Source organism: Megascapheus bottae, chromosome 11 (assembly GCF_031878675.1).
Source record: "Megascapheus bottae isolate mThoBot1 chromosome 11, mThoBot2.hap1, whole genome shotgun sequence".
NCBI classification, from domain to species: Eukaryota; Metazoa; Chordata; class Mammalia; order Rodentia; family Geomyidae; genus Megascapheus; species Megascapheus bottae.
In genome coordinates this window covers 34233115-34521472 of record NC_143519.1, presented here as the reverse complement: position 1 = coordinate 34521472, position 288358 = coordinate 34233115, and positions in this window count along the sequence as shown.

Genomic DNA, 288358 nt, shown 5'->3' with positions numbered 1-288358 from the left:
GAGATGCTCAACTGGAAAATATCCCTGATGCGATTTAAAACAATATAAAAAACAATTATTAATATTTTAGTGTCTAAATATAGGTTTGTCTATAATTATACATCTTCCAAAGGAAAAGAGATATCAGAACACCTTAGTAAACTATAAGGATTTTTATTCATTGAAATTCTGAGAGAATAATGGTTTTCTAAAATGCTCATTTTTTTCAACTATGATAGTATTTTTTGGTGTTTCACCTATTATAAGGTCAATGAAGAATAACAATATTTAAAAGATACAGTCTTTGAAAATTTCTTCACACAAAAGCATTAAATAAAAAGACTTTAGCCAAACATACTGACAAGATTATAATAGATCTCATAATCTAACTTACATTTACTCTGCAATTACCCAGGGAAAGGTACAAAAGTATAATTCGTTGATGTCATAGAATAGAAAACAAAGAGATCGTAATGAAACAGTGAATTGGGAGGGAAAAATTAGTCACTGCTACTCTTGTTGTTTTTGATGCCATTGACACTAGGCAGAGCAAGAGCAAATAAATGTCAGCTTCATTTTCATATGCCTTTTCTAGGTGTACCTTCCCTTCTTCCTATTCTAGAAAGCCATTGTTCTTCTCTGACTACTAGGATAAAAAAATGCAGGTAAATTCAGTACAAACCATACACAGCCTTATCACACAAAAAAGTTAGAATCAAAGCATTGCTATTTCAATAACTTGTACAAGACTAAAATTAGCAAGTGGAAGAAAATGTAGAATTAATTACCTAGTGATCTTATACATCAGAATAATTAATGTGCAAATTCAAATAAGACAATCACCCATGAAGGTTCTTAGTTTCAAATGGCTATATTATCACATGTATCATATGTGAAAGATTTTATTTAATTAACTTACTCTGGAAAAACTTAAGATCATGGGATATCTTTAGATGGTTTTCATGTTTAAATGAACTAGTGTTCAAAATATTTTAATGAAAAATGAAATTTAGTTTTCAAATATTTACAGCATTCAGAAATTTCACACAGTACAATGATTATGATTTTTTGATCTTATCTATTGTGCAGCATCATAAGTAAGCAATAAGGCTAATTGAAGTGGTAAGGCACATTGTGTAAGGCATAGTAAAGAAATGCTTTTTATTCTGTTTTGCTATTTTTTTATTTTATTTTTTGTTGGTTGTGGGATTTAAACTTAGGGCCTGGGCACTGTCCCTGAGCTCTTTAACTCAAGGCTACCACCTTACCCATTGTGCTATAATGCCATTTTCATTTTTCTGGTGGTTAATTGGAGATAAGAGTCTCACCCTCGTTAGTGCCTGGGCTGGCTTTGAACTGCAATCCTCAGATCTCAGCCTCCTGAGTAGCTAGGACTACAGGCGTGAGCCACCAAGCCTGGCTTACTATTTTTATTTTTATATGAACCTCCTTGATGATTTTTCATAGTAGATATTATGAAAAACCCTAAAAATTAATATTTCTATTCCTTCTGTCCTGTGCATACCATTCTTGAGCACATATCCAAAGAATTATAAATCAATATCTCAAACAATACCCCCACACTCATGTTTTCTGTAGCTCTATTTACAATAGCCAAGCTGTGGGTTCAGTCTAGGTGTACAATAGCAAATGAATAGATTTAAAATTATTCTCTTGGTGCATCATGGATAATTATCTAATCATTATGTCTAGTTCTTATTGATGCAAGATTCAAGTAATTGCATTATTCTTATCCTACGGATTATCACAAAAATTAAAAATTATTATCCAAATCATATCTTGAAAAGGTATGCCACTAGAATGTCACTTTTTTTTTTTTGGTCAGTCCTGAGGCTTGCACTCAGGGCCTGAGCACTGTTTTGGGCTTTCTCAAGGCTACAGCTCTACTACTTGAGCCACAGAGCACCACTTCTGGCTTTTTTATGTATGTGATACTGAGGAATCCAACCTGGGTCTTTGTACATCCTAGGTAAGCACTGTGCCATTAGGTCAAATCCTGGCCCAAGCATAATGATTTTTGAAGAGACAAGGTCATCTGATTTGTATGATACAAGGAGAAAAAGTTCAGGATGACACCATCTGCAAGCACTTTCTTAGGTTTGTTTAATTATACTTTCCAAGTATTCTTTAATGAACAGAACTTAGAAGCTTATACAAGAACTTGTATATACATAGATCATGTACTTAGACTTTCACACAAACAAACACACACATATGCCTGAGTTCCTTAAAATTCAGTCCTCTACTTCTATTGGCAATAATTTTTAAAACAGACAACTAACTAGAAGTAATAAGCGGTAATCTTTTTTATGATGATAAAGTGGATGGGGAATGAAAAGAAGAGGGTATTATAATAAAATTTTGAAAAACTGAAGCCTAGATGGTGTAGTTTTGCCTTCACAAAGAAAGAACAGAGCCATGTTTAGTTAGATAGTTTATATAAAACAAAATAGGGTAACCCTGTGAATTGAAAAAGGGTTTATAAAATACCTATATGAAATATACATTATGTTAAACATGCAAGTTAAATAAACAAGTATATTCAACAATGTGTAAATTAATGTACAATTAGATTAAATATGTAAGCCAAACAAATGTTATTCAGTATTCTTTGCATCTCAAGAAATCAGACTGCATTTTGTTCTGAGAATAAGTCCAGAGAAAGGTTGGTTTCATAACAAAAAATTGAGGACAGAAAAGTTAAAAACCTATACATGATGAAAAACAAAAGTTGATATAATTTAATGTAGCATTACACATAAAGCAAAACAATAGCCTTTTAGTCTTCACAAGAATGCATTATACAGCTTCCATGAATATAGAAATAAATATCAAAAGAAATTTTAACACAATAAACATTTTCATTTCTTTACATTCTCCATTCAGTAAAATAATCACAATCCTAAATTTCCCATAATGTTTTTAATTCCTTAGTTCCCAATTCAATTATCACTAATAATTGCAGTGGAATCCAAGAAAATGATTATTGACTATTTATAAATAATTGCCTAGAATGAATGAGCATTGCCTGGCTATACATTCCAAGATCTGGACCTTAAAATGGAAGACATTATGCAAACATTGTTTGGCATTTTATTTCAAGCAGAAAAGGAGTGAAGGATTATGGAGCAGGGCATATACCAATTCTGAAAGAGCCAAACTTGGCTGGAATGCATTATGCAAGCAACCCTGCAGGGCCATTGATAGGTATAAATCTGTTACCACAACTTCCTACACAGCTGTGAAGCTCCAAATCAGGCTTCTAGAACCACTTTCTTGTGCTAGTTTGAGGACAGCAGCAAAGTGAGCAAGCTCCCTACAGTATTCTCTCTCTCTCTCTCTCTCTCTCTCTCTCTCTCTCTCTCTCTCTCTCTCTCTCTCTCTCTCTCTCTCTCTCTCTCTCTTTTTTGGCATTCCTAGGACATGAACTGAGGGCCTGAGCACGTCCTTGGGCTTTCTCAAGGCCTAGTGCTCTGCTAGTTGAGCCACAGCACCATTCCTGGCTTTTTTCTGTGTATGTGGTACCAAGGAATCAAACTCCAGTCATCATGCATGCTAGGTAAGCACTCTTACCACTAGGCCAAACTCCTGGCCTCATTCTACAGTACTCTTGACTGCTTTTTGGCCAAACTATCTCTAATTATTGCATCAAGATCCTAAGTTTTAGTTGCCACTGTCACTGGCATGGAGTGTTACCTTGTGTGAAGCATTATAGCATAGTATCTTGTATAAAGCATTTAAGTGATTAAATACAGGCCAACTCACAGAATACGATAAATACCTATTATAGACCAATGTATAGTATAGACCACTATCTATACTGTATCTCAAAAATACTGTCTTTCCTCAATATCACCTACCGTATCGAGGCCTCTTATACTAACTTTTAATTCTATGTTCCTATTCCCTCTTCAATCAACATTCAAATTAGTAAATAATCCTGCCTCATAGCTCCCAGGGGCGTAATTTTCCCATGCTGACTTTAAACCACATTCCTCTGCTGTGACATTTCCCAATTTCCTGTCTTGACGTTGATTACTAAGGGCCAGTATTATCCCTAGAGTTCCACTTGGCTCAGACAGAACTGCATCCTCTCTCTTTGTGTCACTTTGGCTACAATGAGGGCACTCCAAAAGCACACCTGAGTCTGTCCCTTTGTGTCTCCTGTGTCTGTCATCGCACACAAATTCTTATCATCTTGATGCTCTAGGTCTTACTACTCACCTCAAGATTACTCAATTGTTTTTTTCAGATTTTCTCCCATATCTCTCTGATAGACTCCTTGAACCTCATCACACTGGGCTGAAGTCAAATGCACAACAGTTCAGGGAGAGGAAACACTTCTGATACCAACCATAAAATCCAATGTTGGTGTACTATTTTCACTGCCACAGGGCAGATATGAGACAGAAAGAGCTCCATGCTTCTCTCCTGTTGTACCTAGGTTGGGACAGTCTCCATGAAATTTCTCCACAGCTTTTCCTCTATCAACTGATCGATATAGGCAACTGTAGACTCCACGAGTCATGATGCATCATTGTTTTAGAAAGCTGTCTGCTGACCCATTCTGTATTTAGTGCAAGAACTTTTTCTCCTCAGCTTACTTTTAGTACTTAAGGATACAATTTTTTCCCAAGTAGTTGTTGAATCATCACCATTGTTTTTAATAATTGAGAGAATAATCTACTAACAATTAATTTGAGTAAATGAAAGAGGACTCTTCCTGAATGAATGAAAGCCAATTGTCCATGGTTAGGGAAGACATGGTAAAGTACTTTAAGATTTAAGAATGGCAATCAACACAAGTGGAAATATTTTTATCAAAGTGTGACCAGAAATGATTAAGAGATTCTCTGCAGATTAGAAACACAAGAAAGAAGCAATCATCATTCCTGAGTAAATTAATGTATGCATATGTATTACCTGATTCATAAAAGAAAGAATCCATTCTAGTAAACCTATTGATTAGGAAACTAGATTAATAAATAATTCTGAGTAATTACTTTCTTTATTAAAAATTAAACACACAGCATCCCTTTCTCCAGTGCCAAAATATTTCAAGAGACACCAATTATTTTTGTGTTATCCTTATTGGAGACCACCATATAAATGATATAGTTTGAATATAGTCTGCATGGAGAATGATTTACTGATATGAAAAGGATATCAATGTATTCAGGAACTAAGTAATTTAGAACTGTTTTATTTAATTATCTTGAGAATTTTAAACTAAATGCTTGACTTTCTATACTAGGTGGTGTAAGTTTTATATAAAGAGAATAAAACAGTATTGCATAAAGCCAATAAATACAAAAGTCTGAAACTGTCTAGAAGTAAAAGAATTATAACTCTTATTTTTGATGAGTCATACTGTTCAAGAGGAGGGGTGTGTGAATATGAAATGAGATTGTTCTAATTTCTTGATATTATCCTGGAGGCCTTTTAATATATTACTTATATCTTTCATTCTACTTGAAGAAAGAAATGATCTGACCTCTAAGAGGCACATTTTCAATAAATTCCATAAAACAGCAGGAGAGAATGCAGATTGAAAATGCAGTTCCAGCATCTTGCACTTTAAAAAGCTTTTAAAGCCTGTCTCATGCATTTATCTTTTAACAAAGATGAATGCACAAGACACCTCGTATTCTATCTTGCTTGGTAAGGCAGTGATAACGTTAAATCAATGGTACAATGATCAAAAATGAGAATGGAATCAATATTCTGATCAATTGAATTGCTTTAGATATTAAAATGTAATTATTCCAGAACAAGTCTGCATTAGCCGAAAGAAGAAGGCATCTAACTTGTCTAATAACTTTCGCTTTAACTATTGACAAATTCAGTTCACAAATAAAATAACAAATTTTGAGGAATCATATTGAGCACAAAGTTATAAAATGTGTCTGGTATAGATAAAAATACAATTATATTCTTTCACACATGGCTCTCTAAAGGAAGGTTTCCTCCTGCAGAACAGAAGTGAGTCTAATTTATTATCATATTTTGTAATAAAATGCAGGCATTTGAGTAAAAATGAATAGAGCAGAGGTCCTGCCCTCAGCTCCAGACATAAATTAGGGCTGCTTGGCCATGGCCACAATTCATCGATTACTGGCTGCAGGTGAGTGGTACCATAGGCAGGATTAGAATTGGTCCCTGACCTTAAGGAACTTCCATTCTGGTTAGAAAACCAAACCTGAACATATAAAACAATGAGGGAAGCTAACAGAACAGAATATGTCATGAAAGCTAAATTTTATTGGAAACTTACAATAAGGCAGATACTGCTCTAAGCACTTTGTACATTGCAGTGAATTCTGTTGGTTGACTGCCCAGTTCTGTTTTGGCTTAGTGCACTCAGCACATAGAATGCTGTATGTGTTGGCTGTAAAGTCTTGAAGCTCTCCAACTCTCTGAATAAAGAATTGCCTTTTCTACAAAGCAAGAACACTACACTGAGAGTATATGCACCCCTACCATCTCCTGTAGAACCAGCTGCATCCAATCTATGGCTGACCCACAGGTGCATACGAAATCTTTTACTTCTTGCCAAAGGAATGATCAACCTTGGTAATTTAAGGTTCATGACTCTTTATGATAGACTCCTGCTTGAGACATTCTCTGCCCTATTTTTTCCCTTTTCCTTTGCTCTCCCACCTCTGAGACACTTCTCCAATAAATAACACAACAGTACTTCAGCTCTGCTTCTAGGAAGACAGACATAAGATACACATATGAATTCTTTCTATATTTGCAACAGTGTCATGAGGAATTTACAACTTTTATACCTATTTCACTACTGGGAAGAAAAACAGAGGCCCAAAGAGGTGATGTTTGACAAATAACTCAGTGTATACAGAAGTCTCGTCTTTGATCTCAGCCATTCAAACCTGGAGACAATTCCTTAACTTCTACCTTCTATGACAGTGTTTGTTGAGCAAACCCCTCACTCTGGGCTGTAGACAGAATCTTAGATCTGGACTACGGAGATGGATTTTAATGCAAATGTATTAACTGTCCAACCTTGTGCATAGGAATTTTTCACTTGATAGAACATATTTGTTAAGTAGGAACCATCATCTGAAGCTGTTGAATAATAAAATGAAATCAAATTTTTAGCTTACCAATGAAATTCAAGAATGGTAGTAAAATTTTGTTTGGAAATATCAAGATTCCTTGTAAAAGCATGTAGAACTTCACTACTTACAAAATGTTTTACTTAGTCATCTCTTTGAGTCTTAACAATGGTTTTGTGATTAAAATGTCATTGGATATATTTTATTGATTATAAAACAATGGAGCTCAGGAACTTTCAGAGTCAGACACAAGAGTCAAAGACATCTTACAGCTTATTCAGTACTTTCATCTCAGTGTCACAGCTATGCAAAAGAATAAAGAAGAATTTAAGGATATTTGACAGATTACTAGGTTATTTCTACTAGTATTATTACTTAGTATTATTACTAGGTTATTCTTCTCTTGCATTCTGAATTAAATACTATCTTTAAAGTGGTGTCATTATTTCAACAGGCAAAAAAAAAAGGTGAGAACCTATGGGAGCTTATTAAAGCAAGCTCAGGAGACATTTTATGAAGGATGGTCAATTTCCATTTCTGCAACAAAAACAATGCATTCTGATTGCCTTTTCCAATTTATATTATAATGTGAAGTTAGGTAAGGTCATCATGAACTTTAGATAGATAGATAGATAGATAGATAGATAGATAGATAGATAGATAGATGATAGATGTTTGGAGTAGTTATGTCTTTTGTTATGAAAATATATATTCATAGCAATTTTTCAAATACACACGGGCTACAATGATCTGTGGTAAATGATAGGAACCTAACTAGAATTTTTTATAATGCTTTACCAACCTACCCCTCATCCCTGACACCCCCAGTCACTATTCTGTCTGTTGAATAGCTTTTCTGTTTCAAGTCTCATGGGTAAAAATTTGGAAAGACAAAGACAAAGAAATAGCATAAATGGAAGCATAAAGTCAAAATTAAAGAGCATTGCTAACCCAGCCAAGGAAGTCCATGAGACACTAATTTCCAATTAACACCCCCAAATCCAGAATTAGACCTCTGACTCAAGTGGTAGAGCACTGTCTTTCAGAAACAGTGTCTAAGCCCTAAATTCAAGCTCTAGGATTGGCACACACACACACACACACACACACACTCACACACACACACACACACACATACAAAATAGGAATATCTGGAAGAGAGCTAGGGAACAGAGGCTAGAATGCTCATTTAAACAGATGTAGTATGTTTAAATGAGGGAAACTTTCTTGGTCAGCAAAACCCAAATTGGAAATAAAACTCAAATTTCTTGGAAGATGTCAAAGAAATTCTCAGTCGGATATTCAGCAATAACAAGGGAAGCTATTAAAAGAAAGAATATGTATTTGGATGAGACAATGAAAATAAAAAATAAGAACTTATAGTACATAGGATGATAAAAATTTTACACAAATTTCCCAAACAAATATAAGTATTTCTTGGTCACATTGCTATAATTTCTATTTGCCTCTTGCATGTCACAAACACTGTTAGCCTACAGTATGAATGTTCCTAATAAATTTGTCCGTTTCTCATTATAGTACAGGCTTCTTTAACCTCGGTACTGTGGACAGTTTTTGATAGTTCTCTTCTGTGGCAGGGGAGACTTTCCTGTTTAACAGGATATTTAAAAGCAAGCATCCGTGGTCTGCACTTGCTAGCAAATCCATCACTGAAGTTGTGGAACCCAAAATAAACTATCCAAGACATCAATAACCAAGTGGCTTCATGGATGATAAAAATGAATAGGCGCAACACTACCTTGAGAATAAACACATGATCAAGATAAAGCCAATGAAATGTACAGAAACTATAGACAGGTATTTTGAAAAGTAATGCCATGCAAAAAATTAAGCCAAATCTCCCCCAACATGGTGAGGTGCCCAGTGGGGTTGAGTTTGGCGATTGTGAGCACAGATTGTGAGTCACATTCTTCTCTTAGTGATCCAAACACCAGTGCTGTGAAGCTCTGGCTCAAGCCCATGTTTGCTTAAGGAAAGACATCTGGCCATGAACTACATCATTTAAAAATCCCTCTATTACTTGGCCCTTTTGTGCTACACACTTTCTTACTTGTACTTGAAGATATTCTGTGTAGCAATGAACCTTCAGTTGGAGGCAGAGCTGGAAAATAGCAGAAAGATGTGCTGGCACACAGTAGAAACTCAGTAAACGGTACCTCTTGTTGCTGGCACTGCATCATTGATGAATAGTTATACCCCTTCAGTTACCCTCATTCTCCCTTGAATAGTTTTTTTTCCAGAATAGAGATCTAGAACTATCTATACTGAGAAAATTCCTAAATTATTATTCTAACTACCTGTTTCTCATTCTCTCTCTCTCTCTCTCTCTCTCTCTCTCTCTCTCTCTCTCTCTCTCTCTCTCTCTCTCTCTGTCTCTCTCTCTCTCTCTGTCTTTCTCTCTCTCTGTCTCTCTCTCTCTCTCTCTCTTTCTCCCTTGCTAAGGCAATGACTCCCACACTAAACCACACTATGAATTAAAAAAATTCTATTTTGTGCTGAAAGACAAGCTCCAAAGTCTTTATGAAGATTCTGTAATAAGCATTCCTAGCAATTAGAATTCTCACATGGTTTAGCTCAGGACAATGGCCATTGCTTCCTTCACTCTCATCCATGTTTCAAGCAATTCAAATCATCTGATTCAAAAATGAGTTGATGATTGCAGCTGGGAATCTGGCCTATTGGTAGAGTGTTTGCCTAGAATGCATGAAGACCCAGGTTCAATTCCTTGGTACCACATACATAGAAGAAAGCTAAAGTGGTGCTGAGGCTCAAGTGGTAGAGTTGAGAAAGTCCAAGGACAGTGCTCAGGCCCTGAGCTCAAGCCCAGGACTGGCCAAAAAAAAAAAAAAGAAAGAAAGAAAGAAAATGTCAGAAGTGGTGCTGTGGCTCAAGTGGTAGAGCTCTAGCCTTGAAAAAAAACCCAAAGACAATGCTCAGACCCTGAGTTCAAGCCCCAGAACTGGCCAGAAAAAGGGAGAAAAGAAGTTGAGATGAAAAGAAAATTTACATGTTATGAATTCAAAACATGGGTCCTTGTTGAAAGATAGATATGTTTTATAGCGCAATAGTAAACTTATTTGAAATAATAACAAAAACACATGTTTGAAAATGTCTTCTTCAGTATTGAGAGAAGAAAGGAAGAAAGAAAGAGAAGGAGAGTGAAAGGAAGAAAGGAAGGAAGGAAGGAAGGAAGGAAGGAAGGAAGGAAGGAAGGAAGGAAGGAAGGAAAGAAAGAAGGAAGGAAGGAAGGGAAGGAATTTCTTTAATTAGTCTCAATTCTCAGTTAAAACAAAGAAAACAGACAGGCACCAGTGGCTCAGACCTGTAATCCTAACTAGTGAAAAGGCTGAGACCTGAAGATTGTGGTTCAAAGTCAGCCCAAGCAAGATGTTTATGAGACTCTTGTCTCAAGTCATCAAAATGCAAAACTGGAGCTGTAACTCAAGTGTTAGAGCCCTAACCCTGAGGAAAAGAAGCTCACAGACAGTGCCTAACTCCTGAATTCAAGCTTCAAGACACACACACACACACACACACACACACACACACACACACACACACACACAGAAATCAAGAGATCAAAAGGCGGGGAGAGAGAGAGGGGGGGGAAAGCAAAGAAAAAAGAAGCTAGGTCAGGTTTGGTGCAACCCTGTAATCCCAGCTACTCTGGAGGCTGGAATTTGAAGATGGCATTTCTCCAAAAAAAAGTTAAATTGTATTTTTTGTTGGGGTAATATATAGAGGAGTTACAGTTACATTTGTCAGGTAGTAGGTGCATTAATTCTTGAACATTGACACCCATTCCCATGTTTTTGTCCTCCTTTCCCTTCCCCTGCCTCCTCCCAATCATCTTGTTTCCCTCCTTCCCTTCCCTAGTTCAAATAAACAAACAAATGAATATACAATATACTGGGTAACAAAATCAGATAAAGTAACCACATGAGATTAACCATAAAGGGAAAAAAGAGGAAAGAAATAACTTCACATTGTATATTAAGAACAACAGAGTGGTGCGTACAGGGGTTACATTTACATTCGTAAGGTAATGAGTGGCAGTTTGAAGCCACCCTGGGCAGGAAAGTAGAGAGTCCCAGAGACTCTTATCTCCAATAAACTACTCAAAAATGAAAGTAAAAAAAAGAAAAAGAAAAAAGGCAAAATAAAAGAAAGAAAGGATTTTAAGGAAAAAGTCTTTCTCTTCCCCTAAAAGACCATATTTAAGCATCTCTGGAAAACTTAATATAAGACTGGGACTATAACTCAGTAGTAGAGAGCTTGTCTAGGAAAAAAAGAACACTCAACATAAAGAATTACAATGAGGGCATTTGATTCTATAAAACAAGAACAAATCTGATTTACATTGAACAATCCAAGAAAAAGTCAAACTTTCTCATCTAATACATACACTTTAGGCTTGTTTAAAATCCTCAGATAGACATCCAAACTGTTATATAAATAAGTCATTTTTAAATACAATTTTCCTCTGAGGAATTAATTATTCTATTTTTAGACAAATCTAGCTTGGGGAAAGTATATTTTTCTTCAGAAAGAACAATGGGAGGAAATTATCACAATTAAAGAATTGAAATTAAAATTAGGCCTGGGATAGGACAAATGAATAAAAAAGCAAATGAACAGTTGGGGAAAAAAATCTAATGTTTGGAGTACCTATGGATTATCTCTTATATTACAGCAAGTGGTACTGTGGTCTTACATGAATAAAAAGGCTACTCAAGAAAATATTTTTGTTAAGACAAATGAAGTTAGCTGGGTATGATGATTTAAGCCTGAAATCTTACCTACTTAGCAGACAGTGATTGGAGGAGGATTATGGTATGAGATCAGTCCAAACAAACAAACTATTCAGGAGACTGGTAGAGAGCATACTTAGCAAATATTGAGTCCCTGAATTCAAATCCTAGTCCTGTTTATTAGTAATCAACAAATGAACTTGAATTATGTGTATGCATGAAAGGAATGTATTTACAAATGCTTTGATACAATGAGTTAGTTTTCAAGGCTAGGTGACATCCAAAATCCTTCAGAGCCAGCCCAGTAGCATGTAATCCTATCTATTCAGGAGGCTGAGATCTGAAGATTGAGGTTCAAAGCCATCTAGGGTACTAAAGTCCATGAGACTCTTATCTCCAATTAATTACCAGAAAACCAGAAGTGGTGCTGTGACTCAAGGGGCAGGGAAGTAGCCTTGAGCTAAAGAGCTCAAGGACAATGCCCAGGACAAGTTCAAGCCCCATGACCAGAAAAAAAAAACCTTCAGGCTTTAATATGATTATCTAGCTTGTATCTTTATCTTTGCCACAAACTGCATTGCCTTAAACAATAGAACAGCCTGTTTCCTGAGCCATTTCCCTGAATCACATTTGTAAAAATCCCCACATCAGTGAAGGTCATCATCAAGTGTCAGAGATTCTAAATACACTTGTAGATTTTCCAACAGTGATATGGGAAGAATACTAACCATTGTAGCCCTTCAATAACAATTATCCTTATTAAATAAAATCCGTATCAGCTGAATTGTTAGCACAAAAATTATATCTGCTAAGGCAAATCTGTAGAGTAAATCCATGGAAGTATCTGATTTTTGCAAGAGAATATTAATCAAGGAAAGTTTTAACTTTGTCAACTGCACTAATGAAATGACATTCTCCGTTACATATCACAAAAAGCCTGATGGGATGAAGGAGTATGAGTGGGAAGCCTCGTATTTTTTCTCTAAATTCGCAATGCTTTTGATAGGTTTGATATCTTAAATCAAGGATCTTATACTACAAAGAAGATAGTTACAGTGAAATTAACTTTTCTCTAATTTGGCAGATGGTATTATTTTTCTTGTTTTAGCACCTTAACATGAAAGATGTACGATGCCAGGAGAAGTAGTGATTTTATACACAGGCCAGAATGGCTAATTTAGTGAGCAAATCAATGGTGCCATAAATCCTCCAGCTCTCCTTTAACCCCTCATCAGGGACTCCAGTCAAGCTAGTCTGCTCTGAAACTAGAATATTATTGAAATGACAATTCTCTCTTTTAATGCTAACCACCCCTCCATCAAGACAGCAGAACAGCTACATTGCTCTAATTCATTTACAGAACTAATAGAATTTTAAGATGATATATCATCTCCTCTTGCTCTACCAATGATTTCTCTTTCTCTTAGTGTCAGTAAGCATCATCCCTTCTTCTCTGAAATAGAAATCCTAAACCCCCACTTTCTAGATGTAGTGTGAATCTTAAATAAGACAGTAGGTACTACTCACTATGTAGTGCCATATATATATATATATATATGGTACACCATAAACATTCATGCTTATTTTATTGTTGTTATTTTCTTTTACACACAATCTTTCAGTGAAAAAAATTGCTACTTTCAATATTTCTCATCACTGTGATTGAAGCCTTCTTAATATGTTTTGAAAAATAAACAACCAAAATGAAATGCACTATATCTATGAATTCTACTGACATTCACTGAATTCAAAGAAAGTAAAGAAAAACTGGTTTAAAGAGGCACTGGTGCCTACATCTGTAATTCTCAATAGTCAGGAAGCTGAGATCACATTCAGCCTGGGTAGACAAAACTGTTAGAGTGAATACATGGTTCAGGTGGTAGAGCCTCAGACATGAGAGAATAAGGCTATGCAATAATGGCAGACCCTGAATGTAAGCGCTAGTACCTGCACAAATACAAAAAAAAGATTGGTGGTACCACTTCTCAGTGATAGAGTACTCTCTGATCATGCCAAAGTTCCTGGGTACAATCTAACAAATATCTCCAAAAAAAAAACAAACGCAAAAGGAGGGGTGTGGTAACACACCTAGACAGGAGACTGAGGCAGGAGAATCTCCTTGGTCCAGAAATTTGGGACCAGCATGAGCAACAAGAAAAGGGTCCCATCTCCCATACCAAAAGAAAAGATTTTTTTTAAGTGTCAGGGCACATCATGGACGGCTGAATAGGTACAATATTAAAAATTGTTTCTCTCTGCTATGGCAATTTTTTCTTACTGAATCCTTTTCTTCTTTGTCACTCACTACTATTGGTGAAGGGAAGATTTGACAGATGGCTGATAAATGGAAGTTCTGCCTTCTTCACAGGACCTACAGGAAGTCCGCTATGTGATATCAGATTGCTACAAAAAAGGAAATATATTGCAGAGTGTCTAAATGTCAGAAAAGGGAGTGAGTAAGCAGGAAACAGGACAGACTGCAGGATACAAGCTATCTATGTATTTTTTCAAACATGTATTATATAGTCAAGTAGAGATTGTCTTGCTAAGTAGAGAAGGAAAGGAAAAAATCTCCCAGTGAGAGGGGTTAGAATGCCTAGATGTGGACATGGTATATATAAACATGCCTGAAAGGCAAATGGTATTTGCATGCATTGAATGTAATATCAACACATCCAACTCCTTCTAGATACAATGGGATAAATGATTTTGCAAGGAAGTAGCAACATTGCATGCTTATTCTGCGAAGGAATTGAAAAGGTAAAACTTGAGACAGTGAACCAGAGAGAATATGACCATAAGGGTCTGAGAAGAAATCACACTTTCCTGAGATGGAGAAGGTACACTTTTGTGAGCAATATAGGACACAAATTTTAAAATGAGTTCAATGAGTTTTTAACTGACAATGATAACAAACCAGATTATGACAGATATGAAATATTTCCTTGACTTTGTGTGTGTGTGTGATTGTGAAGTTGCTTAAATGTGAGTATTGCTTTCTTCATTTATTTTCCCCTTTATTTTTCAGGTTTTCAGCAAGTCTAATGATATCCTTTGATGGAAATCTGATGTAGTCATTTCTAACAACATTCATCTTCTACATGTGCTAGATACCATATGAACGGTTATGTAACTATGAATGACTCAGCCATGGGATACACAGACATGTGGTTTAGTATTATTCTGTGTGCATATATCTTGGTCAGTGTTTTTGAAGAAGGTAACATTTGAATTGCAGAGTAAAGCAAATTGCCCCTCTGTATTGAAGGTGGTTCTCAACCACTCAAATACATCTGAGTAGAACCAGAAAGGTTGGTTAAGGGAGATCTGTTCCCTGACTGGTTGACTTGAGACACCAGTCTTCCCTGTCCTTAGACTGGAATTCACACTTGGGGCTTTTCTTAGTCTCCAACTGATTCACTACAGTTTTTGAAGCTTCTTATCCTTCCTTATCCTAAACCAATTCAGAGTAATAAATCTCTCAATTCTGTTTCTGAGAACTAAGAATTGTGACTATTTTAATTAATACCTTTAGTCCTTACAGAAATTTGCTAAGAAAAGATCTGTCCTCCTGATTTTAAGATGAATAAAGTGAAAAATAAAGGGACCGAGGAATGTATTTTAGGACACACAGGATGGAGCCAACATTAAAAGGCCTCACCTGGAGCAATAGACTCTGCTTTAAACTACTACATGGCTTCACAGACATCCAATTCAACAGCAGGGCCCAAGGAGGAAGTGTTAGCTATTAAACACATACATACCACCAGATGACTTGGAGGCATGAGACCCTACATGTTCTAGGGTTCCAAAACTGTTATTGAGGAAATCCTGTTTTTGCAAGATCTAAAGGATCCAGAGGACAACTGAAGACTGCGAAAGGAAAGGTCAGTGTGGCTGATGTTGGTTGAGACACAAGGCTGTAAAATATCTTGATAATTCAATGAGAGGTTGTTGAGAGGGTTACACAGGAAGACATTATTATAGGACTATGCTGGAGCCAGCTGGCAGCAAAGTGATTTAGGGGGTGAGGATGAAAAAGGAAAAGAAAAGGCAAGACAAATAATAGATGAGGTCCGGAGGGCTACAGCCCAAGACTACAGCCTAAGCTTATGACTGCAGCTCTCGTTTATTTCCCGATCCTGTCTTATATAGTCTCTACAAAAAAAGATTCTGTCAGGTGTTACATTGATAATCAAGTCTCAGCAGAGAATGATAAAGCAATAACACATTCATACCTAGTGATGATCAAGTTTCAGCAGAAAGTGATTCACAATACCGATGATATAGCTCAAAGTTCATAGGCATGGCATCATACATGACAGCCCATTTCTTTGTGTGGTTATCTTACTCAGTGATGCAGATTCATGGGCCAGCCTGACCCCACACTCGGCTCCCAATAGGACTATATGCATTTGAAAAAGCTGTGAGCTCTAGTGAGACCTAGTGGAAGTGGTAAGTACAGCTAGAAAAGGCCATATAAGGAGGCCTTGGTTGCAGCTTAAGTGAGAAGCAGGCAGATCTACAGCCTCCCTCCTCACACATACCACTAAAGAATGCCTAGGATTAGGGTATTAGGGTTTGGTTATCATATTCAACTATAAAATTTCTATACAAGTTTCTAAATGTGTAATTTGCATTTTAATATTTATCACACCAAAAACAATAATAACAACCAATTCGTACGTATTAGCCCAGTCATTTCTGAATAAGTAGACTAAGATGGTTGCAGTAGACATATCAGAAGGAGGTAGATTTGAGATGCATTTACAAAGTAGAATGGAAAATACTTGGTGGAAAATCATATTGTAGGAGGTATATTAAGATGGAAATAGGGACTGGAAATAATGGCATCTAGAGTTTTGCATGCATTAAGTCCCTTTCTTCCTTTCTTTCTTTCTTTTTCTTTCTTTTTTTCTTTCGTTCTGGCTGGTTCTGGGCCTTGAACTCTGGACCTGGGTGCTGTCCTTAAGCTTCTTCTTATCAAAGCTAGAGCTCTACCCCTTGAGCCACAGTGCCACTTCTGGCCTTTTTTTTTTTTTTTTGGAGTATTTTATGGGAGCTGAGAGGCTCACAAACTCTCCTGCACTGATGGCTTCAAACTATGATCCTCAGATCTAAGCCTCTTGAGTAGCTAAGATTGCAGGCAAGAGCCACTAGTGCCTGGCTTAATGGGGCTCTTAACTGAAGAGAAAAACAAAGGAAGGGAAGCACACTGGGGTTAGATATAGATGTAAAAGTAGGAACATGGAAAGGTTCCCAACTCTGAGAGACTGTTCAAGGCATATAAAGTCATCTGTTACATGATAGGAAATACATGTATACTTTTCATTGACTGCTCATGACCGATCTGTGTTGATAGTTTTGTATGACCCGTGGTGCTGTTATAAATATCTGAAATGGCTTTCCATCCCGGGTAGAGAAAAAAGAATGTATATAGGGCAGACATGTCAATTTTACAGTGATCCTGAAGTAGGGAATAAGTTGTATGGGTTTGAACCCTAAACACTGTTACTAACAAAAACAAATATGTCAACAGTAAAAATGAGAAATATTATTAATAACAAGAAATTAAATAACATGTCAAGAAAATAATTCTAAGATTTCTGACTTCAGAACAATTGTGAAGAATTTTGGACATTTAAGCATCACCACACTTATTGTTTGATAAGTATTTTGGTCTCACTTCATGGGTGACAGAACTACAATATAGACAATAAGAATCATATATTTCGGTCCCACTCCTGAAAACCAGAGACCAGGGAGAAACATATAAACCCAAAAAAACATCTAAAATGTCTGAGATATTTAAACAACTATCTCCTATCTCAGCTTTGTTAGCTTATAAGTAAATCACACAGTAACTTTTTTTGGTGCTGAGTTTGATTTTCCAACTTTAGGAATAACAATAAAAAAATCAGGAAGTACCTTGTCACTCTTTCTTTTCATGGGATAGATAGGTATAATCATCAAACACGAAATTTCAAAGAAAGTAAGTCAGAAAAAATACTTTTGTAATTTTTCATCTTTTTATGAATGAATCTGTAAATTATAATGCTGGTAACATTAAATATTATTATTAAACTCAGATTAATCTTATCACTGTCACTTTTGCATGAACTATGGGTGATCTTACTTAGTAAAAAAATTTATACCAGTTATCAATATTAGGGGTGCTAAAAGGTTGAGATTTGAGCTGTCAGAAATCAGTATTTAGGTAATAACAGATGAAATCAGCCAATAAAATTGCTGTCTATAGCCAGGCACTCATGACTTACATCTGTTCCTAGCTAGTCAGGATGCTGAGACCTAGAATATTACAGTTTAAATCCAGAACAAACCAAAAAGTACAAGAGATTCCACCTCCCATTAAATAACAAAATGCTGGACTGAAGGTTTGGTTTTAATGGTAGAAATCCAGCCACAAGCCATGGGCAAGAAAACCAAAAGAGGAATGAAACCCTGAGCTCAAGCCCTAAAGCTAGAACAACAGCAACAACAAAATGTAAATAGAAAGTGTTCAGTATAACTTGTTACTTTAATATGATGAAAATGATCATGATGAACTTGTTATTCAGTTAATAGATATAAATTTAATTTTCCTTCCATCTACTGCACTAGGAACTTTAAAAAACTTTTTAATAAAAATGAAACAACCATTATATACTTCTTTTCTCCAGTCATCTCCAAGGGAACTCTTGGACCAAGTTTAACCTTAGCAGAGTCTGTTAAAATTTTAGTGTAATAGAATTAACACTAAAGTGTGGTAGACCTGGTACTTCATGTGTACTGAAGCTTGTCTATAAATCTCTTCTACAGTTGTCTATAAATCCTCATTTTCACCTCAGTGCTATAACCTTTCCCTAAAACTTCCCTGTGAAGTAGTGAAACATTCTTTAGCTTCTACCTTACTTTCTGTTTGGCATACCAATGTCTTTACTTAATTCAGGATCCTACATATTATTTGACCAGAATTACCACAAACCAGTTCCTTACTTTGGCTGAAAAATAAGCTGGGCATATCAGAAGAATTTTCTTATATGGACTAAAGTGTGAGAATACCAAAGATATAAGAAAATAAGATATATGACAGATGCGAATAGAAGGAGTTCACAATGGAAACTGCAAGTTCAGTATCATGGTGACCCTCAGGCCAAGGCCATACACAAGAACCTTTGAAGGCAAAGAACTGGGATCTATCAAGACTGGCTCAGCCACCCATCTGGAGATCAAAAGTAAATCCTGAAAAGCAATGAGAAAGCTCAAATTCCATTGCTTCCAAAAATAATTAATGAAAATTTTAGCCAATTTGTATAAAGAGTCTGACACTTTTAAACTAATTGAGAGTAAAGGTAAGGTACATTAGTTCTGAATCTTCTGAGACAGCATGGAACTAAAGACTTATTTGCTTCTAGATTTCTATATAGAGACAATATAAAGGCAGAAAACTCTGGAAGTTCCTGACTATTACTGTGAAATATCAAAACTGTAAACGACTGTCAAATATGACTCTTAGTAAATGACTCACTTACATATTCACATATTCATAGATATGTAATAGCCAAAGAAAGTATTTGTCTCTCTTTTTTCTCTTTTTCACATATATACATGCATATGTACATATATTCATACATATATATATATAAATACATATTCTGGATGTTTATGATATTTCAGCTCAGATATATCATGTGATCCTGTACCTGTTTGCAATTTTCAGTCTCAAAGAGAAATCAAATTTCTTACTGTAAAGTATATAGGAATTATCTTTGCCAAGTTACTGGAATCTTGTTTGACAAATAGTATACTGCTTTTTAAAAATGCAGTCATTGGGGCTGGGAGTTTGGCCTAGTGGTAGAGTGCTTGCCAACAGGCATGAAGACCAGGGTTCTATTCCTCGGTACCACATACATAGTATAAAAGCTTCAAATGGTGCTGAGGCTCAAGAGGTAGAGTTCTAACCTTGAGAAAGTCCAAGAACAGTGCTCAGGCTTTGAGCTCAAGCCCAGGACTGGCGATAAATAAATAAATAAATAAATAAATAAATAAATATACAGTCATTGAAGACTCATGCACTGTGGAAATAAAGAAAATTTAATGTGATGAAAGTTCTGTGAAAGACATGAACAAATGAATTAGCAATGGGTTTAACAGCATACTCAGAATGATAATTAGGAGGAATATCAGACAGCTTTGGAATTGGCAAAACTAAAGTAAGTGTGGTGTCCTACTTATCATGTGATTCAGCAAGAAAAAAAATAAAAGATGGGTAAGTTCTCAGTGCAGAAATGTATTCTTTGTCAATGTATAGGCTAGGAAGTCCACGCTCAAGGTGAGAGCGAAAGACATCAGAGCTTCCCATTCAGATTCTCTTAGAAGACCACTGAACCCAGTTCAAAACTATCATTTGTGAAAGTCTATCTCGTCGGTAATTAGAAGTTAATATATACATTGGAGAAGAACATATACATTCCCATCATAGCACGTGGACCATCATGCTTTTTTTTTTTTTTTTTTTTTTTTTTTTTTTTTTGCCAGTCCTGGGCTTGAGCTCAGGGCCTGAGCAATGTCCTTGGACTTTCTTAAGGCTAGAGCTCTATCACTTGAGCCTCAGCACCACTTCCGACTTTTTTCTATGTATGTGGTACCGAGGAATCGAACCCGGGTCTTCATGCATGCTAGGCAAGCACTTTAACCACTATGCCAAACTCCCGGCCCATCATGCTTTTTAGCATTGTACATCAATATGTCGCTCCAATTCTCTAAGTTTACATGACTGCAGCCTCATAATAAGGATAAAAACAGCAACACTGAGAGCTCTAAATGTAAATGAAAAGTTTATTGAAAGTGCTTAGCAGATTTTTTTTTGAAAAAGAGCATTGCTTTCAAAACAAAGTATCTCCTCATGAAAAGGATTTTCTTTCCTATCACAGCAGAGTTCAGGAGTCTTTATCATAAACATGATATTTTAAATATCAAACAGGTGAATAGATAAAGTGATCCTAATATCACTTACAACTTCGCATTTCTATATCCAAATTATCAGACAGGATGGGATTGGGGGACCATGAACAGATGCTGAATCTACTGACAAGGGGAATGAAGAAGCTGGTAGATAAGAAAATCTTCCACTCAACAAAATCCATTTAAACTGGCTGGATTAATAGAAAAGCATAATTATCTCAATTATATGAGTTGGGAATTGATTTATTAGAATGTATTCACTTCTGAGATTTTCTCAAGAGTTTTCTTATTGTTTCTTCTGCGTAAATGGTTCCCTTCCTCACCCCAGGTGGGTTTTTTTATTGCTCCAAAGGAGATATCAAGGAGAACTGGGGACAAATGCTTTCTGGCTCACCTAAGTGCTTTCCATTAACTGTCCTTTTCTTCAGTGTAATTGGGCCATAGATAGAAGCTCACTTCCAGAAATGATCAGACCCCAGGGGATCTAGGCACTGACTGTCTTATACCAGTTCATCTAATCACCATTGGAGAAGTACACTATGATGACAGAGAGAGGTCATGTCCTAATTCAAACACAGGTTTTTAGAAAGGAATAAAATAATTAACGAATGTAAGCTAGGCAAAACTTTTTGGAGGAAATAGCTTCAGAAATAAGAAGTTCAGTAAAGTTAATCAATGTTACTCTAAAGTTGGATGGTCTGAAGCATAAGAAAAAGGCTAAAAGAAAAACTGTACAAGCTGAAATGCATTCAAGATACGAGAGCAAGTGGATATTGAAGAGGTTTCAATAATTTTACTCAATCTCAATGCTCTTTACATAAGAATGAAAAGATACAGAAAGTATAAAGAAACAGGAAAATTTGTAATGTGCGGTATTCCTTAGACTCAATATTTTTTCAGTGAATATTATATAAACTACAACAAGAAGACTATTTGGGGGTGGCCTTAGGATTTCAACTCAGGGCTTTCCATTGACTAGACAGACACACTATGCCTTGAATCATATCACCAGCTCTCACGTTTTAGTTATGTTTTAATAGGCTGTTGTAGTTCTCTTGACCTAATTAGAATGTGTCCTCCTATTTATTCTTCTTGATAACTAAGATGACAGGTATGATTGACCATACCCATGATATGTTTATTGATTAAAATGGGATCTTGCTAGCTTTATATTTTGGGTATACTCAAATTATAATTCTTTTGACCTCTGTTTTTCTAGTCACTAGGATTGTAGGTATGAGTGAATACAATCAAAGAGTAAAGCTCCCATAAATAGTAACTGTGAATGTATTAAATATCCTATACATTACTTTGCTCATATATAGTTTTGATTACATGGCTGAAAAAGAACAAATCACTTTATCCATCTGAGAATACTCATATGAAGAAAATGTCGCAAGCCTATCTCCTTTAAATTCTGCCTTTCCTATTAAGACTGATCATTAGAAGTTATTAAAAAACTAGAATATGAATGTGAATTTGAACAAATAGCTCCAGGTCATGGAAAATATAATTTAGTTTGTCAATTTGAAACCCAGATGAAAGGTTAGAGTAATCTGTGATAACTTAGGGTTCCAACACATAGGATACTAGAATGTTTTATAATGCCCCATTAAAATGAAAATTTTCAGTATTTTCTCAGGCTAAAAAAAAAACAACACAAATATCTGATCAAAATCCTTTGAATAGGTATGCATTTTCCTCAGTGGAAAAGGAACCAAGACATTTCAGTAAGACATAAATACTTGCTAAAGAGTAAGTCTCTGTTTCCATGATTTGGTCTTGGAGCTACTTAATCATTGTTGTTGTTGTTTTCAGTAGTAGTAGTATATTGAATAATTTATAGCAAAATTTCTTAAAAAGTAAAACACTATATAAACTCTGTGTACACACTACATACAGCCAACACAAATGGTCTCTGCAATGCGAATTCCCCACAGCCTCCCTTCTGACTGCTCTGGGGTTCTCTTGCCATTTCTTGCCAAATAATATTTGCTCTCTGTCAGTGTCCACTGGCAGTCTGACAAAGTGCTGAGTCTGCAGAAATCATGGTGTTCTGTGCAACAGCTCCCAAGGCAGATTTCCGACACATTTCCTTCCTCTGTAGTAACCAGATTTGTGCTACATTTTGTGCAGAAGGGCATAAATTAGTTAATATTTCTAAAGCATTTTGAAGATGAAAAGTGTCATAAACATAGTGAATTTTACCATTAATTTCTGTTGCTGTAAAGTTCAAAGTAAGCACAGAAATACATTAGGCAATACTCATAGAAGCATTAGCAAGTTGCTAAAAATTTGTCAGGTTGCCTGACAATGACAAAACATTGCATTTGCTTTCACTTTTGACAACATTAGATGAAACTGACAAATCAATGTTCTAAAAAAAAAAAAGAAAAGAAAAAAGAGAAAACCGAACAGGCCTTTATCACAGTCATGATTTATTTGAGTCACAGATAAAATGCTAACAGAGATTTTGTATGTGTTGATAAAATTATGGGTAGTCTGCTGAGAAATACACAGACCAGTTTTAATTCTCAACACATTTATGGGACTAGTCATGTGCTTTTCTATATGTTACTTCTGTATAATTCTGTTTCCACAGATTAGACTTCACCAAAGATCCTAACTGATAATGGACAGACTTAATACAGGAAGTCTTCAAGTTCAGTTCTTCTTGTCCACAAATCAAAGTGCAAATCAAAATGCTGATGCATGGATATTTCTCATGTGTTCTGGAACACCTCTCACAGCTCTCACAGCTTTTGCTGTTCGGTGCAATATTGCCCATTCCTATACTTTCAAAAAACAATGTCTTCTTCTTGAAGACCCATATTTCTTTTATATTTAAACAAGCAGTTCGATAGGAATACCTTCTATTATTTATGTTAAATGGGTTCAAATAGTATGAAATAATTTTTTCTTTAAAAATTTTCCTTTTTTCTTTTTCCTCTCTGATTGCTTCTAACTTAAAATTTTAAAACATTTCCCTTCTTTATAGTTATGTTCATTTCTCCACTCCATATTTGCTTGACACAAATGTTTGGTAGTGTCAAACTATTCACATCTTCCTACAACTGTTAGTACAAGAATGTCCTGTGATTACAATAGCTCTCAGTCTGTTCTGAGAGTGTACTAACATTTTGCTTTCAACTATTTTAAATTCAGACAAAAGATGTCACTTAGGCCTTTGAGGATATTCTGTTCAGTCGAATTTTGTCTTCTCTCCTGTCTACTTGTATTGTTTCATCTCATTTTTTCTTTAAAGTACTATCTGTCAATGTATCTCTGTTTTATTTATTTTCATCTGTCTTCTTGGTCTTTCCTCAACAAATGTGAAACACGAGGTGTGTGACATAAAGTGAACAGCTGGAAGATGTCCCATTCACAGGCGGGGTTCCTGTGGCTACAGGAATGTCATCTCATTTCAAGAACAATTCAGAGATACCATTCTGGAAGGAAAAGTGCACAAGATCTAGGATGTTGAATCTCTTTGTTCTCTGGATGGTGATTTTTGTGAAAGGAAGGTATGAATAGCCGCTCTACTTTATGGGATAATGACCAGATCAAATTAGGAATCTAAAGTGTACTGAAAACTGTCAAGTAATTGTTAAGACATCGAAGAAAAATGTGTACATTAAAAGGACATATTTTTGACATAAATAATCATTTGCAATTGATTGTTTTCTCCCACGTACCTCTGGTTATTAAAGAGACTTGTTAAAAAGGGGTAAAGAAACATATCACTGTAGTCACCCTGAGACAAATGGAGCAAAAGGAAGAACAGAAAGATAGAAGTGGATTGCATCATTTGAGCCACTGGATGGAACTTAGGTAGATATTAGCCAACCTTTGGGACTTTTCAATTAACTGATCCAGTTCTATTGTTTGTTTTTGTATTCGTTTTCAAGTACATTCACAAAACAGCAAGTTATATGGTAAAGTACCTCTGTTAGGACCTCTAGTATGTAGAATTGAAAAGAGATGATCAAAATTATTAGACTTGAGAAGAGGATTGTCTTCACTGACGGTGTCTGACACCTTAGAAAAGAAAGAATGAGGACCTCCATGAGAAGGAATATACTTTGCTATACCATAGAACTGGGTCCCTCAACAAAATATCCTTTAAGAGAGAAATAGGGTCTCAGACAAAACTGCCCTATTGTTGATTATCACTAAACAGATACCTTATTATTTTTTTACTTGCCTTTTGTAGAAAATTTGGACCATACTAGAAAAAAATATTTGAGAACAATTCAAGCCTTTGCCAGCAGTATTGGTCTAAAGTTGGCCTTTGATTCTATAGACAGGAATCACAGGCCAAGATATGTGATCTCAGCACAGATCTCAGGCTATGAAGTTTTCTTCAAAGTCTAAGGCATAATACCACTGTGAGAATCAGAGCAAGTAGGAATGAACTCTCCACATTAAATTCCAATCAAAATCCAAGGAAGTGGCTGTGTTTTAACTCTACTTCTATTTAATTTATTTCAAAACAATTTGATACAGAGTTTAAAGGATTGGAATGAATACTGTCTTGCACAGAATAGAAGGCTGGCGCCTACTTTTGTGCTGATGACAGGGATTTCTCGTTAAGTTCCAGGAGCTTCCTTAATAAGCTACTAAGACTGCTGGTTAAACATTATCAGTTTAATATCTATTGTACTAAAACTAAAATTATTTTAGATTGTTACATCAAAATGCAAGTCTAAAATATTTGTGAAATCCTTTCAAAACGCTTATTCATTTAAATATCCAAACTAGTACTAATGTGGTACAATTTGCAGTTGGCAATCTAAGAAACTCATAAAAATCTATTTATTGTACATACTTTTATCATTTAGGATGAATAATAGTGAATAAATACATATATATATAACTAGTTTATATGCATACATATATGAACTATATATCACAAATATTTGACTAATTTTACAATAGTAAATATGACACTGTCATATTTTACAATCATATGACTACTTAGTATTTATGTCCAGTCTCTAAAAGAAGATGAGATATACTAGCAACAAGAGTGTCTTAGCAGCTGATAGGATTCCATGTATAACTACAAACAAAAGAAACAAAAGAAAGTTGGAGGTGTTTCTATAACTTGTATAGCAATTTTACATAATTAAAGAGAGATTGAGAAAACATCCATTATCCAAATTAATAAGGTCTTAATTACAATGTTTTACTCCAATAATCCCTTCGATATTGTTTCTGACCAAAATCCACTTTGACAAAAAAAAAGAGATTCAGCAAATTATTATACATAAAATAACTCATGTTTTTGACTGCAGGTTTTGGTTTTGTTTAGTTTCTTCTAGGATTAGCTGCTAATAGGAAGATTCAAATTCCTCAATGCTTATTAATGAACATGACAATGATCATACTGTTGTTTTTCCATACTCAATCATACGTATGTTCAATGTATGGCGAACCCTATTCTTTTATCAATATCCTACACAATGTTTCTCTCCTATATATTTTGTTACATATGGACATGATTAATCTCAGATTTGTCATCATAAATTTCCTCATTTCTCTCCTGTGGTATTTGCAAGGCACTAATACAGGGTCCCCATCTAGAATAAAAGAATTTCTTTGATGGAATTTTGCTTTATTATGTCATCTTCAGAACCCAATCCAATGGTATTATGCTTGGAATTGTGTGTGTATATATAATGCAAAATTCAATTCTGAACCATATACTCTACAATATATTAAAGTCAGGATCTTATTTGGCTTATTCTCTTGGAATCATTAGTTTTCCTTCCTTGTCATTAATGCCTTTCTTGTGCTTGATATGTAAATTCTAATATCCAAATTACTAGAGCATAAATGTTTTCATATACTCTGCTATCAGTACATAAATGAAATCTACTGTTACTACTGTTTATTGGATAGTGTCACCTACTTTATTTACATATTTTTGTGCCAGTATTAGGGCTTTAACTTAGCCTGGGAACAGTCCCTGAGTTTCTTTTGCTCGAGATTTTCACTCTATCACTACAGCTATACTTCCACTTTCCATTGTATTGCAGTAGTTTGTTGGAGATAACGTTCATTCCTAGGCTGGATTTGAACTTTGATCCTCAGATTTCAGGGCCCTGAGTAGCCAGGATATAGGTGTGAGCCACCAGTGTTTGGCTATCCTAATTTCTATACAATGATGAATATATACACATACATATATATATATATACCATATATAAGTATAAATATATACAGTTCAACTCCTCATGTCTAGGTATAAAAGACATTTTTTTGTATCCTGAACATATACTAATAGATTTAAAATAAGTTCAATGGGAAAATAAAAATATCAGAGCTTTGTTTCATCAAGATTTCATAAATTCCACTGAAAGTGGATATTTTGATATGAAAAATTATCTATAAAATTATTCCATGCACATATATTATTTTCTCATTTTATATTACCTTCTAGACAGCAGGAACATAGTTCTATGCTTGAAATATAAATAGTAAGTGCTACATAAGGAGGCTTTCTGAATGGGACACAATCTGAATTAAGAGTATTTAATCAGGAGACTTCCAGAGAAGCAGAATAGCCCCCATATGAAATCCATACATGTAGTGTTGTTCAGGCAGTGATGCTGTTGTATGCTTATTGACCATTGAAATGAGGGTTATTCCACTTGCTATGTGTTACTATCTCAGCCACTGAAGATCACACTAAACATCATACCAGAAATGAAATATTATGTCTCCTGAGCAGATCTCGTGACTCTCACTTTCCTAGTACTTATAACACATGTCACAAATAGATTGCAAGTACAACTCACACTTCAGATATGCTTCATAATTTTGTTTATACATTCGAGCCATAAGGTGTTATAAAATAAGTTAAAGGGACTGTTTTTATGAAGATTATAGAGACAGCTCCTAGGCAAAGAAAATCTATGTGAGGAAACTTAATTTGTCACTGTTCCATCCTAAGTCTAATCTTGATGTCCAAGAATGAAGAGCTATTTGGGAAGATATCTATTTTAATATCTTGATATCTGTCTTTTATTTGTTATTTATTTTGCTACTTATTCTTTTAGTATGTTTCTCTGCCAAATTCTCAGAAGATGAACTTAAAGGTAGGAAAATTGATAGCAGGATGGGATGCTAAAGAAAGGGCCCAAAAGTTGAATGTTTTAGGTAGGCCAATGCTAGTCATTTATTGTAATGAATCCTCATTCAAATTTGATAAGGCATGTTGTTATGTCTAACCTACCAAAAAGGAAACTGAGACTTACAGAGGCTCACATACAGTTACTTGCTTCAAATCATGTAAACCTTGTATGAAGGTTTGAACCAGGGGTACTCACTTGTGTATTACAGGGCTATGATCTTTGCCCAGGGCTATGCCTGAGAATGATATAACAAGCACATACATCCTGCTGCTGAAATGGAAATAAATTTCCTTACTTATTTAATGTAGTTCCAATCATGTAGGATTGTTTGGTCCAAATTCATTGGCATAGAAATAGAGAGAAACAGTAAAAAGGAGACAGTAAAACTAAATCTCAGGACCATAACCATCTTGAAACAATACTTTATCTAGTTTTAAGGTCTTTGATAGCTTTAACCATGATCAAATGACTCTTCACAATCAAATTGGCAGTACTTTTTGTGGATCACCTTGTTATTGTGTTCTTGCAGGGCAACATGACCTATGTTGCTTCAAGTGTCCAAAAAGCATCCATTTTCTACCTTACTCTGATTATTGACAATTTTCTCTGCTAGGAGCCCTTGAAATGATGAGATGAAGCTCAGTGTGATTGGCCAGGATAATGCCAGTCAGTCTGTGTGCACCTCATTAGTATTACTCTCTCTCATAATTCATAAAACCACATCTAAGAAAGAATTGTCTCATAAAGAGGAAGCACTTTCTTGTTTATTCTCACCCACGCCAAGGCTAGTAAATTATTTGATGACACAATCTAAAAGATTCTCCTACAAAGACTTCTCTCTCTCTCCACTCCTCAATCCCTCACTAGCATCATTCTCTCTCTCTGCCCCCCCCACACTTGGAAGTGGTGTTTTTTATTTCATGAAACAACACAGTATAATTATTTAGTATTTAAATTTCACTTCACTGTAAATTATTTATTCATAGCAAAATGAACATCCATAAAGATATTGGAAAGAAAATTTCAAAAGCAAAGGCTCCAAATTTATTTTAGGGTGGAAATACTTGTTTATCAATTAAATGAAAAGCTATATTTATAATTCTCAATAGTTGGTAGGAAATACTGTCATTTGATAGTAGTAGAGAGTATTCATTTCATTATAAGTTTCCTGGATTTGGCAGGAACCCTTGATCTTAAAATAGTATTGAGCTTTGGAGAATGGCCAAGAATGTATTTTAAAACCATAGGAACAATAACATCTAAAAACAGATAATAAAGCTTAATGTAGACTAATGCTTGACTGTGTAGTCAAATGAGTAAACTGCATCTGAAATAAAATGTCATTATTCATTAAATGGCTGCATTAAAAAGGCTCATAGAAAAAGGCAGATAGATGGCACTATATAAATTCTTTAAAGCTTCTGAATTTTCTATTGACATTTCATGCCAAGCTTGTTCTATGTACAAAAAAAACATTTAAAGTTGACATATTCTTGGACATCATCAACTTCACCTATTATTTTGGAATGCAATAGCAAAGCAAATTTAATACTCACCAGAAATATCTGAATTCATTGCTGACTTGTACCTGCTTAGGTGATATCTAAAAGAATCACATGAATCTTGAATATTTGAAAACAAATGAAACATTGCAGCTAAGAGGTGTTTATGAGAACAATTCACTCTATACCCTTCAAATAATTTTCTGATTATGTTCTAGAATTTTCAGAGATTTTTTTCCCTCTCTTTCTATAGGAAGCCAATATATTAGATGGGATACTGAATGAGAAATTAAAATATCAGTGTTTTATGATGATTACTGTCTATAATATTTTATTAGGTTTTTTGTCATCATTCATTATGTTATATATACAGTGAAGTATTTATGAAAATCATTTTAGTATCCTAGCTTATTAGAATCAGAAATTCTATAAGCAAAGTTTCTAGTTTTATTTCACTGTATTTTTTGCCCTTTATCACGCCAACCTAACTTGTGGTGATAATTCTGTTGGGTTTGGACAACATAAATGCAACTTTTTAAATATTGTAAGCCACATTTAGGCCATGTCTTTCATTTATTTTATGTCTTTATTTTTGGTGCTGTGGATTGAATCCAGGGTCTTGTGCATGCTAAGCAAGCTCTCAACAGCCCAAGCCCTATCCCTATCCCTGTATTAAGTGTTTTGAAAGAGATATTTCAAAGAGAGTAAATTTAATTTTAGGAACATATTTTGCGAGGGTGTCTCAAGAAATAATACTTGAAAAATAAACATTAGTGTTTGCTAGCATTAACACATGGGTTTAAAGATGTTTGGAAAGTTATTCAAAAGTAATGACAAAGCAGGAACTGATGGCTCATGATTGGAATGCTTGCTTCCTGGGAGGCAGAGATTTGGAGGATTGTCATTGAAAACCAGTTCCTGGGACAACTTTTCAACCCACAACTGAGTACAGTGGCATGTAATGTGTCGTCTCAAGATACATGAGAGCTGAGATTCAGAGGCTCAGCAGTTACAGGAGAGCCTGTGTAGAAAAGTCCATGAGATTCCATCTCCGCTGAGGGACGCTGGACATGGTGGCATGTGGCTGTGATCCTAGAAATGAAGGAAAGTCTTTGGTTAATCTTATATTGTTACTGTATCTGACTTTGTGACCTGGTATATTGTATGTACATTTATTTGTTTATGTGACAAAGGAAAGGGAAGGGGGAAAACAAGATGATTGTGAGGGCTTAGGGGAGGGAAATGGGGACAAAAACTTGAGAAAAGGTATTAATGTGTGAGAAGTAATGCACCTACTGCCTGGTGAGTGTAACAGTAACGCCTCTCACACATTATCCAGACAATAAAAAATTAAAAATTAATTTACAAAAAGAAATGAAGGGAAACCTAAATTAGGTATATATCATAGCTCAAGTACAAACCAAAGACGGGAGCAAAAAACAAAGCTAGAGTTGTGACTCAGGGGCAGAGTACCAGCCCAACAAACAAGGCTCTGATTTCAGACCCCAGTACCAATATATACATGTGCAAGTAACAAGGATGATGGAGTTGATTGGAGAGTTTATATATGTGTCACTGGGAACTGGGGCTGATGTTAAATACAATTGGAATCTCTGAAGAACTTCATTGACAGTTAGAGAAGAAATAACCTGTTAATTAAATCCAAGTATCAATCTATTAAAAAAAAAGTGTCTGCTCAGAGTACTTTGTATACACACAGCTCCAAAATAAATTTAATACCAGATTGCTTGACAATTTGAATTCCAACCAAGGGTCATCAAATAACATTTTAATTTGTTTATTGCAGACACCATTTTCTAAAGGATCATGAAAATGGGACAAAAGTGACTTTGAGCTTAAATTGCTTCAATATTCTTGCATGGTTTTATTTGCAGTACAGATAACAATACATATTTTATAAAGTAAACAAGGCAATTGCAGGTAAATAATTAAATACATTGCAAGGCACCCCAAAATCATTTGTCCTGGATCATCAGCTTCTCCTTACAATTAAGCAGTTTGAACCCTCACTACTGCATCAGCTTTGCTTCCATCTCTAAAGAATAATCCTGGACTGGAAATACTCTGCGTAATATTCTGTAGCAATATCAACATCTCAGGTACAGCCCACTGCTCCTCTGAGGCTAGCCTTGAACTCATATGTACAACTGAGTTTCTGTGGTGTGTCTGAATGTAACTAGAGACCTTTTACACCATTATCTCCAATGCATGTTTTAGTCTTATTCTTCTTTTCTCTTTTTGCAGTTACCATGGATGAATGTACAATTTTTTATTATGATATATCCATAGAATCACATACTTTGGGGGTGGAATAAGGGGGAAAATGGACAGTACTGGGGCTGGACACTGTCTTTCAGCTTCTGTGCTCAAGGCTAGCTCTCTTCCGCTTTGAGCCACAATTCCATTCTGACTTTTGGTGGTTAATTGGAAGTAAGATTCTTTAACCATGATCCTCTGATTCCAGTCTCCTCAGTAGCTCGAATTATAGGCATGAGCCACCAGTGCCTGGCTTATAATACACTTTAAAGGAAACATTTTATTACTGTTAAGGTGACATACACTAGGGGTTACAGTTACATTTCTTTTTGAACAGTGTCACCCCCTTCCTTGTTTTCTCCCAGGAATTTTTCCTCCTGACCACCTTCCCCAAGAAATTGTAGCCTCTGGTATGACTGCAATATTAGTTTACCCTTTGTTCCCCCTTTTTCTGTGTTCTCCTTCCCCCTCCCAAACAGATAAACTTACACACAAGACAAAACGTACAGAAGTTAAAAAAAAAACCAGAGACAATGGGGTGAGGAAAATCACAAAATGTAAAATAATTTTTAAAAATCCCTGTGCTTGAGATTTACAATAGAACAAAACCTAGATACATAAGGCCATATAGAAGGATGGTAAATGAAAGAATGCCCAGGATATAGAAACAAAAGCCATGTAATGAATGATTGTTGTCCTTAATGTACTATGTTATCTCTCATCTCTTTTGCTGTCCCTTGACTATCTCATATTGTTACAGTATTTCACCTGGTTATCTGACATATTGTATATATGCGTGTTTGGTTATTTGAAGTTGGATATGGAAGGGGGGAAAACAAGATGAGGGGCAGGGGTGGGGGACGGAAATGGGGACCAAGACATGAGAAAGGGTATCAATGTATGTGAAGTAATGCACCTTCTATCTGGTGAATATAATGTAGCCCTTCTATTAATTACAATAAAAATAAATGAAGAAAAAAAAACCCTGTGCTTCCATTTCTTAGACTTCATTTTGGTAAATATCATTTCATATGATCATGTTCACATAGCTTCTCAGCTTTTGCAGTTCTCTCCTAAGTATAGTCTCTTTTGGTTTCACTGTGTGAATTTTTAGAGTCCTGTTCCATTTATTATATCCAAGTATAAATTTTTTGCCTTTTACCATCATTATGTTTACTTGTAGATTTGTAAATCTGGTTTAGCTACTACAAATTAGGGAAACCATGCTCATGCAACCTATGTTTCTTTGGGTCTGACTTACTTTGTTCTGTGGTATGTATATACACAGTGGAATTTTATGCATCCATCAGAAAGAATGCTGTTGCCTCATTCATAAAGAAATAGACTTGGAAAAAATTGTGTAATGTACTTTTTTTTGTCAGTTCTGGGCTTGAGCTCAGGGCTTGATCACTGTCCTTGGACTTTCTCAAGGCTAGAGCTCTACCACTTGAGCCTCAGTACCACTTAGCTTTTTTCTATATCTGTGGTACCGAGGAATCGAATCCCAGCCTTTGTTCATGCTAGGCAAGCACTCTACCACTAGGTCAAACTCCCCGCCCCTGTAATGTACTTTTAATGTGCCATTTCTCCAGTTTCTGTAGCTTGCACTTTACCTTCTTAATACTCTTTTATCTTCATCTGGATTTCTGGAATTTCTAGAAATTTCTGTCTCTGAACTGCTGTCTGTCTTACATATCAACAAATATCTCTTATAGCACGTGGCTGGATAGCTATCTGTTTCCCCAAAAACTAATATATTTAGCAACTACATTCTTTTTTTCTATGTACTATTTCTTCCAGTGTTGGAGAATCCTACTATCTACTTTTTCTAGTAGCAACAGTTTGCTACCACAGATGATGAATGGTATAATCATAGCTGTAATTAATAAACAAAATTAGAAAGAAATAAAATGCTTCCCTAATTTTAATACAAAGATAGCAAAGTTTATTTCACAATTATCTTTAATAGTACATATGAATTTTAAATAGAATATCTCACATTAATGAGAAACAATCTAAATGATGTAGCATATTTATTTGCTATTAGACCCATCTCATTTGCTAATTTCATTAATGGAGGAAATTTAGTGCTTTTTGTTGTTTTCATCAGAACCGAACCTCTAATATTCTAAATTTTTCTTTTTGAAGTAATTTCCCATTATATTCAGGTTGGTTTAAAAAATAGTAATTTCAGTTTTGTACTCAGTAAAATGCGGTGCATCCATGCTATATTTAAAGTGATGATTTCATAGTGATGTTTGTTGGAAAATTAGGCAGAGGAAATATCACGTTACTTGCGATTTTTATGCTGAATTTAATAATGCTTGGCCATCTGCCATGTTAGTTTCATACTTCAGTCATGTATAATTCTCTAAAGAGATTGTTTCTGATTCTTGGCATGATGTATTGAAGAAATCTTCAGTCCTCATGCAGTCCTACCAGTGGTACTTTTTGTTGCCCAAATACCTTATGAGGCTAGTTCTTACTTTTCAGACACACATCTTCATTCCTTGAAACTTCGGTCTCATGTCCAACACTCTGCGAAATTCAACTCTCTGGTTTCTGAATTATTGAACTTTGTATGCAGTGGTATGCTTGCAAATATTTAACAGCTTTGAAGGGAACAAACTTATATGTGTTTTTGTTTGTTTTACAGTTTTGAACTTAGGACCTCATGCATGCTAAATAATTATCATATTGCTGTCTCATCTCTTCACACTATTTTGCTATAGATATTTTTGAGGTAAGTTCTTGCTTTTGGATTGGGCCTTCTCACACCTTTTATACCACCTATTATAGTTAGAATACATCTGAAGAAGCCAGTGAATGTCCACCTACTTCCACTAAAATGGAGTCTTGGGAGTTTTTTTTTTCGGCCTAGGATTTCCTAGAACTGAATCATCCCAATCTCAGTCTCAACATGTTTGTGCTACCCGGTGAACAGCATTGTATCTAGCTATTAGTCGAGAAGAACTCTCTATGTCCATATAGTCCTCCTATCTTAGCCTTTCACATAGTTAAGATTACAAGTGTGAGCAAGCAGCCCCTGGCCCTATTAGCCAATATGTTTCTTGTGCTGCTACTGGGGCTCAAAATCAGAGACTCCTTCTCTTGCCCAGCTTCTTCATGCGAAGATGACATTCTATCCCAGGAGCCATAACACCACTTCCAGAGTTTTTGCTAGTTAATTGGAAATGAGTCTTAAGGACTCCTCTACCTTGGCTAGTTTTGAACCATTATCCTCAGATCTCAGCTGCATGGTAGGATTATAGTTATGAGCAACCAGAGTGTGATACTATTAACTGATTTTAATGGCTACCAATATCAAGCTACCAAAGTTACATCCCTAACTGGGAATTAGCAAATATAGTTATTTATTGATGCAAAACCTTTTGGCCCAGAACTTCATAGCCTAAAAGGATTATTATGTGTTATACTGCAATTTCTGTTGATCACATACACAGAGTCTATCACAATAAAGCAAACAAAAGGTTAGCCAAGGCTTTAGTCCCAAATGAAAGCTCAGTTGAGCTTGAATTCATTACTAAATTCACTTTCATGATTGTTGAAAGAATTCAGTTGTCTAAAAACCATCATTTACCTATTCATTTCTGACTGGATAAGGTCTCTTTTTTGGAACCATGTCACTCATGGAAGGTAAAACTGATAAAAATTGATCAGGCCAATGCTCTAGCACCTGACTGGACTTTCTAGCTCCCTCAGTATACCTAAGTCTCAGCAAGCTGGCAAAAGTCCAAACAGCCACAAAGAGAACAGCCACTCCTTCCCCAAGAGAACCCAAAACTACCCATCTGAAGTCACTAGCTTAAACAAAAAAAAATGCTTCTGATGTCCCAGTTTCAATTATTCTTATTTCATTCCTATAATAGAAATGGAAACACCCAATTCAACTTGACATAACTTTAACTTGGTTTTTGCTTGGTGATAAATTCATTGTGCTTCTTTTAAACATTGTTCGACCTCTTTTAACCCTACTCCCTGGATTTCTGTGATTCAACACCTTTTATAGTGCATGTTACATCCTCCTGTCATGCATTTTTCTCTCTCCTTCAGTTACTGTTCTCTTGGATGCTGCTTAGAAGCTCATTTTCTAACAATTGTTGACTCTTGACTCATCTAACTCCACACATATGTGCATGTAGCTATTTGTGTTTAATTGACCTAGATTTCTTCTCTGTGTTTGGATCTACACAGAAATCTTTATAGTATCTTTACTCAAGTGTGCCCTAAACTGGAAACAATACACATATCCCTCAAATAGTGAATGAGTAAGGATTTCTTTAATTGTACGATGGATCACCACTCAGGAACATATGGTAAATGAAAGCTGCCAGATTTAAAGAAAGAAAAAAAAGCTCTGTATTACAATTTCATTTATAAGACATTCTAGAAGACGAAAGTTGAGAGGCAGAAATTAGTTTAGTATTTTCCAGGTTCTGCTAGCAGACAAAGGGTTTTGCCAAGGAAAGGACATAGAGAACATAGAAAGTGACTGCTGTGTTCTCTATCTTGATTTTGGTAGTAGTTACAGGATTACTGATGTTTGCCCAGGCTCATAAAACTGAATCTGTAAAAAGAACAAAATGTATTTCATCACAAGCAAATCATATTTTAATAAACCTGATGTTTAAAAAATCAACATCTGAAGTACTGAATTAATTATATTTCTCTCCTTGAGATTTCCCATATCCATCTTCTAAATGTCAATTCAAACCAATCACCTCACTACATAGAGATGCATTTTTATTCTTCCTTCTTTCTAATATTCCATATCTAATTCATTGACACTTACTAATATAAACCTCTGAAACACAGCTTCAAAATCCTTTCCTTCATATAGCAATTGACCAAGTATAGACCCACAACTTTTCTGCTTAACTCAGTCAAAAACTAATTAAGGTAATTTCTGATACATTCTTATACTGCCACAACTTAACACAATTCCATTTCTTTCCCAGAAAAGAACCTACTCATTAACATTGTCCTAAATGAGCATACAAGTTCTCTGAAGCAAAACCAATGTGTAGTACATATAGGGCACGAGTATTGTAGATAAAGAAAAAAAATACACATACAAATAAGTCAGACATTAAGGTATTAATATAAAAGTATACTAATTTATATAAACATATGGACCAATTCCTCAATGGCGAAGTTTTCTTAGAAATGCAATGGAAAGAGTTCTGGGTTCTAAATCCTTGGATTAAAGTAAATTCTCCAGGAAAGACATAAGATCAAAATTGACAACACACCAGTAATACTAGAATCTCAAATTTTGTACACTTTAAACTATAAATACATGTGTCTGGGAAGGTTAATTTGTCTCACTATCAACTCAGGTATAATTCAACTTCCAGTTTTTCTTATTGTCTAAATCACAAAAGTTGGCACAATTTACTCAGGAGGCTAAGATCTCAGGATTTAGGTTCAAAGCCAGCCCAAGCAGACAAATTTACAAATCTCTTATCTCCAGTTAACCAGGAAAAAAAACTGGATACATAACTTAAGTAACAGAGCATCAGCCATGATAAAAATAACATCCAAGCCTTAACTCCAGCCTGAATATGTATGGAAGTCACTGACTTCCTACTTATCATCATAAATTTAGAAACCATTGGTTCTGAGCTTGTGGAGGAAGTCAGCAACACAACTATGTGAAGAATTTCAAGCACACTGCACATAGACCAAACCCATCTTGTTCCAACTCTCAGATAGATTAGGCTATTCCCTAGGGTGGACAGAGCATGTGTGAGTTGGAATTGGGAAAATCTCTTCTAATAATTCTGCATTGCTCTATGTAATATAAACTCAACCATGACAAATGCTAAGATATTAGAATAGGTAGGGAACATTTTAAATCATTTTACAAGAATTTAAGTTATTATTTACATGTATCTTGAACTAAGTTTTTCTTCTGTATTCATTCACTTCTTTTTTGCCAGTCCTGGGCTTGAACTCACTGCCTGAGCACTCTCCTTGGACTTTCTCCAAGGACAGGGCTAAAGCTGTACTACTTGAGCCTCAGCACCACTTCCTGGGGAAAATCAAATTTTAATTAATTAAAATTATGAATTAAATAATCACTGCTGATATGTAATTATCAATCTAGACAGATGAACTGAGAGAAGCTCAGTTCTGAGAAGAAAATGTATGTAATCTATACTGAAATCAAGAAAAACTTCCTGAAAAACAATTTGTCTATGACCTTAATAGTGAATGAGTTAACACACAGAAGAGGAAAGAAGTGATCACAACAAACACCTTGCCCAGAAACCCCTGGGGAGGGGGTATAACAAGGCAGATGTAAGTATGAGTAAAAGCAGAGATGAGATCACACTGGAGGCTACAGACTTTTCACAAGTAGGAATGGAGGAAAGTGTAAGGACTTGGCTGGCCATTTTAATAATTTGGCTTTTATTTCTCCTAAAGTTCAGAGTAGCTCATTGAAAATACACTATTTCAGAGACCTGTTATTAGGCAATTCTGCATTTTAAATAAAAGATCTGAGTAACTTATATCTGTAGAGTGGTAATGGTGACAAAATTAACTTATGAGATATTAACATATGGTTTAATATGAGATATTAAATATGGTTATTGAGGTAATGAAAGAGTGGAAGATTACCTTCAGTTTTCTTGATGTACAAATACAATATCATTTTTTTCCTTTACTGGAAAATAGTGTAATAAAAAGGGGCTAATTTAAAATCCGTTAAAATGTCAAATTCCTGAACATCATGATATAGAGTTGGTCAATTTGATCTTAACCTTAGAGAAGTGGAATGCAACAGAGATAGATGAATAGAGATACATGCATACATATATACATACATACACATACATGCTATGTGTGTGTGTGTGTGTGTATCATAACGTTAAAGGTGGTAACTAAAGTCATGGGTGGATGGATGAGGTTTCTCAGGAAAATAATAAATAAAAAATAAAATAAAACCATAAGAAACCCTAAAATAAATTGTAGTTAATATTAACATTTACTCCCCATGTAGAGATATATGAGCTAGACAAGAAGAAAGATATCAGGCAACCATTAGAGGAAAGTGGAAATCCAGAAAAATACGTTAAGCTACTCACATGTCAGGACTGAAACTAGCTCCCTAGATTCAAGATGGATCTATGTAAAACCTGAAACTCTAAAATGACTGCAGGAAAACAAAGAAAACACTGGAAAATACAGGAAAGGGTAACAATTTTCTGAGTCGGAATTCAATAGCTAAGTTCAGTAACAGTGGCTCATACCGGTTATCCTAGCTACCCAAGAGTCTGAGAGTAGAATGATTGTAGTTCAAAGTCATCCTGAGCAAAACATTCAAGAGACAAGGTTTCAGCAAATAGTTGGGTTTGGTGGAAAATCTCTGCCAATCCAGCTACTATGGCAAATTAAAATAGGAGAGTCTCAATCCATGCAAAAAAGGAAATAAGAAAAACAAAAGACAAGTCCCCAGCTCAAAAATATCCTTCAATTATGCCACAAAACTTGACATAGGATGTAGTGATAGATCACCTGCCTAGCAAATGCAAAGTCCTAAATTCAAACCCCACCAAGAATCAACTTACCCAAAACAAGCTAAGAAGCAATACAATTGGTATATAAGAAGCTGTTGATCTCAAGTATTATTCTCTTAACTTATATAATAAAAGAGAAATTTATCTTTTGCATTTTTTTCTTTTTAAAGTTTATAGATGATTTCAGGAAAGCATCTTTTCTGTCTGTAATTTTGGCACTACACTCTTACCAATTGCTTATTGATACTGATGAAAAATTGATTCCTGTCTTTAGAAGAATTTTATTTGAGTTTCAAGAAACAGAACATTACTTTGAAACTATCGAAATGTTATCAAGATATCCAAATACCTGAGCAGCTTTCTAAATAACTAAATTGCCTCCACTAGGTTTGTAAAAGATTGGAGGAGACACCCACTATCTCAATTGGAAAACCATAAAATCAATAAAGAGATCTAACAGCATTAACATTATTTTCTCATAGTCACAAATACATCATTTTCTGTACTTATCATGATGATTGAAAATCATTTCTAATAAAAATAGGAAAAGAGAAAATACTAGTAATCTGAGTTCCATAAATTTTTATGCACTATTCTCAAATGAAATGATAAAATTAAGCAGAGTGCTGGGGCTCACACATATAATCCTACCTACTCAGGAGGCTGAGATCTGAGGATTGCCTTTCAAAGCCAGCCCGGGCACTAAAGACAGTGCTACCCTCTGTCTCCAAATAACCTCTAGGAAACCAGAAGTGGCATTGAGGATCAAGGGGTAGAGCGAGCAGCCTTGAGCTGAAGAGCTCAGAAACAGTGCCCAGACCCAGAGTCCCAGCTCCACCACACACACACACACACACACACACACACACACACACACACACACACACATGATAAAATTATATATGTTCATTCAATAAAATTGTTATCAATCATTTAAAGAAAAACTGAGTTTGTAGGGTTTTGCAGAAATATTTTTAACAGTATGCCTTTGCTGAAGAAACTAAGGAAGAATGTGGAGATATGCATGAAAATATGCTGGAGATCAGGGTAAATTATGGCAAAAAAAACTATGATCTTTATTTTAAGAAATAAATTTTGACCATTATTTCCATGTTCATAGCTTAAAGGGTTTGTTGATCTTGTCAGCAGACCATTTCTAACATATTCAAGTACGTAATTTAAGAAAAGTAATTCTGTTAGTTTTATTCTCAAAATATTAAATTTAATATGGAAAACCAAACTGAAAAATAATAAAAATTGAGTCTGCTTCATTCTGAGATGAAGTAAAAGCATCATTTTAATGGAAAAATTATAAAACCTAACAATATATGGCCTCCCTTCCTATCTACTGCTAATCAAGCAACATATCATTCAAAAGATTGAAAATACACACCAAATTTGTTTGTATTTTACTTTGACACTGATGACTTTATATACAAATATTGTGACTTGACCTAATTTAATATGTGTACAATTAGGAATTATCTTAAGATAATCTTATTTTATAAGCATTTTGAACTCTAGATAATTGATGAATTTCCTCATGATACTCTCTATTATATAAAAATATTATCTATTCTCTAGGTTGCTTCACATACAATGATGGCTCTTTATTTTAGGAAGTCATGTGTGAAAACCCATCCTTAAACCCCAAAAGATATCTGAAATCAGGGCTAGGAGTTTGGTCAAGTGGTAGAATGCTTGCCTAGCATGCACAAAGACCCGGTTTTAATTACTCAGTACCACATACACAGAAAAAGCCCAAAGTGGTGCTGGCTCAAGAGGTAGAATACTAGCTTTGAGAAAGCCCAAGGACAGTGGTCAGGTCCTGAGTTCAAGCCCCAGGACTGGCCAAAAAAAAAAGATGTCTGAAATCATGAATAGTACCTATACAGTTTTTTTTTTGCTCTTTAATAGATAAACAAGAAAATTTTAATTAACAACTTTTACAGGATAAATTAGTACTAGTATTAACTTACAATAGATGTTTGTAGTTTCAGCACCTTTTTTTCCCTTCTAAAGTAAAATAATTCTACCTCTCAACTTAAACAGAATGTTATTGTTTCGCTTTGTGTTCCTGAGTTTCTAGCAATTCTGCTTTTGTTTTAGGCTACATGGATGAAGTAAAATGAGGATTTCTCAAACCCAAAGTCCTGTAATACTTAAACTGCTACCAAGCGACAGATGGCCAGGCAGCTGACCTACAATTGTCCTTCAATGACTGAGTACCTTCTAAAGTTCCCTCTCATCAATAAGATTTGGCAAAAAAAAGGTAAGAGAACATTATATGATATTATATGAGACTATCAAAGGAAATATGGAAAAGGCCACACAGCAGGAAACTCTAGCAGACTCTAGAGGCTGACAGTCTCAATCTCCTAGCTAAAAAGAAACTCAAGGCCAGGAGTTTGGCCTAATGGTAAAGTACTTGCCTAGAATGCACCAAGACCCAGTTTCAGTTCCTCAGTACCACATATAGAAGAAGCTGGAAATGGTGCTGTGTCTCAAGTGGTAGCGGGCTACCCTGAGAAAGCCCAAGGACAGCGCTCAGGCCATGAGTTTAAGCCTCAGGCAAAAAAGAAAAAAGAAAAAAAGAAATTCTGTTCTGACAACTATCACCATCTCCAGCTCCAGATACGATTACAGTCCTGCACACAACTTGTTTAGTTTTATTACAGGCTATAATGGTAACTGTGGCTGGTCTCTTGCTACATGGAAATCTTAAATAACTGAACTACTTATGAAAAAATGTGGATTTTAAAGAACTTAATTGCCTTGTTTGGGGCAACATGATGGACCCAGAGAACATTTTGTTCATTGAAAATCTATATGAATTTAGTTATATTTAGAATCTAAAACAATTGAACTCATGGAAGTAGTTACCATTCTGGTTACTTAGGGCTCCTGCTTGGCTTGAGTGGGTGAGGTGTTGGTTAAAGGATGGATGCCATTTAGAAAGGAAGAAAAGTTTTAGAAAGTACATTTTGCAATATGTTGACTATTATCACAACAAGAAAATCACTTAGAAGTGTTTTGAACATTAAAAAAATCTTAAGTATGTGGGAAGATATGTAAATTAGTTATATGGATTCAATGCATAATGTATCTGTATTTTACAATGTAGTATATCACAAATATGTGTAATTTTTATTTTTTAAAAAGCAAAGATTGGCCGGGCACATTGGCTCACATCTGTAATCCTAGCTAAATGGGAGGCTGAGATCTGAGGATCATGGTTTAAAGCCAGCCCAGGCACTAAAGAATATGAGAATCTTATCTCCAATTAACCACTTTTATCTCCAATTAACCAAGTGGCATTTGGCTCAAAAGATAGGACAGTAGCCTTGATCTAAAGAACTCAGGGACAGTGCCCAGGTCCAGAGTTCAAGCCCCTTGAATGATTTTAAGGAAAGAAAAAGAAAAAGAAAAAAAGAAAAAGCAAAGATGGGTAAAATGGATGATTATCTAGGAAAATAAAACATATTTACTCTGATTCAAAAAGGTTATTAAAAAAACATTAACTGAATTAACTGGCACCATGCCTCATGCCTGTAATCGTAGCTACTCAGGAGGCTGAGATTTGAGGATCAAAGTTCAAAGCCAGCCTGGGCACAAAAGCACCTGAGACTCATCTCCAATTAATCTCTAGAAAACGGGAAGTGAAGCTTGGTTCAAGGGTAGGATGGTAGCGTTGAGCTGAAGAGTTCATAGACAGCACTCAGGCCAAGTTCAAGCCCATGACCCACAAAAAAAATTTAGCTGAATTAATAACAAGAAGAAAAAAATATTGAAAGTTGTAAGAAAAGTGACCATTCAAAACAAAAACAAAGCAAAAAAGAAAGCATCTAACAAAGAAATCATGTAGATACCATTTGAAAAATAATAATTTAATGGCATTGAAAATATTCTGGACATTTAAAAAATCAGAATGTCTCCCAAAGTTTATAGGAAGCCAGATTAAAGATCTAAAATGAGAAGGATGAAGAAAGAAAATGAAGAATGGTAGGAAGTAGGGGGACAAGGATGTCTAAAAAAAAAGAGCCTTTCTCTTATAAAATCATTTAAAATGGTAAATAGTGCTCTACACCTGGGTACTTTCTGCTCAGGATGCAAAGGTAGGAGGATCAAAGAAGCAAAGTAGGCTTGAGATCTTATTTGAAAAACAAGCTAAAACCATAAGAGAATAGCATTAAAAATACAAGAACCTTTTAGGTGGATACATACAACTTGTTTACACACACTTGCAAACATGAATTAAAATAATACAGAATCTAAGATATAAAAATATATATGGGGTATGTTATCAGCTGCTGACAGGAGCATAGAATTCCATTGTGTACAAATACCACATCTTGTTGATCTATTCATCAACTGAGAGACATCTAGGTTGCTTCCATATCTTTGCTATAGTAAATAGTGCTGCAATGAACATCGTTGTGCTACTGGATTTAGTATGTTCTTGTTTCTGGATGATTGGTAAATGCCAAGTAGTGGAATTGCTGTCTCATAGAGGAGCTCTATATTTAGTCTTTTGAGGAACTGCCATATTGCTTTCATTAATGTTTGAACGAGTTTGCACTCCCACCAACAGTGTAGTAGTGATCCCTCCTGGCTACATCCCCTCCAGCATCTGTTATTAGTTTTCTTGATCCTGGCCATTCTAACTGGAGTGAAGTGGAATTTTAGCGTTGTTTTGATTTGCATTTCTTTTATGACCAGAGATGTCGAGCAATTCTTAATGTGTCTATAGGCCATATTAATTTCTTCTTCAGAGAAGACTCTCTTTAAGTCTTTGGCCCATCTTTTAATGGGATGGTTGTTACTTTGGAGATTAGTTTTGGAGTGATTCAATTTTTTGAGCTGTTGATATATTTTAGATATGAGGCCTTTGTCTGTTGTATGGTTGGTGAAGATCTTCTCCCACTCTGTAGGCTTCCTAATTCGATTACTAGCTATGTCCTTTGCCATACAAAAGCTCTGCAGTTTAATGCTTTCCCACTTATCCAGCCTTTCTATGATTTGTTGTGACTCTTAGTCCTTATTAAGAAATTTCGACTGAATTCCTAGCCAATATTAACATACCCACACTGAACAAAGAATAACTAACCCAACTAAACAGGCCTATTTCAATCACTGAAATAGAAATAGCAATAAGAGAACTTCCACCTAAGAAAAGCCCAGGGCCAGGTGGATTCACAGCTGAATTCTGTAAGGCCTTCAAAGCAGAGCTCACAACAATACTCCTCAAGCTCTTCAACGAAATTGAAAATGAAGGTTCTTTACCAAACTCATTCTATGAAGCCAGTATAACCCTCATCCCCAAACCAGACAGAGATTCATCAAAGAAAGAGAACTATAGATCTATTTCTTTGATGAACATCGATGCAAAACTTCTCAACAAAATACTGGCCAACCATCTATAACAATTCATCAAAAAAATTGTACACTATGATCAAACAGGTTTCATTACAGGGAGGCAAAGCTGGTTCAACATACGCAAGTCAATTAATATAATTCAGCACATCAACAGGAGCAGGGACAAAAATCACATGATTGTCTCAATAGATGCAGAAAAGGCATTTGACAAGATCCAACACGCCTCTATGTTAAAAGCTCTGGAGAAACTAGGAATCCATGGAACATTCCTCAATATAATAAAGGCTATGTATGACAAGCCCACAGCTAATATTATACTTAACGGCGAAATGCTAAAGCCATTCCCTCTAAAATCAGGAATGAGACAAGGATGCCCACTCTCTCCACTCCTCTTTAACATAGTATTAGAATTCCTACCCGTACAATAAGGCAAGAAGCAAGCATAAAGGGGATCCAAATAGGGAAAGAGGAAGTAAAACTTTCCCTCTTTGCAAATGACATGATTCTGTATTTAAAGAATCGTATAGACTCTACTACCAAGCTCCTTGAGCTGATTCAAAACTTTGGAAGGGTAGCAGGCTATAAAATTAACCCTCAAAAATCAACTGCCTTCCTCTACGCCAACAGTGAGAGGAATGAGGCAACATTCAGGAAAGCAACTCCTTTTGCAATAGCCTCAAAGAAAATAAAGTACCTAGGAATTACCTTAACTAAGAATGTAAAGGACCTTTTTGATGAAAACTTTCAAACCCTGAAAAAGTAAATTAAAGCAGAACTGAGGAAATGGAAAAACTTCCCATACTCCTGGATTGGAATAATCAATATCATGAAAATGACAATCTTGCCAAGGGCTATCTACAAATTCAACACAATAGCCCATCAACATCCCAATGTCATTCTTTAAAGAAATAGAAGAGGCAATCCAAAATTTCATATGGAATAATAAAAGACCACTTATAGCAAAAACACTTCTTAGCAGAAAGAACAGCACAGGAGGAATTTCAATACCAAACTTTAGACTCTATTACACAGCTATAATTATCAAAACAGCTTGGTACTGGCACAAGAACAGGCCTGAAGACCAATAGAATAGAACTGAGGACCCAGATATTAAACCACAGACCTATGGCCACCTAATCTTTGACAAGGGAGCCAAAAAAATAGGATGGAAGAAAGATAGCCTCTTCAACAAGTGCTGCTGGCAGAACAGGTTAAGCACATGCAGAAAACTAAAGTTGGATCCTTCTTTGTTTCCCTGTACTAGAATTAACTCCAACTGGATCAAAGACCTGGAGGTAAAAGCCGACACTCTGAAAACTTTACAAGAAGGAATAGGAGATACACTATGCCTCCTTGGCACAGGTCGAAACTTTCTTAGAATTATTTCATCGGAATACTAAAGACTTGATCATCTTTCTAGAAAAGTCAATCTATTGTCCATCTTGGCATAATTCCAGACTGCATTTGTTTGTGTCATTCACTGAAGTCCTATGGAGTGTGAGACTCTTTTGTAGCATTTCATGATAAGTCTTAATATTGTCTTAGTAGTACTGGTCACTATCATACAGAGACTATCTCTAACACAGTTTTCTAATTTCCCCTTATCCTAAACACTCTCATCCGAGATTGAGGATCTTAATATGCACTCTTTTTAAAGGACATTTTAAAGGATATTTTAATAGTAGGCTTATGATATTAATAGGTTGATTTAGTAGTGGATTTATTTACTTAATCTTATTAAGTGCTATAGTATCATGCTGGACATGGTGGCTCAAGCCTGTAATCCTAGCTGTTCACAAGTCTGAGATCTGAGGATCACAGTTCAAAGTCAGCTTCGGAACTAAAATCCATGAGATTCTTATCTGCAATTAACCACCAGAAAACTGAAAGTGGTATTTTCTCTCAAGGGATAGGGTGGTAGCTTTGAGCTGAAGGACTTAGGGACAGTGCCCAGGCACAGAGTTCAAGCACAACAACTGAAAAAAAAATAGAATTATTTATTTTATTCTCCCAATATACTTTTGGTTTACAATGCAACAGTGATGCTCACAAGACACTAGGTTGGAAATGAACGTTACAGTTTAGTAGGGAGAGTTGGCTAGGGGAGAGAAAGTGGGAGAAAATGAGGGATGGGTAACAATATTCAATAAGAAATGTACTTATTACCTTATTTATTTAACTGTAACCCCTCTGTACATCACCCTTAAAATAAAATATTTTAAGATATATTTGTTTTAGCACACTGGCATATAGAAATTTGAAATGTAATAAATATTTCCTTGAATAAATAGGCATTCATTTAGTGATGAAAGAGGAAACATAAAAGAATTCTGAGGTTTTTATATTTCAAACATCAATCACTAGATTTTCATTTTATACATGGATAACCTTAAATTTTACATATAATTCCATGATGCCAAATATCTAGACTCATGTATATTACTAGGTGTGTTTGAAGTGAATCTTTTTCAAATTGTGTGCCTAAAAGTTTTTTGAATTTTTTCAAATCTGTCTGGAAATGATCTCTAGCACAATAGCATTATTGTGTCACATGCACACTTGCTACTCTACTGAAAGAAATAGCATTTCACGCAGTTAAAGTTAAATGTCCTTTCAGACATGCCAGAGACTAAAAGGATCAGGTGTATGATCATTTCCATTTCACTATTGGAATAAAGGAATCTGATGGCCCACCCATCAAAGCAGACTATCCTTGGTTACAAACCAAGCAGATAATGTACCTTGTGTTTAAAAAAAAAAAAAAAAGACTTGCCTTCAGAGATAGCAAAGTTAGCTCTTTTGAATTTCAAAATGAGCTGCTGATTTCCTGATGTGGTGGGACTAGCTGACATGTCCCTGGGTTCCACAGCTATGCCTCGCTGCTGGAGTTTTGCTTCACTGTGTCCTTCTGCCCACAAACTTGAAGGCTGTGTCCTCCATTTGCCATCCAGCAGCTGCTTTCCAATCCAACTGTCATTCATCTTTCAAACGTGCTCCCCCACTCACCCAAAGGAGGCCCTTCTGCAGCACACCAAAAGTAAGAATGCGTTGAGTAACTGTCTACATTCAACCTGATAGAAAGTCAGAAGTTCAAGGGGAGATTCCATGATCCCACCAATGGTTTGATCTATCTCTATCACTGCAAATGGAAATCCAGAAAGTATACAGACAAGACCAGGAGGGTAGAACAATGACTAGTTATACATACTTAACGTATTCGTATCCAGAAAAAGGAGGTGACAATACAATACCCAAAGGTTGTGAGTGGAAGAATAAAAAGAAGAATGCTTAGCTAATAAATAAAGCCAGCATTTGGATAACTGTGCAGGGACACAGTCCCAGCACTCTGCAATAAAATACAGGAATAAAAATCGGAAATAATTCATCTTGTTATAAAAATAGACATATGAAAAAATACACTAGAGTTTCTGTTTCTGTGTAAATATCACATATCTTTAACTTGAAAGAAATCTGAGTGGGGGTGGGGGGAGGGAAATGGGGACCAAAACATGAGAAAGAGTATCAATGTGTGTGAAATAATGCACCTTCTATTGGTGAATATAATGTAACCCTTCTATTAATTACAATAAAAATATATGGAAAGAAAGAAATCTGATGATAGTTAAGCACTGTCTTCACATTCTATGGTAAGTCTTAATACCACTATCCATGCCAACACATCACAAAAATATTCTAATTTGTAGGGAGAGGAGCTCATTTGATAAACTATGTATTCCCTTGATAGTTACAGAAACTGGCAAAAGTGAATTTCTACAGAGAAGAGCAAAGAGAATAAAATTTTACAAAAACACAACTAAGTCTGTTAGTCAAATCGAATAAAAAATATATTCAAGTTGTTCAAGAAAAAGTGATTAAAAGCATGACAGTGAAAGATCCAAAGGGAATAAATGATTCAAACAAGACTAGGGTGTTAAATATACATCTAGGGGGATTTGACGCCTAAATATCAAAAGGGATGGAATGGTTTTCAGCAGACCTGAGGCTAAAAGAATTGTAATGAGAATATTGTAGAAGCAAAAACCATGGAGTAAAATAATAATCAGCTGTTAATAAACAGGAATTTGTATTTTATTTTCACAAATACACGTGTTATCCTAAAAGAAAGATGAGACTTAAACCAAAAGAGTAAAGGAAAATAATCATTTGAATCTACTAAATAGACATTTCCTATCAGTTTGCAAAGATTGGCATATAAATTCTCTTTACAACTTAGTGACATTCACCAAATACAGCTGTGAAATAACAAATCAAAGATGGGAATGTAGAAAACTCTTTCATAGAAACTGAGGAGACATGATTTGAAAATCACAAAGCACATGTGGATCAGAGACCATTTTTCCCACACAAAGGGGATGGTGAAGACACCTCCAGCGATATCAGAGAACAATATGAGAGCCTTCTTCAAACCATCTACTCAAGCTGACAAATCTGAAATACAGCCAGCAACATCTGGATTTTTTTCTATTTTGAAACCTCTTTTTTTATTTGTTTTATTTCTTTATTTTATCATCTTTAAGTAGTTGTACCTAGGAGTTGTCATTTAACAAAGCAGTTGATGAATATTATGCATCATGCTTACTATCCCTTTCAACATTCTCATCCATCCTACTAAACCTACACATTCCCTCACTTTTCTTAATTTTGTAGGATACACATTGACCTCCTTACTTCTTTCTCCCCTATATCTTTTCATTCATTTGCCCTCCCCTCTTCACCACCCTCCTCCACTCCTTGCAAATTCTCCTTTCCTGGTGCTTATTTTGTTGGGCTTTGACTTTGCGTTTCTAAGGAATTCGTTTTTAGATATCACTTGCACCTACCATATTTTAGCTAGTATATCTGTAAACACTTGCATACCACCCAACATATTTGCTTATACATTTATAGGCTAATTATAACTTCCATTTAGGAGAGAAAAGTATTAATCACTACTTATTCTCGAGGGAAAAAAAACCCTGGAGACAAAAGTAAATAAAATGTAAATCAAAAGTCCTTCAAGAATGATAAACAAGAGAGAACGTGTGTCTACTTGGGCATCTTCGAAAGACTGAGCAGCAGACAGCAGGGAAAGGATAACACAGATGAGAAAGCTGGACAGAGAAGAGTGCTGAGTACTTACCAATCTCACAAACCTTGTTGTGTCACTGACTTTCGACCTCTGTGTCCATACAGCAAGACGGCTCAACTAATCCCATCATATTTCATATTGTGTTAATAAAGACACCCCTACTTTTACACTTCTCTTGAGATCACATGAAAACTCCAACTTTTATTAATAGAAAACACAGATAAATCCTGATTTACTAACTTAATGAGCTCACTAATTAGTTCAGGAAATACTGTAGTGAGCTAATTTTCCTAAGTTCAGTGGATTCAGAGATCATATATACCTGTTTTACTTATGAATCTTTTTTCTCTAATAGATAAACCAATTTAATGTAATGATACCACCAGTGTTATAGTTAGAACATATCACTATATGGTATATGCACTAATAACTTAGTATCTAATAATATACAATGAATCAATGAATTAGTGTGGAACTTGGAGTTCTCTAATAAAAATATGTTTTTTTGATGTTCCTACTTGCCATGTTCTTTCTTTTTCTTTTGCCAGTCCTAGGTTTGAGCTCAGGCCCTGAGCACTGTTTTTGGGTTTTCTCAAGGCTAGAGCTCTACCACTTGATTCCTTGGTACCAAGGAATCAAACCCTGGCCTTTGTGCATGCTAGGAAAGCACTCTACCACTAGGCCAAACTCCTGTCCCTTGCCATGTTATTTCTAAAGATAATGTATGACATTATCAGACATTAATCATTTGATTTCAGTTTTTGCTGAAACATTGTTTTATTTTTTGCTTTTGTCTTGTTAACATATTCAATCAGTATGAGAAATAATGGGACAGATAATGCAATTAGAAAAACATGTTTCATTATTGAGGTTTATTCCTGTTATCTACAGGTTGCCAAAACTCTGAATTACAATGAATTTCTGAGATATACCTAAGATACTTGTAAAACCTATGGGCTAACTATAGAAATTGTTTTCTTGAGCTGCTTTACTCATTACTTCATGAAATAAACTGATACCCAGCAAGTGTGATAAGAAATACAGTCCTATTTTAACATGCTGGCTACAGAATGTCATCATACAAATAAAAAGAGTTTGACTCCTACCGAAGCCTAAACTACATCCAGTGTGATCAGAGTTCATGCATTTGAAATATAATCATGCATTCAATTTATAATAAATTTTTACAGGTAATTTACAGTATGTCATGCCATATTTTCATTTGAAACCAAAGTCATAATATAATGTTTTCTTTGGGGCTGGGTATTGTGGGTCAGGCTTATAATCCTAGGTAGTTTTGAGGCAGAGGATCAGATCTCAAGATAAGCCTAGGCATACAAATTCATGAGACTTTGTTTCCACCAATAGGGAAACACAAGTAGAAAGGCTATAGCCCAAACAGGCCCCAAATAAAGTAAGACTCTCCTCAAAAATAACCAAGGAATATACGGGATGGAGGAGTAGCTTACATGGTAGAACAACTGCCCAGCAAGCAGAAGACTCTGAGTTCAATCCTCAATACTGAAAAAAAAGTTCTATTTAAATAACTAAAAAATAATAAATTAGGCTAGGCGCGGTGGCTCAGGCCTGTAATCCTAGTTAGATCAGAGGGCTGAGATCTGAGGATCAAGGTTCAAAGCCAGCCTGGGCACAAAAGGACCTGAGACTCTTATCTTCAATTAACCTCTAGAAAATGGGGAGGTGGGGCTTGGCTAAAGGGTAGAGCAGTAGCCTTGAGCTGAAGAGCTCAAGAACAGCACCCAGGACAAGTTCAAGCCCCATGAACTCCCCTCCCCCCTAAAAAGTAATAGATTATACGTCTATCAGACTTACAAGGATAAAATACATTTAGACAGTGCATATTGGAGGTTCTTTGCTTATTTATTGCTGTTTATTTATCACATACAAAAAAAATGGAAACTGAGACAGGAGATGAGAGACTTGGTCTCCTGAAAAAAATCTCCTTGGCTACTCAGGGAGACTTTTGGTTTTGTGGAGTTTCTGTACAAATCCTTTGTGGAGCCTTCTCTCCCATGAGCCTTGCCCTTGATGCTTCTCAAAAATTTTCAGCACTGATCTGGGAGAATCTACTCAACCCATGAACCCTTGCATGTGTGAACCTGTGGGATTTTTGTTTTGCTTTGCTTTGTGTTTATAAGCAGCCTGGTTTCCCAACCTCCCCCATACCCCCTAGCAGGTCAGTCATAAACTACACCTTTATACTGAACCATAGGTACTAACAGAGCCTTCTTACATTAGTTTTATTTTTCCTAGTTGTTATTTTGTCTGGAATAGAGCAGGATGAGATGGTTGCATTAAATCTGGTAACACTGACACTGTAAGCAGCCAGCACCTGAGCCTGCTAATTTTAAGGACAGCTAAGAGCCAGAGAGCAGAGGAGAGTGACAGATGGTGCCAGGAGCAGTTAAAAGGCAAAAAGAAGAGTCTCCAGCACCAGCTTAGAGTTACCAGGGTTCAAGACTCATGGTAGCCCACTCTAACAAAATTATATTCTGCCTATTCATGATTTCCACCTTAATTGAGCCAAAAAACCATCAGTGGATAAATAACAGGACTTTAGATAGCCATGAAGTCTGTGTTTAATTTTCCAGAAATACCCAGGACTCCACTACAGAAAACGTGCTCAGCAATTACCTTTAACTTTTATTTCAAAACTGATCTCTCCCCCCAGTACTCTGTAGTAATTCAGGTTGTTGCCTAATGCAATATGGCTCAAGGTATCTTTGTGCTTTAGAAAAACCTGTTGTACAATGCAATTCTATGCTGCCATCAGAAATAATGACATCATCCCATTTGTAAGGAAATGGAAAGACTTGGAAAAAATCATATTAAATGAAGTAAGCCAGACCCAAAGGAATATAGGCTCAATAGTTTCCCACATTTGTAATAATTAGCACACATATAGGACTCTCCTAGGAGAGCATTACCATAACTAGAAACCAATGTACATATGGTCATATACAATGAGACTAAATGAAAGGAAGTCTAGGATATGAAAACAAGAGCTTTATCGTATGTTATTGTTGTTCTTAATGTATTATGTTATGTCTCTTCTCACTTTTTTGCCCTTATGGTTAATCTCATGTTGTTACTCTATCTGACTTTGTTACCTAATTTATCATGTATATATTTAATTGTTTGTTTGAAATAGGAATGTAAAGGGGGGGAGATGATTGGAAGGGGGGAGACAAAAACATGAGAAGGGGAACTAATATATGAGAAGTATTATATCTACTACCTGACAATTGCAATTGTAACCCCTCTATACATTATCCCAACAATAAAATTTTAAAAAAAAGAATGAAAAGAGAAAAACCTGTTGTATGGTTCAACCAAAGACAGAAGAAAGGAACAGAAAATCCCAGGATGCACAAAGTACAATGTATTAAGGACTTACAAAGAGAAGAATGCTTTGAGGATAGTAAGGGCATACCTTAAGGCAGAAAGAAGGGTTTAAATGCCAAACTAGCTAAAGAAAGGCCACAGCCAAAGAAAATACATACCTGGGCTTTCACCAAAACTGTAAATATGGCAAGCATCAATTAAGAGACAGTCCAAGTGTTAATGTCCTGCATGAAATGCTTATCTGAAATAAAAATTTGTAACTAGTTTTCACATCTTCTAATTGTTATACTATTATTATCCAAGTCCTCTGATAATCTTTGTGCTCTGTTAGCTGCTATGCCATTATTCATCATATATCAAGCATTCATTTCTTTTTAATTTATTTATTCAACAAAACACTATTAATTCCAGACTTTGTAGAGGCCTCAAAATCACCATCCATCCAGAGAGTAAAACCCAGGTATGAATTTACAAACTTCAGGGGCTACAGTTTCAATGATACATTATAACTTAAGAATTGTTCTTAAAGGATGCATTCACTTGCTTTTCATGTACACTGATAGTGTGGTATGGTGAAGAGACTGTTGAACATAAAATTAAACCATCCAGTTCCTTCCATTTCCTGACTACATAACTGCAGAATATCTCAGTTCAATGATCATTCTATGAGCATGAGTGCCTTTATCTCTGAAGTTGCTGAAAAATGTCCAACTCATATTGTCATATGAACCTCCCTTAAAATATTTTGTAGAAAAATCAGCATAGTGTCTCATTATTGGTAGATTCTCAATAAATATTACTTCAATGAATAAACTGTTATGAAAATAACCTATTAGATGCAAACCATGTGATAATTATTCTAAAATAACAAGATGGACAAAATTTGCAAAATAATAATTCAAATAATCATAGAGACTTAACTGATTCCTTAAATTTTATTTTTATATTATTTTAATATAAATAATATCTACATTTTTCTGAAAACTTGAAAGTATACTATTCAAATTCTACACTTTTGCATACTCACATATGCATTTTTGAAGAACAACCATTTTTTTCATGCAATCATCTTAGAATTATCAAAACCAGAGACAAAGTACTATATTGTAACATAATCAATAAGCCTTACTAAAATGTGAATGGTTATTCCACTAAGGTCCTCATTATTCATAGCAAAACAAACAAAATACAGACCTTTCTCAAATTCTAATCTGGAATCACACATTTTATGCACTGCTCATTGTTCCTTATTCTTCCACAATCTAGATGAATTTCTCTAGTGACGAGGTCATTGATAATCTTGACATTCAAAGAATACTGACTACTGAGTTCATAGACAATTGTGTTATTGCGATTTGTCTAGTATATTCTTAAGGTTGGATTGAGTTTATATGTGAGTTTATGCTATTTTGGTAAAAATAATGTGAGAGTGATATGTTCTCTTCAGAGCACAATTTCAGGAGGAAAATGCAAACATCAATATTGACATAAACTGCTCTTAAAATAAAATAATGTATACTCCTCCCTCCATTTGTTGTTGTTACAACAAATGATATGTCAACCTTTCTTCTGTATAGCTAGTTATTTTCCTTTAGTAAACAAGTATCTTGAGAAATAATCTTTCAAACTTTAGTGTCATATTGCTTATTAACTTTTCATGTATTAATTTACTGTGATGACTTTTACTTAACAAGTTATGGCCCACCCATCCTGGCTGGTTCAAATGGCCACTTGTTTATTCTCTATCATGTACTTAGGGAAATGTACAATAAATTTAACAAAATAAGAAGTATGCAAAAGAATGGGTCAGAAGATATAAAGTGCAAGATAAGGGTCATAGTTAGTAAAAATATATTACACGCAGAACATTTGCAACATGAGTAGATTATAATTTTCCTTTACACTAAGAAAAAAATAGATAATATAGAGATTTATCTTGAGTGAGTATACTATCTATTTTATTACATATGTGTCTTATAATATTATATATAAATATATATATATATACAACAAACTATTTTGGAAAAAGTTATTACTATAGGCCAGGTACAGGGGCTCATGCCTGTAATCCTAGCTGCTCAGGAGGCTGAGCCCGGGCACTAAAGTTCATGAGAATCTTACCATAGAAAACTGGAAGTGGAACTGAGGCTCAAGGGGTAGGATAGTAGCCTTGAGTTGTAGAACTCAGGGACAGGGCCCAGGCCCAGAGTTCATGTCCCACAATAAAAAAAAAGTTACTGTAGAAATACCCATAGTAAAGTATTAACTTTCTGATTTCTTCTACATTTATGAGATATAGGAATAAACTAATAATTATTGCTAACTGTAAGCTAATGAACAACCAATACATAGGAAAAGTACTCATTTAATGCAAATTAAAACAACTCTAAGATTCTACCTCACTCCAGTTAGAATGGCCATGATCAAGAAATCTAATAACAACAGATGTGGCCAGGAGAGAACACTACTACCCTGTTGGTGGGAGTGCAAACTCGTTCAACCACTATGGAAAGCAGTGTGGCAGTGCCTCAAAAGGCTAAACATAGAGCTCCCCTATGACCCAGAAATTCCACTACTTGGCATTTATCCAATCGTCCAGAAACAAGGACATACTAAATCCACTAGCCCAACGATGTTCATTGCAGCACTATGTACCATAGCAAAGATATGGAACCAACCAAGATGCCCCTCAGTTGATGAGTGGATCAACAAGATGTGGTATTTATACACAACAGAATTCTATCCTGCTGTCAGAAAGAACAACATATCCCCATTTGTAAGGAAATGGAAAGACTTAGAAAAAAATCATATTAAGTGAAGTAAGGCAGACTCAAAGAACATAGGCTCAATGGTTTCCCTCATTTGTCATAATCAGTAGAAACCTTGGGCTCTCCTAGCCGAGATTTACAATAGAACAAAACCTAGATACATAAGGCCATATAAAACGATGATAAATGAAAGGACCTCCAGGATACTGAGACAAAAGCCATATAATGAGTGATTGTTGTCCTTAATGTACTATGTTATCTCTCATCTCTTTTGCTGTCCTTGGTTATCTCATATTGTTACAGTATTTCACCTGGTTATCTGATATATTGTATATATGCGTATTTGGTTATTTGAAGTTGGATAGGGAAGGGAAGAAAACAAGATGAGGGGAGGGGGTGGGGAGAGGAAAATGGGGACCAAGATATGAGAAAGGGTATCAATGTATGTGAAGTAATGCACGTTCTATCTGGTGAATATAATGTAACCCTTTTATTAATTACAATAAAAAAATTATGAAAAAAACCGAAAAAGTACTCATTAAAGCACAGAGAAATGCTTGAATCTGAATATACTTCTTACAAAATCAAGATAGCATCTGCTAAAAATATATTTTTAGAACTACATTACCACTTTGTTACCAAAAAACAAAATAATAACTAATAAGAAAAGGATATTAGAGCCCACGAAGAATCAGAATAGTCTGAGTACCCCCATAGAAATATAAAAAATGTGTCTGGATATATTTATTTGCTAACAAATCTCATGCTTGCTTTTCTTTCTTTTTAAAGTCAATTTGCTTCTGGAGAAAGCCATGGGCTTATTTTCAGTGTAAAACTCAAAAAGAAATCGAAGAAATCACTTTATATTTTTACAAGTAGATTTATTATTGGCACATTGATAGATTACTGAGAAAAGAAACTCCTCATCACTAAAACATGTGTTCACAAATTTTTTAAATTGTTTTTTATATGCTTTCAAGTTCTACTTTTGCCCTAAATTGTAATTTACACTCTGTTCCTTCCTCAAGGCCTTTATATTTTTGGCTTTTATGATACAACTTTACTTCTAATACCCAGAACAATTTTTCTGAGCAGTACAATGAAATACCCTATGAGAAATAAGCAAATTTCAAATTTTTCCTTTTTTATGACATGGGAAGTTTTACTTTTTTGTTATATAGCAGCGTATTACCTTATTATAAAGTGAAAATTGGTAAGATGTCTTAATAACAATATTAACTCTTGGTAAGTTAAATTTTCACTTCACAATATTTTATAATAAACTGAGCTAATTGTTCCTGCTTAGATGCATTGATCTGTTCATTTATATTAGAAATAATCTGGATAATAGGACAACCATGCACAACTAATCCAATATGCAGGAGACTCAATGTCTACATTCAGCCTAATAATAATGAGCTATATGATCTTGAGTAATTTTTTAAGTTAGTTGCCTGAAAAAGGAAAATGATGAATAATGTGATTTCCTGAAATTTCTCTAACACTTAAAATTCTAGATTTCAAAATAAAAACTCTTCTGACTATAGTTCTAAAAATTCTGGAAATTCTTCTTAGTACATTATGAGCCTATGATATGTAACTTTAGTCCATCTCCTTTTTCAGATACCATTTATTCAGCATTAGACATGATCAGAAGTAAATTATCTTGATTCCAAAGATCAAAATCCAAGGCATGAGATTTAAAAACTTGTATTGTGTCATGGACTTTCTTTAAGTAAATATTTTCCTTGTTCAACTAATGTTTTCTCTTTTCCTTCTCAAACAACCCTCTGATTATAATTTGGCTTCTTGGTGGTCTATGTACTGTAAAAGGCTGGCATAGGAAGTCTGAAACTACCTCTGACAAAAATAGATGACACTCCACAGAACAACAACAACAAAAGGCAAAATGAACTGGGATTATACCTCAAGTAGTCAGGCAAGTGTGAGGCCCTGAGTTCAACCCCTACCACACACACACACACACACACACACACAAAATGCTTCCATCATCATTTCAATTCACATGACAATTTTCACAGCTATCAATAAAGCACCTTTTTGTGCATGCTGTACTGGGATGTCAATTAAATTTTTTATTGCATTCTGTTGTCAGGATAATGTAGAGATGGGTTACAGTCACATTTGTCAGGTAATGGGTACATTATTTCTTGAACCTTGATACCCCTTCTCATGTTTTTGTCCCACTTCCCCTTCCTTCATTCCTTCCCCATCATCTTATTTTCCTCCTTTACTTCCCTATTTCAAATAAACAAGTAAGTATATATACAGTATACCAAGTAACAAGGTCAGATGCAGTAGCCACATGAGATTAACCATATGTGGAAAAAAAGAGAAAAGAAATAACTTCACATAATACAATAAGAACAACAACCACAAAGATAAACCTCTTGTTTCCATAAGTTAGAGTTCATTTTGTTTAGTCTCATCCTATATGACCTATGTACAAAGGTTTTGAAGTTTTGTGATCTTCTGCTAGGAGAATCCTAGATGTGTACTAATTATTATAAATGAAGGATGCCATGGAACCTATGCTCTTTTGAGTCTGGCTTACTTCACTTAATATGAGTTTTTCCAAGTCTTTCCATTTCCTTACTAACTGAGGCACATATGGGTTGGTTCCATATCTTAGCAATGTTAAATAATGCTGCAATCAACATAATTGTGCTAGTAAATTTAGTATGTCCTTGTTTCTGGACATTTGGGTAAATCCCAAGGAGTGGAATTGCTAGGATATAGGAGATTTCTATATTTAGTTTCTTGAGGAATCACCATACTGCTTTCAATAGTGTTTGAATGACAACAATCCCACCAACAATGCAATAGTGATCTCTCCTGGCCACAACCCCACCAGCATCTGCTGTTAGATTTCTTCATAAAGGCTGGAGTGAGGTGAAATCTCAAAGTTGTTTTGATTTGCTTTTCTTTTATGGCCAGAGATGTCAGGCATTTCTTCATGTGTCTATTGGCAATTCTTATTTCCTCTTCAGAGAAGTCTCTGAAGTAAATTAATGGGATGGTTGTTTCTTTGAGAATTTGTTTTTGAGAGATTCAATTTTTTGAGCAAAAGGCATATTTTAGATATGAGGAGCTTGTCTGTTCTATGGCTAGTGAAGATCTTCTTCCATCCTTTGGATTTTCTATTTAACTTGCTAGCTATGCCCTTTGCCAAGCAGAAGCTCTGCAGTTTAATGCAGTCCCATTTATCCAAACTTTCTTTAATGGATTGTGTTTCTGGATCATTATTAAGAAAGTTTCAATGTGTGCCAATGAGTCCTAGTATATCTCCTATTACAGAACTATAGAAATCAAAACAGCTTGGTACTGGCACAAGAAATGGCCCAAGGACCAATGGAATAGAACTGAAGACCCAGAAATCAACCCAGAGACCTATGGCTACCTAATCTTCAAAACGGGGCCCCCAAAAAATTATAACATGGAAGAAAGTTAGTTTCAATTTTTATTTTCTTTCCCCTGGGCCGAAATGTGGTCTCTTTGTAGAGTGCTCACCTAGCATGCATGAAGCCCTGGATTCAACTCCTAGGTACAGAAAAAGCCAGAATTGGTGCTGTGGCTCAAGTAGCAGAGCTCTAGCCTTGAGAAAGCTCAAGAACAGAGCCTAGGTCCTGAGTTCCAGGCCAAGACTGGCAAAAAAATTCCTATCCTGAAGTCTCTAGTAAACTATCAAAAATTCAAGTTTCTATACCTCTCAAATCCAGTAAATTCATGAAAACACAGAGGTCCCATAATCAAAACTCAACAGACTTGTTCAATGATAAACCCAGGGCATCATTAGTTTTTCTTGCAGTATATCACTTCTGAGTTCCATTTAGGCATTTTTGCAAACTTCAATCCAGATATCAAAACTATTCATGTAGAAAGGGCTCTGGTAGCTTCAGACCTATTTCTTAGAGGTTTACCTGATAGAAAAACAGCATTAGATAAGAGCTGCCAATCAAAAATGACAACCTTTTTCCATTTAAATAGTAAGAAAATGTGAGAAAGATTCAATCATAAAAGGCAAACACTAAAAGTAATGATTTCAAGGTATTAAATTGAATGGCAGAATGACTCAAGCTAAAATAATTAATTTATGTCTAATATCTAAGTTTATCTAACTCTAGAATCAGGCCCCTCACCTTATATATACAGTATGAATAAAAATTATTTTATCTCAAGGACTGGATTATTTTTTATTTCAATCTAATTTTCAGTTCTCCCTTTCAAACTAAGGAGACCTTTTTTCTAGGCAAGAGTTTTCTTCTGTGCTACCTTTCTGTCTTACATGTAAGACTGCTTTGTACTCTACAGGATTATTCAGGAAATAAAAGTTGGGTGACACTAACTTGCTATTCATTACTAAAGATTTTAATGATGTGTTGATCATTACAAGAATGTCAAAGACATTTAACAATCTTTTAGATTATATATGTAATAATATAATTATCCTTCAGAACTGACTACATGTGTTCCTTTTGCTTCATAATTAACCTCTCAAATCTCCTTCGCTGTCCCATATAAAACCTATGAGTATGTCTTCAATCTCTAATATAGTTCTGCTGTACCTTTAGAAAATCATACTAGAACAACATCCATCTAGAAAGATAATTACTTTTTCTTTGTGTTTTGTCCTCTCTATAAATCCTTTGTATCTCCCAAATATGCTACGGGACTCTCTGCTATCACAACCTAAATCCCAGGGTTTCTTGTCCTTGACTTCCATGGTACAATTTTCAAAAAGGCTTATAGTTTTCTTACTACACTGGAAATTTCCCTGGTTGAAACTGAGCTACAAGTTTTCACAACTCCATTTTCTAATTTCACTATTAATATGAGATCTGGGGAAGATATTGAATGGCTAATAGATCCCAATCTTACCTTGAATAATATATCATGTAAATATTTTACAGCTGGATGAAGAATGGTAGATCTGCAATGCATCACAACTAATCAGTGGTAGATTTAAAGACACATGACTCAAATGCCTTTGCCCTTTCTACTTCCAAGAGATTTTTCTCATAATGAAAATACCATCTTCATGCTGTAAATCTATCAGTGGTCCTCCTACAAAACAGACAAGAGGCAGAAAATCCCATAAGATTTTACTTTATTAGTTTTGGGTTTATTTTCTTTTAATACTGTGTACATTATAGGCAAATAATAACTCTCTGTCTCTTTCTATGCAAGTGTAAACATTAAAGCCTGAATTTTTCGGATGTCAATTTAAATTATTATTGATTTAACTTTTGTGAGCCTTGTCATAGAGGAGATTTGACAGAGTGTAGCTGAATTTATCACATGCCAATCGAGTTAACCCACTGTGTGAGGAGCTCTGTGATTCAAGATGGCTCTGGGAATCTCCTTTTGATTTGGGGATTGCCATTTACCCAAGCCTGGGAAGAAAGAATGATGGCTGAGGTAGTTGTGTATAGACAATGACCTCATTAATCATCATGATGTAGATATGGATTGTTCCTTGCAGTGACTCATTACAGAGTGCATCACATAATAAACACAGACAGCTAGCTAGTAGTGAGTGAAGACTGACAGATGGTCAATAAATTCAGAACTGGCATATTTTTGTAAATTGATTGTATGTTTGAAGGCTTGCAGTGCTTTTCACTGCAACTTTAAATCACCAGAATTGTCTTTCAGATTAAGCAATTAAAATTTAAATACAGAGAATCCTAATCACTCAACAATGTGATATTTCCTACTCTTTCATGCCCTTCAAAGTTATCCAATTATTTTTCCTAGAAAAGAAACATTTCTTAAGATTTATGCAAAAATTTTGTAACAATTACAAACTCTTTCTATGACAGCTACAAGCCACTTATTATAGATGTACCTCTGCATGTGTGCGCATGTGTGCATTCGTAGAACTTTTGATCTGAGAAGATACTCTTTGACCCAATCTGAATAGGCAACATTTTAGAGAAAACAAATACAATAGTTGACTAATATATGATACATTATTAAATGTATCTAAATGTGTCTAGATGTTCTGTCCTGTAAGGTGTAATAACGATAGCGGATGTAGTTTCCTCCCTCATAACATTCAAAATTGCTTGAGTTTTATTTTAGTGGTTTGAGGAGATTTATAAAAAGCCTGACAATTCCAAAGCCTAGGGCAGTACATTCAATACAGGCAACAAACCTGTCTTCTCTGTCTATCGTGTTCAGACAGACTGTGCCAGTTTCTCTCTTTGATAGCTCTTGCTCTACAAAGCATGGATTATAAAAGAAATCTGTCCTCAAGGATGATAAGGAATTGCTCATTTAGTTCATGCTAGTACTTCCCAGTTTACATTGAGTATCAACCTCATAAGTAAGTACTTCAAACATACTTTTTTCTTCCCATGGGGTTATGTTTAATCTTTTCTATTTGGCTCCCATATGGACTCTTGTCTCCTGTCCCTTTTGGGTTTTATTGTGCTCCAAAAAATAAATGCTATGTTCAACTCTTAACCCTATCTCTTTCTTCACCCCAAGGCTTATGAATACGACTATTAGTAAATAGGATCTTTGTAGATGTAATCAAGTTTAAGATGAGATCATGTGGAACTAAAGCTTGCCCTTATTCCACATGGCAATTAGACTTAAACAAAATAAAATATGAGACAGAAGCACAGATTCATGAAGAGAGAGCATTCTGTGATGACAAGAGTGAAGGAATGAAGCGGCTGCAACACAAGACCATTAGGAACTGTTAGAAAATCACTAAGAAGAGCCTGATGGGAGGATGGGAGGCATTGCCGAGAACTTGATTTCTAATTCTTAACCTACAACACTGACATATAGTAAATTTCTCTTGTTGAAAGGCATTCACTTTGTTGTACCTTATTAAAACAGCTCTAAGAAATAGATGCTTCCTCTATCTTTTTTGTGCCCAGAACTTAGGCTCATATATGCTGCAATGCTGAGCTTTCTTTTCCTGAACTACTTCAGATAGAGTAAAAAATCTCTAGTGGGGAAGTCAAAAGCAGTAAGAGAGTAGGTACTCTCCCATATTTCTTTCCTGTGAGGTTGAGTTGCCTTGTTTGTTCCTCTCTTGGGGGATTCAGCTCTAGACATATATTCATCTCCAGACTCAGAACTGCCTGGTCCTCTTCATCCTTGAAACCTATAGTTAAAGTGCCACCCAACTCTTATCAACTATATTAAGTATCAGCTGTTATTCAATCTATTAGCATTAATATAACAGCTAAAGTAAACATGTATTTTTCCATATATTTTTTATTGTAATTAATAGATAGAAGGTGCATTACTTCACAAACATTGATACTCTTTCTCATGTCATGGTCCCCATTTCCCTCCCTCTCCCCACACCCATCTTGATTTCCCTCCTTCCCTATTCAATTTAAAATAACCAATTAAGCATATATAAAATATATCAGATAACAAGGTGAAATATTGTAACAATATGAGATAACCAAGGGACAGCAAAAGAGATGAGAGATAACATAATACATTAAGGACAACAATCACTCATTATATGGCTTTTGTTTCTATATCCTGGAGGTCCTTTCATTTAGCATCATTCTATATGGCCTTATGATACTTTCAGGATGATTGAGTAACTGCCAAGTAGTGGAGTTGCTGGGTCATAGGGGAGTTCTATGTTTAGTCTTTTGAGGAACTGCCATATTGCTTTCCATAGTGGTTGAACAAGCATGTACTCCCACCAACAGTGTAGTAGTGATCTCTCCTGGCCACATCCCCTCCAGCATCTGTTGTTATTAGATTTCTTGATCATGGTCATTCTAACTGGAGTGAGGTGGAATCTTTTTCTTCAGATATTTTTATTGTAATTAATAGAAGGATTACATTATATTCACCAGCTAGAAGGTGCATTAATTCATATACATTGATACCCTTTTCATGTCTTGATTCCCATTTCCTCCCCCCCACCCTTCATCTTGTTCTCCCCCCTTCCCTATGCAATTTCAAATAACCAAATACAAATATATCCAACATATCAGATAACAAGTGAGATACTGTAACTTCTTATATGACCAGAGATGTCGAGCATTTCTTCATGTGTCTAAGGCCATTTTTATGTCCTCTTCAGAGAAGACTCTCTTTGTGTCTTTGGCCCATCTTTTAATGGTATGGTTGTTTCTTTGAAGATTAGTTTTGGAGTGATTCAATTTTTTGAGCTGTTGGTTTATTTTAGATATGAGGCTTTTGTCCTTTGTATGGTTAGTGAAGAACTTCTCCCAATCTTAGGCTTTCTGGTTAATTTGCTAGCTATGCCCTTTGCCATACAAAAGCTCTGCAGTTTAATGCAATCCCACTTTTCCAACCTTTCTCTGATTTGTTGTGATTCTTGGTCCTTATTAAGAAAGTTTCGACCTGTGCCAAGGAGGCCTAGTGTATCTCCTATTCCTTCTTGTAAAGTTTTCAGTGTGTCAGCTTTTACCTCCAGGTCTTTGATCCATTTGGAGTTAATCCTAGTGCAGGGTGACAAAGAAGGGTCCAATTTTAGTTTTCTGCACGTACTTAATCAGTTCTGCCAGCACCATTTGTTGAAGAGGCTGTCTTTCTTCCATCCTATTTTTTTGGCTCCCTTATCAAAGATTAGGTGGCTACACATCTGTGGTTTCATATCTGGGACCTCAGTTCATAAACATGTATTTTTAATTCAATTTCTGCATACCAAGAATCAGGCATACTTAGCTGGATTTTCTGGCTTACGGTCCCTAAGGAGACACTGGCTGGGACTGAACCTGGCCTATCAAAAAACACAGCTCAGGAGTGATCTACTTCAAGTCCACTTGTATGATTACTGGCTATGTTTAGCTCCTTTTAGGCTGCTGGACAGAAGGTCTCTGTTTCTTTCTTGTTATCGAACGGGAGTCATTCTCATTTACTTACCATATGGCACTCTCTAACATGACAACTGGATTCATCAAAGCCACCAAAGCAAACTATCTGCTAAAAGAAAAAGAAAACTATCTTATTTTGTAATTTAATCATAGAAGCAGCATGGTTCTAAGTTGAAATTATACTTATACACAATATAATTGAGTATATTGCATAATGTATGCTATAGAGCAAGTCTCATTGGAAGTACGTGGAGATGTTGCTTACCATATAACTCCTGGTTAGAGTATGTAAACCATACTTTTCTTGGTAAGTGATAGGTCCCATCCTTATGCCATGTGCTTTCTGCCTCAAGATGATAATGGATTTGGTAATAAACTGAATCTATTCACTTGTTTTTTTCTATTCACAGTGAATCATTGTTTACTTTCAACAATGTTTGATCTCCAAAATTTACCACAAGTGAAAAAATAAAGTATAAACACCAAAAATTTCAACATATTTAATTATCCTAAACAATGCAGTCTATCAATGTAATAATTCACCTAAGTCATGAACCAAAACCTCTTCATAAAATATTTTATATTTATGTTTAATTAAATAAAGGAATTAGTTGAATATAAAATTTTATAGTACAGTAAAGGACTGCATAGTTTCAATAGCCACAGGACTTCAACAACTAAAAATGCACTCAAGATAAATACTAACTTAATATGGGGAAAAGACAGAAGTCAGAATAGGAGTGGCAACAAATGACAAGAGGCCAAACCCATAAGTCAGATTTTCAACAATTACAATGTCAAGAAAAGAGGAGACTAGAACACCCAGAGAGGGCTGAAAATAATGAAGGTTGGAAGCCTCAGTCTAAAGCTCTGAGTACCTCAGAGAAATGAGCCATTTGCTTTAGGATGAAGCTGAAACAACCAATCTACAGACTCTTACATATATACAAAGATCTACTCTGTGTGAGACAAATAGTGGGAATTTTCTTTATAACAAAATGAGCAAATACATTTAACTTCTTTTGTTTTATCAAATTATAAAATATTATAGACAGTTAACTTTAACAAAAAGACAGCAAGCTCTTCCTTGCTTCAACATGAATGTCACTAGATACAGAACATTCACTTCATACTGTTAAGTTTCCCATGCATATAACATCAGAAATTGTCATAAAGATCAAACAAGGCAATGATCCTGAGTACTTTGAAAATAAAGAAGCATCAGATAAACATTAGTAAATATATTTTTTCAAAGCTCAATCATGTGGTGTCTGTTTGTGACAGTTATAGGCTTCTGTAAAGCATATTTTAATAGCCATCCTTAAATGATTTGTCATTAAAATTGCAAAAGTCTGAGATTTTCTTCACTTTGCTTATTGGAACACTGGCATTTACTGAATTAAAACATATAATACATAAGCATATATTAACAATACACCAAATTTTTTTCTTTAAAAATCATTTATGTTAGTTAAGTATTAATATATATAGAGAGAGAGTGAAAGAAAGTAATATGGAGTTAGAAAGGATGTTGACAAGAAAACACTAGATAAATCAGAGGGAAGGTGATATGGGATGAAGTCCTTGTAAAGACTCAGTGCTCTGTTAGGAAGATATCACATAGAATTCCTCCTTGAATCATATGAAATGACCATCACAGAAAAATGCTGATTTAAAGAAAGGAAAATGTGGACCAGGAGTTTGGCCTAATGGTAGAGTGCTTGCCTAACATACGTGAAGAGTGAGTTCAATTCCTTAGTACCATATACATAGAAAAAGTCAGAAGTGGTGTTGTGGCTCAAGTGGTAGAGTTCTGGCCTTGAGAAAGCCCAAGGACAATGCTCAAGCCCTGAGTTCAAACCCCAGGAATGACAAAAAAAAGAAAGGAAAATGTGTCATCACTGCCATTAAAACTACATGGCTCCTCCATGAGATATTCCAGTAGAAATATTTCCAATCAAGATATTTAAAGAAACTAAGAAGTGAAAGCTACTCTGCCAACCATGGAAGACTGTGAGAAGATGGTGAAAAACTTCTATCAAGGACTTAGAGGAAAAGCCCAAACAAAGCAAATAGAGCATAGATCATAGTTGAGACTCAAGAACTTTCACAGAAACAAACCATGCTCAGGAGAAGCTTATTTGGCCCCCAAAGTACTCCGTATATCATCAGCTTCTCAGCTTTGCAGGAAGTGACTGTAGGATGTCCAAGGCACAAGAGACTAGAAAGGATTTAAGAAGGTCACACAGGGTCTCATGCTAAGATCTAAGCTTGTACTGAGAGCTTACAGCAACAACATCCTGAGAAAGGGCACAGCAGTGCTCCTCCTTGGGCTCACATGGGATCTTGGGAATTAAATGACAAAAGAAGAAACATCTCGAAACAGAGTGGAGCTCTGTAATGCTTCACTATTTATCCAAAAGAAGACTGAGTTTAAGCTGAAAGAGACTAAAATACATTTTCATTTTATCTCACATCCTGTGGACAGAGGTTATGAGAAAGTTCAAGTCAGTTACAAAGAATTCTTTTTGCACATCTGAGTGCAGTTTTTAAATGTTCAACCTTACCACATTTTCAAACATGCTTCACATATTCATCTTCTAAAAAAAATATCACATTTCAGACCTACAAAGAACTTAACCATTCAACAGGAGCAAACATAATTTGCATAAACTTCTGTCTTACTGTGTAATAACAGATTCTGAAATGAATGTATATGTATAAAGTAATATGGAACATTATATGTGACAAGTATTCAGGGCATAAGGCAGGTGTCCTCAAGCAATAATGCCTATTTCTTTCAGGTAGGATGCCATCCCTGAAAATCAAAGGGCAAAGAAATACAACCACTCTCACTTATTTTCCAGTATGTTAGACAGTACAATATGTTTCCAGTATGTTTCAGTACAATAAGGTATTTATATAGTTTTTAAAGTTAATTTTGTTATCAAGGTGATATACAGAGGGGTCACAGTTACATAAGTCAGGTACTAAGTACATTTCTTGTCTCACATTGTTACCCTCTCCTCGTGTATCTCCCACTTCCCCTCCTCCCCCACCTCCTCTCCCCAAGTTGTAAAGGTCATTTCCAACATATTATCTTGTAAGTATCGCTGTTGCATTGGTTCACCCTTATATATCATTTTAGAAAATTTTAAGTAGAATTCCAAGTCAGCCTTGACAAGTACACATTAGAAAAACAGTCATAGGGAATCATTAAGACTTAATTTCTCACTTCTCTTCCAACCCAGATTTATTCTTTGAGACATGTAAATGCCAAAAATATTTGGCACTGTCAGCCATTTTTTCACAAATCTGAATCAGAGGAGATTATTGGTTGAAAATGGGGGCAAATGTCCAACTCTGATATCATAAAAATCATATTTGTCTTGCTACTTAATTCCGCTATCATAAAATCTGGTATTATAAAATCATATCTGTTCTACTGTTTAAATATATAACAATTTAAACAATTTTGTCTTCAGAAGATAATGCAGAAAAAAGAATATAATATTAATTTTCATGTAAATTTTTATGTTTATAGTCTTAGAAAATATTCTTTTAGAAGTTAATCTGCATGCAGCATGTATTTCTATAGGCAATGCTGATAACAAATCAACCAAAAAAACTTTTAATTTCTTGGTTTATCATTAGCTAGTGAACAAAAAGTTCAAATAGTCACACTAGTTGATAAACTCTGTGTGTGCATGTGTATGTGTGTGTTACTGCATTTTTTAACTCAGAGCCTCCTGAAGTAAAGCTGGTACTCTATTGTTGAATCACACTTCTAGCCCTTTTTTTATACTGGTTATTTTTGAGATAATATCTCACCTCCTGCCTGGGTGACTAACTGCACACAGTTAAGATGACAGAATCGTGGTACTGTCCTCAGGTATTGGTTGGGAAGAAATCTTTGAACTTTTCTACCTAAGGTGGCCTTTAGCCATGATCCTCCTGATCTTAGCCTCCCAAATACTTTTCTGGGTGTAAGCCCCTGGTATGAGATTAGTAATATTTTTAAAGAACAGTTTGGAGCATAGTGTTATTGAAACTTTTCACACAATCTACCAATTTGGTCAGCTAAATGCAAGATTGCTCTATTCCTATAAATGCATCTTCCTTCCAATGAATTCATTCTTTCCCAAGGCCCTACCATAATTGCTACTTTACAGAAGCAGACTCGGTAATAAGTTTAGACCAGCAGACTAAATATCTCTATGGAAGGCTAGAATATTTGAATTATAAAATGCTCTATACAGTTTTTCTTCCTACAATAAAAGGTGCATTATTGATTTCACCCAGCCAACATGATTCCCCACTCCATGTCATCAACACTTAAAAAAGAGCAACTCCATTTTGTATCTGTGGATATAGTTTAATGGCAAAGCATCTGCTAAGAAAGTATAAGACTTTGAATTCAAAATAAAGTACTGCCAAAAAAGAAGTCAATATTTGAGTATTTCTCATGTATTGACTAACTCACTTGTGGGTCAATCTCTGAAATCAATGATGTATTTTGTTCCTTGATTAAATCAGATGGAATTTTTACTTGCTAGTTTTATATTTTGGCAGATTCTGTACATTAAATAAAGTTGCCAAATTTTTGACACAGATTTTAGAAGTCCTTTCTATTATTTGTTTTTTTAACATGTTCTTTATTAAAGAATGTATTAACATTGATTCTTACATCATATTTCACATGGTGTATTTAACAAACAGGTATTCAAGAAGGGAATCTCTATATAGAACACTGGCACTTAGATTTTAGAACATAATTAAAATCAGGCTGAGGGTTTGTATGTCATATTAATCTATGTAATAAAACAGGACACCTGCTCAGCTATGTTCATCTCTGTACTATCCACAATAGCCAGGTGATGGAAACAATCCAGATGCCTTACTGCAGATGAATGGATACAGAAAATGTGGTATATATAGATATATAGATATAGATATAGGAATTCTACATAGTTAACAGACAAGATAAAATAAAATAATGGCATTTGCAAGGAAGTGGACGAATCTAGAGCGAATTATGTTGAGTGAGACAAGTCAAGAACAAAGGAACAAAAGGCACATGGTATCCTAAATATGTGGCTATTAGATCCAAACAGTACAAGAGCGAGGACTCAATATTTGCATACCCAATGCTATGGACATGATACTGCAAATATTATTTGTTTTTTAATATGTCTAATACTCAAAGAGCAATTTGTCTTCAGAGGGAGTGACCACTTTGGGAATTTGCACTAGCCATAAATAGTTTCCTTAAAGTTAGTAGATCTGTTTACAAAGAAAATGTAGCTACATCGGGATGAAAATGTGAGTTAATAATAAGTGACCAAGCTTGCTTTATATATTTTCTTACTTTTGTAACTACTTGTATCTTATCTTATTCTTCTAGTCCTTTTGAAGTAAACAAAATGCATTGGAAATAAATTTTCTTTAGTTGTGGGGATACGCTGTGCCCTGGTTAGATACTTTAAATATTTGAATTTTTTCTGAGAATTCATGGCTGTAAGTCACATTCAGATCCCAAAATTTATAGTCCCCAAATAGTAGTAATTCCTCTGTCTGCCCTTACTTACAGCTTAGTGATTTTTTTTAATATCATGAAATTTAGCACTTCTGGTTCTAGCAGAAGGATAATGTTTTCAATTATTTCCACTTCTACTCTAGATTGATTAAGGGATTGGGATGCTTGTGGCTTATATCAAGTAGCAACAAAACTAAAACACTACAGAATATCAACAGTACGATAGTATAGAGCAGAACATAAGCCATAGTTTGTCATCCCCCTGAAAGGTATATTCCACAACATGGTATTATCAGATAAGTACAAACAAGTTATCTCTCAAATGTCATACCACTACATTTTGTTTAATCCAAAAAAAACTTTTCATTTTTGTCCTGAGAAACCATAATCCCCCATTCTGGTCATTTCCAATTTCTAGGATGGGTAAGCCCATAAAGCCTAAATTTGTTTAAGGAGTGGGAAAAAGAAGAGATCCAACAGTACAAGAGCCAGGACTCAATATTTGCATACACAATGCTATGGACATGGTATTGAAAATAAAAGCACAACTACATAGACATAAAAATCTATGACTCTATAAACATAATGGGTTTTTGTTGTTGTTGTTGTTTGTTTGCCAGTCCTGGGCTTGAGCTCAGGGCCTGAGCACTGCCCTTGGACTTTTTCAAGGCTAGAGCTCTACTGCTTGAGGCTCAGCACCATTTCTGGCTTTTTTCTATGTATGTGGTATGGAGGAATTGAACCCGGGTCTTCGTGCATGCTAGGCAAGCACTTTAACCACTAGGCCAAACTCCTGGCCCCTAAACATAATGTTTTAACACATATATTAATATGTATCTATGACATACAAACTTTCAGCCTAATTTTAATTATGATCTAAAATCTAAGTGCCAATGATTGTATATAGAGATTCCCTTCTACTTGTTTGTTAAACACGTCATTTGAAATATGATGTAAAAATTAATGTTGATAAATTATTTAATAAAAATAGTCTAGTTTTGCCTGAATATTATTGTGCTTATTCAATAATTCATATTTCTGTAGAATACTTACCTATATTTCAAAATTATTTCTTTTTAAATTCCAACTTAATCAGGTAAGCTTTTTTTTAATCAGGTGAGCTATATAAAAATTGGTAAAATCCTTGTGGGTCAGAAATTATAATTTTGTTTTGTTGTCTTACTTCTAAGATCATAATAGAAACAAACTGGGTAGAATTAGATATTTCTTTCTTGTAATAAATTTACCTTGAGTAAATTTAGATCCTTAACCTAAAAAAAAATTGTGTTCACTGTAAATATGAAGTGAGACTTTAAAAATAATTTAATAGTTTTATTGTAGGGATGATATGGAGGAATTACAGTTGGCATTCTTCAAATAGTGAGTACATTACTTCTTGGGCATTTCCCTCCTCCATCCCCTCCCAATCATCTTGTTTTTCTCTTTCCTTTCCCTATTGTTAATAAACAACCTTATATACAATATACCAGATACCAAAGTCAGATATGCAAACAACATGAGGTAAACCATAAGGACTTAAGAGAGAGAGGAAGAGAAGGAGGGAAAGAGAGAGAGAGAGAGAGAGAGAGAGAGAGAGAGAGAGAGAGAGAGAGAGAGAGAGAGAGAGAGAGAAATAATTTCACATAGTAGGTTAAGAACACACGTAGTAGGTTAAGAAAAACAATAACCAAGATAAATGTCTTTTTCCATGCCCAGGAGTTCATTTCATTATTATTTTTTTAATCTTAGTTCTTTGGGAAGATTCAGTATGAAAACCCATTTACAACTCCCAGGGTACAGCATTTCATCCTCTATTGTATTTCAATAACTTTAAAAATAGAGGTCTAAAGCAACTATTCTCAAATCTGAGTAGGCCTTGGATCCACAGGGGAAGCTTGTTCAGCCACAGACATCTGGGCCCCATCCTTAGCCACGAGACTGGACTTACATCTAAGAATTTTCATCTCTAACAAATTCCCAGGCCATACTGATGCTCCAGTAGACATCACACTTTAAAAACTACTGCATGAAAGAACAGCTTTGTTTTGTGAACACACATTAAAAACAGGAACCACAAAATACATAAAAGTGGCAATAGAATAAGATAAACAAATTTTTCTATCCCTCTCTTCAATTTTCCATGTCAGTTTTTGAAAACTTGGTTAAAAAGTGATTCGGATCATATCAAAAAGTCATAGAGCATTTGGGTTGTTTCAGTGAATTATGTGCACAGAAAGAGAGATCTCTGGCAAGAGAGGCACATTAGATCATTGTATCAGACATTGTATTTTTCTCCAGCACACAATGGCTAACAGTCCAGTTAACGCAATAAAAACAATGTTACATTACCAGAAAATCACATTCCCATTAACATCAGCCTCTGTGAACAGTATTCTCAAGTTGGAAGTCAGCCAGACTCCTTCAGACAATCTCAACTTACAACAAAATGTAATTTAGAAATGGCCATATGGCAATAAATATGGCTACAAAATATTGCCCAAGCCTTTGGATGGTCTCCTTGTGTAACAAAGGGAGCTGAGCATCTAGAGATCAACTCACTAGATATGTATATTCCACATGTACAAAATATATGTAAAGATTATGCATACTAGCATAGTCTTTGACCTATAGCCGCAGAAAAATAAACTGAATAAATAAACATTCTGATACTGAATAAACATTTTTATCATGTGTGCCACTTCTTTTTTCATATATTTTTATTGTAATTAATAGAAGACTTAGAAAAAATCATGTGTGCCACTTCTTATACACAAATTCTTTTTTTTTTTTTTTTCCAGTCCTGGGTCTTGAGCTCAGGGCCTGAGCATTGTCTTTGGACTTTCTCAAGGCTAGAATGCTACCACTTGCACTACTTCTGGCTTTTTCTATATATGCGGTACTGAGGAATTGAACCCAGGTCTTTTTTCATGCTAGGCAAGAGCTCTACCACTAGGCTAAACTCCCAACCCTATACACATATTCTTTCCTGAACACAGGAAGACATGATTCCAAAGAAAAGAGAGGAAGAGTGTTTCACATTTGTGACTAGTCCTATTTTGTCCCATAAAAGTGACTACTTGCATCATTTTCTTGTTTTTGGTGAAATGGAGAGACTGATGCTTACTACATTAAAGCAGAAATATTTAAAATTTGATAGCATCTGCCGTGAAATCCATTCACATTTTTTTCTTCCGTTATCTACATCAGTTAGGAGGCTGCACGGACATCTCATAATAAGAACTAGCTTTTTCTATTCTCTTGCCTTTTAACATTATCCTTCATGTACAGCGACCTGCTCAGACAATCAACATGACTTTCTATGACTTCTCAGTAAATGAAGTTCACTCCACTAACCCAAGGGTACTGTCAATCTAAAATACCAATATGAAAGCTTGAATTACAATTTTATGATCAGCCAACTGTACGTAGGCAGTAGCCATATTTAGAAGAGAGCCATTTTCTCATCTTTTAATATCATATTGGACTATGCCCTCTCACCATTATTAGAAACCCATCATTTTGCATATTAAATGCAACATTACTGAAAATGAAGCAAGATGGTGACTTTCCTTCTGCCCAAAGGAATTTCAAAGTTGTTATTTTGCTAAGACAGAAATCTCCAGAAGGCAGCACGATTATTTTAAAAGTATTTGCATCAAGATAGAGCTTAAGAATATAGAATCAGCAAGTTACATTTCAGGCCAATAGTCCTTTGCTAATTTTGGCAAATGTTTCTCTTTATTAGGACACTTAATTTCTCCAAATCTTTGTAGCAATGGTTATATTGCTTTTCAGTCTTTTTCTTTGGTCAGTCATAGGGCTTGAACTCTGAGCTTGTATGCTGTCCATGAGCTTTTCAGCTCCAGGCTAGCACTATACTATTTTGAGCCACAGTGACACTTTCAGTTTTCTGTGATTAATTGGAGATAGGAGTCTCAAGGACTTTCATGTTTGGGCTGGCTTTGAACAGTTATCCTCAGATCTCAGCCTCATGATTAGGTAGAATTACAGGTGTGAGCCACCAGCACCTGGCCCTTTTCAGTCTTCCATTAAATACTCATAAAATTTTACTGTACAGTCTGCCACTCACTAAGTATTCATCAACTTGAGAGATTGTCAGTCCCCCAAATAGAACATTCTCATTCAATAAGATAAAACATCATTAAGACATATTTAAATTTAAATTTATATTTTATATTTCCTTGAGTTATATGTTTAAATTTACCCTTTATTGTTGTAGAGGTGATATGTGGAGGAATTACAATTATATGAGTCAAGTAATGAGTACATTTCTTTTTGTACAGTGTTTTCTGTTCCCTCATTCTCTCCAAGTCCCTCCCTCCCATCTCTGCTCATAAGCTGTGTAGTTCACCTTCATCAATGTCCAGTGATTACCACTGCTAAAGTTTTTCACCTTTTCCCCTCAAGTTCTATATCCAACCTCCAAAACTTCCAAAGCTATACACTTGAACACACCATAAATAAGTTAAAGAAGAGAGAATCATCAAGTAAAATAAGTGCGAAAAAAGAAACCTCTTGTTCCATATCTTGGAGTTTTATTCAATATGTAATGTTTAAAATATTCATCCTACTACTATAAAAAGTAAGGCCTGAACAGAAAATAAACACTGACAAAGTAAACATAGTATAGCTACTACCATACTTTTTACCCATCTTAATTTTTATAAAATGGTTCTGTTCTGATCCCATTCATTGAAAAAACAAATTCAAACTTATTTCAAGTCATGCCCCCACCTCAACTGTAACTGGACTGCTGTGTCAATGCTGTTTGTTATGTACCTTAAGTTCAAGTAAAATGACAGGAATTTCTCAACAATGACATCAATATTATGAATGTATGAAATAGCAGCTAAAATTGGCTCTTTTGGTTACCAAGAACTTCTGAATAATGAAATGAATACCAGACTTGGACTTCCACAAAGCATTTGTTTAGGGTGAAGATCTATTTCTTATTCATTAGAGAAGGTTCACAATGTTTCTAATCATAAGTCCCTAGCATAAAGAAAAAGGTGAGACTAATAATAACACTATTATGGCCATCCAAAAGATAATGTATTTTAAAGTATGTTTCAACTATATTTATTGTATTTGCTGTTGCTTTTCCAAGCTAATTCCCATCTTTCTTTCACCTTCTTAGTGGCTAGAACTAATAGAGCTATCGATAAATATCCAGTATCCCCTTTACCTTGTCATCTATGTATAACTATGTTTCTACACTTGCTAATTCTGCCAAGATATTGCTTAGTTTCACATATTTAATTCAACATTTGTCACTGTGGAAACTCAAACCTTCTCTACTCTCCTGATTGAAATGAAAATGTCACTAACAGCTTTTAGCTCAGACTCATTCTACTTCTTCATGGGAATTTTTTTCTTTCTGAGGGTTCTTATAGGAGTCTTGGACTGTGACAGTACCAGCTTTTCCAGAAGTCCCTGCTAGACTGACCACTGACATGTGTGTTGTCATGCCAGGAAGGTTGCACTGTAAACATAACCTACCTACATCAGCACAAAGAATGTGGTAGGGCTGCTAATATCATTTTTCATTAAGGAGACTCGTTCTATCCTCTGCTTCTATACCCCAAAAAAGAAGATTTCTGCAAGAAAGAAAAGAGGAATTGAGAGAGGATGATGATGATGATGATGATGATGATGATGATGATGATGATGAGAGAAAAAACACACTTCAAGAAAAAGGGTGTGGTAGCTTTTCCCTGAGCCATCAATTGCCAAGGTTACTTTTGGCAGAGAAGAAAAGAAAAATAGCCAGACCATGTCTGTCTGAAGATTTTGTACTTCTGCCCAGACTGTGGGGAAAATGATGGGATTCAATTAAAATGCCAGTGATAACAAAAAAAGAAAAAGAAAAAGGAAATCTTCCCAATAATTGTTTCTTGCCTGAAGGACAAACTGCTTGAAACACTGACCTCTCTGTCTGTCTCCTTGAGATCAAGAAACTGACTGTCACTCCTACAATTATGATTAATGTTGCTCCTGCTGGTGACATATTTCTAACCACAGTCCCTGGAGTGCAGCAAGACTCAGTGGCCTTGTAGTGTGTTGAGTCATTGCTCTGGCAAAAGATCTATTTGCTAGAGCGTAGGCTTAGCTTTCAACAAGGCGTCCTCTAGAATCTCTGCTGAGACAGCCTATCATGAAAGAACAGAGCACCCAGTACAAAGAAAGACTGCTAAGAAGGATAAAACATTGAATTAATTTTAAAAAAGCTTTTGTACTGAATGGTGAAATGCAGCATAATGAATAATTAAACAATTAATAATGTAATCCTCTTAAAAGCACAGAACCACTATGCAAGAAGATTAAGTGTTTAACAGTTTCCAGTATAATGCAAATGCTAAGGATGAGCTTTTGTGCAATCCTCCCCACCCCTCCTTTTAGAGTAATAGAATTGAAAGCACATTTCCGGATTTTAATTAAATACTATTAAATTTTCAGTAATAAGCCAGGGACAACAGTGCTGCAATATAGAAGGATTATTAAATACAAAGGTAAGTACACAATAGCAAGTTACTAACGTTGCTTGGTTGTTTTTATAAAAAGAAAAAGGTTACTTGAAAGAGGACATTTTAAAACTCAGGTGTGGGTCAGCAAACATCAAGCTCAATGCTAATTCTGCCATAATGACAGTGAGATTGAGATTTAGGTTAGTATATTTCAATGGAAGTCCAAATGCATACAATGTCAATTAGTGGCAGATTTTTTTTTTAAGCATTTGATGTGTCATCCAGATGCTATCACATTCTCAAACCTACAATAATGCACTCCATGAGTCCGCTTTTCTACTAGGCTATTTTCACAATGTTTCTAAGGATTATAGTTATGGGTTATCTTACCTCAGTTTTCTTAGAAGCAAAACAGTGAGAGGGAAGGATTCAGATGCTCTTCAATAGGAAAACATGAGAGAGGATTAGGAAGTTCCTCAAAGAGAAAGAATGAGACAGTGAATTGAGGCAGCAACTAATGGTGAAAATTCTGATGAATCACAGTTTACCTGCTACTATAGAGAGCTTTGAGGATACATATGCCAAAAAGTTTGTCTGTCAACCAGTAGCCCAATGTAAAAACAAAAAGAGAAAGAAAGAAAAGAAAATGAAAGTGACTTTGTTAGCTAGTATGTCGCATATGCGTTTATTTGAAATCGTGAAGGGAAGGGAGGAAAACAAGTTGATTAGGAAAGGTGAGGGGAGGGAAATGAAGACAAAAACATGAGAAGAGGTATCAATATGTGAGGAGGAATGCACCTACTACCTGATGAACATAACTGTAACCCCTCTATGCACTACCCCAACAATAAAGAAGAAAGAAAGAGAGAGAGAGAGAGAGAGAGAGAGAGAGAGAGAGAGAGAGAGAAGGAAAGAAAGAAAGAAAGAAAGAAAGAAAGAAAGAAAGAAAGAAAGAAAGAAAGAAAGAAAGAACACATAACAGCAGAAGTGGCCTGAGATAGTACCTAGAGGAGCACAGACCCAGACAGACCACCATGCCTTTGGAGAGTGTAACATGTAAAATTCATAATTATTCATTAACCAGTTCATCTGCATAGTTATCTATATTTGTTGAACAGAAATTCAGTCAGTCATGAGACACAGAGAAGCCACATTTTGAGAGGCTGAATTGAGAGTTATTATTGGAGAGCCAGTGGCTTCAGGTTAAATCTTGTCACAAAGACCTGCAAGCTCCTCAAATACATTAAACACGGTTAGAAAACTGGGCCATGACAGTAGTAAAGAAGTTTGTTTGTTTGTTTTTTTCTAGACAGAAAAACAACACTGACAAAGCAGATCAACCCCAGTGGTGAGCTAAAGTGGGACGCCATGGTGACCGGAGGAAAGCCAGGAGACAGGAGACACATGGAGACAAAAGGCGTGGTCTAAGAGTACCTGAGCTGTCTGGGCTTACATAGGGTCAGCATCAGGGGGGCAAGATCACAGGACACTCAAGAGTCTCTCAAGTTCAAGGCACAGGACTGACAGATTCAGTAACATATCATCCAAGTCCTTTCCCCTGCTTCTAGGAATTCAGGCATACCTATTATCCAAGAGTTAAACTGCCCTGCCTCAACCATGAAGACAAGATGGCACTAGTTAAACTTGAAGACAAGATGGCACTAGTTCAACTTGATTCCCTGTTACCCACCACATAGCCATGATGGTGACAGTTCAATGCAGTATCCTTATTTCCTATTTTAAGTTAAAACAGTGGATCAGCATCAGTTGCTATAGTCTACCTGTTTCCCCTCCTCACAGCTGATTTCTACATCAAAATTTCTTACTAGAATAAGGCTGATCTTCAAGCAGAAAGGTCATTTGAAACTAACAACATTTTTTTCCTGACTTGGTAGTTTTCACTCAAGTAAATCTTATGTCCTATTCTCAACACCATTCATACCCTGATGATTTTATTCCCTCTAATTTGGATTCCAGGATCTTGCTTAAATCTTGCTTCTAAGAAGTAAGACCCTGCTTGACTCTTGTCATCCCTCCACTTAGTTATGACTTTCAACTCTAGACTTACAACTCCACTGCTTCCTATTGGATTATTTCCTATGAAATATTCTCCACATAATTAGTCATTATCTAAAATTATTACTGTCTTCTACTGCAATGGTGTCTATCAATTTCACATTCAATGATCCCTTTCTTCCTGTATCTACATATAACATTCTATATTGTTCTTTTGTGTATGTCAGATTATTCACTAGCATCCCAAGCTAATAGCAGTGATCTGGACATATATAGCTAATTCCTAAAAAATAATGCCAGTTATGTGTCAAAAGAAACATTTGTTCCATTTTTGAAAGAATAACTTGTTGGTGTAATTCAGCAGACTTACTGTGGGAACAGTGAAGGTTCAATACATATATAATATTGTACTATACATGGATACATTACAAATATGGAACAAAGTTTGCTCTATAAGCATTCACTCTAACAACTCAGCCCCACTTAGAAGAAACGCTGATCATAAAATGAAGGGCAATTTATTCTGATGTACATGTTTTAACTACAGTTCATTACAAGTAAACTTATTTAATCCTAAACACACAAACAAATCTGAGAATAAGATCAAAAGAAAGACTAGGTTAAAAACTCTAATCGTGGTTCATTTTCTTAAAAGTTTTTTTTTAAATCATGGCTTAATTAACATTAAATGTTTAATGGTGATAATTGAAGGGCACATAAATATTATAGTCTCAAGGTAAATACATTCTAATAAACAAGATACTATTTTTGAACTATGTAGAAATTCTTTATTTTGAATTTATTTGAAAAAGTTAATCTTAAAATAAGGTTGGTAGATCTTACATGCCCTATCCCCACCATGTGGTAGAGCAGGGATGGTACATATTACCAGTACAGTGGTAAATGTCTGAGATTCAGAAAATAGTGGGAAAGCTAGAAGAAAAGACCTAATCATGAAGCAAAAATGTATCAAAAGCACAAGCAGGACCAGATGCTGGGGAAGATCAATTTGATGAGAATTCATTGAATCTATGGGAATATACCAAAGGAGAAACCCAGAGGGAATTATGGAGGAGGCAGAAGTAGAGACAGGTGGTGTATAGCTGATTTAGCATCTCTACAGCTGGTGTTCTCTTTTGAGTCTATTCCCCTCTAGGATAGATCTACTGGTTTTGAAGTTATGGCTCTCTGTGGCCAATATCTGTGTCGTATAGTAGGAATTAATTCAACTTTGAAGCAGAAAGCTCTGCATCCTGTTTTTGGTTCTGAATTCATTAGCTTCATGAACTTATATCAAATATTTAGATTTTCTGAATTATAATAGGAAATCTAATAGTCCTCTCTTAGACCACAAAGACTTTTTTAAATAACATGCCAGCATAGTGGCATGGTAAACTCTCTCCCTCCCAACTTGCCTTTTTAAATGTAAATTTTATTTTAAAGGTGACATGCAAAGGGGTTAACAGTTACAAGTCAGGTTACTTAGTACATTTCTTTTGAACCTTGCTACTCCTCCCTCATTTTCTCCCACTTTTTTCTCTCCCAACCTCACTCCCCCACCACACTGTAAAGTTCATTTCCAACATAATGTCTGATGAATATCATTGTTCAATTGATTCACATTTTTACCACCATTTCTGTGATTCCTCTCCCCTTTCCCAAATCAGATATGCTTACATACAAGACAAAGTTTGCAGAAATTAAAAAATAGTGACAACATGTAATGAACCAAAGGAGAAAAAGTAAAAAGTAGTAACTGAAAACAGTACAATAAAAGAAGCTGCTGTTTCCATTTCTTGGTGCTCATTTTATTTTTGAAAAGCATCATTTTATATGGTCATATGTACATACATATTGAGCCATTGTGATCTTTACCTAAGAATATCATACTTTGTTCTCAGGGTGTGAATGCTTAGAGTGCTGTTTAATTAGTCATGTTCATATGAAATGGTTTGTCTTTTACTATCCACTGGATTAAGGTATTTTATACATTTTATAGGTTTATAAATTTATTCTAATTATTACAAATGATGGAAACTATGCAGTCTATGCTTTTTGGGCTCTGGTTATTTCACTTAATATAATTTTTCCCTAAGTCTTTCCATTTCTCTACAAATGGGACAATATCATTCTTTCTCATGGAAGCATCGAATTCCATTGTGTATATATACCACATTTTCTTAAACCATTCACCCAAGTGAAGGGCATCTAGGTTGATTCCATATCTTAGCTATCGTTAGTAATGCTGCAGTGAGCATACTTGTTTAGTAGCTTTATTGTGACCTTGTTGGTGATCATTTGGGTAAATGCTCAGAAGTGGGATTGCTGGATCATAGGGAATCTCTATATTTCATCTTTTAAAAACCTCCATACTGCTTTCCAGAGTGGTTGAGCAAGTTTACATTCCCACCAACAGAATGGATATGTTCCTTTTTGGCCACATCCCCCAAGCATCCGTTATTATTAATTTCCTTGATAGTGGCCATTCTAACAGGGGTGAGCTGGAATCTCAATGTTGTTTTGATTTGCATTTCTTTTATGGCTAGAAATGTTGACCATTTCTTCATGGGCCATTCATCTTAGATATGAGGCACTTGTCTGATGAAAAGCTAGTAAATTCCCATTCTGTGGGCTTTATTTATCTTACTAGCTATGTTCTTTGTCATGCAGAAACTCCTCAGTTCGATGCAATCACGTTTATCCCAACCTTTGATTTGTTGTTTGTGGATCTTTGCTTAGGAATTTTTAACCTTCACAAGGTGCACTAGGTTTCTGCTACTCCTTCCTGTAATTCGTAGAGTCTTATATTGATGTCTTCGATCTATTTGGAATTGATTCTAGTACAGGGTGATATATAAGGATCTAGCCTCAGTTTTCTACACATACATAGCCAATTCTGCCAGCACCATTTGTTGAAGAGGCTGTCTTTCTTCCATCTTATGTTTTTGATCCCCTTATCAAATATTAGTTAGCTATATCATTTCTGGGTCCTTGATTCTATTCAGACTTGTTTGTGTGCCACTATTAAGCTGTTTTTTTTCTAATTATGGCTTTGTAATAGAGTTTGAAGTTTGGTATTGATATTTCTCCAGCACTGTTATTCCTCCAAAGGATTATTTTTGTTATTTGAGCTCTTCTATTATTCCATATGAATTTTTGAAAGAATGTTTTCAGGGTTTTGATTTTTATTTATCTCTCATTTAGAGCCTTTTAGAGGAACAAGGATCTGTGTTTTATTTAATGATTATAGGAGAAATCAGACATAAAACAGGAGGCACCATTGCTACAGAGGATTGTGTGATGCCGAGTAAACATTCAAGCATGAAACTTCTTTTAACTCTGCAGGTATTACAATGAAATACTCACACATACAAGTATGGGGCATAAAGAGGTCAAATGTAAGGCGATATCTTCTAGGTCACGGAAATTAAATCTTATGTTATACAAAGTTGCTGTGCAAAAGAGTAGTAACGAGAACAGAAATGCATCTGAGTTAGACTAAACATACACACCAGGCTGGGCACATGCAACATGCTAGAAATGTTGAGTGTTTGTAACACAGAAAAGTAAGTATTTAGATGATCAAATTATAAATGAGCTTATTCAAATTCATGGTAGTCAAATATCTTGTCTGAATTACACATACAGTAAGTAATATTGCCAGATCCAATCTCGAGGTATAATCCATGATTAAACATGTGGATGGATTTAATATGATGTATAATTTTCATATGGTTCCTCCACCAAGAAGATTCCCCTACAATGAGGTCACAGTTTTATTCTCAAATTTTATCTGCTTAATTCCTCCTAATTTAAATGAAAGAATTATATACAATAAGCATAAGAATGAACCAGCTGAGTATAGAAAAAATATAGGAGAATTATTCTATGCACAAGTGACGATCATAAAAAAGATCACTGAAGATAAAGATTTATTTACCATTCTCTTATTACTAGAATGAGAAGAATACTTTTGTGTATTTAGAGAAAAACTTCCCAATGTCCTCACAGTTTCACCTCATAGCCATATCCAGCAAATAGCAATGAAATCTATTTTCGTTAAAAGTTTTCAATGCAATCTAAGTTTTTCTGGTAAGCATGTCAGTTTTCCTAAGGAAATGTAAATCCAATGTCCAATAAAAACCAGTGCAGAAATCTGATTTACTTTTAAGGACCTATTTTTCTAACCACCCTTCCTGGCTTTCATCTACACACTAATGAAACACGAAAGTTCAGTTCTCAACATTTAACTAGCCCATGTTGACATTTGAAACCACTTTAAAGGAAAAGGGTATCATATTTGGATGTGAAGAGAATTGGAACAAGTGTGAAAGGGCTCAGACCTTCCGGCCTCTTTCCTTAAGAAAATGAGCATTATTGATATTCGCTCTTTACAAAGTGAATGGTAGAAGATGAATTACGAAATGAAATATGTACATCTCATCACTTCCAGAGCTTTTTGAAGCCATCCTGGCTAAACCAAATATGAATGAGAAGAAAAGCAGGAAAAGCAAAATATCTGTTATTACATCTAGATTAAAATAGGCATTTTATTTCAACCAAAGCTAGAAAGTCAGGAAATATTACCACAGATGTGAATTTTTTCTCCAGGTAGAGCGGAGTAAGTTTTCCCTCGAGGAAGTATTGATGTTAAAAGAAGAAAAATCTTGAAACAAGTAGCATAAATGAAAAGTGTTTTCACAATAGCACCGTTGTGTGGAATGTGTTGTGGTTGCTCCAAGATGCCCACAGATATAGGGCCCAGGAAGATAGTCCATATGATGGGATAACATGCAGGCTGTGTTTAGGTGTCATTTTAGACTCCGTATATCCTACATAACGGGGAGAGTAGCTGGCAGATAGGGAGAAGCATGTTATTTCTCTTCATTCACCTGCATGCTGCTCACTTTCTATAACCAAACACAGAGCACACTAGCTCTTAAATTCTCTTTTAAATGACAATACAGGCACCCCTATCTCAGCTAAATCTCATTTTAGTCTCATTTCACTTTGCTACAGCATTTTTTTTCTTTCCATGCTGCATTTTTCTTGAACAGTCACCAAACTGGCAGTCTGACTAGCCTGTCAGAGAAGAAAAGGGAATTTGTGTTTCATAGGAAATTAATCTAATCAGCAGAACATTTATGAGAAAAAAAAGCCAGACTTGTTTACAGATGGACAATACCTGAAGGGAAGAAATTATAATCGCATTATATGACCTTCCAGATAATAGACACAATTGTTTAATTCCCCTTATTAACTCATTGTGTTTAAAGTTCACTGTGCCATATGGTTCTCAGTGAAAATAAGGAATTTTTTTTAAATCACCTCAGTCTAATAAAATAGAAAATGGGATATAAGCTAATAATGCCATTTAAGAATGAGATGAAAATAGCCTTCTATAAATAAAGGATAAACAACATTGCAGGATAATTTACCTCTGCCTAAAATGTAAACTAGAATGCAATGTGCAACAAAATATTATATCTTTACTGCCAGAATATTCTTAACTAATCACTTCATGTTGTTTCTGTAGTTACAGTAAGCCATTTACATGAAATTTGACTAAGATAAGCTTGGCAACAGAAGCTACTATGGGTTTCCCCTTTTCTCATTTCACAGAATCCTCTCTCATTAATGTTCTCACTCATTGCTAAGCTAGTCCCAAGTAGAATCAGCCCCTTCTCTTTACAGAATATCACCCAGCCTATACAGTTTTCTTCTAACAATTCTCTTCTTTGTCATACATAAACACATTCTTCAGGGACACCATAATTATCCAAAATGAGCTTTAGTACTGCAAATTACTTCAGCACTCCTTTGATTTATCTGTTGTAAACACAGTTTATAATATTTATGTCCCCATTAAAATGCCCACTAGTGATGAATCGACCATACGTAAACATTTACATGATTCTACATGGACAAATACCGGATGGGCCTATAACAGTTAGATTCCATGCTCTTCCTATCCTGTTGGGAAAAACCAAGCCTTGGCGCTTTGCCTTGTTTGTTAAAATGCATTTGGAAAGGCCTCAGCACATTGCAATTCACATTTGCAACTATTTCCTTTAAAAAGATGGCATTTGTCCGTCCTTATGAGGTCTGGGCTATTACGTTTTGAAATTATGCATCATTACTACAAATAGGTGTCTTATCAGCAGTTCCAGTTGCTGTGAAGAAGATTGGAATTAAGCACTAGCAGCTTTTTTATGTATTTTACATGCTTTATTCCTGTAAGATTTTCTGCATATACGCTTCTTTGTTGGCCTGAGAATTGGATATAGTGCCAAGGCATTGTAACATTTACCTGTTGGTTTCTTTCCTGTATTCTTTCTAAAATTGGACTGAAAACAAACTATAGGGGTTGTTGTTGTTGTTGTTCGTTTGTTTGTTTTAATTAAAACTCTGACACACAATAGACAATTTACCCTCTGAGAACCCGCATTTCTTATCTGTGGTGAGTTTGTAAAAAGCCTATTAGGAGAGATTCACTGTTTAACTGCAATAAGCCTTCCAGCAGTGTTATGCGTCAGCTAAAATCTGGGGTGTTCCTGACAATATTCATTTAAAGATAGCCATCACCAAAACTGACCTAACTATGGTCAACCAGGACGTGGACAAATCTGAGTGAAATGTATTTTTTCCTTTGAGCATGATGTCATCTGGAGCTTTACTCCTGCAGACTGTAACAGAGAAATCAAAAGAAGTTTCTTATTTTTTTCCAAGTAAATTTTAGGATAGATTTTTTAGTCCTGACTATTATGGCCTATCTTACAATCCCAAAGTTGTTGCGATTGTTTAACATTTAAAGTGTCTTAATGATTTGAATTGCTCAGGAAGCCAAGTAGCCCAATCATTTGAGCACATGCTTAAGAAATTCAAAGATCATAGCGAACTTCCATATGTGACTTAAATCTACATTGCTCATAAAATCCTGAAATCCATTTTTGCCTTTTTTAAAAGAAATTATCAAATTCTATTCTAACAGGAAAAAGTTCACTCTTCTTTTGAGGACTCTGATGCTTTTTTTTTCTTTTTTGCCAGTCTGGGGACTGAACTCAGAGCCTGAGCACTGTCCTTGGGATTTCCTCAAGGCTAGAACTCTACCACTTGAGCCACAGCACCATTTCAGCTTTTCTATGGATGTGCTACCTGAGGAATTGAACCTAGGTCTTCATGCATGCTAGGCAAGCACTCTACCACTAGGCCAAACTCCCAGCCTGATTTTTCTTTTTTTTACAAAGTATATCAATTATTTTTTTAATATTCTTACAAAGGAACTTGCTCCTTTATACAAGGAAAACAAAGTTTAAATGTATACATAATACTCAAAGTTAACTAACATCTGTCCATAACATTCTGTGACATTTCTATCTTCTATTTTGGTGCTCGAAAGTCATAGCCTGGGGATGAACGATTTTTCCCTTCAAAAACGTGTTAGTTTCATGGAATTATAAACATTTTCTGAAATATGTACTTAATGAGAATCGTAAGGAAGGAAGCACAGTCATTCTATCAACAGCCTACTTCTTTTTCTCTTTCTTCTTTTTTTTTTTTTTGCCAGTTCTAAGGCTCGAACTTAGAGCCTGAGCACTGCCTTTGGGCTTTCTCAGGGGTAGACCTCTACCACTTGAGCCACAGTACCACTTCTGGCTTTTTTCTATGTATGTGGTACTGAGGAATCGAACCTGGGTCTTTGTGTATTCTAGGCAAGCAATCTACTAGGCCAAATCCCCTGCCACAACCTAATTCTTCATAGGTATTACACATACAAAACAAAAGAACATTTTGAAATGCAGAATTTCAACTTCAGAGGACATGCTTCACTCATTCAATGGTAAAGTTCCCAGGCATTTATGAAGTCAAGACATGATGAGTCACATAACGCAAAATTTAACCCAATGAGACGCAACAGCACCCAGGAAAAGCACAGCATTCTAATTTGGAAACATCCAGCTTGATTTAATAGTAGTAATAGAATAGTTGAAGCTTAACTAGCATGTTCCTTGACAAAATGCAATATTATTCTTCTTCCTGAATCATTGCTAAGAATGTGTTTCCTAAAGGTATATGCTGATGCCCACCAAAACTATAATTTATATTTTTAATATTTGTAATTTGCAATTATGATGCCTTGATTTCTAGATACCATCATGAACCTCTCTCTCTCTCTTTCATCTTCCATTTAAATATTGAATTCTTTGTCACACATTCATAGCTATCTTTGCTCTTATCTATTTAATGTATTTATTTTGGTGGCAGTCCTGGGACTTGAACTCAGGGCATAGTCACAATCTCTCTTTAAGCTTGTTTTGCTCTATGCTTGTACTTACCACTGAGCCACCGATCCACTTGCAGCTTTTTATTTGTTTGTTTTTGTTTTTCTGTGTTTTTTGGTAGTTTGTTGAAGTCTAGCCCAGACTCTTTTTGCCCAGGTTGGCTTTGAAACTTGATCCTTAGATCTCAGCCTCCTGAGAAGTTAGAGTTTACAGGCATGAGTCACCAGAGCCTGGAACTTTTTATTCTCTTTCAATACTTTCCTTTGATGTAATCCTGTTAATTTTCAGAACTCTAATATTGTAACAGTAATGACACCTCAAATTTTAAGTTTAGCATAAGGCTTTACTGAGTTAGAACTCTCATCCTGTAAAAGCTCCCTTAATTCAGACATTTCAAGTTTAATTTACCCCAAATAGGAATATCAGATTTCTCCCCAAATTTCACATTTTCTATACATTTCCCCATTATGTTATCATTAACAAATAACACTATATTTCACTCATCTTAGTCTAGAAAAAAATAAGCTACCTTAATTATGTCCATTATAGCTCCAAAACACATTGAAAATTGTTCCCATTATCTTCAGTTTTACTATCATCTACGTATATTTTTACTGTCACTTAATTTGATCTCCAACTTTTGTTCTGCCTATCCCAGTTCATATTGTGTGTGGCAGCTAAAGTGACCTTTTAAAAACAAATGAGCTTTGTATCTATCTCATAATTAAATTTTCTAACAGTTTACACAAATACTCTCAAGCCTAAGGAGATAAACAATCTCCTAAGGCCTCACTTTTGCCCACCTAACCACACTTTCTTTGCTTACTGCAACACCATTACTGGATTTTCTCTCACAAGCCACTGAGAAAAACCACCTGAAGCTACGTTTTGCTCTCTATCTAAAATAAAGTAAGAAATCCTGCTTCTACTCATAACCAGCATAAAAGTTCTACCTATATCTGAGCATCTGAAGTAATGCTTCTAATCAGATCTAATATAGATCAAAATATTCTTGTCACTTTTTCCTTCTAGAAGTTCATTTTACCTTATAAAATGAGCAATTATAAAATGAACAATTATCACAAACATGTTACTTGTGTTTTTATAGTTTCATTTGTCATGTATTATTTAAGCTTTTCTTGATTCATTATTCAATTCCTTATTCTTACATTGACATTTAAACAATATAATATGTTTTTGAACATCCTTCACAGCTTTTGAAAGACATTGTCAACCACTGCCTGTTATTGAATAGTCCTATTGCTTCAAAGTATCCCAAACATAATTAAGAGTTGTTATTGTTCAAAACAAAACTGGCGTGAATACACACAAAAATGTTAAAAATATAGAATTAAATATCAAATAGAATAGCAAATTATAGCCATATCTAAATGAATATTAATGTCATAGGAAGAGAAACATTTTTTAAAGATTGGCATATATTACAAGTATATTGTTTATTCAATTAAATCCAGGGAAACACATAATGGTAGAAGAACCACCATGAAAATTTTATAATTTAAAATATATGTAGAATTACAGGAATCCAAATGGTCAAAATCATATTACAATAAGACTAAAAAGACTCAAATATATAACAAATGGGAGAGAGTATAAATAACTCAACACAGATACAGAGAAAAAAATGCCTTTATGAAAAACAACTACAAAAATTAAATCTTTCTAAATACTATTTTTAAATGTGTCTCATGTAAAAGAAAAAATAGAGTAAAAATGCATTTTAAAAAAGAATAGTTTAGAAGTTAATGATATAGGCATGCATATCAACAAATTAGAAAAAAGGATAAAATGAAGACACACTGTATTTATAAACTCACATGCTGAATTCACTCCTTTGTACAATCATTTGAAAGTAATAAAGAAAATAAAACATTGATTATTGATTTAAAAACATATTTGGGGGGCAGGAGTTTGGCTAGTGGTACAGTGCTTGCCTAGCATGCACAAAGACCTGGGTTCGATTCCTTGCTACCACATACATAGAAGAAAAGCCAGAAGTGGTGTTGTGGCTCAAGTGGTAGAGCTCTAGCCTTGAGAAAACCCAAGGACAAGTGCTCAGGCCCTGAGCTCAAGCCCAGGACTAGAAAATAAAAGAAAAGAAAAAAAGAAATGCATATATATGTATGTATATGAATATATGTGTATATGAATACATATGAATATATATGTATATGAATATATATGTGTATGAATAGTGTATATTTATATATATGAGGAAAATACAAAACAATGAAAAGGGAACAGCTGATACATATCAAAGATAAAATGAGTGTATAAATAAGTTTCTAAAGATATGAAAATAATAAATTCATGTTTTAACTATTCAATACTTTTGAAATTCAAAAAGAACTTTCTAAAAATATAACATACATTTCACAAAAGAAATATATGTATTTGCAAAAATCTTTTTAAAGTATTACTGAACAAAACTCATAAAGTGCTAAAAAAAAAGTTAATTCACCCTAAACACATTGGAATGTGCTATAAATGCAAGGTTAGCTTAAATTAGAAAAAAATTCAATATTAATAGCTGTCTCAAAAGAAAAACTATATCACTTCACTGATAAATAGAAAACATTCTGACTTTTGAAACCTATTTTTGGCTTTAAAAAAGAATAAAATCTCTGAAAACTAAGATTAGAAGTATGTCTTTTTTAATCTGACAAAATCTAGTCAAGAGGAGGAGAAGGAGTATGACTAAGGGAAATGGAAAAGAAGAAAAGAAAGGAAAAGATTAAAGAGAAAGAAAAGCACTTCAAGCATTCTATCAAATAATTAGATATTAATAACTTTCATTTGGAATCAAGAATATCAAGTATTATTAATTCTCTTCAACTTTATGTTGAAGGGCACAAAAAGTAAGAAACAGAAATGAACAGTATATTAATTAGAAAGAGAAACCTAAAATAGTCATTCTCAGTTGAAATAATTTCTTGTTCAGAAAATAAAAAAAACCTTTCGGTTGTTTATGGGTAATATCTTAGCAAGACTTGAAAAAAAAAAGTATGTTTTTATGCCAACATTAAAGAAGAAAACTCGTAACGTTATCATTTATAATGGTATCAGAAATATAATGTTTGTAAAATCCCTAATAAGAAATTATACAATTATACTATTTCTTTAGAGAAAACCTAAATAAATGGCAGGATACCCTTTATTCATGAACAAGAATACTCAATATTGAGTATTTCCCAAATATCATTATCAAAATCCTGCCTGTGTATATATGTGTGTGTACATTTATGTGTTTTCACTTTGCCACCTGGCAACCTAATTATAAAATTAGTCACCTAGCAAGATGACTATAGTTAATAATAATAATGTATTATATATTTCAAAAATGCTAAGAAAATAAATTTCTAATATTTCACCAAAATGAAATGTGATAATTGAGGTGCTAGGTATGCTAATTATCCTGATTTAATTATTACATAATTTAAATATTGATCAAAACATCAGCTCATATATAAATAGATTATCCATTGAAAATATTAATTAAAAGAAAATAAATGTAAAAAGAGCCAAAATATTTTGAAAAGGAAAAAAGCAGGTAGATTTTCTATGTATTAAGCATCATTAAATAGCTATAAATTTGTAGCCAGTTATAGTAATTAAGACTATATAATTAATACAGGATGAATATTTTGACCAACCTGTACAACAGAGTTCAAGAATACATCCATATTGAAACACAATTTCTAACATAATAGTTGGCAAAAATAAAATGGAGGATCAGGGTTTTCATGACTACAAAGAGGAACAGTTAATTTAAGAAATTGAGACATTTGAATATCTAGTAAAGATGGTGATTTACCTTATATGAATTAGAGGAAATTTTCTTTCTAGCTATATGCTGTGAGAGTATATATGCAAGACTTCCTGTAATGGCATTATCTCTTCTGGCTTCTTTGTTAACCAGACTGTTGTCAACTAGGGCAAATCCCAGAGAAAACATTGAAGAAGATTTGCTTTGGCTCCTGATTTTAGAGGTTTCAGTCAAGATCTAACTCTATTGAAAGGTAAACCATTATGGACGAGGGGTAAAGTAGAAGAAATGTGCTATAATCCAGGCATCCAGGAAGTAAAGAGTATTAACAGGAAGGAGCTAAGGCTAAGATATCACCTAGCACATCTCCAATGACCAGTTCCTCCAAACAAGCCCTTCCACAGGTCCCCAACAAGCTAATAGTTATTCAAATTATAAATTCGCGAATGAATGTCTGATGGTTCTCCATTGATCTATCCCCTTGGCTTATAGATGTGTCCTTCTTTCCCTATGGTCTCTCATAGCATTTTTATATACCCCTTCTTTTCACAAAAATGCTAGACATGTTGGATTAAGACCCTACCCTTAAAATATTCATTAACTCTAATATTTTCTTTAAAGGTCCTATTAAAAATACACATTAGGAATTAGAACTTCAGCATCTGAATTTGATGGAACCTATGTGTTACTCCATAAAACCAGTTCTTTCATTTTATCCGACCATTCTTCAGCATATAGAACACACAGGGTTAATTTCGAAGGTAATAACTATACTCCATTGCTCAGAAAATTACAAATCATTAAGGTCAAATATCTACTTTATTCCTCTTTTAATTGTAACATATTGTTTATATATTTAAATGGAGGTAGTACACAAAAGAACATATAAAACATTTTAGAAGCTCCTTTGGAGGTGGGAAATTCTCACCGTTCTAAAAGATGAAGACAAGTGATGAGCAAAAATAGTGTATGCTACAGCTTTCCTTAAATATGTCAGAGCAGCTTTTCCTGGCACCTGTCAGTCTGGGTTCTTCCTTTCTGCTGGATAATTTAGGTAAAGATATAGCCACTCAAAAGAGAATCCCATAAAAGTACAGAATGGACTCTATATCCCCATTCACAAAATAACTCCAGAGCCATGGCTTCAGTTCATGCCTATAGCCTTTTCCCTTTCAATTCAGTCAACTTAATCTGAATTATTGACTTAAAAAAGGCAGCTGCATTTCTCATCCCCTGCTTAAGATTTGAATGTACTATTCTTTCCTAGGGTCACATCTAAGGTGTAGTGATTGAGGTATAATCTTCATAATAAGACTCTACCTTACTTTTGCAACCTCATTCTTCATATCTTCTTTCTGTATCTCTGATCCACTGGTTTGGCTCCTGGATCTTCATTGTCTTTCATTGTATCAGTGACCAGGAGACTGTTCAGTGTAATGACATGCTTACCCTAAATGTGACACCTTTCTACTTAAGTGATTTGGTTTCACTTTATGCCACCACAGTAAGCCATTGCTACCACAGTTACAACACAGGTAAGGCTATTCTGTGACTGTTGATCGTTATGCAAGACTCAACATCTAAGCACAGGCAATTGAAATAATATATCTTGGGTACCTTTGCAACCTCAGCTCTTCATACATAGTAGCTCACTAAATATGGTTTTGATATATAAATTAATATATTCTTTTATTCTTCCCAGAAATATGCACATAAGTATTGAGCATCCACAAGATTGTCAGCAAGGCTTGCAAGACACAGCAATGAGTAAGCTAGATGTCTAATATCCCCTTATCAACTTTGTCCTAAATGGAAAGACAGAAATTGATTACTACATAAATATAACTTTACTAAATAATGCTTAACTGGCAACTAGTGAAGGGAGTCAGAGGAGAAAATATAGTATGTTATTAAAATACTTCATAGACAGGTTGACCTACTCTGAGGAAGCAATTATCAAGAAAAGTTTTCTTCAAAAAATGGTACCTGAGTTGAGAAAAAGAACTAAAGAAGAGGCCAACATATTCAAAATGGGAGATTAAAAAGATTCTATAATATTTAGTATTGCACTCAATTTTTCTTAATTATGAAAAAATAAGCTTTTTTATCAAAATGACATTATATTTCTTTTACTTTTTTTTTTTGGTCAGTCTTGAGGCTTAAACTCTGGGCCTGAGATCTGTCCCTGAGCTATTCTGTTATATTTATTTTTCTAATGTATTAATTTATTTCAAAAGTGATTTTAAGAAAGTTAGTATATCAAAGGACTATAACACTGACAATATACACAAGTGTGGCCCCAAAAGGTAAGATTATTATATATAAATGAGTGTTGGTGATTTCCAAGTAATATTAAGAAAGAGAATAAATAGAATCCCATGCAGATGGAGAAAATATATAAAGGTCTTAAGCAGGGAGTTTGCAATACAGAGAAAAGGAGACAAGCCCTATGTGAATAAATCTGAGGGAGAAAGGCCAAGTGTTAGAAGATAAGGTAGGGGACATCAAGAGGGAGTATAGGACAAATTGTAGAAGAATGTTTTGCAGAGTTATAATGTGGAAGAAGTGAGAAACACTTAGCAGGAATCTGAGAGGAATAAATGTGGGAGGGCAGAAGAGCAACCAACTTAATGTTATATCATCACATGTAGAGGAAAGAGTTTCAAGAAGAAAGGGTTTCTCACCTGCATCTAGCAGTGCTGCAAATATAAAACATGGACCCAGAGCATCAATTACATTTAAGAATTAGTATGTCATTCATAGAGAGATAAGTGGTCTTGTTTAAGCCACTAGTATATCTTTACCTAGATTCTTGGTGAATGAAAAAAAAAGAAGAAAGAAAAAGAAAAGAAAAAAACAAAAACAAAAATTGGGGAGTGGGAGTTTGGCCTAGTGGTAAAGAATGCTTGCCTAGCATGCACAAAGACCTGGGTTCGATTCCTCAGTACCACATACACAGAAAAAGCTACAAATGGTGCTGTGGCTCCAGTGGTAAGCTCTAGCCTACCACCTGAGAAAAACCAAGGACAGAGGACTGTATTCTTCCAGAAGTAATCAATGCTGAATAAAATGCCTAAATATTCAGAGAAGCAGTTTACTCCTCCAAAAAGCAGGTCCTTTAAAACTAACTCTATGAAGTGCATAAAACTCCATTTTCTGAGATTAACATTCAAGAGATGTGTGGCGTACCACAAACATTGTTTAGAATATTATAGTTATTTTAACTTATTCTTTTTTAGAATAAATCACATTTACAGAAGTACATTTATGAAAGGTTGGTGAAGACAATGCTGTGGGTAATAAATAGAATTGTTTTTGTTCTTGTCAGTGAACACTTATTAAACACCCACTAGGTACTAGAGCTAATAGAAATGAATATGAATTAACACATTTCTTCTTCAAAAAGACATTTTCAATGACAATTTTTTCTAAGGATTTGGTGTAGGCAAATAAAACTGACTATATCATATTAGAATTCAATCCATTATCCAATGTCATATTTTGCAACAGTAAATATTTTTAGATTATATGAGCACACACATACATATTCCTTTTGTCTGCCTGTCTGCCAATATTTCTCTCTCTCTCTCTCTCTCTCTCTCTCTCTCTCTCTCTCTCTCTCTCTCTCTCTCTCTCTCTCTCCTCTCCCTCCCTCTCTCTCCCTCCCTCTCTCTCTCCCTCTCTCCCTCCCTCCCTCTCCCTCCCTCCCTCTGTCTCTCTCCCTCTGTATGTCTATATCTGTCTTTCTATTTCCATCTCTTTCTCTCTCTCTCTCAAAGCAATGAAAAAGTCCTATTATTACAAATGTACTCTTTGAAACTTGGTATGCCAGCCTGAAACAAATTATTTTAGCCTAGCTATTAAGTCCTAAAAATGCAGAGGGATCATGCAAACACTTTAAAAAACTAGCAAAAGCACTATCCCAGTAACAATACAGCAACAAATCCAGTCTGTGTAGTTTACCATGTCATGGTAGGTAGGTATGGATGCCACCCCAGGTTTGTGGTGCTAACCTGGTTCAATTTTTTTCTCCTTTTATAGCAGGCTTAACATTTTTTTTTCTTTCTCTTAATAATGTCTTTTCTCTGCTCTGGAAAAATTCGCAGGTCAGATTGTTCCTTTCATGATGGACTAAAGAAAAAGGGTGCCAGCATTTGTTGAATCAGAACCTTTGAGTAAAAATTGCTAAAGTGATCTGAAATGAAATGTCAGAACTACGACCCTTGGCAATTTTGCAAAGCCCTTGTTGAGTGACTGTATATGGGAGTGCCATTTCCTAATGCACACCAGTAGGTTCTGACCATTTTCCAGAGAGTAACACTATTTCCCTTGAGCTTCTGCCAGAGCTATAATGCATCGCTATCTAAACTTAGTTGTAGGCAGCTTTTTGTTATATTCTCTTTAGATGGGTTAGTAGAAATGGTTTATATATCTATTAGACATGACTAAGAATTGGAGGACATCATTTTGTACAGTGCAATGTTATTGTAAAAAAAAAGACTTGTAAAACAAGTCTATATGATTCAACTTATAGATAGCAAACCACTGGAATTTATCTAAAATCACAAGAAATGAATAAAACAGAACTGCATCTCTTTTTTTTCCAGTCTTTGGGGCTTGAACTCAGGACCTGGGTACTGTCTTTGGACGTCCTTTAGGCTAGTGCTCTACCATTTGAGCCACAGCACCACTTCCTTCTTTCTCTGTGTTTTGGGGTACTGACGAATTGAACCCAGGGTTTCATGCATGCTAGGTAAGCACTCTACTATTAGACCACCTTCCCAGCCCCCTGCACTTTTATTCTAAACTGAGATGTAATTTTCAGACACAAGAGCATACAAAGCCTAAATGTGGTTAAACTCCCCTGTGCAATATGCACGTCTATTATTGTAGAGAATATTTTTATCTATGAGTGAGTTCCAACATATCCCTTATCAGCCATCTCCTTTCACCTTTTCCCCATCAATTATAAAGACTTATGACTTCCTTTGCAATAATAGTTCAGTTTTGTCTATTATAAAATTACCTTACAAAAGTGCAAATAAGTATTTTGGTGATTGATTTCTCTCGTTCAGCATGACAGGTTCCAGTATAATCCATGTGTGCACACATAGCATTTATTTCTACTTTTTCTACTGAGTCATCTTGTATTGTAAACATTCAAATTGTTTTTTCCATTCATTCGATGAATGTTAGTGCTATTTCCAGTTTGGGACTATTATTTAATGAATTTGGTAGGAACCAAAAATGTTTTTGTCAGTACTGTGGTTTGAATTCAGGGTCATCCACCCGCTCTCACCTTTTTTAATTCACAGCTGACACCCTAATCCTTGAGCCTTGTCTGTACTTTTGTCTTTTTTGCTGAAGATAAAAGAATCCAGGTTTTGGGGCCGGGAGTTTGGCCTAGTGGTTAAAGTGCTTGCCTAGCATGCATGAAGATCCAGGTTCGATTCCTTGGTACAACATACATAGAAAAAAGCCAGAAGTGGTGCGGAGGCTCAAGTGGTAGAGCTCTAGCCTTGAGAAAGTCCAAGGACATTGCTCAGGCCCTGAGCTCAAGCCCAGGACTAGCAAAAAAAAATCCAGGTTTTGTCTACCTTCAATTGTCAAATCTCTGCCTCCTGAGTAGCTGGAATTATAAGAAAGAATCACTGGTACCCAGTTGACATAAACATTCTTGAACTAATTTTTAAATCAAGTAACTTATAATTTTTTGCAGAATTTTTATCTTGTAATGATTAACACATACATTAGTTTTACAAGGGTAGTGACATTTCTATACATCTATACTATGTATCCTCATCAACTTTACCTTCTTCAAACAATGTCAATAGATTTCACTGTTCTATTTTCATACATGAACACAAATTATCTTGGCCATATTCATCTTCATTCATCTTATTTGCTAGTCCTTCCCACTCCAGCTAGTGCCCCTTCCTATTAAAGCTTGCTTCAATTATCTATTATTCATTATTTTAGTAGGTATTAATTACACCAATGGGTTTCATTGTGATATTTCAGATCTTCACATATTATGTTTTGGTCAGAATAACCCTCTCTATTGCTTTCTATTCCTCTACCTTTCTAATTCCCTCTTGATAAATACCTTTCATTGATATTCCTTATACTAATTGCTTCTTTAAATTCATAAATACCTTTATATTGCATTTGCAGATTCACAAGATTTCTAACTTCCCTGTGATCTCTGGTTCTGACATATTACTTTACTTTCCCAAGCTATCAGTTAATTTCTTGCTTCTATGTCTGAGAAGGTGTGATGTTAGGCAAAAAAAAAAAAAACTTGTATACTATGTTGTTGAGAGGCAATGAAGTTTTTGTCTAACTTTAAAGACGGTAGAGGCTTATTCTATCAGTAAATAAATTTAAGAGTATATCACCTTATTTCTTAAGGTAGGTGTCTATTATTCTGTATGGTATTTTATCTTAAGTCTATGGTAACATTTTTTTTAATTGTCAGTCCTGGGCTTGAACTCTGGGCCTGGGTACTGTCCCAGAGCTCCTCAGCTCAAGGAAACCACCCTACCACAGCACCACTTCTGGTTTTTTAGTCAATAATTGGAGATAAAAGTCTCACAGGCCTCGCCTTGAAATTGATTTTTTGGAATCTCTATAGTGTTTAGCAAGGTTCCAGGTTAGTCATAACTGCTCTCCTCTTCAGAAAAGTGTGACCTCTGGAACCTGTGTTTTCAACTGCCTATCTTCATTGAGTCTTTTTTCTTATGTAGTCTCAACTTAATATTAATCTACACATTCAATTCCTAAGACAATTTCCCTTTGTCCTTCTCTTCTCTGTGATTCCTGTCCTCACAAATGCCAACCTAGCCAACAGCTCTGATGTCCTTTCTCACTTAAGAAAGCCAGCATGGGCCTCTACCTCCTTCTTTGCAATCTGGAAACTGCACACACACACAAACACAGAAAGAGAGAGAGTGAGAGAGAGACAGAGACAGAGACAGAGATACAGAGACAGAGACAGAGAGACAGAGAGAAGGGGGAAAGAGGGAGGGAGGGAGGGAGAGAGAGAGAGGAGGGTGGGGTCTGTGGCTCACATTGTGTGTTTCCTTTCTTTTGGATCTAGCAGTCTGTGTTGCTTCTTGTTGAATGTTAAGACAGTTGTTGAATGTACTGTGCCCAGTTTTAGGTTATTCATAGAGAATGCGCTATTCCAGTGTCAGTTCCTCTGTCATGGCTACAGTTGAGGCCCCTAGCATATGCTGTTATGAAAGTTAGCATGCATCAGGAACACAAAATATGCACACTAGTCAGCAAAATGGCCAAAATACATGAAGAACTTCAGTGAGTTATTTCCTTTAATTTCAATTTCTTTGTTTTAAATGAAGAGCCCATTTAAGAAAAACATAATCTACCTCATAATAGTAAATTCTTTGGTTTCATCTATCCTAACATATAACATATAACATATACTGCCTGCATTATGCCCTTGACATATATTAGGTTTTCTAATACCATTGAAACCAATTTAAACTTAGTCATTAGGGCTGTAGAAGAAACAACTAGTTTAGAGAAATAAATCACTAGTTTAGAGAAATAAGAGATGTTTTATTTTAAAATTATATCTGACCCGCATTATGTACAACATTTGATTCTACATCTTTTTCCTGTAGATACACACAGTCTTTCATAGATGGACATTTATAAACATTAAAGTTAATATGTAAATTTACATTTTCAAAGTTGAACATACCCCATGTTTTCCATCACCATAATCAAGAGCTTTTACATCTCTGCATATTCATTGCTCACCTCCTAATCTTATGCATGCATTCACATGCACATGATTTCCCACCTTTGCTGAAGAAGAGCACTGAGCACAACCCCATAGAGTTCCTTCCACTTCCCTCCTCACACCCACTGTCTCTGTTTGAACCTGACTTAGTGTCAACTGTTTGTTTCTAACATGATACAAAATTTTAGGTAGCTGACAAATACAATTTTACTAATTTAAATTTAACCTCATCCAACTGTGTGGTGATCTCTGGACACAAGTATAAAAGCTACAGGCAAAGAACTGCTATGTTTTTCTCCTCTTCTGCTTGCTAACTTTGTTAATATTCCTGGGAGGGTGGGGGTAATAGAGTGAGCAGCAGTGATTCCAGACAGTATATAAAGCTTCCTGGACAGAGGACAAAATATAAGTGAGTCATGTTAGAGGAGAAAATAGCTAAAATTCAAAAACACTTTTTACTAAGAAATCTTCAAAGGAAGAAAAGAGAGTAAAAAAAAAAATAGCCAAAGCAAAAGAGCAATAGAGGCAGAGCACTTGAAAAAAAGATCAGGAACAAGGTAGCCCTTCATCCACTTTAAAGTCAAAATGACTCATGGTGTAGTAGACCTTTAAGAGTGAAGATATGAACTCATTAAATTTATTCCAGTAAATGAGGAAAAGGTGGAAGAAGGATGTTAGGAGTGGCTAGAAAACCTATCACACTCTTAGTATCATATGACTAATTATCCCATTTTAAAATACTGAATCAGACTCTTTACCGTTCCTTTCTTAGGCTGGAGTCTTTACTTCAAGTGATATATCAGATATCTGTCTTAGTCTTGGCTCCATAACCTGTTGTTACGCCATGTAGTTTCACAAAAACTAAACAAATAAAGAAAGGATTAAGAAGGTGATTGTGATCAAATTTAATTAAATACTCAAACTGTACTGAGAAAGAAAAGCAGAACTAACACAAAGATTGTGGCTCCAAATTATATCCCCATAGTCACTTTACTTTCCTCCCTCTCTCTCAGGTTCTAATATTTTGGAATGGGAATACAATCTATATGGGTAACTTACATTTCTGTAATTTGTTCTTTCTAGAACAAACTATGGCTTGTTTATAGAAAGTCTTTCCAAAGTGAAACATAAGCTTATGTTTATACAAACAGTACAAACTTTAGAATAAGTCATGAGACAATGTCACATTTGTTCTTCCTTAACAGCCTTTTGTCAAATATTGTCAAATAAAACTGAGGATGAAATCCCATCATGTTGATAAAGCATCTAATATTGTACCTAGTTACTCTTCAGTAAGTGTCCACAGTTGTATGAAACTTTCATGAAGTTATTTTTCATTGAAGCTGATTGCCTCAAAACTAATCCTGCTTGATAGTATGGAAAGTTAAGATCCCATTATCCCAAAAACTTTGAAAGAAAATGGAGATACGAAAGATGGAGAAATCCAGGAATATATTGTCACTGCAAAAGGCAAAATTGTATAAAGGTGCTGTGAACCTAGTTCCTTGTGCAATGGTTCAGGATATTATTGATCATAATGCTGACATAAGGTGAATTCTAGGCAGTGGTTAAACCAGATATATACCATTATGGCGGTACATATTTTTAAAAGTGTTGTGACTAGCTATTAGCACCAACAATAACTAGTACCATGAATTAATCATGGATTCCAGTACCATTGGTGCTTTAGTTTGAATCTGAAAGGTTCCCCAAAGGCCCAAGCACTAAAGGTTCAGTCACCACCCAGTGGTACCATTGCAAGGTAGCAGGGACTTTAGGACATGAATCCTACTGGAAGTTAGGCCATAGATAACATGTCTTTGAAAGGCCTGTTGTGATGCTAGGCCCTTGATCTTTCTTTCTGATTTCCCATAAATGACCAGTCGCTTTAGCCCTACCCTCTTGCCATGAGGTGTTATATTAACAGATACAGCTGAATGATGATGGACCCTCTGAAGCTGTGAACCAGAATTAAGTTGTTCTTTTTATAAGTTGATTCTCTTAGATATTGCATCATAACAAAAGAAAGCAGGCTAACATGGATGGTCTATCTTGAAAGCCTAATATATACAATTCTAGAGCATTTTCCTCTTAGATCAGTGCACTGACCTAAGTGTGTACTTCACAATCATTGAAAAAAATTGTAACAATGATTTTTAAATTAATTAGTGGTATTTTGTCTAAAATTATTTTTCATAAGAAAGAAGGTTATGCAGACAAACAAAAAAAGAATCTATTCTGTGAACTATCTCAGAAGATGCTTATAATCTGCCCAGGTAAGTCACTGGAGAATATTCTTGGGTATTGTCAAAGACGAGTAGCTTCAGTGCTCTTTGGATTTGTGGAACCTGGGTGGGAGGGATGTTTTTAATCAACTTTCTCTCAGTGGACAGTGACACTGGGAGCTATAATGAGTCAGGTGGAAGGGTATCTTACAATCCACCCAACCATATTTAGTGGTTAAAAGATATGCAATCGATACCTATCAAAACCAATTTCATACCAAACGGTTCTTTTGCCTTTCCATGTTTACCAAGTCCTCCCTACAAGTTTGCTCCCTTCACTCTAAATTTTCTCTCTCACTTGTCCTCAGTAGATAACTTGAAATCTGTCCATTTCTACCTGGCCTTGGGCCTTAGCTTTTCCCTTGGTTCACATGCAAGGTGCATTGCTATCTCAAGCTTATGGAGTAGGAGGAAGTAAGAGAAACCTGGAGGCCTAGTTTCATAATCTTAATATCCAATCATAACCACCTCCTACTTACTACTTATTCCTCCACTCCTTCTTCTCTCCAAACACCTGTCTGACATGTAAACATCATTGTCCTTTTGGTTTATTTTTGTTGTTCATTTACTCTGTGTGTGTGTGTGTGTGTGTGTGTGTGTGTGTGTGTTGTGTGTGTGTGTCTGTGTGTGTGTTGCATAATACCTAGAGTTTGAACTCATGGTCCCACACTTGCTGAGCTGGTGCCATATTCTGAGGCTTACATTCACCTTGGTTTTTCAAGGCATGAGCCTCAATCCATCCACTTTCATCTTCCCATCTTCATTGAGACATGTCTAGCTTCTCTCCATAGAGTCTTATTGTCTTTTCTGTCTGGGCTGGTTTAGCACCACCAAATCTTCCCAATCCCTGTCTCCACATAGGTTGTGATGACAGACATATGAACTCGCACACAACTATGGTTTGAGTGTGTTCTTGTTTTGCCCAGGTTTGCCTAGAACTTAGATCCTCCATTCTCAGCCTCTCAAGAAGCAAGGATTCTAGGTTTAGCCACTGAAATCCAGCCCAGCATTAGTTTTTGGCTGACTCACTCATGCAGGAGTGAGAATGGACCATACAGGCCAAGAGCCATGCAAAGAGTTAAAGCAAAGATAGGAAAGTTGAATGTGACCCAGCTGCTATTTGTCAGAGAGAAACTCTAGTCGACTAGAGACTAGACCTGTGAGTGGTGAAGTCCCTGAAGCAGGCTAATCCATGACTCTGACAAGACATAATTTAGCTTGGGACTATCCAAAGAAACACTGGTGTCACCAACTACTTATCCAAAGAGGACTTGTAACCATTGCATCCCTATCTAATATGCACTTGGTCAAGATCTACATCTTTAGCGACAAAACGGAGAAAGAGTCAGCTCCATCGGTGGAGGTAACTTTTCCCTGATTACTGAACACAATGAGAGAAGCATGCTTGTAATTTGTCAAAGACACATACATCCATCACCCAATGGCTATTTCCAGCCATTTTTCCCCTCAGTGTCAAAGCCCCAGTGCTCAGGGGTTGAAGATACTAGAATTTTAATAATCTCTACTTTTCCTGGAAACTTATATTGACTGTCTACTGGAAAGCACCCAGAAACATTTTTCTCCCTGATAAAAGAATATGTGCTAGGATAGTAACTCCATTAGTCCAGTCCACCTCAATTTACAAAGTTCTTCTCATTTTTGCCACTGTGTAGCATGAGTACTGATGCTTAGAGTTGCTGCAGCTTTCTTGTTACCAGGAAGGTAAAACAATGATGGCAATAGAGAAAAGCAAAGGAAGTCTGGAATGTAGAGAGCTATTAGGTGAGTACACCAGTAAACTATCTATATATATCTTACGATGTTTCACAATAAATCTCACTTATCTTCATTGCATATGTTCTGTTGTCTGTGACTTATTTATGAAGAAATCCAAACAAACTCTTGTTCCATGGAAAGTCCCCAATGATAGGTGGCAGGCCAAAGTTCCCTTTGTCCATTCATTCTCAGTCATTAGATTCTTCCATAGATCAACAATAGGAGATAGAATGACCAGACAAAGCAACTGTGGTTTTTTAAAGGATGGTAGAAATTCAAAAAAATTGAGGAACATGGACTTCATTTCGCCTGCCTTATCAAATTGTTCATGGAAAGTCACTGAAGATTGTCAACTCAATGGGCTTGTGAAGGAATTGAAGAGAAATAAGGTATACCTTGGATTATATCTGAGGGCATTTTCAGAACCATTAGCTAAGGAAAGGAGACCTGCCCTAAATATGACACTATTGTTCAGTCTCTGATCCTAAAAGTGACGCAAGGGAAAACAGTGAGAGCCACCAAAGTACAGGCATTCTTTGTCTCTCTTTTCTTGGTAACCATGATGTCAGTTTGCTCTGCTCTGCCAGTCCTTCCCTGATAGACTAAAAATAAATATTTCTTCTCTAAGTTGTCCTGCTGAGGTATTGTGCCACAGTGCCTCAAAAGTTTTACTAACACATGAAGTTTCTGTTCACACACACACACACACACACACACACAAAATTTATCACATGAGTAGTCAATCTATCTTTTCCCTTTTTTTATTCTATGTAGTATTTCTGCTAGAGCATAAGGTATCACATATTATCAGAGGAAAAGGAAATTCAGAAAATTTTATTACATCTTTATAAAAGGAAAGGTACTGGTCAATGATAAAACTGCTCAAGACTTTCAGAATATGTTATATTGAATTGTAGGGCACGGTCATTTCAGGGAAATGGAAACCTATGCTGTAGAAAAGGAGGCCTAACTCTTGGCCCAGTGCTCATTTCCTGGTTTTGGGACCTAACCTGCCTGTATCCTGGTTGGAAGGCATGGCTGTGGTTTGTGGTGTAAAGTAAGGCTACCTCTGGGATAGGACCATCTGCCCTCTCGGACAGCACCTGATTCCCCTTCTTTATCTACCTTCCCCCTCCCTGCCCACCTTTGTGCTGATAGGCTCCGGAATCCTATGTTAGCTGAATATACTTCCTCAGTAAATGAGTTCCTGCCTTGACGGGTCTCCCTGACATGTCTGATTGTTCTCTGGTGAGGGAGGGCTGTGTGGGGGCCGTCAGTTGGCCCTTTCCTTTCTTGGCTCGTCCTGGTCGGGGCGTGTTCTCTCTATCCCTCTTGCAGGTCGGGAGGGACAGAGGACTAAAACCCCGACATTGAGTAATTTTGTTTTCTTTGCATTCTAATAAATCACGCACAAGCTTCGATTGATTGAAAAGTATAAAACGTAAACTATTAAGACATAAAAGTCAATATTATGAGCAAATCGAACTTGCTACTTTCAAAATGTTAATAAGGGAGGTATTAATATTAGAAGATAAAATAAAAATATTTATAGTCAATTTAATAAACTCGCTTTGAAATAATCATAATATTTTCATAGTAGTGTACATCTATAGAACGCTATAAATTTAAGGAGGAAGCTGGAGCTGGTGGCTAATACAATAATTCTAGTTTCGCATGAAGCTAAGACCTTCAGGATTACAGTTTGATTCCAAACCAGTGAGAGAGTAAACACGATTTTTATCTACAATTTACCAGCAAAAATGCCAGACGAGGAGTTTTGCGCAAGTAGTAGAACAACCAGGAATGAACAAAAAAGAGTGTGAGATTCTGAGTTCAAGCCTTAGCATTAGTATATCAGAAATCTACAAGATAAACATTCTCCAAACTATATATTTTGAAAATATATACTGTATATAATATTATAATATCAAGTATAAAGATTTAGCTAGCTAAGTAACTTCAACATTTTGTTTTTTTTCTAGAACTTTGTGGACTTAAAGCAGGCATTCATGCATTCATTTTTCAAATGTCTTATTTTTTATGTTGACTGTTGAAGGAATCAAAAGCTCAAAATAAAGCTCACTGAATTTCTGTGATTATGAATTTTATTTTTATGTTTGTTCAAAAGCTATTAAAATGTAATCAGTGATTGATGCACTGATTTGGAGGTATGTGGTGCCTGTAATATTATATTGAAATCTTGTATTATTCTAAGATTTCAAACAAGCCTAACAAAACACAATAGAGCCATTCCAGTGTTATTCCATCAAGTGTTTGATTGCAAAGTCACATTTGTAGGTCATAGACATAAACCATATTGTATAAAAGAAGAAAAATAAGCCCAAGAATCTTATGCTATAATCATTGCTCTTACCAAAATTTCTATTCAGCTTGGAATCAAGCTGAATTCTACATACCAAGACAACCTGACATTTAATCTCCATCTTCAGAGACACGTAGATCCATCTTTTAACTCGAAGAGAGGGTTGAGCTGTCCCAAGCAACAAAATGATCTCCATTTTGCAAATTATCGGTTTTGACAAAGCAGTAGCCAAGACAAATTGTAATAAATTTTCTTTGGATACATATCGGTGGGAGGGAGATAAGATAATATATTCAGGGTCATACATCATTAATGAAGAAAAACTCCTGCAATGCATAATCCATGTAGACTAAAGTTTGGAATTCTACCCATGTCTAGTAAATGTCCCCAACCTGTCCCAATCCATCTGTTTATCAGTTTAGGACAACATTTCAAAGAAAACTTTTTATCCCCAGTATCTACCAATTGCAAACAATTGATTACCATGCTAAGATATAACATGCTTACTAACATTACAGGCCTTATGATCTCACAATCCACTCCAATAGAGACTTGCTGGTGTGTGACAAAGTGGGTTAAGTTAGCTTAAAATTTTTAGAAGTAACATCTGTGATCTTTCATTTTACCGTGGCATTTTTTATGCAATTCTCATTCTCAGCATTCTGTCACTATACCAAAGAAAATTAATGATCTCTAGGAAACACAGATAGAATTGAAGTATATGTTATGTATTCTTTGGTTGCTTTGTTGACCGTACTGTGAAAACAAAAAGGTTAATTTTGTGACTAAATATTACCCCAAACAACTTTGAAAAATGTCACCTTTGGGAACATCACTTTTCTCTGGTTGATATCCTTTATGCTCTAATCTGAAAGTCAAATGAGCATTTCTAAGCAAAAGAAATAAGAGCTAGGGTATGCCAGTGGGTTTGTTTTTAATTGGAAAAAAACAACCCCTCTTTCTTAAAAGTCAGGTAATGATTTCAATGTGTTTCTAGGCAAGACCTGAATAAAATATTAGACATTGAGGCTCAAAAGCTATTAGTGGTTTTCTAATCTAATACAAAGCAAGATAGCTTTAAAAGTAATTGAGGTTTTCTTCATTTGTACCTGGAGAACTTGTAGGAAAATAACCAAGTGGATGATTTTTTATTATTATTTTTAACAAGCAAAGATCTATATTTCAGGTTCTTTACAGGTGAGTAGGAAGAACCATCTCATATATTAACACATATAAGCATATATACATTTAAAAGCGCTATAGAAATGAATATATCATATTCAAAAAAATTAAGTCTAGTCCTGTAAAGGGGAGATATATTTTTAACTTTCATTATTCTTATATTCATAGTCTACTGCTTTGATAGCCAAGTTTGCCATCTATCTTCCCTTTATTCTCAGATTAAAAGATTTTATTGAAATAATCAGGTGAAACATCAAATTAAAATAAAGTGTATTTCTATACTTTTTAAATTATATACAAATGTCTTTACTGACCACGTGCTTTGTTTGTCCAAAACATATCACACATCTTTGCATAGAAAATTGTGACATACGAAGAAATGCAGAATTTTTATCTAGAGAAACTATTGTTTAGTTACTGGAACCAGAAGGCAAAAATAATTGGACAACGTGTAACAGAGAAAGCAGCAGCTGCAGGTTTTTTTTTTCCTCTGACCCCTTTGATATTAAATGTAAAATTTTTTGAATATGGTGAGTCTATGATGTCTGAGGCTCAGCAGTTCAGTTGATAACTTTTGACTTCCTGGTATTAAGTGTCAAGCTGAAGGAGAAAATATGACAAAATGTTAATGAGTGTGTGTGTGTGTGTGTGTGTGTGCACTTCTGACCATCTTACATATAGAAATAAATTTCCATCTAAAGTAAAACACTTTGAGGAACATAAATCCAACTGTTTTCTCAAACTGTAGATTTTACATAGAGGCTCAATTAAGGGATAGGGACTAGATTTATTTCCATTAACATAGTGAAGCTCCATTTAGGAAACATTTAAATGGTGACAAAAGAATTGCTTCCCCATTGAATCTTTTAAAAGGGCACTGGCACAATATTTCTTGTCCTGCTGATAACCATTTGTTTCTTCCTGCTGCTCATCAGAAGACTAAGTATCTTTTTTTAAAAGGAAGAAAATGTAAAATATTAAAATATATCCTAGTCACTTGATCTACAGATGAAGACTAATGACCATCATTTTAAATTTTGTAATCACAATCTAAAATATAAGAACTTGGTACATCTTTAGGATATGCAAATGCATTTTTCCAACACTCATAAGATATTCTCCTTAAGAGATTTCAAATTTATTACCAGTCAGTTATGTTTTCACTGTAGTATTAAAGGCACAGTTGACAGTGCTCTATGAATAAAAATGCAAGGTAAATTCCACGCTCAGAAATTCTCATGGCTGTGATTCCTCGTTCTATGCAACTTGCGATTACACATTGGACCAACTAATAACCTACTGCTTCAGCCTGGGTGAGTGACAGGCAGGAAAGAAGGAGGAAGTGTGGGGCAGGGGATGGAAGAAGTGGAAAGGGAGAAGGAGAGCGAGGGAGAGGGAAGGGAGAAGAGGAAATGTGTAATCTATTAAAAAATATATTAAGCTTCAGCTACTAAGACTTTTATTACCCAGATACAAAAGTCAATAGAAAGCCTTTGGGTTCTAAATGTAGAGATTCTTTTTAAAGCTATCTAGGAAACATTATTCCTCTTTTTTGTTCATGTACTGAGATAAAATTAAGGCAGGTGTTCTTTTCTTCTAGTGGAAGCTTTGGAAAAGAATCAAGTCTGGGCAAGGCCTTGCTGCTTTCCATCTTCACTAATTGCCATGTCAACCACTGAGTTGAAGGCAGGAAGATCAGGTCGGCACTTCAGAGCTGGAAGGGGTCTTGGAATGATCTGATTTTGTAGCTAAGGAAAGAAAATCAACATGGTTGCTCAACTCTTCAGTCATGTAGCTAGGGCCAAATCCTGATCTGATGATTACCCACTATCAAGGTGAGAGATTCTTTCCCTCTCCATCTTACTCTACAGTGAGTAGTATTGTTTGTGCAGGCAAAGTTAGTGGCGTTTAAACATTTTTGGAGATAGGGTGAGAAATATATTTCCCGTATGAATGTACACAAAAACTGTATTGAATAAAACAGTCTATATTTTTATCACATTCTCTATTACTTCTTGTTTTTAAGTAATTATATTACTGTATCTCCTTTCAACTCAGACCCAGAAAACCCTGTTCACTCAGGGTCCTTGACATCTATTTTGAAACAATAACTATACTGTAACTTACCCTTTCATTGTCCTCAAAGTGATATGAAGAACATCAAGGTATATAGTAAATATAGTAATTTATGCCAATATTCAAAGAGTCATAAGAAAGGGCAGCTGCCTGCAGACACAGAAAAGTCTTAAGCCATGCTGATTTTGCCCACCAGGTGCTGTTACTCAAACACTGCTCTGGTCCTTCCTGTCAGGAAGAGGATCATCTGGAGAAGAGGATGCATTTCCACCTCACTGCTTCTCCTTTCCAGTTACTTGTAATTACTTTTGTTTTTGTAAGCAAATGACTTTTCCCACATGCTGCTACATAATTCCATTTTCACAATCCATGATTATATACCCATGTCTCACTTTTTACTTCAGCATCAAGTTCCATACATCATGGGCAAACCAATTTTTACTCAACAGAAGATGAAGATGTCAGGGTATAATTACCAGGTCTTTGCCCATGCTATTGGTAGTTACATGGCACTCTGCTCTATGTGCCTCTTCCCAACACTCCCATATTATCCCTCTTTAGGCTTTGTCTCACAGGTAAATACATATTAGCAGGATTTATGGCTGAACCTAGAGGTAGGCTATGCAAATTCACTCCTTACCTGTTATATTTCTGTAGATACACATGTAGCCCCTCTTACATGCCAGCCCCTAATAGAAAGAATCATTGCACTTTAGTCCCTACTGGATGGTTTGGGGCTATTTTTCACTTGCTCCTCACCAGAATTTAAGCAAAAGTGTATAAATGGGAGTGTGAGTGGAGGAATCCTATGACATAAAGAGAATATTGGATGACTTCGCTTTGCTTGATTTTGCTATTCAATTTTCTCACCTCTGCCATTACTAGGCAGGCTCTTGTTTTTGGAACAGCTTAAAATTCTAAATGTTCTTAGACATTACTAGTAAAATACAATATTGTAATCATCTGAAATGGAAAGAAAACATGAAAATGAAGAGAACTAGTGGGAAATTAATCTCATAGTAGTGTTAGGTACTTCCTTAGTTACCAGATCAATGATAAATGTTCATTTAAGGAGTATTGCTGGCTACTTTGTTTGTCTTCGTTCTTATATCTGTTTGATTTGGGTAACAGGTGATGACTGGTTCTTCAGGAAGAATATTCTCTTAGGACAAATGTCACCCATAGTTAAGTCATTTCTACATCCCTGAAGCATTCAGACTCTTTAAGGACAAAACAAATTAAGTCTAAAATAGAAAAGCATACATTGGACCAAAGTGCCATAGGGCAAACAAGACATCCTTTTGTTCTTCACTAAAATTATTATTCAACTAGTAAAGGTGCAGACAGCTGTGAGACTGTCTCACTGCTCTGAGCAGCAGTTAGAGCAAAGGCAGGTAATGACATTCCAGACATCTGAATGGTCAGACAGGAAGTTCTGCTTCTTTTCATTTTGACCTGCAGATGCTACCTCAAGTGTAACTGTCCAATAAAACTTCTCTGCTACTGCTCATCACTCGGAAACGTCTTGTCTTTGTAGAGGAGCAGCACAGACATCTCAGCTGATTTGTATTTACAGTTACAGAAGCATGGTCCTTATACCTTCTATCCTATGGTAGAAAAACAACCCATTTTAACCTTCAGAATAAGTCTTAGCACTAAGTTACTTGAAAATAATCTGAAATTAATTTCCTTACTTTCCTGTTAATTAGTAAAGGAAGCAGAAGCTTGTGAGAAAAATCATTTGGAAAAATCTGCATGGTAGTGAAGTTTCAAGTTTCAAATGGAAGCTTGATTTTAAACTTGATTAGCCTCATACCATATCAATACATCAATGCATCAATATATTGAAATTTATTCTTCAGATGTCTATAGGTGAGAATGTTTGTCTAAATGAAAATCATCAGAAATAATAAATTATATTTTATTCCAAAAAAAGAATAAGTCTTAGGTTTACAATTGCATGAACACTATGTAAGCCCCAAACATGGGAAAAAAGAGTCTCGTATGCTTTAACATAAAGAATGAAGATGTTTGAAGCAATTTACAAGGTCATACCATCCACAAAATGGTTCTACTTGTTGAATGTGTCATAGGAGTTTATGCTGTGGGAGGTTTGGCAGATCCTCTTGGCCAATGTTCTCCAACGATTCTTTAAGAAGACCTCTACTTATTATCTATATTGTCCTTTCAGCCTCACCATTTATTTGAAGGTGATGAGACATGATTGTGACAAGTTAGATAAGGTTTCTGTCTGCATGTTCCTCAAGCTTCACTAAGGTTAACAAAAGCAAAAGCAGAAACAATAATGTCTGTCAATCTGAGGTGTTGCAAATAACTGATACAGGGGCAGCTGTGCCCAGGCAGCAGAGACTTCATTTAGAAGGAAAAGCACTTGAGAACAGCTGAACAGTTTCACAGCATGATAAATTGTTTCCTCTAGAATGATGCTGCAAAATAGTGTGAACTCTTATTAACCATGGCTACCCGGGACCCCTTATCTTGCAAAGTAAGTATTTTAGCTATGTCCTAGCCGCAAATAAGCATGAGCTACACACCTCTACAGGCTTTTTAAATATCAGAATCACTTCCACATGACCAGATACATTTTAAAGCCAAAGCTTTTATGCAAACACTTCAGAATGTGTGCATTTTAGTGTGGCAAGCATAATGCAATCACTTCATTTGAGAATAGCAATGTAAATCCCTCCCCTTTAAAATGTGTGCTTTATGCACAGATAGCTCTCATGAATGTTTGTGAAAGGCTTGGTTCCTGAGCAATAACTTATTGAAGAGCAGGCAATCGGTATCTTCTTGCTTTATGGCATTTGCAGCTAAATCAAAACTCCCAAGCTGAGCAATGGTTTTTCCACTCCTTATAGTGTAATAACACAGATGTAAAAGAGGATGATTACTAAGAAATCGTCTTCATTGTGGTCTCCAGGGGCAACATCCATCGACTGCTCATGAGAATCAGTACTGTGGTTGAAACTGGAGATTTTTAATTCCTTCCAGGTAGATAGATGGGTTTCCCTTATTTGGAGAAACTCAGTGACCCGGATAAGAGTTTGACTCAAATCAGCACCCTTGAAGATCTAAATGTGGAATTCTCACTTGCTTTGCTCAATACATGTGAGTAATAAGGAATTTAATGAATCATTTTTATAAAGTCCATCTTTAAATCAGTGGGATAAATGGTTTTCTAGGATTAGTTGTAAGGACATTATATCATTAGTTGGAAAAAATAAGTTAAGGGCCTGAAAGCACAGTTTAGTGGTAGAGTACATTTCAGCATCCAAAACAAAACAAAGTAAAACAACATTAATAGCCTACATACCAGGAAGCAATACTCAGATTGCAAAAGATGCAAAAGGCCAAGACCAAAATATAAGATACAACTGGATGGTGACAAAAGATAAGCCAATAGTAAGAGGAAAAAGATCAAGTTTAGGTAGCAGAGAAAGGAATAAATGAAACAAATTTTGCATAGTAATGAGAAACTACATTATTTTGAAATAAATATGACAAAAACTAATTTAAGGGGCTGGGAGTTTGGCCTAGTGGTGAAGTGCTTGCCTAGCATGCACAAAGGCCTGTGTTCGAGTCCTCGATACCAAATACATAGAAAAAAGCCGGAGTGGTGCTGAGGCTCAGGTGGTAGAGCTCTAGCCTTGAGAAAGTCCAAGGACAGTGCTCAGGCCCTGAGCTCAAGCCCCGGACTGGCAAAAAACAAAAAAAACCAAAAACAACAAAAAAACACCTATTTAGTTCAGTTTACTGACAGAAAACCATTAGGAACATTTTGAAACTATAGGAACAGTAGAAGCCATACTTGAAAACTTAGACTTTTATGTCTGGGTTGGCTTTGAATCAGGATCCACAAATCTTAGCCTTCTAAATAGCTAGGATTACAAATATAAACTCTTGATATTCAGCACAAATCTTATGTAATATCTCTGAAACATTACAAAGTGGTTTTCTTATAGGGTAAGTGATAGGAATCTGTTTTCAGTCTTCTAAATATCACTGTACAATTTTCTGTATATGGGTTATAGGTTAGATATCTGTAGCTTTTTATCATGAAGGAGGTATCAATATAAATTTTAAGATATAAACCATAATTCCCTATTTATTTCCTTAAAAGAAGGAAAACATAGTCAAATAGTTTAAAAGCACAGAAAAATGTGACAACCAGCTGGGCATGGTGGTTTGTGCCTGTAATCCTAGCTACTCAGGAGGAACTTGAGCCTCATCTCCATTTAATCACTGGAGAATGGGAAGTGGGGCTGTGACTCATGGTAGGGCAATAGCTTTAAGCTGAAGAGCACAGGGACATCATCCAAGCCAGAGTTCAAGCCCCATGATCCACATAAAAAAAAAAAAAGGAAACATGGGACAACTACTTTGGAAAGACTGACCCAATTAATTCCATGTGGAAGGGGCAAGAGTAGTCTTTACAGCAAAACTAATTACGTGTGCTAGACTTTGAAAGTGTTGTGGACTTAGTGAGGTAAAGACTTTGGGGAAGAATAATTAAGAACAAAGCTCAGTATGAGATGACCAAGGTCCAAAGTATTGGCATGCATGTCAGGAAAAAAAGAAAAGACATAAAACTTGGAATGTGGCTCTTTCTTTGTGCCTAGATAGTACAGTACTGGGAAGTGAGTGACATAAGCTAAAACAGTGAGCATTAGAAGGCCCTTTTTAAACTGTGAAGTCTGTCTAGTGCATTCTGGTGATGTATGGTGTTTGCAAAAGACAGCAGGTACCAATGTAGAGTAGAAAAGAGAGAGCTGACAATAGAAGAGGCGGAGAGACAAGTAGAAATCTATTATAATCGTCTAATGGAACTGTAATGAATGCATTAGCAATAAGAATAGAGAGAGAATCTTGAAGGTAAAGTAATTACAACTTAGTGACCAACTGGAATGTGAATGAGAATAGTGAAAGGAAAGAGGAATCAAAGGAATCAGAGATAACTAGCTCAGATGACAGAAAGTCTTTTACTGTGATAGGGTATCATTAAAAGGAAATACTTTTTAGAGAAGAATGCCACATTTTTCAGACTTTATAGCTTTTTAATAAGGAGCATATTTACACTATCACTACCTATATCAACCTATCAATATTTAGGAAAACCTTGCTTTTTTTAGCAGCTAAAGTACATGTCATTAGAAGAGCCCATCATGAGTTCAGAAAGTACTTTGGTGTGCCTGCTTAGAATCTGGGATGACAAACTAGGATTTGAAGACAGGTAATCCAGCTACATTCACAGGATTGCAAGAGGAAATAAAGACACTTTGGGGTTGCAAAGGATTTTAGGGGAGAAAGTTATGGTAACTAGCAACAGACACAAGACCTCTCATGGAGACACAGGTAAAAGTTATGTGGTGTGTAATTCTTCCTTAGGTTTTTTTCCTCACTGATGCCTTATGGAGTACATTATATGTGGGGAAAATGCAAAGATGTGGCAAGGATTATTTGATGTTTGATATGAGGGCCACACCAGGGTTTCTGAGCACTGTAAATGGTTCATAGTAAAAGTATAGTGTAATAGACAGATGTCTTGACCTTGGATAGGATGAATTTAATATTTAGCATGTCTTAAAATGGAGAATAATACAAGAAAGGGAACAAAGTTGAAGAGAAGGCACAAATACACAAAATGGCAAGCGATGTGGGCTAGTGGCTACAATAAATGTTGAAACAAGAATAGTGGCAAATAATTAAAATAATAGACTTGAACAAAAATTATCCATTTAAAAATGTACTATATGCTCTTTTTTTCAAATACTATTGAGAATGCAGTAATACAGCATCCTTGTTGTCTAGCCCTTTTAAATATTTTAATTTTTTTTTGCCAGTCCTAGGGACTGAACTTAGGGCCTAAGCACTGTCCTCGGGCTTTCTCAAGGCTAGTGCCTTACCATTTCAGCCACATCATCACTTCCGGCTTTTTTATGGTGTTCTAGGACTCAAACCCAGGTCTTCATGCATGCTAGGCAAGCACTCTACCACTGGCCAATCTCCCAGCCCAAATGTTTTAATTTTAATAGTGACAAAACCCTGAGATATAAAACAATGACCACATAAGAAGCAAACAGAATTTCAGCAAGTCTACATCACTCTATTGTTGAAATTTTAGATTTAAAAGGCTAGGCATTGGTGATAACACTTGTAATCATAGCCACTAAGGATGCTAATATCTGAGAATCATGCTTCAAAGACAGCCTGGGCAGGAAAGTCTGTGAGACTCTTCTTTCCAATTAATCATAAAATGCCAGAAGTAGAGCTGTGGCTGAATTTGTAAAGCACTAGTTTTGAGCAACTAAAGCTCAGAGACAGCAACCAGATCCTTAGTTCTAGCTTGAGTACCAGCACAAAAGAAAAGGCAAAAACAAAATAAAACAAAAAATAAAGATTGATCAGACGGTCTCTTAAACATAACACTAAGAGGAAGATATAAACAACTAAAATAAGAAACCAATATAGCCCTCCATATACTGGTGGGTTATATAACTAATTATCCCCTATAATATTTTCACACAAACAAAGAGTCATATCCTAAGGAAAATTCCTTGTTTAATCCCTAAGACAAAGGTTCTATCTCTTCTTGAATGGAAAAAAATTGAATTTGTAGTAAGATATTCAATGAAGGCTGGATTCCTCTCCCTTCTCCCAGAACTGTGGCTAGTGCTAGTAGATGCCTTATATGATTTTCTTCCCCAGGGTGAAGTACAGTCTCCTTTACTTCGCAGGGTAAAGAAGCAATTATGCATCACTAATTCTGCAAAATGCACAGAAATGATATGAAGAGTGCCCTCACTACATTCCCATTATTGTTTAATAATTGTGGGAACAAAGGACTACCTACTGTAGATGGCTCAATGAACCTTGTGTTTCCTTTCTCTGCATTTGTAATGAATTCAATAGGCATTGTATTTTCATAAATTAATTGCCTAGTCCCTAATATACATTATTGTTCACACAGAAAAGAAGCAGCATTTTACTCTTCTGGGGCAGGTGTGATGACACATTGAATGAGTGCAGGGATTTTATGCAAATTATTCATTGACACCAGTGAAACAGAAAGATCACTTAGTATCAAAGTTAAATTAGCCAAAGGATTCAATTTTTTTCCCCTCAATTTATTTTAAAGACTGAGTTTAGTAGTATTCCTAATACTCTTTATATATAGATATAGATACATCTATGTGTATAGATATTGCATTATTTTAAAGAAATACTCCACAATTCTTTCTCAGAAACAATCTTCTAACCCTTATTGCTTTCATTCAGAAAAATGTAATCCTTTTGTTTCTTCTTTTCTATAGCCTGCTACAGGATTTCTTAGCTTCCATGCAACATTTTGGCAATTGCAGAACACAGAATCCTGATACATCCCAAACTCTCAGTCAGTGTGAAAGGTGAGTGAGTAGGAGGTCATCACTCACATTTCCTCTTGACCTTCTATAACTCTCTAAGAGAAGCTCACTTTCCAAATCATTTTATTAACATTTCTTCACCATATTAAGGAAAATCATTTTCACACTGAATTGAGTCTAATCATAACAATCTTCTGGGGAATAATTCAAGGAGCCTGTAGTCCAGACCCATCTTGGTTTGTTAACTACCAGTAGTTTTGCATAAAACCAGAACAAATGCAGCCATCAGACTTACCAGATACTCTATTGAAAATCAACTATACAGCTTGTGGGAGGGGACTTGAGGGAAAATCTGGGAGAGAATGAAAGAAGGGGTGACATTGTTCAAAAAGAAAAGTAGTCTTTATCTGATTTATGTAACCGTAATGCCTCTGTACATCACTTTTATAACAATAAAAGACTACATGAAACACATTGAACACATTGAAAAACTAAACAACCCCTCCCTCAACTTATTAAGCTTGTCTCTATTATGAGACTGACTAGTTCAAATACCTCAGAAACAAATTTGGAAGCTTATTCATCCTATCAATTCTAAAGTTTTCCTCTCATTAAAACTAGATCACTCAGGAGGCTGAAATCAAGGGATCATGGTTCAAAGCCAGCCCAGGCACTAAAGAACATGAGACTTTTTTTTAATTGTAATGTATAGATGGGTTACAGTTATATTCACCAGATAGTCAGAGCATTACTTCTCACACATTGATACCCCTTCTCATATTTTTGTACCCATTGCCCTCCTCCAATCCCCTCCCAATCATTTTGTTTTCCGCACTTCCCTTTGCTATTTCAAATAAACAAATAAACAAATATACAATATGCCAGGTAACCAAGTCGGATACTGTAACAATATGAGATTAACCAAAGGGCAGCAAAAGTGAAGGGAAATAATATAGTACATTAAGAATAACAACCAAGAACATGAGACTCTTATCCCCAATTAATCACCAGAAAACAGGAAGTAGGGCTGTGGCTCAGGGGTAACAGGGTAGCCTGGAGCTGAAGAGATCAGGGAAAGTGCCCAGGCCCAAAGTTCAAGACCCAGGACCAAAAAAACAAAAAATACTAGACCCCTGGGAAGATCATACTAAAACTAAATACATACAACACACACATACACACACACACACACACATTGTATGTATGTATGCATGGATGTATGTATATACATACATACAAATAAAACCTTCAATTATATTTGGTGATTTCTGATATTATTTAGTTATTTGTTTATGTGTATGTGTACACATGCGTACATGTGTGCCAGTCCTGGGGCTTGAACTCAGGCCCTTAGCAGTGTCACTGTGCTTTTTGTGTTCATTGCTAGCACTCTACCATTTGAGGGATAACTCTACCTCTGGCTTTTTGGTGATTAATTGGAGACAAGAGTCCTGTGGTTTCTCCTGCCCAGGCTAGTTTTGAACTAGCTATGATCCTCAGAGTTAAGCTTCCTGAGTAGCCAGTATTATAGGTGTGACCCACCAGCACCTGGCTTGGTATTATTTATAAAATTATCTTTAATAACTTATTTCAATGCCTTGTCAATTTATTTTTAATGCTAATTCAGTATCTTTTAAATCTTAGCAATGAAAACAAGTTTTTCCAAGTGTAAAGCATATCTAATTCGAAATGGTTGTGACGTACTTTTGAAATGCAATGCTCACTGATTCACAGTGAGGTTATTAGTTAAGTAGTCAATCCAAGCAAAAACCAGAAGATATTTTGATACACAGCCCAGTTGTAATATGTCAATTCCCATTACAAATATAATAAAGTATATTAAAAAAACAGCAACTATTTAACAGCCTGACATCAGGATCAACAGCCCAGAGACAATCACTACTGGAGAAAAGAAAAAAATATAAGAAGCAAAATGTCTGTGTATTTACTGTCAATAGTCTTTTCCAAATTGTTGAGAATGAACTCTCAGCTGGGTGCTGGTATGTTTTTTTCACTTATGTGTAACAAAAGTAGAAGCATACCAAGTGTCAGTAGCTCCAGCCTGTAAGTCTTAGTTCTCAGGGGACAGAGGTCTGGAGGATCAGAGTTTGAAGCTAGCCAGTCCACTAGGTTTCCTTCCCAAACTAATCAGCAAAATGCTAGATTATACACATGATGAAATATCATTTTTGAGTGTATAAGCCAAGAAATAACACAAGGCTCCAGAGTTCAAGTTCCAGATTGAGGTTTTTTTGTTATTATTGTTGTTGTTTTAATGAAGAAATGTTGGCAGATACTGCCTTCATCATATCAAAAGCAAAACTGTGAATAAATAAATAAAAATACAACAGACAAATACAAAACAGGAAACTCTAAATAATAAAATATTTACTCACATCTTATTTTGGAACGATTATAATTGGGAAGAGAAATACATTCTAAGTATTATGAATATTTTGTTTTGGAAAAATTAAGGTTTGATTTTGGTACTTTCCATTGAGTTTTAAAGGTACTTAAAACCTATGCCTTTAACTCCTGCCTATATAATTAGCTCTCAGCATGTCACAGAACAATCACTCAACCTTTGTATTCCTTAGTAGTAAAAATTATTCTAATTTTCCTTACAGGAAGGTTAGGAGAAACCAGCTATGAAGCAAATTATTATATGAAAGTGCTATATAAAGATTAATAGAGAGAACTATGACTTATAAAAGTGATTATAATGAAATAAAGTGATTCTGGCTTCAACAGTAATGTATGCCAAAAACAAAGCAGTTACAGAAACCACTTCAAAATTATTGCAATTTTTATATATTCCAATGGCATTACACCAAGATCATAGTTTATACTTGAAGTTACTGAATACCCTTGTGAGATTACTTGCCTGATATTTATGCTGTTGTAACATTAAGTTTATCACTTAAGATGCAAAACTTATTCATTTTACAATACAAATACAACTTGGAAACAAGACCTTGATTTTGCAATATAAAACAAGTAATTATCTAAAGAGAGGTATTTTGGGAGAGCTTAAGAATGCAAAGATATGTATATGACTTACAAGAGTTCTTTTGTCTCAATATCTTTTTATAGCACTTTTGCATTGAAAATAATCAAATTTACATAAAAATAAGAAGCAGAACGATGAATACTACACATCTTTCACTTCCATTCATCAGTTATTAATATTTTTACCTCATGTGTTATTTTTTGTTGTTGTTTGTTTCGTTTTTGGGGGGTTTTTTGCTAGTCGCAGGGCTTAGACTCAAGTCCTTGGGCTTTTCTCAAGATTAGCACTCTGCCACTTGAGCCACTTCACCACTTCCAGCTTTTTCTATGTATGTGGTACAGAGGAATCGAACCCGGGCCTTCATGCATGCTAGGCAAGCACTCTACCACTAGCTCAAACTCTCGGCCCTATGTTATATGTTCACATATACCACCCACTTGTTTAGGCTGAGATATTCATCATTAATCAGCATGAAAACTGTTGACTTCTAACTGAAAAATAGAATTTACACTTCATAAGAAACAGGAAATAAGGCAATCATTCACCTACATAGACATAAGCCCATTATCAAACTCAAGGCATAATGGCTCTTATTTGTAATTCTAATTTGTAATTTGTAGTTGGAAAGCTAAGATCAGGAAGATCTTGGTTCAAGGCCAGCCTGACCCAATATTAAATGAGATTCCATCTCAACAATTTAAAACAAACAGGCCGAGTCCAGAGATGCCATTCTGTAATCTGCATTCTTTAATCTATAATCTATAAAAGTGATTCTCCCACCCCTCCATTCCCCTCCCCTCCCTTCTCCTCTCCTCTCCTGTCCTTTCTTTCTCCATACCTCCCTTCTGCTTCCCTCCCCTACCCCTCCTGACTCTTCTCTAACTCCTTCTCAAGTGGGGCTTGGCTCAAGGGTAGTGAAGGTGGTAACCTTGAGCTGAAGAGCTCAAGGATAGAGCCCAGGCTGAGTTCAAGCCCCATGACACCTCCTCACACACACACACACACACACACACACACACACACACACACAAGCACACACAAAACGATTTAAGAACTTTGGAACAGAATTTCACAATACACTACCCTGGGCCTTCTCTGGCAGGCAAATAATAATATTTCTGAGACTGACAATGTCAATGTGACATATGGAATATTGTGTGAATATCTTGTTCTGCAAAAACATTTTATCAAATGCTCTTAATATCTGTGCTACGGGCTTTCCCTAAAATTATATTTTAAGTGAAACTCATCACATCTAGGTCTGCCAGCCTTTTTTTAACCTTTTATTTATTTCATGGGTTTCTTTATAATAAATGATCATTCTTCTGTAACAAGAGCTTTCTTTCTTTCTTCTTCTACAACTTTATTTTAAAAGAAGCCCTTTGGTTAATCTCATATTGTTACTCTATCTGACTTTGTTACCTGATATATTGTATATATGTTTATTTGAAATAGGAAAGGAAAGGGGGGAAAACAAGATGATTGGGAGGGCTGGGGGAGGGAAATGGGGACAAAAACGTGAAAAGGGGAATCAATGTGTGAGAAGTAATGCACCTATATCAGGCAAATGTAACTGTAACCCTTCTATACATTACCCAGACAATAAAAAAATAAAATAAATAAATCTGAAAGAAAAAAAAAGAAATAACTGTGGATCCATGGATGACTTTCTGCTCTAACACCTATAATCCAATATCATAACATTGTGCAGTTCCAAGTGTTTAAAATATGCCAACCTAATCTGTATCAAAAAGAGTATAAATTTTGTTAGAAAACACTATTTGTGGACAATAATTGAATTTAAATTTCAAACACAAAAAATTTATCACTTATGCTGAAGCTATATACCTTTTAGGATCAACTCTGTTACAAATAAAGATTGCACATAATAAGTGAAGTAAGCCAGACCCAAAAGAACATAGACTCAATGGTTTATCTCATTTGTAATAATTAGTATACACCTAGGACTTTCCTAGCAGTGGATTGCAATAGCTCAAAACCTAGATACATAAAGTCATATAAGATGAGGCTAAATGAAAGGATCTCTAGGACATGGAAACAAGAGCTTTATCTTGAATGATTGTTGTTCTAAATATACTATGTTATTTCTCTTCTCCTTTGTTGCCCTTATGGTTAATCTCTCATATTATTACTGTATCTGACTTTGTTCCCTGGCATATTGTATATACATTTATTTGTTTATTTTAAATAGGAAAGGAAAGGGGGAAAGCAAGATGATTGTGAGGGGGTGGGAGAGGGAAATGAAGACAAAAACATGAGAAAGGGTATCAATGTGTGAGAAGTAATGCACCTAATATCTGGCAAATGTAACTGTAATCCCTCTATACAGTAACTGGATAATAAAAAATAAAATGAAAATAATAATAATAAAGTTTGAAAATACTGTTTAATTCTTCATAGGAATACTGTTTTTATGATTTTCAAATATCAGTTGGATGAAATGGATCTCTATATCTCCTTTACAATCCTGCTAATCATTGCTTCCTAATGTCCCCTAGTATATCATTGACTATGTCCCGTTCTTGAGAATTTTCTGACCACTACTCAACTAATCTCCATAGCAACTGACATAATGGAATTGAATTTGAATCCCAGATCCAACACTTGATTAAATTCATTTGTTTGAAAGACATTTCAGAGCACTGGCTTTCTCTGTAGAAATAGAGATATTGTCTCTTCCTAGAACAGCAAAATTTCATAGGGTAAACTCATTACTTGCCATCTTGGATCAGAAAAAAAGAAATCTGTTAAATATATTTAGAATTTTCCATTTCCAAATAAGATTCAATCAAGATCCAAAGTGGTTCAAATAAAGGAGAAAATATGTTTACATATCAAGGTATAGCCACAGAGATTTTTTTAAGTATTCACAATCCATTAAAAAAATCAAATTGGAAATGTATGTCATTATGTTTTATATATGATCATACAAAATGACGCTTATTGCAATGAACTTCAAAAAAATGGAAGCAAGAGTTGTTTTTATTGTAACATTTGTGGTCTCCTACCCACTTTGGTTTATACTCTTTTGTCACTGTATTTGATTTTTGTATTTTTGTCTTGTATATAAGTTTATCTAATTTGTGGGGGAGAAAGAGAAGCACAGAAATAATGGCACAAGGCTGAGCCAATTCAGCAGTGATGCTCACTAGATGCTACCTTAAAATTTAACTATACAACTTTGGGGGAGGAGGGTCAAGAGGGGAAATACTGTGAGAGAATATAATCATTGTGTGACTCACATAGCTGTAACCCCTCTGTTTATCACCTTTACAATAAAAATTTTAAAAATAATTAATTAATTTTAAAAATGTTGAAGTTCAAGAAATAGTTTCTGTAAATAACAACGGCAGAGTATTTAATCAGTTCAAAGAATACACTGACTAAAACTCCAGGGCACGCAATGAGATAAATTCTCAGCTGGCAGCAAATCTCCGTTGGTCAATATTTTCCTTCTTGTAGCAAAGATCTTCCAAAGCAGGTAAGTGGAACGCTGATGGCTCTGGCCTGTAACCTTAATTGACCCAGAGGACTGAGATTTGAAACTAGCCCACACAGAAAAGTCTGCAAAATTTCATTTCTAAATGATCAAGCAAAAAGCTAGACTAAAAGTATAGCTCAAGAGGCAAAGCACCAGCTAAACCAGCAAGCCAAGCAATCAAAGGGCCCTGGATTCAAGCCTAGATACCAGTACACAAAGGAAATAGGGAGAGGATTATGTTTAAAAGTAAGCAAGATGAAGGTATATAGCTAAACTCTAACAAGAACTGGAAAGTTGTCACTTCTATTCCAGTAACAAGATAATCCAAATAAAAACAAACTTTAGACCAATAGTTTGCATGTATTTTCTTCAAGTTGGTAGCTTGTCTTTTCATTGTCTTGACCACATTTTTCACAGAGCAAATGCATTTTTAAGTTGGGTAAAATCAAATTTGGGTATGTTTTTCTATATGTAGATTTGGGTTTTGGTTTTGTGTCTGCGAGCATGTTTCCTAAAATTAAGTCATAAAGATTTCCTGTTATATTCTCCACTAAAAGGCTTTGGCCTTATCTCTTGCTTTTAGGTCCTGAGATTCCATTTTGAATAAAGTGTTGTAAAATATGTGAGAATAACATCAAGGTTCATCTTTTGGGTTACTGATGCACAAATTGTTCCAGTACCGTTCATTAGAAAGAATGTCCTTTTAGCCACTGAATTACTTTCAACATTTATCAGGAAATTCTAACTTGCAGTTAGCCATGCAACCTTTATATTCGTTCACCTTAAAATCACAAGTGAAAGGTAATGTGGTATGTTAGAAGTTTTCTTTGTTTTACAGCACAGGAAACTGAATTGAGCCTCATGTTATACCAGGCAAGCACTCCACCACTGAACTATATCCACAGCCCAAGATTTATAATCTTTTAAGTACTTCAAATTGTCTTATGTTAGTCAAACATCTGAAATACTTTAAAAAGAAATCAATCATACCTAATGTGCAATGATTTTAAAATGTTGAAAAGTGATTAACTAGTATGCGAATGAGAATAACTATTTCCAACAGAACCATTAAAAAGATAGCTAAAGTTAAAAGATGTATGAGTACACTAAGTCACAAAAAGAGCAATTATAGACTTAAAGAGCCAGGGTAGGTCTTTTTTTTTTGAATATTCAAGCTTGATAAACTGAAAACTAATCAAAAAATGTATAAAAGATTTACCTATTAAAATAGCTACAAAAATATTGACAATACCAAATATCAGTGAGGACCCTCCCATAGCCCATTTCCCCCCAAAGAAAAAAAAACTGAATACCTCATCTGTTGTTTAGGAAATAGAAAAATGGTGCAACTACTTTGGAGGTGAAAAAAGAAAAAGAAAACATTGGTAATTTCTTATCCAGATGCCCGACTGCAGATGAATGGATACAGAAAATGTATATATATACAATGGAATTCTACATAGCCAACAGATAAGATAAAATAATGTCATTTTTGAGCCGGGAGTTTGGCCTAGTGGTAGAGTGCTTGCCTAGCATGCACAAAGACCCGGGTTCGATTCCTCGGTACCACATACATAGAAAAAAGCTGGAAGTGGTGCTGAGGCTCAAGTGGTAGAGCTCTAGCCTTGAGAAAGTCCAAGGACAGTGCTCAGGCCATGAGCTCAAGCCCAGGACTGCAGGGAAGTGGATGAATCTAGAGCAAATCATGTTGAGTGAGACAAGTCAAGACCAAAGGAACAAAAGCCCCATGGTATTCTTAATATATGGCTATTAGATCAAAACAGTACAAGAACGAGGACTGAATAGTTGCATACCCAGTTCTATAGACATGGTATGGGACATATAAACACAACTACACAGACATAAAAATTTATGACTCTATAGACATAATGTTTTAGTACATATATTAATATGTATCTATAACATAGATACATACCCTCAGCTTAATTTTAATTATGTTCTAAAATCTAAGTGCCAGTGATTGTATATAGATTCGCTTCTTCAATACTTGTTTGTTAAATACGTCATTTGAAATATGATGTAAAAATCAATGTTAATAAATTCTTTAATAAAAAACTAAACCTAACTTTATCACTTTTCCACATGACACATGAATTTCTCCTTTTGGACATTTATCTAAGAGTATAGAAACTAACATTCACATAAAAACTTCTCACGTATGTTCATAGCAGCTCCTCTTGTAAAACCCCCAAACAAAAAGCAACATCTCTCAACAGATGAACAGCTAAATGCGATGTGGTTTTATATCATGGGATGCTCCTAAGCATTAAGGAAGATAGAGAAATTATGGATCAATTCAACAACTTACATCAATCTCAAGGCAAACATGTAGATTGAAAAAATCATCTTAACAAGAGTATATATGTGTGGGCTGAGACAACAAAACTATAGAGCCAGAGATCATATCCATGGAAAAGGGAGTTAGGGATGTTGGTAAATCTATGGAACCCTCTACATGTCAGTCATGGTGGTGGTAGGGAAAGTCCACATGTGTAATAAAAGTGTATATACAAAAATAAGTAAGTACATGTCAAATTCACAGTTCAAATAAGATCAGCAGACTGTAGTCTTGTCAGGATCCTGGTTCTCTTACCATACTCTATACTTACACGAATGAAGAAAGCAGGTGAAATGTGCAAGCATCAATCTCAACTATCCCAATAAATGAATAAGGCTAAAATGTATTTTAAAATAGGCTTGTAAAAGTAAACCTCTGAAGAGTCTCTCTGAGCACAAAATGTAAAATAAAACCTATAAAATAGAATAAGAGCATCAAGAACTGTTATAACAGCATAAAGACATAGCATACATAAAATGTTTAAAATGAGTGAATACCTGGTAGGCATTAGATAAACTGTTCAACTGCTACTGCTATTGTTATTACTATTTTCTAAATACTAATTATTAAAGTTGATGTTCTTTTTTTGTTGCCAGTTTGGGGGCTTGAACTCAGTGCCTGGGCATTGTTCTTGGGCTTTCTCAAGACTAGTTCTCTACCATTTGAGCCAAAGCACCACTTCTTTTTTTGTGTATGCAGTACTGAAGAATCGAACCCAGGGCTTTGTGCAAGCTAGGCAAGCACTCTACCACTAGGCCACACTCCAGGCCAATATTTTGATTTTATGTCTGGTGTTCTTGCTTCAGATACCCTCATGAATAATTTTCTCATTTGGTTTGAGGATCCAAGAATCTTGGGGCAACAATAATCATTGCTCCTCACCAACTTAACTAATTCTATTTGTCTTTCCATTCTTCATTAGTTAGCACTCTGTCTCACTGCCAGCATTTATTTTTCTTCAGTATGTAAGATTAAATGAGCTATTGTATACTTATATATGTACTTTTTGTTCATGATAAACCTTTTAAAAGGTAAGATCTCTGCATATAAGCTTTATCTGAGTCTACTTTTATACTCCAAGTTCTTACAAAGTATTGATAATATAGAAATGATAATGTAGAGAATATAAACTTGTTTCCCATGTGTGTGTATACCAGTACTGTGGCTTGAACTCAGGTACTAGGTGCATTTTAACTCAAGGCTGGCCCTGTGCCACTTCAGTCACAGCTCTACTTCTGGTATTTTTGTGGTTAAATGAAGGCAGGAGTCTCTTAGTTTTGTCTCTCCAAGCTGGCTTCAATCTCAAATCGTCAGTTCTCCTTTCTTTTGAGTAGCTGGATTATAGGCATGAGCTACTGGCACCTGACTATGCTTCCTAATCTTTTAAGTGACAGCTTCTACTGTGTGAGACAATGGGAGATGATGTCATAGAAAATCCCTTTCACAAATGTTTCTTGATAAAACTATTTTTAAAACTCTTTTTAAAGAGACTTCTCTGCATTTCCATGGCAAAACGAATCAGGGGAAAAGATGAAGTAGTGAATGTTGACTGTGTTACAAGGGGCTGACAGCAGTCTCCTTCCTCATTATTCACGAGTTACCACTGAAAAGCCTGTTCCCTTTGTAACCTACTATATAAATGACACATCTCGGTTTCTACCGGCTCTTCCAGTTAACTGTTTCTTAGAGTCCTACTTCTCTAGGTGGAAGCTCAGTTGCCTCAGACCACATTTGAATTTTACCTTGAGGATCTATCTCAAGTCTTTTACTTGATGTTTCTTTCAGGTTCTGTGGGCAGGAACTTTCGAAATCATAAATCAAGTAAGAATAAGCTCTTGCCTTTTTCTTCGAAGACATCAAGTCTTTTGAGATGCCTGAGAAAGAAAAAAAACATTAAAAAATTATCTTCTGTGCACACAAAGAAATGGCTTTAAAGGGGACATATCAACATTTTTTCTACTTGTGTTTGGAAAGCATCCTTCGTGCTTAAGTCTGTGGTGACATAATTTACATCAAATCTCTCTGAAGAATCCATGGGGTTTATTAAAAGATGAGTTCATAGTGGGAAGTGCACAAAAGTTAGTGGGTAATATATGTATCTATGATTTATTCAGCATTGTTAACATTGTATACATTTGATTAGCAGATAAGCGAAGAGAAAGGGAAACAACTCTAACCCCAGACCAAGCATGGTACACAAAGGCACACCAGAGAACCAATGCCATGTCCACTCAAGGCCACCAGCTCACCAACATGTGTCCAAGAAGAATCCGTGAGATCACCTAGGAACACTAATAAACTATAAGCTGGCCCAAAGATAAATTTGCATTTCTATCATTCACAAAGAAGGCATGCAAAGGGAAGGGAAGGGAAAATAGAGGAAAACAGACGGCCAATTTATAAACAATGATCATTTGGTCATTTTCAAACAAAGGATCAGAATCACATTGTAGAAGAAGAGCAGAGCAGTGAAAGGACCTGATAGAAATAAAAACAGATATTTCACTGTGTTCACACCAACTTTCTAGTGAGAAATGTGTTTCCTGTTTCATTTTATTTTGATCATTCATTTCTCTATCTTTTCTTATTTATTCATCAATTTCTCTGTTTCCATATGTTCTTAGAAGCACTTGCTATTCAGGAACTCTACCATCTCTTAAGCCAAGCCTCCAGCCCTACTTTATTTGTAGTTATTTTTCAGAGGAGGAATTGCAGGCATGATCCTGTTGTTTTATTTTTTAAATGTTATGCTGCACCCTTCTAAACTGAAAAAACAGGCACTATTTCAAAATTAACCTACAAGCAAACTTTGAATTTTTTTCTCTAGTAAAAATAATATAGAAATTACTCTGGTAAAGATCAGAGAAGAGAATGTTACAAAATTCATTCAATTTAGCCTTCCTATTTGAAGACAGAATGGCAAACTATCAGCTTCAGTGCTCATATTTTTAAAAATGCTCAAATAGTTCTAAGAAAAACACATTAAAGATGGTAATCTGTCCATTGAAAAATGAAAGTCAATCAAATTTAAATTTTCATCATTGAGAAGCCATATAATTAAAGATCTAGGAAAAAATTAAGAAATCAGCAAGGAAAAAAATGTTCAGAAATCATGAGACATTAAAAGAGTAAGACTGATGGGGTAAATCTAAGGAGTTGATGTAGCTATGGTAACTACCAAATGATGTAAATGAAAAAATATACTTTGAAAAAAATGTTTCTTGTCTGAAATAACAGGGTTTGTAACCTTTGATTAAATTAATGAAAAGTGTATTGTATAGCGAGAATGAAAGTACTGTGCTTATTTTTTCCACAAAATGGAGTTTAAAATGTCTTTTTTGTTTTCATAAGAGTATCATGCATATAAATTTAAGATGCCTGTGAGGATTGTTCAATTTCTCACTAATAAAATTAAAATCAAATCCTCCAAATTCCAAATTACTGTGAAAGATAACATACATAGCATTATTTTGTGCAACAGAATACAAAACAGGAAAAGAAGAACCTCAGTAACTCAGACCTTTAAAATTAATTAGAATCAATTACAATAAAGTTAAATTCAAGTTAATTGCATGGCTCCAATGAAGATACCCCAAGCCTTAGAATGATAGTGAAGTATCTGAATGAATGTGGACACTAAAATTATAAATGAGTTAATGGAGAACAAAGAGATAAATCTTCATGGTCTTCCAGGTTTATTTCCTCTTCTCTTTCACAATTTAACAGACAGCTGGCTGGTGAGACTTGATTTCCATGAAGGAGAGTACAGACCAGCGTTACTACTGTATCCCAAGAGTCTTCTCTCTCTAAAAAGGCCTTTTCCACAATATGATCTTCTATTTTTGCATTACCAAATAGATACTTCCAAACTGAGTAAAACCATTCCCAAACTCTGAACCATCAGCCACTAGCAAATTTCCCACATCAAGTACGCTCTGCTTTGTTGATAATTAAATAACTAGTTTCCAAGTAAGTGAAAGATAACGTAGAAGAGAGGATTACAAAGATATTACTTCTTTGCCTGTTTGCTCTAAATTCAAGCCCAACATTTACTTTACCGTCTAACTTGTTTTTTCTCCCCTCCCTCTCCCTCCCTCCTCCTCCCCTCCCTCCCCCCTCCCTCCCCCCTCCTCCCCCCTCCCCTCCCCCTCCCTCCCCCCTCCCCCTCCCCCTCCCCCTCCCCCCCTCCCCCCCCTCCCCCCCCTCCCTCCCTCCCTCCCTCCCTCCCTCCCTCCCTCCCTCTCCCTCCCTCTCTCTCTCTCTCTCTCTCTCTCTCTCTCTCTCTCTCTCTCTCTCTCTCCTCTCTCTCTCTCTCTCTCTCTCTTTCTTTATGGGTCATGAGGCTTGATCTCGGCCTGGGCTCTGTCCCTGAGGTCTTCAGCTCAAGGCTACTTCTCTACCCTTGAGCCAAGCCCCACTTCCTGTTTTCTGGAGGTTAATTGGAGATAAGAGTCTCAGGTCCTTTTGTGCCCGCCCGGGCTGGCTTTGAACCTTGATCCTCACATCTCAGTCTCCTGAGTAGCTAGGATTATAGGTGTGAGCCACTGTACCTGGCTAACCTTTTAACTTCTATTAACCTTTTGTCACATGTAAAAGTTTTTCTGGATGTAAAAACAGGATTGTTTCCTCTTTTTTTTTTTTCCTGTGTGTTTGAGAAAACTAGTCATTGTCCAACAGGGATGTTGGAAGACCAGTCTTGAAGGACCCACTTCTGAAGGACCCACTACTAAGGCTAGAGATGAGAGACTTAGCAGAATTCCACCCATGAGAGATTGGGTGAGTCATATTGTCACTCTATCTACAGAGAACCGTCACAAGCCTCTTCCTCCTCCTGCTCCTCCTCCTCCTCCTGCTCCTCCTTCTTCTCTTCCTCCTCCTCAACTCTTCCTGTTCCATATCCTCTTCTTCCTCCTTCCTCTTCTTCCTCTTCCTCCACCCTCCTCCTCCTTTCTTCTTTTTCTGCCTCTTACTTCTCACTCATTCCCTACCTTCAGCCTCCCGTCCATTCCTTCCCCTCCTCCTCTGCCTATCTCTCTTCCCATTTCTCTTTTTCTCACATCTCATTTTTTAATTCTTTCACATTCTTGAAGTGATCAAGGAGTTAAAAATTATTGATAAGATTCTTGGCTACCATTTTGAAGATTCTTCCTAGTGTCTTGTCAGATGCTTTAATCCAAACAAGCTGTTACAAAGCAAAAGCACCACTGAGAAACCCAACATGTCCCAGATGCTCCCTGTTATTTTTATTTCATTTGCATGATTAAAAACTATGTTTATATAGAATGAAAGCAAAGTGATAATTCGCTCAGGAATCAGAATTTCTAGAGTTTTCTTAAGTCCTTAGTAGTTACATGACTTGGTAGGTTTCTTTAAGGTACCTGAGACTGTTTCCCCACCTGTAATAAAAATAAGAAATAATAGCTGCTCTTCTTGTTTAGACCAGCCACAGGTTGTTAAAATAAACAGTAATTCAACTGCAGTAAATATTACATCATCATATGATAATCTGATTATAACAATTGACTCTTTACAGCAGGAACATTCCTATGTATTTTGTGATTTTTCTCAGTGTGTGTGAATTGCTTTGGTCTTTGAAGTACTGAAAGTAATCAGTAATAAACACCAAAGCCAAAATTTATTGTTATGATGTATTCATTGAAGTTTATCAGAGTATATATGCTCAGCATTTAAGAAAAGAAAACTAAAACCTGATAACTTTTTAAAGAAAAAATCAGCAGCTTCTCAGAGATTTTCTTCTCATTCTATTATTGACTGAAGCTAGTAAAGAGATGTAAAGCTTTTCTTTTAATGAGCACAAAAAGACACAATGCCAGGGCTAAACTCTTAAAAATAAAACAAAATGAGTGTAACATTGAAAAAAGTTTTATGTTGAAGATTATTGCTTTTATTCAAATTTTTATTAACTTGTTTTATTACTTTTTATTATTTTTTATTATTTTATTATTTTTTATTAACTTGTTTATTAACTTTAATTAAATAATGCACTTCCTTCTCAGGAGTAAAGTTATTTTTACTGTGTAAAAGGTATTCTATTTAAAGTTATTTTATCAGTGGCAATTTGTATTTTATATTAGGAAAGAAAGATAATAGAGGCATTTTATTCTAGATTTTTTCCTTCAAGTTCGGAATCGAAGGAATGCCCAGCAAAGTGCTGAGAATCCCAGATCAGGAAGCACTTAGCAGCCTCACCTCTGCTTGCCATTGCTTCAGCCTTTCCCATAGTTTCTTCTGCCTTCTTCTCCCATTTTCCCCAAATATCTCCTAACAGAGCATCTCCAGGTATGTATATGAATAACTCTGTATGCCAAGTCTTTAGGAATATTCTCCATCCTAAAGGAACTGACAGTTCATTGAAGGGGAAATCTTTTTGAAAAGAGGGACCACTATACTCATTGACCTTTCAAATCTCACCCTGCTCTTTTTCTCTCCCCCTCACTGTGCAGAACAAGTCCCCCAAGATAAACAACAGGATTCCTCCTGGCTTAGCAACATTTAGTCAGACAGCATTACCTTTTCCTTTTTTCCTTCCTTCTTTCTTTCCTTCCTTCCTTCCTGCCTGCCTGCCTGCCTGTTGCCTGCCTTTCTGCCTGCTTGCCTGCCTTCCTTCTTCTCTCTCCACTCCTCCCTCCCTTCCTTCCTTCTACCCTTGCTTTCACAGCTGAAATCAGAGTAAAATTGTCATAACAAAACCAAACATCACATTTACCTAGGTAGATGAAAGCAAGGCAAATATTTAAAGCTGCTATTGGTAAACAAACCAAGAAAATATTATTTACAGACCTCATAAATGGAAATATATGTGTTTGTAATATAAATATACACTCTGATCTATCTTCAGAACAAGAGATCTAGAGAAATTTGACAGAGTTCCTATCCTGCCAAGATTCGTTCCCCATGTCATAAACTAATCATGTCCCTCCTGCTTTTCTCCCCGCAATCTCAGGAGGCTTTGCTCTGATTTTGTGCACAACCCCACAGGCTTAGGATACAGTACAAAGTGCTCTGGCTCATTTGAATTGACTTTTGTTGTTAGCAACTGCTCTTTTGTGTTCTTAATGTATATATTCCCATCGATTCACAAGCTGATTCTTAATTCTCAAAGTATTAGATAAATGGGATTAGTATCCTTATAAAAAGAGCCCTAGAGAGCTTTCTTTGCCCATTCTACCAAGGGAGAACACAAAAGAAGATGCCATACTTGCAGCAGAAAGCCCTCACTCAATACTGAATATGCTGCCATCTTGATCTTGGAGTATTTTTTACCTATTGATTATAAACCACCCAGTCTAAAGGATTTTGTTATAGCTTTCTGAATAGACTAAGACATATTATCCAAAGAAAGTATTCACTTTCTCCAGTAGAGGCATCACTGCCATGTCTGTAAATAGGAAACTTCTTTAGGTTTGAGAGCCAAGTATTCCCCGAACTCCATGAGAACCATTTTGGAGAACATCTCTCTCTCTGCTTCCTGTCCATATGAAACTATTCTATCTGGAAATTGGAAATCATTCAGCATTTCTGGCTGAGGACAGTCACTAAACATGTAAACATGAGTCCACAGAGCCCTTACTCTTCAGATGCTGAAAAGTCTATTTCCCCTCAGCAATCTGACTTTCTATCCTCATCTAACAGAGCAGAGAAACAATATAAAGCCAATTTATGAGAGTATAAATTCATCAACTCAGGACCCTATTGGTAGATGTTCCTGCTATATATACCCCCCCTTTCTCTTTTGCCACTCATCTCAAAATTGCCTCAGCCCAAAAACCTCTTAGCCCAAAAAATAGTCTAAAGGAAGAATACTGACAACCCCTTATGCCTAAAGTTTTCCTTTCAGAGATTTTGTCAGTATTTCTCAATTTATGTCAGGTATGTTTTGATTTCTCTCCTTATGCATCCAGAAATTCTGTGCAAATGTATGGACTTATCCATTGGGAAAACTAAAATGAATTAAGCACAATATTATAACTGCATTTACCTTATTGTAATGGAAAATGGAAGTAATCAAATCTTAGATGCCAGAATCTAACAGCTGGAACGCTACTCTAGTTCTGCAGTTTGCTAACTCTGTGACTTGGACAGGAAATTTTGCTTATCTCAAACTAGTTGCTCTTTCCATGTGTGCTAGAAGTATCCACACTGCATAGAATTGTTCTGCAAATATGATGGTGCAAACTTACCCACATGATACATGTCAGTGCTCCAAAAGTTTATGAAAATATATATACTACATTTATAAAAGATCCCAGAGCTTAGCCTTGTCATATAAAAGCCAAAACCTATAAGGAAACAACTTAAACTATCTTCTATGCATGAATGACTTAAAAATATAAACACAGACATGGTAGGGTCACACCATAGCATACTACTTTTCAATAAAAGAGAATGAATGTTTTGAACAAACTTGACTTTCAAGTCAATAATGCTAAGTTAAAGCTGCATAATGTGACATAATATATGATTCAATTTGTATAGTATTATCTAAATGAGAATATAATAAATGGAAACAGATTACTGCTTGCTAGGGGAAGAGAAAAGGGAATAAAATGCCTGCATACATATATATGCATATATTTTATATACTACATATATATGCCTATATATGTGACTCTTTGAAGCCAATGCTCTGAACATGGACAGTGAGATAAGTGACACAAATGTGCAGATGTAATTCACCTGCATATAAGTAGCATATATATATATATATACACAACTGAGTGCATGTAAAACCAATGAGAATAAAATATATTCCAAGGATTATATCAATACCGGATTCTTGGTTGTGATATGGTATTTCATCTCTAAGTGGGGTTTATAGCCTTTATGAGAAAAGAGTGTAAGATCTATTGAGTTATAGAATGTCATTATTATTTCCTTCAACTGCATGGGTACCTATAATAATCTAATGAGAAAAACTTTAAAAAAGATGTTCTCTGGGGAACTTGTAGAAAAATCATTTTACCTTTGAACATTTTTCTTATTGAAGATGGTCACCTGATTGGGGAAAAATGTCTCCAAAACAAAATGTATTTGTAGAAATGCATTTTTAAGGTACTATGTTATCTCTCATCTCTTTTGCTGTCCCTTGGTTATCTCATATTGGTACAGTATCTCACTTTGTTACTTGATATATCGGATATATTTGTATTTGGTTATTTGAAATTGGATAGGGAAGGGGGGAAAACAAGATGAAGGGTGGGGGTGGGGGGGAAGGAAGTGGGGACCAAGACATGTGAAAGGGTATCAATGTATGTGAATTAATGCACCTTCTATCTGGCAAATATCATGTAACCCTTCTATTAATTACAATAAAATTATATGAAAAAAGAAAAAAAACAAAAAAAGAAATGCATTTTAGAGTTAATCAACACAATCTTAAATAAAATGTAAAATAAATATTTGAAATTGATTACTTTATCCAGTGATATTGTTCCTTTGCAAAGGAAGGAGTAACAATAGAAAGAAATTACCTTCCAAACACTGAGAATGTTTAGTTATGCAGAATATTCCTCATTCCCAGCTAGCAATGACAGACGGAAGGAACTCCTAATGTCTCATGGCAGCTCTAGTTGAGGAGTCAATTGTGCTTGAATTTTTTATAGTATTTATTGATTAATTGATGGTCCCAGGGTTTAAACTCTGGGTCTGGGCTCTGTCCTTGAACTCCTTTTGCTTAGTTTTTGCTGTGATTAATTGGATTTGTGTCTCATGGTTTTTCCTGCCCGGGCTGGCTTCAAACTGTGTCCTCCAATCTCAGCCTCCTGAGTCACCAAGATTACATGTGTGAGCCACTGGTGCCCAACATACTAGGCAATTTTTGTAAACACACACACACACACACACACACACACACACACACACACACACACACACATGCACACACACATACACACACACAGAAAAGTAAACCAGAATTTAGGATGGAATGGAAGCAAGAAACAGAGATTGTGTTTGCAAATGGCTTTACTGATCTTCCCTCTTTGTTTACTTACAATGCCAGAAGTTTCTTCTTTGGTCCTCATTTCCCTCAACTTGTTTACCAGAGTTTAAGATGGGATTGTGTAAATCACCACACTGACTGCTGGTATTTACCTGAGCATCCTGAGGCAGACTGAGTCAACGTATCCACACTGCTGAAAACATTCTAGAAAGCCTGGCATTTGCCTCAGTGTTATTTGCTGGACAACTATTCCCTTGTTGCTGTAATGCTCCATATTAGTAAACCTGCACTGAGTTATTTACAAGTTTTCTATCTTGTGAAAGACCCTTGGAAAGACTCTATTTTCCTTGCCTCCCACAAGTGTCAAGCAGTAGCAAACAGACTTAACTACCGTAAATCCTCTAAGCCACAACATCCCTCTGACAAGAACACACTGTGTATGTGATAGTTGAAACATAGGAGTAAGTAGACAGTGAGTTTTTTTTTTAAATCACTCTGTTAAATATCAACTGGAAATGAATGGAATTGAAATTATCTACTGAAACAGGAATCTCCAAATAATTTAAGATGATAATCCAATTGCAGACCAATTCAGCAGTAAAATTTAATAAAACAAATCTTTAGAAGAAAAAAAGAAATCCATAAAGATATAAGAAAATGCCCCTCAATTTTATTATTAAATCAGCAGGCATAGAACTAGTGTATAAATTGCTGGAAATTTCTAAACACCACCAACTTTAGGCTATTAGGTTTCTGCATTGATTTGAGTACAAACAGTTCACTGGTCGTGGTAAGTGACTAATCCACTGAACTAGAAGACATGCAATCATATCATCTTTCCTCACCTTCATAATCTTCTTCAGACTAGACATTGGTACATGTCTGTGCTCTCCACACTAGAGGTTGAAGCAGGAGGCTTACAAGTTAAAGGCTAACCTGGGCTACAAAATAGCCATGTCTTCAAAAAATAATTTTTTTAAAAAGCAAGCATAATTCTCTCCTCTTCAGTATTTAACTCTACTTGATTTGTTTCCACTTAGTTTTCTGTTTTTGCCAGTATGGTAAATGTGTCTGTAAGCTGGATTCAAAGGTATCATTGCTAACATATGCCACTATTAGAAGAAGAGGAAACCTTGAAGAGCTGGGTCCAGTTACAGAAGGCTAAGTTATTGAGAATATGCCACTGAAGAAATATCAGAGTTTAGTCCCATCCAATCTCACTTTCTTTTCTGGCCACCATGAAATGAGCAGGTTTGGTTTACACTCTGCCCTATGCCATGGTATTTTTCACCTTGCCACAAATCCAACCTGACAGAAATCAATCATGAATAAAAGCCTCAAGAACTATGGGCTTAAATAGAAACAAAAAGCAGTTGCTAATGGCTCACACCCATGATTATAGTTTACTGAGATAAGAAATGTCACAATTCAATGCCAGCTTAGATTAAAAGAAAAAAAAATAGAAGGAAAGAATAAAACACTTCAAGACATGCATTCCCGATCCATAGCTGACCTTGACGGCATATGCCTGTCATCCTAGCTTCATGGGAAGCATAAATAAGTGAATGTAGGCCCAAGCTTATGTATGAATAGGAAGCTGGGCCCTATCCCAAAAATAAATAGATATAACCAAGTTGGAGATGTAGTTCAATGGAAAAGCACCTTGCTAGCAAGTAAGAAATCCTGAGTTCAAACCACGGTGCTGCTCTTGAGTTTCTCAGCAAGGACATCCAATGATAGAAGGCTGACTAACACAGACTAAGTCAGACTTAGGCAAAGATACCAAGTCTGTATTGTCTCCACATACAGTAAGTTATTAAATTTGAAAATATTATTTCTAAAAGCATTCTATTTTTACTAGGTATTGAATCATGCAGTGATATTAAATTTCCCTTTCCAAATACTGGGGATTAATTTTTCTCACTTTAAGACATGGCATGAGCCAAAAGTACTAATTTTGATGCTTCATTTTTATTTTCTCAGTGGTTAAAAGGACATGACAAGGGTGGGGATCAAAGTGTATCATATTGTAACAGCAGGAGCAAGTAGTAAATCCTGGTTTAAAAGAAAATCTGAGCGTTCACTATGGCACTTCCATTTGCCGTTGTGTTCTTTAAGATTATTGGCCCTATGAAAATCATTTTGATACGTAGTTACCGACATTTTCTAGCTGACCTCATTTTTACAGTTCTCGTTGCTATTTAATTATTTATGTACACATTCCTTTTTTCCCTCAAAGAGAACACACTCTTTTTGAAGTCAAGAACATTCCCTGTTGAATTTCTGTATCTTCCACAGTATCTAGAACAGAACATAAATCAGGATCCATAATCACAGAGTAAGAAAACAAGCTTCAGTTCTATCATCAGTTCAAACCTATAGATGCACTATTATAATGCTTTCTCACAGAACTGAGCTAATACTTCAAATTTAAAAAATATACTTTCAATGGGAAATAAAACTGAATACATAATTTTAATTCATTTTCAAGATTAAACATGCCTTTTCCACTGTCTTAGAAATCAATTTTTACTGTGTTAGCCAAATATACATTAGTGAGCGATTGTAGTTATTTGTTTCGTCCCTAAATTGGACCATAGAGGTTACTCAGCAAAGCATTCTGGAGGACCCTAAGGACAGGGTTGCGTTTCATCTGTAGTCAATAAGGACCCTTAGGCAATAAAAAGACAACCCCATCTGTTAGACTATCCTCAAGAAGCAACTGATGACCCAAGTTGGATGGTTTTCCAACACACACTGCCATCTTGGACTTGCTTTCAGTTGACAAGAATCCCTACAGCTGCTTTACAAGCATTTTACTTTTTATTTTGCCAAAGCCTCTTTAAACATTGCCTATGCACACTGAAGCTTTCTCAAACAAATCGGAGCTTTTTATATCTCTAAAGCAGCTGTGAGGACTTTGAGTTTTCACAGAGGGAATAAAAGATGGAGGCTGAAAAGAGTGGCTTATGGGAGTCTTTGTAGTTACAAATTAAATGTCTTAATAAGTTTATTCGTGTAAACAAAAATTATGAGCAATGATAAAAAACATGAAAAATAATTTACTATCTTTACCAGTATAATTAAACCAATGGATTCTGTCTATTCCTGTGGAGAAAGAAAATGAAAATAAAGAACACTAATGCTTTAAAATCTCATGTTAAAAATTATACTTGTATCCCCAATTGAGGTTGAGGGACAATTTTCAGGGATCAGATTGGTAAACAACTACTTAAGTTCAAAAAATTGTTCAAAGTATTCTAGGCCAACTTTACATTATCCAAGTACAGTATAGGTGAAAGAGAATAATTCATACATTTAATATACTTGGTCAGACTAGAAAATTCTTCATGACAAGACAGGATTTGAACTTATAAGAAAATATAAGAATTCTCTTATAAGTGATAGAGCTCATAGATCATAGAATTTAAAATTTCCTTGCCTTTCAATTCCAATGTACTCTAGTTCTTCAAGAGCAAAATATCCTACTATTATCATCAACATCATTATTATCATTATTATTGAATGAGGTTTCTTATGGCTAAATGGCACTTCACAGGGCTCTTTAAAACATTTGTTGAATGAATGAGTTAATTAATGAAAAGATAGATAGATAGCTGGATAAAAATATAAAGTACCTAACCAAACAAAGAATTAGTGAAAAGTTAGATTTGCTTTTATACTTCACCATATACAGCACAGTGATTTCCAAAACTCTAAGTCCTCAAGAAGAATTTGCTTCTACTGAGACACCTTGGTTAAGATTTCCTAGTCCTCCAAAAATACCATAGAACCTTTTCATTTGTTTGTTGTAAAGCAGTACAATTTCACAAAATTCTTCATTCTTTAAATTAAGCTTATGTTAGTAGTATAGGGGTAAGGATGTCATTGTTATGGCTCTACTCCTTTACATTGCATTCCAACCAATTTTCACTCCCTCCTTTGCCTCCCCTACTCTCCAAATCCCCAACAAGTTTCATCATTCCATTGTTATTATTTTCACTTTAAGACTTCCTGCTCCCCTAAGAGGATTCTGAATATTTTCTGTAGGTTTTTGGAAATACTACTTCCATCATGCAATAAGTTGATGTTACATACTATGGTTCAAATGACAATGTTTGATAAATCATGTGCAAATGAAACACAACCAAAAGGAAAATAAGATCTTCCCACACGGTTGAAGATAAGGTCTGATACTCACCTATATGAGTATCAGCCTCCACTCTCCACTCCTAAGGGCTGTTCCATTTGACAAGCAGCCTCTCTGTGCCTTACAGGTAAACAATGGCTAATGATATTTACCAATATGTTTATGAGTAGAATTAAAGAAGAACATTTACACACACACACACACACACACACACACACACAAACCTTAGCAAGAAATGTACAGTAAGTGTTATTTTATTCTAGAGGAACTACATTTTCCCTATGAATTAAAAACCATTTTAAATCTACCATGTGTTTTTTTCCCAGTATCACTTGTTTTAAAGTTAATTTATAATGTATTTTCCCTTTGTAAATTTAATGCACACTATAATTTTGTACTTAATTCGTATTCTAGCATGATTGTAGGTATATTTGTGGGTGCTGAGAACTAGAAAATATCTTTTCTTTTTTTTTTTTGTTTTTTTTTTCTTTGCCAAATAGGGGCCGTGCCCTCAGAGACATTTATTATTTGTTGCACAGTGAACACAATCAACAGCACAGAAATGCACACCTACCGCAGGTGGGGGGGGGAGGGGGGTGCGCCTGGTGGTAGAGTGCCTGCCTAGCATGCATGAAGACCCAGGTTCGATTCCTCGGTACCACATACACAGAAAAAAGCTAGAAGTGGTGTGGTGGCTCAGGATAGAACACTAGCCTTGAGGAAAGCCCAAGGACAGTGCTCAGGCCCTGAGCTCAAGCCCATGACTGGCAAAAAAAAGAAAAAAGAAAAAAAAGAAAAATCTTGAGAAAATATCTTTTCTTTAATAAAGGATCTTACCTTAAAAAAGAACAATCTTTTCCAAATGGCAAGAAGCTGACTTAGATATGCTTTCAATTTCCCTGTCCCTCCTCCTTCCCTACTCCCTCTATTTGGATATTTTCCTCTTATTGACTACTCATAATGGTATTTTAATATAAAACAATGTGAATGAAAACCAACTTTTATCAAAACATTAATGAGAATTCATATTTCCCAGGATGTTTGCATTTTAAGTGAGGTTTTCCTGTAATCACTGAATTTAATATCATGTGTATAAATCCAAGTGAAATTTCAGTCATAATATCCATTGAATAATGGAGACAGATGGTCTTGAGAAATATGGAGGCAAGTATACATTTCGCAAAAGTCAAGAGAAATGAACTATAAAAAAGAGGCCAATTTAGCCAAAAGATTACATGTTGGGACATAAGAAAGACATTTGCACACACATGTTCATTGATGCTATATCCACCACAGCCAATTTATAGATAACACACCAGAGGCCTTACAATGGATAAGTACATCAAGAAAACTGTGAGATATACAAATTTCATTCAGGATGATGGAGACACAAAACAGAAACAAAAAAACAAAACCTTTATGTTTAGTGAAATAAATAAGGCTAGAAAAAACAAAGGGGAAATATTTTCTCTCATATGTGCAGACACACCAACAAATTGAATAAAGTATGATATACACAAGAGAGGATTCCAGTGGTATAATTCCTCTGAACAATTAACTTAGCATTTAACCAAATGAATAATAAGGAGCTAAAGTATGTCTTGTCGGGTGGGCTGGGGGAGATCAAGGGAAAAGGGACAGTGGATAGAGAGAGGACAGCTGGACATATTCAGTCATAATATTCAAAGCACAGAAAGGAAAATGAAACCAAGCAAGTTGTGGCGATGAGTGAATTGCAGGAATTGGGAGTGGTACTGAGCACCATATGTTAGACTCAGAAACTGATTTGTTGAACTGAAACCCCTTTGTAAAGATAATATTTTTAAGATGAGCACTGGTGGTTCATGCCTGTAATCCCAACTACTCAAGAGGCTGAGATCTGAGGATTGTGGTTCAGCCTGGGTGAGAAAATCAGTGAGATTCTTCCATAAACTACTCAGAAAACGCCAAAGGTGGCACTGTGGCTTAAGTGATAGATATCTCATGACAGCACCCAGGCCCAAAGTTCAAGGCCCAGGATTGGGAAAAAAAAGATAATATCTTTTCAATGATGATCTAGTAGATCTTATATCAGGAATGAAATAATAAAACAGGCCCAATGCAATGAAATTTATCAAAACTTAGTGTAACCCTGAGCAAGGTTTTTATAAAGAATCGTATTCTGGTGGACACAATCAATAGATCTTTTCAGAGAGTGACAGAATTAGAGGATGTTGGACACCAGGTAAATGAGTCCTATTTGTACTATCGCTGTGCATTTAAAACAGTCCCGGGAAATTTTCAATTCTGATTCACCTATGAATGCTTTTTAAAAAGATCTGAAAAAAAGTAAAATGTCATACATAACAATAATGCAGGCCATTGTGGAATGCTAAAGTTAATAAAGCTCATTCACAGCATTTCCTAAAACCATGAAAGGAGAAGTGTATCAGCATTGTGTATGGCATGCTCCATGAATAGCACATCGCATAGAACACAATTAGGCAGATTTAAAAACACAATGGATAAATGAAAAGGATTCTAAGTGAGTTCCCTATAACAACTCTCTCTTGACTTTCAAATGATATGGTTCGAACTTAGGGAAAAAAACCTTGAGGACAAAGAATCAAGATATAATCATCCAACACTGTGGAGGCAAAGGGAATGTCAAACTTTAAGGTCACTCTAAGATCCACATAGAGATCCTGTTCTGGACTGGGAAGAAACAAGAAGGGGGGAAGAGAGGAGAGAGACAGAGAAGGGGAGGGAGAAAAGGAGGGAGGGAGGGAGGGAGGGAGGAAGGAAAGAAGGAAAGGAGGAAGGAAGGAAGGAAGGAAGGAAAGAAGGAAGGAAGGAAGGAAGGAAGGAAGGAAGGAAGGAAGGAAGGAAGGAAGGGAGGGAGGGAGGGAGGGAGGGAGGGAGGGAGGGAGGGAGGGAGGGAGGGAGGAAGGAAGGAAGGAAGCAAGCAAGCAAGCAAACAAACAAGCAAAGAACCTTTGGTACGCATCATCTCTAACTGCATTCTTTCTGTGTGGTTGTTGTTGCTGGGACTTGAACTCAGGTCCTGGGCACTGTCCCAAAGCTATTTTACTCAAAGCTAGCACTCTACCACTTTGAGACACAGCACCACTTCTGGTTTTCTGGTGTTTAATTAAAGCTAAGAGACTCATGGACTTTCCTGTCCAGGTTGACTTTGAACTGCGATCCTCAGCTCTTACCCTCCTGAGTAGCTAGTATTATAAGTGTGAATTATCAGCACCAGTCTCTAACTGTATTCTTTCATGATTTATTGAACTATCTGTCTTGGCCAAATCCTGACTTTAAGACTGATTACAATATAACAAAGACATGGTTGCGTTTATTGACTAACTGGGGTCTTAGAGCAGAAATTGAATGACAAATTAATATACATTTTCTCAATACAGTCACTCCTGTTCTTAGATGCAGCTTTGGTTCAGAGATATTTCTTTGACCTCTAGTCAGATGGAGAGAGAGAGAGAATAAGAGAGAGATAAATAGATAAATAATAACAGTGAACTGGAACTGAAATAATATAATTATATGTAGAAAGTCTAGAACAACTCACAGAAATAAAAGACTTCAAAGGGAACTGTAAACTTTCAAAGAAGTGATATTTAGACCAGATCTGGAAAACAATGTAACAAAAAAACTGGAATTTGGTTAGGAAAAAGAACAATAGACAAAATAGTTCTCACAAGTACACTGACAAATTAATCTCTGCAAAAGGCTACTTTAAAGAATCGATAGAATCACCCATATAACAGAATCATGTAACACATTTTCTGAAAGGTTATAATCCCATAATGGCATGCTTAAATTGCTTTGCAATAAAATTATTTATTAATTTTACAAATCTCTAGACATTCACATATAGTAAGACCAAAGAAAAATATTCTTAGGAGAGGAACACAAAGTACCAAACTTATGTGCATCTGATCATATCAAAACTTATGTGCATCTGATCATATAAAATAATATTTATCAAAATGATCTCCAGGACATGGAAGCTTTTTTTTTTCTTGCTTGATGCTTTCCTTTTTTTTCTTTTTGATCTCTGTTTATCTGTCTTTGGGAATGCAAAGGGGGTACAGAAATGGAGAGGCAAAGAGGGAACAAATGCAGCAGCGGTAAGCTGCTGAACTATACAACTTGTAGGTGTGGAGGGGAGGGAAAAAAACTGAGAGAGAGAAGGGAAGGACTGCCGTTGTTCAAAAGGAAATGTACTTTTTATCTCATTTATATAACTGTAACCTCTCTGGATATCACCTTGACAATCACAATAAAAATGCATCTAAAAATTGTTTCTTAAAGTGAAAGCTGGGTGAGGCTTTAAACCAATGGTCTAACTTTATGCATAACTCAACAGCATCACATTAATGAGCTTCTCCCACTCCTCCAAGCTACTGGGTCGTGAGTCAGGCATAGTGATGCTGCATGCAGAGGGAGTGAGAGCTTTGTTATGGGTATACTATTCCCAAACACAGGGTGACTCACTTGTGTGGGATATGAAGCCTCCTACAGATCACCATGGATTTCCAGGCAGCAGCTGCTGTTGTCCTCCTCTGCATCTCTGTTCCCAGGAAGAGAGGGACTGTGTTCCCATGATCTTCAAAGCTTGCAATCACCTTAGGCTCCTTTTCTCTGGGGTCTGATCAGACAGTAATTCATCATTCTTCCTGTTCTTGTCTTTTTCTGTCTTTTCATGCAAGCACTGACAAATCTACCTCTGAAACTGGATAAAAACCAAGGCTTCCTATCTAAGAGTCTTCCATTGAAACAACAAGCTCCCTCTCCTCTTGTTGATTCTCCAAACAAACTTGGCACTGAAAAAAAAAATAAGTAACTGCATTTGTCCCCTTATTTTCCTCTGATTCAAAAATTTCAAAGAACCTCCAGGTCTATATCAAGGTGGTTCAAATATCATGCATTTACAGATCATGTTTGATATTTGTCAACTCCAAATTTGTGGTTTCCAGGATGTTTCTTTATAGGATGTCTCTAAGACAGCTGGTGTAAGAGTCAGGGAAATCTTCATTTTTTTGCATATATAATTTTTTATTCTTATTGTCAACAATAGGATGTAGCCACTAACACATAAACTGCATTATAGAAGTTTCAATAACTTGCCCAAAGTCACATTGACAGTATAGGAAAATGCAAGATTTTAATCCAGATTTGAGCTCTAAAAACACAAGCCCCTAATACTTGCCTCACTAAAAAACAGACATATCTAATCAGTATTTGGAGTTGATGTGTGACTTTTTTTTTTGCTACTTGTGGGGCCTGAGCTTAGGGCCTGAGCACTGTCCTTGGGTTTTCTCAAGGCTAATGTTCTATCACTTGAGCCATAGCACCATTTCTAACTTTTTTCTATGTATGTGCTACTGAGAAATCGAACCCAGGACTTCATACTTGCTAGGCAGGCACTCTACCATTAGGCTAAACTCACGTCCTGTTATGTGACTTTTTGTATATTTTAAACCAGGAACAGTCTCAAAGAAATCAATTCTCCATGATGCATTAAAATATATTTATGATAGACCAGCTATCTTGACAACCAAAAATAAGATTTTCTTTAACCTATGATCCCTACTGACTCTGTTGTTATATTTTTTATTGTAATTAATAGAAGGGTTATAATATATATTCACCAGATAGAAGGTGAATTACTTCACAAACACTGATACCCTTTCTCAAGTCTTGGTCCCCATTTCCCTCCCTCCACCCCATCCCTATCTAATTGTTTTCCCCCCTTCCCTATCTAATTTCAAATAACCAAATAAGCATATATACTACATATCAGATAACAAGGTAAAATACTGTAACAATATGAGATAACCATGGGACAGCAAAAGAGATGAGAGATAACATAGTACATTAAGGACCAAAATCACTCATTACATGGCTTTTGTTTCTATATCCTGGAGGTCTTTTCATTTAGTGTCATACTATATGGCCTTATGTGTCTCAGTTTTGCTCTATTGTAAGTCTCCACTAGGGAGCCCAAGGTTTCTACTGATTATGACAAATGAGGGAAACCATTGAGCCTATGTTCCTTTGAGTCTGGCTTACTTCATTTAATATGATTTTTCCTAAGTCTTTCCATTTCCTTACAAATGGGGCAATATCGTTCTTTCTAACAGAAGCATAGACTTCCATTGTGTATAAATACCATATCTTGTTGATCCACTCATCAAGTGAGGGACATCTGGGTTGGTTCCATATCTTTGCTATGGTAAATAGTGCTGCCCTGAACATTGTTGTGTTAGTGGATTTAGTGTGTTCTTGTTTCTGGACAATTGGGTAAATGCCAAGTAGTGGAATTGCTGGGTCATAGGGGAGCTCTATGTTTAGTCTTTTGAGGAACTGCCATACTGTTTTCCATAGTGTTTGAATGAGTTTGCACTCCCACCAACAGTGTTGTAGTGACCCCCCTGGCCACATCCCCTCCAGCATCTGTTGTTATTCAATTTCTTGATCATGGCCATTCTAACTGGAGTGAGGCAGAATCTTAGAGTTATTTTGATTTCCATTTCTTTTATGGCCAGAGATTTCTTCCAGCATTTCTTCATGTGTCTATAGGATATTCTTATTTCTTATTCTTTAAGTCTTTGGCCCATCTTTTAATGGGATGGGTGTCTCTTTGGAGATTAGTTTTGGAGTGATTCAATTTTTTGAGCTGTTGATATATTTTAGATATGAGGCCTTTGTCCATTGTATGGTTAGTGAATATCTTCTCCCACTCTGTAGGCTTTCTAGTTAATTTACTAGCTATGTCCTTTGTTACAGAAGCTCTGCAGTTTAATGCAGTCCCACTTATCTAGACTTTCTCGGAATTGTTGTGTTTCTGGGTCCTTATTAAGAAAGTTTTATCCTGTGCCAAGGAGACCTAGTCTAGCTCCTATTCCTTGTTGTAAAGTTTTCAGAGTATCTGCTTTTACCTCGAGGACTTTGATCCATTTGGAGTTAATCCTGGTGCCTGGTGACAAAGCAGGATCCATCTTTAGTTTTCTGCAGGTGCTTAACCAGTTCTGCCAGGACCACTTGTTGAAGAGGCTGTCTTTCTTCCATTCTATTTTTTTGGCTCTCTTATGAAAGTTTAGGTGGCCGTAGGTCTGTGGGTTAATATCTGGGTCCTCAGTTCTATTCCATTGGTCTGTTCTTGTGCCAGTACCAAGCTGTTTTGGTCATTATAGCTCTGTAATTGGGTCTAAAATTTGGTATTGAAATGCCTTCTGTGCTGTTCTTTTTGCTAAGAAGTGTTTTTGCTCTGCGGGCTCTTTTATTATTCCATATGAAATTTTGGATTGCCTCTTCTATTTCTTTAAAGAATGGCATTGGGATATTGATGGGTATTGCATTGAATTTGTAGATAGCCCTTGGCAAGATTGCCATTTTCATGATGGTAAGTCTTCCAATCCAGGAGCATGGGAGGTTTTTCCTTTTCCTCAGTTCTGCTTTAATTTCCTTTTTCAGGGTTTTAAAGTTTACATCAAAAAGAGGAGAAAGATACTGAAACAAAGTCATGTTGCAAGGGAAGAGTACAATCTTTCAACTTAGAACATAAGAGTTCATGAATTAGACATGTATCATAAGGAGCCCACATTAGGGAGCTGGGATTCAAGCCAACTCTCTCTTCACCAGCTGGAGTTAGACTAGCCTGAATGCAGGAGGTTGTAGGGCATATATGTTTAAAGCAAAACAGTTGAGAGGCTGGTAGTTTCTGTTCCCAAAATCCTACTTAAATAACCCAAAATGTAATAGGTATTCCTTGTAACAGGTTGGTTTTTCAATTTAATAAAATTGTACTTTTTTGTTGTATGCAACATATTTTTCTGAAATACGTTTATTTTTGTAGAATGGCTCAGCTGAACGAATTAACATGCATATTATTTCACATAATTATTTTTTGTGGTGAGAACACTTAAGATTACTCTGTGGGAATTTTTTTGTTGTTCAAATACAATTCATTGTTTCCATGTATATTTGCTACATTCTATCATGAAACTTATTCTGTCTTGCTGGAATTTCTTTCTGAGCAAGAGCGTTACAAATCTCTATCCACTCCACTTGAAATCTTGATACTTACAATTTTAATCTCAATTGTGAAATCAGAATTTTTTTTTAAGATTTGATGTGGAATAAATGGAGATCAACAAGTATTTCTCTTTCTGTTCCTTTCTCCTTTACTTAATATTTTCTTTATCTGTTCATACATTGATGGAATTCTGGTTTTGTCCATACTTTTGCTCCATATACTGATCTCACTTCTTTGAGTATGAATTGGGAGGTCTTATGGTAACACTATTTTTTTTAATGTTTAAATTTTGAGGACTCTATACTGTTTGCCATAATTACAGTAGCAATTGATATTTGTACTAACATTATACAACTATTTGTTTTCTCCACACTCTTTCCAACATTCATTTGGTTTCATCCTGATAATACTTGAACAATTATGACATGACATCTTATACTTTTAATGATTATTCCCCAAAGAGTGATTGAGAATTTGTTTCACAAAATTCTAGACTATTTTGTTAGAGAACTGTTTATTCAAGTGCCAATTTTAAATCATATTGTTTTTTTCTATTTGAATTCCTCATTTTTATATATTTGCACCTTTTCAGATGTAAAGTTTGCAAATATTTTTATAATTCTATCAGTTTCCTTTGCTCGGTTGTTGTATCTTTTGCAATGAAAACATTTATTACTTTTGAATTAAGCTTCCACCAATCAAGTAAAGCTAACTAGACCTTTGATTATGTAGCATGGGGTCTCTAATCAGAACTTACTTACATAAGGCAAAATGTCTGATCACAACCAGTCAAACAGATTCTTCATTTGCTTCCATGTTAGCCTGAAAAATTCCATTGCTCATCCTGCTAGAATAAAGCTCTCTCAACCCTTTTCCACTTTGAAATGCTATCTCATCTTACTCACCATTCTTTGATCAAATAAATCATATTGTGTCCTTAATATGTAAAGACTTTCATCTCTGAGTACTCACTGGTGGAAACAATGAAGAGAATTTTTATTGTACCAAGAGCACCCCCCCAAAAAAAAACAATTGAGGAAGGTACCATAAAGATACCAAATGAACCCCGTGAACAAACATGCCAGAATTTGGAGGTCTTCCTCCCAGAAGCAACCAATTGTCACATTGGTCAGAAGCTTTATGGAAATTTTTAAAGTGTTATCCATCTTGAGATCCCTATCCAGGAGTTTTGCTTAACATCATCTCAAAACTGAAGTAGTCCCTTTTTCTCTTACCCACCCCCCAGATGTTACTTAGTCAATGTCTAACCAGACCACAAGAAACACCCTGTACTCCAGCCAACAAGAAACACCCTGCACTCCAGCCAACCACAGGCAACATCCTGTGCCCCAAGTGACTGAAGATACATTGTAAGTTTTCCCCATGGCAGCCTTGAACCTGTACAGATCCCTCCTCACTTCCAGGAAATCATGGGTAGCTAGCCCCCTCCTTCCTTCCTTCATGACCTGAATGCCTACTCTTATATATTTCTTCAGTCTTTAGTTTGGGGATTCCAGCTCTTTGCTGAAGGACCCCGAGGTTTCTCCCAGCCTGTTTTGGAGGCCTTTGGGGTTCTAATAACAATCACATGAATAGACTGTCTCCTATGACAGCTATTGGAAGTACCTGAGAATAAGAGTGGTCTATAAAGTTGTCAGAGTACATCCAATTTATATCTTTAAGTCTACTACTCAAAGTCCATGATTTTGAAAAGATATCATTAAATGCATGATAAATTTTAAGTTAGTTTAATTCCAAAGTACACTGGTGATTCTTATTTTTTTTAATTTCTCTTGGTTCAAAGAGAAACATTTGGGATTGAAACCAAAAGACTTGAACTCTAAGATCCACCAAAACCTTTTAAAACTGGGTCAATTGCATAACTGTAATATATTGTACTCACCAAAATGAGTTACTAAAATCAATAAAATATACTGACTTATTATCTTAGCATTAAAACATTACCCACTATTCAACTCTCAATTTTGGGTAGAGATAATATAAATTAAAACTGTACATTACATGAAAATTTTTATTCATTAAACCCTTTATTTCCAAGTTGATCTTTTATACAATATTTTATGGTAGTCATCTATCCAACAACTAAATCTAAAATTTCATATCCAAATGAAGTAGGGGGATTGTGTGTTTTCTCAGTTTTAAACTTGCTTATTCTTAGCCTACCTTTTTATTAGAACTGTTAACAAGTGTAACCATTATCTAAATTTTCTATCACAGCCAATACACAGTAAAATAATCAAATGGGAGGAGAAATACACAGAAGGAAAAAAATTAGAGGGAAATAAGAGAACTAAAAAATCAGCTAAAGAAGTAATCAAGATCAACTTTCTATTTATCTTATTAATGAAGTGGTCTATTATACATATTTTACATGCTGATTAGATCTTTCTCAAACCTTTGGAAAAGATTACGGTCTAAGCTACAATGCCTCTTGATAATGAAAGTGGAGGAGATGGTCACTCCTTGATTCAGATATTATGGGGTAGAATTATCAATCTGAGATAAAATAGTTGAAAGACTTCATGATACCTGCTATGAATTTGAGCTGTCTTGACAGGAATTTTTCCTGAGAGTTATTTTCTTGGCAACTTGTGCCATGGCATAAGGCATTTCTTATTTTTCAAGCAGGTCTGGCTGATTCACTGCTGGAAGAAATCATAACAACAAAGCCTCATGCTGCATTTGAGATCTTCCATTCCCCTGCAGATAGTACAGATCAAAGGAAAAGTATTAAGTTACAAACAAACTGGTATTGCAAGTGTTTTGACTCTTCCCACAAGCACAAGATTACCTATCCACACAACACCAAATATTAATGCTAAAGAATTTACAATAGGAGCATGGTAATGCAGAATTGCTAAGGTAATCAGGCAGAAAGTGAGGGGGCCACAGAGAATATCACACCACAAAACTGTTCAGTTCTCCCACTGAAGCTAAAGTAACTACGAATCATTTTAATTAATCTGCCATAAAATGTCACAGCCTAAATGAGTTCAAAGGATTTCAATTCAATCCATAGAGCATCACAATACCACCACAAACTCAAGCCAATCCCGCAGCTTTAAATCTTAGCGACATGCAGATAAGAAGACAGGTATATGCACAAAAGAATAAAGTACAGTAGAAACCAATTACAGCAAAGTCGTTTTTCTTCCATAAGGAAAACTTTTATTATAAAAAAGAAAAATTACTTGAACAAAGGGACTCTGATTTCTCTAATGATTGAAGTATCCACATACTTGTTTAATGAAATAAACCTCACCCAAGGTGAATTATAAATAGAGTCCAGCTTGCTATGAATATGATAGCTGTACTAAGAATCACACCACTGCACTGAAGGAGAAAAATTCACTGTTCATGCTCTATAAACAATAAGTTGTAATTAATGAGGAAGTTATAATTAATAAGATGTTTTCATATCTAAGATTAAATATGCAGATGGTGATAAAAGGCAAAGATTACATCTGGTCCCAAATATGAGGATGACAAAGACTCTCTTGGTTGATTTATTACTTAAATATTTGACAGTGTACAAAGACCTAATATATAATTTTGCAGGTGATCATCCCCACCCAGCTAATCTCACTGTGAATATCTTTATATTTCAGATCCATGGAACTCTTTGCATCCTCATCAGATTGTTGTCGGTGGCAGCTGAACATTTAAGTGCAGCAAAGATGTATTATTAGCAAAAATCTAGCTTATTATTTAATTATCAATGGCTGGTTGAACTCTCAAAGTAGAATAAGTATGGTTTTTGAAAAGTACGCAAAAGTTCTCAAAATGTTCTAAAATAGTAATATCACAAAACTAAGCTTTTCTGGATGTATTCCATATTTGTTAAGATAGAGGTGCCTTTCCTCATTCAACCCCATTATCTTATTTTGCTGAAATGGACATTTAATAGTTCACAGTTTCAAGGATTGTATTTATGACTCAAAAAACAGGAAAGAAAAAAGGGAGAAAGTCTAGGGGTATTTTTTGTTTAACATGTTTTTGACAATACATTTGTAATTCAATGACATAATGTATCATCATTATTGTAAATGCAATATTGTTTTCTATGACCTTGAGAAATTAAAGCCTCTGTCTTTCAGTTTCATTTTAAGTGGAAATGATATCTCATAATAGTTTGCAGTGATTGGATATGTCACATCTTTTGACACAAAATGAGATGTTCATTATGTTAGTGTTAATTCCATTTTGAGTAAACATTTTATTTTTTTCTTTGCTTTCCTAATTGCACACTACTTTTTTTTCTCTCTTTCTTTCCTGACATTGTTTTAGAAATACAAGGGGCAAAATAATTAACATAAATTGAGGCCTGTTCCATTTTCTCCTATGAGAGCACAGTCATAAAACCTTCATTTGTGAAAGTTATTATGTTGTATTTGTCCTTAACTTATCTTTCTACTTGACTACAAACTTGATAAGGCAAGAATAATTACTTTTGTCATTATGTCTTCTGACACAAAACCTTTAAAGATTTTAATAATCTCAAAATAAGTATGTATTGAGCAGATCAATACCATGAATATAACATGGTCACTGTTCTTCAGACATGTAAAGAGCATATAAATTTGAAGATTCTTGTTGGCATAACTCTGTACAACTCATACAGCAATTCTGAATAGGAGTATGGCAAAAGAAGTGAAAATCTCTGTGTTCAAAACCTTCCTATTACCACTTACCTGGACTGAGGCTATTTTGAAGAGGAAGCCCTATTCTCTTTGAACCTTATTCTCATTTTCATATAAGATTAAAAACTGCATTGTCTCCTTGACAAAGCTGTTGTGAAGCTCAGAATAGAGAATGTATGACGAGATGAATTGTGAAATGTAGAACCCTACATGTAGAAAGTACCTATAACTCCTGTTCTGAAAGAACAAATAGGTTTAAATAATGAGTTGTTACATATCATCTTCACTTGACAGTAAAAATCTAGTGACAAAGAGGATTTATTTTGTAGTGAGATTGGCAGCTTAAATTGACACTGGAAATAAGAGACAAGAGACCATCCAAGAACAGAGTATAGCTGAGCCTTGAAATCTCCTAGAACCTGGATATGAAGCAAGTGGAAAGAAGGATGAAACAGACAAGAACATTCTGAACAAAAGATTAAAATACAACATAGACAAGCTTTCTAGGAAGGAAGGAGGAAGTAATAAGTTCATCCTTATTTGAACAGATGGTTGGTGTTACAAATAACAGGAGATAAACTTGGACACATAAAGACATTAGAGCATGGAAGACTTCTAATAACAGAGTTAAGTTTCAGCTTCTTCATATAGAAATTTTCGTAAAGGAAAAAGCACCGTGTTGCATGCAATCAGTGATCTATTACAAACCAAATAGAATTTTAGGAAAATAACCATAGAAGACTATACCAGTCCATCATACTTTTGAGCTTTTGAGGGATGGGCATTAGTGCATGTGGGTATGGCATTATAGAAGAGGGAATATATTGGGAATATAACTGAAAACTTAGTATTTTATTTATGCTTAAATGGTTTTAACACCACACTATTGTAACTAATATGAGACTTTTGTCCATCACTTTTAGCCAAACATTGAGAGCAATTATAAGGGCTCCAGGTGAACACTCGTACCAGCATGGGATACCAATGTTTGCCCCATAAGCTTTCCAGCCATTTCTAAATAATGTCTGTTCCCTTGCCTAAAAGGGAAATGTGAAGCCCAAAGAAATTACTCCCAAAAGCTTTGGAGAAAGCTGATTGATGAGAATGGATAATTTCTCAGAAGTCCGACACTCAAACCAGAAATTAACACACAGATAATATAGTTTTACCTAGCTAGGTAAAGCACAATGCCCAGATATTTTCCAAACACTATTCACACTGCTTCTCTGAGGGTGCTGCTAGTAGGTTTGAAGCAAAATACCACACTATGAGCCTCATGCAATCTGTCAAAGAATCAACTAGAACCAAAGAATGAACACACAGACACAAGAGAGACTTGTGCCAAAAGGTGGCCTTTGGCCTCAGACAACAAAATTGTTCCTCCTTGGGCTGACAACATGCTATCTCACCCTGACCACTACTTTTACAACTGCCATTCTCCATAAATTCATGAGCTAATTCCTTAAAGTGAATCTTTCTCATGTGTGTATGTGTGTGTGTTTGTGTGTTTGTGTGTGTGTGTGTGTGTGTGTGTGTTTATAAGCTATTGATTGTTTCTCTGGAGAGCTCTAACACAATGATCAAAATATATGTAAATGCAAAATAGAACCAATATAGAATATGTAGTAAGAAAGACTCAATATGCTATAGCTAAGTCTGTCCATAAAATTGAAAAATTCTAGGTTGAAATTGATTCTAAGGTTTAAAATACATTATTTACATAAATAACACAAACAGAAAGTAAAAAATCTTGTTATTTTTGCAGCTTGTACTCAGTCATGGAATACCATCAGAGGAATAAGTGAAAGATGTTTTAAATATTTAGGCACTCTCTCTTTTTAAAATAATGGCATATATGGAAAATGACTATTTGAAAATGGAATTGATAGAACACTTCATTTTCATAGAAATGCAGCTTGGAAAACACTCGGTGTTATGTATTTTTATTCGCAAATATACACGCATGTGTTTGTAAATGTTTTTTTATAAACTGCAAAACACAGATGCAAATAAAAATGATTATAGCTATTTATAGTCATTTTATTGAATCATTTTAACTTGTTTAGATAGGTTCTTGAAATATTCCTACTTTTCTGCAATCCCTGTCAAATCTTTTCACCTCATTAAGAATATGGTACATAGACTTCATAGACACAGTTAAATTTGTCCCTGTGGGACCCCCCCAAAAAAAATAAAACTATGGGACTTGAAGGTGGGAGTAACAATGACCTTGCTTTTGTGTCTTCTGAAGTACTTTCTGTCATTAGGCTCTTCCAGGTTGGAGAGAGCAAAAGGGCAAGTGTGTCTTCGCTGGATATACTCCTTTGCTGGCTTGGGCTGTCTTCCACTAAGCCTGACCTATCCTATATGATCTTGGTGTGGAGGCATCCCCTGTGGACCCATACGCATTTCTTTTCTGCCTATTTCTCTTAAGTAGTTGGTGATGCCACAAGATAACCTCCTAAATCTTTACCAATACCTTAAACTTAGAAACTTGAGTCAATCTGGGTCATTGTCACTTCTGTAACGTTAGACAAAAGAAAAAGTGGCAAAGATATTCTAAACTCAATGTCAGGAAACATAATTTTTAACAACACAAGCAGCACTCTTGAACTTTAAACAGCAAAGAAGAAAAAAATACATACAGAAACTTAAGGTAACTTTTGTGACCAAATTGCCACAAAGGCCATGTGGTCCCAAGTAATCAAATCCATTCCATATAAACATTACAGCCACCTTCCTAGATATCTTAAGTTCTCACTCAATTACAACATGGTGATCTTGTTTTATTTATTTATTTATTTATTTATTTTTATTTTTTAAATTTTTTTATTTTTATTTTTGCCAGTCCTGGCTGGGGCTTGTACTCAGAGTCTGAGCACTGTCTTTGGAGTTTCTCAAGGTTAGAGCTCTACCACTTAAACCACAGCACCACTTTCTGCTTTTTCTATGTATGTGGTATTGCGGAATCTGGGTCTTCGTGCATGCTAGGAAAGCCCTCTACCACTAGGCCACGATGATCTTGTTTGATATCAGGCCTTCTCATTGCTCTCCATGATCAAGAAGTTTTCCATAATTCAAATACAACAATGAACCTGGGACAAAATATCCATCCTCACTTTAAAATAGCATTTTCATTCCAACATACAGGACATAAAAGGCAGGGTATTAATCTCAAATTCTGCTGAGCAAAAAACGACACTTCTTCCTCACTTGGATTTGGGTAATGCTCCTTTATCAGCTGCTGGTTAAACTAGCAGAGGGTGAACCTCCTGGCGAGTTTTCTCCTCAGATATTACTATCATCTTCCTATCACCTGGAATGTCCTTTTCCTACTGCCTCATTGAAGAGAGGTCTTACATGTTTCCTTGAGTACCTTTCTCTGCATGATTTCCATTCAAGTAAATTCTAAGACACAGTTACTTTGGCAATTTGAACAATGTTATTGCCTTGAATACAGCATGGCAGCCATTTTCTCAAAACAACACAATTTAAAATGTTGCAAATATTCTGTGTACCTGATTATTATCTATTTCATAACCCAAACATCACACACAGACCGGTTTGAGTTTCACTTTCAAATGTAATCATGGTTACTTTGGGATCACACCTCTGTGACACCACACTTAAATGTGATTCATATAAAAGATTTACCTCCGGATGACAAGCTCTACTGAACATGACTTTAATTATTTTCCAAAGTCTTCTGGATAAGAAAATGTGAATGTGTATACCATCCACTGCTCTCATTCATCTGTTAAGAACAAATTCATGTCATGTATGGAAAAATGGACAGATCTAGAGATAATAGCATGTCCCTAAAACACAAAAGTGATAGCACTCCCCATGAGTCTAAAGAGAGCACTCTGATCACATAACGGCTGGGTGGGATATGGAAATGAATGTTCATGAGGCACTGTACTAGTGCACTGAGAAGTGTATATATGGATACAAAACTGTGACTCCAGTTTGGAGGATATTTTTTGACAATGTGCTTTATTAGTATCTAAGGGGCTCTGTATAAGATATAAACACAAATTCTTAATTATTAGGTATATAATATCCCTGATCCTTGTTAGTAAAGTAATTTATATCATTTAGTCTGGCTGTGTAAATAGACCTGTAATTATCTTATTTATCAGGTAGGCCTTTGGTGAAATTTAGTACAAGAAGTAAAGGTCACATGGTTGGAAAGGGATAGAGTTTAAAGCTGAAAGTCTGATTTCATATCAGTGGTTCCATAATTCATACACAAGATGGACAGACTCATTGGGAGAGTAAACCATCAGGCTTTTCTGAAAGCTTCACTTGAATAATATTTAATAGAAAAATGGTAGAAACTTCACTTGCTTACCTTAGGAAAATGTGCAAAGGGCTAATGGAAATTATGTAAGAGACAGCCAGTGTTCACAAACCCATGCTTTGTTAGTCCCTTTGCTCCAAGTCTGGCATTCTTTCCAGAAAGTAGCCTTGCCCCATAAGTGGGTAGTAGTATGATCTCTACAAACAAATATTGTTCAGCCCTTAACCCAACTCAACCACAGTATGTTCTACAGACTTGAAAACACCGGAGAATGTGATTTTATTTGCAAGTTCAGTCTTCACTGATGGAATCTAGTTAAGATCAAACTAGGTATGCACAAACCCGAGGATTGTTATCCTTATCAGATCTGCAGAACTGGGACTTCATGTCACCAAAAGGAATTTCACGTAAGTGTGGGGGCAGAGATCAGTATGATATATCTGCCAGCCTAGAAACACCTAAGTTTCCCAACTATCAGTAACAGCTGGACAAAGTGAGAAAGATTCTGCCTCTCTCTAGAGCCCTCAGCTTAGCCATGGCCCTGTTGATAGATTTGGGACCTCCAGCCTCCAGAAATTTAAAGGAATAAATTTTTGTTGTTCCAAGCTACTCAGTTTGTGGTATGGCATTAAAGCAGCCTGAGGATATACCTTTCAATTTCTTCCACATTTTTACAGGAAGGGAAGCAAACTTTCCCCTTTCCTCTCTCAGAGACCATGCTGGGCCTGAAAATTGAAATGACATGAGCTATATTAACAGGAAAAGAAAAGTGTCTAGGTTATACATGACATGAAATCCTAACTAAGGAAATGAAGACCCAAAAAAGAAACCAAATCTAAATGTTTTGATATTGCATTAAACCAAGATAAGTAATTGTGGAAAAATAAAAATATCTGTAGGTTATACAAAGATAAGAAGGATTCAAATGAAATTTATTTGTACAAAATTCTGTGGTATATATGATTCCCTCATGAATAATGGTTTTCACTTAATCTATAGAGGGCATCTTTCACATGGGAGTTTTTATTTCCCATTTTCACCAAGAAAGAAAGATGTTCAAGTGTCCTTACATCTTGCCATTTTTTTCACAAGTTGCTAGCTCAAAATAATCCATATACCAATATGCCCTATATTTGGGGTTATAGTCCATCACTCTTAAAAACATCTTAACAATAAATACCAAGTCAGTCCCTTTGTTTAACTTAAAGAAGAGAAGAAGAATCACAGGCCAGTCCATGTGTCATATTTCTTAAAATGAAGAAGAGAAAAATGAAGGAACAAAGAACCTTGGCTTTATAATATCATGTTTTTTTCACCAATTCTCCAAGGTCAGTCTACCTACCTAAAACAGCAACTTGAAGCTAATCTCAAAGCTTCCAGTACAATTTTATTTGACCTTTAAGTTAAAGAATACCTATACTGGGCAACTGACTTTGTTCCTCCCCTCGGGCTATTGCTACAGGCAGGTTCACAGGGCTCTTTTCATTGTCTGCTTGAAAATGGAAAAACCTGTTCATCCTAAAAGAAGCCAACCTCAATGTTCAATCATAGAACATATTTCAAATATTTTTGAGAAAAAATATGCAGAGAAGAAAAATGAAGATAATAAAATAGTCTATTTATCTGAAAAGTATGTTTTCTCATACCAAGTACTATGTTTTATATAGTCTATACATAACGTCCACCAATAAGTAGAAGGAAAGTGAGTGTATTCCACACACTGTTTGACACCGAAAGTGAGGATTTTATTGGCATTGGGCAATTTAATCTCATATAGTGGTGTCTGGAGTCCATTAGTAGCACGTCATGCAAAGAGGAAATTGTTCAGCAATTTGTGTACCAGAGAGAAGTAGTCAGAAATAATTCAGGAGACAGGAGAGAGGGGAAAAATGTGTAGAGAAGTGGCCTTTTATCAGACAAATATAGTTGCCATTGAAATTATATTGATTGAAATCATATAAGGCCTATGAATCCTTACATGTAAGGGATTTTTTTAATTCTATTTTGAACTCAATGCCTCATTTTTGCTAGGTAGATATGCTAGCACTAAAATCACAGCCCAAATATTTATTTTAGATTTAGCTGTTTTACAGATAAGATTTGTGATTATAGGTCATCCGCGAGTCACAGTTTTCCTACCAATATCTTGCAAGTAGGTGGAATTTCAGAGTCATATCACCATGCCCTGCTAGTTAAAAGTTCTCAATGATTGTTGGCAAGGGCTGACATAGAACTGTGACCCTTCTGATTTTTTCTTTCCAAGTTCAGTCTGTCAAATTTCAGTGTATGTGTTAGAGTTACAGGTAATGACATAAATAACTTACTACTGTCACATACAGAACTGGTATGCTTCTTAGATAATCTCCATTGAATTCATTCTTTCTATTCTTCCCTACCTTCAATAAAATAAAAAAATATGTGAAGGAATACATATATCCATACACAAATATACACATACAAATATATATACATATATATATATATCAGTGAACATTTATTATCATGAAAGACACAGAGATTTAGATTACAAGTTTTGGCTCTGGACTAAATTACCTAAATTCAAATATCATCTTGCTATTTATTTCTTCCCAGGCTTATCTGCAAAAGAGAGATTATACAGTTCATATCTCATATGCAATACTGTAACCAACATGGCACAGGAAAACACATGCAAATATAGGCTGCGTCACAGTGTGAGTACTCAGTAAATGCCAGATAACATCATTGCTATGGCAAAAAAAAACCCCACATATTCTTGGTGTACAGCTAGATGACTATCTTTAGGTTTCTTTATAAATTTAGGAATCTATAAACAATGAAAAACTGAGAAAATATATTACTTTTTCCTAACAAATATTGCACAATGCAACTCAGGAAAATATCTCAAAGTCCAAATTTAAGTAAACAGCTAATTAAACAAAGTCTGCTCCATATCAGCAGCTGTCAATATTGACATATCTTGTCAACTAATCAACCTAGATAGAATGACATCACTTTCCTTACTGATTTATGAACCATTTGTCTCCCACAATGGAGACTGGAATAGTATAATTAAAAGTCAAGAAGAAACTCAGCAATAGAGATTTGTTTGGATCAACACACTATAGGAAAGTACATTGGACTGGAAGGAAATACTGCTTCCTCTGCCTATCGTACAATGAGAACATCTAATTTCTCCAATTCTGTTTGACTCATTGGTCTTCATGTCAACAATAAAGCAAAAATGTGTGTGATGTTAAATGAGAAACTGCCTATGAAAGTTCTTTCCAAGATTCTTCAATACTAGCAAAAAGAACAGAATTTGCTATTAAACTCATTGTAAGAAAACAATTTTAAAAAACCAGTATAAAAAAACCAGAAGTGTCAGTCCAAGATGTTGGGCTTCCTACTCTAATCATGCCATGTTGTGGTAAAACATGAAGTGAAATGATGGAAATTATCTTTAAACTAGCTGGTTTTCCAGCTATGTGTGGTCTTTCATTGGTTCATATTCTTCTTTTTATAATTCAGATGGAGTAGAAAATAAAGATTTGTACAAGGTGTTCCATTAAGAAAAGAATACACATTATAGAACAACTTATACTATTTATCCACATGATTTTAGTATTCACTGCTATAAAGAAAGACATGTCCAAGAAGATGATCTTCAAAACTTTTGGAAAGTAAATCATTAGTAGTGCTTACTGATATTTGAAAGAGATATTATATCCTTTCTATTTATATAGTTACAATGCATTTTCTTTCTACTTAACCTTTTACCTAGGTAGTAGATCCTGTTATTACTCAAAACACTGCCTCTCACTACTGACTAGTTCTTTCCCCCTTTCTGTTAAGCTTACCTTCAAGATTATTTGAGAATAGAAACATGAATAAAAATGATATATGCCACTTCCAAATAGAAGCTGGAAAATCCTCCTGATGATTCTACCATCCTCTCTAAATGTCATGGAAAAATAAAATAGTAAAAATTTTCACTCAGCAAAAAAACCTGCTCAAGACTCCACCACAACAAGTATCAAACTCTATTGAACCATCAGCAGTGACAGTTCTACAGCCATGGTTGTATGATAATCTGTAGAACTGCTCAAGAACCTCAGCCACTCAATAGACAATGAAGTTTTACAACTAACATCCTATGGATGTGAATTAGTCAATAACAGTCTTACCCCAGAAGGCATGCGTCTGGTAGTGGATACAAACACACTTTCATTTTATAAATCATCCAATCCCTACTCTAATAAGTACAAAAGAAACTCCCCTATAAAGACTTGCTTCAGTATCAAATTGTGATTTTTATCTTCTGATATATAAAAACCAAATAAATAACTGCTTGGTCAGTCTGGGTACCCTGTGAGAAGAAAATACATACCTCCAGAGTTGACCCATAATGGGTATACCACATTTGAGTAAGGTAGTTTCTTCCCACAGAGTAATTTATACTATAGTTATGACTATACAAAACTACCTAAGGAATAAGCAAACCAACTCCTCACAAAAGCTGAGTTGTTGTCTTGCAGAGAAATTCTTCTTTCTCATCTAATAGAATCATTCAAATTCCATGGCTCAGCACAGTGTATATTTGTAAAGTTTCATTTTATTATTTGTTTCAAAAATTATTTTTCCTGTAGAATGCACAGTTTTCAAAGATTTCTTCTGTGAAAAAGTACTTCACTAAAACAATAGCAATGACATGGGTGAATAATGTAAATCAATATAATATGACACTAAAAGAACCATCATGCTATATAATATATTCTCCAACTATAAATTTTTGATTTTGAAACCACTTCCCCCACAGGACTTATTTCATATTCCATTTTAAAAATGAAAACATATAAGAAAGTCAAATTTTTCTTCCAAATGTGTTACGTTTTACTACAATATATCTATTATGAAAGAAAATAATGTACTTATCATTCTATCATATTTGACATATGACCATATTCTAGTCTTATTATTTGGTTAGATCTTAACATTTATTTGAAGGGCAGTTAATGATAAAACTTCAGTTATAGTATAAATCTATTGATGTATTTAACAAATATATATTGAGAATAAATTATGTATAAAGTGTATGTAATAAGATTAAATACCATTTGTATTCTCAAATAAATAAAACACAGCTTGCCTCCACATCTAAAAATAAAGGAAAGCATCTAATGTTACAACCATAATCAAATTGGGTATGGTAAATGACATTGTAGGGATAGAAATAAAATGTTATGCAAGATCTAAGTAATCAAAAATTACCATTGAGGAAAGAGATGGAGTTATAAAGCTTGGTAATTGAGCAAATCCTTCTCTATTATGGTCCTGCTTTCTGTACCCAATACTAAAAAATATTAAAATTTTTAAATTAAAATTATAACAGGAAATATCAGAGGATCAATGGTGTAAATGCATTTATAGGAGGCCTTGAAAGACAGGCAGGATTTTCTCATAAGCTTGGCTCCAATCTACATAAACAAAGCAGAATCTCATCTCTTCCACATTGTCCTGTTCTAGAAAGATAAAAATTATCTTCTAAATATCCTCTCTTGCTATTTTTCAGATTGCATCACCAGTACCCTCTGAGCAGGAGGGAAGGAAGGAGCTCATGTGCTTGAATCTGCTTTCCACATCTATCCACTCACTTAGGTTTACATAATTTAGCTCAATTACTTCTAAAAAACCTTAGTGCAGTAGAGATTTCAAAGTGCATAAGTCATTGGAAGTTAATTCAGGGTTTATATCTTTCTCTGAATTGTTGGCCTGTGAAGGTCCAGGCTTGTCAATACCTTAAGAGAATCTTCCTCAAAGTGGACTCACTTTCTGGATTTTATGTCCTCCACATGGGTCAGAGCTTTCATACAAAGCACTGAACCTCAACCAGGGATTAATAGTGCTGAAAACTGTTAGTTAACTTGATTTGATGAAGCAGCAGACTGATAAGGCCTCATAATTCACTGGGCAAAATTCATTAGTCAACATTTTCACTGACACTCCCTTCCTTGTAATAGTCTAAGCACAGTTCTACAGCCTTTTCCTACAATCACTTTTCTCACTTGAGAAGTTTCAGCATGGTAGGATCAAAAGAAAGACAAATCCTTCACCCCATATTCCACCTAAAAAAAGAGTGTGCAACACAGTGATAGAGGGGAAATTTCCTGAAGTTATGATGAAATTTATAGCAGAACAAAAGCCACCAGGACTTATTCTTTATTTTGCAAAGCAAAGTAAGACCTTTAAAAGAAAAAGAACCTCATATTCAATTTTATTAAGTAATATTAAAAAGCAATAGAGCTTCCAGGACACACAGGGCTATAGTGCACGTATCATTTATATGCAGTTGTGCATAAATCATTTCTCTCTTTTCAGATAAATAGAATCAGAGCTGCATGGCACCTTCAGGAAATACCCACTTAACTCTCAAGAATAGCTCTATAAAAGGATATCCATCAGCTTCTCCAGAATAAAAATCAGGCCTAAATATGAAGACTTTGCTTTATTACAGACACCCTTCAACCCTTTGACTTAGTGAAGTTAATATCATTGCTGCCATTATTACTTAAAATAAGCAAAATAATGGCCACATCTGGGTTAAAAAAGTAAATTAACTGTCAGAGTCCATGAATGTAAATGAAACAGAATTCTAAAATAGATGTTTTTAAATTTCCTGAATTAAGTAGATATTATGTTTAGCAGCTGCTTTCTATAAAGAGATATAAACAATGTTTGACTCCCTATATCAAATATTCTAAAAGGCTCAAAGTAGAGGAAAACTATTGGGCAATAAAGGAGAAGACCTTAGCAACAAATTTAGAAACATAGGGGAAAATGTAAAGAATGGCTCTTCCCTCACTTTTATCAAGTTCTTATTATCTTTCAACTTGGCTTCTTAGTTGACTTCATGGATAGTTTAATTCCAAACAACTTTGGCCTTGACTCTTGTACTACTAAACATGCCTCTATCTATTTAACTCAGTATTCCTGCCTGTAAAGCTGAGGTGATTTCCACCAGACACAAATATGTATTTGTCAAATATATAAATATTTTAAAAGTTCCCTGAGACATTCAGAACAGGAGGCAGCTTATGAATTTAAAGCACAAGAAAGATTTCACAACAGTAAATTGATTCAACCTCTCTCTGGAATTTACAGGGCTTTTCTATCCTTAGGTCACAGGTAGAACAAATTGGGTGGGGGTTACTGGGACCTTGAGAGCAATTGCAAACATACATTTCTGCACACAGGCTGGGGCCAAGTCTGGATATACTCAGATTCCATTATGTGACTATTGGATGATACAGGAGGTTTATGCATACATAACGAATAAATTATCTTCGGCCTCTAAGCTGCTTGGAAACTAGAACTAGAATGCCCAAATTTGACAGTTAAGCAATTGTTGAAATATATTTTTAAAAAAAATCTGTACTAGCAGTAACAAAATAAAAAGTTCATTATATTCTCTTCTTTAGCCAGATATCTTTACACCATGAGAACTCATCCATGTTTCAATTAGTTCCCAGTGATTCTACCAAGGAGTGATGGATTAATCAAATTCTGGTTTTGTAAGGGAAGGATTTACTTAAAATCAAATTGATCTGTTGTTCTCATATTATCACTGGCAAATCTATATTTACTCTGCTTTAGGGCTACTGAAGAATAATAAATTTTTACCACTCCTGCCGTCTGCCTGAGTCTCAAGTCACATTTGAAATGAGTTTAATATTTAGGGCCCCTTCTAAAACTACTGTTGCTTGCAGACACTCAATCGTAAACTTTCCCACAACAACAACAACCCTCCCCCCCCCCAAAATAAAACCCACGACAGCAGAGGCAAGATTTCACCAAGGCAGACTTACATTGTAAATTTTTTTCTTGACTTTTAGGGACAAGGAAGACAGGTTCATGAAACAGTAGCAAACTTCCATCCAGTGGAAAGTGTGAGTGGCAAATTCTGTGTGTGTGTGTGTGTGTGTGTGTGTGTGTGTGTGTGTGTGTGTGTGTGTGTGTATCTCTGTATTGGCAGCAGTGGTAGGAAGAGAAATGCCAGAGCACCTAATTGCTTTCTCAAGCAATATTTCTATCTCTAAATCATTCCCACTTTGGGAGGAAATTCTTCCAAGTCTCTGCCTTTCCTTTCCTTTGATGGACACTGACAATGACCTTCTCTGTTCAAAATACATCCTGCAGGTGTTAGTGAGAAAAGCATACACATCATCCATTCTTCTTATCATCTCCAGGGACCATTGTTCTTTGTCCCTCAGGAGATAAGGGCTCTGATAAAATTTCAAGGTTTGGATGTTTAAATACAGATTCCAGCTCTCTCTGCCAAGAACAGTAAATAGACTGCTATTTTGACACATCAAATGAGCCTTTTGGATCACCAAGGGTTAACCCGGTCTGCTAGCCAAGCCAGGGGAAAGGAGCTGACTCCCAGAAGCCACTGCCAGCAAAATTAATCCTGGAGCTTAGCATCTGGATGCTTCACCTGCCAGGCAGGCCCCACTAGGTCTTTTTCATCACTGGGCCAGATTAAAAGAGAGTGATGAGCAGAAGTGGTTCCGCACCATCAGTGACAAGAAAGAAAAGGGGGGAAAATGTCCTCCGCTGAGAATGAGCCTCTGAACTGCCTCCAGGTGCGGATACCGTGGAAAGAGTGGGCAGAAAGCCTATCCTATGTCCAAATGCCACCTGATCTGGCTGCTGGGGAGAGACTCAAGGAACATCAGAAGCCACTGGGCAGGGCATGCTGAGCAGGTCCAAGCTACCTTCAGGGTACCACCTGTCAAGTTTTCACCTGAGCAGACATGGCGTTTAAATGTGTTCTTTGGTTTCAGGCTGCTGGCAACATTTGTCAGGACGTTGTTTTCTTTGCCTTCTGCATTGTTTGTTTAGAGCTTAACAGAAAAATCAAACTTCCCCAAGTCTATGTGTCCCCCTGATCTTCTGGTCTTAGGAAAATTCTTTAAGCTCTAGGTTTCCTGGTCTTCACAGATGTTTGCTTTCTATAAAAAGAAATTTCCAAATATCCTACTATTTTAACATGCTGTTTTATACATTAGAAATACAATTACATTATTGAGGAATCGCCCAGAGTCAGAAAAACAGTGCAATCCAACGATCCAGAGAAATCTGACGGGGAAGGAAAGGGCTGCAGAAACCAGGAGGGACGGCCACTAGGACAGACCTGATTTGTTGGGCAAGTACCACAAAGAAATAATGAGGTCCCAGGAGAAGTGTAGCTCTGATGTGGAGAATTGAATCCTTTTCCAAAGCTTTCATAAGATGTGTTTTTTTTTTCTTTCTACTGCCAGATAAAGGTCTGTGTGAGATAGAGGAGAAGAAAGAAGGAGGGGAAGTATTTGATGAAAAATGGAAGAGAATGCTTCTGTGCTTTGCTTAGACTGCAGGTAAGGATTCCTAAGGAAGGACCATGAGCAATTTACACACTAAACATGGTTGGGAATTTGAGAATAAACCAGGATAGAGAAATGCATTGCAAGGGCTATTATCAGAGATAAACATCTTTCCTTTTAGTAGACAGCTAAAAGCACATGTCATAAAAAAAGCACTTTATGAGTTAAGTCTCAGAATACAAAGCCTCTTTTCTAAAAATTGTGAGCTGATATTTTTCTAACTAAATATTTTTGAAACATTTAAATTTTTCTCTGGAATGTGTAAATGTATCCTCATATTTATGTTCTCATAGCAAGGCAAAATAATTTTCTATAGGTTTATCATCCAAGTTACATAGGAGGCTAAGATCAGAGCATCACAGTCCAAAGCCAATCCAGGCAGGAAAGTCTGAGACTCTTGTCTTCAATTAACCACCAAACAGCAGAAAGTGGAGGTATGTCCCAAGTGGTAGAGCACTACCGTTGAGTAAAAAAAATAAAAATAAAAAAAACTCAGAACCTGGCCGGGCGCAGTAGCTCACGCCTGTAATTCTAGCTGCTCAGGAGGCTGAGATCTGAGGATCAAGGTTCAAAGCCAGCCTGGGCACAAAAGGACCTGAGACTCTTCTCTCCAATTAACCTCTAGTAAACAGGAAATGTGGCTTGGCTCAAGGGTAGGGTAGTAACATTGAGCTAAATTGCTCAGGAACACTGCCCAGGCCCAGGGGTAGGGTGGCACCCTTGAACTGAAGAGCTCAGGGATTGCTCCCGGGCCGAGTTCAAGCCCCATGACCCACAAAAAAAAAAAAAACAAAAAAACAAAACTAAGAAACTGCACCTAGTCCCTGAGCTCAGTACCAGTACAGGCACAAAAAATTATTATTATTGTTATTATTAATATTATTATTACTATTATTTTTTGCTGTTGTTTAGGTAAACAATTTCTAAATGTATGTACGAAACTTTTTCTTATAGTTGATTGAATCTGAACATGGTCACTTGCCTCTTGGCTAGCTTTTAAAGTATCTGTGTTTACTGTTAGGCAGCCCTGTATTTTCTGCATGTCACTGTATTTAGTTCTCTTGTCACTTGGGTCCTCTTGTCATCATTTGTCTGACATTACCTAGGATTATCCCAGTGTTCTCTCTTCATCCTGAAGAAATTATTAGCAGTTCTCTTTTTCACTTTTTCATTTCAGTGATGTTACAGTCTTCCTATCTTGTCAGAACTGTGATGTTCTTAGGCACATAGGGTTAGGAGCACAAAAGTTAAGCAGAACTGTAATCTTAGGGTTAGGCCTTGCACAAGGAAAACTCTACCAGAGCCAGTGCTCCAATACGTGTATAACCTTATAGGAAATTCAAAAACGTATGCATCAAATCTAGAGTTTTAAATGTGATAATATACAGAGCTTCTGCACACCCTCCATTTGACTTACTGATTCACATGCTCACAAGTGAACATAACAACTCTGAGCAAAGTAGTGAGTGATTTTGAGATCTTGTCTGGACTCTAGGGGTTCTACATATCAGGCCCTGGCCACTTGCCCTCTACACTAAAGAAAAAGATATAGTGAAGGGCAGAGATAGGAGATTGATTATGGGACAGCAATCTACCATGGGGAGACACCACTTCTACACATCATCTCATTCTTCGGGGTGTAGACATAAGCTTTATAGGCAAGAGAAAACAACTAGGGATAGTCAATCCTAATCAAAGCTGATTAGCATTCCAGACATTGTTTTGTTAGGGGTTCCAGAGACACTGTTAACACTGTCTTCACCAGCATCATTACTGGTGGATTGTCTGTCCTGAAAAAGCTCAATTGTTCCTTAGGGGAGGTTTGGCTCCCCTTTATAATATTGATCAATCCTGTCTTACTCAAATTATGAGTGTACAGTGACTGCAGAGAGAATGGCTTAGAGCAAAATCATACAGAAAATGAAGGCAGAGCTGTCAAGTTTTCTTCTACTTTTACTTTTGTGGGTCCAGACAAAACAGATTTTAAATATCCCTCACAATTTATAATCAGATGATTGGAAGTATGAGTTGGAAATCAAATCTATAGAGTAGTTTCTTTTCCTGTAGCAATTTTTTTGCAGTGTTGAAGAATTTAGCCCAGACATTCACACATACTGTTAAGTAAACACTCTACCACTGAGCTAAGCCACCAGTCCCAAGATTGTAACCAACAGTTCTTTGGAAATAACTCTATTTCCTACAGGATAGGAAATGCACAGGAAAGTATAGGATAGCAAATTACACTGGCAGGAAACAGAAGAATAAATAAAATAAAGATTCTTGTCACATGGTGTGGTAAATTTCATCTATTTCCATCTTTGCAAAACAATATTCTAACAGTTTCTACTGTTCTATGATCTCTCTCTCTCTCTCTCTCTCTCTCTCTCTCTCTCTCTCTCTCTCTCTCTCTCTCTCTCTCTCTCTGTCCCCTTGTATTTCACAATGAAAGGCCCTGGAAAATTCAAAGATGACAATTTTAATTCCCTTTAGAATTAATCTACAAGTAACTGCATCTAACTAATTATGTTATAAGGAAAATGCTGAGTTTAGCAGAAGGAATATAGATGTTTTTGTTGCCTTATCATTGGCAAGTTATTAAAATATGTCTTAGTTGTTTAATTGGTGATGAGTGGTCTCTCCTCTGAATCTTCCTGATCTTTTAAATGAGTCAGAATTAAATGGAAAAGAATTGCTACTGGCAGACTCCTGCTGCAGCCCTTGAGCCACTTCAAGATCTCTGCCTCCACCAAACTGAAGACAATCTTGGCCAATAAGGAGAAAACTCTCATGTATGCATTTACAGCTTGCTTTTCAGGGTAGCTAGATCTGTTGGCAGCATCTATCTATGTTCCTGTGATTCATGTCATGAGAATGTGGTGCCATTCTTTCTATTTACTGCAACATCATAATGCCAGGAAATGGAAGAAAGTGAGTTCATCAAAATATGATGCATGATCTCTAGGGAGATCAATGAAGCCACAGAGAAGAGTTTGAGCTTGAGAGATATGAGAGCAGTGGCAATATTGTTGATTATTTATTAACTGTTTCTGGCAAGTACTAAAGACCATTTCAATTAGCCAGGAATTTATTCCCTAACTTACAGCAATATAATGCGGTTGGACCAAGAAATAGAAACTTCCAAAGCTAACTGAACCACATTAAAGATGTCTAGAACTCTGCATACCACAATCATTAGGTTCCACTTTAAAAGAGATGATAATTCAAGAGAAAACACCAATACTGTTTGCAGGAAAAAATATCATTAGAATGCACTGTGCTAATTCAAGAAACTGCAAAGAGAAATGAGGACCTAAGTACCATAAACCAAAATTAAAACATACTTTTGAAATAGATACCCTATATGAAATAATAAAATGACAGATATTCTTGATAGAATTTTATTCTTCTTGATGTTCAAGAAAGCCTGGACAGGTAAGACCGTAAGACTCAATCTTCAATTGCAGTAATTACCAAAAACTAAAAGTTGAAGTACAGCTTGAGTAATAAGTAGCTCAAGTGCTAGTCTTGAGCAAAAAAGCTCAAGGACAGTGTTCAGACCCTGAGTTCAAACACTAGGACAAGCACACATCACATTACTACTACTACTACTACTACTACTACTACTAATAATAATAATAATAATAATAATAATAGTAATAGTAATAATAATAGAAGATGAGCAAGAAACTGGGTGCCAGTGGCTTGCAACTACAATTCTAGTGACTGAGGAAGCTGAGATCTTACAATTGTACTTCAAAGCCAGCCTGAACAGGAAAGTCCATGAGGCTTTATCTCCTATTAACCATCAGAAAACTGTGTGAGCTGTGGCTCAAATTAATAGAGCATTATCCTTGAGCAAAATAGCTCAAACAGTACCCAGGCTCCCTCAGTTAAATCCCAAGACCAATGGAGAGAAATAAAAACAAAGTTTAAGATATTAAGAGTAATCTTACAGAGCATTAAGTAGATGACAAACTTAAGAAATGTTTCAAGTACCAAGGGGAAAAAATCATAGTTAAAGAAGGTTCAAGTGCACAATAGAAAATAAAATATATGTCACAAATGGATAATGGATTTCCTAGAGAAAAGAACAAAACAAGTAAAATAGTATAAAAACATTTCTAATAAATTATTTTTTCATAATGGATTAAAGTCTCTGTTTTGCCCAAAGTTGTATAAGAAAATGGAGGAAACTTCCCAAGGAAAAACTTAGATCAAAAAATATTTCCATTTTCTGACCATATTCCACTGAAAATTTGAAATTTAAGGGAAGAAAAAAATCAACATCATATATTTCCAAGGCTGTGTGCAAGTCATGAGGGGATCACCTTTACAGAGATAAACTTGTGGCCTGCCCATGGAGCTTCTCTATAACATCGAAGACTTTTCAAAATAATAAAGAAAATAAAATAATTTTTAAAAAGCCTTAAAAAAGTTTTGCAAGAAAAAAGAGTTACCATAAGAAAGCCTGTGCTTGACTAAGTTACCAGTGAGGTAACAAAACTAGACAAACTTATTATTAGTAACGCAAAGGAGGATCTTTCTGGAACTGCTAATCCTAAAGATCCATCAAAACAGACAAAGACTGTATATCACCTTTATAACAGAAATTGAACTTTTTAAGAAAGCAGAGCAGAGAATTGGGGAACCCAAAGAAAACATGTATGTATCTATCATAAACACTAAACTCAAATATCTATCCATATAAAACATTAAGAAAATGTCGAATTATTCTTTAGTAAGTATTAGTTATGTGTAAAATACAATAATAATTTGGCTCATTCCAAAGTTTCATATGAGAAATCTACCAAGCAGAGAAGTAAATAAAATTGGACATTTGGTAAATTAGAAGGGGCAAAAAGTGTCTGACTTATGTATGACACTAATAATCAGGAAATATATATAAATATATTCAATATAAAAATATATATACATATTCATTTTACATACTCTCATGTGTTCTCAGTGATTTATTTTCCTGAATCAGGCTTTGAACTCAGGGTCTATGAGTCATTGTCTGGAACTTTCCCATGCTTTTGCTAGGTATTTTGCAGATAGAGACTCAAGTCTGTATTAAATAAAAGACTTTCTTCAACTACTGACTATCTGTTATTTCTGTTATTCTCTGAGATTCAACCTCCTTAGTTGCTAGGACCATAGACATAAGCCACCTGCACCTTGCTTGTTTTCAGCAATGTGTCAAACCATTAAAGAAAATCAAAATGAATGTATTTTATAACAAAAAGAAAAATTTACAAACAAGCAGAGCATACAAACCATAAAATATAGAAATCTGCAAACATGAGAAAATCATACCAAAATAACAGTTATGATAATAAACAAATCTGCTGAAAGACAACTCTTAGATCAAAATCTAATAGTAGTAGATCTCCCTAAAGCAAAATGACACAAATGTTTGCACAAACATGCATCAGTCAAACCTAAGGTAGAATAAACATTCAAAGCATTAATAGCAGGTAATATCCAACAAAAATCAAAAATATGCATAAAGTTCATCATAATTATATTAGAATGCTAAATGATTATACTATATAATAAAATACAAAATACATGGAGAAAACAATGAGAAATTAGTAAGAAGAAAACAGGAATTGAAGACTTTATTAGAACATTAATAGGCTTGGACAATTACATTAGACTGCAAATGATGTGAAAAATATAATTATTTAATTAGAGTTTCTTATCAATTTTATATATAATTACATAGGGTAAAAGGAAATATAATTTTTAAAAGATCATAGAACTTTCAGAAATAATTCATATATATGTAACTAGATCCAGAAGAATTCTCCAGATATTCTGTTGAACATATTCTTTGTAATCAATACTTTAAAAAATTGTTAATACCAAATGTTAAACAAACAAACAAAAGAGAGAAGGAAGGAGAGAGAGGAAAACCTTAACAAAATTTTTAATCCTATAAAATAGGAGAGGAAGCACAAAAACAGTAATTTTAAAAAAAGCTAAAGAACTTCTATTTTTTAAACTTTTATTGACGTGGTAATGTATAGAGGGATTACAATTAAATTTTTCAAGTAGAGGGTGCATTACTTCTCACACATTGATACCCCTTCTCATGTTTTGTGCCTGTTTTACAACCCCACCTGCTCCCAATCATCTAAGAATTTCTCTTTTAAATGCAAAAGTTAGCAATTAAAGATGAAAAGTAAAAAGCATAATTAATCAGGCCATAAAGAGAAATATTAAAATAACTGCTCTTCATAAAAGAATAAAACAAAATCTCAGCACAGAAATTTAGAATGAAGAAAATATTATCAAAGAACAAAGGTGTTTAAAAATACCATACATTAGTCTATGCTGGCACTTTAAAAATATCACTGAAATATACATTTTTCCTGGAAAATGTAATTAAAAAAATTGACCCAGAAGAAATAAATGCCATGGAAGACATTGAAAGTTAATTAGTAAATCACTTTGAAAGAGGGTGCCAAATTAAACAACAAACTATTATATTACATAAGCTCCTCTGGTACATAAAGACACACACAATGAACTTTCCAATGCAATTAACAATCTTTTGTATAATCTTAATATAAAAATATAAAAATAGCCATTCTTCACATTCCAGCCCCCAGGAGGCAGCAAGAGGACTATGAGTTCACGGCTAGTGTAGTCTGCATAGGGAGACCTCAGTTCAAAAAAATTATACTAAACCAAAATCATAAAAGTAGAAAAAATAATAATCATGACAATTGTATATGTACATAGATTTGAGAATTATAAGTAAAATCTTATAAATGTAATATATTTCAAAAATCACCCACAAATATTGCTAGATTTAGTTCAGTGCATTCAATTTTTTTTTCTTTTATTCCAATCCTGGGCTTGAGCTCAGGGCCTGAGCACCATCCTTGGGCTTTCTCAAGGCCAGAGCTCTACCACTTGAGCCACAGCACCACTTCTGGCTTTTTTCTATGTATGTGGGACCGAGGAATTGAACCTGGGTCTTCGTGCATGTTAGGCAAGCACTCTACCACTAGGCCAAACTCCCAGCCCATTGTGCATTCAAATTTTATTTCATATTAAGAAACCTATTGAGAATGCAAATAAATTGGAGAAAATAGTTAATAGAAATAGTAAAAAGTATTTGTAGTCAAAGTCAGGAGGAATGGCTCAAGAAATAATACCTCCTAGCAAGGGTGAATTCCTAAATTCAAGCCCCCGTATTATTAATAAGGAAAAAGAATTACCTCAATAGATGCCAATTTTTCCAAAATAGTAACAAAAACTCTCTCCTACCTCCATCCCCACATCCCTTCCCCCCCCGAAAAAAAATAAAACACACACACACACACACACACACACACACACACACACACACACACACACACACAGTGTTCTGAGGTCTCACGTATAAGTTTTTTCTGATCTATTACCTACATAATGAGTGCTGAATTGTGAATTGAAATCCAGTCCCTAAGTGCAAAGTTGCCCTGATCTGATTTAACACAAACCAGAATCCTCACTCATGCCCAAACACCAAGATATGTTCATGAAAACTTCTCGAAGCAACAGTGCCACTGTTCAGATGCTGGGAAACTACCAGCAGACAACTAGCCTTCAAGGTCAGCTCATTATTTGAGGACCACCTCCAATGTAGATAACATTTTGACCTCTCCAAAGCCATAGAATTCTTAAACTGGCCAGAATACTTCTGATTTTCCTGATCCAACTCAGGCCAATTCTAAAGGGTCACTCTTGCTTATGGGTCTTTCTTGCTTTCAGCAGAGACAACCATTAAAATTACACTTAAGCTCAACCTCTTACTTCCTCCCTTCTTCCCTCTCTCCCTCCTTGCCTCTCTCCTTTCCTTTCCTTTCCTTTCCTTTCCTTTCCTTTCCTTTCCTTTCCCTTCCTTCCTTCCTTCCTTCCTTCCTTCCTTTCTTCCACTCTATCCAATTTTCAAGTGTCTACCCAAGAGTACTCCAGTTCAATATCAGGCAAGGCAGATACCTTTAGGGATAGACTCTTGACAATTAAGAAGGAGAGAGCAGTCATTCATGTTCAAGAGTGTTAATAGTTAAAACCACACCTTCCTTCTGTACCCTATAATAAGAATCCTCTAGATGTAGGATGTGTCCAAGAAATGTAGAAGCCAACATTACTGGTTGATTTACAAATGTTTTCTGAAAATTATACTCTAGATAAACTAGGGATACTTGGGATAGCCCTTGTTGTTGTTGTTTGTTTGTTTGCTTCCTATTTTGTTGTTGTTTTTGTTTGTTCTTTTGCTAGTCCTGGGGCTTGAACTCAGGACCTGGGCACTGTCCTTGGGCTTTCTCAAGGCTAGTGCTCTACCATTTGCACCACAGGACTACTTTTCTGTGTATGTAGAACCAAGAAATCAAACCCAAGGCTCCATGCACTCTAGACAAGCACTCTACCATTAGTTTTTATCTCGTATTCTAGCATGTTTGACAATGACTTTACAATTCATTTGCTAGCATATTCCTTTATGAAGCAAGCATATGGCACCCTAGAGCCACAAACAAGAATAATATAAGAAGAGAAACTCTGGGCCTTTTCTCCCATTCAACTGGATCAGTGTTATATGCTGAATCTTTTCAGGAGATTTCTTCTTAAGAATAAGTTCTAAAACACAACAAATCAGAGAAAGTCTGGATAAGTGAGATTGCATTAAACTGCAGAGCTTCTGTATGGCAAAGGACATAGCTAGCAAATTAAATAGAAAAACTACAAAGTGGGAGAAGATCTTCACTAACCATACAACAGACAAAGGCCTCATATCTAAAATATATCAACAGCTCAAAAAATTGAATCACTCCAAAACTAATATCCAAGGAAACAACCATCCTATTGAAAAATGGGACAAAGACTTAAAGAGAATCTTCTCTGAAGAAAAGAATGGCCTATGGACACATGAAGAAATGCTGGAAGAAATCTCTGGCCATAAAAGAAATGCAAATCAAAACAACTCTAAGATTCCACCTCACTCCAGTTAGAATCGCCATGATTAAGAAATCTAATAACAACAGATGCTGGAGGGGATGTGGCTAGGAGGGATCACTGCTACACTGTTGGTGGGAGTGCAAACTCATTCAACCACTATGGAAAGCAGTATGGCAGTTCCTCAAAAGACTAAACATAGAACTCCCCTATGACCCAGCAATTCCACTACTTGACATTTACCCAATCGTCCAGAAACAAGGACACACTAAATCCACTAGCAAAATTATGTTCATTGCAGCACCATTTACCATAGCAAAGATATGGAACCAAACCAGATGTCCCTCAGTTGATGAGTGGATCAACAAGATGTGGTATTTATACACAATGGAATTCTATGCTGCTGTCAAAAAGAACGATATTGCCCCACTTGTAAGGAAATGGAAAGACTTGGAAAAAATCGTTTAAGTGAAGTAAGCCAGACTCAATGGTTTCCCTCATTTGGGCTCTTGTAGCAGAGATTTACAATAGAACAAAACCTAGATACATAAGGCTATATAGTATGACACTAAATGAAAGGACCTCCAGGATATAGAAACAAAAGCCATATAATGAGTGATTGTTGTCTTTAATGTACTATGTCATCTCTCATCTCTTTTGCTGTCCCTTGGGTATCTCATAAAGTTACAGTATTTCACTTTGTTATCTGATATATTGTATGTATGTGTATTTGGTTATTTGAAGTTGGATAGGGAAGCAGGAAAAACAAGATGATGGGCGGGGTGGGGGAAGGGAAATGGGGACCAAGACATGAGAAAGGGTATCAATGTATGTGAAGTAATGCACCTTCTACCTGGTGAATATAATGTAACCCTTCTATTAATTACAATAAAAACATGGAAAAATGAATAAGTTCTAAACATTTACAATAGAAATAGAAAAAAAGGAAAACTGAAATGACCTTAACCTGTAATGAATGGCTTGGTCAGATATCTCTCTGACCATAACCATAAATAAAGATAAAGTAGATCTAATAACCGAAAGAAAATAATTAGATCACCTTAAGTGTGTAAATTGTGAAGTGGGAGTGGACAATCAAAATAAGAGAGAAGTCGATCAGCTGTCTCATTGAGGGATGATGAAAAACAGAATTAAGATAAGGATAGGATAAGAAATACTTGTGATATTTCAAGGTAAAATTTGCAGGACTGGCTAATTAACTGTACAATGGTGAGGTAAAGATTGTGGCTATGTCACTGATGACACCAATCTGAATACACATTGCCAAGAAAAAAACCCCAGGATACATGATGTGAATGCTCTATTATTCAGAAGCTTAGGAAAATCTTCTGCAAAGGGCAAAGAGGATTTAGTGGGAAAGGCCAAATCTCCTGCCTACATATACAATAATAACAGCATTTTGTCCACTTATAAAAATGTTCAGTTTCACCAAACTTCACTAAACGTTTTTAGATTGCCAGTTTGTACCCCCAGAAAACTATAATGAAGAGAGCCATAATCATAGTGAAGTAAAAAATGTTCTAATGTTAAATTTCTTTTTCCTTCTTATCCTAAATTAAGTTGAATTACAAATTATGGAACAAAGGTTCTTGAATTTTCAGGAGTGTCTTTTAAGAGTAAAAATATAAGATTACATAGACGAACCAGGTTTGCTCGGAAAGAAAAAAAAATGTTATACTTCAAAACATAGAAATATCACACTGAAACTAATACATTCATTCATTATCTATTTCATATCCTTCCTGGACATGCTTCTCCTCATAATTGATAATATAATCCATGTCATCTCTTCATAGAGTAGGGTTTTTTAATCATTCTTCAGTGTTCTTGAGTTACACAATCTTGGCACTAGTAATATTTTGACCCAGGTGTTTTTTTCTGGGCAGAAAGAAGAAAAAAAGAGGAAGGAAACCATTTCAGGTATTGTAAGAGCATTAGCAGTGACTCTGGCTTTTACTCATAAGATGCTACTGGCCTTTCCCTGAATGTTAAATGGGGCAAAAATGCACATGGGTGAGCATCCTTCTCCTGTGGAAAGAAACAGGGCTTTCCTGCCTCAGCACAACACTGTGCCAGAGTCTCTATTGCCAATCTGATTCAGAAGTAAGGCAGGTATCCACAGGGTAGGACAGTTCTCAGTTTGTTGTATGAGAGCTCCATGCATGTGAAATTCATATGAGACACTGTAAAAAAAAAGGAGAAAAAACAATCACAGATGTGATTAAACCCAGGTGAAGGGATTAGAAGATCTGAAAGATGAAACCCAGACAGGTTTTCTACATCTCAACACATTAGGGTCAGTCCCTCGACGTAAGAGTGCAAGTGAAGGCTTGTGTCAGTCCTAGGATGCTGGGACCCCTTGGGAGCAATACCTTGGTGTGAAGTAAGGATGAGAAAGGTGGGCTGTAGGGGGTGAGGGGGGGGGGAAACCAAAGCTCTCCCACAAGATGCCACTGTAGCAAGGATTAAGCCTGGAACGACAAGCTTTTATTAGCTGAACTCAGGCCCAAGCAAGGTAGATGGAGAATTAGTAGATAATGGTATCTGGGCTGAAAAAAAAAAGTATCAGGAATCCACACCTCAGGGTTCTAAATATCCAGTCACTATCTCCAAGCTATCAAGGAACTAATAAAGGGAGCGGTGACACTGTACACATATAGAGAGAAATACTGGAAGATAACAAGAAAAGCATTATGTGTCTACACCAGAAAGTGTGTTTTGTCAGTATAAACTGATACGCAAGCTAATGAGGATATAATTTCAGAAGCATCAAAAGAAAAAGCAAAACAGCAAGAGAGAAATGCCAAGTGTTGTTTAGGAGAACCAGAGTGAAGTGGCCTTTTGCAATCACAGCATTTGTATAAAAATCCAGGGGTCATTAGCAAAATTAATACATTTTTAAATTTAAATATCTTTCTCAAATAGAGCTAATTTACTAGGTGTGAGTTTATTTTGCTGTTGTGGTTATTACTCTCAAAGTTACCTCTAAACCACAGCTAAAAATCTACAAGTGGGAAGAAAGAATTATAAATTATTTATCACTTTAGTCCACTCTCTCTATACCTTCATCAAGACTCTTCCAAATTGACAAAGAAACCTATTTACTGTTAATTGATTACCACTCTAAATTCATTTAGACTATGGCAGTAACAAGTATCTCAAGCAGTCAGCTGAGATTAGCTGAATCTCAGCACAGAGGAAGAGGCAAGAAGTGGCCACCTCTGGCTCTCCCGACCACACAGTGAACTTCCAATTATACGTGCACATGTTTAAAAATACAATGAGCAGGTCAGGAGTTTGGCCTAGTGGTAGAGTGCTTGCTTGCATGCACGAAGACCTGGGTTCGATTCCTTGGTACCACATACATAGAAACAAAAAAGTCAGAAATGGTGCTGAGGCTCATGTGGTAAAGCTCTAGCTTTGAGAAAGTCCAAGGACAGTGCTCAGACCCTGAGCTCAAGCCCAGGACTGCCAAAAAAAATACGAGACAGTCCTTGTTTGTCTGAAACACAAGGTAATATACAGACTTCATCTCTGCAGCACTAATAATTGTCAATGGAAACTGAGTGAGAAAAAAACTTTACATGCTCTATTACATGTTAGATAAAAAAAACATGTTTGATAGCTCATCTATTGAGAGCATTAGAACAGTATCCTTTTTATTCATTTCTGTCTCCTCAAACATAATATGTATTAGCTTTCAAAACAAATGAAATAAATGCAATAGAATCTCATATTACCAGGGAAAACTGAAAAATTCCACACAAAAATGAGCTCAAAGGAGATGTACTTTATCACATATTATTTTTTCCAAGAAATTGCATGTTTGTGATGTTTACTCACTAGTAAAGAATTGCTACAAAAATGCTATTTCACAAATTTAAGACTATGAGAGCCCAATGGTTTCCCTCATTTGTCATAATCAGTAGCAACCTTGGGCTCTCCTAGCAGAGATTTGCAATAGAGCAAATCCTAGGTACATAAGGCCATATAGTATGATGCTAAATGAAAGGAACTCTAGGATATAGAAACAAAAGCCATATAATGAGTGATTGTTGTCCTTAATGTACTGTTATCTCTCATCTCTTTTGCTGTCCCTTGATTATCTCATATTGTTACAGTATCTCACTTTGTTATCTGATATATTGGATATAATTGTATTTGGTTATTTGAAATTGGATAGGGAAGGGGGGAAACAAGATGAGGGGTGAGGGTGGGGGGAGGGAAATGGGGACTAAGACATGAGAAAGGGTATCAACGTATGTGAATTAATGCACCTTCTATTTGGCAAATACAATGTAACCCTTATATTAATTACAATAAAAAATATATGAAAAAGACTATGAGAGCCATGGTTAATGATGATTAATCCAATGGTCTGAGGATTAAAAATAATCAAAGGTAAAAGAATTAATTAAATATTTACCTACGAACTTCCACTCAATGTATAAGAATGACCACTCGCATTACAAATATCAGCACTAAATTATTCTTTCAACAAGAACACAAAGAGATGAATTGAGTTCCTTCCAACTGAAGTTAAAGTACTTGTCCTCTTTGAACTAGTGGGCAAGACAGAAGAGAGAAATGGAGAGAATAAAAAATACATTGTACTACATTATAATGAGTGCCATGGAGAAAACTACAAGTAGGAAATGGGGAAAGAGTTGAAAACCAGGAATGCTGTTGTTAAATAGTGAGTAATTTAGAAAGGACTTTCTCAGATAGTGTTATTTCTGCAGAGACATCAAGAAGCTATGGAAATCAGCAATTTGCTTATCAGGGGCATGTCAAACAATAGCAAGTAAAGAAAAGCAATAGGCAAAGTCGTTGAAGTGACAGGTTGTATGACCAGAAAACTAAAAGGCAGTCACTTTGATGGCAGCAAAGTGGAAGGCAGAAAAAAGCAGAGTATGATTTAACTACAAACCAAGCAGAACTAGGAGGCCTCTGTGTGGATGTAACATCTTATAATGGATTGACCAGCTCCTCTGAAGAAGGAACGGAACATCAGAGGCTGAGGAGCAAAGCAAGGGCAGGAAGAATACTCAGGAGGGTTTAAAGCCATCCAGGCAAAAGATACTATTGAGGTGTTGATAGGGCCTGGGAAGCAATGAGGTCAAGATGGAACTGACAGATGGGAAGTTCATTTCCAGATTCTAGATTTTGATGGTTCAAGTCTGGGAACCACCATATTAATTATGGCAGGGAAAAGTATGGGAGCAGGCAGAAGCTTCAAATAGGGAAATGAGGAGATTGGTCTTGATTGTTGTCAAAGTTGAGATGTCAATTAGGTGTCTAAGAGGAGATATGTGGGTTGGAACATGTAGTGTGCGCATGGGTGTGTCTGAATCTGTGTTTGTCTGTTTATTTCACTACTCATACTAGTTAGAAAAGTTGTTGCTGCTGGTGAGAATTGAAACATGAAATACAAGAAAATAACCGCATGCTCAATGCAACATGGAAATATTGAGGGACTATTAAGCTCCAAAAAGCAAATAGCTCTAGCTGTATGATCACGGGCTGTCTGACATTAGCTGTTCTCCATAGCATAAATAAAAATTAGTAAGTCTGAATTCCATAAATGAATAACTCAACTCTACCAAATTCAAAGAAGTTATACATTCTCATCAATCAGTCTCCACAAATAAAGGCCCAGAAAACAAAAGCATTAATTTGTTGATAATGAAAATTTCCTCCTTTAGGACTAAAGTTTAGCAAATACTGTCTTTTGCAACAACTGTGCCAGGTAAAGTCAGTCAGATACAAGCACCGGACTTGGGAGATTTCAATCCCATCTCTTCTGGCAGCCGCTACATAACCTTGCTCAGATCTCCAAAACAATTCAACTAATATGTCTGGTGGCTTACCTGTAATCTAGCTAGTTACTGTGGAAGCTGAGATCTGAGAATGGCAATTTGAAGCCAATCTAGGGGGGAAACTCTGAGACCCTTTTGTCCAATAAGCTAGCATAAAGCTGGAAGAAGAGCTGTGGATCAAGTGGTAGAACACCAGCCTTCCTCCAATAAAGCCAAGCAAGACCACAAAGCACTGATTTTAAGCCCCAGCACCAGCATTTTAAAATATGTCAGGTACAGTTGATGAGTGGATCAACAAGATGTGGTATTTATACACAATGGAATTCTATGCTGCTGTCAGAAATAACAGTATTGGCCCATTTGCAAGGAAATGGAAAGACTTAAAAAAATCATAGTAAGTGAAGTAAGCCATACTCAAAGAAACATAGGCTCAGTGGTTTCCCTCATTTGTCATAATCAATAGAAACTTTGGGCTCTCCTAGCAGAGATTTACAATAGAACAAAACCTAGATACATAAGGCCATATAGTATGACACTAAATGAAAGGACCTCCAGGATATAGAAACAAAAGCCATATGAGTGATTGTTGTCCTTAATGTACTATGGTATCTCTCATCTCTTTTGCTGTCACTTGGTTATCTCATATTGTTACAGTATTTCACCTTGTTATCTGATATATTTGATATATGTGTATTTGCTTATTTGAAGTTGGATAGGGAAGAGAGGAAAACAAGATGATGGGCGGGGGTGGGGGACCAAGACATGAGAAAGGGTATCAATGTATGTGAAGTAATGCACTTTGTATCTGGTGAATATAATGTAACTCTTCTATCAACTATAATAAAAAATATATGAAAAAAGTCAGGTAATAAATATATTTCTTTTTGAATAGTGTCACCTATTTTCTTATTTTCTCTTAGTTTCTCCCCCTCCCCTGGCCCTTTTCCCCATAAGTTGTATAGTTCATTTTTAATATAATGTTTAGTAAATATCACTGAAGAATTAGTGCTCATTGCCTGACTTAAGTAACTGCAACCACCCTGTACAATAAAAATTAAAATAAGAAAAACAAATCAAGTAATATACTTTCTCCAGATTAACTAATATCAGTAACAGCATGTAATATAGCATTTAACATGGTATGGCTTCGATTATACCATACCATTAGGATATATCATAACTCTTAATTCCATCCTTTCTGAAATGAACTGGACAAGAACCAAACCCACAGAATAAGTCATGAAGCTGAATGAGTGAGAGCTCTGGGTGATATGAATTAATTTGCACAGTGGTAAGCCAAGAGAATTACATTTTATCACCTGTTATATACAAAGTATTTTGTAAACATGGGTTGAATTAATATCCTAAAAAGCACATACTATGTAAATATTTTTGTTCCTATTTTATAAATAATGCCAAATAATTTAACAGCCTGCAACTAGTGAATAGTTATTAAACTATGGGAAACCCCTTTGCATTTCACGCTTTTCCTCTGTGGAGCTGCTTCACATCCTGACTTGACTACTTGGTGCTGCTTTAAAACGTGATGGTGGAATAGGTCCATGGTCTAAGAACAGACTGTGAAAATGACCCAGCTAGACTTTTGCTTGTCTGTGCTTCTTTTCTCCATGTTTTACCTGCTACTGTGCCCTGTCTATTCTTTAGTGAGTTTTCATTTTTTATAATCAAAGCCCCTCTTTAAATTAATACTATTCTTAACCAGTCATCTAAGCATATTTCCAGACAGTAGTCTAGAAATCTAGTCAGCCATCTCCTCCCACTATTGCTATTTGACTTCGCAGTACTTGGAATTTGTCTTTATGTATTACTTCTAAGTCATAGCAAATATGTAATCCATCACCAAGTTCTGAGGCTTCCATATCTAAAATCTCTAAGATTTTTCCATTTTGCTTTTCATGACTGTCATTCAACTTTAGGACAACAGTTATTTCTCTATGGTACTTGGCCAACAGCTCCTTAGCTTCCTCATTGGATCTCTGCCAATCCATTCTCCACATAAAGATTTCAAAGTAGAATCTAATTAGGAGAGCTCTTAACTTGCCTTACTTTCTATTGTACTTGCAACAAATTCTGTTTCCTTCTCTGAATGGTGTACAATCCACCCTATATGTCTTGGCTCTTGCACTCACCCTCATTCTCTCTGCATTAGACATCTCAACTTCCTTTCACCTCCAAAAGACTCTGTTTATGAAATCTTCTTGCTTACCCCCCAAGTTTCTACAAAACTGTTACTTCTTTTACTCTACTCTCATTTCAGTTTCTTTATAGGAATACAACTACAGAGTTGGCTGCCAAGAGAAACGGGAAGAGCTTTCTAGGAATAGGTAACAGCCATGTGGAACTAGTGATAGGATCTTGACCTGAGATTGAAAGGAGTTAATATGTGTTTGAGGAAATTGGAAAAAAATATAATACAAAATTTTTTTAAAGACAGTGTTTGTATCTCCCTACAAAATTGTGAGTTCCACAAAGGCAGTGCTAGCACTACAATGTTCACTTCTCATAATATTACCAGGCATACAGGATTGAAATATTTGTGTAGGATATGACTTAACTCTGAAGAAATCAAGTGTAACAGCTACTGTGCACACTAATGATCAGTACTTATTCAATTTACTTGTTTTTTTATCAACAGCACAAAGTATAACTTATTTTCCACAGGTACCTATATCTAACTACCTTGCATCTAAATGACTTATTTATAGTCACTGATGCTTGTCTGTAGATAATTATCATTTTGTAATCTTGTTTCAGATTTAATTTTTATCTAATGAATCAATGACCCATTTCTTCTCTTTACTATCTCCCTCCTTCTCTAGGCTAAAATGCCATGTGACCTTACTTTGACTAACAAGTAACTCATAGGAGTAAGTATCTTGGCACTCATTTCTGTAAGCTGCTAACCTCACAGAGGCCTTCCTATTGCATAAGTTGTATTTATATTACACAAAGGCTAAATTTTTAACTTAATAATATAAATTTTAAAGTCAACATTCATTCATCTAAGGTTATCATTTGTGCAAAGGAATTAACATTTATTTTTTTTAATCCAAGGCAAGTCCATATAGTAAAATAGTAAATTAAATACTTTGGAGTTATTTTAAATGTAGACTAAATCCAATAGGAATACATTGAATAGCTATTTTTTTTTTGCTAGTCTTTGGCTTGGGCTCAGGGCCTGAGCACTGTCCTTGGACTTTCTCAAGGCTAGAGCTCTACCCCTTGAGCCTCAGCACCACTTCTGGCTTTTTTCTATGTATGTGGTACTGAGGAATCGAACCTGGGTCTTTGTGCATGCTAGGCAAGCACTCTATCACTAGGCCAAACTCCCGGCCCTGAATAGCTATTTTGTGTCTATAGTCCCACAGAAAATATACTTGCATTTCAGAAGAGGTTAGCAAAGACAAAAGAATAAACAAAAATATCATAAGAATAACAATTAAGTACCAGTACACTGAAAAAATAACAGTAATGAAAAATTAATGCTAAAACAAGTCTATGATTATTAATTGTCATCGTTGCTACTTGTTGAACATCCCTTCAGATATCTTATGTATATCCACGTACATAAGAGGAAGGATGGGAAAAGAAGAGAAAGGAAGGAAGAAGAGAAATGAGAGAGTTACCAAGATTGTTTTCACAAAGCTAGAATCATACGCATGTTTCTTGTAGCAAGCAAGTATTACATTTCCTTTGAATTTGTCAGAGGAGAGAAAAAATAAATGGAAAGTGAGAGAATATGGAACTTAAAGTTTTCTTTATCACATGAGATATCAATATTCTAAGGAAAAGTTCTAAAATTTTAAGAAATTAGAATCCTTGTACTATGTAGAATCCTGTGTTCATGACTACATACTGATTTCCTACTTGAAAAAGTAAACAAGTGAGTACAATTCTAATTCTTGCCACCTGCTGAACTTTTGAAAAATGAGATCCAAATATTTCACCATGATTTATATGCCATTTGTATTTTCCAACCACAGCTCCTATGAGGTCAGGCCAGCTAAAATCATCCTCTTGTTCATTGACCTTCCAAGACCATTTCTATCTTAAATTGCTTCCCTACTTTTCCTTCTTGGCAAACTTTTCTTCCAAATAGTTGTCATGCTGTCCGTTTCTTGACATGTGATCTTCTGGAAACCTTCCCTGACCACTGATCTTCAAAATACTCAACAGTCACTTTCTTCTAATTTCCTGTGATTGCTGCTTTTCAAGAATTTTAAGAGTTTATACTTAATTAAAACCTTTACTTACCAACACCATCAATTTTCAGTCTCAACCCATTTTTCCATAATAAATACCTAGAATCCATTGCTGCCCAGAATTTCATAATTCTATTCACATGGGTAATAGTCTTCCCTTAATTGTATTGTTCAGAGGACAAGACTATCTCAAATTCCCATCATCTCAAAGATAAAGTAATCAGGTGCCCATCATCCCCCAGAAATATGCATGGTTTATTCCTAGTTTAATGCCACTATCGTAAAGTAAAAAGAAAACAAGGCATCAAAAGCATCGTTTAAATCAGAGTATTTCTTGGTCCTAGCTGGCCTTGCATTTGAAGTAATGAAAACTCGCACAGAGGTTCAGGCTTTTCTCTCCTCAACTTTTCTTTTTTTCTTTTTTTCTTTTTTTACTTTTTTGCCAGTCCTAGGGCTTGAACTCAGGGTCTGAACACTGTCCGTGGGCTTTTCACACTCTACCACAAGGCCAAACACCCAGCCCCTCCTCATCTTTCCTCTCACTCTGCAATGCAGCATTGATATGTCCTATAGACTTCTGTTCTTTCTCCCCACTTCTTAATTCAGGTCTCTGTACTTTAAAGAAGTTCCTAAAATTTTATATCTTCTCATTTAGAGAAAAAGACCTATTACTCATTTTACCTTTAAAACAAGTTCCCTTTTTTTCACCTTTTACAGCTATTATTAAAATATAGTATTAAAAAGAATGCTACTTCTCTTATAATTCTAATCTAAAACTACATAAAATACCAACAGTTAGAATTTCTTTACACAGTGTCATTTCCTTCACACAATTGCTGAAAACTACAGCACATCTTTGGACAACAGGACAACAGGAAATATCTTTGCTTTTTGTCTCTGCTGTATTACTTTAAAAAATAACCTAAAGTATTTTTCCCAAAAATGGGATAATGAACCCTCATACGCAGCTCAAATGTTGATTTTAACTCTCAAGTCAATGGAGCCTTTTATGGACACATTTTGATCATAACATATCTATTTCTTTTTGTGCCTTTCCTACCACTCTGTCAGTTAGAGTTACGATTAACATTCAACAAGACATAGAGGAATTTTTTTCATATATTTTTATTGTAATTAATAGAAGGGTTACATTATATTCGCCAGATGGAAGGTGCATTATTCACATACATTGATACCCTTTCTCATGTCTTGGTCCCCATTTCAATCCTCCCCACCCCATCTTCATCTTGTTTTCCCCCCTTTCCTATCCAATTTCAAATAACCAAATACGCATATAAACAATATATCAGAAAACAAAGTGAAATACTGTAACAATATGAGATAACCAAGGAACAGCAAAAGAGATGAGAGATTCCATAGTACATTAAGGACAACAATCACTCATTATATGGCTTTTGTTTCTATATCCTGGAGGTCCTTTCATTTAGCGTTATTCTGTATGGCCTTATGTATCTAGGTTCTGCTCTATTGCAAATCTCTGCTAGAAGATCCCAAGGTTTCTACTGATTATGGCAAATGAGGGAAACCATTGAGCCTATGTTCCTTTGAGTCTGTCTTACTTCCCTTAATATGATTTTTTCTGAGTCTTTCCATTTCCTAACAAATGGGGAGATGTCATTCTTTCTGACAGCAGCACAGAATTCCATTGTGTATAAATACCACATCTTGTTGATCCACTCATCAACTGAGGGACATCTGGGTAGGTTCCATATCTTTGCTATGGTAAATAGTGTTGCAATGAACATCGTTGTGCTAGTGGATTTAGTATGCCCTTGTTTCTGGACGGTTGGGTAAATGCCACGTAGTGGAATTGGTGGGTCACAGGAGAGCTCAACATACAGGAATTTTTAACTGCCAGATGTACTAAAACTAGACAGTGACTCAGCTGAACAGTCCCGTGAAGTCCCACTTCATATAACAATATTTGTCTTAAATAGCCCAGATATATTACTCACCTGGCATATTCTATAAATCTTTTCACTCTCACCCACATGTATTCTCAAGACAAAACAGCCCAAACATACCTCAATTACTTACCCAAAACTCGGCAGTACTGAAACATACCTCCTACTATATGCAAGTGCCCTCTATGTTCATATAAACCACACTATAACATGGCAAAATAATATAGCTAAGGCAATGCCTATATTTGCAAATTATAACTCCTATTCCTTTTATTTCCTCTAATAAATTGTTGGTGCTCCCATATTTATTCCATCACACAAAACTAATGAGAGTATAAATGTAGCCAGCGATGAAAAATAAAGACCCAACAGCCATTGTAAGTTATGTATGAAGACATGGGCTATATAGCAGGGCAGGTTATTTCTGGAGGGAATTTGTTCCCACGAATCCTCCAGCATCCCTGATGTTACAAAGCAGATTGCTTTGTCAGGGCTTTTGCCTCTAAATTCCAGGTGTGCTTGGTTTTGCATCTGTTACTTCACAAATGTATCAGACTTGAATGGCAAACCATATGGCAAACCTTACTGGACTTACTTCCAATCACAAATATGCACAAATTACAGGCACTGAGGCTGGTGCAACCTGAAAATGTCAAGAGTAAATGGTGTTGGGTTGGGTGTGCAGACATAACTCAACATGAGTACAACAGCCCAGAATGTTCTGTCTGATGCTTCCCAGCTGACCCTGAACTATGGTATCTGGATAACAAATGTGCACATTTAGAATAGCCTGTTCTGTGACTGCTTGGTAGTGGAATCAAACAAGTTACAAATAGCCCCAAGTCCAACTACAGTGGTGATACTCAGTAATGGTGTCATTACCAGGCAATAATTCTCTGCCTATCGCTGACTCCCACTGGCAATAAAAATGATAAGCTGTTGCAAAGTGGCCACTACAGACACTCACAAGGGGATAGCAAATTTTACTTAGTACTCTGATTGTATCTTCAATTAGCTTGTGTGTGAAGGTGAGCCCATATGTGTGTATGTGAGAGTCCTTGTGATGCAACTTGAATGTGTGTATTTAGTCACTAGTTCCCTAGCAGAGGAAGTTTAAGTCAAACCAAGCAGAAATGTTTTATTTCTTTAGACTTGTTTCCTGGCATCACCAATTGATGAGGTATCAGTAAATGTGCTTTTTCTTGCATAGCACTTTTCTTTATAACATAGTCAAGGATCGTCAAATACTTCCTCAGGACAAGATGCTTTTTTGAGAAGGGAACTCTTGTGAGACCAAAAATATTGTAAAGTTCCACCTGCTCTCTCAAGCAGTCAAAAGGTGTTCAGAGAAAAGATCCAGTGAAATTTTCAAACACAGGAAGAATACACATGGTTTGACTCTGCATATTTACATTCTTGTCTTGAAAAAGACTTCTGTTGAGGTTACTGCATCCAGGATTTGTCATAGTCACTGGGTCAGTCTCACATTATACGAGTTCTCTTCTTCTTGGGAAAACAAAGATTCAAGCTGTCCTACTGATGCTTTAATAAATCCCTTATTTACTAGTAAATGTCAGCAGAGCAAAAGTGTGAAAGACAGACACAAACTAACATTATTTTTTTAATTTAAATACTGTCAGGTTTTCTTTTCAATGACTAGAGAAAGGTTACTCATATTAACACACAAGGAAACAAGATCCAAAAGTTCAAGGTTGGCATCAAAGCTCACACGATTGAGTGTTTGAGTGTTATTCATCTCAAGATTACAAGAGTTTCCACTGGCAATACAAGCTCTCAGTGTTAATCAAGGCCACAAGTAATAGAACACTAAAGTTTACCTGTGTCATTGAGCTTTCTCAGTTTCTCTTTGCTAGCTAGAGTGTGGTAAAATTGGCTGTATTTCAACATTACTTACTTGTTATCAACTTAGGCAATAAATTCTGCAGTCAAGAGCATCACATGCATTCTTTCTTTTGGCAAATTGTATTGATTTAGTTCTTTCTCATTGGCAGATAAATTCAATGTACATAGAAGCAGTTATATAGAAGGAATATCAATAAGACCCACAAGATATAATGTGCTTACATAAGCCCTCTGACTCCCCTTCATACTTATTTTGAGGCTATTTTACTTATGCAAGATCAAAATCACAGTGACCCTACCTCATTAATCTTGAATGAAGTATCACAACTTACAACCCTACAGGTAACTTCTGGTAAGCCCAGTTGTACCTTTTTCAGTGTTACTTTAAATATATATATATATATGCATATACATATAAACATGCATACTTATGATTTAATGCTAGACCAACTTTCATTTTATCCAGGTAAAGGCAAGTTCCAGGGACAATAGTTGAAATATTGAAACTGTTGTCATAGGGAAACAATTGCTTTGTGACAGGTCCACACTGACTTATATTAACTGGTTCTGTTTGTTTGCCCTGCCTCTGCTAATTTACTAATTTCCACTAATTATGTAGGGGAAAAAAAGCTATGGTGAATAATACAAAATAAACTCTGGGCATGTTGTGACAAAATAATAAGTTAAATTAATGGTCAAAAGATATATTTGCTGCTCTGGCCCTCATAATGGGAACAATAGATTTCTTAATTATCAGGCCATCCAAAATTGATAAATGCACAATATTTACTGTATATCTTCATATTCATCTACTCTAGGTTGATAAATTTGCTTAGTTGAGTTAGCCAATTTTCTCTCTGTGCACTTGAATGTGTAAGAAATGCACCTAGTAAGAAACTAGAGAATCACGAACATTTTGTAGCTTCCAGCACAACTCATATTCCTATTTGTCAAATACAAGAAACATTTCTCTATTATTTGACCTCTGGAAAATAACATACTGTATATCTTTGGCATTGTAAATGGTTATATCCTCAAAATTCTATATAGTTCTTCAACTTACGAGATGTATTAATTGAGATACAGATGCCATATCAGTAAATTAAATTAATCTTAACTGTAACCTTACTGCATATGACCCAAATTAATATATGTATTTCTAAGTAGTTTATCCCTTAATAATTTTAGGAAGTAGGTAAGCCTAACTTCATTTCAATTACAGGTATTTGGATGTCTTCCAAATATGACGGATCCATAAACACTAGATTTAATAATGCCAAGCATTTCAAAAGTTCTACACATAAGTGTCTTTGCTTTTATGGGAGCAAATTGATTTTAAATATTAAATCCATAAGTTAAGTAACTTTCAGAGTAGAAATTCAGTGAAGTTTCAGAGATTTCCATTGAGTTACATGTATAAATAATCTTTCATATCTAATTATGCATATATGTAGGGATTTCCAGTATTTCTATATATTACTTTAGAAAAATAGCTAGAAGTGGATAAAGTTAACATAGTATGATCTTTTCTAATATGTATAATAACCAAAGAGCGTTTTTAAAGAAAGAAGTAGGACAATATACTTTTTTCACTATTCAAAACACTGTTATTAACTGGAACTTAAACTATATAATGTCATTTGAAATATGTTGTAAAAATCAATGTTAATAAATTCTTTAATAAAAAACTAGAAAAAAATGGAATCACTCTAAAACTAATATCCAAAGAAACAACCATCCCATTAAAAGATGGAACAAAGGCTTAAAGAGAGTCTTCTCTGAAAAAGAAATAAGAAGGGCCTATAGACACATGAAGAAATACTCAACATCTCTGGTCATAAAGGAAATGCAAATCAAAACAACTCTAACATTCCACCTCACTCCAGTAAGAATGGCCAGGATCAAGAAATCTAATAACAACAGATGCTGGAGGGGATGTGCCAGGAGAGATCACTACTACACTGTTGGTGGGAGTGCAAACTCATTCAACCACTATGGAAAGCAGTATGGCAGTTCCTCAAAAGACTAAACATAGAACTCCCCTATGACCCAGCAATTCCACTACTTGGCATTTACCCAGTCGTCCAAAAACAAGGACACACTAAATCCACTAGCACAATGATGTTCATTGCAGCACTATTTACCATAGCAAAGATATGGAACCAAACCAGATGTCCCTCAGTTGATGAGTGGATCAACAAGATGTGGTATTTATACACAATGGAATTCTATGCTGCTGTCAGAAAGAACGACATCTCCCCATTTGTTAGGAAATTAAAGATTTAGAAAAAAAATCATATTAAGGAAGAAAGCCAGACTCAAAGGAACTTAAGCTCAATGGTTTCCCTCATTTGTCATAATCAGTAGAAACCTTGGGCTCTTCTAGCAGAGATTTGCAATAGAGCAAAACCTTGATACATAAGGCCATATAGAATGATGGTAAATGAAAGGACCTCCAGGATATAGAAACAAAAGCCATATAATGAGTGATTGTTGTCTTTAATGTACTATGGTATCTTTCATCTCTTTTGCTGTCCCTTGGGCATCTCATATTTTCACAGTATTTCACCTTGTTATCTGATATATTATATATATATATGTTTATTTGGTTATTTGACATCTGATAGGGAAGAGGGGAAAACAAGATGAGGGGTAGGGGTGGAGGGAGGGAAATGGGGACCAAGACATAGAAAGGGTATCAATGTTTGTGAAGTAATGCAACTTCTCTCTGATGAATATAATGTAACCCTTCTATTAATTACAATAAAATATATGAAAAAAGTAAAAAAATTTAAAAAATTCTAAGCCTTCCCACAGCATATATCAGCTATGATTAAAAGTATATTAAATGAAATAGCACCTGCCTGGTGCAGTGGCTCACCCTCGTAATCCTAGACACTCAGGAGGCTGAGATCTGAGGATGGCTGTTTAAAGCCAGCCCAGGCCCTAAAGACCTTGAGATTGTTTTCTCCAATTAACCAGTAGAAAACCAAAGTGCCATTGTGGCTCAAGGGGTAGGGTAGTAGCCCTGAGCTGAAGAGCTCAGGAACAGCGCCCAGAACCAGAGTTCAAGCCCCATGACGTGCGCGCGCGCGCCCACACACACACACACACACACACACACACACACACACACACGACAAAGAAATAGCACCCAAAACCTTCAGAACAAATGCCATGAAGCAGCATAGTTATCAATTCACTGAATTGATAATGTCAATAGAAGTGTAATAACCTAGGAAACAAGAGACAAACTCTAAGTAATTTGTTTGCTTGTTGACATATGTGTTAAACCTTAGATATTTCTAAGCAGAGTACAATATAATGAGGCTTCATGGCAAAGAGAAATTGGGTTATCACCTTGTATAAATAGATGAGAAAGCGCAGAAGTTTGTATCATTGACCAGATACACTGAAACCTGGGACTAAAAGGGAAAATCAATAACATTGCTGATATTTTTATGCAATTTTATTTTTTACTTTGTATAATCATAGATTTTGCATGATTTTTTCAATATTGAATTGGAATATTATTTATATTCATTGCTGGGCTTATTAACTCTATCTTAAATTCATTGTTCAAGGAGAAAACCAATCTCATCTCAGGTGCCACTGTCTTGTAGTCCTAGCCACCCAAGAGGCTAAGATCCAAGGACCCATGGTTCAAAGCAGCCTGAGCAAGAAAGTCCATGATACTGTAACTCCAATTAATCAGAAGAACAAAAAAGAAATATAAGCCAAGCTGTGGCCTAAGTAGCAGAGCACAAGCCTTGAACAAAAAAAGCTCAGGAACAGCACCCAGCATAAACACACACACACACACACACACACACACACACACACACACACTCACACACACTCACACACTCACCCCTTCCTCAGTTCTACCAAACCTTCACTTGTATTTCAGAATTGGGCACTGGCTATTTGGGTGACTTTTGTAAAATTTCATCTGCATGTTTTAGACCTTAGATCATCTGAAATGTAAAACCATTTCCTGCTTCTTTGGGTTACATTACTACAGCGTAAAAGAAAAAGCTTACGCCATGTATTATCCCTGAAGAGCAAGTATTGAATGACTACAAAGCACAAATTCAAGTCCTCACAAATACAAGTTCCTCACCTTCACAAAGCAGTTTCATAATAGGGTTAGTCAAACAAGCCATCACTGAGAGAAGAAAGGCTGGGAATTGAGTTGAATTGTATGAATTATAAACCTCTTTGGAGGGACTTTTCTTCTTTATCATTGAAAGGTGTGCAGACTCCTAAAATCTAGTCATTTAATAAGAACCAGCATCTGTGCTTTACCTGTTTCAAATTACACAGTGTCATCCTAGCACCCATCCAGGACTTCTTCCATGCACAGGTACTTAAAGCAAAGCCATCATAAAGGCTGGACTGATACTTTTCTTTGCCTCTAGCAACCTCTCGATGTTCTGTTTTATTTTATTTGGTTTTATTGTTTGGCTTTTGGCTGGCCACCCTAAACGACCAGCTTGAAGTGACAGCCCATTCTTGCTCCCTTCCACAAGACCAGCAAAACCATTTTATCACCCCTCACACTTTGCTCTGAGGGAAGCACGAAGATGGGTTGAACCCCTCTGAAGAATGCCTGTGCTGACATGTGCTGACGTGCACATTCCTTTTCCTAAGATGGATGCTGTCTGCACAGTCAAAATGGTTGCCAAAGAACAATGAGTATCTTTGGGCATTCCCTAAATATAAGATTTTGTCCAGTAATGACCTCTCAATTTTCCAAGTATCACACAATTGCTGTCTGGTGTGATTACAGGGTAGGGCACCATGTGCTTAGTGGAAAGATCAGCTTAGGTGTGTCTGGCAGCAATGACATGCTATGAAAGACTATAAAGCTCTGGTTTCTCCTGCCTGACAAAGAATATAGTTAGAAAGAAGCTTAATTGTACTATTAAGATTAGGGAAGGTATAAGGGGAGCAAAAGTGATCAATTGCAAGCTTAAAATGCCATTGCACAATATGAGAATAAGTATTCATAAGAATGGTGCGGCAAGAAAATTTAAAAAGCAATAAAATAAAATACTTCGGCACATAGCAGAATTCAGCGCTGCAGGAGATCACAGAGTCAAATCCAGTAGCTGTATTTTAAAAAGAGGCTGAATAATTTTATGACCACTATAAAAAGGGGAGACAGGCTTAAATTGCTGTAAGAGTTTAGAAATGAGGAAAAACTTCTTAACTACAAAGGTAATGAGACCCTTGGGTGGGCACAGTCCACGTGTTTTGATTTGTCACATTTTTCTCAGCTTTGTGGCTCCTATGGGCCAAACTAAGGATCTACTCAACCTGAAAGTCCATAAACTTCAGTGTTGTTTGGTATTGTCCTACCATCTTTTGTCTTTCATATTTATAACATTACCAGGATGTTTTTCATGAACTCTCCAGTGACACCTTTCCTGGCATTCTTGCTCTCCAAAGCAATGGGCCAAGTACTGTTTACTTTGCACACAGATTCCTGTTGCCTACTTTATGTCTTCCCTCCCTACCACTTCAAATCACATTATAGCCCCAAGGAGTTACTGTGTGCAGACTCCAAACTGCACACAGAAATTCCATTAGATTTAAAGTCACTTGCCTTAACCTCTTATACAGTGAAGCCCACAATAATCCATCAACACATGCTGGTTTACCCTCATACTACCTCTCCCTAATAGCTGACAATAAGCCCCCAGATAAATGACGACTTTCATTCTGTTGACTTTTGATTGCCTCATACTCCCTATTGGACCGTTTCTTGGTAGTGGTGCTCTAAAATTAATCTCCTGCTTTTGTGAGCTTTCCAGAAGCTACAATATCTTTCCATGACCATACCAATGGATACTCACGGACACCAGTGAAGGAAGTCAAGGTACAGAAGATACTAATATTTGAAAAAATAACACATGTCAAATGAGAAATTCAGCTTCATTACTGTTTAGGCATTTGTATTTTCTGATCCCTGAATGGTGGTGGTTGTTATTGTTGTTTTTGTTATCATTGTTCTTTTTAACGCATAGATGGTACAGTATAGCTAAATAGGTCTAGTTAGTTTATCCACCCCTTCCATCCTCCTATTTTGTCAGCCTCCTTCTGTCACATTGCTTAAATGTTCTTCCACATCTAGATCAATCTGCCCTTTCTTTCTAGTAGTCTATGCTCCTAGACTGCTATGTATTCATAAAAACAATATTTATTCACATTAGGTAATATTGTTCCCCAAGCAATAATCCTTAATACAGAAACTTCTACAAGAGACTTTTCCCTAGTCATCTGAAAAAGCATGCTTGCAGCCATAAAACACTAAGAAGAAAAGTGAGTAAAATCCACAATAGTACTCATTTTGGATTCCTCACAGATTCTGCAACATCTTCATATCATTTTTTTATACTTTCATTCATCTTTCTCAAAAAATGTTTGAACACTTTCTATGTGCCAAAACAGTAAGGATATATAGCAGAAAATAAAGCAGAACAGTGTTTCCTGTCTTGGTTGAGTTGAGATTCTAGTGGGGAAATATATAGCAAGCAAAATTATTAGGAAATTCCAGAATGTTTGATAACTAAAATAAATTAGGGTATGAGGAAAAGAAGTGTTCAGATGGTGGCAAGGAGGTAAATTTAGGTAAAGTGATTAGCTAAGGCTTCTCTGAGAAGATGACAATTGTGTTCAAGTCCCATTAATTGAAATCTGAGGGACGAGCATTCCAGATAAAGGAAAAGCAAGTACAAAGGTCCTGCACTGGAGCCAAGGTTATGTTTTTTAGCAACAAGAAAGCAAGCCTGTGGTAACAGAATGGAGGATGAGGACAAGTGCAGTAGAATCAATTGAAAAATCAGAGACCATGGGAACAACAGTCTAAGATTTGGTAAGACATGAAGTGCCTCCTAGGCAAAGGAAAACATTATCTAATTTATACATTCTATCTGCTTAGTTGGAAATAAACAAAAAGGGCAAGGGAGGATAAGTTAGAAATCTATTGGCATCAATTTGGACAAGTAATTCAAAAGCTGTAGTAAGGGTATGAAGAATGGAATATATATAGATTAGACTTTGAATGCAGAAAACAGAATTTGAGACACATCTGATAATAGAGTGATAGAATATTAGAGACCAAGAATAACAAAGAAATTTTGGCCATCAAGTAGGTAGATGAATTCTCTACTACCAGTGACATACAAAACAAGAGCAAACTGGAGGTAAAGAAATATCAGTAAATCTATATTAAATGTGTGGTGTCTGTTAATGGAAGATTAAGTAGTCATTTGTATATTTAGGATACTGGATGCATATTGGCTCACAGGAGCAATCCATTCAGCAGTCACAAAAAGGGACCTTATAGGCATGTAGATGACAGTCAATGATAACTAATGCCAACAGATGATACCTACATGGTGATCTCCAGTACATGACATGATAGTCAATGCAGTGAGGAAAAATAGGAATGTTGAGAAAACTAATAAGAAAGTTAAGGTAAGTATGTTGTCTTGGCAGTTAAGTGAAGAAGACATTGGCAGGATGCTTAATTTTCCATGTCAAATGCTGGTGACAAATCTAGTCCATTGAAAGGTAGGAGAGATATACCGGGATCTTGATATGACTGATTTCTCTACAATGTACAGGGAACCACCGGATGATTTGAATGGGATCCACCAAGAAAGAACAGTAATCGGCAATGGCAAAGCAAACTGCAAATATAGATAACTTAAGGGGATGTAAAAAACATCTAGAACAAGAAATAATTCACAAGAATGTTCTTTTTAAATGCTGGGAAAATGATAACATGTTTGTAAACTGATTCGATACACAACAGAGGCTGGAGGGTTGGGAAGCCACAGAAGAAAGTGAAGAATTCTAAGTGTTGTCTTTCCTAGAGAAGATAGGAGGGAACCCAAGCATACCAAAAGTGCTTGTCTTTAGCCAGGAATAAGAATGAACCATTTTTAGTCAGTGAAAAACTAACAGGGTGTGTCGGATCAGACATCAGTTAAGTGAGGAAAAAATGTGGATGTTTCTTCTGATATTTTAAAATATTTTACCAGTGAAACAGGGTAGTATCAAGTGAGAGGATAGGTGGGAAAGGAATACTTAACATTGGTCTAAGAGACTGGGGAAGTAAATTCACTGGTAGGATGACTGGCCTCATTAAAGTCCAGCTCCATGCTAATGATCCTATTTTCAATGTGAACCAGCCACGTTGATTGTATGTTTTACTTCAGTTGCCTGGGTTCAACACAGAGTAATCAGAAAGCTTGTTTTAATGATGTTTGTGATTTAACCAAATGAGTATAACAAAGACAGAGGGGACAAGGGAGTTGAAAGTATCTGCAAGTAAATGAGTATAATGGTTGAGTACAGAATTTAAAATTGATAAGGGATTAGGAGAGGAGGTTAGGAACAGAGAAAAGATAGTATAACATAAGTGGCATTGTTGCAAACTGGGATGCCATTAAATGGAATGTTTGAAATTAAGATAATAGATTAGCCTGAGTAATATAAGCATCACACTTAGGAGAGGTTGGCAAAGGTGCAATGGAATCAGAAAAACTATATGTATGCAGTCTTAGAAAGAATCATAATCAATGGATTCTGAAATCCTTAATTCTATGACAGGAATGAGGAACAGTAGGCTTAAAATTAAAATATTATAGAAATGATGGCAGAGTGACTCCCCAAATGAATAAGTAGGATAGCAGATAGTCAGGGATGCAACAGATACACTGTAGTCTGATACAAAGAAAAGGAAACAAAAGGAAAGAAAGAAAAAAGGAAAGAAATGCTTATTATTGTTACAGTATCTCACTTTGTTATCTGATATATTGAATATATTTGTATTTGGTTATTTGAAATTGGATAGGGAAGGGGGAAAACAAGATGAGAGGTGGGGGGGAGGCAAATGGGGACCAAGACATGAGAAAGGGTATCAATGTATGTGAATTAATGCACCTCCCATCTGGCAAATATAAAATAACCCTTCTATTAATTACAATAAAAATATGAAAAAAAAGAAATGCTTATTATTTTTAGGGTACACAGCAATAAAAAGAAGCAGTAAAGAGGGACAAGGAAACCGCCAGTCTCATTTTCATCAGGAAAGAAAACTATACTAAACTGTATATAGTAGCAGTGAAGCCATTAGAGGACATGTAGGCTTTAGTTAAACAAGAAAAGTAAATGGAATTTGTACAGGAAAGATTGAAGATATGGGGAATATTCCTCAAAAATGCCTTGCTTCCAACATTGAGGAGAACCTCAGACCACTGAAGGTAAGGAATCTGGAGTGACCTGGGATTCCAGCATTTCTTTGGTAATTGATATGATCACCAGTAAAGGCCTTAGTAAGCCTTGACCTAATGGTTCCAAGTAATGTAAAGAAGGAGTGTTGACGAGCAAGCTCCAGGCGAGAGCTTTTCCTTCATTCTGAAGTAGGAAAACAAGAGAAGGAAAGTCTCCTTTCCAAGCATAGATGTTCTCCTAAACTCTGCTTCCCTGGACCTGGGGCTTGTGCCCCACCCTCTTCATGAGATCTACCACCCAAGCTTCAGGCTGTAGAGAAGATACATCAACAATGACTGTTCCTCTGCTCCCCATTTCTCTAATGGGAACTAAAGAGACAAAAGGGAATGCTTGCGAAAGCCTAGGAAGAGTTTTAAAGGAAGCTCCATATATTCACATCTGTCCTATAGATAAGGGCTCATGACATATTTATCAGAACAATTTTGGAATAAGAGGCTGTTGAAAGGCCTACATCCAATGACACAGATGAATTCTCACTCCTATCCCCCACCAAGCTGGTCACTATGTGTTTTTCTGAGGGGAACACATCAAGTCCAAGCTAAGGAAACTGGAAGATGATAATAACCTCAAAATGTATATTCCACATAAGATTATTAAATATAATACAAGAGAGGCAACTGTATTTGAATTTTCTACCAATATTTCATTATTTATTTGTATTTACTTATTTATTTATTTATTTTGGCCAATCCTGGGGCTTGAACTCGGGGCCTGGGTACTGTTCTTGGACAATTTTTTGCTCAAGGCTAGATCTCTGCCACTTCAACCACAGCACCACTGCTAGCTTTTTTGTGTGTGTGGTACTGAAGAATTGAACCCAGGGCTTCATGCATGCTAGGCAAGCACTCTGCCACTAGGCCAAACTGCTGTCCAGTCAGTATTTCATTATTAAGACAATATTTTAACACAAAAATATCCTATGAAACATTTTAATTTGTTCAATTTTTATTTTCTGTACCTGACAACCTAATCCTGAAGTAAAGTTTAGAAAACCAACAGAGATGTACAGGTGACTAACTTGATTCTGACGATCATACAAGAAAAAAAAAATCTAAATGAATGTCTCAAAAACTTGTGTGAGGTCTAAAGGCCTTCTACGTTTCTGTGTTAAAATGGCATCAGGAAAAGCAAGTGTGGAGTTGAACTCAATGAATGGATACCTAAGGCATCTTTTCTCTGCTTTGTTCTAAACACTCCACTGTTCCCTCTGCTCCACAATTTCAAGTGAAACTTGTAGAAATGGAATGAGAATGAGGACTGATCTGGTAACTTTAAGAGGGTCATGTGACAAAGAGAAACACCTTTGTCCCCAAGACAATAATATCTGTACATGGCTGAGAGTCTCACAGGATGGACCTCCCCCCTTCCTCCCCGGCCCCCTGCCCTATAGCTCTGGGTAAATAGTCTGTACTTCTTTACCCTAATAAGAATTTGAAACAAATTCAAGATGAAAGAACGTTTTTCCCAATGAAATGCTTCCACATTTCCAATTCAAATATGAAGCCTTTAGAGTAACATATTAAGCCTGCTGCTGCTACTTTATTTACTTTGAGCAAAGATGATAACCTTGGATGATTGGGGGTCAGTAGTTACCAGAGCACACCTTGTGTCATACTCCTTAATGGCATAAGGCATATAGGCGGCTGAAAGATGAAAGAAATGCAGTATATTAAAATCTCCTATCAATTCAGGAGGGAAGAGGCAGCTGGATAAATCAGAATAGACTTCAAATAAACTCTCTATATGAACCTGCAAACTTATCCACATCCCTATCTCAAAAGCTAACACATTTCATGCTTTTTCTCATATTTAAATCTAGATAAGTGAATTTCCAATATCCTTTGCGGATGCTGGTGTTGTTTAACACTATGATTTCATATTTACACAGCTCCTCTCATCATAAGATCTCAGACCATTTTACCAGCATAATTCAGCATTAATAACGATCAAAAATGATTTCAGTGGCATTATTTTTGGCAACTCCTCGGAACTACATTTATTTTCCTGGGCATTTTGAAGTTCCTACTTTATCCTCAAGGAGAAAAAGCAGCCAACTCCGCTGATCCTCTGAAGAAAAATAAAAAATAATTAAGGCTAGTCAACAGGCAAAAGAGTGGTGTTTCCAAAGTCTACTTGTAGAAACTTCTAGAAAACCAATTTATTTGTTCCGGGAAACAAGAAATAGGTTTGGAAATGTAAAGAACAGTATTTGACATTTACTCAGGCTAGGTAACCAAGGTTCTCTCACAGATTAGGTTATGTGGATAAATTTGTATTTCTAAATTAATGTGGCAAATGACCAAAATGGTACTATATTTTAAAAATCAGTTTTGGAATATGTTTTCCATAGGAATAAGGGTTGGTCTGAGCCTTCTCTATCATCTCTGCATCTAAAATTATTTGATCCTCTCCCTCAACCAATTACTCCCAGCAAGCTAGTAAGTGGGTGTTGACTCACTAGTAACTGATATTTGATACATCCACTATTTGTCCCCAAATCCCTTCATGTTCAGCTTTTATCTCCCTGCATAAATTTGTTCTCTAATTTTTCTCATCTACTCACCATTTGCTTAATTTCATCTCAAGATAGCTTTCTCATTGGCACTTATATATCTCCTTCCCAATGTTTAAGTAGTAGACCATGAATGAAATGGATTTTGGCACAAAGCACTAGCTCCTGAACTGGAAAATGACCATTGAGAGTTGAATGCAAAATGTTGATGGAGAAAGGAGAAGAACTGCTGGTGAGAAAATGAAAAAATGGCTGGGATTTTGACCTAGTGGTAGAGTGCTTGCCTAGCATGCATGAAAATCCGGGTTCGATTCCTCAGTAGCACATACATAGAAAAAGTTGGAAATGGTGCTGTGGCTCAAGTGGTAGAGTGCTAGCCTTGAGAAAGCCCAAATTCAGTGTTCCTGCTCTGATTTCAAGACCCAGGACTGGCGAGAGAGAGAAAGAGAGAGGAAGAAAGAGAGAGAGAGAAAGAGAGAGAGAGAGAGAGAGAGAGAGAGAGAGAGAGAGAGAGAGAGAGAGAGAGAGAGAGGAAGAAATGTAGCATGTACTCTATTCTGCCTAATATACAACATGCAACTCTGTGTGTTGATTGTAAAATTTAGCAATCTTAGCACTAGTTATTAACAATAATTTTTAAACAGTTCAAGTAGCTAGGATAGGATCACTAGGTCTCATTAAATAATATTTCCTTCCTTTCTTCTTTCCTTCTTTCCTTCCTTTCTTCCTTCCTTCCCTCCTTCCTTCCTTTCTGTAATTATCCACACAACAGCCATGTTCTTCAAAAACAAATGTCATTCACTAGAATCAGGGCACAAAGCTATAAAAGTAGCATGCTGGGAAGACAGACCGAACACTGGACATTATTCCATGCTGTGGGATTACTTAAGCAGCTCCATAGAAAGAAATTGCATTTCCATGTCACAGTGGTCCAGTGATGGACTAAGGACAAGACAAGGCAAGTGATAAGGATGTCTATTGAATGTCATGATTCCCACTCAATCAATTAGTTGGGAAGATAGGAAAAGACTTTCTTTCCTCTTTTGTCACCCCCCTGCCCAGAGTTACAAAGGCCCAGAGGACTGGAGTGCTCTATCAGAGTTCAGCTGCGACTAGAAGCTCCTAAATAAAAAATTACTCTGATTGTAGCAGTGCAATTTTAGATGGCAAATATCATCAAAACAAAAACTCTCTGCTGAAACCCAGAGAAAGACCTACATGTTTATCCCTTTGAAAGACACAAATAGCTGAAGTTTTATCTCCCCATCTAAAGAACCTAAATCAGGCAAGAGGCCTATGAGCATCTCTGGCCCTAAAATAAGGAAGTGCAATCTCAAAGGGGGCCTGGCTTCTCTTTCATTCCATTAGCTGGCATTTTCAATAGGCAGCAATTAATCAGTCTCCTCTATGTTCAAAGACAAAATTAGAGCTGTGTGGTCTCACTCCAACTTGGAGAGTATTTCAGGGTAAAGAATCACTACCATGCTCAGTGTCTCAACATTAAAATAAGAGCTTATGCAAAGTGTGCTGACCAGGCAATTTCCTGTTTCCACATGAATAGGTCATTTCAGCAGAAAATAGTTTTCAAAAATAAGAAAAGTTATTCAACTGTCTTTGGAGGGTTATGGAATACAAATAAATATGTCATTAGTGATTTCATAAAAAATAAGCTCAAGGAATATACAGCCAAAAGAGAGTTTGGTTCATTTATGTTACTATAAGAAACTATACCTATTCCAAGCATTCTTTTCATTTCCCTGGGCATTTTTGAAGCTTTGTTTTGGAATTTAATATAAACAGTAGCATGTACTATGTCCTGTATTTACACATTGAGGCTGAATTTTATTTTTCCAAGCTTCAAAAATTCACTTGGTAATGTGTCAGTTAAGTCTAAAATATGAGAGTTTCCAATAATGACTGAATGCTAGGACTTTCTCCTGAAAGAATGGCATACTTGTCATGACCATTCTGCTAAGCAACAGATACTGTCTGCCTAAGATAACATCACATGGAAGGAGCAAAGGCAGAAGTCCAAATCAGAATACACATGGACCTTATAGCTGTGGAGAGAAAGAATTCCAACACCTTCATGACTTCTAAACAAAAGTGAGGTGAGTGTGAAGGATTCCTGAAGGATCATGAGATGATTCATGGAGAAAGTAGAACGTAACCTGGGTCTTAAGATATGAGTCAGACTTCTTCAGGATGTCAGTATGGGAAAGAAAATATGGACAAGTGTAATTCTTCTCTCTTGTTTTATAAAAAAAATAAGTATCTAGAATGACTTGTAAAGATGACAAGAATGACTAGTTCAGGCCAGATCCAAACTTATATATTCTGCCTTCTAAGCCAGATACGTGAATTGGCATTGCATTGTTGAAGGTGGCTTTTATGCACAATAATGAGTATAAAATGTTGAGAGAAAAAAGCGACATGATCAGACATCTCACTAATGAAATCTCTGGAAGTTGTAAGAAGGGATCAAAGGCAAAAAGAACAAGCTGAAAATCTTTGCCAATCATCTGGAGATAATAGGATCCTATACCAGAACTTTGATGACTGGAATAGAAAGGAAGTGATGGATTCAAGGATGGTTTCAAGGATGAAATTGCTGCAACTTGATGAGAGAGAAGGAAGAATTACAGATGATGATCAAGCTATTGAACCAGACTCATCGCAGATGCTACCTATCAAGCATGAGAGGAAAAGGAAAATGGAGGAAAGGTATAAAGGGATTAAAAAGTTAACTCTGTATTCTCTAGACTTGGTGAATGGGACTCAATCAAAAAGAAGTTGGGGCCCAGCTCTTTACTCCAAATTTCTGTCCCACAGACATCAATGTTGTTAACGGCTGGTGAGATGATATGGCTATGAAACTCAGAAATAGAGAGTTTTGGAGAATTATATTGGATATTTACTATGAGCACTCTCATTTTTCACCTCAAGATTCTACTGTGTCCACAGGACATATTTAGAGTCAGGATCACGGAGCAACTATACAAGTTCAGATGTATATGGAAGAGACAGAGAAACCAAATCAGACACATGCCCCAAGAACAGAGAACTGGTCCTCTGGACAATGATGGAGTTAGGATGCAGAGGAAACCTTTCCACACAAGTACAGGCAAAGGAAGGGGAAGTCTTTTACCTGGTTTGTTTTTTTAAGGATAGAAGCCTATAGCTCTAATAAACAATAATCCAACAAGTATCAAATTCTGATCAAGTTAAATAACCAGTCTTCTTCCTCAATGGAAAGAGAGAAAGTAAGGTCTCACAGGGCTCCTACAATGGACAAACATTTCCAGGATAACATCCAAATACTTTGCAGGATCATATTCATTGCAATTGTTTTTGCCAGGTCTTTCTATCCTGGTAAAGCTGGAGGTTTCTTTGTGTCAGATGTCTCCTTTTTCTAATTTATTTTTGTATTGCCACTGCCTAGTTAAGTATTTAAGTGTTAATATATATTATATAATGTGTGTGTGTGTGTGTGTGTGTGTGTGTGTGTGTGTGTGTGTGTGTGTTTGGTCTGTATAAAACCCTTCTATATCTGATTCTGTTTGTTTCTCCAATTTGGTTCCTATCATAGCCCCTACCTACCTCTCATACAAGTTCTAATTCCAAACTTCTTAACCTACTTACAGCTATTTGAGCCTTCCTTGCTCTTTCTCTTTACAACTACACACTGTCTTTGCACCCCCTTTTCTGGTTCCCTTCTTTATTTAATATATTAAGGACATACTTCGCTTATCCACATGGCTTTCCTTAATCCTCACACTTTCTTGTGATCACACCATGGAAACTAGGCTATATCTAAATTCTTCTGATGTTATCTATACATCTTTCTAACTCAGTATTTGTCAAGCTCATTTTCAATTGTTAGTTAACGTTGTTTTCCCCTAAACAGATTGTTTCGTGAACTTTCTAGCCATCTCTCAAGTAGAACTGAGCAATGTATATGTAGATTGAGTAAATGTTGGAAGGAAGACAAGATGGAAGGAAACAAAGGAGGGAGGAAAGAAAAGAGGGAATGAGGAATCGGACCCTTTTTTAAAACTAAGTTTTTCAACAGAACATTCACTAGGAAATGCCCAATAGATCCATAAGGTACAAAGGACAGAGGATGGCTTATCTATTTATCCATCTCCTTGCTAGTTATTACTGCTTTAAAATACCTAGGTACAATTCAATATCCAAAGGGTACATTCTAAATTGCATTTTAACTGATTAGAAGAAAGCAAAAAAAACTTTAAGAAAAAGGTTTTTTTCTTTATTTTTTCTTTTCTTTCTTTTTTATGATATTTTATTATTGAGGTAACATATAGAGGGGCTACAGTTATATTTTTTCAGGTAATGGGTACGTATTACTTCTAGAGCATTGATACCTCTTCCCATGTTTTTCTCCCACTTTCCCTCCCCCGTCCCATCCCAATCATCTTGTTTTTCCCCTTTCCTTCCCTATTTCAAATAAACACACATACAATATAACAGATAATAAAGTCACATACAGTAACAACATGAGATAAACAATAAGGGAAGAAAAAGAGAAAAAAATAACTTCACATAGTACTTTAAGAACAATAATCACAAAGATAAACCTCTTGTTTCCCTATCCTGGAGTTCATTTCTCTTAGCCTCATCCTATATGGCTATAAAATGGCCATTTTTATTAAATATATAACTATCTTTACTTTGGCTTGAGGCCTGTGGAATCCCATAGTTAAAGAAAACAATGTAAGCAAGGATAAATTTGACTATATTTATAAGGTATTAAATGCCCTAGTCCATTGGGAAAGTGCTGTGTTCTTCCAGCATTCTGGTAGCTGCTTTCTCTCCAGACAGCTCTATCCATAGCCATGGTTCCAGACATGGAATCATGTTTGTTATGAAATGAACAAGTCTGACTTGTGTTAGCAGCTTCTCCAGGGCAGCCAATGGCTCTAAACAGCAGTTGATCCCCTAGCTTGCTTAGCTTCAACAAGGAAAGGAAGATGAATGAGAAGGACTCTACCATGGTTTTTACAAAGCAGGTTGCCTACAGATCCACTGGTGGTAAGCACCCAGGAGGCCTGTCTACAAAAACCACTTTGCTTCCTACTGGAGGTTTTGGGGAAAAAACACTCTCATCAGTGTATCTCTAGTACTGTGGCCCTCTATGAAACTTGATGTTGTCAGAAGTCCACTGAAATGATTCTCAGATTCCTCTTTTACCTGTCAGATTCCTCTTATACAGACTTCAGAACAGGTCTTTCTGTTTGAACCACAGGGGTTAGTGCATTGGAGGAGACAGGTGATGCCTATCTGGCTGGACTTTTTAAAAAAGACAATAGCCTAGGTGCTATCTGTGCCAAATGTGTCACAATTATGCCAGAATATATCTAGCTAGAATGCCACACAGGCAGAAGAAATGTTCAGAAGTTCATTATGGTATGTAACATTTAATTCTAATATATATATATATATATGCTGAGTTAAGATGTTATGTATCAATAAATATAAATATGCTAAATTAAATTAATAATTAAATTAATTTAACTATAACTGTTAAATTATATATTAAATATAAATATAAGTACATTCATTTATATATAAGTATATTTTTTCTTATTTATCACTCTAAAAGTTAGATATTTTTACCTCCATAGTCAAAAGGTAATCACGCATGTGATTATGAATGGAGAAACAGGAAAAAGCAATTAGCCATTTACACTTTTGTATTTTTAAATTCGTGTACACTTTTACTTAGTGTTGGGATGTAAGTGGACAAGCTTCTACAGTCCAACTTGATAATAACTGAAGATAAGCCTGCTAATGTTCTCTGGGTAAAGCCAGCATGTAGATTTTGACAAAACAATAAATGTCTTACTGACAACTATGTGTTGTTGGTAGTATTTTTACCCTACTATATGTTCCATCTGTTCATTCACTGTACTCTTCTGAGTTGTCCTACAAGAAACTAGATACCTTAATTTCATCTGCTCTGTAGTCTTCCTGCAAGTTTGCTATTAAAACATAAAACTTTCTGTTAAAAAGATAAAAAAGGCAAAAGTCTTTTCTAAATTTTTTTATTGTTGGGATAATGTACAGAGAGATTACATTCACCAGGTAGTAGGTGCATTACTTCTCACACATTGATACCCTTCTCATGTTTTTGTCCCTTTTCCCCTCCCCAGTCCTCTCCCAGTCCTCTTGTTTTCCCCCCTTCCCTTCCCTATTTCAAATAAACAAATAAACATATATACAATATACCAGATAACAAAGTCAGATACAATATGAGATTAACCAAAGGGCAGAAAAGAGAAGAGTAATAACATAGTACATTAAGAACAACAGTCATACAAGATAAACCTCTTGTTTCCATACCCTAGAGATCCTTATGTATCTAAGTTTTGAGCTATTGTAATCCTCTGCTAGGAGAGTCCTAGATGTGTACTAATTATTACAAATGAGGAAAACAATTGAGACTATGTTCCTTTGGGTCTGGCTTACTTCACTTATAATTTTTTCCAAGTCTTTCCATTTCATTACAAATGAGGCGATGTCATTCTTTCTGATGGCAGCATAGATTTCCATTGTGTATATGTATCACATCTTCTTGATCCAATCATTTATTGAGGGGCATCTGGGTTGGTTCCATATCTTCGCTATGGTAAATAGTGCGGTAATGGACATTGTTATTCTAGTCCTTGTTTCTGGGCATTTGGGTAAATGTCAATAGTGGAATTGTTGGGTCATAAGGGAGCTCTATGTTAAATTCTTATTTTAAAAAACCCAAAGTACCCTCAAAACATGAAAACATTAAGGATAACTCCCATGACTTAAAACTAGAGGAAAATATTATGGAAGTAATAGACTAATTTAGACAACCATATACAAGTAAGGATGTTAGAAATCAAATATTGTTAATCTGCTGTGCTGTGATCTTAATAGTTATGTTCCTTTGACAAAGAAAGCAGAGCAAAGAACATGAAGTTTCCTCTCAGTGATGACAAATATGAAACAGCTGACATTTCCATTCAGCATTTTGTCTTTCTCCTGTCCCATCTCATTTTCATGGCAAACCTATTTGACTAGGGCTTCTCTTTCAGTCAATAAATGTTTATTGCATTTCTATTATGTGTACACAATAGTTAACACGATAAAACATTATTCTTTGCCCTGAAGCTTAGCAGGCAGATTTTAAATAAAAATAAATCAAAGATAAGATCAAAATGTGCTAAGTGCTGGGCTGAGGAAGCAGGTGGATCCAAATATAATTTACTCTGAGAGTGGGGGTTTAGTGAGAATTTGCAGCTGAGAGTCAGGGTTAAACTGAGCTAATGAAGATTTTTTTTTTAATGTGGCAGAAAAATGGGGAACAGAATCAGAGAGCAGAGAGGTTTCCCAGTCTGAGGAGAGAGTATTTGCAAAGGCAAAAAAAGCCTATTTGGGGGATACATAGACATTGCAGAATATTGTACTGAATATATGCCGCAAAGAAAGAAAAGAAAGGAGGTGGGACAGGAAAGATACAGGGTGTGAGATCTGAAGGGACCATGTAAGGAGTCCCAGTTTTATTCTGAGGACTGTAGTTGTACCGAAGGCTCTTAAGCAAGTGATTTGGGTTTTAGAAGGACCACAGGCTATTACTGAAAAAAGCTAAGAGACCATTCAGAGGTTGTTCTAATAACGCAGGTCAAAGGTGATGACGGCTTGACACAGGAGACTAATGAGGACTTGACACCCATGGATAAACTGAATGTGTGTTGGGAGGAAGCCACGGTGAGATGTGATCTGTACACATGGACTAAGAAGGGGGAAATGCTTTCTAGATGTGTGTGTGGGGGGAGGAGTATATAGTGGTGTTTGAACTCGACTTCAGGCTTTCATTAAGCCCTAGCCTCTATAGGGCCTCTCCTGGCTGGTGCTCAGCTACATCTCCATGTCTATTTCTTTTTTGCTAGTTAACTAGAGACAGTCTTATGGATTTGTCTTCTGGGGTTGGCTTCAAACACTCCTCATCACTCAGCTTACCAAGTAGCTAGAATTACACGCATGAAACACTGGTACCCAAATTCTAGGTATTTTTAGATTATGGGGTATTCATCTCTGTTGTTGTTGTGTTGTGGTGTTGTTGGGGTTTTTTGGCCTGTTTTCCCTTTTGCTTTTTTATTGTCTGTGGGATCTAATGACTATAGCAGCTTTAACATCCCACAAAGTCATTCAAAGCATCTAGACCTCTACTCATTAATATTGATGATTTAAGCAGACTTAAAGAAATGAATCTCTTTAGATACTTAATAAAGTTTTTCCTTGCTCTATGAATCTGTTCTTCTCAATATCTAGGTGAAAAAAAGAAAAAGAAAAATGCCTAATGATTGAGAACAGTGACTGAAGAGTGTGAGTATTCTTGCCTATTATCACATATCAGTTGCTGAGAAAACAGCCATCAATGCCTCTGTGAATTTGATATCTTTCTAAATTTGTTGCAGTTGCTGTTCAAATTCAAAGACATTCCTATAACTAAAATTTCATGAGTTCAAATTTCATGATTCTGTATTTGAACCTACAATGCAAGCAAATCTCAAGTCCAATCATACACTTTTAGGGGGGTTGGCTTTTTCCCTAAAAGTCTCCTGAAGCTACACTGAAATCCTCCTCACATTTGCATAAATGCAGTGAGTACAGATCGCTATTAAGTGATTTCTCAACCAAAGATACCAGCACATTTCAAAATATCCCAACTATAATTCAGTCTTCATTTTTACTACACAAACCATGAGACCAAAAAAAAAAAGGAAGTTATAATTTGTGTCTTAAGAAACAAAGAAGAATAACAAAGAAAATCCAAACACACAAACCTGAGAGTCTCTTTTAAAGAAATAAAAGCAAGACTGACTTTTGGGGAGATATAAATGCCATGGATACTAAAAATATCAGTTATATAACATAAGGGAGATGGAACAAGGGAGTTGTTCATGAGGAAAAAATTTTCCCCAAGCCCCACATAACAAGCCAACCCACAGAATGCTCAGGAGAACTGTATTCTTTCTCTACTACTCCTTGGGATGGTCAAAGAGAATAAATCCAGTAAATGCATCTTGCTAGGGCTGGAGCTGGGAGAAACAATATCCTCACACTGCAACCCCTGGATCTAGCCCAGAAAATACAGAACATGACCAAAAATTCTCCAGTCATAACAAAAGAACTATACAGCATTAGGAGTTTTGTGAAAGTCTCTAATGAGTAGTCAATGAAAGGCAGATGGAGAAAAGAAAAAGAAAAAAGGAATGAAATAAAAAAGAAAATAACAAAGAAGAAAAAAAGGAAGGGGGAGGGAAAAATAAGAGAAAGGTGAGGATTTATTTTTTTGTCAGATGCAGGGACAGTTGTCAATGTCCCTGAGCTAACGCTCTACCACTTGGAAGCACAGCTTCATCTCCAGTCTTTTGGTGGTTGATTAGAGATAAGAATCTTATGGAAAGCCAGGTGTGATAGCTCATGCCTGTAATCCTAGCTACTCAGGAGGCTGAGATTTGAGGATCAAGGTTCAAAGCCAGTCTGGGCACAAAAGGACCTGAGACTCTTATCTCCAATTAACTTCTCGAAAAGGGAAGTGAGACTTGGCTCAAGGGTAGGGTAATAGCCTTGAGCTGAAGAGTTCACAAACAACATACAGGTCCAGGAGTAGGGTGGTAGCCTTGAGCTGAAGAGCTCAAGGACAGTGCCCAGGCCCAGAGTTCAAGCCCCATTACCCACCAAAAAAAAAAAAAAAAAAAAAAAAAGAATCTCATGGACTTTCCTTCCCTGACTGGCTTGAAATTGTGATCCTCAGATCTCAACCTCCTGAGTGGGTAGAATTTCATGTGTAAGCACCAGTGATCCACCAGGGAAGAGAATTTTTTAAGTGATTTGCAGTTTTTTAGAGCATTGAAAAGTGGGACAAAAGTGTTTTGATCTAATACTACACCTTGGAAGAATATTGCCTCCTAGAGATATCAGGTCTTAATTTCTAGAACCTGTGAATGTCACTTTATGGGACATGAGTCTGTTTATGTGATCAATGATCTTGAAATGGGCAAATGATCTTAGATGAAGTGAATAGGCCTCATACATATGTCTTTGTAAAACAAAGGCAGATAGGAAAAGAAGAAGAAGAAGAAGAAGAAGAAGAAGAAGAAGAAGAAGAAGAAGAAGAAGAAGAAGAAGAAGAAGCAGCAGCAGCAGCAGCAGCAGCAGCAGCAGCAGGAGGGGGAGGGGGAGGGGAGGAGAGGGGTAGGGGAAGAAGGAATATGTCCAAGAAGGAGGCAGAGACAATGATGATTCAAATACTAAAGAATTTCCTGGAACCAGAGGAGAAAAAGAAATCAGTTTTCTTCTTGAGCCTCCCAAAAGAGAGATGACCTTGCCCACACATTACGGGGCTCCAGACTTCATAATGGTAAGAGGAGAATGCTCACAAGGCAAAAGTAACCTGTGGGAACAGCCACTGGAGGCTCACACAGATGCCTTGGGCATAGTGGAGAATGGAGTGATTTCTCCTTGCTGACTTTGCTCAGTCAGCAGAAAAAAAAAAAAAAAGAAAAAAAAGCTCCGGGCCTTGGGCTGGTAACCCCACAAAGGAGACAGAGTTTTAATTGCTTTAACTGAAGGCAGTTGAGCACAGTCAGTCTCTTGAGTATACGCACACCAGAGGAAATTCAGCATGTATAGAATCCAACCAGCTAGAAAATGGGTAGGAGACTGTATCCCTTCAGCTTCAAATTACTCCTGCCAGGTATAACTGGAAGCATTTTGTTGGTACAGCAATTCATAAGATTCACTTATAAGAGAAAGAAGCCAGTATCTAGTGCTAGGGAGGACTCTCAGGCCCACCATTCAGAGGCAAAGTGACTTTGGGCAAGTTGCTAAACAATAGTGCCATAGGGTAGCTTTGCAATTAATTTGTAAGTGCCCTTTGGCCTATAGAAAATCCATTCAGCCTGTGAGATTTGCATCTCCCAGAACTACTGATTTGCATACCATCACTGCAACTCTGCCAAGAAAGCAAGCATCTGCCTGCAGTAAGTACACATGAGGACGTCTTATATAAACACAGATTCCTTGGAAGATCCAAACAAGGATGAAAGAAGCAAAGAGAGACTACCACATTTATCTCACTGAATCCCATTGAGTAAATCCTATTTATCCTCTCTGCTTCTGTTAAGAATCAGGAAGAGTGGCCAACATTTATTTCCTTGCTTATTTCCTGTGAAGTTGTGGGCTATGTATGCTCAGATGCTTCTGGATTCCCTGGAAAAGGGGACTGTTTAAATTGAGGTAACTGTTATATTAGAGAGATAGAAACTTTATCTCCTAGTCTTAATAAGGAACTACGCATAAGGCCTATCTGACTTCTAGATCAGTCACCAAATTGACCCTTCTGGGAGCTAAGGGAGTCTCCATTTGCCCCCCTGCTTTCTTTAACAGTGGCAATAAAGAGCCTGCACTGAGGATTAACTAAAGTTCACAGACTGCCTTGAAGAGAAAAGTCTTGATTTAAGTGCTGAAAGTTTATATTAATCGAAAGGAAAAGATGAGAGAATGGCACAAAGAATGGCAAGTTACAGAAAGTCCTGAGAAATAGGAATTGAAGTTAGTCTGCCAGAAAAAGGAGACATCCACTACAAAGATAAGGTATCAGGGAGGAAGAGGGAAAGGTTGTCTAAAAACCCCAGGAGGGGGAAAAAGGCTTTCTCCATTGGTGTTGGCTGGGAAATTCTCTTCAAAGTCTAAATGGATATATATTTATCAGGAAACAAACTAAGATGATGCAGAGTAGAAAGAAAAGAAAAGGCAACAGAGTAATTTCAGAAAATGGTAGACAAAGAGACCAAAGAACCAAAGGTTAAAGAGAGTGAGAGATGGGTTAAAAATGTAGAATTCATGGGACCTATAATAGGAACTATGAGAAAAATCCTTAAGTCTCCAGTTCATTTTACAGAAAAATGTTCTTACCTAATTTAATGAAATTAGTAGTAACCCAGCCTGATACCTTCCTGCTATGACAAATAATATGAACAAACCAAGTAGGGATCTGGTCTCATTTCTTGGCATATGGGAAAAAAGAATATTTTACTCATATTCATATTTCCTAACTTAAAATACACTGACAATAAAAACTGCTATTTGAATACAAGAAAGCAATTTGGCAGGATTGAGTTGAAACTTGGAACATAATTCAGTGCATTTACAGGCTACTATAATAAGCAAATGGTTAGTTCTTTTGTTTATCAACTCAATTTGAAAAGTTTAATCATCTAAACTTCACATAGATATACCTGAAAATAGAACTGACAAGAAGTAAGCATTTTAAAATTTACCCAAGTTGCTAAGAGCAAAGATATTACACCTCCCTTAGATAATCGATAGCAAAGCACATTGTTTGGGCTAAAATCCATTGATAATAACACAGCTTTCTACATGATGTGAAGTTAAAAAAAGAAAAGAAAGTAATGGAGAAAGTGATCAAATAAGAATCAGTACACAGTTCAAAGAAAAGACAAGTTTTCCCAGCTCAGCGTAGCAGACCTCAGATTATATATCCATTTTGTCAAGCTGTTTCTTCAAAAATACCAAGTTCTCTCTCTTGTTCCAAACATATAATGAAAAGATTTTCTGTGTGTCACCTTTTTAGATATCAAATCTCACTTTTCCTAATTTTATCATTAATTCATTGAACACTAGTTTAATAATGTCAGCTAGGTTCTAGCTGTTTCAAGAAAAGAGGCGTCATTGCAAGGAATTGGTATGCATTTTAAATGGTCAATATGGAAAGACTGAGGAAGTAGAAACAGAAGACAGTCACTTCCCTCCCTGGGGCTGGACAATAAGGAGAACAGATGGGAGACTAAGTCTCGAACAGCATTGTCTAAAATGGTAGCCACATGTAGCTTTACAGCACTTGAAATACAACTAGTCAATTCTGTTGACAGAGGAAAACCTGCACTAGGTCTCCAAGAAGATTAAAAACATCAATTTTTATATCAACTACATGTTAAAATACTTTTGATATATGGGTTTGATAGATAACATGTCTGTTTATTTCTCGTTTGACTTGCGTAATATGGTTACCAGTATCTTTACATTTTGTAGGTAGCTTTCATTTTTTCTCTCTTGGATAGTGATGGCTTACTGATTTAGAAGGCATGGAGCTTGAACACAATCTTTGGGAAGGTTTCTGGGTACTGGGAAAGGGGTGATGAGGCTGGTTCTGGTGGTATAAAAATCTGCGAAGTAGACACAATTGCTGCTGAATCAACTGCATCTGCCAGTGTGAAGAAGCCCTAAGCAGTGGTGCTGACAGGAGCATGAGAAAAAAACAAGGAGAAAGAAGGCTTTTCCGGGCCTGGAGTTTGGCCTAGTGGTTAAAGTGCTTGCCTAGCATGCACGAAGACCTGGGTTCGATTCCTCGGTACCACATACATAGAAAAAAGCCGGAAGTGGTGCTGAGGCTCAAGTGGTAGAGCTCTAGCCTTGAGAAAGTCCAAGGACAGTGCTCAGGCCCTGAGCTCAAGCCCAGGACTGGCAAAAAAAAAAAAAAAAAAGGCTTTTCCATCCCCAGCCTTATAGCTCCTATTTCCTCCAATTGAAGAGGCTGACAGCAGAACATGATTAATAGGGTCCTAATGTTAACTGAATTAAGCAGTATAACAAAAAGTGAGTTTGATATTGATAGCCCAATAGCATAATAATAGAGCAAACAACAAATCAAACCTCATGAAGTATCGAACGTGGTTTTACACACGTGACATAACCACAGACTAGACAAATCTTTCTCCTCATACAGCTTCCATTTTTGAGAGTCAATGCAAATGGTAAGTAAATACATAAGTAAGAAGGGTGGTTTCTGAGTGATAAGAAAAGAAGAAAAGGTCATTGAATTAGAAGGTAACAAGTTGAGGCCAGGGTATGCATATATCCTTGAAGGCCAGGATACCCTAGCTGAAAACCACTCCAGCCAGATAATTTGCTGATCTGCCTGATATCCAATTCCAGTTTCTTCTGCTAGTCTTGTCAGTGGAAATTCCTGCCCCAATTACAGAATTTGTGCTGGGCACTAATAACCAATCTAAGAATCAATCCATGAAGTTAAAATTGTTGCCCTGCCACTCCAGGAGAAACTGTTTTCTTCCCTGGATAAATATTCCTAGGGAAAAAAAATTGTTCTTCAGGGTCATCTACTTTAGTATTCTTGCAGAAAAATAGAATGAAATTTACAGCTTTCATTGATTTGATAGATTTATCCTTTAACCCAGATTCTAAGAAGTCAGAAAAATATCTTTGTCCTTCAGAGAAAAGAAGTCATTGAAATGTAGTTTCTTTTTTGGCTCCATGTCATGCAGAAATTATAAGCCTAATAATTTCAAGTAAACCCTATCCCATTGTCAGATAAGGACAGTAGCAACAAAGCATACTTATATACAATTCCTCATTTCAGAAATCCAGAGATCTCCCTTCTACTGGACAGCTCTTCCACTGTTTTAAATGAGCCATGGATAAGCAAGGGATTATGTTGATCAGTTCAAGGGTTTATAGACATTCTGTTTCATAGAGAGAAAAAGGAGCTTTCTTGGCAGGGGGAGGGAGAGTCAAAAAAGAAAAGAACATTTTATGACTTTTTAAAAATGTTTTACAAAATGATTGGGAGGGATTGAGAGGGGAAAGAGGGACCAAAACATGAGAAGGGGTACCAAGATTTGAGAAGTAATGTATCCATTACCTGACAAACTATAACCCTTCTATATATTACTTCAGCAATTAATTAGTTAATTAATTAAAATAAATGCTTTGCTGTACTGAGAGTTTCACACTTGCTAGCTGTGCATATATTGAGCCATGCCTCCAGACCTTTTTTGCTCTAGTTATGTTTGAGGAAACATCTTACTTCCTGCCCTGACACACATCTGAATCCTGATCCCCATATTTGCATTTCCTATGAACTTAAGATGACAGGCATGGGCCACCATGTCCACTATTGGTCTAGAAGGGGTCTTATGGACTATTCGTTTTGGGTAGGCAGGCCTTAAACCATGATCCTCTCAATCTCGATCTCTTTTTTCCATATATTTTTATTGTAATTAATAGAAGGGTTACATTATATTAACCAGATAGAAAGTGCATTACTTCACAAACATTGATACCTTTTCTCATGTCTTGGTCCCCATTTTCAATCTCAATCTCTTAATTAACTAGAATAATAAGTACAAGCCCTCGGCATCATAGAAAAACACTTAATGATTGGATCTATTGGCTTTAAATTACTACTAGAACAAATGATACATGCCCACCACAAGAAAAACACAAAATTTAATATAATAAGAAGATAACCATGTGAGAGGATGAGAATAGACATGACTTTGGATAAAACACCTCTCTGAGAAGATGGTATTTGAACTAAGGTCTAAAAGGGAGAGGAGAGAAGAAAGAAATGTGCCAAGGCAGATGGAACAAAACTTGTTCTGTCTCTGAAAACAGAATGATCTGACACTATACTTGGAACCTATAGTCAGGGTGGGAGAGATGATGAATGGTTGAGAAGGGAATATGTGAGATCCCTGCAAGTCATGATAACTAATGCGGATTTTAACTTAATTGCTATGGGAACCTCCATAGGATTTTAAGCAGGAGAGTAGTATGATTTGATTTACATTTGTAAAAGGTCATTCTGGCTGCTGTGTGGAAGAAGACTCTAGAGGGGTGAGAATACAAGAGAGACCAAGATGTTATTGCAATAGCCTAGGTAAAAGATCATGATACCCAAGGCTGGAACTGAAGCAGTTTCTATATTCAAGATATGGATTACAAGGCAAGCCAACAGCACCATTAGAAAATGGGATGATTAGCGTCAGTCACTTTACCAAACAGCCAACATACAACTTTAAACACCAGAATTATTTTTTTAGTGACTTCACAGAAATTATTCAAACTTGAAAACACTCTTTGGTCTTCTTCCACAGAAAATTTCAACCAAATTTACAAATCGCTATTTTGACTCACAATCCTGTTCTCCATTTTTGTCTGCCATCTGACACATTCTCTGTCAGTTTCTTGAGTTCCTTCAAATCCAATTACTTTCACTCCATATGTTAAAGCTCTGCTTGTTTTGAGGCCATCTTAATTAGGATGAAAGGATTATTTTCCAGTTAATCTAATCCACACACCAGTGATGCCATTTAGATCAAAACTGCACCTGCCAGACTGGGGTCAGCATCTGCTGCTATAACCTGTCCAGAAGGCCTATGCTTAGGAAGGCCTTCACCTAACCTAGATTAGCAAGACACAACCGTATTTATCTGCTGTGCCACCCCAAAGCCAAAATCAACATGAGCCACACTTAACTAATATCAAATAGCCACTAGAAAGGCTTGTCTTCATGTCCACTCCTGGTCTATATTCAGTATTCTTTAGCCAATTCATAAAGATGCTGGATCTTGAGGGACCACAAATAGCATTTTCTTCTTCCTTTTTTGAGTCCTACATGGGAAATCTAAATTAGCAATGAAGTTATACATGGGTCATGATAAGACAAAACTGAAGCTGGGGATTTGGATTTAAGGACTTGCCTAAAATGTTTTCCAAAGCTGAATTACTACCCCCTTCCACAAATTATAAACCTACCCTCTTCCATAAAATGGTAAAGGTGCAATCAGACTAGAAGGGGATGAAGGGCATAAAAGCGAAAATGAATGGACATAGACAAATAATCCTTCAGCATGAAAAAATAATTGAGAAGGGGAGCCATACTAAAGAGGATGTCAATTAACTGGAAGAACATATTTTAAGAGAGGAAGTATTGAGACATGTTTACATAGTCATGGAAATAATCGGGGGGAAAGGAGAGACATTGATGCAGCAACAAAATATGCATGAATCATAAAGTATGTCTTTGAGAGTCAGTAGATGAGGCTTGGGGAGATACTGATCTCCATGGTAAAAGGTAGACACATTCTAACTGTGATGGGGTAAATGAGCTTAGGTTTCCAGATTTAGTCATGGGCAGATGGGTTTTTCATTCTGTTTTCTATTTTCTGAATGAAAAATGAAGTGAGGTATTCGGCTAAGAATGAGAGGGTGGGAGGTGTGAATACTGAGATTTTGAAATTAAACTCATGCTGGGTAGAGAAGCAGAGTTACTGAGGAAACAACTTCTGAGTAATTTTGAGGGTCTATTCGTGACGTGTCATAATTTGAAGTGAGACTAGTCAGCTCAGCCATGTAATTTGCACCAGCCATATTTCAGTTGCTCCAATATAACCGAGGAGACACTGTATGGACTCAGTTAAACATGGATTATTATAAGATGGAGAATGAACTGAAGGCTCACGGGATGAGAGCATTTATAAAAGTAGGATTATATTAATTTAATCTGCAATAATTACTGAACTCATAGTATATGTCAAAATCTAGTCAAATATATCCAGTTCAGGGGAATACAGGTATTGACTACTGTCTAAACCTTCTCCAAAGCTAAGTATAGATTTTTTCCATTAATATATCTTTCTTTAATTTTTCTTGGAAAAAAATTAATAATATATATTTAGTACTTAAGCCTGTATCAAGTACTCTGTTAGACACTTTTAGAAAACATATCACTGCTCTTTACCTCAAAGCTGTAAGGAAATCTTTATTATTAGACTCATTTTCAAATGAAGGAAAGGTATGCAAAGTTGTTAGGCAACTGGTACAGATAACCATGCTATGTTCACAGCTACTGATTATATATACTTGAATCTAAGGATGAAAAATCTTTATCACTAGAGGAAAAAAACCTATTTCCAATTAAAACAATTAAAGTTATTTCTACTTAAAACACAAAGTAGCATTATTTATTTTTTTTCTTAAGTAGTATTCTTTTGTTTGGAGATTCTTTTGGAAAAAAAGAACTTTAAGCTGCTACTAAATGGAGTGAAACCATTTTTCCAAGTTATCTCCATTTACAAATGGCCCAGTGTTGACTATATGTCATTGTGAAAGTTCTACAAACACAAGAGAGGAGGTGACACTGTTATATTACATAGATTACTATTTATCTATTACATACAAACCCTCATCCTAATTTTAATTTTGTTCTAAAATCTAAGTGCCAGTGATTGTATATAGAGATTCCCTTCTTGAATACTTCTTTGTTAAATACGTCAGTTGAAATATGATGAAAAATCAATGTTAATAAACTCCTTAATTAAAAAAAAAAATAAATGTACTGGGGCCAGCAGTTTGGCCTAGTGGTAGAGTGGTTGCCTAGCATGCATAAAGACCCGGGTTCGATTCCTCGCTACCACATACATAGAAAAAAGCTGGAAGTGGTGCTGTGACTCAAGTGGTAGAATACTTAGTCTTGAGAAAAATCCAAGGACAGTGTTCAGGCCCCGAGTTCAAGCCCCACAACTAGCAAAAAAAAGAAAGAAAGAAGGAAGGAAATGTGCTCATTACCTGATTACCTGACTTACAGAACTGCTGTCATAGCAATAACAATTAAAATTAAAAAATAAAATTCCATAAAGTAATAACTGTGCTAAGTTCCCCTGCTTTTTTGTTGATGATACATACTGAAGAAAACAGTTATGTTTTACTTAACATTCTCGACTTAAGAGAAACAATCGGAATTTCTAAATTTGAGCCAGGAAAATAAACAGAAGTTTCCCTTTCTTAGCTCATCTTCCTTCCTTCCTTGATGATAAAACTAAGGTAATTGTTCTGCCCTTAAAAAAAATGCTAGATGACTAAAGATAGCACTCTGTGTGTGTTTGTGTGTGTGTGTGTGTGCGCGCGTGCGCGCGTGCTAGTGTGCACGTGTGTGTTTCCATAACAGACTTAAAGACTATCCCTTCCTGTCTTCCTACCTGAGAGAACTCAGCCTTTAAATAAACAGAGAAGGACACTACTATTCTTGATATGAAAAGTTGGGAGTTTTCTTCTTCTTGTCTAGAGAAGTAGATTTCCTAAGTTACATCCTGCAGAAGTCACTTTGAAAACTGTTTTTCCAGGCTATACTATATCTAAATAACTTCACTGTGAGGAAAGACAAATCAAAGTCAGGCAAGTACATACATTTTTTTTGAAGTTTCATTCTTCCCTAACAGAAAGACAGACAAGTCACACATGACATTGTAGTCAACATTAATGGCAGCTATTATTTGTGGGAAACTCTCTACTAGCTTCTAAGCTAGACTTCTCAGTGCTGGTTGCATGTTAGGACCACTGGAGACATTGTGATTGCTGAACTTTTCATCCGGAATTAAATTTAGACTTATCAAAAAGTTGTAAAAAGTACCAAAAGTTAATTTCAATAATACCAAGCATTTATTTGTCACCACTTCCTATGACACTAGCCCTCCAAATGACCACCACAATGATCAACATCAGGACATGAACACTGGTTCAATACTATGAACAAAATTACTGATCCTCACAAAATTTTACTAGATTTGTCACTCATGTTTTTCTTAATTTAGCTTTACATTTAATTGATTTTGATTTTCTTAGTTTGGTCTCATCTGTGATGTTTTTTTCCAATCTGTTCTTGTCTTTCATAATCCTTGACCCCTTTGAAGAAGATTGATCCATTACTTTCTAGATTCATTTTATAATAAATGTCTCCTTGTTATCAGAATGGTGTTGTGTGCACTTTTGTAAGAATGGAAGAAATGTGTTGTATTCTTCTCATTGTGTCATATCAAGGGGCCCATGATATTGCCCTTATTTCTTAATACCATAGTCAAGGATAGGCTGAGTTAAGATTACATTCAGAAGATAGCTCCATTTCTCTCCCATTGGAGCTAAAATTCACATCTTAGGGATAATACTTAATACCTGAAAGTTCCATTTCTCCTTAAACTTATAAATACTAATTTTAGCATCCATCTGTGATCCTGTCTTTCACAGTTTACTGTGGTGTTTGTCTAATGTTGAGTTTATTTTACCTTTATTTGTTCTATCTGAAATTTGTTGAAATGTTGATACCTTGCTCCTACCACAAACCAACTAATGGAAAATTTGCTAAGAAATACAATCCCTTGTCTACACAAGAAGGCTAATAGGCAGATACTGTTATGTGAATTTTATTATGGAGAAAATAATACTCAGCACGTCTAATAATGTGAACTTCTAGATTTATTAAGTTGGAAAACAAAAAAAACTTGAAGCTTCCTATTTCTAAAATCCATATTCCTTCCACTGTTCCATCTTCTCTCCCTTTTTAAATTTAGCTCATTTTGGCTGAACACACACACACACACACACACACACACACACACACACACAGTCCTATTGTAAGTTTGCTGTCTACTAAAGTCACTCAGTTGTAACTATTTGCCTATATCATTCCAAGTTACACACATATCTCCTCTGAATCCTTGATGTTCACCTTCTCAAGAGTAAAGAAGAGATGCCACCTACATTCGTATCATCATCATCTGGAAAATAAACCATTGCACAACAGTATGCAGATGAAGGAAAAGGATATAGCATCAAAGTCATTTGTATGTTTAGGCTAATAGTCAACCTTTTAAACAGAAATATAATCCAAATACTGTTTTGAACGCATCAGGTATTGAAAATATCTTCATTTGTTAGGAGAAGAGCTTTGGAGCCTGGCAGATTGAAGTCACAGCTCAGCAAACTATATGATGACCTCGAATGTTCCGTATACTTTCTTTTGGTTACTAGTTCCAAGTTTTAAATGCAAAGGTTATTGTCAATTCCATGGATTTCTTGTGAAGATTCAATGAAGTCTTAACAGTGAGTAAGAGCAACAAATAAGAAGTTATAAAACCCAAGTGTATCCAAATTGCAGACTTTGGGACAAGAAATGAGGGCATTTCAAGGGAATTCTTGGGGAGGATGAGAGAGATAATTTTGAAGAATAGGGTCTGTTAAAGAGATTAGCTGTTTGGAAGGATGCTTGGAACAGAGTTGAAGTTTAAGAAATGCTAGAGGGTACATCAGGATTCTGAGGGAGAAAAAGAAATGGAGTATATATGAACTATCACTAGAAGCCACCATTAAATAAAGGGCCAAAGAAAGAGCACACCATCTGAGCAGCATCTCCAGCCACCAATCTGTAATTTCAGGCTTCAAAATATGAAATGGTAGGTAAAAGATAGAGAAATATCTTCCCCAGAACAACTGACAGAAAGAAAAAGGGAAAAGGATTGTGTCTATTTCTGTCACTTCTATGTGCCTAAGCCACACAGCAACTTCTCAGTAAATAGTTTCTGGATTAATGGATAAATGAATGAATACACTGATAGACTAAAAAGACCGTATAAAGGAACTCAGGAGGATATAGATATTTTATCTTTCTGAAAAGGGTAACAAGCTAAGGTTCGGCAAAGCTGTTACTTTTCTTCAGATATATAAAGAAATCCCGGGTGCCCCAAATAGCTAATATCTTTCTTTTTTCTCCTTTTCTTCCTCACTGTGTTCGGTATGGTCTTTACCCAGTTGTTAACTAGAGAATAATACTTATCAAAGGACATAAAATTATAAATTTACTCAGGAAATCTTCAAATCTATATTATACTTTATTGCCTGTCACTGAACATTTTATATGAGGAAATCAGGTCTGCCCAACTATGGAAATGCACAATTAGTTGCCTATGACAAAACTAGAAGTTACTTTTCATATTTATTTATTCATTCTCTCTTTCTTTTTTCTTTCTATCTCTCCTTCCTTTTTTGCATGCTCTATAAGAAAATCTTGGACAAGGTGCCTAAATGAAGAATTTTTATTTTCTGCCTGTATTTCTCTTGTACGTTGCACTTTTCATTTCTTCTTATCCGAAAGGGAGACATATTATCTTTGCCTCTAAAAGTCATCTTGTGATCTTGACAATGGTCGAAGAGAAAGCTATTAGGAAGCTGGGACTCTAATATTTTTGTGGAGTTCTGGATTTTTCTATCTCTAGACTTAAATTATGTGAATTTGCTGAAATGTCCATCTTCTTTACATGACAATACAATAGCCAATACAATATCATGTCAGTGCTGTGCCCCACTAGATAAACTGTGTCTAGTTGAACCAGTAAAAACTAAGTATGTATCCTTTGAAGAAATCAGGCAAACAGAAGCATTAATCAGCAGTATTTAACAATTATTAATATGACAGAAGAAATTATGAGCCCGATATCAAGCAATACTGTACTGCAAGTGTTTTGTCAGAAATTTGCACATTTCAGTATTAAAAAATCATAAATCAGCCAATCCAATTACTCATCTGATGTTCAACTCTTCACCAGAATATTTAGGTAGGAATGCATCCAGTTTATGTTTGGCTACATTGAATGATGAATAACTCTCTCCTTCCTATACCAGCCCATTTATATCTTTGAACAGTTTTGAAAGTTAGAATGTTGTTTCTTACATTAAACTGAAATATGTTTTTCACCAGATTCTATCCACTCATTCTAGCTCTGATCTTTACAACCGTACTTGGCAGTTCCATTCTTCTTATAAATGATGAGTTCCTTTTTGTCATCTCCTCTTGAGACAGCTGCCCTTCCAGAGCTACATATGGTGAACTCACTTTGAATATATGGAAATTTTACTTCTCTAGAATCTTCAGAGAAAGGCATGACTGTGTGTACTTTTTTCTTCCCTTGTGAAATCATGTGGCTGTCTCCTTTCCAATCAAAAATTACTTTCTTTCTCAAAGACAAACAGAGAAATTACTATTCCTAGTTGTTTTCAGTAACTCTGAGACATACTGTTTCAGACAATGCAAGTAAAGAACTTGTCAAATGATACATTGTTGAGTAAATGAAAAATCCATTACATGAAAAACCCATTTTTTTCCTTGTCCTGGGCTTAGACTCAGGGCCTGAGAACTGTCCTTGGGTTTTTCTCAAGGATAAAGCTCTTTCTACCACTTGAGCCACAGCACCATTTCCGGCTTTTTTCTATGTATGTGGTACCGAGGAATCAAACCAGGATCTTCATGCATGATAGGCAAGCACTTTAACCACTAGGCCAAACTCCTAGCCCCTACTGCCCCAATTTTGAAACTCTTCTTTTTCCTACATATTCTACATGGTCAACTCATATGATCCAAATTCAAAATAATCATTTATTCCTTACATGGATCCAAATGATATTTAGTGCATCTTCACAATCATATTACATCTGTTCTTTTGCCTTTCATTCGCACTCCAATGATCTCCACTAAATTCTACTCAGGATTTAAGATTCCTGAGCAAGCATAAATGATATTAACACAAAATAGTATAGTGACTTATTCTACTAAACAAAATCTGTTCCAACTGAATTGGAGCTATTTCTCCATTATCATATTTCAAATATATCCTCCTCACTAAGCTTTGGTGACACCAATGAGATATATACCATCTGTGTTATGATATCTAATTCACTTGGTTACCTGCTAAAATCAGATATATTGAGCCCACAGGATGTGATAATAACCAAAATAAATGTTACCTAAGATCATTATTTTTAAAGGGGAAAAAATTGGAAGTGAAACTAGCAAGGGCATTGTAACTTTAATCCAGAACTAATCACTGGGTTTGACAGAGAAGGGCAGACAGCCTGTAAAGAACTTATAGCACTTTTCTCTGCTTCCACAACTGGTGCTGTGTCAAAGAGGTAAGATGAAAATGGTCAGAGCTGCAGTTACCCCCAAACCAGGAGCACAGAAGTCATTTTTCAGACTAGATTTTTAAGAGTATAAAGCCAGGTTCACAGTTCTGGAAGAAAATAGTTTCTCATTCACAATCTGTCTTCCAGCCAACCTATTCTATTACCAATATGAGGAAGGTGCAGAGATAAAATACAGTTTAAACTTCAAATCCCTCAAACCTGGCTGTCAGGGAGGGGAGAGGTCAGATGCTGACATGCTGGATAAAAGGAAGGTTGGTGATGACCACAGTGGGGATATCAGTTTTTCACCTGATTGGTGATGGGATCAGCAGAGGAGAAGAGTTGGGTTAGTTCAAGTTTGTGCTGTTGGAGTCAGAGACTGATGTGCCTACTGAGAGTTAGCTAGGTACTAAAGCAGGCAATGTATGCTCCAAATTGAGACAAAGCCTCAACACACTCTAGGACTCAGCTGAAAGCTGAAGAAGACTATTTGAATCAAATGCATTGTAAAAAAAAAGTATCTTTTTCCAAACTCTGGCCCCAGAAATTTCATGTTCAAGCATAGAACAGAATATTTAGTCTGTCACTTTACCAGTGTTCTTCAGTGGCTCTTACTAAGGTTATGTGTCTACATTTTCTTTTCATAAAATAAATAATAATTATCAGAATGCTAGTGAGATAGGATCTGGAATTCTTATTCAGAAGATAAATGATAAATTAGTCATTTGAATTACATAACTGTTGAATAGAAGATAACTTATTTTTGTGAGCTTTATGGGCTGGAGTTGACATTTTGCATGAAGGATAGGTTTCTTCTGTCTTTGTGGTTCCCCCACAGAATAGGCAAGGAAATAAGAGATCTGTAAGTACCTAATACATTATGTGGACTGTGGTATGTGCCTTAAAAGAGATATAGATAAAGAGCCTCAGAGGTTCCAGGAAAGAAGATATTAATTCTGAACTCAAAAACACCACAAGCAAGGTGGCTAATGGCAAAACAACAGGATTCAAACAAAGCTCGATGAAGGTTGATCTCAGTTTTACTGCCCAACCTTTAAAATCATTTCGCTGTGCATTAGTTTCGTCAACCATTAAATGAGAAGAGAACACAGAGTTCTTGCCCAAAGTACTCCTATCCTCTGGAGATGGCTCTAAGATGAACACATCAATAGACAGATCCCAAGCCAAGCAAAAACATTGTATTGTTCATGGAAAGCTTCACAGCTCTCAGAATAAAACAGAAGTGGCACTGTCAGCCTCCAGACTTTAAAGTTCTCTAAGATAATTCAGCAAACTGAGATACACCATCAAGCCATGCCAGCACAAATTCAATGCTCACATGCAGCTGTTATTAAAAGAAGGTTAATTTGTGTTAGCAATCTGTCAAATAACCTGTCACACCTAATTATTTTTCTTTACACACACCATTTTATTTTCCCAAAGTAATAAATAATTAAATAAACAGAAAAAATATCTCCAGGATTGGGTCATAGCTGATCTTTCAAGGCTACTTAGTAGCTACATAAATAAAAAGGGAAACCAAAAACATTGCCATTCTGTTGCTCTCTGTCTTTCTCTCTCCTTAAAGAAAGATGTGACAAAGCAGTAACAGTGAAATAAATTCAAGGGCAAGAGCTTCCTTCCTTGTACATTTGAGTTAGTAAATTTGTTCCTTTCACCCATATTTTTTTCTTCACCCATATTATTAAAGCATAAGATAAATTTGTTAAGTTCATGAGAGGAATTCAGTAAGCAAAACCAGGAGTACATATGTTATTTCTCAGCTCTTTCATTGTCCCTTGTTTATCTCATATTGTTACAGTATCTTACCTTGTTATTTGATATATTGTTTATATGTTTACTTGTTTATTTGAAATAGGATAGAGAAGGGGGAAAACAAAATGAGGGGAAGGAGTGGGGGAGGGAAATGGGGACAAAAACATGAGAAGGGGTATCAATGTTTGTGAAGTAATGTGCCTTCTATCTGGCGAAGTTAATGTAACCCTTCTAACAATTACAATAAAAATATTTTTTTAAAAAAATAGGAGTACAAGAAGAAAAATAGCTCAAAATACAATGGAAGTTATGGAGTCTTCATTGTTGTATGTTACTTAGAGTGTAAAAATGATTACTGATGTGATAGCATATATTTCAAAAACTGCCTTTCAGAGCCTGTCAGATGTGATATTATACCTACCCAAGGATTGATCCTATAAACTTGTAGGTTACATGTAACAATGCCATATCTGAAAATAAGAGAAGAGCAAAGAATTTTTTAAATGTCTTATTAAATGACACTATGCATCACATTAGAATTTTTAAGTATTCTGAAAAAGCTATTTCAAAATAGTCACAAAAGTTATGGAAGATCATCTTATTTAGATTTAATATCACTTCATACTTCATACTTTTTTTAAATACCACCTATAAATGAATTTCTATCAGTCATCTTTTGTTACCTTAATCTGTTTGCCTCTCTCTCCCTCTTTTTCCTCTCTTCTTTCCTCTTCTCTTCCAATGAAAAGGAAACAAGCTCAGACTCAATGAAGACAAGATTGTGAACACTTAATGATTTTCTTTTTTTTTTTTTTTTTTTTTTTTTTTTTTTTACCAGTCCTGGGCTTAAGCTCAGGGCCTGAGCATTGTCCTTGTATTTTTTCTCAAGGCTAGAGCTCTACCACTTGAGCCTCAGCACCACTTCTGGCTTTTTCTAAGTATGTGGTACCGAGGAATCGAACCCGGGTCTTCGTACATGCTAGGCAAGCACTCTACCACTAGGCCAACCTCCCGGCCAATGATTTTCAACCTTGGTTATCTCATATTGGTATAGTATCTCACTTTGTTATCTGATATATTGAATTTATTTGTATTTGGATATTTGAAATTTGATAGGGAAGGGGGGAAAACCAAGACGGGTGGGGAATGTGGGGGGGGGGGGAGGAGGGAAATGAGTACCAAGACATGTGAAAGGGTATCAATGTATGTGAATTAATGCACCTTCTATCTGGCAAATATCATGTAACCCTTTTACTAATTACAATAAAAAAAAAATTAAAAAAAAAAAAAGAAGTAGGGCCGGGAAGTTGGCCTAGTGATAGAGTGCTTGCCTAGCATGCACGAAGACCCGGGTTTGATTCCTCGGTACCACATACATAGAAAAAAGCTGGAAGTGGTGCTGAGGCTCAAGTGGTAGAGTGCTAAGCCTTGAGAAAGTCCAAGGACAGTGCTCAGGCCCTGAGCCCAAGCCCAGGACTGGCAAAAAAAAAAAAAAAAAAAAAGAAGTACTGTACCTTGCTGACTTAAAAGAAACAGTCCTTAACTGGAATGTAAAGAATTTTCTTTCTTTTTTCCCCTTTGTGTTGGAGACTTTCATAGGGCACAAAGGAGACAGAATTTAAATTATTTCAAAGGACAGAAGTTTCTTCCAGCTCCTAATTTAACATGCAAAGAATTTATAAATCAATATCCCTAACCTCACAAGAAAACAAGTTAAACAACTCTTAGCTAGGTGAAGTAGTGCAGGCTTATAATCTGGACACTCAAGAGGGTCAGGCAGCAGGATGGAGCTCAGCCTGACCACTTAGTAACATACTGAGACTCTATCTCAAAACTCCTTTCCTTTCATAGCTATGTGTACATGAACATATAAAATGATGTTTATTGAAAGGAACTCTGAGAAATGGAAACAAGGGGCTTTTTGTTATTTGGCTGTCTGTTTTTATTTTTTCTCTTTTGTCACTGGGCTTTTTATTTCTGTACCCTTTGTCTTGTATGTAAGTTTTTCTGTTTGAGGGTAGGTAAGGGAGAGCACAGAAATGGTGGGACAAAAGTTGAACAAATACAACAGTGATACTAACAAGATACTATGTTGAAAATGCACTATACAACTTGTATGTAGGGACCAAAAGGAACAACTGGGAGAAAATGAGGAAGAGGTTACATTATTCAAAGAAAAATTTACTTATTGCCTGACTTATGTAACTATAACCCACAATAACAATAAAAAAAGAGTTTTCAAAAAAATTGTCCACAATATCTAATGATCAAATGATAGTCTTAAGAAAGAAACTGAGGGCCGAGAGTTTGGCCTAGTGGTAGAGTGCTTGCCTAGCATGCATGAAGACCTAGGTTTGATTCCTCGGTACCACGTACATAGAAAAAAAAAAAAAAGCTGGAAGTGGTGCTGAGGCTCATGTGGTAGAGTTCTAGCCTTAAGAAAGCCCAAGGACAGTCCTCAGGCCCTGAGTTCAAGCCCAAGGACTGGAAAAAAAAAAGAAACTGAGAAATACATAAATTCTGATCAGTATGTTTTTGCACACAGAAAAACTATGGAATAAAAGACTCAAGAAGGTAAAAAATGAAAAACAACAAACTAAGATAATTGAGTGTGGGGTGTATTCACAATGAACTACTATTCTAAAAAGAATGGAATTTTTGTGTGATATCATTTTACCTCATTTGGCAGAATTTGTTATCTGATATATTGAATTTATTTGTATTTGGTTATTTGAAATTTGATAGGGAAGGGGGGAAAACCAAGACGGGTGGGGGGTGTGGGGGGGAGGGTAATGGGTACCAAGACATGTGAAAGGGTATCAATGTATGTGAATTAATGCACCTTCTATCTGGCAAATATCATGTAACCCTTTTACTAATTACAATAAAAAATATTTAAAAAAAAGAATGGAATTTTTATACCTATGACATCCTTGCTGGACTTGAAAAGCCATTGTGATAAATAAAATCACCCAGATAGACTGTAAAATCTCAATGATACGTAAAATCTTAAAACAAAAAAAATGATTGCATATGAGATTACAGTGGAATAGTTGTCCTTGGGGTCTCTTAAGGGGACAGGGAGATGTGAGGACTTTGTCTTGTGCTGTGGGATACATTAGTATGAACAAAGTTACAACACTACATCATATATTTGAAAAATAGCTTGAATAGAGAATTTGAATTAATTCAATATAATTAAAAATAAAAGTTTAAGGTGATAAACTAATTGCACTTATTCCATCATTATACAGTGTATGCATATAGGAGTAAATTGGGCTTTATCTCATAATTCAGCATTACTATGTATCAATCTAAAATATTGAATGTTTGGGTATGTGATAGAATGTTCTGATGTATAAATGATGAATGATAAGCTATGATCAAATAAACTAAGAGTTTTTGCTTGAAAGAAATCTTTTAAATTTCATCAGGCATTGAGGTCACAATAAAACATGTGAGAAATAGGCAATACAGAGAATAATAGCTTACCATGATGATAAATCTTAGCTAGAATCAGCACCTGTTATGAATAATTAAAAGGTAGTTGACTGACTAACCTCTAAGGAGAAAACTTAACAAATAGAAACTCCTAGAGACTCACCTTAAGGGTATATCCACAGTTTTATGAGTTTTACCTTGGGTAGCTTTTCCAGCCCTTTACTAAGTAATCAGGGGGAAAAAGCGCCTCTTACTTCCAGTAGAGAGAGAAAGAGAGAGAGAGTGAGAGAAAGAGAGAGAGAGAGAGAGGAAGCCTTTTGAAAAATGCCCACAGCATTCTATTCTTCTTAACTAAGGCTTTCTTTAAAGAAAGCTATTTTACTGAAGCCTGACTTCAGCTTTACGAAACTCTTAACAGCCCTAAAGGAAGGAAAATGCCCAAATCTAGTTTTCCTATCTTCTCTAAGGGGAAGAAACATAAAGAAAAAAAAGAACCAGAAATAACAAAGCCTTGTGCTGGTCAAAACCAAGGGTGTAATGAGATAACTAGAAAATTCAGTCTAATCACAGAGCCATGGAATGACTATGTTATATAGTCAGAGATCCTGAATAATTACAGAGGATTATAGTTTTTAAAAAAAAACTGCAAGTCTCAGACCCCTCTTATGAAAGATTTTGGGGAAATACATAAACATTAGAATCTAAAACCAGGACAATAGAAATCTTGGTTTCTGACCTCTCTTCTATAGCAAATGGGAAATACAAATCCTCATGCAAACTTTCTAATGAACCTAATTCCTCTTTAATTAGACATCAGGTTTCACTTCCAACAACTAAAATTTAAAATAAAAGGAGATGTATGGGGGAAAATGGAGTCTGAAAAGATAATGCTAGACAAAGATACTACAAGGATTTGGCAATTGGTAGATCTAGAATTTTCACAATGGAGGGGCTTGGAGTTTGGCCTAGTGGTAGAGTGCCTGCCTAGCATGCACGAAGACCCAGGTTTGATTCCTCAGTACCACATACACAGAAAAAAGCCAAAAATGGTGCTGATGCTCAAGTGGTAGAGCTCTAGCCTTGAGAAAGTCCAAGGACAGTGCTCAGGCCCTGAGCTCAAGCCCAGTACTGGCCAAAAAAAAAAAAAAAAGAATTTCACGATGGCACCGATGGTTCTAAAGGAAAAAGGAGACAAGATAGAACAGATGGGTCTTACAAAAAGAGAGATAGCTCCTCTGAGAAAAGATAGAGAAGAAATGGTAGGAATGCAAGTCACAGTGTAACAGAAATGAAGAATGACTTTAAAGAATTCCTCAAAAAAATAGGCACAGTCAAGAAAAGAACCAGTGAGCTTGAAGAAATGTCAAAAGAATTTCTCCAGAACAGAGACGTACATTTTAAACAACTGAAATAGAAGGGACAGAATATGTAAGAACTGTGAGACAGATGCTAAATAATACAAATAATACAAATAATAGGAACAGCTGAGAAAGAAAAATGTTTTTAAAAAGCCTGAGCAGAAAAAAATAATTGACTGATTTCAATTAGAAAGTAGGAGTCTATCAACAGAAAAAGTTTCATGGAGAATTAGAACAGTTTCTGTCCTATCACAACCCAAACAACCTAATACAAGCTAGTAATCACTATTTTCATATGTAATTTTCTGCTATAAGTGGACATTGTCCGTTTTCTCACTTCATTCCTCCTTCTTTTGACCCTTCTACCTTTATATTCTTATATATTTTTATTATTTTAAGTAGTTGTAAAAGGGTATTGCCATTCAACAAAGCAGATAGTACAGTGTGTCTTAATCAATGTTACCCTTTCAACATTCTCACCGCTCTCTCCCTACCCACCTCTTACTTTTCTTTGTTTTTAGGGTTTGTATTGAATTGTTTGTTGTGTAACAAAGCAGTTCGTATTCACAGTGTATCTTAATCTGTGTCATCCCTTAAACAGCTTCACCCCACTTCAACCTACCCCTTCCTTTATTTTTTATCAGTGCTGTGGTATATAAAATGAATACTTGTCTCCAATCCTCCCTCTTCTGCCCTTCATTATTCTACCCCTTTCCATTTGGCCTATTATTCTTGCGAGAACCCATTTCCTGGTACTCATTTTATTGGGCTTTGACTTAGTCTTTCTAAAGAATTATATTGTTGGTTTACATAGCTTTCACAAACTGTTGGCTACTACCCTTCTCTATGTGACTTTTAGCCTTTTGACCAATTTAGTCTGTGCCTTTCTACATCTCCCTATTCTACTCAATAAAAAGCAACATAACTGGGTTAATCACACTCTAGGATAAGCATCCTTGGTGGATACAACCCATTCATTAAACCACAAGCTGTACTAATGGCCAACTTATAATATAGTTTTTTTAAGAACAACAATCATTCATTATATGGCTTATGTTTACATCATATTTTAAATGACAAGTTTAACAAACAAGTGTTCAAGGAGGGAATCTCTAATTACAATCACTGGGACTTAGTATTTAGAACTTAGTCAAAATTAGGCTAAGGGTTTGTATGTCATAGAAACATATTAATTTATGAAACAAAATATTATGTCTATGAGTCATAGGTTTTTATGTCTATATAGTTATGTTTATATTTCCATTACTATGTCCATAGCTTTGGGTATGCAGTTATTGAGTGCTTGCTCTTGTAATCTTTGGATTTAATAGCCACATATTAAGGATACCATGTGCCTTTTGATCCTTAGGTCTTGACTTGTCTCACTCAACATGATTCGCTCTAGATTCATTCACTTCCCTGCGAATGCCATTATTTTATCTTGTCTGTTGGCTATGTAGAATTCCATTGTGTATATATACCACATTTTCTGTATCCATTCATCTGCAGTAGGGCATCTGGATTGTTTCCATTGCCTGGCTATTGTGAATAGTGCAGAGATGAACATAGCTGAGCAGGTGTCTTTATAATATCCTGGGCCATGGTGTTCAGGATAGATTTCCAGAAGTGGTATGGCGGGATCATAGGGAAGGTCTATTTTCTATTTCTTTAAGGAACCTCCACACTGCTTTCCAGAGTGGCTGAACTAGTCTACATTCCCACCAGCAGTGTAGTAGGGTTCCTTTTTCTCCACAACCCCACCAGCAACTGTCATTGTCTGAGTTCAAAATCTTGGCCATTCTTGTTGGGGTAAGGTGGTATCTTAGGGTTGTTTTTATTTGCATTTCCTTTATGACCATAGATGATGAACATTTTCTCATATGTTTTTCTGCCATTTTAATCTCTTCTTCTGATAGGTCTCTCTTTAGTTCCCTTGCCCATTTAATGAATGATTTATTGGGTTTTCGGAGGATTAGTTTCTTGAGTTCCCTGTAGATACTGGATATTAAGCATTTGTCAGATGTATTGTTGGTGAATCTTTTCCCAGTTGGTTGGCTGTCTCTCTACTTTTGCGACTATGTTTTTATCTGTACAGAAACTTTTTATTTTTAGGTAGTCCCATTTATCGAGTCTCTCTCCAATCTGTTGTGACCCTGGGATTATGTTCAGGAATCTTTTGCCTATGAGTTCCAGTGTCTCTCCTACTTTATCATGTAGCAGTTTCACGGTTTCCAGTCTGACGTTGAGGTCTTTGATCCATTTTGAGTTAATGCTTGTGCATGGCAAAAGGCTAGGGTCAATTTTTAGTTTTTTGCATGTGGCTGCACAGTTTTGCCAGCACCAATAATTGAATAGACTGTGTTTGTTCCACTGTATATGTTTGGCTCCTTTGTCAAATACAAGTTGCCTATAGGTATGTGGTTCTATTTCTGGGTCTTCTATTCTGTTCCACTGATCTTCTGGTCTGTTTTTGTGCCAATACCAAGCAGTTTTTGTTATTATGGCTCTACAGTAGAGTTTGAAGTCTGGTATTGTAATACCACCAGCATTGCTCTTTTTGCCTAGAATTGTTTTGGCTATTCTAGGTCTTTTCTTGTTCCATATGAATCTTTGGATTATATCTTCAATTTCTGTAAAGAATGTCTTTGGGATTTTGATGGGGATTGCATTGAATTTGTATATCAATTTTGGCAGTATAGCCATTTTCACTATGTTGGTTCTCCCTAGCCATGAGCATGGATGTCTTTCCATTTCCTAGTGTCATCTTTAATTTCTTTCATTAGGCTTTTATAGTTTTCATTGAATAATTCCCTTACATCTTTGGTTAAGTATATTCCTAAGTATTTTATTCTTTTGGGGGCTATTGCGAATGGGATCATTTTCTTGATTTGGCCTTCTGTTTGTGTATTGTTGGTATACAAGAAGGCTACTGACTTCTGAAGATTGATTTTGTATCCTGCCACTTTGATAAAGTGGTTTATTAATTCTAGAAGTTTGGGAGTGGAGTTTGTTGGGTCACTCAAGTAGATGATCATGTCATCTGCGAATAGGGATAGTTTAATTTCTTCTTTCCCTATGTGGATCCCTTTGATGTCCTTTTCTTGCCTTATTGCTCTGGCTAATGGTTCCAGCACCATATTGAAGAGAAGTGGAGAGAGTGGGCATCCCTGCCTAGTTCCTGATTTTAAGGTGAATGGTTCCAGTCTTTCACCATTTAGTATAATATTGGCTGTAGGTTTTTCATATATGGCTTTCACTATTTTGAGGAATGTACCTCTTATTCCTATTTTTTCTAGTGCTTTCAACATGAATGGATGTTGTATTTTGTCAAATGCCTTGTCCACATCCAGAGAAATTATCATATGATTCTTATCCTTAACTCTATTGATATGATGTATGACATTTATTGATTTGAGAATGTTAAACCAGCCTTGTATTTGTGGGATGAAGCCCACTTGATCATAGTGTATGATTTTTTAAATTTGTTTCTGGATTCTGTTGGCTAGTATTTTATTGAGGAGTTTTGCATCTGTGTTCATTAGAGAGATAGGTCTGTAGTTTTCTTTTTTTGTTGGGTCTTTCCCTGGTTTGGGGATGAGAGTAATATTAGCTTCATAAAATGAGTTTGGTATTGCTCCTTCTGTTTCTATTTCTCGGAAGAGTTTCAAGAGTGTAGGTGTTATTTCATCTTTAAACGTCTTGTAGAATTCGCAGTGAATCCATCTGGACCTGGGCTCTTTTTGGTTGGCATTTCCCTGATTGCTTCCACAATTTCGTTGTAAGAAAGTGGTCTGTTCAGTTTGTTTACCTCATCGTTGTTCAGTGTGGGTAGCCTATATTTATTTAAGAAATCATCCATTTCTACTAGATTTTCTTGTTTCTTTGAATATAGGCCCTGGTAGTACCTATTCATTATGGACTGAATTTCTTGGGAATCAGTTGTGATTGTTCCTGTGGGGTCTCTAATCTTGTTTATTTGAGTCTCCCCTTTCCTTTTTTTTGATTAATCTTGCCAAGGGTCTGTCTATTTTGTAGACTCAAAGAACCAACTTTTTGATTTGTCAATTTTGTGTATAGTAGATCTTATTTCAATCTCTGAAATTTCTGATTTTATTTTTGTTATTTCTGTCCTTGTAGTTGTTTTAGAATTAACTTTTTCTTGCTCCTCTAGGTGTTTCAGGGTTTTTTTTAAGGTTATTTACATGCTCTTCTTCTGTCTTTTTAATATGCGCTCCTAGTGAGATAAATTTGCCTCTTAGAACTGCCTTTGCTGTGTCCCATAAGTACCTTTGTGATGTTTCTTGATTGTCATTACAGTCAAGGAAGTTTTTAATTTCATTTCTGATCTGATCTGTTACCCAGGAGTTATTCAGCCCCCACCCACCCACCAGGTTCCTCTCCCAGGCCTCTGACTGGAGACTGACAGGCGGGCTAAGCTAAGACCCAGCACCCCACCAAGGGAGGTGGAGCTGTCCCAGCTCCCACCCACCCAACAGGTTCCTCTCCCAGGCCACTGGGTCTGGAGAGTGGGGGGCGCTGAGGCCCTGCCTTACAACAATGGGTGGGGTGTGCAGGGAAAATAGGAGCCAGCATCTGTCCCCCTCAAATCTTGAGCCGGGCATCCTCCAGCTGGGAATCCTAAGCAAGACAGCACCGAGGGGCCCCCCACAGTCACAGACGCTCTGACAAAGCAGCAGGGAACTGAAGAGCCAACCAGCAGCCAAGCTCAGCCTTCTGAGAGTCAGAAAGGGGCAGCTCTGCCCTTGGAGCACACATCCTCAGCTGGGCCCCACCCCTGGGAACAGGGCAGACACCTGCTGGTCCTGCTGAGAGCCCCTGAAAACTCCCAAACTCCAGACCCTTGGCAAGGGCCCGCCCCTAGAAGCAGCACAGGAAAACCAGAATTAAACAGAATTATTCATTTATTTATTCACAATGAGACATTATTATTTCGAATATCACAAAAGCTAATTTTCAGGTGCCAGCAAAATTTAAATGTTAGGCTTTTGTGGGTTTTTTTCTTTTTTTCTTTTTTTATTTTTTTTATATTTTTTATTGTAATTAATAAAAAGGTTACATGATACTTGCCAGATAGAAGGTGCATTAATTCACATACATTGATACCCTTTCACATGTCTTGGTACCCATTACCCTCCCCCCCACCCACCACCTACCCCCCCATCTTGGTTTTCCCCCCTTCCCTATCAAATTTCAAATAACCAAAAACAAATAAATTTAATATATCAGATAACAAAGTGAGATACTGTAACAATATGAGATACCCAAGGGACAGCAAAGGAGATGAAAGATAACATAGTAGATTAAGGACAACAATCATTCATTATATGGCTTTTGTTTCAGTATCCTGGAGGTCCTTTCAATTAGCTTCATACTATATGGCCTTATATATCAAGGTTTTGCTCTATTGCAGATCTCTGCTAGAAGAGCCCAAGGTTTCTACTGGTTATGACAAATGAGGGAAACCATTGAGCCTAAGTTCCTTTGAGTCTGGCTTATTTCACTTAATATGATTTTTTCTAAGCCTTTCCATTTCCTAACAAATGGGTCGATGTCGTTTTTTCTGACAGCAGCATAGAATTCCATTGTGTACATGCTGAGACTGAAGCTCGCAGATCCATCCCATGGCCCACTGTGAGGCCACTGGTTGGGCTGAGAGCTAGTCCTGCAGCAGCACACAGCCTCTGGGAACAGGCCAGTACACCTGCAAAAACTGCAGACTCTGACCTAGTCAGCAAAGGAATCAATTTGGCCGAGAACCACAGGTATTCACATATTCCCAGAACCACTGGTCCCAATCCAAGTAAAGACCGCTACCTACTGACCACAGAGTGAACTACAACAACAGTTCTCGGTGCCGAGGAGAGCTCAAAGAAGAATCACGACATACATAAATATTCAAAGTCCCACACAAAGCCCAAAAGGAAACAAGAGTGAAGGGATGAGAGAGATGTCATCATCCCAAGAAATGACACCTGAAGAGACACAAAACATGACCCTATTCAAGGAGATGACTGTGCACATGACTAAAGAGATTAAAACAGAATTCCAAGAATAATTCCAGGAAAATAAGCATGAAATCACCAAAGAGCTCCTCGAATTCAAAAGTGAAATGGAAGAAAAGATTAATACCCTCAGAGCAGACATGATCAGCTCAGTGTCCACACTTCAAGCAAAAATGGAGGCTTTAAGCAGCAGATTGATGGAGATGGAGAATAGAACATCAGAAACAGAAGATAAAACACAGAGCTGGAACAGAGAATCGCCACCTTGGAAAAATCAGTCAGAATCTACCAGAGAGAGTTCCAGGAACTGGCAGATGCAGCAAAAAAGTCTAATCTTCGTATAATAGGGATTGAGGAGGGGGCCGAATTTCACGACAAAGGTATGCATCCTTTATTCACCAAAATCATAGCAGAGAACTTCCCCAACTTCAAAAGGGAAAATACTCACATTATTGAAGGTTTCACAACCCCAAACAGGCAAGATCCTAGAAGGAACTCATCTAGACACACCATAGTAAAGACACTAGACCCGAATACCAAGGAATTGATCTTAAATGCTGCAAAAACAAAGAAGGAGCTATATTATAATGGGAAGAAAATTCGAATTACAGCAGATTTCTCCATGCAAACCCTAAATGCAAGGAAAGCTTGGCAAAACATCATTGATGTCATGAATACCAACAACTGCCAATCCAAACTGATATATCCAGCAAAACTAGCATTTACATTTGAGGGAGAAACAAGAATATTTCACTCCAAAGAGAAGCTTTATGAATACATGCACACTAAACCAGCATTACAAAGAATACTACTTAATCGAGAACAAATTGTAGAACATCAAGAACCCCCATCAAGAAGCAAACATCTATAATTACTAAACACAAAAGGGGGAAAAAAGAGGGAGAAAGAAACTTAGAAGTAAAAATAAATAATGACAATGGACACTGATCACTTCTCCATAATCTCCCTAAATGTGAACGGGCTGAACAATCCAATCAAAAGGCACAGAGCAGCAGACTGGATTAAGAAACACCACCCATCCATATGTTGCCTCCAAGAGACCCACTTCACTGCCAAAGACAGAAACAAATTCCAAGTGAAAGGATGGAAAGGAATTTTCCACTCCAATGCACCATGCAAAAAAGCAGGAGTAGCAATCTTAATCTCTGACAAAATTAACTTCTCAGTAAAATCAGTACATGAAGATAGAGATGGCCATTATATATTAGTAAAGAGTACAGTCCATGCCCATAATATTACAGTTCTAAACATCTACTCCCCCAACACGGGAGCACCCAAATTCGTCAAACAAACTCTTTTAGAATTACAGAACAAGATAGACTCAAATACAATCATAGTGGGAGACCTCAATACACCACTCTCAACAAATGACAGGTCAACTCAACAAAAGTTAAGCAAAGACACCATCAACTTAAATGACACCATAGCCCAGATATACAGAGTCTTCCACCCAACGGCGAAACTTTTTACATTTTTCTCAGCAGCACATGGAACACACTCCAAAATAGATCATATAATAGTTCATACAGAAAACTTAAGCAGATACAAGAGGTCTGATATAATCCCATGCATTCAATCAGATCACAGTGGAGTCAGACTAATTCTGAACAATGTAGTCAAAGTCAATAAACATTCCATCACATGGAAACTGAACAACACACTTCTGAATAACTCCTGGGTAACAGATCAGACCAGAAATGAAATATAATATAGTTTTATTTGGTTTAAGTGCTATTCAACCCCTGATCCAGTCACCTCTGAAGTCAAGGGTTACATGACAAGAAGAATAAAAATCAGGAAGTGGCTTTCTAGTTCATATGTTTCAAAATGACTATTGAAAAAAATGCTCATTTTGTGTGTTATGAATTTAACTGAGTTCTCACCTATGAGGCAGCATACTGCATAAAGCAATGTTAACTTCCCAAAGACATTAGTAACATGGAATCAGTATGTACCATCTCCTCTTGAGCTCCCTTTCTGGCATGTAGATACTGTAATTGGAAACACATGACAAATCTTTCTCAGTTGTATCTAGCCAGTGGAGTATGAAACCACCAACAAAGACAGGGAATATGAAATGGAGCACTGCTAATGACCATCCTGCAGTAAACTCTTGAGAGTCACTGGAACGAAGGCCAGGCTTCTCAGATCTACCAGTGCAACATGAGAGAGGCCCAAAAAATGACAAAAAGAGTAGAAAGATACTGATGTGATATCTTCAATAACAGTTGTACGTGTCCTTAATGGTCCTGTGTCTTGTCATTTCTCCATATCAGCTGTCCCAAAATGTTTTTCACTGAGTGTGTAGTAAACAGTAACTTGATATCACAGAAAAGGAAACGTAGGCAGGCAAAAAGATGCGTGTGTGGTGGTGGTGGTGGTGGTGGTGGTAGTGGTGGCGGTGTGTGCGTGTGTGGTGGTGGTGGTGGTGGTAGTGGTGGCGGTGTGTGCGTGTGTGTGTGTGTTTCCCCTCCAAAAAAAAAAAAGTATTTGAAAAAGTGTGTTTCCCATCTGCAGTTTAGGCTGCTAATTTCCTGAAACAGATAAAAATCAATGTAGGAAGAAAGCAGAGTATTCTATTGTGCTTACTTTTCACTTGGATTCAAGTTAAATACAAATGTGCTTCCTCTTCACTAGCTTGTAAAGGGTCATATTAAGCTAACTTCTCCTCTGTCATGCATAAGACACTGCAGTGGGGAAGAGGCACTGAGTACAGCATCTTGCTTTGTAGTTCTCCACTGTGTTTGACCTTCCTGGGCACCTTTTTTCTGGGAGGAGTGGAGTGCTTCGCTCTACCTCTGTATAGGAACCCTGTTTTCATTTAACTCTCTCTGGCCTCAGAATCAAAAGAAGTGCCCTGGTGAACCACATATCTTTTCTTTGTCCTCTATGCATACTGTTTCTTGGCAAGAAGTGGAGCGATACCTTGTGCTTCCTACTAGAAATTTATTTTTTAAGACAAAATGTGTCTTCTATGTCCCACATATCTTAAGAACCTGACGACTACATCACCATGAAAAATGCATTTCTTTTTCTCTTTTTTTAAATTTTTTATTTATTTTTTGTGGGTCAGGGAGCTTGAAGTCGGCCTGGGCACTGTCCCTGAGCTCTTTAGCTCAAGACTACTGCCCTACCCTTGACCCAAGCCCCACTTCCCATTTTCTACTGGTTAATTGGAGATAAGAGTCTTTGTGCCCCGGCTGGCTTTGAACCTTGATCCTCAGATCTCAACCTCCTGAGTAGCTAGGATTACAGGTATGAGCCACTGCACCTGACAAATATATTTTTGGACAGTCCTGGGGCTTGAACTCAGGGCCTGAGCACTGTCATTGGGCTTTCATCAAGGCTAGAGTTCTACCACTTGAGTCACAGCACCACTTCTGGCTTTTTTTTTCTATGTGTGGTACCGAATTGCCAAACCCGGGTCTTCATGCATGCTAGACAAGCACTGTACCACTAGGCCAAACTCCCAGCCCCCATTTCACATTTTATACATTTCACAGAATAAATTTTTACCGAACAAGAACTGAAGATTTCCTCCATAACATTATATAAACTAATAAAACAAATCTAACATTGCTGTTCAATTCATTCACACACCAAAATGTGTATTGAGTGCCTTAAGATCGGAATAAGCTATGTAAATGACCTTGAGAACTTGAAATGGTCACTTATCATTTTAAAGATGAAGAAATAGGGACAGGAATTTGGCCTAGTGGTAGAGTGCTTTCCTAGCATGCACGAAGATCCGGGTTCAATTCCTCGGTACCACATTCTTAGAAAAAAGCCCAAAGGGCAGTATGGCAGTTCCTCGAAAGACTAAACATAGAGCTCTCCTATGAGCAATTCCACTACTTGGCATTTACCCAATTGTCCAGAAACAAGGTCAGACTAAATCCACTAGCACAACGATGTTCATTGCAGCACTATTTACCATAGCAAAGATATGGAACCAACCCAGATGTCCCTCAGTTGATGAGTGGATCAACAAGATGAGGTATTTGTACACAATGGAATTCTATGCTGCTGTCAGAAAAAATGACATTGCCCCATTTGTTAGGAAATGGAAAGACTTAGAAAAAATCATATTAAGTGAAGTAAGCCAGACTCAAAGGAACATAGGCTCAATGGTTTCCCTCATTTGTCATACTCAGTAGAAACCTTGGGCTCTCCTAGCAGAGATTTGCAATAGAGCAAAACCTAGATACATAAGGCCATATAGTATGACGCTAAATGAAAGGACCTCTAGGGTATAGAAACAAAAGCCATATAATGAGTGATTGTTGTCTTTAATGTACTGTTATCTCTCATCTCTTTTGCTATGCCTTGATTATCTCATATTGTTACAGTATCTTACTTTGTTATCTGATATATTGGATATATTTGTATTTGGTTATTTGAAGTTGGATAGGGAAGGGGGGAAAACAAGATGAGGGATGGGGGGGAGGGAAATAGGGGACCAAGACGTGAGAAAGGGTATCAATGTATGTGAATTAATGTACCTTCTATCTGGCAAATATAATGTAACCCTTCTATCAATTACAATAAAAAATATATGGAAAAAAAAGAAAAAAAGAAAAAAGCCGGAAGTGCTGCTGAGGCTCAAGTGGTAGAGCTCTAGCCTCGAAAATGTCCAAGGACAGTGCTCAGACCCTGAACTCAAGCCCAGGACTGACAAAAAAAAAAGATGAAGAAACAGAGTCATACAGAGGATAGATGATTTATTAAAACTAAGAAATCAAGTATGCTTGTGAAACTTAGGTCATGTAGGAGATAATGACTGTCCAACAAATTATTTCACTTACATTTGCATATACCAAGTACAATTGTTATGTTCCTTTAGAATTCAGAAACACTGATAGATGCTCTAGATAGATGACAGGCAGATAGATAGTGTCATAAATGCAAATATTTCTTTTCATCTCAGTTACAAAAAATTGTTATGAACATATACCCTTAATTTAAAATATTTTGTACTGGTAGAAGATACTTATTTTAAAATACTTCCTAAATTATAATCGTAAAATTGACTGGGCTTGGTTACTTTACTTAAGTGCTCTCATCCTCAAATTTTAGCATTAAGAAAGATATTGACAACTCCCATCACACACTCATATACACACTGAGTAAAATGTATGCTCTACATAACAGAAATTCTGGAGAGAAGAAATTCTGTATTCCAACAGAGGTCAGCAAATAAATCCACAGTGTCTGAAAGTTTGATTTTTTTTCCTTTTTAAGGATGAGGTGTCCTGATTGTTGAAGGTTTACATTTCTCAGCTGCAACACACAGTCGCCACATATGCACACACAGGCCCTGCCTGCAGCCTTCACATAGATTAATTATTTGGGGCTGTCAGTAATCAGGAATGGGCTGTATTGTTTCCATGATAAAGCTCATCTTCCCTTACTCAGAGACAAAAGAAATGCATACACAAAAGCCACAGCCTCCTATCATAGTTATTTTGCCTTAAATAGACTTTATGAATGGAACCCTTTCATTCTCTTCCCTGTATTCAAATATTAGAAACCAAAAAGGAATTTCAAATCTTGTTCTTCTTCATTAGTGTATCACAAAACTGCTAATGAGAGGAGATTTCTTTTGTTAAATGATTGAGTTCTTATGTCTGTTTTAACACTTGAAAGGTTACAGCTTCTGGAAAAGAGGAAAGAGCCTTAATTAAAGAATGAATTATTGAACACTCAGTTTTAATTGATGTTGCCCTGTGCTGTTATTTTGCATGTTGAGAGATGTTTTATGTGATTCAGTTATCAGAATCACCAAAGACACATTGACTAGTGAGCCTAAAAAGAAGGGTGGGGAGGTTGCTTCTGTCTGATCACATTCAGCCATTTAAGTTCAAGAATCATCTGAAACATGGTTTCCATGACGACAAATTACTAATTGCAAACATAGTTTTAAAAAAATCAACCTTCCCTGAATTTGGCAGCTACACAAATGATGTCTAATTTCTATTTTGTTATTTGTTGTTGTTATTGTTGTTTTTTCCAACAGTGAAAGGGCACTTTCTCTTAGGGAACCCTGACGTCACTTTCCAGAATTCAAGAAGCTACTCCACTGCCAGATTAATGGTCATCTGACATGAGTGTCAGTTTAAAGCTGTCGAGGAATGTCAGGCTCTGATTGCCAACACCTCACTTCTGCTCCAGGTAAGAATTGATTGCAATGAGAAGTGGAGGATTTTTTTTCCATTTTTGTGTCTTTGAGCTACAGAATAGGCAAACAGAGTTGTTGAAGCCTATGAATGAGCCAAAGAGATGCTACTAAATTCAAGATTTGAACATCTTTTAGACCAGAGGGGAAAAAAAAAAACGAGGGGAAAAGGTGAGTTACGGGGCTAGTTGCACAAGCTCATTTACTAACAGAGGCTTCTAGGTTCTCTGCCTGGCAGATTTCAAAACAGCAAAATAAAATAAAATAAATAAACCCTTTAGACTTGGAACCCCATTCAAGTGGCACAATGGTACGATTCAAAATCCACAATTTATGAAGTGCAGCATATCGGTTGTAAAAATTGCTTCGGCCTGAGTTACCTTTCCCTATCTCTCTAAGTCTCCTCACCGGGTCACCAGGAGTGAGCAAGAACATTTTGATAAATTCAGTTTCCATGACGATGAATTAGCCAGTGGAAAGGGGGAGGTGTTGAAAGATCTGCATTCTGTAGAATACACTCAAATGTTTGCCTGTTTTCATTTTTAGCCATTTAGTTCTCATGGCTCCGTTCCAGGACTCTTTAATTTGCCAGTAGCTGTTTTTCCTACACAGATTACAGGAGTAATTCATCAGTGAATGTTTCACTCGGCGGTCTCATCTAATGTAAGAAAACATAAAAATGAATTTTTCCAATTATGCCTTTTTGTTTGTTTAGAAAGAATGTAGTAAGCTTTTTTTTGCCCCTTTCTTTTATCACAATCTAGCTTTAGCTCTCTTTTTTCTCCTTTATTTATTGACCATTACCTTATACAGACTGCAACTGCAATTTGCAAGATGTTGGGATATGCTTTTAAATGCCAATAAATTACTGAAGGGCAATGATTTTTGAATTTAGTGAACTGAAACCCCAGAGGGGTATGTAAAAAGGAAAGGAACATTAAAACACATAGGCCAAGTACATGTTACAGTGAAACAGAATGTTCAGGAAAAAAATTAAAGCAATAGAGTCTTCCCTTTAGTAAATTACTTTAAATTGGCTTATTTATATACAAAGGAATCTGTTTGTGTTACATCAGCGTTTACCCACTTCCTGACTTTAATGATAAAACTATTTCCTTGGGGGGAAAAAGTGATTTGGTGGTATTGTTTTGTAAATGATGAAAAAGCAAGGCAGAACTCTATTTTCAATAGGGAAAATTGAATATGCAACTATTTTCCTGAAGTAAGACTAATGTTTCCTTGAAAAATGTATATCCAATCTAGTTTTAATTTGTGATTTCAATAAGAAGCTAATTCAGTTCATTCTACAATACAAGTTCAATTCATGGGATCTTCCCCTTTTCATTCTTTTCGACTAAACCAAGACAAATAACCAATTTTCAATTTCCAACTCTGTATTCTTTCATTGTGCAGCCACAAATTGAAAGAATACTTATAATCATTCCCAAATGCTTATTCATTCTTCAAAGCAAGAAGAAATCATACTGGAATGTATTCTAGACCATCAATAATGAGCAAATTGATCAGATATTATCCTAATCTGACACCAAAAGTACAAAGAACCATGAGATTCACAAGAAGTAAAGAATAGATGAATTTAATATTTATTATGCAAAGCTCTGACAATCAGAACTACTTTGTAAAAATTTCAATAAATAGTAATGCAAGAATATATATTTTTTTCTGTTAAAAACAGCTCTTCGGGGTCACATTTGCTCTGAGAGCTTAATTTCCCCACTGAGAACAGAGAGAACTTTCACACTGAGAAGAATACAGTAATTTTCTTCTCCTCCTTCTTTCACATACACACGCACGCACACACACACACACACACACACACATATTACTAATATTAGTAGATCTCAGAGAATGTACATGATTGAAAATCAAAGTAATTGTTTTAATGAATAAACACAAGTTGTTTTGCAGCCAGCAGACATCTGTAAAAGAAAACCATACCACTCTGATTTATTCATGTTGTTTCAAACTAGTGAGGTCAACAGTGTTAGCTGATGGGGTCGACATGGGAAGGGCTAATAACTTCTTTGTTCATCTGCCACAGGCAAATTCTCTCTCTCTCTCTCTCTCTCTCTCTCTCTCTCTCTCTCTCTCTCTCTCTCTCTCTCTCTCTCTCTCTCTCTCTCTCTCTCTCTCCTCTCTCTCTCCCTCCCTCCCTTCCTCCCTTCCCCCCTTTTGTAATATACATAGGTTCTGCTGACAGTTCCAGGCTTCCCTTGGGAGACCTGAGGCTGAATTCAGGTAGCTTGCATTTAGTTCATATTGATGTTAATAAGGTGAAATCCCTCTGATCACTACTGTCTAGGAAATAGAAATGGCAGGGCCTACCTCAAGAGGCACCTGCTTTCATGCAAGTGTCACCTACTGCAGGCACCAGGAAATATGTGAGTAAGCTTGTTAATGCTAATGTCTCTGGCAAGAAATGGATCCACAGTACCTCTACCCCTCCTATAGATTGGAAGTGTCACAAAGCTATTGTCAGGCTCTGTTACTGATTGTTAAAAATGAGTGCAAATGAGAGGGCTAACAGCCTAACATCTGTAGTCCACCATTTACTGCTGTATGGATGTATTTCAGCCCTTAGTGAGAGAGATTTTCAACAGAGGAAATAATCATGAAACTTCTTGACTTTGGGGCTAACACTGGCTAATAACAAGACCTCAAATCTCCAACCATGGTATTTTATAAAGCACTTTAAGCAATACACTCAACTACTATGTGTAAGCCATAGAACATCTATTACTATACCACAACAATAACACTGTGAAATATAGCAACAACTATTATAAATATTTAGGGATTCTTTTAACACCAGTAAAATGTATGTATACTTATGACTCCATAGAGAACAGGTGTTTTCTAATATTGACAATCTGTTCCTGAAAAGTTGAATAAAATATTTTTTACTCACTTGGTATTTTCATTCAGAGAGACCTTAATGTGTAACTAAACTTTGCAACAATCCTTTTATAATATGAAAACTATATTCTGTGTATCTACTGTGCAACTTTATAGTTATTATGCCTATGGCTGAGGAATGGTGTAGTTAATATCATTTTTTAAAACCCACACCTGCATTTGTTGTTGGAATGTATTACTCATCTATATTCACTGAGAAGTAATACTAAGAGATATATCATGAAGAGTGGCAGGTGAGGCAAAGAGATTTGATTAAGAATTCTGGCCTGGAATCTAAACCCCTACTTTGCTATCTAAGTCCACTGGCCACACATATCTGCTATTGAACAAAAGGTTGCTCTGATATCTATTTCCACAAGCACAAATCATTGTCACAAGCAAAGGAAACACCTAATTCTCTACCAAAGATACTTCAGCTAACATAATTGATTCTACTTAAAAGTAAAGCTAGACACAGGATCCAATGTTTATATTGAAACATAATTATTCAATGGCATCTAACTTCATTGGAAGACTTTCGCAATATGTGATAGGAACAATGAGATTTACCTATCACTCCTGGGATGAGATCATTAAGAAGATGTTTTCCACAACTATGGGTCAGATCAGCAAGGAAGGGAAGTAGAAACTACTCTGTTCGGTATACAGAGTCACAAGCAGTTCAATATGGCTTGAATATCACCCATTAGATGGGCGGAAGAAACAGAAAGTAACAGAAACATAGAAACCAAGTCAATGGATATTTTGAGGTCAGTGTCAATGCATTGGGATTATCCTGTCTTAATGACATTTTGAGAAGTGATGTCAGAACTCCTAATGAGGGATGATTTGTTTATTAAAAACAAACAAATGGCTAGGAGTTTGACCTAGTGGTAGAGTGTTTGCCTAGCATGCACGAAGACCCCAGTTCGATTCCTCAGTACCACATGTATAGAAAAAGCCAGAAGTGGTGCTGTGGCTCAAGTGATAGAGCTCTAGCCTTGAGAAAGCCCAAGGATAGTGTTCAGGCCCTGAGTTCAAGCCCCAGGACTGGCAAAAAACAAAACAACAAAAAACTAGTGATTGATTGGGAACAGACAAGTGAAAGACAGGTCAATTCTATTTTAAGCAATTGGGTGGATGCTAGTGACCCAAGCAAGGAGGAAAGCCTCAGTTGTCTTCCACCCTAAATTGAGTAATCATATTGAAATAAAAGTGAAGAGGAGCCTGAATCTCAGATCATCAAGATGTAGACATGGAATACAATATTATTCACTAATTTAAGAGAAAATATAAAATAGTCTTTGACATCTAATACAAGCAAGAGCCACAGTCAACATACCTGCATGTTATTCAGAGCATTCCTTAATTTTTAAGCAAAGATAAATTTATGGCATTATTCTGTTTGTTTTTCTTCACTTTGTCCTCAAAGGATGTTGAATTCTTTAGGCAATAATTTCTCAACTCATTTTTCTTAATTAAGCTTGCAATGAATGGGAAGGAAATATCAGTCTGATGCTACTCTCAAAGACAAGAACTAAAAATGTAGGTTGTATCTGTTGCCTGTTTCAAAACTGAAACTTTGCTTTAATGTCCACTTGAGTATGCAAATGATACTTGATGAGAATTGAGAAGTTTCAGTCACAGATTAGGTTTTCCTAATAGAAAGGTATTCTATGCTTTGAAGCAAAACAACAAAGAGTGAAGAGGAAAGAAAATGGGTTATAGACATAGAACAGGAGTAAGCAGCCTTCTTAGAATTTTGCGTAGGGAAAACAGTATGACTGTTCCTCAAAAGACTAAGCATAGATCTCCCCTATGACCCAACGATTCTGCTACTTGGCATTTACCCAATCGTCCAGAAACAAAGACATACTGAAGCCACTAGCATAATGCTCAATACAGCACTATTTACCATAGCGAACATATGGAACCAACCCAGATGCCCCTCAGTAGATGATTGGATCAACAAGATGTGGTATCTATACACAATGGAATTCTATTCTGCTGTCAGAAAGAATGACATTGCCCCATTTGTAAGGAAATGAAAAGACTTAGAAAAAATCATAGTAAGTGAAATAAGCCAGACTCAAAGGAACATAGGCTCAATAGTTTCTCTCATTTGTAATAATTAATACAAACCTAGGACTCTCCAAGCAGAGGATTACAATAGCTCAAACCCTTGATACAGAAGGCCATATAGGATGAGACCACATTAATAGACCTCAAAGACATGGAAACAAGAGCTTAATTATGAGTGATTGTTGTTCTTAATGTACTCTGCTTTGTTACCTGGTATATTATATATGTGTTTATTTGTTTATTTGAAATAGGAGGGGGAAAAGATTAGGGGAGGGGGAGGGGGAGTGAAATAGGACAAAAACATGAGAAGGGGTATCAATGTGTGATAAATAATGCACTTTCTATCTGGCAAATATAACTGTAACCCATCTATACATTAAAATAAAATAAAATAAGAATTTTGCATAGGAGCATCTGATCAACTAGAACTATTATGAAAAACCATCTAAATCAAGGCCATATTTAACCAACATGGTATTCTTGTGAAAGAGCAGCTGTAGGGACTGAGGGGAGCTGTGGCTAGCATCTAGTAAGTGAAGGCAAGAGCTGCTACTAAACCTCCTTACGTGCACAACACAGCACCTAACAATACAGAATGATCTGATCCAAAATGTAAATAATGTCAACATCAGTAATGAAGAGCAACTCCAGCTCAGTGGTCTTTCACACATTATGGCAGCTAGTATCTCCTAAACAATAGATAATAATACACACTAAGCCTTTTCTCTTCAAACCCCACCCCCCACCAAAATTTCATATGTCTGCTACTAGAATTATTCCCAGTTGCAAGTCAGAAACTGATACCCTGAAAAGAAGTGAAGTATTGTACAGTAGGTCACAGGACTAGTAGTAACAAAGCTAGGGTTCCACAAATGCTGTTATTGCTACTACAACAAACAAATATATAAAACCATCCAGGTACCTTCATATGCCCCATTCCTGGCTAATGTCAGAATGATAAAGCATTATTTAACTTTTTTTCCAAACACCGACACACACATACACACACACACACACTCACAAGCGCACACATACGTATGCATCCCAGATGAAGCTGACTAGTTGCATCTCTTGATCTCGATTCTCAAGTGTTTCCTTAAATATAGATAAAATGAGGATAGGTATAATTTAAAAAGGAAAAATATCATTTTTAATTTGACAGTACTAGAATTGGAACTCAGGGCTTTACACTTGCCTAGCAGGTGCTTACCACGTGAGACATTCCATTCTGCCATTCCATTTTCTGATTGGTTATTTTCAAGATAGGTTCATTTTTTTTTTGTCCAGCCCAGCCTGTACTATAACCATCCTAGTTTTGTTTTCTTTTGTGGCTGGGATGACATGAACGCACCAGCCCATATGCTTCCTTTGTACCTTGGGATAACAAATACACTCTGCCACAACCAGACATTGGTTGAGATGAAGTCTCTAGAACTTTAATGACTAGTATGAGCTAACATTACAATTCCCCAATCCCTGCCTACGGCATAGGTAAGATTACAAGCTTGAGCTACAGTCCCTACTGGGCTTCACTTCTTTAAATCTTTAAAATACAATTGCCAGATCTCCTTTAAGAGAAATCTTTTTGTGTTAGAATTCAGACAAACATGGCTTCAATAACAGCATTAGGTCCTCTCTAATGCCAGGGTCAATAGCTCCTCTTGTAACAGGGCTAAGGTTTAAGCATGGCTTCAGGCCTTTGCAAAACTTGAACTTGCAATCAAAGAGCTAAAAGTAATCTGACTCTATCGCTTTCATTTTACGGTCTGAAATTCTTAGAAACTGTACATTTATCCAATTGTCAGTGATCTCCTATTGATTTTTTTAAACAATCTTTTGCATCGATGTGTTTTGAAAGGTGTTTTCTTCTCTTTAACTCTTCCTTCAGGGAAGCTGAAACATAAGCTGTTGGTTATGTATGTGTGGTGTAGCAAATGCTGACATGTTAACCCACATTTTATTCTGACAGTCTGAACAAAGCATTTATGGAAATTCTGGTGTCCTGAATTTTCAAAATAATTCTGTTTGTTTTCTTTTTTTTTTTTTTGCCAGTCCTGTGGCTTGAGCTTAGGGCCTGAGCATTGTCCTTGGGCTTTCTCAAGGCTAGCACTCTACCACTTGAGCCACAGCACCACTTCTGGCTTTTTCTATGTATGTGGAGTGCTGAGGAATCGAACCCTGGTCTTCGTGCATGCTAGGCAAGCACTCTTACCACTAGGCCAAACTCCCAGCTCCAATGTTTGTTTTCTTTTGATTGGCAGTACTGGGGTTTGAGTTCAAAGGCCTTATCCTTGGTAGGTAAGTACACTACCACTTGTGCCATGCATCCAACCTTTTGGCTTTAATTTATTTTTCAGATTGGGTCTGTCACTATTGCCAGTGCTGGCCTCAGGCCTTGATCCTCCTACTTTAACGTTCCAAAACTTCTGGGATTATAGACATATACTATCATGCCTACTTTGTTCACTAACTTGAGACAAAATCTTATGCCCACTTGTTTGCCCAGGCAGGCCTCAAACTGAGATTCTCCAATGTCTGCTTCCTATCCCAAGTGTGGCTAAGGTGCAGGTGTGCATCACTACTCCTGAAAACAATATGATATAAAAATGGAAATGCTGTATTAAAGTGACTAGGAGGGCAAGATTTACTGTCAAATCAAGTCTAAGAATCCATAATGCACTATTTACTTATTACATGACCTTGACAATGTCACTTGACTACTCTGAGTCTTCATTACCTTTCCCATAAAAAGAGTAACATAAAGGAATCATCCAAAAAACTAGATACATTTTTGTTTTATACTACTAGATACAGAGCACTAGTGTAGGGAGAAAGGATGAAAAAAATTATTGTAGACAGTGAGGACTACCCTCTGCAGTGTATAAAGCAAAGAATAAACTGAAATTTAATTTTGGACAGCAATAATTGCTTCAACGAACATAGTTTTGTGACTAGACATAGTTTTGAGAACTACTACAGTTTAGAATATTCATATCCTTCAAAGGCCCAAGTCTTGACCTCCAGACTGGCTTCCGGGAAGCAGTAGAACCTTCAGGAGGTAAGGCTAGTGGAAATCATGTTCGTAGTGATACCTGAGCAAAGAATAGAAAAGAGAGAACTTGAAGAGGATAGTGGAGCTCTCCCTCTTTCTCTTCCTGCCCATGAGGTGAGCAGTTTTGTTCTACCACAACTTCTTGTGTAAGCATATCATATCACACTCTTATGTAATATGCTATCACCTAAAGCACTAGAACTACATTATCATGAGCTGGAACCATCAAACGGTGTGCTAAAATAACCTTTTTCCTCGTTATAAGTTAATGACTTCACTTATTCATTATGGCAATGAAAAGCTGGCTACCACAAAGAGTTATAACAGAGAGATGAAGGGCAGGAGATATTAATCCATGTGGATATTTCAAGGAAAGAATTTTAAGCAGAGAGACCTGCAAATGAAACATCTTCAGGCTGAAATATTCTGGAAAGTTTCAGGAAAGCGAAATAAAGAAAGCAAAAACAAGATAAGCAAGACTGTTAATAGTTTATAACTGTGGTTAAAATGGTAAACTAAGTTGTACAGGAAATATATACCATAGTAGTAGTGTTATTCCCTCTGTGATGGGCGGCCTGGGGACATTTGTGAGTTGGGAAGTATTTATCATGTTCTGGTGATGTTTGGAGGATCACTTGGACCTCTTTGTGGAAAGGAGATTTGGAGGAACATATGGGATAAACAAATAAAAACCATTGCATGATTGCAGGCAAGAGGCGGTAGAGATGACAGCCTCCTATGGAAGTAGCTAAACTGGTCACGATGGGAAGCACCACAACTTCTAATAGAGTATGAGTTCTGGAAAATAAAAATGATTTTTTCAAGGGTTTAGATTAAACCTTGGCATGAAAGGAGGTGCTATTTTCTGAACTGGGGAAGAGTAAATCAAGAATAAAAAGGGGACTAGTCGGATGCGGTGGCACACACCTGTAATCTCAGCTACTCAGGAGGCCAAGATCTGAGGACTTCGGTTCAAAGCCTGCCCAGGAACTGAAGAACATGAGACTCTTATCTCCACTTAACCACCAAAAAACTAGAAGTGGTACTGTGGCTCAAAGGGTAGGGCAGTAGCCTTGAGCTGAAGAGCTCAGAGGATAGCATCCAGGGCCAGAATTCAAGTCCCACAACTGACCAAAAAAAAGGAAAAAAAAGAGAAGGCAATGAATTCTAAAAAATTTAGCCAGAGAGACTAATTAGACATCCTTGTTGGAATACTAGATAGACCAGTGGATATATTATCATGCGTTTAAGAAAGAGGTCAAGAATAGACATGAAATTTGGGGGATTTGCAAGATATAAAATATATCTAAGCTATGAGGACTGGATGAGAGTTTCATAGGAGTATGTTAAAATAGAAAAGAAGTCTATGGTCTGAGCTCAAGAGGTCTCTAGTATGTCAATGTCAAGAAGACAAAGATAAGAGCAAAAATGATAGCTATCAAGTAAACTAGAGCCAAATGAATAAAGTACTTCAAGAAAGAGGTCCTAATCTATTGACATCCACGTCAGAGAGGTTCATTGAGATGAAAGCAGAATTGTCCCCTAGGCAATGGCAACACAGGGGACATTAGTGACTCCAAGAAGAAAAGATTCCATAGGTTCATGGAAACTAAAGCACCTTATGTAGTAGAGTGGGGTTCAACAAAGAAGTAGGAATGGAGCCAGTTACAGAAGGTCACACCTGGAGGCTGAGATCTGAAGATCAACATTCAAAGCCAGCACAGGCAGATAACACCTGACACTCTCACCTCAAAAAGTAAAAAACCATAAGTGGAAGAAATAGAGTTTGACAGTCCCTTTGAAGAACTCACACCCAACTCCCTCTTTCCAGACATTCTACGATTTATCTCAAACACCCACAGCATTTTCTAATACTACTGCCAGCATTGGGACCCAGCCTTCACTCGTGGATGTCTGAGAGGTACTCTTCCAAATCATAGCACATTTTTAATTCATTTCTCTTTGTTAGCAATGAATAATAGAAGATCAGCAATAAGAACAAAGAGAAAAATCAAACAATATCAATGAGAATTAAACAATGCAAATATCTGACTTGAATAATGAATACCCAAAAGATACTTTTAATTCATAAATTATTTACACATGCACTATTAACTATCTTGTACAATTTGTTCTTTGTAGAAATGGTCATATTCCCACCTCAAGTGAGAAAGTGTTCTGCCTAAGAACAAATTAAAATGTTTTCTTCATAAAAAAATATGCAAAGGGGGGCCGGGAGTTTGGCCTAGTAGTAGAGTGCTTGCCTAGCATGCATGAAGACCTGGGTTCGATTCTTTGGTACCACATACATAGAAAAAAGCCAGAAGTGGTGCTGAGGCTCAAGTGGTAGAGCTCTAGCCTTGAGAAAGTCCAAGGACAATGCTCAGGCCCTGAGCTCAAGCCCAGGACTGGCAAAAAAAAATATGCAAAGGAAGAATGAAAGAGATCAAAATACTTGTTTGAGCACATATTTAATCAAGCAAGACATATTTCATTTTACAACCACCCATAACTATTACTGGGTTAGATATTGGGTAAAAGAAATTAGAATAATTATGATTGTTGATTACTGAATATCTATAGCCTAATGAGAAATAAATGTTAACCAGATTTGCAAATATGAAATTATAAGTATATAGAGTCTAGTGCTGATGGTTCACACCTGTAATCCTAACTACTCAGAAGGCTAAGATCTGAGGATCAAGTCTCAAGGATTTCCTGCTGAAACTCCAGAAAACTATGAAAATACATCCATCCATCCATCCATCCATCCATACATACATACATACATACATACATACTACATATATACATACCAGAAGTGGAGCTTTGGCTCCAGTGGTAGGACACTAACATTGAGCAAAAAAAGCTCATGAACAGAGTCAAGCCCCATGACTAAAATACACACACACACAAACACACATACAGAGATCTATAGCAAAAAAGGAATAAAGAGAAAAGAGAAAGAAACAGAAGTAACACAAGAATCACTGTGGACAATACATATAAAAGATATACTTCTGTTTTGTCTGGATCTTTTCCACAAACCAAGTAAAATCTCTTCTAGAAGTTCAGAATGAAGAGAGATTCTCAAACAGGACATAAAGTCAATAAAGTATTATGATAGTAGATATGAAAGGACACTGATTTCCTATTGAATTCATCTTTCTTATTTCCATATTAGTGGAAACAAGAAATGGTGTACTTTATGCCGAGCACTATGGCTCACACCTGTCATCCTAGCTACTCAGGAAGCTCACATCTGTGGATTGTGGTTCAAAACCAGTCCGGGCACTAAAGTCCCTGAGACTCTTATCTCTAATTAAACACTAGAAAATGGGAAATGTGGCTGTGGGTCAGGGGTAGAGTGGTAGCTTTGAGCTGAAGAGCCCAAGGACATTGCCAAGGCCCAGGGGTAGGACAGTAGTCTTGAGTTGAAGAGCTCAGGGACAACGCCCAGGCCCAGAGTTCAAGCCCCATGATCCCCCCCCCAAAATTGGTGTACTTCTTTTCACTGTCCTTCTACGAGAAGTTCTAAGCAAAGAAGACATTAAAAGAAATATGCACTAGACAATTTGAAAATACTTCTAGACTGTGTTATGTGTCCCTACAGTACTCTATGTAATCAACAGAGAACCCCACTTACTCACCAAAGAGCTAAAATTTCCCATCTACAAGAGATTAGAGTTCCTTTGGGGGCAATTCAAACCCTGGGTACTTTGTGAGAACCAAGCCCTTCTCCATTATTAAGAGAATGGCAGGGATGAATTCTGTGGCAAGCTTTAAATCAGCCACTTCAAACAGCATTTTTCTCTGTTAGTAATCAAAGTAAACCTTCTTGGTCATACATTCCCTCTGTCCCCCAAACTGCTTGCTACTTGTTTTCACCAGGCCATGCCCCATTCCTCCCCTCCTCAAATCTTTCATCTCTGTTCTCTGCAACCCAGACAACTTAAAACTTTCTAAACAACCCACTAAAGTTCTACCCTGAGGACTCTGATTTACAGTGCAAAGGATTAGTAAAACACAGAAAAATATGTTCATCTATATATTAGGATAGCCTTTGAGCCAGAAAGAGCATTTGTTTGTGCTTGAGGCAAAGTGTGGGGAAAGGACAGAATTCATAGACCCTGAAGCAGTGCTTATGTGTGAGCAGCTCAGAACAGCAGCTGGGAACCACAAACCTTTCTTTCCTGGTGATACTCAGACAGCATTAGTACTCTGTACACACCACCATTGTCAGCATCTGACATGTCTTCAGGTGCTATGGATAGCTGACATGAACAAGGCTGACCACAACTCACTCCCTGTAAAGCAGAGTGAGAATATCAAACAGCTATCCATTATGCCACAGGGTGATAAGCACCATGGAAAGTTTAAAAAATAAAAATAAATAATCAGGGATAGTAGCTCCTGGGAAGAAGACTCGATGATATTATTTGAAAGGAGACAAGAGATCTTTCTAAGAAGAGAGTATTTCAGTAGAGATCTAAAGAGTAATTATACAGATTCCAATGATATGAATGTCCTAAGCAAGAGAAGAAGGGGAAAGACTGAAGAATGAAAAGTGTGTGATATTATTTTTGATTGGTAGAAAGAAGCCTCTGTGTCTATGTGAATTATTGCTCTCTGCATCCGTGTATGTAGGCATCAAATCCTGCTCACCACTGACAGATTCATTAACTTCATCCCAAACCTAATGTGATAGAGACCAGTTTTCCCTGAGATTTCATCAAGAAATGAAACAGAACATGAAATTCTTCACTTCTATATCAGAATCTCCAGATCCTCCATGAGTCTAGTCTTGAAACATCTGCTTCATGTCTGAGTAGGTACTTCACTGTCTTTTTATTCAAGAGAGGGAAAAGTAAAAAAGACAAAAGAAAATCAGCCAACCCAAGGACGGTATAATTCACAATTATTTTCTTCATTCCTGGTTTCATCATCATTCTCAGCAACCTGAGCTGACAAGTGGATAATGCATCAAAGGTGGCCTCAAAAAAAATGTATTTCTGTCACCTCACTGATCTTTCCTACCATTCTAATTATGCATGCTCTATCCCACAGAGTAGCCCTTGTCCTTTGTCATTACTTGAATTGTTCTTACATCACAGTCTAATAACTACAACACCTATTCCTCCATTTTCCTCACTAGGTTAGTTACTTGTCTAATGCACATTGCTTCAGATCAGCACAATGGTTAGAGCAAGAGCACTGGAGTTCTAGGCTAGCAGCAACTTTACTACAGCAAGATGTGTACACAGGAGTGAGTTTCTTAAGTTCTGCAAGCTTCTGTTTCCTTTAATAAATAATAATAGTTATTGATGGGAGGATATTGCTTATCACATTTAGCATGAAAGCAGTGAGGAAACATAATAAATCACAGTCTTTCCTATGATTACTTGACCTCACCAAAACCCTCAGTTACTTTTCTTCTCTTCTATTTTTTTCTTTATTGACCCAGATGATACACACTTTCACTTTAGTCACCGTCCTGCCAATATCTTCAGATCTCACCCTGTTATATGTCTACTGTACCAATGCATTTCCCTGCAATACTCCAGCACTCAGTTACAGAAAAATATGAAAAGCAACCCATATCCTTGGTACAGTGACCACTGAAAGAATAAATGAATGAATAAATAAATAAATGCTACTACAAATCCAGCTTTGTTTCCACCATCTCCCACCTCTTCTTTTTTTTCTCAAAGAAGTGATTTCAGATGTTCCAACCCCAAACCTCAGCTCCTGACTTTTCAGGAAAAGCAATGTGTGTTTCCCCTATCAGCGCTAGGCTGTGTGTGTGTGTGTGAGTGTGTGTGTATGTGTGTGTGTGTGTGTGTGTGTGTGTGTGTCCTGCCAAATGAGAAACAAAACTTCACAAAGCCAGATCCATGTCTTTTTCTTTTTTTATCCACACCCCCTCCACTTACTGCCTTGTTTCTCACCTGCTCTTCTCATCAAAAGACAGTGTTACCTTTGCTCAAAATCTATCCTCCTTTCCTCTCCCACTGACTCCACAATGTGATTTTCACCCTCCACATATAACAGTTGCTGTACTTGTCAATACTATTTGTTGTAATAGAAGCCTGGCATTTGGGGCTGCAATTGACAGGTTGACCTCTGGATGTTTTTCTTGAAAGCTTTCTGTAAGCATTTTTTTAATAACAACTGTATTGAGATGTGATTCATCTATGATAAAGTTTGCAATTTAGAGAGTATATATTTAATGGATTTTTTTAGCATATTCTCAGTGTTACTATTATCTACTTTATCATCCTGGAAATAAACTCCATCCATATAGTCATTTCATGTATTTCCTCCCATGACAAACATTAATCTACTCTGTCTCAATGAATTTATCTATTCTGAGGATTTCATGCAAATGCAATCATATGATATGTAGCCTCTGTATTTAACATTAACTTCAAGTCTCTGCATGTTTGAAAGGGTTATGAATATTATATCATATGTCAAAATGCCATTCCTTTTTATGGATGAGTAATATTTGCTAGTATAGATACATTATATTTGGTAATGCAGTCATCAACTGATGGGCATTTGAGCTGTTTTTACTTTGTTGCTATTGATGCCTATTATTAGCAACACTGCCATAAATACTCATGTACAAGTTTCTGTGTAAATATTTTTTCAGTACTCTTTGGATATAAACTTAGAAATGGACTTCTTCATGAGTCATGTGATTTCATTATGTTTAGCTAGCTTTTTGAAGAACTGCCAGAGTTTTCCAGCCTGACCACACTAGCAGTATTTGAACATGTAACTATCTGTCTATGCCAATGTTCTTTTTGACTATCCTTAAGTAGTTGTACAAGAGACTTGCCATTTAACAAACCAGTTTATAAATACAATGCATTTGATCAATGTCACATCTTTCAAAATTCTTACCCATTTCTCTCAACTTGCCCTTTAAAACACTTTTCTTAATTTTACAGAGTGTACATTGAATTCTTGACTACATTCTTTTCTTCTCACCTTCATTTGCCTACCCTTCTTTCCGTGACCCTACCCCATCTTTTTCAAGTACCTGCTTTCTGTTTGTTTTGTTGAGCTTTGACTGGGCCTTTCTAAGGAATTACACTATATGAGTTTTCTCTCCCTCGAATCTACCATATTTCAGTCAAGATATTTGTATATACTTGCATAGCACCTAATGTATTAACTTATAAATTTGTAAGATGATTCTAGTTTCCATGTATGTTGTTTCCCTCTAGGCCTGACTTACATCATTTCATATAAATTTTTCCAGGTCTTTCCATTTCTTTACAAATGGCACAACATCATTCATTCTAATATATGAGTAAAATTCCATTGGGTATATATGCTATATATGCTTGATCTATTTATCTATTGAGGGGCATCTAGGCTGATTCTGTCTTTAATTTATAGCTATTCTGATGGTATGAATCATGTCTCTTTGTGGTTTGTCTTTGCAATTTCATAATAGCTAGTAATGTTGAATAGTTTTTCATGTGTTTCTCAGTCCAGTTGTATAGTTTTCTGGAGAAATCTCTACTTCACCCTTGGCTCTCTAGAACACATAGTACTGGAATTCCTCTATCTCCTGTATGGGTTACTCTTCTTCTGTCCTTTCCTTCTGCATTTATTTATTTATTCAATTTATTCTGATACTATTTTTTCCCTTGGTTTCTTGTGGTCTCTTCCCTTCCCAGGTATTTGTTAAAATCAAAAAGGCCATTTCTTATAATTCTCTAACTTCAGATCTCTTTGCTGACATTCATTGTTAACTATTTTGTTGTTGTTGTTGTCAGGGTAATGTATACAGAGGTTGCAAATACATTCACCAAGTGCACTATTTCTCACACACTAATACCCCTTCTCATGTTTTTGTCCCCATTTCCCTTCCCTACATCCCTTCCCAATCCTCCTGTTAACTATTGAACTTTACCAATTGAACATCATTAAACTTAACATCCTAACCCATTCTTCCCTATGGTCCAAGTACTCAATAAAATGCCAAAGACCGCGTCCTAACTCTCCTGCTTTTTCATTTCTATCAACAAAATGACCATGTCCAGGAGTTCAAACTCTACAAATGTTTCCCCAAATAACCACTCCCACACTTTTTTAAATGAATGTCCAAAGTCATCCATGTTCACTAGTTACCTAAAATACTAACAAAGGCTCCTACCGCATCCCTGTCTGTCTTCTCTGCACCACTTCAGCATTAAGTACCAGCAAGAACAAGAGCTGACATTCTTGAAGACCATGTTTGTCCATCTACCTTCCATCTGCATTTTCATAGGGTATTTCCTAGCAGAATCACTCCGCAGGCTAGAAGGCAGAAGCAATGATGGTGCAGTGGCAGTTGCAGAGGTCTGCCCATTTGGGAATTTCCTTGTAACTTTCATGGAAGTGAAGCCCTTAGGCAGTGGTTCTCTACCTTGATTTTGCACAAACAATGCCCAAAGGTTTTACTTTTTTATTGTTTTAATATACTCCTAGGCCCTATCCTAGAAAAACTAAATAAATTTCTAAGGTACTGATCATGTTTTGATACTTTTCAAAAAGCATTTCAGGTGACTCTGATCTGTATCCAAAGTTGAAAAGCATTACACTGATAGCCAGCTTAGGACAAATCTAAGCTATGGCTGCTACAGCAGCTCCTGATTCAGCAGCTTTCTTAACTTTAGCTAAGGCTGGGTAGATCTTACATAGAAATTGGTGGCTGTCCATGCTTCAATTCCTTGGCCAGCCAGCATGGCACTGTGACTTACACATTTGTTTCTTTTGGAAACAGGTTAGTCCAGCTTCGTCACCTCTCTCAAAAAGTCTTTCAGTTGCTAATTACTTTATAATAAATCCTTATTAAAACTGACCAAAGATCATTCTGTTTTCTGTTATTGAACCCTGACCGATACAGCTATCTAAAATTTAAGGGTGACCTTATCACATTTTCTGCTTTAAATAATTCACTGGTTCTCAATATGGTTCTTGTGTTAAATATAAAATGTACATAAGTGACTTACAAAGTCTTTTATGATCTGATATGCGCCTTTATGGAAATCCTATAAAAATTATGCATGAAAGCTATTTCAGGTTAGGCATGGAGACATGCCTGAAATCTCAGCAACTGGGACACTGAGGTAAGATGATCTCAATTTGGAGCCGCTTATATCTCTGGGATTAAAAAAAAAACTAAAATACTGTCTTTTTTAATACAGTTTCTAAAATTCTTACCCATGTAAGAATTTATTAAAGTAAATTCATATATATGGATAAAACTGGTCATGCAAAAATGCATAGCATTGTGTTATGCATTAATACTTTTTAAAAATGCTTACAACATTTATACTCACAAAAACGTGTCTGATAGGAAATGTTATGATGAAATAACATTATTTTTAAAATATGCAATCAAGAATACAATGTGTATCCTATAAAATTGAGCAACATAAGGCCAAGTGTGGTGGCTCACGCCTGTAATCCTAGCTACTCAGGAGATTGAGATCTGAGGATCCATGGTTAAAGCCAGCCCAGGCACAAAAGGACCTGAGACTCTTATCTCCAGTTAACCTCTAGAAAATGGGACGTGGGGCTTGGCTCAAGGGTAGGGCACCAGCCTTACGCTTGAGCTGAAGAGTTCAGGGACAATGCCCAGGCCCAGGGATAGGGTTGTAACCTTGAGCTGAAGAGTTCAAGAGACAGTGCCCAGGCTCAGAGTTCAAGTCCCATGACCCACCAAAAAAACAAAAAAAAAACCCTGAGAAACATAAGGAAGGGATAGGAGAGGAAGGATGTTTGACAATTTTGAAAGAGGTGACATTGATCAAGATATGTTATATTTATAAACTGCTTTGTTAAATGGCAACTCCTTTGTACAAATACTTAAGGTAATTTTTAAATAACATGTATATGCACACACAAACAAACACACATACACACAAAGCATCTTGAGATTGCAATCTTCTAAGTAATTATTATATCTTTCTCATTTTTTTACTCTCATCTCTCAGCTTTTGTGGAATATGTATTCTGGCCATTAAGGAATAATAATGATAAACTCGCTTTGAATTTAGTAATAAGAAGCAATTTTCAGCATGAACAGAACAAATGCAGTGAGCAGTTCCCTTAAAGAACGATGTCCTACAGGATAGCCTTTCAGGGTGAGTTGGTACCCTAGGCCCCCCCTCATAATAGTTTCCTTTTATACAAACCACAGTGACTATTGCAATGGCTTTTCTGATAGAGGATAAAAAGAAAAATTGTGAAAACATAAATGAATTCAATATTTTGAAAATGGTGTCTACTTGCCTTTCTGCGGGCTAACATTATAAAAAAGCATCCTCAACAAAGAAAAGAGATCAAAGCAGACCTCTGGGAATTAGGAGACATCTTCAATATTCTCTCCCATCTCCTGCTTTCTTTGCTCCTTCTTTCACAGTGTGTGTTGTACCAGAAGAGAAAGTAATTTGGTATTGTCTAAGGCACATACCATACAGATAAGAAATCATCAAAACATGTTCTCACATCACTGGGAATTTCAGAGAGTATGTTGGTGTCAGATTACCTCAAGAATATCTTGTCTAGTTTCTTCTATAACCCTGTATGATAAGGATTTCTGTATTATCTCTTGTAAGGTAGAGAAATTGAAGCTCTGAAAAATTAAGTCACTTTTTTGGGCCAATATAAAGCATAAGTGACCATCAGATTTGTTAGCCAGCTTTCTCTATCAGTCAGACCTGATGGGAAACTTTACAGAAATGCTTCAGCTCTCAACCAGCTCTGCAAGTAAAAGGCAGGATGCAGGTGCTGGTGTGGAAGAGCTGAGAGAATAAATCCGTAGAAGGAGGTAAGTGCAATGAAGGAAGACCTATCTAAAAGCAGATTTGAAGGTTGCCATTTTGAGGAAAACATATAGTTAACTCAGGGGAAAATCTCCATTGATGTCCAGGGATCAAGACGCCTCTAGTTCCTCTCTCTGTGATGAACTGTCAACCATTCTGACCGTAAAGTAGTGAACAAGAACCAGAATATTTTCATCTTCTTCCTGCCAACTTGGAAGATGGAAGTCTTACATTACTAATATTTATCTTTAAAACTCCACTAGCACATTTCCACTTTAAAGATACATAGTAATTAAACACAAATGCAACGACTCGCATCTAATTTTTCCCACTCTACCACCAGCATCTTTTCTCTAAATGTGAATCTCAAGAATTTTAGTATTGAGCTTGTTTGAGACCTACCTTGGCCCAGACAGAGCACTGCTTCTCTTCTTCCAACAAAATGTTTCCAGAAAGTTCCATATGTGCACACAGATGCATCATAGGTGTGGATATTCACTGTAACATTGTTGACAGTAAGAAGAAAATTAATTCAATATCTCTCAGTAGATGTGCTCTCAAGTAGATGGTGAACAAGCCACATTTCAGGCCCAAATATAACAAGGAATATAATAAGGAAGATAAATGGTTAAAAAATAGCTGGCTCCATCCTATCTTCATAAAATCTTGGTGCCTATCTGAGAGGGAGCTCAAAGTTAGAGAGTCCTAAGGAAAAAAAATGTTCTTTTTCCCCAAATCACTAATCACAAAGCTCTTCAACCTTGATGATTAAGGAGAACTGAAATAAACAAAGTGAAAATGTACCCAACAATGTAAAAATCACACAACTTGCATGGATGGCAGAAAGACTGTATAATAAAATCGAGTAGACATTTAAGTTATTCTTGTTACTGTTTCTCACTTCATCCAGACATCCAGATGTTCTTGCTATCTCTCTCACTTGCTGATACCAGCTCAAAGACTGATCTGAAATCAATCATTTGCAGCTTAGTGGGAATATTTTTCAGAGCAAGTGTAGACCTGGCTGATTTGCTCAAGGGCCTATTCCAGAAGTTACTGAGCTAGACAGAGAAACACACAAAGATAAAACAGCACATACTTCTGAATTGCTCTGTGCTTTTACCACTATTTTAAATACCTTCATTGTAAACTCAGTTTTTAGCTATAAAGGGACAAATACATTTTGTGAACTAATGTGAAATATAATTCTGATTTTAATTCATTATTTATATTAAATGAAAAATATGACACAAATTCAAAATAATTGACAATCATATGTTCCAGTGGCAATGTTTCTAATTCCACCTTCATGGGAGCTAGATGTGAATTTAGGGCGTTCATGCAACACAAATTGCTCTGAAAGGAACAGATTTGCCTTTATAACAAGGTCCTGAGGATCCTTGTTGTAGGTATTAAGGGGGAAACAATGAAGTTGTGAACAAGAATAACAATAAAAGTGACACATACAGAAGATCAATTTGTTAGTGGTGTGGAAACTAGACCAGAAAAAAAAAAGTGGAAGCAAGAGAATGAAAAAAATGTATGTCACTAAACAGGGCTTACATTTTTAGTTTCATTTATTATTAAAACAATAAGATAACATCAATATTTTGATATTTTTTATAAGAAAACACTCATCAGAAGATATCAGGTTTCCAAAATGCACATTGGTATTAGATATAGAATCAATGGGTAACTAGCACAAAGATGATCATTGCAGCACTATTTACCTTAGCAAAGATATGAAACCAACCTAGATGCCCCTCCGTTGATGAGTGGATCAACAAGATATGGTATTTATACACAAGGAATTCTCTGCTGCCATCAAAAAGAATGATATCGCCCCATTTGTAAGGAAATGGAAAGACTTAGAAAAAATCATATTAAGTGAAGTAAGCCAGACTCAAAGGAAGATAGGCTCAATGGTTTCCCTCATTTGTCATACTCAGTAGAAACCTTGGGCTCTCCTAGCAGAGATTTACATTAGAACAAAATCTAGATGCATAAGACCACATAGAATGACGCTAAATGAAAGGACCTCCAGGATATGGAAACAAAAGCCATATAATGAGAGAATGTTGTCCTTAATGTACTATGTTATCTCTCATCTCTTTTGCTGTCCCTTGGTTATCTCATATTGTTACAGTATTTCACCTTGTTATCTGATATATTGGATATATGCTTATTTGTTTATTCGAAATAGGACAGGGAGGGGGGAAAACAAGATGAGGGGCGGGGGTGGAGGGAAGGAAATAGGGACCAAGACATGAGAAAGGGTATCAATGTTTGTGAAGTAATGTACCTTCTATCTGGTGAATATAATGTAACCCTTCTATTAATTGCAATAAAAATACATGGAAAAAAAAGAATCAATGAATAGCATGTAGGAGCACAAGAGAACTTAGGTTAATCACTATGATGATTCTCTCCATCCTAGTACTTCAATGTTGCAGCAATGAGAATTGTTGCTCAGAGCACCCCCTCTGCATTCTGCACCAGGTTTTTCCACTGGCCAGGCAAGTTAGGAAACCTCTACTTCCATTCACAATGATTTATCTAGGCATTTCATCAAAAAGAACCTGAATCCAAGGGGTGATTAATTCAAGATTGTGTGTATTGAACTTGATGTGATGGCAAAACATGTGATACAACCAATAAAAGTGTAGCTAAAGTGATAAGATCAGAGCTGGAAAGAATATCAGGTCTGACGGAATAAATTATGGAGTGTTCCACATGGAACTGATAGAATCATAAGGGTTCTGAAATAGAGGATGGATGCAATCATAGCCTCCAACTGACATATGGAAGAATAAACCAGGTAACTTAAGAGGATGAGTAGGGTTGAGACAGATGGAGGGGAAAATGGTGGAAAAGATGACAGTAGTCCAAATTCATTGCTTTCCTAAATTTGACATGTTGAATTGAAACCCCTTTGTACAACTACATATATATATATATATGCCATTTATAGTTAGGCATATAGATAGTGAGAGGAGAAAATGGAAGGAAGGAAGGAAGGAAGGAAGGAAGGAAGGAAGGAAGGAAGGACCAAAAGAATAGAGGCTAGTTGTATAATAATCAAGAAAAAATACAATGAGGAAAATCAAAGCTAGTGAAGAGAAGATGTAGCTTGTACATTCTATTTTCTTACTTTTACTGTATTATAAATGTGCACATGATTCAGACTATCTCAAAGGGGGAGAGCAAGGCAGTGTCTCCACATCACAGAAAGGTTGCTGTAAGAAGGAAATGAAGCCCAGCTGAGAAAATGTTATTTAAATTAGAAATGCTCTTTTTCATAGATTCAGTTAAAGCTTAGCTATGTAATGTGATATAAGACCAAAAATGACAGGAAAAGTGTCTATTCACAGCTCTCACCACAGTGCCTAGAACAGTGCCATGCCAGGCATTTGCTGCTTGCCTGTAAGTGAATGAAGAACACTTTTCCTGAAATGTTATCTGAAGAATTCCTTGTATACATTTGTTGACTGATTAAATTCAATCCCTGAAGCATCAAGCTGTCCTTAGAGGAATTAATACCAAAACTTCCAGAAGATAAGAATCTCACATAGGAAATGGATCTTGAAATTTCAGGTGGTGTGATATGCAAAATAATTTCTTTAGGGGTATCTCAAAGTCCTACTTGGTTTTAATTGGTATTAGTTCTTGAAAAATCAAGCACCATCTCCAATAAAACATCTGTTTTGACTTCCCATTGTTAGATCAATACTTAACATACACACACATACACATATACACACACGCACACGCACACACACACACACACACACACACACATCACCACTGGCTGACTCTCAATGGCACTGTGAGAATATCACCTTTATGTAACACTTTCACAGAGTTTTGAACTCCAGTTTCTCTCTTACCAGTGCCTCACTTCCTTCAAGACAATATTGTCTTATTGCTGTAATGATAGTTAATTGTTAGTTAATTGTTAACATATTATCAGGAACCTAGTAGATGCTAAATAAGTTTTTGTCCAAGAGAATTGAATTCTTGAAGACTTTCGTAGATGATACCACTATTATAACCTGATTCTCTCATACATTAGCTTTCAGCCCATTTTTCAGCTAATCCTTGCTCACACCTGGAAGGATGATAACATATAATTTTTATTAAAGAATTTATTAACGTTGATTTTTACATCATATTTCAAAAGACATGTTTAACAAACGAGTGTTCAAGAAGGGAATGGCTCAAGGGATAGGGCAGTAGCCTTGAGCTGAAGAGCTGAGGGACAGCACCCAGGCCCAGAGTTCAAGCCCCATGACTAAAAAAAAAAAAAAAAAAGAAATTGATAACATGTAATTTTTACAAAGATTTTGTGGGCCACTTTCAAGATACAAAATGTCATTGTAAATGAATTCTGATCAATAACAGTTTAAATTAGATATCAAAAAATCAGTGCATACGTAAGTATTTATATAAAGATAAACCGCCCAGTTCCTTCCATTTTCTTTCCTTCCTTCGCATGACATGTTAGCTGGTATTCCTGACTGCTGAATAGAGGCAATGCATTTCTATTAGAGCCAGTATTTTCCCTTGGGAGTCTCCCAACAGGTGGTTTAACTTTTTCATTTCCCTTTGCTTGTTGCATTATCACAATAACCACAAAATACTGTGAATTCAGTAAAGGCTGCCTGTAAAAATGCACATTTAGGGATCCAATGTTCCCCAGTTTTGTATGTTGACAAAGTCTCTTGTGTTTTCTGTCCCACATCTTCACAACTATAGAATTCTAGTGTGAAAAGAAGAAATTCTAGAAATATACTTTTATGCTAATAGCTTTCCCTGCCACATGCACAGAGGAAAAAATGTCATCTAAATATGATTTAGCTAGGCTCTAGCAGCTAACCCTAGACACTCAGGAGACTGAAATTTGAGGATCACTGTTCATAGCCTGCCCCAAAAGGAAAATCTGTGAGATTGTCATCACCAATTATCCATCAGAAAATCAGAAATAGAACTGTGGCTCAAAGTAATAAGGCACTAGCCTTGAGTGAAATTGCTCAGAGACAGTGCCCAACAACTGTAGCAAATATATATTGTTGTTGCCCAACAACAATAGCAAATATATATATATATCCCACACATATACACATATATACTATCTTATATATATATTATATATAAGATATATAGTATGATTTATATTCCCAGGTGTAGCATCCAAAGCCACACAACAGCCAGAGTCCATAAATACAACTTTTTTCCGTAAGTGTATGACTGTGTTACCCAATCTGTACCTTGCTCTGTACCTTGAAAGTACTACCACGCACCAAAAACTCCTTTAGAGAAACAATGAGAAAAGACACAATGGGAAAAATAGTTATTATAATTTATTCAAGTTTTTGTGTCTTGTCTTTTCTCAACTGTTTTATGGTCATTAGATTTCCAGAAATACTTCTAAATCTCAGTTTTTAACAGATTCTCCATATATTTATCTTAAACTCCCCTGATACTGCTTGACTTTGTTTTTTCTCTTCATATGTTTTAGGTGTACACATACATTTTCACACACACATACAATATCTGCTTTGTGTCTTAACATAACTTTCTGGAAAAACTATTTCCCTTAGTGGTTTCAGTTGTGTCCATTGTCTTCTACAGTTCTCCTTTCTCAAGTCTTGTATCCCAACACCATTAGTATTCTGACATGTTCAGATAGACAGATGATAGATAGATAGATAGATAGATAGATAGATAGATAGATAGATAGATAGATAGATAGATAGATACACAGATAGATAGATAGATAGATAGATAGATAGATAGATAGATAGATAGATAGATAGATACACAGATAGATAGATAGATAGATAGATAGATAGATAGATAGATAGATAGATAGATAGATAGATGATAGATAGATAGATGATAGATAGATAGATAGATAGATAGATAGATAGATAGATAGATAGATAGATAGATAGATAGATTTCTGTTAATTTAGTAGTGGGACTTGAGTTCAGGGCCTTGCTATCATGCCTGGCTTTTTCTGCTCAAAGCTGGTGCTCTACCACTTGAGCCATGTCTCCAATTCCAGCTTTTTCTTGGTTAAAGGAAGATAGGAGTGTTAAAGGTTTCTCTGCCTGGGCTAGCTTCCAACCTCAATCCTCAGATCTCAGCCTGTGAGTGATTTCAGACACAAGCCACCAGCACTGAGTATGCTTTGTGTTAGGTTAACTAACTGAAGTAACATCCCTAACTTCCTTTGCTCTGCAGCAGCCCCTGTTGGAAAGACTCATCCTCTATTGTATGTGTTCTTTCTGTGCTATGCTTGTCAAGCTTCCTGCTTAATGCACAAGGAGCCACACCACAGTCTAGCTACAAGTGACACTCAGGGTCAGCAGATGCTGACACAGAAATGCCTGCCATCTGCAGGGGAGCAACTGCTCCTTGTTGCCAGTGTGAAAAGAGAGTGCCTGATGAATATATAATTTTTATGAATCTTTATTTCCCCCATTTCTAGAACACATAAGTTGGGGGTTTTTTTCCCTAAGGATTTCAAAGTGTTTGTGACTAACATGATAAAAGGAAATCAATGCAGCAAAACTGATCACCTGAAAATCTTCAGTTAGAGCACAAGTTGTGACATGATGTCAGAGGCATTCTTCACAGAGGGAAGGCATATTAAATTATGCCAGTGCTGACTGCTCTTGCAAGGACTGTTGATAGATGCTTAGGGGGAGAAACCCCTCCTCTCTGGTTGACCTTAAATGCAGTCCTACCCCAGGCCTTAATGTTTAAATATGAACATTTCTTTTTCATCGATCTCAGAAAAAAAATATTTTCAACCTATTCTCTTTAATTATTGCTTATCATCTACCCATGCATATAGGAAGAAATATGTACTTATAGAGGCAGATGTATAGATATATTAATTTTCAGGAAAAGAATAAATACATTCATCATTCAGGATGACAGAACCAGAGGGGAAAACACTCAGGTGATTGCAATTTGTTTTGCCATGCTCCCATGAAAACTCCCTGTAGTGGAAAGAAAATGGAGCAGGCAGGTTATGATAATAGAATATATCTATTTCTGCACATTTATCATTATATTTAAGCCGATCTTCCTAAGTAAAATGCATACATTTGAAATAGGGACACAATTCACCCTGGACTTACTTGAATTTGAGGGAGGGAAAAAAGCTTCAGAACTAATCTACATGAACACAAATCATGTCATGCAGAAAACAAGATGTTGATTTCGAGAAATGGGAGAGATAAAAACAATGGGAGACAGGAAACAGGACACAGAAGACAAAGTGCCTTAAGGATCAGGGGTATGTGACTATTTTGGAATCAGGAAATCTTTGAAAGGAAGGGTGAAAAAATGTTAAACAATGGCATATATGTTATTTTTTGGTACATATTCAACAGGAAGAAGATTCCTTCAGTGACAGCTAACCTCTGGATTATTTCTCACTGGCATCTGATGAATAGTGTCCTTTTGTTTAGCCTATAATATTACCAGGTGTGTCCCTAACTAAAAGACTGTCAACTGAGCAGGTATTCCAGGTAGAACAGCTTGTGACTATTCCAGGTCTCTGGCTGACTCTATCACATGGGAGAAAAGCCAAGGTACCAGAAGCCAGATGGTGACAGTCATGTCTATATTCATGGGCTAGAAATATTTCAGTGCCTTTTTTATTTTCCCTATTTGAGACTCAAATTTTACTTCAAAGGGCCAATCTGAATGTTACAAAGCAATACAACCCCGACAAATGTGAAAAGTATCCTCTTAAGCAAAATTGCTAGAGTCCTGTGTTTCAAAGAAAACAAAGATACAGAAGTCAAAACAAAATACGGTAACTTCCCTCCACACATGAGATAAGCATTCAAATCATGACAAGGGACTCTGACTTACGACAAGCATTAATTTTAAGGAGCATGATACAGGGAAGAACTGTTAAGTCATCTAACCTTCAAATGTACTATACTGGCCAGACACTCTCCAAAAATCATTTTCATAAAAACATGGCAAAAAATTTTCATCACTAATATATTACCATATCCAGCAAGGGGAATGTTCTAGAATTTATTCATTGTTAATGAGTTAACAATAGTAGGAGTATATTTACATGCTTTTGTGAAAAGAGGGGAAAAAGTAAGATTTTATTATGCCAATGAGCATATGCTCATTTGACAACCTTTTTGGCAGTGATTAAAAAGGCAGGATCTGGGGTGGGGGGAAAATGTCATGAAGACTCAGCTTATTAAATTTTATAAATCTAAAAATGCAGAGCACTGCAGCTGCTTTAGTCATTGGCCTAGCAACGCTACCCAGACCATTAGACAGGTCTGAGTTTGAGTTGCACAGTAATTACACTCGAAAGAAACAGACAGAGATTTTACCTCCTCTCTATGAAGTACAGCCCAGCTGAAGCACAGCAGCCCTAGGAGATACAGTCGATTTTTACAGGGATGCTTCAAGCCTGTGGTCCTTGATGGAGTCCACCTGAGACTATTGCAGAGTTCTGTGAATTTTAATATCAAACACAGGAAACTAAATTAAATTAAGCTTGTCCTATTTGAACAATCTTCACAGTGGGAAAGATTCAACCAGTATTATTTTTAGGGTATACCCGCATTTCCAGTCACTTTCAACAAATAGCTATCATTAGAAAAAGCAAGGACAATGCTGTTGATTGTTCCGAAATAAAGAGTTGTCATTTTGACTTTTTTTCCTTAAAAGGAAATAATGAATTACCTATAGCTGCTCTGACTGAAATACTCCTTTAGAGGCCACAAATAAATGAGGCCATAAAGAAAGCAAAGTCATATGTCAAAAAAAAACCTGATCCAATTAATAATTTTTGTAGCAATCCCGTTATGAAAATTTCTAATCCTTTATTTCTATTGAAATCTAAATGCTAACTAATTATTCAGCATAATTCTTTAAAAATAAATATTTGCCATAAAAATCATTTTTACAAGTTCCCAAGAGCTAACAGTATTTCTTAAAAAATAAATTAAAACTGTATGTGTGCCAATATTTGGGGCTTTTGAACTCACTGCCTGGAACACTGTCTCTTAGCACTGTCTCTTGGCTCAAGGCTAGTGCTCTACCACTGGAGCCACAGTTCCATTTCTAGCTTGTATCTAATTAATTAGAGATGAAAGTCACCTGGACTTTCTTGGCTTCAAACTGCTGCCTTCAGATCTCAGCCTCCTGAGTAGCTAAGATTACAGGCATAAGCCACCAGTGCCTGGCTCAAAAAGATCATGTGTTTGTTTGTTTGTTGCCAGTCCTGGACTTGATCTCGGGGCCTGAGCACTGTCCCTGGACAGAACTAGAACTCTGGACAGGGTAGAACTCTACCACTTAAGCCTCATCACTACTTCCATTTTTGTTTTTATTTTTATGTATGTGGTACCGAGGAATCGAACCCGGGTCTTCGTGCATGCTAGGCAAGCACTCTACCACTAGGCCAAACTCATGGCCCTTGTTGTTGTTGTTGTTGTTGTTGTTGTTTTTAATATTCAGACTAAAAAGGAATTACTTGGTGTATTATGTTTGTATTTTGAAAATACTTTATTCCATAAGTGCTGCAATTATAACATTTAAAGTAGCTTAACACAAATACCAAAATTTTCCTCATTATAATCATAATCTGGGGGTTATATTTTTAAATCATCACAAGAAGAAAACGGTCCTATTCCAGATTGCAAATAGGATGGAGCTCTAAATACATAGTAGTCATTCAGTAAATATTATCCAGTGACAAGCACAATCCTGCCTGTTCTATTGGCTTCATCAGCATAAAATCCTCACAATTTTTATGGTAAATTAGTCTTAACCAATGGCCACCAGTAAATTACATTTATAAAACCCTTCTTGAGGGCAAACGAAAATTAATGTCAATCATTTACTGAGCTCTTCCTATTTCTGCCTAAGATTCCAAATGTTCTCTATTCACGGTAGAACATAGATTTCTTAAATTCATATTTTTTAAGCTTCCCACTTGGATATATTTTTATGTTAAGACACAAAAATCAGGTGAGGAAGATATCATTAAAATGTGACTTGATATCAATAGAAGAAAGGGTGAAATCAATACTGTGAATGCTAATAAAGACAAATGTTCTGTGATTCACCAGGGAAGAAATAATGGATGAAAAATTGAATATGATTCAGCACTGTAATACTGTCGCCAAAAGGCAAATGCTATATCAGATTGCATTAATAGACAGATCATGTAAAGCAAGCAAGGTGATTTTTCAGCAGCCACCAATCAGAACACTATTCATTAGACCCAAACGGGAAAAGCAGTATTCACTGGTACACAATCATTGCACAATTACTCAGAATTCATAGAGGAACAAAAAACAAAGAAGAAAGAAAATAAACAAATGCAATAGGTGATATATTTGTCCAACTCAGAGTTATCTTAATCTCTAAGTGTCATTGATCAAGAGATCTAAATCTACGTTTGGACAAAACCAAAGCCAACTAAGAAAGGTTATCATTACTGCAAGACCCAAGGCATAAAAAATGAGAAGAGCCAGTCAATTTTAATAGACAGTGAAAAAGCAATAAATGGGTTCCAATTGTTTCAGAAAACAATTTAAGTAAAAATAATTTAACATACACGCAGCCATGTAATGATTTAATAGTACATTCATCTTCTAGACATTGGATAAACCCAAAATTCAAGTGTTTCTGGATTAGAATACATTCAGAATGAATGTCAATTTCTCTGTGCATGATATGGTATATAGTTCAATTCACAGGACAAATTGGAGGGAAAAACAAATCAGGAGAATTTGAAGTTGTTGACTCAGTGAATCACTGAGTCATCAACTTTGCAACAACAAAATGTCCCAGGATAAAAAGATTGAAGAAAGAGCCAGGACTGGCATGCATGAAGACCCAGATTTACTTCCTCAGTACCATATACATAGAAAAAGGCAGAAGTGGTGCTGTGGCTCAGGTGCTAGAGCTCTAACATTGAGAAAGTCCAAGGAAAGTGGTCAGGCCCTGAGCTCAAGCCAGGACTGGCCAAAAAGAAAAAAGATTGAAGAAAATATTGACTCATTTTTATCGAGAACAATGTAACAAGCAGTGCCCTATAGTCATTCTTTGACAAGGAAAACTCCATTTAGTAATCCATCTTAAGAGCATTGTGTTATAATTATATTTATTTTACAGTGGAAAATTGAGGTTTAGGAGACAGAATTACTTGCTGACATGTTTGCCACCCAAGATCAAGATTTTGAACTCCAGCAGCTAGTTGCTGGTTAAGGAGGCCATACTGACTCTCAGTTACCCAGGAACTCACCATGAGCCTAGGGAAAGCAAGGAAAATGTGCCAGGATGACAACTGACTTACCTATCAAGTAGATACCAGTAAATGATGAAAAGAAATAACCTTATGAGGCAGAAGGAGAAAATTAGACCAGAGATGAGAAAAATTTTACGCTCAATAAATGACATTAACATTAGAAAACATTATGTGGAAAACCTAAAGAACATTCTCATGTGGAATATCTAAAATTCTAAGTAGTTTAGACTTTAAAAAAATATTCTTCTGGCAATTTTATGAAAATTCTTCTCAATGTAGAGTATTAAATTAAGTCCTCCGAAGTCTTTTAGAGCATATGATTTACATAAATCACAACACTGCTTAGAAAACGTCACACTAGGGAACTTCAAAGGGAGTATCTAATTTCTATCTAATATATGTTAATTTAATATTTAATTTCTGTCTCATATAGATTAATCACATTAATTGTGGAAGCTAAAAGTCATATCTTCCAATGTTACCTCACTTGGGGATGATGGAAAGAACAAGCAGTTAGAAGTGAGAATTGAAGACATCCAGAATGTGGCCATGATTATGAAAATTACCTAAATTGTATCACTTACAGCAAACATGTACTCAATTCAGAAACCTTATTCAAAGAAGCATTTGTGACACATAGACTTCTAGCTGCAAAACACACTTTGCATTTATATTGCCTCTTCTAAAAACAATGATTTTAACTAATTTTATCTTGCCATTTGAGCTTCCAAATATTTCAATATGTCTTAGAGTTCCTTTTCTTGATCCTAAATCAGAAGATTTTTCAAAACTAAATTAGTCACACTGTTTATATTAAAGGCTAATTCTTCATTGCTCTTCATGGAATATCAAATAATGATACAACGTTGTTTAAAACCAGACAGATTTGGGCAGGCAAACATTCAATAGGTGATGGTATTAGAAGGTTAGACATTTGGGATGGAAATTTGGTGCTGAGGTTGGAAGTTATATGAACACAGTCAATTTCCTTTCAAAAGAAGCTCCAGAGAATTGCCTTTCCCCTCACATATGAGGGCAGAGCAGGGTGGACAAGAAGGAATCGGAAAGGCAACCTCATCAGCCATTGAGTCTGCTTATGTACTGCTCTCAGGAGTTCTAGTTTCCATTTCACAAGGAGTACACATCTGTTGTTTACAAGGTACCCAGTTATGGTTTTGTTATAAAAGTCTGAACTAAGCTATAGTCAATGACATTTAGTATATTTGTAAATATTATATGAACACCAGCCTGCCTGATCTAGTTTTGAAATATCTAATTGAATTCTGGATAACTCATATAGCTTCCAAGCTTACTCTACTGAAATAAGCTTTTATAAGATAAAATTTAATTTGGAAGTTCATTGCAGCAAACAAATAAAATGTGATGGAAACATTGTGTACTTGGAACCCTGTCTTCTGGAAGGCCTCATCACTGTGGGCATCCTAGAGATGGGAAGATCTCAGGAATGGAACATTGGCAGGAATCTTTCCAGTCCCAACTTTTAGATATTTTGTGCCTTCTTTTGATTGTTTCTTAAACTGTGGACATAATCATAAAGAATACTGTTAATTGAACACTTGCTATATATGGTATACAAGATACCATACTAATAAGCTCTACCCTTTGTACTAATTAGTACACAATTAGGACACACGTAGCAGAGGATTACAATAGCTCAACAGTTCTGCACATAAGGTCATATAGCATGAAACTAAATGAACTCTAGGATATGGAAACAAGAGTTTTATCTTTGTGATTGTTGTTCTTAATGTTCTGTGTTGTTTTCTCTTTTTTTCCCCTTATAATTAATCTCATGTGGTTACTGTATCTGACTTTGTTACCAGGTATATTGTATATGTGTTTATTTGTTTATTTGAAATAGGGAAGGAAAGGGAGAAAATCAAGATGATTGGGAGGGGCTGCAGGAGGGAAACGGGGACTAAAACATTAGAAGGGGTATCAACGTGTGAGAAGTAATGCCCCCCACTACCTGATGAATGTAACTGTAACCCCTCTATACACTTCCCCAACAATAAAATAAAATAAAATAATAAAAAAGAAGTTCTAACCTTCATAATCCTCTTCCTTCAAAAGTGAACAGATTGTCATTAAATATGCAGAAATGGGTGCAGAGTTTACTTGTTAATGTACACACGTAATGAGTGGCAGAACCAATATTTAATGTTTGCCTGTCCCAAATCTGTCTGGTTTTAAACAATGTTGTATCATTATTCGATATTCCATGAAGAACAATGAAGAATTAGCCTTTAATATAAACAGTGTGACTAATTTAGTTTTGAAAAATCTTCTGATGAATTGGGAGAGAGGACAACTATTCAAACCATGACAGCCCAGTGATGTTTGAAAGGCCAAGAATTAAGGGACAAGATATATGTTAGATTTATACCTATTGTATTGTCATCTTTGTACTAAGGAACCAAGGAGCATTTTAAATCTGTTGAAGTAACCATCTTATAATTCTGAAGCTCAAATGTGTAACCACAACTTGAATGTATTTATGATATTAAGAAATAGTAACAAATAATATCAAATCCGTGAATTCAAAATAATACCAATCATTTAACTTACAACTCTCCCACACTTGTAGGTTTAGTTTATTCAAATTTCTTACATTTATACACAATCACTAAATTAATGAGCTTTGTTGATCATATCATGATGCAGACAAAAAGAGGGAAATAAATTCAACCTATTTTAAAAGCTAATCAAATCAAAGTGTTATAAATGTGATTCCAAAACCCATCAAAATTAAATGCAGAATAGTTTGCAAATTAAAATGCAGAATAGTTAGTGTTGTAAACTGAACCCAGAAAGGGGAAAGAGTGAAGGAAAGAGGAAAAGGAAGAAGGGAAAAGGTAGAAAAAGGAAAGGGAAAGGGAAGGAAATTAAAGGGCAAGTTCTAAAAGTAATTGAGGATAGATTTTTATTTTAATAAAGCAGATAGTCAAGCCAGCCAATGCGCTTTACTTTCAATACAACAAGCAGTGACTCTACCTTAATGTAATGAAGTTCCCCAGGGGCCTGCATGTTGACTTTGAAAGCAGTACTCACAGGGAAGCCCTGTTAAACACCTAATGCTTCTCTAGAGCAGCAGTGATGGTGTGGCAATAGTGATATAATATACAGCTAGCCTCTGGGCACATTCAAGGATTCACTTGAATGCTTAAGTTCTGAAATGTATACCTGTAAAACATCATTTGTATTTATACATTGTATGTGTTCTATGAACTAACAATTATGGAGAGTAATATAAGGAAATCAAAATGTGAAGAGAAAAGCAAAAAGGACATCACTCTAATCATCATAGATTTATTTTATTTATAGATCAAACATGATTTCAAAGGCCTAAAGGATTTTTCAAGCACGCTTTCAAAGCCTGCTAAAAGTTGCACTAATTGCTTATATATATGTACATATATATATGTGATACAGACTGATAACTTATTTTATATTAAATTATCTATCATGCTTATAACAGCTGATGAGCTAACTGGATATTGTTACCCCCATGTTTTTCAGGTGAGGAAACTGAGGCTCAGAAAGGTTGCAATGCCCAAAGCCATGCAATAAAGACAAAGTCATGATTGGAATTGCCATAACTTGAGTGCAAAACTGAATGCAATTCCATCACAAAGCAAAAGAGAAAATGAGACCATGCTCTCTTTGAGGATACACATTTATGTCTATTAATTGCTTATACCCTCAAAATATTGAAAAAGAAGCCAACCATTCAATATATTTTCTAAGCGATGCTAAGTTTAAACAAGCAATTAGTGTCATCAAGCCATCTTTTCTTTTTCTTTACAAACTGGCTTGACTCTTTTAAAAAATTCTAACTCCTGTCATGTTCATGGAAGGATTATTTGCAAGAATCCAAATATGGAATCAACCTAAACATCTGTCACCAGATGAGTGGTGGCATAAAGAAAATATGATACATGTAAATACTAGAATGGTATTCAGCCTTTAAATGAAAGAAATTTTTTTCTGTTGAGACAATATGCATGGACCTGTAGGACATTGTGCCAAGGGAAATAAGAGACATATAGAAAAACAAATACCACAATACCTCACAACCATGAAAAATTGGAAAGAAGTTAATCTAGAGAGGTGAAGAAGGTAGACTCTTGGGGTTAAGAGTAGAAGAGTAGAGAGTTATTGTTCAAAGACTATAAAGTTTAACTTGAAGGAAATAAGTTTTAGCGATCTGTCACCCAGATTTGACTATAATTGACCTTATCATAATACATATTTAAAATTGCTGTAAGTGTGGACTCTAAATGTTCCCACACATACCCAAAATAATAGCAAATATATGAGATAAAGGGAGTTTGTTAATTAGCATGATTTCATAATATATACTTGTCAAGCATCACACAAAATTGTTTCTCAATTAAAATTAAAACCTAAGTGAGCATCTATGGATAGTAATTTTTAATCAAAAGTGCCTGAAAATCATATAGCTATACATAATATTAACTTTTAAGATAAAAATCCTGAAATGTTGCCAAATCAAGAGTGATGAACTTTCCATGACCGAAACTTTAATGTAAGATTCATAATGGAACAGCCTTCTTCCTGTACATGAGGATACGTCCTATTTTTGTGTAATGGCAAAAGAATAGGCCTAGCTATAATCTTAAGGACTCTTTATTCCACAGCCTATATGCATGAAAAAGTAATAAAAGAGAGCTCACAGAGATCTAACAAGTTTATGGAAAGAACAGCTACTTCATAATGAGAGTTCCAAGATCACAAAGTAGAGAAAAGGAATCCAACTATAATCTATATTCAGAGTAGAGCAGGAGGAATAGGATATGAAGTAATTTTTGCCTTACTCTTGAGCAGCACAAAATCTTATGAATGAAGGGGGAAGTTATTCAATAACATTTATTGCAAGGTCTAGTTCAGTGCCTCCCACGGATGGCCAGTCAAAAAAATCTTATTTGGAAATAATATTTATGCAATCATAATCAAGTCCACTTCAGCACAGCAATTTTGGGGGAGAATATTGTCTGTCTCGGGTTAAGTTATGTGAAATAAAAATAATAAAAGGAAGAGCAAAGACCAGATGTGGATAGTATTCAAAAGAAAAGTTTAAGTTTATGAAAATCTTGCATAAACATAGGCAATGGCAATTCAGAAAAATACATGCATCTTTAGAATGTGATATACATTTTGATAAAATTTGAAGAACACACACAAATTATACATTACTCCCCCCAACCATGCCAACTTCCACACCTATCTATTTACTCATGCAAAAAGTGAACTGAGGAGGCAGAAGGGCTTTGAACCTTGTTTCAGGGGCAAGGTGGATCGATGGTATATAACTGAGTCCTTTTGCCTTTGTTTCTTGTGGTCTATATACTAAATTAACAAATTATAGACACTGCCTCCAGAGAAATTGACCTGGATAATTATATACCATGAGTTCATGGTCTGATTCAACTCTATCAAATGATTTAAACATGAAAAGTTTAATAGAATTAGAGTTAAAAGTCCTTATTTTCCAAGCATGACTTCAGATTCAATATCTCCTTGCAATATACATGGTGTGTGCAAATGCTCATGCAAGTACATCTCACACACACACCACACACACACACACACACACACACACACACACACATACACACACACACACACACACACACACACACACACACACACACGCACGCACGCACCAGGTATCTCTCAGTGGTATGAACTGAGCTTATATCTCGAAAAACAAATCCAAGTTGTGCTGACTGTTAATCTAGAAAATATACACTTTTTCTTCATGAACAATTTATCTTCATATAAATGTGCATGCTGTTTCAAAATAATGATGTTAAATCATTCTTCTGTGCCTAGGAAAGAATGTCGATTTAAGGTATAACTTATACAATGGAATAAAATGAAAATTAAAGGGGAAACAAAGCTCTGCAATATGAACATTTTTTAAAAGATGGCATAAATCATGATTTCACTGCAGTTAGTAATAGGATACCTGTTTTAGATGTTGTTCATGTATTTTAGGCTCAACGATAATAAGGTAAAATGAAACAGGCCAACAGCCAGAGTCAAGTCTACCTCTTTCAATGCTGAAAAGAGCAATAAGGACAGTGCTTCATTGCTGACAGACTGCTAGAAACCCAAACAGATTGGAGATCACTTACTTCACATTTCAGGTTTAGCCAGCCTCCTAAATCATTTCTGAATTAAGGTTCAGCTTTAATTTTCTTCAAATTCTCTGTGTCCTTCCTTTTGCTATGTATATACCCAATTTGGAAATACACAGGGTGTAACTCTAATAGTAATTTTTTTTTTACCTGATCTTTTCTCATAGAGAAAGCTGGAAGGAAAAAAACTTTGGCTTTCCAGCTGGCAAGGGCAATAGATCTTACAATGGAGACATTATTCTTCCCGGGTTGGGGAGGAAGTGTTGAAAGGCCAAGGAACGGAAGTGTGGGAAGCAGCCGCATCCCGGGAGCAACAAGCAAACAACCAGAAAGGAAAACCTAAAAATAAGAATTGCTTCCTCTCTCTGGGGTTTTTCAAGTTACACAAACAACTCTGCATCCATATCCTAACTTCATCTCTGACTTCCTTCTGCAGGGAAGTCTGTTTTCACAATTTAAACAGACAGAATTTACAGTAAGTCTTTGCAGGCAGACTACTGGAGCTTGGAAAAGAGGTCACTCTGAAAACTTGGAAAGGACCAAACTCAGTGTTACATGGATATGAAAGGTACTAGGCTCTAACCAGACACACACACACACACACACACACACACACACACACACAAATTTAAAATGTATTTGCCTTTTTCTGTTAAAACTGACCCTATAGGAACACATGCATACACATAAAGCTACCTGTGCACATGCATAAAGGAAAGAAAGAAGAAAGAAAGAAAGATTATTTTACAGCAAATTCCACAAATACAGAATGCAAAAGAGAAGAATGATACTTTTTTCGTTTTTTGTGATATTTAAATACTACTTAGTTGCTAAATAAGAACCTACTCTACTGGGGGGAGGAATATTTCATGTTAGAATTAGGAGGAAATTATCTGTTAGTATAGGGCAACAAATGAGTCTGCATACACCACTATTGACTTTCAGGTGGTCAAAGAAAAAGCATAAAACAAGCATGGTCAAAATAGGTAAAGTCAGACAAGACGAAGTGCAGACAAATGCCTATTACCATTTTCAGTAAGAAATGTCAAATATCCACTCTCTACCAATTTAGTATTCATAAATATTTTGTGTAGATGCACAGTCTTTCAGGTTCAAACTTCACTTTCATCCAGGCGCTGGTGGATGACACCGTAATCCTAGCTGAGGAATCTGCACCTCAGGAAGCTCAGCACTGAGGATCATATTTGGAAGCCAAGCTGGGCAGGATATCCTGTGAGATTCTGATTAACCACCAAAAAAAAGTGGAAGTGGAGCTGTGGATCCACTACTAGGAGAGCACTAGCCTTCAGTAAAGGACAGTGCCCAGGCTCTGAATTTATGTCCTTGGACTGGTACAAACCAAAAGTTTTGTTTAGCTTTCAGTGAGTTCACAGAAAAACTATCCAAGGGGCCAGAGATAAGCAACAGAAACTAAAGATCCAGAACAGAGAAGAGTTAGATACCCAGACAGAGTAATGAAGACAAAAAACACAGGCTCTCAAGTCCTTGGGTTTGCTCAATCTAAATTCAGGGCACTTCTATCACAGAGGAGAAACTAAGGCTGATCAAAATCATAATATAATAATATTCATTTTCCATAAGCCCTGTTGATTCTCTTGTCACATTTCATGACTCCCATCTTTATAATGTTCTACTCAAGCCTTCTTAGTTCCAGAAGCTCTCTGAGAGCACTTCTTCCATCACTCCCGGTCTTTTGTATGCTCTCACTTTTTACTGCAGCCAGATGAACCATTTCAGAGGTACACAGGCAACATTCTTTTTCATGACTTTGTGTTTCTCCATCAATGCTCTGTGGATTCGTACTCAGAGTAGGCTCTGAGAAACAGGCAATTTCTGTATTTTAGAATGATTTCCCATTGCAATAGGCTTCACTGGTGGGCTGTGTTGCTGCACCCTTGCTTTCCTTTCCCATCCCTAGAGGTGGCTACAGTATCATTGTGGGCACAGTTGATTATAAACCTTGACAGTGGATGAAAATATTCAGTGTGGAAATGCATCATATTTTGCATCAGATTTCAAAGACCCATTCAATGCCTACTCTAAATGAAGTGGAATGCAACTGTAATGAGTGAACTGCTCTAACAGGCTGAATTCTACTTCTGCCTTCCCCACTGTTGTGTCTTATCTAAAAATGCCTAATCTTCAAAGTAAGGGCAAGAACACTGACTCTATAAGACATATAGTGTACTGGACTGTGTTCTGGTCCAATGAGGTGCTGCAGAAAATGATACTGTAATTGTAGATGGCTTACAGATGTGATATCAGCTACTACGAAGTGAGTTTTCAAACATCTTCTCCATCAAGCTGTACTATTCAAGTCAAGTTCCAAACACCCACCCCAATTAGAGAGCTGCAATATGAGGAGATAGTCAGAAGGCTCATGGTCATTTGCACTCTGTTGTACTTAGGCAGGTTGGACCAGATGAGGAATGCAACAAGATACCAGCAGCTGTGGAGAGAACTTGTTAGAAAGAAATATTAGCTGCTCAGTGACAGGTGACTGGTGGCAGCTTCCGGCTAGGCTGTTCTGAGGCTATGGGCTGCCATACTTTGATCTGTAGGCTTTGATCTGTAGGCAGATGTCTGAGGCTGATGTGACCAGATGTGTCTTCCAGCCCCAGTTCCAGACAGCCTTTCATAGCATTTCCATTTATCAGCAACAAAGTGACTGGAATACAGAAGTCAAAGATTCTGCCTTTTTTTTAAAACCTAGTACTGGGGATTGAACCCAGGGTCCTGCTCAAAAGCATTAGTACATGAACTATGCCCACAGTCTCCTTTTGTTTGTATTTGGTTGCTGATAAAATAGCTTGCTATCTTTGCCCTAGCATGCCTGGAACCATGATCCTCCTTTCTCCTTCCCCCAGACTAGTGGTGATTTTAGGCATGCACCCCCATGCCTGGTTGGAGATTCTGCTTCTTTAATTAAGAAGGTCAAAGCAAAGCAATATCAAGATAGGGCAGAAAAGACAACCACCAGGAGGCTGTGAGTATGTGTGCTGACTGCAGCTTTGCAATGAAAACAAGTGGATTTTCAGGCAGCTGGGAGAGTACAGTGAGGAGCGAGTGAAAATGAGACTCTGAGGAGTGTGATCACAGTTCTCTGCCCACGCCACTTCCATCTCTGAGTACACGTGTGCAGCCAGTGCATTGGTCGGTATCTCTCCTGCATTTTTAAGCAGAAGCATCACTGGAATGCTGCAAAAGGGGGAACTCTTCTGGAAGTTGGACTTTTTTGCAAATTGTGCGGAGCACATCAGAAAGGCAAAGAAGGCTTGGGAGATTTGTTTAGAAAAAACTGTGCTGGTGTCTTCATCATGAGTCTCACCAATTCATTCCAATCAAGTCATTTTTCCCAGCTCACAGCCCATTCTGATCTAAAAAAAGGAAAATGAAGTCTCTCTGTCTCGCTTTCTTTTATGGCTTTCAAATCAGAAACAAGGATATTAAATCAGTTCCTGAAGAAATGACATAGCCAGCTATTTAAGACGTCCAATTCTTGGTGATATGGAAAAAAAAAAAACAGATGATGCTGGGAGTTTCCTGTCTCAGAGTAAAATGGGATCATGGTACATGCTCCCGCCCATGAACATAGTTAACTGATGACTTCCTTGCATTGTTCACATTCTTTCCCCTGTAAGCTTTACTGCTTCAACAGTGCCAATAATGAGGGGGAACATATTTGTCTCTCCCAGCTGTCAGCGATGACACTGAGAAGCAAAATGAATGTGGGAGGTGCTGTTTTGTTTGTAATTAACAACGGTTTTCAAGTATTTGTGTAAAGAAAAGAAGTCAACATCCGAAGGGTTGAAATCTATTGCCCTTTTCAATGTTTTTCTGGAAGAATAAAAAGGTTTTTTCCCTGTAAATAAAACATTGTGTGTGTTATTCTGCAGAAATGATAGGGACAGCCAGGAATAAAATTTGAAGAAAAAATATTAAATCACGTAGGTACCATAAAGCAATGTATAGCTGAAGGTACCTTATTACTTTATATTATACCTTCTCGTTCTGAATAACTACTCTTATATAATATGAATCATTGATGTTTAATAATAGAAATAACCACAGTCAGATGCCAAATCAAGAAGAAAAGATCTATACTTTGAAAAAAAGAAAGAAAAGAAAAGAAAAAGAACTCTCTTAATGTACATGCCATATAAATGTTCAGGGCTCAGCCTCTGAAAGGAATCCTGTGGTGGGGAGCTATTGAGAAAAGCAGTTCTGAGCGAGAGAAGGGGGGAACTAGTTACAAGTCTGGTTCATACCCAGTGGAAGTAAGTGACACCATGAAAGTATGTCTGGGCTGAGCCCTGCATGTGTGAACACCACCACACACTGACACCCTATCTGGTTGCTTAGTAGCAGCTGCCACAATTCACTGTGTGCCAGGTCCATCCGTCAAAATACCTACTGAAGTGTCTAATGAGAGAGCTCTATAATACACACGCTGGGGGAATCCACAAAAACATGGACTTTACAACTCACTATTTGTCTGGAAAGACAAAAGGTAAAACATAAAAGGAAGAATATTCTTGACTGTAGAACTCAGCAACAAATAGAACTAAGATCACAAAATCAAAAAATAACACTCAATAGCAGTCTTTGAAGACCACCTGTGAAAGGAAAGAAAATATAATTTTTTTAGAAAAAAAAACTGGCTTTAATCATTTCTGCTTTCTTCCAAAAGGCTAATTTTTAGCCGAAGAGGAATTGATGGGGAAGATTACAAAATTTCACAGGTGAATGGGCTGTGTCATTTAGAGGTACCCTATCAGAATGTAATTAGCTACAAGTAACAGAAAATATGACTGACATCAATTCAAAGCAATGCATATTTCTTTGTTTCACATAACCAGAAATCTGTAGATAAGAGCTATAATTTTATTTTATTTTATTCGTTCATCCTTGTGATTACAAGGTGGCTGGTACAACTCTAATAAACATAACTTCAGTCAAGATTTTAAATAAATAGAAATGAGAGGGAAAATGGAAAGAAGAGAGAAGACAAGAAAAAATATTAGGAAAAGAGATCTGAACCCTACTCGTTTCTATTTGAATTTCTTGGGTCAAAACTATTTTGCAGAAGTGGTGCTGTGGCTCAAGTGGTAGAGCAATAGCCTTGAGCTGAAGAGCCCAATGCCAAGACCCAGAGTTCAATCTCCATGATAGACAAACAAACACACACACACACACACACACACACACACACACACACACACACACACACACACACATATTCCATTTAAGCAGGTGCCATGGCTGCGGCTAACTACTCAGGAGGCTGAAATCTGGGGATCAAGGTTCAAAGCCAGCCTGGGCACAAAAGGATCTGAGACTCTTATCTCCAATTAACCTCTAGTGAATGGGAAGTAGGGCTTGGTTCAAGGGTAGAGCAGTAGTCTTGTGCTAAAGAGCTCAGGGACAACACCCAGGCCGAGTTCAAACCCCATGACAACCCCCACACACACAAGACACACAAAACTATTTTGCAAGTCTAGGTAAGGAATTGGCTAGATCAGTTTGGCACTCCCAACTAACTCTCACAGAAAGAGGTTGAGAATGCCTGAGGGTGTGCAGAGGGATGGTAAGATAAGTTTGGGAAAGCAAAGTGATCTTGATCATATTGTGAAGGATTTTTCCACAGCATACACACCATCACCAACAAAAAGGGCACAAAAATAAACTGTTGATACAAACAGCATCTACAGTATCTTATTTATAAAAGCACCCACACCCTTACAATACACTTTTACACTTTTATTCACTGGAAAATCCCTCTACCTGCTCCTACCCATAACACAAGAACAACCACCTCTGAAGTAGGCTATGCCAATGGTTTGCCATGCTGTACACGGGGATTCTCTGGCACAAGGATCAAACACTTCCACCAGTGACAAACTATGAAAGTGAGTTGTAAGGGTGGGATGTATCTGCTTATGGATTCTCTTGCCAATGTACCGCATTTCATCCTATCTCTGAACTGGTCTGTTATCAAAAAAGTGACATCTGTTTTATTTAAGACCAGGCATCTTGTTTCTGAATGCTGTAGGTACGTGCAATCATGCCCTGTTGGGTTCCCAGTCACTGGGATCCTGCCTCCTTGAATTGAGGGGAAGTGAAGAGTATTAAATATTGCCTACCCCATGTCCACAAAGTATGGATGAAGTCCTAAGATGCTCTCACTTTACTAATCTGAAGGTGTGCTGGGAGCCGGAGTATAGAGTCAGACTGACCCATGAATCTGCATAAGTCAGTAAGACAAACACATAAAGATGTCAGCTGTCATGTATGGCACCATGCCTATGAACTTTGAGCTACATTGTCTGAATTGTGAACTCCCTGACCTTATAGATTTATTGCTTTATTTCTTTATTGCTTTATGGCTTTTTCACCTTCTGCTTAACTGATCTGAGATTCACCCTTTTGTAGGAATGTAACCCCTGGCAGTTCCCTGTTTTCAAGAAAATATATAAGACTGGAACTAGAAATAAATGGCCCTGCAGTCTTAGGCTACAGTCTTGGGCTGTAGCCCTTCCGACCCCATCTGTTTCTTGTCTTTTTATTTTCTAAGTCCTTATCCCCTAAATCCCAACTCATTGCCAGCTGGCTCCCGCAAAGGTGAGCCTCTGAACTGAGGATTCAATAAGACCAGGTCGCTGAGAAGAAGTACGTTATGGAGGTTCAGTATGCCACCAAACCAAACTAGTCAGGTGGCAGAATTTATTAGCACAGCCCTCACCCCAGAATTGTAGGGACTGTATCAAGGAATGTAGTTATAAGCCTAATTACTGAATTACATTGGAAACTAAATAAGTGATTAAAATCAAGCCTCCTCTAGCCAGGAAAATAAGAAAATAGTAAGCAAAATAGAATTCTTTCTGGCTTCAAGCACACAGATCAATTTGATTCTAGCCTTTCTGGCCTGTTGAAATCCTTTCCATATTGCAGAGAAAGTTGCCAAGCTCATCCCCAGATTGTGAGGATGTTCTTAGCCTGTTTACAGCCGTGAAAGTCAACGTATTCCTCTCGAATGCAGAACTTATGCTAGCCACTTGAGTTCAAGTACTGGTTCTACCCACTGCAAAACAGTGTCTTCCAATGTATCTTGAAGAGTTAAGGCTTACTTTCCACATATGTATGGTAGAATTAATGTCAACCAAATGTATGTAAAGCATCCTGCACAGGGTCTGACAAGTATAGCTACTGCTGTCTGAAGGAGAATCGGCATTAGCAATTAAAGTTCTCTATTCGCTGCAGGGACTCCCCTAGCTGAACCTTTCAAGTCACTCACTGTTGGCTCACTTCTCTAATCCTAGCTACTAACAAGACTAAGATCTGAAAGCTAACTTGGGGTAAAGAAGTCTATATAATTTTTATCTCAAATTAATCACCCAAAAGCCAGAAATGGAACAGTGCTACAATGGGAGAGTGCCAACCCTGAGGGAAAAAAGCTAAAAGACACCATCCAGGCTCCAGTCCTGGCACAAAGAAATAAAAATGAATTCCTGAGCCCGGAATTGGGCCCTCCCAAGATGCAACACTAAAATGAAATAAAGAACCGCTTCTCCAAACAATCTATCACAAACAGGGCACTCCAGGACTCAGCATGACTATTAAAAATACACAAACTAGCTAGGCACCTGTGGCTCACACCTATAATCCCAGCTACTCAGGAGGCTGAGATCTGAGGGTTGTGGTTCAAGGCCAGCCCAGGCACAAAAGTTCAGAAGACTCATCTGCAATTAACCACAAGAAAATTGGAGATGGTGCTGTGGATCAAAGTAGTAGAGCAATAGCCTTGAGCTGAATTGCTCAAGGATAGTGTCCAGGCCCAGAGTTCAAGCCCCACAATCAACCAACCAAGAAAAAAGTACACAAATTAATAACACATCAGTGTTTGAACACATAGACAATTGGGGAGGAGACAAAAATGAGAGGCATCTAGAGAACAGAACGATGTTGGAGAGATACCAAAGAACATAAAATGAACGTATAAAAGAGAAGTGTCAGGGGATCCGTGGCTTCATAATTCAAGGTGAAAGTTAAAAAGAATTTTAAAAAACCTTTTGTCTTTCACAAGGCACTGACAGGAGGTACATGACCAGTGATAACTAGGAAATAGAGCAGGAAAATCCTAGAGACTGAAAATGGACAGAAGGGTCTCAAGCATAGTACTGGAGATTTAGAATTAGATAATTAATTACTTGGGTAAGCGCTGTCCAGTGGGTTTAGATGCTTGGTCATATCCCTGGCCTCTACCTGCTACATGCCAGCAGCCCTTCAGCTCTAAGAACTGGCCATCAAACACTTCTCTGGACATTACTAAATGTCCATAGGCTTGTGGGGGAGAATTAATGAAACCCCCTCAGTTGAAAGCTGCTACTTTAGAATGCACAGCCCTGTGTAGGCTTTAAACCACAAGGAAAGAAATATATAAATCGTTTCCATTTCCTGTCACATCAAGCTTTTTCTGTTTCACATCAAGATGGAGAGAAAGACGCCAAAATGTTCAAGTGGTAAATAGAAGAAAGGATGCAGTGGCTGTCAACTAAATGGATGAGAATCAGTGCCTCTTTGTTACTTGTCTTGCAACAGTGCAAGTGAGAATAACTTAAATGAAAGTTTGGAACTACACAGCAGCTTTTTTTAATTTCAGGGGATGATCAAATCAAGGTTATACAGTCTCTGTTTACAAAATAGAAACATTTCTAACAATTTGAAAACAAATTTCCAGCAAAGAGTGTCGAAAGTACTCAAAAGGCTTACAGTAGCTTTATTGTATAGATAGAAAGAAATGAATAGGACAGGAAGTTTTTACAGGCTTTATATGCCTTTTGAGCTTTTTAAAGACATGGCACATTTAGTTTTTCAATTGTTCCTTCCTCCCAGCTTCTTCTCAATGTGAAAGCTCTACTAGTCAGTTTAAAAATACTGTACCCTGGCTGCTCCTATTTTTAAAGATTCTTGTAAAGTTGGTATTAGTATAGTTTAATATTTTAGGCAAAAGTTGAAAAAAAGACTATCTCAACTCCCTGTCTTTATTCAAGTCACATAGTAAAGAAGTGTAATTTATAATAAACATCTGCTTTCTAGTAATAGCAAACCAGACGGCAAAGAAAATTGGGTGTAAGAAATGGCATACACTCATGCACAGCTGTAATTAATCCTTTGGTTCATACCAGTCCAAGAATTAATAATACCCAAGGCTTTATAAAAGTGCTACCTTACATATAATGTCCTGCTTCAGTAATAATACCTGCTGACTCTCAGTTTATATAGAGCTCTCTGGGATACTGCTGAGGTGACAAACATAGCACCAAAACAACTCATCAGTTCAGAGGGGACAAATTCAATAAAATTGATTATTTGGCATTAGGAACATGCTTCTCTAGAAATAAAGGCAATCACATTTAATTTTCATTTCCCAATTATTTGTCAAGTTCTCGGAAAACAACTTACAAGAAATCACTGTCAAGATTGTTCTATGTTATCTTCATACCAATGTTGTAACCTTTATTATCTGTTTTCTTCTCTTTTAAGAGTATGTCCTTGAGAAAAAAATAATAGTAAAATGATTTCAAAAGTAATTGCTGGAATTCCAGAAACATTTTCAAAAGACAATGACTTTAATTTTTTAAAACAGACATTAGTGTAATTCCAGTGGATAGGTTGCAAGCTTGCAAGTAAGGTCACACTTTGGAACTGAGAATGGCTGCTGAGGAAGGACGGTGGTTTGAACTGGGTCTGTCAAATCAAAACCACAGGCAATCCAAGATGGACTACTGTAATAGCGTAACTTCATGTTATATTTGCTGGCTGCAAAACAATTCAAAACTTTTTAGAACTCGCTTGAAAGATGACTATTCGAGGGAAAAAGTCAATCAATATGGATGTTTCGGTTCATGTGACAATCAATAACTCCACCT